Source organism: Oncorhynchus kisutch, linkage group LG24 (genome assembly GCF_002021735.2).
Source record: "Oncorhynchus kisutch isolate 150728-3 linkage group LG24, Okis_V2, whole genome shotgun sequence".
Lineage (NCBI taxonomy): Eukaryota > Metazoa > Chordata > Actinopteri > Salmoniformes > Salmonidae > Oncorhynchus > Oncorhynchus kisutch.
Genome location: NC_034197.2, coordinates 29,685,752 through 29,918,849, shown reverse-complemented (window position 1 = coordinate 29,918,849; position 233,098 = coordinate 29,685,752). Strand labels below are relative to the sequence as shown.

Genomic DNA, 233,098 nt, shown 5'->3' with positions numbered 1-233,098 from the left:
TCCCTCCATCTCTCTCCCTCCATCTCTCTCCTCCATCTTTCTGCATCTCTCGCTCCATCTCTCTCCCTCCACTCATTGTATCTCTCCTCAATCTTTCTGTGTCTCTCTTCCAGCTATCTGTATCTCTCCTCCATCTCTCTCCTCCATCTTTCTGCATCTCTCCCTCCATCTCTTCTCCTCCATCTATCTGGTATCTCTCCCCCCATCTCTCTCCCTCCATCTTTCTGTATCTCTCCCTCCATCTCTCTCCTCCATCTCTCTCCCTCCATCTTCTGCATCTCTCCCTCCATCTCTCTCCCTCCATCTATCTGTATCTCCTCCATCCATCTTTCTGTATCTTCCTCCCATCCTATCTGTATCTCTCCCTCAATCTTTCTGTATATCTCCTTCCATCTATCTGTATCTTCCCTCAATCTTTCTGTATCTCTCCTTCCATCTATCTGTATCTCCCCTCAGTCTATTGTATCTCTCCTCCATCGTTCTCTATATCCCCCTCTATCTATCTGTATCTCTCCCTCCATCTTTCTGTATCTCTCCCTCCATTCTCTCTCCCTCCATCTATCTGTATCTCTCCCTCCATCTCTCTCCCTCCATCGTTCTGCATCTCTCCCTCCATCTATCTGTATCTCTCCCTCCATCTCTCTCCCTCCATCTTTCTATACCTCTCCCCTCCATCTCTCTCCTTCCATCTATCTGCATCTCTCCCTCCATCTATCTGTATCTCTCCCTCCATCTTTCTCCCTCCATCTTTCTGCATCTCTCCCTCCATCTCTCTCCCTCCATCTCTCTGTATCTCTCCCCCATCTCTCTCCCTCCATCTTGCTGTATCTCTCCCTCCCATCTCTCTCCCTCCATCTCTCTCCTCCATCTCTCTCCCTCCATTTCTTCATCTCTCCCTCCATCTCTCTCCCTCCATCTATCTGTATCTCTCCCTCCATCTTTCTGCATCTTCTCCCTCCATCTATCTGTATCTCTCCCTCCATCTCTCTCCCTCCATCTTTCTAAACCTCTCCCTCCATCTCTCTCCTTCCATCTATCTGCATCTCTCCCTCCATCTATCTGTATCTCCCCTCTCCCTCCATCTTCTCCCTCCATCTTTTTGCATCTCTCCCTCCATCTCTCTCCCTCCATCTATCTGTATCTCACCCCCATCTCTCTCCCTATATCTTTCTGTATCTCTCCCTCCATCTCTCTCCTCCATCTTTCTGCATCTCTCCCTCCATCTCTCTCCCTCCGTCTATCTGTATCTCTCCCTCCATCGTTCTCTATATCCCCCTCCTATCTATCTGTATCTCTCCCTCCATCTTTCTGTATCTCTCCCTCCATCTCTCTCCTCCATCTCTCTGTATCTCTCCCCCATCTCTCTCCCTCCATCTTTGCTGTATCTCTCCCTCCATCTCTCTCCCTCCATCTCTCTCCCTCCATCTCTCTCCCTCCATTTTCTTCATCTCTCCCTCCATCTCTCTCCCTCCATCTATCTGTATCTCTCCCTCCATCTTTCTGCATCTCTCCCTCCATCTATCTGTATCTCTCCCTCCATCTCTCTCCCTCCATCTTTCTAAACCTCTCCCTCCATCTCTCTCCTTCCATCTATCTGCATCTCTCCCTCCATCTATCTGTATCTCTCCCTCCATCTCTCTCCCTCCATCTTTCTATACCTCTCCCTCCATCTCTCTCCTTCCATCTATCTGCATCTCTCCCTCCATCTATCTGTATCTCTCCTCCATCTTTCTCCCTCCATCTTTCTGCATCTCTCCCTCCATCTCTCTCCCTCCATCTCTCTGTATCTCTCCCCCATCTCTCTCCCTCCATCTTGCTGTATCTCTCCCTCCATCTCTCTCCCTCCATCTCTCTCCCTCCATCTTTCTTCATCTCTCCCTCCATCTCTCTCCCTCCATCTATCTGTATCTCTCCCTCCATCTTCTGCATCTCTCCCTCCATCTATCTGTATCTCTCCCTCCATCTCTCTCCCTCCATCTTTCTAAACCTCTCCCTCCATCTCTCTCCTTCCATCTATCTGCATCTCTCCCTCCATCTATCTGTATCTCTCCCTCCATCTTTCTCCATCTTTCTGCATCTCTCCCTCCATCTCTCTCCCTCCATCTATCTGTATCTCTCCCCCATCTCTCTCCCTCCATCCTTCTGTATCTCTCCCTCCATCTCTCTCCCTCCATCTCTCTCCCTCCATCTATCTGTATCTCTCCCTCTGTCTATCTGTATCTCTCCCTCCATCGTTCTCTATATCCCCCTCTATCTATCTGTATCTCTCCCTCCATCTTTCTGTATCTCTCCCTCCATCTCTCTCCCTCCATCTATCTGTATCTCTCCCTCCATCTCTCTCCCTCCATCGTTCTGTATCTCTCCCTCCATCTCTCTCCCTCCATCTCTCTCCCTCCATCTTTCTGCATCTCTCCCTCCATCTCTCTCCCTCCATCTATCTGTATCTCTCCTCCATTTTTCTGTATCTCTCCCTCCATCTATCTGTATCTCTCCTTCAATCTTTCTGTATCTCTCCTTCCATCTATCTGTATCTCTCCCTCCATCTCTCTCCCTCCATCTTTCTGCATCTCTCCCTCCATCTCTCTCCCTCCGTCTATCTGTATCTCTCCCTCCATCGTTCTCTATATCCCCCTCTATCTATCTGTATCTCTCCCTCCATCTTTCTGTATCTCTCCCTCCATCTCTCTCCCTCCATCTCTCTGTATCTCTCCCCCATCTCTCTCCCTCCATCTTGCTGTATCTCTCCCTCCATCTCTCTCCCTCCATCTCTCTCCCTCCATCTCTCTCCCTCCATTTTCTTCATCTCTCCCTCCATCTCTCTCCCTCCATCTATCTGTATCTCTCCCTCCATCTTTCTGCATCTCTCCCTCATCTATCTGTATCTCTCCCTCCATCTCTCTCCCTCCATCTTTCTAAACCTCTCCCTCCATCTCTCTCCTTCCATCTATCTGCATCTCTCCCTCCATCTATCTGTATCTCTCTCTCCCTCCATCTTTCTCCCTCCATCTTTTTGCATCTCTCCCTCCATCTCTCTCCCTCCATCTATCTGTATCTCACCCCCATCTCTCTCCCTATATCTTTCTGTATCTCTCCCTCCATCTCTCTCCTCCATCTTTCTGCATCTCTCCCTCCATCTCTCTCCCTCCGTCTATCTGTATCTCTCCCTCCATCGTTCTCTATATCCCCCTCTATCTATCTGTATCTCTCCCTCCATCTTTCTGTATCTCTCCCTCCATCTCTCTCCCTCCATCTATCTGTATCTCTCCCTCCATCTCTCTCCCTCCATCGTTCTGCATCTCTCCCTCCATCTATCTGTATCTCTCCCTCCATCTCTCTCCCTCCATCTTTCTATACCTCTCCCTCCATCTCTCTCCTTCCATCTATCTGCATCTCTCCCTCCATCTATCTGTATCTCTCCCTCCATCTTTCTCCCTCCATCTTTCTGCATCTCTCCCTCCATCTCTCTCCCTCCATCTCTCTGTATCTCTCCCCCATCTCTCTCCCTCCATCTTGCTGTATCTCTCCCTCCATCCTCTCTCCCTCCATCTCTCTCCCTCCATCTTTCTTCATCTCTCCCTCCATCTCTCTCCCTCCATCTATCTGTATCTCTCCCTCCATCTTTCTGCATCTCTCCCTCCATCTATCTGTATCTCTCCCTCCATCTCTCTCCCTCCATCTTTCTAAACCTCTCCCTCCATCTCTCTTCTTCCATCTATCTGCATCTCTCCCTCCATCTATCTGTATCTCTCCCTCCATCTTTCTCCATCTTTCTGCATCTCTCCCTCCATCTCTCTCCCTCCATCTATCTGTATCTCTCCCCCATCTCTCTCCCTCCATCCTTCTGTATCTCTCCCTCCATCTCTCTCCCTCCATCTCTCTCCCTCCATCTATCTGTATCTCTCCCTCTGTCTATCTGTATCTCTCCCTCCATCGTTCTCTATATCCCCCTCTATCTATCTGTATCTCTCCCTCCATCTTTCTGTATCTCTCCCTCCATCTCTCTCCCTCCATCTATCTGTATCTCTCCCTCCATCTCTCTCCCTCCATCGTTCTGTATCTCTCCCTCCATCTCTCTCCCTCCATCTCTCTCCCTCCATCTTTCTGCATCTCTCCCTCCCATCTCTCTCCCTCCATCTATCTGTATCTCTCCCTCCATTTTTCTGTATCTCTCCCTCCATCTATCTGTATCTCTCCTTCAATCTTTCTGTATCTCTCCTTCCATCTATCTGTATCTCTCCCTCCATCTCTCTCCCTCCATCTTTCTGCATCTCTCCCTCCATCTCTCTCCCTCCATCTCTCTGTATCTCTCCCCCATCTCTCTCCCTCCATCTTTCTGTATCTCTCCCTCCATCTCTCTCCCTCCATCTCTCTCCCTTCATCTTTCTTCATCTCTCCCTCCATCTCTCTCCCTCCATTTTTCTGCATCTCTCCCTCCATCCCTCTCCGTCCATCCTCTCTCTCCATCTATCTCCCTCCACCTTTCTGTATCTCTCCCTCCATCTCTCTCCTTCCATCTATCTGCATATCTCCCCTCCATTTATCTGTATCTCTCCCTCATCTCTCTCCCTCCATCTATCTGTATCTCTCCCTCCATCTCTCTCCCTCCATCTATCTGCATCTCTCCCTCCATCTCTCTCCCTCCATCTATCTGTATCTCTCCCTCCATCTTACTGTATCTCTCCCTCCATCTCTCTCCCTCCATCAATCTGTATCTCTCCCTCCATCTCTCTCCCTCCATCTATCTGTATCTCTCCCTCCATCTTTCTGTATCTCTCCCTCCATCTTTCTGTATCCCTCCCTCCATCTCTCTCCCTCCATCTATCTGCATCTCTCCCTCCATGTCTCTCCCTCCATCTATCTGTATCTCTCCCTCTATCTTACTGTATCTCTCCCTCTATCTCTCTCCCTCCATCTATCTGTATCTCCCCCTCCATCTCTCTCCCTCCATCATTCTGTATCTCTCCCTCCATCTCTCTACCTCCATCTATCTGTATCTCTCCCTACATCTTTCTGTATCTCTCCCTCCATCTCTCTCCCTCCATCTATCTGTATCTCTCCCTCCATATCTCCCTGCATCTTTCTGCATCTCTCCCTCCATCTATCTGTATCTCTCCATCCATCTATCTGTATCACTACCTCATGTCTCTCCCTCCATCTATCTGTATATCTCCCTGAATCTATCTGTATCTCTCCCTATATCTATCTGTATCTCTCCATCCATATCTCCCTGCATCTTTCTGTATCTCTCCCTCCATCTATCTGTATCTCTCCTCCATCTCTCTCCTTCTATCTATCTGTATCTCTCCCTCCATCTTTCTGTATCTCTCCCTCCATCTCTCTCCCTCCATCTTTCTGCATCTCTCCCTCCATCTCTCTCCCTCCATCTATCTGTATCTCTCCCTCCATCTTTCTGTATCTCTCCCTCCATCTATCTGTATCTCTCCCTCAATCTTTCTGTATCTCTCCTTCCATCTATCTGTATCTCTCCCTCCGTCTATCTGTATCTCTCCCTCCATCGTTCTCTATATCCCCCTCTATCTATCTGTATCTCTCCCTCCATCTTTCTGTATCTCTCCCTCCATCTCTCTCCCTCCATCTATCTGTATCTCTCCCTCCATCTCTCTCCCTCCATCGTTCTGCATCTCTCCCTCCATCTATCTGTATCTCTCCCTCCATCTCTCTCCCTCCATCTTTCTATACCTCTCCCTCCATCTCTCTCCTTCCATCTATCTGTATCTCTCCCTCCATCTCTCTCCCTCCATCGTTCTGCATCTCTCCCTCCATCTATCTGTATCTCTCCCTCCATCTCTCTCCCTCCATCTTTCTATACCTCTCCCTCCATCTCTCTCCTTCCATCTATCTGTATCTCTCCCTCCATCTCTCTCCCTCCATCTTTCTATACCTCTCCCTCCATCTCTCTCCTTCCATCTATCTGCATCTCTCCCTCCATCTATCTGTATCTCTCCCTCCATCTATCTCCCTCCATCTTTCTGCATCTCTCCCTCCATCTCTCTCCCTCCATCTATCTGTATCTCTCCCCCATCTCTCTCCCTCCATCTTTCTGTATCTCTCCCTCCATCTCTCTCCCTCCATCTTTCTGCATCTCTCCCTCCATCTCTCTCCCTCCATCTATCTGTATCTCTCCCCGATCTCTCTCCCTCCATCTTTCTGTATCTCTCCCTCCATCTCTCTCCCTCCATCTATCTGTATCTCTCCCTCCATCTCTCTGTATCTCCCCTCCATCTATCTGTATCTCTCCCCTCCATCTTTCTGCATCTCTCCCTCCATCTCTCTCCCTCCATCTATCTGTATCTCTCCCTCAATCTTTCTGTATCTCTCCCTCCATCTATCTGTATCTCTCCCTCCATCTCTCTCCCTCAATCTTTCTGTATCTCTCCCTCCATCTATCTCCCTCCATATATCTGTCCCTCTCCCTCCATCTCTCTCCCTCCATCTTTCTGTATCTCTCCCTCCATCTATCTGTCTCTCCCTCCATCTTTCTGTATCTCTCCATCCATCTCTCTCCCTCCATCTATCTGTATCTCTCCCTCCATCTTTCTATATCTCTCCCTCCATCTATCTGTATCTCTCCCTCCATCGTTCTCTATATCCCCCTCTATCTATCTGTATCTCTCCCTCCATGTTTCTGTATCTCTCCCTCCATCGCTCTCCCTCCATCTATCTGTATCTCTCCCTCCATCTATCTGTATCTCTCCCTCCTTCTTTCTGTATCTCACCCTCCATCTATCTGTATCTCTCCCTCCATCTATCTGTATCTCTCCCTCCTTCTCTGTATCTCTCCCTCCATCTATCTGTATCTCTCCCTACATCTATCTGTATCTCTCCCTCCATCTTTCTGCATATCTCCCTCCATCTATCTGTATCTCTCCCTCCATCTCTCTCCCTCCATCTTTCTATACCTCTCCCTCCATCTCTCTCCTTCCATCTATCTGCATCTCTCCCTCCATCTATCTGTATCTCTCCCTCCATCTTTCTCCCTCCATCTTTCTGCATCTCTCCCTCCATCTCTCTCCCTCCATCTATCTGTATCTCTCCCCCATCTCTCTCCCTCCATCTTTCTGTATCTCTCCCTCCATCTCTCTCCCTCCATCTCTCTCCCTCCATCTTTCTGTATCTCTCCCTCCATCTCTCTCCCTCCATCTATCTGTATCTCTCCCCGATCTCTCTCCCTCCATCTTTCTGTATCTCTCCCTCCATCTCTCTCCCTCCATCTATCTCCCTCCATCTTTCTGCATCTCTCCCTCCATCTTTCTGCATCTCTCCCTCCATCTCTCTCCCTCCATCTATATCTCTCCCTCCATCTTTCTGTATCTCTCCCACCATCTATCTGTATCTCTCCCTCAATCTTTCTGTATATCTCCTTCCATCTATCTGTATCTCTCCCTCAATCTTTCTGTATCTCTCCTTCCATCTATCTCTATCTCTCCCTCCGTCTATCTGTATCTCTATCCTCCATCGTTCTCTATATCCCCCTCTATCTATCTGTATCTCTCCCTCCATCTTTCTGCATCTCTCCCTCCATCTCTCTCCCTCCATCTCTCTGTATCTCTCCCCCATCTCTCTCCCTCCATCTTTCTGTATCTCTCCCTCCATCTCTCTCTCTCCCTCCATCTTTCTTCATCTCTCCCTCCCTCCATCTCTCTCCCTCCATCTATCTGTATCTCTCCCTCCATCTTTCTGCATCTCTCCCTCCATCTATCTGTATCTCTCCCTCCATCTTTCTCCCTCCATCTTTCTGCATCTCTCCCTCCATCTCTCTCCCTCCATCTATCTGTATCTCTCCCCCATCTCTCTCCCTCCATCTTTCTGTATCTCTCCCTCCATCTCTCTCCCTCCATCTCTCTCCTCCATCTTTCTGTATCTCTCCCTCCATCTCTCTCCCTCCATCTATCTGTATCTCTCCCCGATCTCTCTCCCTCCATCTTTCTGTATCTCTCCCTCCATCTCTCTCCCTCCATCTATCTCCCTCCATCTTTCTGCATCTCTCCCTCCATCTTTCTGCATCTCTCCCTCCATCTCTCTCCCTCCATCTATATCTCTCCCTCCATCTTTCTGTATCTCTCCCACCATCTATCTGTATCTCTCCCTCAATCTTTCTGTATATCTCCTTCCATCTATCTGTATCTCTCCCTCAATCTTTCTGTATCTCTCCTTCCATCTATCTCTATCTCTCCCTCCGTCTATCTGTATCTCTATCCTCCATCGTTCTCTATATCCCCCTCTATCTATCTGTATCTCTCCCTCCATCTTTCTGCATCTCTCCCTCCATCTCTCTCCCTCCATCTCTCTGTATCTCTCCCCCATCTCTCTCCCTCCATCTTTCTGTATCTCTCCCTCCATCTCTCTCTCTCCCTCCATCTTTCTTCATCTCTCCCTCCCTCCATCTCTCTCCCTCCATCTATCTGTATCTCTCCCTCCATCTTTCTGCATCTCTCCCTCCATCTATCTGTATCTCTCCCTCCATCTCTCTCCCTCCATCTTTCTAAACCTCTCCCTCCATCTCTCTCCTTCCATCTATCTGCATCTCTCCCTCCATCTATCTGTATCTCTCCCTCCATCTTTCTCCCTCTATCTTTCTGCATCTCTCCCTCCATCTCTCTCCCTCCATCTATCTGTATCTCTCCCCCATCTCTCTCCCTCCATCTTTCTGTATCTCTCCCTCCATCTCTCTCCCTCCATCTCTCTCCCTCCATCTTTCTGCATCTCTCCCTCCATCTCTCTCCCTCCATCTCTCTGTATCTCTCCCCCATCTCTCTCCCTCCATCTTTCTGTATCTCTCCCTCCATCTCTCTCTCTCCCTCCATCTTTCTTCATCTCTCCCTCCCTCCATCTCTCTCCCTCCATCTATCTGTATCTCTCCCTCCATCTTTCTGCATCTCTCCCTCCATCTATCTGTATCTCTCCCTCCATCTTTCTCCCTCCATCTTTCTGCATCTCTCCCTCCATCTCTCTCCCTCCATCTATCTGTATCTCTCCCCCATCTCTCTCCCTCCATCTTTCTGTATCTCTCCCTCCATCTCTCTCCCTCCATCTCTCTCCCTCCATCTTTCTGTATCTCTCCCTCCATCTCTCTCCCTCCATCTATCTGTATCTCTCCCCGATCTCTCTCCCTCCATCTTTCTGTATCTCTCCCTCCATCTCTCTCCCTCCATCTATCTCCCTCCATCTTTCTGCATCTCTCCCTCCATCTTTCTGCATCTCTCCCTCCATCTCTCTCCCTCCATCTATATCTCTCCCTCCATCTTTCTGTATCTCTCCCACCATCTATCTGTATCTCTCCCTCAATCTTTCTGTATATCTCCTTCCATCTATCTGTATCTCTCCCTCAATCTTTCTGTATCTCTCCTTCCATCTATCTCTATCTCTCCCTCCGTCTATCTGTATCTCTATCCTCCATCGTTCTCTATATCCCCCTCTATCTATCTGTATCTCTCCCTCCATCTTTCTGCATCTCTCCCTCCATCTCTCTCCCTCCATCTCTCTGTATCTCTCCCCCATCTCTCTCCCTCCATCTTTCTGTATCTCTCCCTCCATCTCTCTCTCTCCCTCCATCTTTCTTCATCTCTCCCTCCCTCCATCTCTCTCCCTCCATCTATCTGTATCTCTCCCTCCATCTTTCTGCATCTCTCCCTCCATCTATCTGTATCTCTCCCTCCATCTCTCTCCCTCCATCTTTCTAAACCTCTCCCTCCATCTCTCTCCTTCCATCTATCTGCATCTCTCCCTCCATCTATCTGTATCTCTCCCTCCATCTTTCTCCCTCTATCTTTCTGCATCTCTCCCTCCATCTCTCTCCCTCCATCTATCTGTATCTCTCCCCCATCTCTCTCCCTCCATCTTTCTGTATCTCTCCCTCCATCTCTCTCCCTCCATCTCTCTCCCTCCATCTTTCTGCATCTCTCCCTCCATCTCTCTCCCTCCATCTATCTGTATCTCTCCCTCCATTTTTCTGTATATCTCCCTCCATCTATCTGTATCTCTCCCTCAATCTTTCTGTATCTCTCCCTCCATCTCTCTCCCTCCATCTTTTTGCATCTCTCCCTCCCTCCATCTCTCTCCCTCCATCTATCTGTATCTCTCCCCCATCTCTCTCCCTCCATCTTTCTGTATCTCTCCCTCCATCTCTCTCCCTCCATCTTTCTGCATCTCTCCCTCCATCTCTCTCCCTCCATCTATCTGTATCTCTCCCTCCATCTTTCTGTATCTCTCCCTCCATCTATCTGTATCTCTCCCTCAATCTTTCTGTATATCTCCTTCCATCTATCTGTATCTCTCCCTCCGTCTATCTGTATCTCTCCTTCCATCTATCTGCATCTCTCCCTCCATCTATCTGTATCTCTCCCTCCATCTTTCTCCCTCCATCTTTCTGCATCTCTCCCTCCATCTCTCTCCCTCCATCTATCTGTATCTCTCCCCCATCTCTCTCCCTCCATCTTTCTGTATCTCTCCCTCCATCTCTCTCCCTCCATCTCTCTCCCTCCATCTATCTGTATCTCTCCCTCCATTTTTCTGTATCTCTCCCTCCATCTATCTGTATCTCTCCCTCAATCTTTCTGTATCTCTCCCTCCATCTCTCTCCCTCCATCTTTCTGCATCTCTCCCTCCATCTCTCTCCCTCCATCTATCTGTATCTCTCCCCCATCTCTCTCCCTCCATCTTTCTGTATCTCTCCGTCCATCTCTCTCCCTCCATCTTTCTGCATCTCTCCCTCCATCTCTCTCCCTCCATCTATCTGTATCTCTCCCTCCATCTTTCTGTATCTCTCCCTCCATCTATCTGTATCTCTCCCTCAATCTTTCTGTATATCTCCTTCCATCTATCTGTATCTCTCCCTCCATCTATCTGTATCTCTCCCTCCGTATATCTGTATCTCTCCCTCCATCTCTCTCCCTCCATCTTTCTGTATCTCTCCCTCCATCTATCTGTTTCTCTCCTTCCATCTATCTGTATCTCTCCCTCCATCTCTCTCCCTCCATCTTTCTGCATCTCTCCCTCCATCTCTCTCCCTCCATCTTTCTGTATCTCTCCCTCCATCTATCTGTATCTCTCCCTCAATCTTTCTGTATATCTCCTTCCATCTATCTGTATCTCTCCCTCAATCTTTCTGCATCTCTCCTTCCATCTATCTGTATCTCTCCCTCCGTCTATCTGTATCTCTCCCTCCATCTTTCTGTATATCTCCTTCCATCTATCTGTACCTCTCCCTCCATCTTTCTGTATATCTCCTTCCATCTTTCTGTATCTCTCCCTCCATCTCGCTCCCTCCATCTCTCTGTATCTCTCCCCCATCTTTCTCCCTCCATCTTTCTGTATCTCTCCCTCCATCTCTCTCCCTCCATCTTTCTTCATCTCTCCCTCCCTCCATCTCTCTCCCTCCATCTATCTGTATCTCTCCCTCCATCTTTCTGCATCTCTCCCTCCATCTATCTGTATCTCTCCCTCCATCTCTCTCCCTCCATCTTTCTAAACCTCTCCCTCCATCTCTCTCCTTCCATCTATCTGCATCTCTCCCTCCATCTATCTGTATCTCTCCCTCCATCTTTCTCCCTCCATCTTTCTGCATCTCTCCCTCCATCTCTCTCCCTCCATCTATCTGTATCTCTCCCCCATCTCTCTCCCTCCATCTTTCTGTATCTCTCCCTCCATCTCTCTCCCTCCATCTCTCTCCCTCCATCTTTCTGCATCTCTCCCTCCATCTCTCTCCCTCCATCTATCTGTATCTCTCCCTCCATTTTTCTGTATCTCTCCCTCCATCTATCTTTATCTCTCCTTCAATCTTTCTGTATCTCTCCCTCCATCTCTCTCCCTCCATCTTTCTGCATCTCTCCCTCCATCTCTCTCCCTCCATCTATCTGTATCTCTCCCCCATCTCTCTCCCTCCATCTTTCTGTATCTCTCCCTCCATCTCTCTCCCTCCATCTTTCTGCATCTCTCCCTCCATCTCTCTCCCTCCATCTATCTGTATCTCTCCCTCCATCTTTCTGTATCTCTCCCTCCATCTATCTGTATCTCTCCCTCAATCTTTCTGTATATCTCCTTCCATCTATCTGTATCTCTCCCTCCGTCTATCTGTATCTCTCCCTCCATCTTTCTGTATCTCTCCCTCCATCTTTCGATCTCTCTCCCTCCGTATATCTGTATCTCTCCCTCCATCTCTCTCCCTCCATCTTTCTGTATCTCTCCCTCCATCTATCTGTTTCTCTCCTTCCATCTATCTGTATCTCTCCCTCCATCTCGCTCCCTCCATCTTTCTGCATCTCTCCCTCCATCTTTCTGTCTCTTCTTCCATCTATCTGTTTCTCTCTCTCCCTCCATCTATCTGTATCTCTCCCTCCATCTCTCTCCCTCCATCTTTCTGCATCTCTCCCTCCATCTCTCTCCCTCCATCTTTCTGTATCTCTCCCTCCATCTATCTGTATCTCTCCCTCAATCTTTCTGTATATCTCCTTCCATCTATCTGTATCTCTCCCTCAATCTTTCTGCATCTCTCCTTCCATCTATCTGTATCTCTCCCTCCGTCTATCTGTATCTCTCCCTCCATCTTTCTGTATATCTCCTTCCATCTATCTGTATCTCTCCCTCCATCTTTCTGTATATCTCCTTCCATCTTTCTGTATCTCTCCCTCCATCTCGCTCCCTCCATCTCTCTGTATCTCTCCCCCATCTCTCTCCCTCCATCTTTCTGTATCTCTCCCTCCATCTCTCTCCCTCCATCTTTCTTCATCTCTCCCTCCCTCCGTCTCTCTCCCTCCATCTATCTGTATCTCTCCCTCCATCTTTCTGCATCTCTCCCTCCATCTATCTGTATCTCTCCCTCCATCTCTCTCCCTCCATCTTTCTAAACCTCTCCCTCCATCTCTCTCCTTCCATCTATCTGCATCTCTCCCTCCATCTATCTGTATCTCTCCCTCCATCTTTCTCCCTCCATCTTTCTGCATCTCTCCCTCCATCTCTCTCCCTCCATCTATCTGTATCTCTCCCCCATCTCTCTCCCTCCATCTTTCTGTATCTCTCCCTCCATCTCTCTCCCTCCATCTCTCTCCCTCCATCTTTCTGCATCTCTCCCTCCATCTCTCTCCCTCCATCTATCTGTATCTCTCCCTCCATTTTCTGTATCTCTCCCTCCATCTATCTTTATCTCTCCTTCAATCTTTCTGTTTCTCTCCTTCCATCTATCTGTATCTCTCCCTCCATCTCTCTCCCTCCATCTTTCTGCATCTCTCCCTCCATCTCTCTCCCTCCATCTATCTGTATCTCTCCCCCATCTCTCTCCCTCCATCTTTCTGTATCTCTCCCTCCATCTCTCTCCCTCCATCTTTCTGCATCTCTCCCTCCATCTCTCTCCCTCCATCTATCTGTATCTCTCCCTCCATCTTTCTGTATCTCTCCCTCCAGTGACTCAGCCCCTGTAATAGGGTTAGAGGCAGAGAATCCCAGTGGAAAGAGGGGAACCGGCCAGGCAGAGACAGCAAGGGCGGTTCGTTGCTCCAGAGCCTTTCCGTTCACCTTCCCACTCCTGGGCCAGACTACACTCAATCATATGACCCACTGAAGAGATGAGTCTTCAGTAAAGACTTAAAGGTTGAGACCGAGTTTGCGTCTCTGACATGGGTAGGCAGACCGTTCCATAAAAATGGAGCTCTATAGGAGAAAGCCCTGCCTCCAGCTGTTTGCTTAGAAATTCTAGGGACAATTAGGAGGCCTGCGTCTTGTGACCGTAGCGTACGTGTAGGTATGTACGGCAGGACCAAATCAGAGAGATAGGTAGGAGCAAGCCCATGTAATGCTTTGTAGGTTAGCAGTAAAACCTTGAAATCAGCCCTTGCTTTGACAGGAAGCCAGTGTAGAGAGGCTAGCACTGGAGTAATATGATCAAATTTTTGGGTTCTAGTCAGGATTCTAGCAGCCGTATTTAGCACTAACTGAAGTTTATTTAGTGCTTTATCCGGGTAGCCGGAAAATAGAGCATTGCAGTAGTCTAACCTAGAAGTGACAAAAGCATGGATTAATTTTTCTGCATCATTTTTGGACAGAAAGTTTCTGATTTTTGCAATGTTACGTAGATGGAAAAAAGCTGTCCTCGAAATGGTCTTGATATGTTCTTCAAAAGAGAGATCAGGGTCCAGAGTAACGCCGAGGTCCTTCACAGTTTTATTTGAGACGACTGTACAACCATTAAGATTAATTGTCAGATTCAACAGAAGATCTCTTTGTTTCTTGGGACCTAGAACAAGCATCTCTGTTTTGTCCGAGTTTAATAGTAGAAAGTTTGCAGCCATCCACTTCCTTATGTCTGAAACACATGCTTCAAGCGAGGGCAATTTTGGGGCTTCACCATGTTTCATTGAAATGTACAAATGTGTGTCATCCGCATAGCAGTGAAAGTTTACATTATGTTTTCGAATAACATCCCCAAGAGGTAAAATATATAGTGAAAACAATAGTGGTCCTAAAACGGAACCTTGACGAACACCGAAATTTACAGTTGATTTGTCAGAGGACAAACCATTCACAGAGACAAACTGATATCTTTCCGACAGATAAGATCTAAACCAGGCCAGAACATGTCCGTGTAGACCAATTTGGGTTTCCAATCTCTCCAAAAGAATGTGGTGATCGATGGTATCAAAAGCAGCACTAAGGTCTAGGAGCACGAGGACAGATGCAGAGCCTCGGTCCGATGCCATTAAAATGTCATTTACCACCTTCACAAGTGCCGTCTCAGTGCTATGATGGGGTCTAAAACCAGACTGAAGCATTTCGTATACATTGTTTGTCTTCAGGAAGGCAGTGAGTTGCCGCGCAACAGCCTTCTCTAACATTTTTGAGAGGAATGGAAGATTCGATATAGGCCGATAGTTTTTTATATTTTCTGGGTCAAGGTTTGGCTTTTTCAAGAGAGGCTTTATTACTGCCACTTTTAGTGAGTTTGGTACACATCCAGTGGATAGAGAGCCGTTTATTATGTTCAACATAGGAGGGCCAAGCACAGGAAGCAGCTCTTTCAGTAGTTTAGTTGGAATAGGGTCCAGTATGCAGCTTGAAGGTTTAGAGGCCATGATTATTTTCATCATTGTGTCAAGAGATATAGTACTAAAACACTTGAGCGTCTCTCTTGATCCTAGGTCCTGGCAGAGTTGTGCAGACTCAGGACAACTGAGGTTTGGAGGAATACGCAGGTTTAAAGAGGAGTCCGTAATTTGCTTTCTAATAATCATAATCTTTTCCTCAAAGAAGTTCATGAATTTATCACTGCTAAAGTGAAAGTCATCCTCTCTTGGGGAATGCTGCTTTTTAGTTAGCTTTGCGACAGTATTAAAAAGGAATTTCGGATTTGTTCTTATTTTCCTCAATTAAGTTAGAAAAATAGGATGATCGAGCAGCAGTAAGGGCTCTACGGTACTGCACGGTACCGTCCTTCCAAGCTAGTCGGAAGACTTCCAGTTTGGTGTGGCGCCATTTCCGTTCCAATTTTCTGGAAGCTTGCTTCAGAGCTCGGGTATTTTCTGTGTACCAGGGAGCTAGTTTCTTATGAGACATTTTTTTTGTTTTTAGGGGTGCAACTGCATCTAGGGTATTGCGCAAGGTTAAATTGAGATCCTCAGTTAGGTGGTTAACTGATTTTTGTCCTCTGGCGTCCTTGGGTAGGCAGAGGGAGTCTGGAAGGGCATCAAGGAATCTTTGTGTTGTCTGTGAATTTATAGCACGACTTTTGATGTTCCTTGGTTGGGGTCTAAGCAGATTATTTGTTGCAATTGCAAACGTAATAAAATGGTGGTCTGATAGTCCAGGATTACTAGTTTTGTCCCACATTTATTCCATGGGACAAAACTAGGTCCAGCGTATGACTGTGACAGTGAGTGGGTCCAGAGACATGTTGGACAAAACCCACTGAGTCGATGATGGCTCCGAAAGCCTTTTGGAGTGGGTCTGTGGACTTTTCCATGTGAATATTAAAGTCACCAAAGATTAGAATATTATCTGCTATGACTACAAGGTCCCTCCATCGATCTGTATCTCTCCCTCCATCTATCTGTATCTCTCCATCTCTCTCCCTCCATCTTTCTGCATCTCTCCCTCCATCTTTATGTATCTCTTCCTCCATCTATCTGTTTCTCTCCCTCCATCTATCTATATCTCTCCCTCCATCTATCTGTATCTCCCCCTCCATCTATCTGTATCTCTCCCTCCATCTATCTGTATCTCTCCCTCCATCCCTCCCAATAGATGGAGATGTGAAATATTTAAACACACTTTGTTGTTTGGGGACAATGCACTCCAGCAGATGGGTAGGCCCTGCACAGACCCAATGTATGCAAATCTCCATCCAAAGCAGCCCAGGATGTTTTCAATATAACACGAGCGCCTCAGGCCCTGTTTTAATCCCTCTTTACCCACAGCCAGCAACGCCTTTCATCCAGTCAAACGCCTTAAGCGCTATGTCAACTTGGACATCTGGCCTCACGACTGAACCCCAAAAAGTGTTCTGGTCTGTGACTGTGTGTGTTGGTGTATGTGTGGGTGGGTGGGGGGATACATTACAAAATGTTTATATTCGGAGGATGACATCACACTATCTATCCTCTCTCTATATTTTGTCTCTTTCAATGTGTGTTGTGATTCCTGAAGTTCTTATTCCCACCCTCCAAGAACATATAGCAGACACACACACACACACACACTCACACACACACACTACAGCCTACTCTGCCTGTTCAGACGCTTGATTTCCTTCGTTGTGACATCTGAAGGGTGCTACTGCCCAGCCAGACACATGGATACTCATGCCACCTCAACACACATGTGTATATGTGAGCTAGGTGTGAGGGAATGAGCCATCTCTCCAGACTGAGGCTATAGATCATCAGGTTTTCCAGGACCACAGGTTCAGTTGCTCTTGGCGACACTGCATGTTCTCAAACTTTTTATAGTCCCGTACCACTTCATACATTCAACCTCCAGCTGCGTACCCCCTCTAACATCAGGGTCAGCGCACTCTCAAATGTTGTTTTTTGCCATCATTGTAAGTCTGCCACACACACACTATACGACTGGCACGTGGGAAGTGACAAGAGGACCAGGGCACAAATAATATAATAATTATCGATAATTTTGCTCTTTATTTAGCCATCTTACATATAAAACTTTATTTGTTCATTAAAAATGGTGAATAACTCACCACAGGTTAATGAGAAGGGTGTGCTTGAAAGGATGCACATAACTCTGCAATGATGAGTTGCATTGGAGAGAGTCTCAGTCTTAAATCCTTTTCCACACAGTCTGTGCCTGTATTTAGTTTTCATGCTAGTGAGGGCCGAGAATCCACTCTCACATAGGTACGTGTTTGCAAAGGGCATCAGTGTCTTAACATTGCGATTTGCCAAGGCAGGATACTCTGAGCGCAGCCTAATCCAGAAATGATGCAGTGGCTTTTGATTAAATTAAATTTTCACAGAACCGCTTATTGCAATTTCGAAGAGGCTCTTGTTCAGATATTGGTAAGTGGACTGGAGGCAGGGCCAGTTGTTTGTGTCATCCGTTTCGGGAAAGTACCTGCATAATTGCGCACCCAACTCACTTGTTCATTTGCACACAAAAAATCATACAATGATGGAAAGACCTGTGTCTTCTCCTTGTTAATGCAAACAGAGAAGCGCTCCAACTTCTTAATCATAGCCTCAATTTTGTCCTGCACATTGAATGTAGTTGGAAGAAAAAACATCACCCAGGCAGGCCAGTCGTGTGAGAAACTCGTCATCATGCAGCGGTCAGACAAGTGAAAATGATGGTTGGTAAAGAAAACTTTAAGCTCGTCTCTCAATTTTAAAAAACACGTCAATACTTTGCCCCTTGATAACCAGCGCACTTCTTTCTGTATGTTGTAAAAGCTTTACATGGTCGCTGCCAGTATCGTTGCATAGTGTAGAAAATACACAAGAGTTCAGAGGCCTTGCTTTAACAAAGTTAACCATTTTCACTGAAGTGTCCAAAATGTCTTTCAAGCTGTCAGGCATTCCTTTGGCAGCAAGAGCCTCTCGGTGGATGCTGCAGTGTTCCCAAGTGGCGTCGGGTGCAACTGCTTGCACACGACGTGTTACCACTCCACTATCTCTCCCTGTCATGGCTTTTCAGTACATCAGTACAGATACCAACACATCTTGACCACCAAAGTCCATTTGATGTCACAAAGCTGTCCAGTACTTTAAAAATATCCTCTCCTGTTGCCCTGGTTTCCAGTGGTTTGCAGAAGAGGATGTCTTCCTTAATTGACTCCCCCATAAACGTAATGGACATATACCAGGTGCTGTGCCAGGCCCGCCATGTCTGTTGACTCATCCAGCTTTTATGCATATAATTCACTGGCTTCTATGCAAAGCAGTAATTGTTTATTCTCCTGCCATGTCACTGCTGCATCGTGAAACAGTGTTGTTTGATGAAGGCATTGTCTGTATAGTATTTTTGGCCTTTTCCCCCAGCATTGTCCCAACCATATCCACGGCAGCAGGAAGAATTAAGTCCTCTACAATAGTATGGGCTTGCATGTCCCAGCCACTCGGTAGCTCACCATATAAGGGGCGGCAGGGTAGCCTAGTGGTTAGAGTGTTAGACTAGTAACCGGAAGGTTGCAAGTTCAAATCCCTGAGCTGACAAGGTACAAATCTGTCATTCTGCCCCTGAACAGGCATTTAACCCACTGTTCCTAGGCTGTCAATGAAAATAAGAATTTGTTCTTAACTGACTTGCCTAGTTAAATAAAGATAAAATAAGACACTTCTAGCCCTTTCTTATTAATGGTATCTGTTGCTTTTATACATGTCTTACTACTCGAAAGTAGTCTTAATTCTCGCTCAAAAAACTCCCGTAGCTTATTTTTCAAATTGGCATGTTTTGTTTCTAAATGTCTACGCAAGAGACGGTTTCATCGAGTAGTGAGATAGTATTTTTTCACATATAACACACATGCGCTGAGGAAGGGCACTACTCCCAATATAAGTGAAACCCAAATCAATCTAGTTCTCATCATATTTGCGCCTCTTCAATGGTCCAATGACCCTGTCTGTTGTTCGGTGCTTTCCCAGGTAAGGGAGCAGTAGCTCTTCGGCTGCATCATATTTACAACTGGCATTGTCCATGCTAGCTGGGCTAACAACAAATGTAAAATGACTGATACTAGCATTGGATGTGCTCGTGGAAGAACAACAACTTGTGTCGTCGACATGTGCAGGTGTAGTACTGCTGGTAGTAGTAGTACAATCAGTAGAGCTGGTATGTGTTTCTATGGACATGGGCCTTACTTTTTATAACCATTTTGGAGCAAACTGAATGAGCAGGAGCTACGTTTGGCTAAATACGGATCGTGAGTGGAATTCCTGCGAGAGAGTAATGGTTAATGTGATTGGATGTTAATTATTTGACTAGGCTACCTGTATTTGACATTGTGTTGTTATTTCACTGAACACTAGATGGTTTAATTTTATTTTTGGCAGTAAAACGAGGCTACTCGGGCAAGAAAAAAACCTCACCCAAATGTATAGCCCCGTTGGAAAATATAAATGGACTGTTTGAAAATATGCTGATATTTTTTGGTGTGTACCCCTGACGGCATCTCTTACCTCAGTTTGGGAATACCTGGCCTAGGTAAATGTGATCATGTATGTCATACTGATACTCTACAGTCCTGCCATGATCATTACCTTGTTTATTAATTATTTATCAAATATCTCAATGTATCTACAAAAATCTACAATGTAGAAAATAGTAAAAATAAAGAAAAACCCTTGAATGAGAAGTTCTAAAACTTTTCACCGGTAGTGTATACATATAAATATATGGATGAGCAATGACAGAGCGGCATAGGCAAGATGCAATAGATGGTATAAAATACAGTATATACATATGAGATGAGTCATGGAAGATATGTAAACATTATTAAAGTGATTAGTGATCCATTTATTAAAGTGGCCAGCAGCCTCTCTGTGTTAGTGATGGCTATTTAACAGTCTGATGGCCTTGAGATAGAAGCAGTTTTTTATTCTCTCGGTCCCAGCTTTGATGCACCTGTGCTGACCTCCCCTTCTGGATGGTAGCAGGGTGAACAGGCATTGGCTTTGGTGGTTGTTGTCCTTGATGATCTTTTTGGCCTTCCATTGACATCGTATGCTGTAGGTGTCCTGGAGGGCAGGTAGTTTGCCCCCGGTGATGCGTTGTGCAGACCGCACCACCCTCTGGAGAGCCTTGTGGTTGTGGGCGGTGCAGTTGCCGTACCACGCGGTGATACAGCCCGACAGGATGCTCTCAATCTGTAAAAGTTTGTGAGTGTTTTAGGTGACAAGCCAAATTTATTCAGCATCCTGAGGTTGAAGAGGCACTGTGTGTGTGGACCATTTCAGTTTGTCCGTGATGTGTACACCAAGGAACTTAAAACTTTCCACCTTCTCCACTGCTGTCCCGTCGATGTGGATAGAGGGGTGCTCCCTCTGCTGTTTCCTGAAGTCCACGATCATCTCCTTTGTTTTGTTGACGTTGGGTGAGAGGTTGTTTTCCCGACACCACACTCCGAGTGCCATCACCTCCTCCCTGTAGGCTGTCTTGTCGTTGTTGGTAATCAATCCCACTACTGTTGTGTTATCTGCAAACTTGATGATTGAGTTGGAGGCGTGCTTGGCCACGCAGTCATGGGTGAACAGGGAGTACAGTAGGGTGCTGAGCACGCACCCTTGTGGGGCCCCAGTGTTGAGGATCAGCAAAGTGGAGATGTTTCCTACCTTCACCGCCTGGGGGAGGCCAGTCAGGAAGTCCAGGACCCAATTACACAGAGCGGGGTGGAGACCCAGGGCCTCAAGCTTAATGATGAGCTTGGAGGGTATTATGGCGTCAGTCAATGAACAGCATTCTTACATAGGTATCCCTCTGCCTTTGTGTAAAGGGTCATTATTGAGGAAAGACAGAAGAGACCGTACCAGAACATGAATAAAAGCTTACTATAAGGATTTTTTCCACAGTTCCTCTCCTGATTTTCTATGAACAAGGTGGGATTACGTTGTGACCAGCCACTCACCAGCACCTCTCAGAAAAACATCCCTCTCACTTTGTGTTTGTTGTTGGCCGGAGAGAGAGAGACTGCCTGCAGGTTAGACTGTGTGTGTGTGTGTGTGTGTGTGTGTGTGTGTGTGTGTGTGTGTGTGTGTGTGTGTGTGTGTGTGTGTGTGTGTGTGTGTGTGTGTGTGTGTGTGTGTGTGTGTGTGTGTGTGTGTGTGTGTGAGAGAGAGAGAGAGAGAGAGAGGGTGAGTGTGGCAGACATACCTGTCAGTGTCACAGCTGGTTCTCTCTGTGGCTGCAGGGCTCTGGCTGGAGCAGTGTGACACCCAGAGTCACAGCATCACACCACAGGGCCTGGGGTCCCAACACACACAGACATACACACAGATGTATGCAAAAATAGAGCGCATTGGCCTGAGGTCCAAAGACACCTTCTCCTGGCCCTATCCCTTTCCACCTATCACAGTGAGGCACCACTACGTCCCCTCCCTTCTCCACACTGACCCCCCACTCTCCCCACAAAATGAAGACATAACACACCCATGACAACATTGGTAGCTAAGGCCCTTCCCTTTCTCTTTACACACACCTGGATCGTCCCCCTTCCCTAGGCATTGTCACATCCTGATCTGTTTCACCTGCCCTTGTGCTTGTCTCCACCCCCTCCAGGTGTCACCCATCTTCCCAATTATTCCATGGGTATTTAAACCTGTGTTTTCTGTCTGTCTGTACCAGTTCGTCTTGTATGTTCCAAGTCAACCAGTGTGTTTTTCCTGTGCGCCTTCCTTTTCTATTCTCTTTTTCTAGTCCTCCCGGTTCTTGACCCTTGCCTGTTTTCTGGACTCTGTACCCACCTGCCTGACCCTTCTGCCTGCCTTGACCTCGAGGCTGCCTGCCACACTGTACCTCCTGGACTCTGAACTGGTTTTGAGCTTTTCCCTGTCCACGACCATTCTCTTGCCTACCCCTTTTTGGATTATTAATAAATATCAAAGACTCAAACCATCTGCCTCCCGTGTCTGCATCTGGGTCTCGCCTTGTAGGCTGAAACCCAGCCTCCATAACCCCCTGCCATCCTTGTGACTGTCACCTCTCCTCTATGGATGCTACATGGCCCCTGTCACCGCCCACTCTCTCTGCTGGCACGGACAGCTTATGTGCACACACACACACACCAAGACACACATACTTTACATAAAACCCATTGCACCTACTAGAGAGGTAGTAGACATGGAGGTCTGGATTACCATGGTTCCTGTCAGAAAACCAAAAACATCCACCAAGATATGTGGGTAAACACACGTGTGAACAGGACAGAACAGATGGCATGGCAATGGAAGGACTATCATCTTGAAGAAGAGAGTGAGAAACACAAGAGTGAGCAAAGGAGAAATATGAAACATAAATAAAGTTTATATTATTATACAGTGCATTTAGAAAGTATACGTGCATTTAGAAAGTATACATTACATCCTTATTCTAAAATTGATCAAATTAAATGTTTTCTTCCTCAATCTACACACAATACCCCATAATGAAAAAGCAAAACAAGCAATCGGGGGAGAAGGACATTGGTCAGGGAGGTGACCAAGAACCCGATGGTCACTCTGACAGAGCTCCAGAGTTCCTCTGTGGAGATGGGAGAAACTTCCAGAAGAACAACCATCTCCACAACGCCAATCAGGCCTTAATGGTAGAGTGGCCAGACGGAAACCACTCCTCAGTAAAAGGCACATGACAGGCACTTAAAGACTCTCAGACCATGAGAAACAAGATTCTCTGCTCTGATGTAACCAAGTTTGAACTCTTTGGCCTGAATGCCAAGCGTCACGTATGGAGGAAACCTGGCACCATCACTATGGTGAAGCATGGTGGTGGCAGCATCATGCCGTGGGGGTGTTTTTCAGCGGCAGGGACTGGGAGACTAGTCAGGATCGAGGGAAAGATGAGCATAGCAAAGTACAGAAAGATCCTTGATGAAAACCTGTTCCAGAGCGACCTCAAACTGGGGTGAAGGTTTGCCTTGACATAATGACAAAGCATTATGGGATATTGTGTGTAGTTTCGTGAGGAATAAAAAAGAAATCGATTTTAGAAGAAGGCTATAGCGTAACAAAATGTGAAAAGTCAAGGCGTCTGAATACTTTCCCTTATGCACTGTGTATGGTGACTTTTATTGCATTCATTTTGGGTATTCAGAAGAAAAGTGCATTGATACACACACACACCGACTATGAATGTGAGGACTGATGGGTACTACTAAATGGATTCTCGCTGTCTCTATAGTCTGTACCTTCATCTCGTCAAGGGAGATCCTCAGTGTTTGTGCCCAAGCAGGGTGAACTCTCTGTGGAGAGAATGCCTCAGGCAGTGCCGCTCCCCATCCCCACGCGCTTCCCTTCCTTTGAGATGGGAGAGCCAGGGAATAAAGGTGATGTGGGCCTATTGGAGAAAGAGACATTCACTGCTGTAATGATGATCGCTACAGAGTGATTCATTTGTATCTCAGATCCAAAGCAGCATCCACTGACAGTTAGTTCAGTCATAGTTCTCCCAGTCCCATTTATTTAAGCTTGAAAGATTCACATTGTTCTTACATTCATTAATTTCTGTCATATTAACATATATTTACAACGTTTTCTTTTAAGACTAATAAGACCGTATTGTGTCTATAATAAGAGTATTATTTAGACGTCTGTACTTATTATCTCCAAGTGCAAAGGGTCAGCTAATAGATAAGTATTTCATTAATAATGTGCTATATTGATAGTCTAGTTTTTTATGAGCTAGATAACTAAGTGTTGGTGAAAATGGAACAACACTATCATGTATTATGCTGACATTTCCACAAACATTAAAAACTAGAGTCAATTTAAAAAATGACGTAAACAGGTTGACGGGAGAAATGAAACTGTGTTTTGACTGTGGCTGTCAGGGGAGGTTGACTTCTCCATCTCTTTAACGTTTTAAAAGTAAGTAACTGGTTGCCCTGTTGGCCCTGCCTAGTATGTGTGTGCGTGTGTATGTGTACGTGTGTGCGTTTACTGGAGTGATCAACTTCTGCTAAATATTAATTACTAGTGCGGATGCCCTTTCTATTGAGTCCCTTTAGTATAAACATTCATTATGGCTCGTTTCCTCCTTTGTAGCTTCATCATCATTATTCCACCACATCCCCTTGAGGAGAGGGGGAGCTGAGGCCGGGACTGGGGCTGGACCGGGATGGAAAACACACACACACACACACTTGGAAGCGGAGCACCCAGACATGGGAATACACACAAGTAATATTTGTGCGCAGAGATCAAAAAGCATTTACCTTTAGATGTTTCCTGATATAAATATTCAATGTCCTTATTTAAATCTAATTTGGGTCTCCTTGTCTCAGGGGTCTTTTCAACAGTACCTGTTGCCTGAGGCCACTGCTGGTTGACAGCCAAACGTTAGTAAAGAGAGAGTAGGGAAAAGAGGGGAGTCTGGGGCTGCTGGAGATGTGAGCTGAGTGGGTTGCTGTGTGAAGCCAGGGAGGGCTGAAAAAGACATGAGTGGAGGGGTGGAAGAGAGGGATGGAGGGGTGGAACAGGGATGGAGTGGGCTGTTTAACCTCCTCGTGTGCATATGCAAACAGAATCAGTGAGTTCATTAGTAACTCTGGAAACAATAAACAAATGGAAGCAAGGCTTAATAAACTATTCATAATAAGTGTACATACTATTGATAAATGATTGTTTCAGCATTTAGAAACCTTCATGAGCTTTATAAGCAAACATGTCTAATCAGTAGTGGCAGTATGAACACATGAACAATCACTTGAGTGTGACTGACAGTGGTCTAATCCTATCACTATTTAAACATTGTTCCGTGAGTTTATGATTTTCTGTCATTGCAAAACTGAGCATATGACAACCCACTGCCCAAGGCAACACACCATGTTGTTTTAGAAAATTAGATTTCATCAACATTTGTTATGATGCGTTTCACTCCGTTACAGAACAAAGACGTTGACCATTCACTTGGCAAAAATTAGAAAAGCTGCTCTCTCTATCACCCCCTTCTCTCTCTTTCTCTCTCTAGCTCTATCTCTCTACCTCTCCATCTCCCCATCCCCCCTCTCCCCCCTCTCCCCCCTTTCTCTTCCCCTCTCTCGCTCCCCCCCATCTCTCTCTCTCTTTCTGCAGGGAATGTGGTGATGATAGGGTGTGTTTCTGTCTTTGTTGTTCCATCTCAGACAAAGCCCATTGAATAGTGAATGAACAATAACCTGGAGTCATGCAGCCTCTGGCTCTTGGGTGTGTTGGATGACCAAACAGACAGATACAGTGAAAGAGACAAAACAATACACATTGCATATGCAGTATCATCATCAATATTAAAATACATTTATCAATTTTCATTCACCTATATTTCAGCCCCATTTACATCCTGGCATTTGAACAGTTGAGTCGGGCCCAGAAACTCTAGTCACTAGGCAGGTGGGTAGATGATAATAGGTGATGATAATGATGGTAGCAAGAAACCAACCCCTGGGTGGGAAGGTTTTCACTGAAATGTAAAGAGTTAGAGCAGGGTAGATTATCTCACACACGCACACACACACACTGTCCTCATCTGGCCACAGAGCTGACAGTGGTGTATGTTATTAATGGGCAGGTGTGGGACCTGTCCCAAAGGGCTCCATTAAAATGGTGCCCCTCTCAATGCCAGTACCATTTGCTCTTTATATTTAACAGAGGCCATATGTCTAGCAGGATGCAAACAGCTGACAGGGTTTAATTGAAAGAAATATACATATCTGGCGGCGTGTGTGTAAGAGAGAAAGAGAAGGGATGAGGGAGAGAGAAGGGATGGGGGAGAGAGAAGGGATGAGGGAGAGAGAGGGGCAAATGGATTTTGTTTGGGCATCAGGAAATCACTCTGAGGGGTCAAGTATGAATTAGAGAGGGAGAGAGAGAAAGACAAAGAGAGACAGAGTTGGACAAAGGGACAGGGACACTGTGTTCAGAGCAGTGGAGGCTCCTCAGAGGAGGAAGGGGAGGATCATCCTCCTCAGTGAATTTCAGAAAAATGTCAATCGTGAAACATAAAAAAAGGTATCCTTTTTAGATAAAACTGTAATAAATATATTCACGTCCCCAAATAATTGATTAAAACACACTGTTTTGCAATGAATGTCTACAGTAGCCTCAACAGCACTCTTGGGTAGCAAGCACCATTGTGTAGCCAGAGGTCAGCTAGTTTCCATCCTCCTCTGGGTACATTGACGTCAATACAGAACCTAGGAGGCTCATGGTTGTCACCCCCTTTCATAGACTTACACAGTAATTATGATGACTTTCAGAGGACACCCTCCAACCTATCAGAGCTCTTGCAGCATGAACTGAGATGTTGTTCACCCAATCAAAGCATCAGAGAAGGAATCTAGTTCTGAACGCATAAGCTACAGTTAGCTAGCACTGCAGTGCATAACATGTGGTGAGTAGTTGACTCAAAGAGAGAGAAAGACAACAATTGAATAAAAAATGAAGGAGAAGCAAGAGAGAGAGCAAGCTATATTTTGTTGCATTTTTTTCACTTTTACTTAGCTAGCTAATGCAGCTAGCTAGTTTAGCCTAATCAAACAGCTGGCTCAAGCAGAGAGGGATGCTATGTTAGCTAGCTGGCTAAGGCTATCCAACACTGGAACTCTTCCAAGTCAAGCTTTTGGTTGTATTACTTTATTGCCACCCTGGCCCGCCGGTGTAACAGTTAAGATGCTTGCTGTATACTGTACTGCATGAATGTAGCGGGTTTACTAATTAGTTAGTTCTAGTAGCTATGTTGACTATGACGTTAGCTAATATGGTGACAACGATGTAGGCTGTGTGTAGCGGTTAGCGGTTATGATTGTAGCTGTTGTAGGGAAAAGGGAAAAGTTGAGAAGAAGAGTGCACATAGATACGAGAGGGAATTATACAACGAGCAAAGTGATCATGCTGTTTCGTATGTAGCTGCTTTGAAAGTGAACTGTGTGTGTGTGTGTGTGATCAGGGGTGTATTAATTTAGCCGATTCTGTTAAAAACATTTCTCAAGCGGAACGAAATGGGGCTAAACATACATTAATTGGTCAAATAGAAACTCTCGTTTGCAACTGTTTGAACTAATGATTACACCCTAGATCAGGGAAAAGTGTACAAGGCGGTATTGAATGTGTCACTGTCTGTCACCGTGATTACATCAATTTGTCTCTCGAACCTGTGTACATACGTTGTAGCAACCTTATGATTGGTATAGGGAAAATGTGAATATCATGTAGTAGCCTAAACCTATCAATGTTACATTGAGCTGGGTGAATGGCATATGAATGACAGTCATCCAATATGCTGTTATAGAATAAGGCAATGCTCATACAAGTGAATTGTCCTCCCTAATCTTAAATGACATTGACCACCACTGAGAGGGAGAGAGAGAGAGAGAGGGGGAGGGAGAGAGAGAGAGAGAGAGAGAGAGAGAGAGGGAGAGAAATGGACAGGGACACCCCTGTGTTCAGAGAGAGAGAGAGACACACACACCACTGTGTTCAGAGAGAGAGAGCGATTGAGAGAGAGCGAGAGAGAGAGAGAGAGAGAGGGACACCACTGTGTTCAGAGCGAGAGAGAGGGCCACAACTGTGTTCAGAGAGAGAGCGAGAGAGAGAGCGAGAGAGAGAGCGAGAGAGCAAGAGAGAGGGACACCACTGTGTTCAGAGCGAGAGAGAGAAAGGGACACAACTGTGTTCAGAGAGAGAGAGAGGGACACAACTGTGTTCAGAGAGAGAGCGAGAGAAAGAGAGAGCGAGAGAGCGAGAGAGAGTGACACCACTGTGTTCAGAGCGAGAGAGAGAGAGGGACACAACTGTGTTCAGAGAGCGAGAGATAGAGAGCGAGCGAGCGAGAGAGAGAGAGGGACAACACTGTGTTCAGAGAGAGAGCGAGAGAGGGACACAACTGTGTTCAGAGCGAGAGATAGAGAGCGAGCGAGCGAGAGAGAGGGACACCACTGTGTTCAGAGAGCGAGAGATAGAGAGCGAGCGAGCGAGCGAGAGAGAGGGACACCACTGTGTTCGGAGAGCGAGAGATAGAGAGCGAGCGAGAGAGGGACACCACTGTTTAGAGTGTGAACTTCATGTTTCATCTCCCTTCACAGGGACAGTAGAGACGCTGTCAACCACATTGCCAAATTACAACAAATCACAAGCGGCAGTGGGCTGATTTAGACAGGAGGCGACTAAGATCAACTGAGAGAGAGCATGGGGCAGGCTAGGCACATAAATTAAAGGCTTAATTCAATCAAATAACCCAGTAATGAGATCAAGAGGATACGTAAAACATCTTGCTGTGCATCTTTGTAGCCTATTCATGTACTCACCAACACAATGCATAGCCTACTGTGCCAACCAAGAAGACATTTGACTAGGTATCATTTCATAAACCCTTTCTCGCTGTGCTGAAACCACATTATTTCTGACATAGGCTATCCCGGTAATGTTTTCATTCTATCAGGCTGCAAAGTCTAAAATGAAGGAAATCCCTAACTCCAGGGTAACAGGCGCAACGCAATTAGTGTTTAAACCATGTCAATGGCCTTCCAATACAAAGAGTCTCAGAGGACTTCTGGACGTCGAAGACCTTCTACTCTATTACCAGTGAATGATTAATCCTCCACAACACAGTGCTCGGTCGTTAACTAGGTCTTTATGTCATTAGTTAGTGCTAATATACTCCCTATTCCTTTCAAAGATGCTAACTGGCGTTCTGCTAATTAGCATTCCAAACAGGGGATTAAGAGAGGGAGTGAGAGACTGAGAGAGACTGGTAGAGAGAGAGAGGGGGATACAGTAGAATAGGCTCTCCACACGAAGGCAGGACATCCGATGAAACGGCGACACGATGACATTGTCATTCATTTGATGTTACTTACGAATTAATGGGGCTATTTCATTTACAAGTATCTCTGGCTCTGTGATGAGGCCTTCTTATAGTAGGTTACTCTAGCGAGACCCTCCTATAATAGGTTACTATAGCGAGACCCTCCTATAACAGGTTACTATAGCGAGACCCTCCTATAATAGGTTACACTAGCGAGACCCTCCTATAATAGGTTACTCTAGAGAGAACCTCCTATAATACGTTACTCTAGCGAGACCCTCCTATAATAGGTTACTCTAGCGAGGCCCTCCTACAGTAGGTTACTCTAGCGAGACCCTCCTATAATAGGTTACACTAGCGAGACCCTCCTATAATAGGTTACTCTAGAGAGAACCTCCTATAATACGTTACTCTAGCGAGACCCTCCTATAATAGGTTACTCTAGCGAGGCCCTCCTATAGTAGGTTACTCTAGCGAGACCCTCCTATAATAGGTTACTCTAGAGAGAACCTCCTATAATAGGTTACACTAGCGAGACCCTCCTATAATAGGTTACACTAGCGAGACCCTCCTATAATAGGTTACTATAGCGATACCCTCCCATAATATGTTACTCTAGAGAGACCCTCCTATAATAGGTTACTCTAGCGAGACCCTCCTATAATAGGTTACTCTAGAGAGAACCTCCTATAATACGTTACTCTAGCGAGACTCTCCTATAATAGGTTACTCTAGCGAGGCCCTCCTATAGTAGGTTACTCTAGCGAGACCCTCCTATAATAGGTTACACTAGCGAGACCCTCCTATAATAGGTTACTCTAGAGAGAACCTCCTATAATAGGTTACTCTAGAGAGAACCTCCTATAATACGTTACTCTAGCGAGACCCTCCTATAATAGGTTACTCTAGCGAGGCCCTCCTATAGTAGGTTACTCTAGCGAGACCCTCCTATAATAGGTTACTCTAGAGAGAACCTCCTATAATAGGTTACACTAGCGAGACCCTCCTATAATAGGTTACACTAGCGAGACCCTCCTATAATAGGTTACTATAGCGATACCCTCCCATAATATGTTACTCTAGAGAGACCCTCCTATAATAGGTTACTCTAGCGAGACCCTCCTATAATAGGTTACTCTAGCGGGACCCTCCTATAATAGGTTACTCTAGCGAGACCCTCCTATAATAGGTTACTCTAGCGAGGCCCTCCTATGGTAGGTTACTGTAGCGTGGCCTTCCTATAGGCTAGTAAGTACTCTAACAGGCTAGTAAGTACTCTAGTAAGTACTCTAACTCCTCCCCCACAGAAGATGTGGGGGAGGTTCCTCTTGTGGGCCACTCATCATGATTATGAGTAAGCTGCTTGACCTCTGCCATTTCGAGACAATTTGAGTCTACCCATCTTAAAATGACGACTTTGTTCTGCCCTTCATAACTACAGACTGTCAAGTCCAGTTAGATCAGAGGTCTCAGAGGAAAGGAGACAAGAAAAGGTATCTGTGTTCAGACTATTTGAGGCATCATGGTATAAAGTGCATTTCCTGCTTGCCTTCCGTATGGGACCTGTAGTCTACAGTCTTCAGATTGTGTTGCAGGTGTAAAAGAAAAGAAAATCATCAAGTGTCAGACTTTTATATATTTATAACAACTACATTGCCTAAAAACCCGCAACTCCCAGCTCCAGCCATCATAATATTTTGAATTCTATGTTGCCTATCGACTAACCACAGAACTCAATGGCTTCAACCACAACCATCCAATCCTTGGTCTCTGACTCCTCCCCCCCACACCACCTCACCATCCATTGCCCCTGTGACGGCCACAAGCCACCGGTCTCCATAGTAACCTGAGCCTTTGGTCCCTTGAGAGTGGTGTTGTTGGGTTGGGTTGACTGGCGTCTGGCCGTTCACACGTGGGGCTGTGCCAGCTAACCAACATGGCACACAGCGTCCTGCCATATGGTGCCACCCCATACATACCGCCAGCCTGGCTGAGGCTGGGCCTGAAGAGAGGGAAGGGGAGTGTGAATGGGAGAGACCTGCCTGCACCAGTTGCCACTCCACAGCTGAGACACGGAGAGATCTGGTGATGGTTGTTTGAGAGCACATGGTGCCCACTATAAGGTGCATGTTGCTTTTCTGTTGTTTTACTATTGCTCATCAGTTATCACAACGTTGTGTGTATGTACAGTTTCTACAACAAGTATGGTAAGTAAGAAAGTACAAAAAACAGAAAAGAAAGTAGAATCCTTCTGAGTGGCCATGATACAACAAAAATGAAAGAATAATCTGATTGGGGAGGAACAAGTCTGTGCAATCATAAAGAAATACATAAACACACACTGGTATTTCTTCTAAAGTAAAGCAAAACAATAACTGTGCTGCCTTTTTCCAATGAGCTACTTTGTGTCTGATTAAAAGCACAGTGCTGCCCCTGTGTGGTAGGAGGTGAAAGTACACGTCAAACAAACCACATCACTCAACTTAAAGAATGGTCAAACAACTCACTACAGATGACAAAATAGTTATTTATTTCAAGTTCAATAAAATAAGCTTACAAATACAACCGATTTTTGAAGCAATAGAATACTGCATTTCTTTTGCATAAACATGTTGCAATCTTTTATTTTATATATAATTAAAATACATATCTCACATTATCTTATCAAAAATAATCGTTAGTACGCTTTAGCAGGAAGCCATACAGCTTGGTGACATGGTGGGCGGAAGCATAAAGTCAGAAATCTATGGTTCTAAGTCTCTGGGCAGAACTACACAGCTGCGTTGTGTTACTGTGTTTTAGAAAATGACACAGAAGCAAAACAAAGGATGCCATATGAGAGTGGGTTGGGATCAATTCACTATCGATAATCCATTTCAAGAAAATAAAAAATCCTGATTGAGATGCCATTTTTCTATTAGAATTTCAATTCACTCACTGATTTGACTGAATTCCTACTGGATGAACATCAACGCTGATCTTTACAAAAATCAGACAAGCAATGAAGGCATTTCAAAACAATCATCAGCTAAGGCAAGTTAAATGAAAAGAGCTTTAGAATAAAGTTCTCAGCCAGCTTATGTACTCTAAAATGTTGGGTATTTAGTTTACAAAAAAGTAAACAAACAGACCACAAATTGGTCAGAGAAAGAATGGCAGAGCTTTTGTACAGTAACCTGTCACTAATATGTGCATTACCTATTGTATGCTAGGCCCTAAGGTATAAAGCAGTTATATATGTGAGTTTACTTCATATATGCATCTACAGGTAAACACGGATTATGCTTTCAGTAACAAGAACATTTCTATCAAAAGTTCAAAAACAGAACTCTGATTCGATACCATCCTGTTTGACCTTATCGTGACCGGACCGTAATCAAGGCCGTAGTTTCCCAGAATTCAGCTGCCCAGGAGCCTTTATTCTAGCATCAGTGGACTTTACTGATCGGTTCTCCAAGTATACCCCAAACTACAAATCCCACAATACCACTGAGGTCAATGCCAACATCATCCAGGCGTTGTACACATGACTTTTTAAAGACATTCTGCCTTCAGACAACTTTCTATGGGTTTAGCTTAAGAGCCTATGTGCCCACTCGTAATCAACTAGAATAATAAGAAGACAGATGATTCAAATGATTATACTGGATAGGGTAAGAAAAGAGTAGATGAACTTAAGACTCTTTCTTATTCAGCGAACGATCAGCAATTAGTAAAGCATTTGGTGACATGAAACAATATCAGTGAAATAATTGCCTTCACTTACATTACAACAACTGATAAATAGTGATTTTGAAACAAATGTGAAGGTGAATAAAGATGGTCCCCATGTACTAACCACAAATTCCACCATATTGAATCATAAATACAGTTGAAGTCAGAAGTTTACATACACTTAGGTTGGAGTCATTAAAACTCGTTTTTCAACCACTCCACAAATGTCTTGTTAACAAACTATAGTTTTGGCAAGTCGATTAGGACATCTACTTTGTGAATGACACAAGTTATTTTTCCAACAATTGTTTACAGACAGATTATTTCACTTATAATTCACTATATCACAATTCCAGTGGGTCAAAAGTTTACATATGCTAAGTTGACTGTGCCTTTAAACAGCTTGGAAAATTCCAGAAAATGTCATGGCTTTAGAAGCTTCTGATTCTGAGTCAATTGGAGGTGTACCTGTGGGTGTATTTCAAGACCTACATTCAAACTCAGTGCCTCTTTGCTTGACATCATCGGAAAATCTAAAGAAATAAGCCAAGACCTCAGAATATAAATTGTAGACCTCCACAAGTCTGGTTCAAGCAATTTCCAAACGCCTGAAGGTACCACATTCATCTGTACAAACAATAGTACACAAGTATAAACACCATGGGACCACACAGCCATCATACCGCTCAGGAAGTAGACGCATTCTGTCTCCTACAGATGAACCTACTTTGGAGTGAAAAGTGCAAATCAATCCCAGAACAACAGCAAAGGACCTTGTGGAGATGCTGGAGGGAACAGGTACAAAAGTATCTATATCCACAGTAAAACAAGTCCTATATCGACAGGAAGAAGTCACTGCTCCAAAACAGCCATAAAAAAGCCAGACTACGGTTTGCAACTGCACATGGGGGCAAAGATCGTACTTTTTCGAGAAATGTCCTCTGGTCTGATGAAACAAAAATAGAACTGTTTGGCCATAATGACCATCATTATGTTTGGAGGAAAAGGGGGAGGCTTGCAAGCCGAGGAACACCATCCCAACCGTGAAGCACGGGGGTGGCAGCATCATGTTGTGGGGGTGCTTTGCTGCAGGAGGGACTGGTGCACTTCACAAAATAGATGGCATCATGAGGAAAGGAAAATTATGTGGATTTATTGAAGCAACATCAAGACATCAGTTAAAGCCAAGTTAAAGCTTGGTCACAAATAGGTCTTCCAAATGGACAATGACCCCAAGCATACATCCAAAGTTGTGGCAAAATGGCTTAAGGACAAAGAAGTCAAAGTTTTGGAGTGGCCATCACAAAGCCCTGACCTCAATCATATAGAACATTTTTCAGGCAGAACTGAAAAAGCGGGTGCGAGCAAGGAGGCCTACAAACCTGATTCAGTTACACCAGCTCTGTCAGGAGGAATGGGACAAAATTCACCCAACTTACTGTGTTAAGCTTGGGGAAGGCTTCCCAAAACGTTTGACCCAAATTAAACAATTAAAAGGCAATGCTACCAAATACTAATTGAGTGTATGTAAACTTCTGACCCACTGGGAATGTGATGAAATAAATAATAGCTGAAATAAATAATTCTCTCTACTATTATTCTGACATTTCACATTCTTAAAATAAAGTGGTGATCCTAACTGACCTAAGAAGGGACATTTTTAGACCTAAGAAGGGACATGTCAGGAATTGTGAAAAACTGAGTTTAAATGTATTTGGCTGAGGTGTATGTAAACTTCCGACTTCAACTGCATATGTATTTTGACTCAGACGGAGTAGCTACTAGAAGCCTACTGTGTCAGTATCCCACTGTGGCTGATAAAGCTATACACCGTAATACATTCATTTCTTGTCACAGTTGGATTTCCTCACCAATGACATCACATCCTGCCCAGACTATGAAGTAACCATAACAAACAGGGAACTGTCTACTACATGACAGTTGGTTGCCTCATCAGCTGTGGGGAACTGCAACAACCAAGTCTCCTTTAAGTGCCCAAACTCACAGCAAATATGACAAAATCTCAACGGAGTCTCTTTCTACATACATTCTGGATTGACAACATAATTGATATATACTGTAAGTCATAATATAAATTAAAGAAATTTAAAAAATCTATATGATTGAGGTATCCGTATTTGAACATGTCATGCAATTATGTTCATAAAAATAAGAATAATAACCTTAGGTCTTCTTAATTTAATACAAAACAAATCCTTCTAGCTAAGTGTATGTTGAGGCTAGTCTCTCTGTAAAAGCTTGAGATTAAACATAATGCAGTGAGGCACACTGACAAGATGATGAGCATGTAACCATGGATATGAAGACGATGGCAGATCAATTGTATAGAACATCAGAGGGGGTTTATGGGTGATTAGTCCCCTTCTAATTAGATGTCACTCACAGTCATGTCTGAGGCTGGGGGAGGGACTGAGTCTCACCTACTAGTGCCCCCTCCCCTCCCCAAACAACCCTTTCTTGTTCAGTCTACATTCCCCATAGTCTCACCAGAGCAACGCCTCTCTCCTCAACCACAACCACACATCCTGCTCCGTCTACAACTGTCAAACTGACTAAACCAACTCAAACATCTGTCATTCTCCTTGTGTTCCTCCAACATAGACACAGACCTGGGTGTGAAACCAGTTTCCATGACTACTACTCCACAATCCCAGCCCAACGACGGACGATCAAACATTCAAACACTTGACTAGAAAGATTATGTAAACACTATAAATAATATGTTGTAGTACGATGACCTGACATGCTGCCTTTCAAACAGCTCTGGGGCTGACACATTCACTTCTGTTATCGCTTCCTCAAATTCTGATGTGGATGTTTTGATACATTTAACAGGCCACGGTTCTCTCTCTTCTCATCCCATAGTTAAGACTCCGGTGTGCATTCTGTGGTAGACAGATGTGGTTTCTGGTCCTATTTTAGGGACTCAGATGTGGATAATGCTGACCAAGGTCCCGGTTTGGCCCCTCAGTTTCATAGGTGGATGTTGTGGTGGCAAGCTGTGGTTCCCATATCCCAACGTATGAACTTAGATGTGGATGTTGTGGTAGCGGCCCTTGGAAGAGTCGATGTCGACCCGGCGAGCCTCAGCGAAGGCCAGGAAGGTGACCAGGCCCACCAGGTTCACCACAGTGATGAGGGCAAAGACAGATGCCCACGACCCTGTAGCCTCGATCAGATACCCCGAGAAATAAACCATCAGCACACCTGGAGAAACCCCCACACACGATCAGATACGCAGGGAAAATACAACAAACACAATACACACAGACACACTGAACAATTTCTGACAAAGGCATACCAATTTAGCACATGAAACAAACGCAGTCAGGCACAAAGAGTTCAGCCTCCCATTCCCAGCTGTGTGAGGTATAAGTAAATCGATTGAAATGTCAAAAACCTAACTGAAGCCATAACCGTCATGCTCTATTCCCTCAATGAGTTCTGACAAACTCTTTTCATTCCAGTATGAAATATGCATAGAGGCAATGCGACTGGTTAGAGACACAACCCAAAGTTTTGCCTTCAGAACAAGCAGATTAATTATTTGTATCAGAAGTTAATGAAAGGGTAAACCAACTAGTTCTGTAACTGCTGGTGATCATCACAGAGGCTTCAGATTTAGTTTATAGTCCCTCGGTACAGATGCTTACCTGAAAAAGCTCCACAGGTATTCATAACACCTGCAATGAAAAATAGACACATTTGTCATATCTGACAGGACTGTAATATTCATTAGAAGGAATACACAAATGTGAAATCTGTTGAGAGGTTGATGAAGTAGTTATTGGTGTATCATACCAAACAGAGCCCCAGCACAGGACGGAGCCAGGTCCTGAACGTTCACAGACACACCACTGGAATCCAGACACAACAGTATATAAGGGGCTATATAAGGTGCTATACAGACTCCCAATCTGAATGTTACATGAAATGCTTCAGGTATTGCTTCATATTGAGTCATAACTTATAAATGTGACAGACCAGAGTCATAAAAAGATAAGTGGACCTACATAGTGGCTGTTTATGTTCACATGATCTATTCCATGTTATTATCTACATCCTACATTTATCAGTCACATCCTTAAAACTGCATTGTGTCACTTTTTGGGCAACCTGACCAAATTCACATAGAAATGTGAGTTATAGATATGTCATTCGCATTGAATGCAAGTGTAAGAAGTTCTATGTGCGCTATTTCTATGCTACCCTTTCTGAAGTAACATTTGTGTGTCTTTTACTTTTGGTTTTGTACACCAGCTTCAAACAGCTGAAAATACCATATTTTACGTTAGTATTCAGACCCTTTGCTGTGAGACTCGAAAATGAGCTCAGGTGCATCCTGTTTCCATTCATTATCCTTGAGATATTTCTACAACTTGATTGGAGTCCACCTGTGGTAAATTCAATTGAATGGACATGATTTGGAAAGACACACACCTGTCTATATAAGGTTTCACAGTCGACAGTGCATGCCAGAGCAAAAACCAAGCCATGAGGTCGAATGAATTGTCCATAGAGCTCTGAGACAGGATTGTGTCGAGGCAGAGATCTAGGAAAGTGTAGCAACACATTTCTGCAACATTGAAGATCCCCAAAAACACAGTCATTCTTAAATGGAAGATGTTCGGAACCATCAAGACTCTTCCTAGAGCTGGGGTCCCGGCCAAACTGAGCAATCAGGGGAGAAAGGTCTTTGTCAGGGAGGTGACCAAGAACCTGATGGTCACTCTGACAGACCTCCAGAGTTGCTGATGGGAGAACCTTCCAGAAGGACAACCATCTCTACAGCACTCCACCAATCAGGGCTTTATGGTAGAGTGGCCAGACGGAAGCCACTCCTTAGTAAAAGGCACATGACAGCCCACTTGAAGTTAGCAAAAAAGGCACCTAAAGACTCTGACCATGAGAAACAAGATTGAACTCTTTGGCCTGAATGCCAAGCGTCACGTCTGGAGGAAACCTGGCACCATACCTGTTTTTCAGCGGCAGGGACCGCGGCAGGGACTAGTCAGGTTCGAGGGAAAGATGAACAGAGCAAAGTACAGAAAGATCCTTGATGAAAACCTGCTCCAGAACGCTCAGGACCTCAGACTGGGGCGTAGGTTCACCTTCCAACAGGACAACGACCCTAAGCACACAGCGAAGACAACACAGGACTGGCTTCGGGGCAAGTCTTTGAAAGTCCTTGAGTGGACAAGCCAGAGCCCAGACATGAAACCGATCACACATCTCTGGAGAGACCTGAAAATAGCTGTGCGGCGACGCTCCCCATCCAACCTGCCAGAGCTTGAGATGATCTGCAGAGAAGAATGGGAGAAACTCCCCAAATACAGCTGTGCCAAGCTTGTAGCATCATACCCAAGAAAACTCGAGGCTGTAATCGCTGCCAAAGGTGCTTCAACAAAGTACTGAGTAAAGGGTCTGAATACTTATGTAAATGGGATATTTCCATTTTTTATTTTTAACTTAAAATGTCTCAATCTGTTTTTGCTTTATCATTATGGGTTATTGTGTGTAGATTGATGAATATCTTTTTTAGAATAAGGCTGTGGAAAAAGTCAAGGGGTCTTAACACTTTTCAAATTCACTGTAGTCAGAACCTAGGCCTAGGGGATAGTGGTCTAGAGGCTAGGGGTGTAATTGGGGACGTGCATTAGTACCTGTGGCTGAAGGTGGTGAGACCCATTGTGACAGAGACAAAGGCCACAGCCAAGGGGAAGGTGGTGGTGCCACACAGTAGGAGGGTAAACACACTGGACACACCCATGGAGAAGAACTGAAGAGGACACACAGAGGAACAGACACACACACACACCAATTTCATTAAATGGGTCCTTCAGGCAAATCCGAAGTTAACTTGCAATGGTAATTTGTGGACTGAATCTGGAACAAACTACTACAGTACCTGCATAAGCTTCCTCACAGCAGCTGTGTCATAACCTAGAGAGAGACAGAATCAATGATGTGGGACAAAGATCTAGATAAAACCCTTGACCATCATATAAGGGTACCAAAACAATGAAGCTTTTATTTAGTTTCCTGATGTCAGACCAGCATTCCGATCTGTACCTTTGCTGATGAGGTGGTCAGAGAGACAGCCACTGAAGAGCGAAGAGGGGATGGACACAAACCACGGGATAACGTTAAACACCCAACCCTGAGGGGAGAACACCATCACATTTAACACCAAGAACATCGATAACAGCTCAGAGAATGACATTAAGACAATTGGTTTAAGTGATTATAGGAATATCATTAGTATGTAGAGACAAAAGGCCCAACTTGATTTACATATTTTTTTTCTACAACTTCTTTTGAAATGGTTTTCTTGTAATTACTTTATGTCGTTGATGACATGAGGGAATATCTCAGTTCCTTAGCTAGCAGGGTTTTACATCTGCACCATGTCTACAGCACCCTCTATTGGTGTTACACAGGACTGTCAGATGCAGGGTCTGGCTAGCTTTGAGTCAATTTCTATGAACACTTAAGAATGTTTGTTCTCTTTGTCATTCCAGCCTTGAACTGAAATATGGAATTTCACGTTTTGTTTTGTCTTCTTGGATTGGGAGAGGAGTGAGAGGGGTAGGATAGTGGGGGGGTTGTTAAGTTACCTTGGCGTCAGGGAAGGTGTCCTTGAAGTACGTTGGTAGCCATGATAACAATGTGAAGAAGGTGCTTGCCGTGCAAAGGTGCGTAATAATCACAGCACTGAAGGGAAGATAATCACAAAAGAGAGAGAGAACAAAAATATATAAATAAGTTAGTGTACCACTTCTATGACTCATAGGCTACACCATTTTAAAGCCCCAAAATACAAGGTGCTACATTGAGTGTACAAACTTTCCATGACATAAACTGACTTGGTGAATCCAGGTGAAAGATATGATCCCTTATTGAGGTCTCTTGTTAAATACACTTCAATCAGTGTAGATGAAGGGAGGAGACAGGTTAAAGAAGGACTTTAAGCCTTGAGACAATTGAGACATGGATTGTGTTTGTGTGCCATTCAGAGGGTGAATGGGCAAGACAAAATATTTAAGTGCCTTTGAATGGGGTATGGTAGTAGGTACCAGGTGCATCCGGTTTGTGTCAAGAACTGCAATGCTGCTGGATTTTTGACACTGAACAGTTTCCTGTGTGTATCAAGAATGGTCAACCACCCAAAGGACATCCAGCCAACTTGATACAACTGCAGGAAGCATTGGAGTCAACATGGGCCAGCATCCCTGTGGAACGCTTGACACCTTGTAGAGTCCATACCCCGACGAATTGAGTCTGTTCTGAGGGCAAAAGGGGCTGTAACTCATTAGGAAGGTGTTCCTAATGTTTTGTAAACTCTGTGTATACACGAGTCATTACTGGCTATAATGACTCATGTATAGGCCCCCACCACAGTTTAATTAATGTGTCTGTTCAACATAAAAATCAAGCAATATCAGACTGTTGATTTGATATTATATATTTTATCAGACTGTTTAAATGGGATCTTGAGTGGCGCAGCGGTATAAGGCAATGCATCGTAGTGCTAGAGGCATCACTCCAGACCCGGGTTTGATCCCAGGCTGTATCACAACCGGCCGTGATTGGAAGTCCCATAGGGCGGCGCACAATTGGCAGAGTGTAGTCTGGGTTAAAGGAGGGTTTGGCCAGGGTAGGCAGTCATTGTAAATAAGAATTTGTTCTTAACTGACTTGCCTAGTTAAATAAAGGTTAAATAAAATAAATAAATAAATAAAATGGCTCTCTCCACTGACCTTCACTCATTCATGAACTTAACAGTGTCGGCCCGTGATATTAATCCACGCTCACACCAACCCTCACCCACATAATTGGCGACATTTGCTCTTCTGTTTAGTTGTTATTTTAACTATGATCCATTACAGGAAATGAAACCAATGAGCCTGACAAGTCCTGTCATTGTACACAGGGCAGATCAGTTGCATGGTCTGCTATATGGTTCTATAAATAACAGCCAATAGAGAGGCACAGAGGATATGAATGAAGCCTTTGAGACGGGAACATCTGCAGGGAACTGAGCTGATCAGAAAGGAGAGAGACTACAGAACTGAATCAATGTACTAGACCTCTATTTCAGTCAGTTAGGTACAGGCTAGGATGTTATTATATCTCCACCTCATTCAAGACTGCTGGCAGTCAGCTGTTTAGACGGTCCATTCACTCTCACACACACACAAACACACACACACACACACACACACACACAATTGAGTGTGGGCCTTATCTCACCAGACAGCAGGTTGTTTGAAGAGGCGCAGCCAGTGTCTCCTGGACAGTTTGGACTGGGGCCCTCCACTACCCAGTGACTCCAATGTGATGATAGGACCTGGAACAAACAGACAGACAGAGAGAGCAAGAGAGAAAGAAAGGGAGAGCGAGAGAGAAAGAGACGCAAAGAGAGAGCGAGAAAGAGGCAATTCTGAGCTCAATGTGGTGCTTAGAGGTAGTTCATAACAGCGGTAAGGTCAGATGGCTAACCCTGTACATAGCATCTTTATTCATTGTGTATTTATTCCATGTGTTATGATTTTTTTTCTATATTTTTCTCAGGCATTGTTGGGAAGGGCCCGTATGCATTTCAGTGTTGTTCTACATATATTGTTTACAAAGCATGTGACAAATACAATTAGATTTGAGTGACATCCAAATACCACCACTTGCAGAAAATAGTCTAGCTGTGAAATTGAACATTTGTTAACTTTCAGTTAGATATGCATATTCTCATCACCACACAGATTCATAAACACACACCCAGAACACACACACGCCATCTTGGTTAATCCAAGATGGCGTAGCAAAGCAGAAGTGTTTTGTCATTGTCCCGTGTATATATTTCAATATTTTTCCTCTCTCTTTTTCCATTTTAAAATTGAACATACCTTCCGGCAACCCACCTCACCCAATTGTGATACGGGATCTGCTATTTTTAGACCTCATAGCTAGAACCTCCTGGATAGCCTGGATAATACCCGCCAGTCTGCACAGCACAATATCAACCCTGAGCTTATCGGATTGCTTTTCTCCACTACTTCACCAGATTCCTGCCGTAAGCTTTGGACCATTACTCCAGAGTGGCCCAGCTCCGAAGCTAGCCTTGAGACAGACCCATCTCCCGCCCTGCTCAGTGGACCCTATGATCACTCGTCTACACAGCTGATGCCTCCCAGACTCTTCACTAACACGACTAGAAGCCACGACATCACCGGATTCCTGCCGTAAGCTCTGGACCTTTGCATCAGATCATCACAGCTAGCCGGCTAACGCCCTTGTCCCGAAGCTAGCACCAGTTAGCCTCGAGCCAGGCGCATCTCCCGGCTAGCAAACAAAATGACTCCAGCTACAATACATCTTTTGCCATTTGGCCTGGACCATTTGTCGACACAGAGCCCCGCCGATCCATCACGATTGGTCTGCCGATGTAATCCTGTCCGATGTGCCCTCAACCGGCCTTTGTTGGTGAAGACGCTTCTGCTAGCACCGGCCTGCTAACTTTAGGAACGCCATGTCCCCCGCTTGCTAGCCTAGTAACAACTACCTAACGGCTTCCCTGTTTCATCTATTGCTGTTCACTGGACCCTGTGATCACCTGGCTACATAGCTGATGCCTGCTTGACTGTTCATTAATTAATTAATCACGGTACTCCATTTTTGTTTATCTGTCAGCCCCAGCCTCAAACTCAGGCCCTGTATGTAGTTAACTTACCCTCTCTGCCCATTCATTGCCATTTTACCTGTTGTTGTTTTTGTCTTAGCTGTTCTTGTCTTACCCATTGTTGTCTTAGCTAGCTCTCCCAAACAACACCGGTGATTGCTTTATGCCTCACTTTATGTCTCTCTAATGTCAAAATGCCTTGTATACTGTTGTTTAGGGTAGTTATCATTGTTTATCTAGTGCCTCCAGAGATGCAACCTCTCTAATCATCACCCAATGCCTAGATTTACCTCCACTGTACCCGCACCCTACCATACCTATCGGTACATTATGCCCTGAATCTATTCTACCACACCCAGAAATCTGCTCCTTTCATTCTCTGCCCCCAATGCACTAGACGACCAGTTTTGATAGCCTTTAGCCGTACCCTCATCCTATTCCTCCTCGGGTGATGTAGAGGTTAAGCCAGGCCCTGTATGTTCCCAGGCGCTCTCATTTATTGACTTCTGTAACCGTAAAAGCCTTGGTTTCATTAATGTTAACATCAGAAGCCTCCTCCCGAAGTTTATTTTACTCACTGCTTCAGCACACCAGGCCAACACTGATGTCCTTCCTGTGTCTGAATCCTGGCTCCCATCCCTATCTACAACATTTTCCATCAAGATAGAACTGCCAGAGGGGAAGGAGTTGCAATCTACTGCAGAGATAGCCTGCAGAGTTCTGTCATACTTTCCAGGTCTATGCCCAAACAGTTCGAGCTTCTAATTTAAAAAATGAATCTCTCCAGAAATAAATCTCTCACTATCGCCGCCTATTATAGACCCCTCTTAGCTCCCAGCTGTACCCTGGACAGCATATGTGAATTGATTGCCCCCCATCCATCTATCAAACGACCACCCCTCATCACTGTCAAATGCTCCCTAAAACACTTATGCGAGCAGGCCTTTCTAATCAACCTGGCCCGGGTATTCTGGAAGGATATTGACCTCATCCCGTCAGTAGAGGATGCCTTTAAAAGTAATTTCTTCACCATCTTAAATAGGCATGCCCCTTTCAGAAAATGCAGAACTAAGAACAGATATAGCCCTTGGTTCATTCCAGACCTGACTGCCCTCGACATGCACAAAAAACATCCTGTGGCGTACTGCACTAGCATCGAATTGTCCTCGCGATATGCAACTTTTCAGGGAAGTCAGGAACCAATACATACAGTCAGTTAGGAAAGCAAAGGCAAGCTTTATCAAACAGAAATGTGCATCCTGTAGCTCTTATTCCAAAAAGTTCTGGGACACTAAAGTCCATGGGGAATAAGAGCACCTCCTCCCAGCTGCCTACTGCACTGAGGCTGGGAAACACGGTCACCACCGATAAATCCATGATAATTTCAATAAGCATGTCTCTACGGCTGGCCATGCTTTCCTCCTGGCTACCCCAACCCCAGCAAACAGCTCTGCACCCCCCGCAGCGACTTGCCCAAGCCTCCCAGCTTCTCCTTCACCCAAATCCAGATAGCAGATATTCAGAAAGAGCTGCAAAACCTGGACCCGTACAAACCAGCTGGGCTAGACAATCTGGACCCTCTCTTTCTAAAATTATCCTCTGAAATTGTTGCAACCCCTATTACTAGTCTGTTCAACCTCTCCTTCGTATTGTCCGAGATTCCTAAAGATTGGAAAGCTGCAGCGGTCATCCCCCTCTTCAAAGTGAGTGACACTCTTGCCCTGCCTCTAGACCCAAACTGTTACAGACCTATATCCATCCTGCCCTGCCTCTAGACCCAAACTATTACAGACCTATATCCATCCTGCCCTGCCTCTAGACCCAAACTATTACAGACCTATATCCATCCTGCCCTGCCTCTAGACCCAAACTATTACAGACCTATATCCATCCTGCCCTGCCTCTAGACCCAAACTATTACAGACCTATATCCATCCTGCCCTGCCTCTAGACCCAAACTATTACAGACCTATATCCATCCTGCCCTGCCTCTAGACCCAAACTATTACAGACCTATATCCATCCTGCCCTGCCTTTCTAAAGTCTTCAAAGGCCAAGTTAACAAACAGATCACTGACCATTTCGAATCCCACCGTACCTTCTCCGCTGTGCAATCCGGTTTCTGAGCTGGTCACGGGTGCACCTCAGCCACGCTCAAGGTACTAAACGATATCATAACCGCCATCGATAAAAGACAGTACTTACTGTGCAGCTGTCTTCATCAACCTGGCCAAGGCTTTCGACTCCGTCAATCACCACATTCTTATCAGCAGACTGAACAGCCTCAAATGACTGCCTCGCCTGGTTCAGCAACTACTTCTCAGACAGAGTTCAGTATGTCAAATCGGAGGGCCTGTTGTCCGGACCTCTGGCAGTCTATGGGGGTACCACAGGGTTCAATTCTCGGGCCGACTCTTTTCTCTGTATGAGTTTGAGTTTATTTTTATTTTTACAGGGACAGTGCACATTAATCAACATTTCAGTAAAAGTGCCGGTTTTAGCCAACCGGCAAATTTTCAACCGCAGTCCCTGGGCAGGTTATTAAAAACAATTACAATATAGACAATAGCAACATAGAACAAGCAAGACATAGCAACATAGGACAAGCAAGACATAGCATACAGACAGAGAAACATAGGACAAGCAAGACGTAGCATACAGACAGAGCAGCATAAAACAAAAAGCAGCAAGACAAAATTCATAAAAGCAACAAAGTGTTTCCACACCTCACAAGCTACAGACAACAGACAACATGGAGTGGCAACACACAGCTAGGGACCATGTTCACAAATCTGATTGACCTTTAGCCATGTCCTCAAGCATTTTGTGAAAGTGTGATATGTGGTGCAGTTATGTGTGTCTGATGGCAGTGTATTCCAGACATGGGAAGCTCTCACAGAGAATGCAGATTTACTAAAGGTGCTTTTCCTTAGGGGAACTATACAGTCACCTCTCATGGCAGACCTTGTGGATCTGCTGCCATATGTCTGGGTTTTCTGTTTAACAAAAATATTGAGTGGAGGGGGAGCCAGGCCATTGAGGATCTTGAATACAAGACATGCGTCGGTGTATTGCACAAGATTTTCCCAACTCAAGAGCTCATGCTTTCTAAGGATGTGACAATGATGATGGCTATTGGGCTTCCTATCAAGCACTTTGAGAGCCTGTTTGTAGACAGACTGAATAGGTTTTAATGTTGTACAGCAAGCTTGGGCCCAACTAGTCAAGCAGTATGTTAAGTGGGGGAGTATCATAGATTTGAAGTACAGTTTTGCTACCTCTGTAGTCAAACAATTTCGTATAAATCGGAAATTAGCTAGGTTGAATTTGGTTATTTGAATTACCTTTTTCACATGCTTTTTAAAAGAGAGGTTGGAATCAAGTATGATGCCAAGGTACTTAAAATCGGATACCACCTGGAGCTTCTCCCCTGACACATAGACATCTGGCTCAGTAGCATCTGTTGCCCTCTTTGTGAAGAACATGCAAACAGTTTTTTTCACATTGAGATGCAAACACGAGTCACTGAGCCACTTTGTAACCTGGACCATTACAGTAGTGAGTTCTTGTGCAGCTTGTTGTTTGCTCTTTGCATGCACATATATCACTGTATCATCTGCATACATTTGAACTTCAGACCCAGTACAGACAGAAGGCAGATCATTAATGTACAGGCTGAACAGGAGGGGCCCCAGTATTGACCCTTGGGGCACGCCCACATCATAGCTACGAGTGGGCGACAGCTCATTGCTCACTCTGACACACTGAGTTCTGCCTTCAAGGTATGATTTCATCCATCTCAAGGCATCAGGGGAAAAGTTGAACTTGGACAATTTTGTGATGAGAATCTCATGGTTAACAGTATCAAAAGCCTTCCTTAGGTCCAGAAACACAGCCCCAACAGCACCCCCTTTGTCCATCTTGGACTTCACATTTTCCAGAAGAAAGCAGTTGGCCGTTTCTGTGGAGTGTTTCGCTCTGAAGCCAAACTGCATGGAGTGTAATGTGAAGGGGCTGTTGTTGAGGTGGGCAATCAGTTGTTCTGCTACACACTTTTCAACAACCTTTGACACCACAGGTAATATACTAATGGGCCTGTAGTTACTCACGTTAGCAGGGTCTCCTGATTTAAAGATGGCCGTTATTATGGCCGACTTCCATACCCTTGGAAACACACCGAGACTAATAGATGTGTTGGTGACCTTAGTAATGGGGCCAATGAGTGACTCTTTGTAGTTTTTAAGAAAGGTAGAGTCCATCCCAAACACATCTTTGGCTTTAGAGTTCTTTAGTGAGCTAATCACCTTGTTCACCTTTGACTCAGAAACCTCCCTTATGATGAAGACAGGTTTAGTGTCATTCACTAGCACTGAGCCCAAGAAACAAGTGGAGGGGTTCTGTGTCAGTACCCTGACAGAGTCAATAAAGTAGGAATTGAAGGCTATTGCTATTTCGACTGCATCCTGTGTTAGATTGTTATTCACCATGATTTCTAGTCTTTTTGCAGTGTTACTATGGTCTTTCCCTGTTAACTTTTTTAGATTCTCCCATATCAATTTAGAATTTCCCTTTGCTTCACCAATTATGTTAATAAAAAAGTTTGCCTTGGCCTGTCTGATTTCTTTCATCACCTTATTTCTCAACATGGTAAACCTACGTCTGTCATGCTCTAATTTAGATTTTAGGGCTATTTTTAGAGCATAATCTCGTTCTTTCATCAATTTCCAGATTTCTCCGTTTAGCCAAGGAAGAGTGCTCTTTTGGCCAGGTTTGGATTTGATTTTCTTTAGGAAGCCATTTATTGTAGTCTGGATTGTGGATAGAAAAACCTGACTATCAGCTTCCACGTCTGTATAGGACAAGAGATCATTCCAGTTTATTCCAGTTTATTCCCTTAATTGCTTTTTCAAAATTATTTAATTCACTCTTAGGTATTCTGAGTTGATCCGGCTTTCTAACAGTAGAGAGGTTAAACCTGCTCTTAGACAGCTTTCTGGCTATAAGTGTCAGATTATGATCAGACAGCCCAGTAACCATATTGAATGATTTAGTCACTCTCTCTGGTTTATTACTGAACACCAAATCAATCTGTGTTTTAGAGCAACAAGTCACCCTGGTTGGCCCTTTAACTAGCTGTGTAAGGTCAAAGGTATTAGTGATCCGTTTGAGGGTTTTCCTACAACACTTGTCTTCATAATTAATGTTAAAATCTCCCATTAAGATGACCTCTTTCCCAAAATCACATTCCCTAAGCATGGTATTAAACTGATCAAAAAACACACTTTTGGTGGAAGGTGGCCTATACATTCCAATGAGGGTAAAAGACATTTGGGGAGACAGTGTAACGTTCAGGCCGATACATTCTAGTTCATTATCACATGACCACTCAATTTGTTTACATCGGATATGTTCTTTAATGTAAATCATCACACCCCCTCCTCTTCCCTCAATTCTGTCTCTCCTGAAAACATTGTAGCCAGGCACAACCAAAGCAGCACATGGAGAGTGTTTATGAAGCCATGTCTCTGAGAGGCAGAGAAAGTCAAGGTTGGAGTCTGTGAGTAGATGTTGAATTTGATCACTTTTTGGAATGACACTACGAATGTTCAAGTGCCCCCCTAGTAGTCCCTTGGGCTTAGCTCGTGGGTCCCAGATGACTCGAGAGTGATTGACACATTGAAAAAAGTTACATTTTCTGTGTTTTCTGACGGCTGGGTTTAGGCCGTTTTGTTTCGTTTTGATTAGGGGCAGTTCGGTAGCGCAATTAACAATCCCTCCCGCCTGCACTGGATGCGGGGAACTAATTAAAATAGCTTGCGTACCAGAAGCAGAGTCAGGGATCGCATATAGCGACTCTGGTATGTTTGAAGAGTCAAAATCTATCCTGGAACCGGGTGAGTCGAGAGAAACCATAGGACCATAGCACTCACCCACCTCCACTGCGGCGACGACCAGTGGACGAGGCCATCCACCGCTCTCCACTCCGGTGCGCATCACTGGCTCGGTGATATTGGGCCCAGGATTGAGTTGTACATCCCCGGAGAGCAGGAGGGTAGCGAACATGTAGTTTAACAGTTTCGATGGGTGGTATATATCAATGCTGTCGCTCTTGCTGCGGGTGATTCCTTGATCCACCTCTACTCAGACGACACCATTCTGTATACATCTGGCCCTTCTTTGGACACTGGGTTTACAAACCTCCAAACGAGCTTCAATCCCATACAACACTCCTTCTGTGGCCTCCAACTGCTCTTAAAACGCTAGTAAAACTAAATGCATGCTCTTCAACCGATTGCTGCCCACACCTGCATCGCTACTCTTGTCGGTTCTGACTTAGAATATGTTGAAAACTACAAATACATGTGTCTGGCTAGACAGTAACCTTTCCTTCCAGACTCATATTAAGCATCTCCAATCCAAAATTAAATCTAGAATCGGCTTCCTATTTCGCAACAAAGCCTCCTTCACTCACTCTGCCAAACATACCCTCATAAAACTGACTATCCTACCGATCCTCGACTTCGGCGATGTCATTTACAAAATACCCTCCAACACTCTACTCAGCAAACTGGATGCAGTCTATCACAGTGCCATCCGTTTTGTCACCAAAGTCCCATATACCACCCATCACTGCGACCTGTATGCTCTCGTCGGCTGGCCCTCGCTACATGTTAGTCGCCAGGCCCACTGGCTCCAGGTCATCTACAGCCTTGGCCAAAAGTTTTGAGAATGACACAAATATGAATTTTCACAGTCTGCTGCCTTAGTGTCTTTAGATATTTTTGTCAGATGTTACTAAGGAATACTGAAGTATAATTACAAGCACTTCATAAGTGTCAAAGGCTTTTATTGACAATTACATGAAGTTGATGCAAAGAGTCAATATTTGCAGTGTTGACCCTTCTTTTTCAAGACCTCTGCAATCCACCTTGGCATGCTGTCAATTAACTTCTGGGCCACATCTTGTCTGATGGCAGCCCATTCTTGCATAATCAATGCTTGGAGTTTGTCAGAATTTGTCTGACAAACTTTTGTTTGTCCACCTGCCTCTTGAGGATTGACCACAAGTTCTCACTGGGATTAAGGTCTGGGGAGTTTCCTTGCCATGGACCCAAAATATCGACGTTTTGGTCCCCGAGCCACTTAGTTATTACTTTTGCCTTCTGGCAAGGTGCTCCATCATGCTGGAAAAGGCATTGTTCGTCACCAAACTGTTCCTGGATCGTTGGGAGAAGTTGCTCTCGGAGGATGGGTTGGTACCATTCTTTATTCATGGCTGTGTTCTTAGGCAAAATTGTGAGTGAGCCCACTCCCTTGGCTGAGAAGCAACCCCCACACATGAATGGTCTCAGGATGCTTTACTGTTGGCATGACACAGGACTGATGGTAGCGCTCACCTTGTCTTCTCCGGACATGCTTTTTTCCAGATGCCCCAAACAATCAGAAAGGGGATTCAAAGAAAATTACTTTACAGTCCTCAGCAGTCCAATCCCTGTACCTTTTGCAGAATATCAGTCTGTCCCTGATGTTTTTCCTAGAGAGAACTGGCTTCTTTGCTGCCCTTCTTGACACCAGGCCATTCTCCAAAAGTCTCACTGTGCGTGCAGATGCACTCACACCTGCCTGCTGCAATTCCTGAGCAAGCTCTGTACTGGTGGTGCCACGATCCCGCAGCCGAATCAACTTTAGGAGACGGTCCTGGCGCTTGCTGGACTTTCTTGGGCGCCCTGAAGCCTTCTTCACAACAATTGAACCGCTCTCCTTGAAGTCCTTGATGATCCGATAAATGGTTGGTTTAGGTGCAATCTTACTGGCAGCAATATCCTTGCCTGTGAAGCCATTTTTGTGCAAAGCAATGATGACTGCACGTGTGTCCTTGCCGGTAACCATGGTTGACAGAGGAAGAACAATGATTCCAAGCACCACCCTCCTTTTGAAGCTTCCAGTCTGTTATTTTATTTGATTTATTTTACCTTTATTTAACTAGGCAAGTCAGTTAAGAACAAATTCTTATTTTCAATGACGGCCTAGGAACAGTGGGTCCAACTGCCTGTTCAGGGGCAGAACGACAGATTTGTACCTTGTCAGCTCGGGGGTTTGAACTTGCAACCTTCCGGTTACTAGTCCAACGCTCTAACCACTAGGCTACCCTGCGGCCCCAGTTATTCGAACTCAATCAGCATGACAGAGTGATCTCCAGCCTTGTCCTCATCAACACTTACACCTGTGTTAATGAGAGAATCACTGACATGATGTCAGCTGGTCCTTTTGTCGCAGGGCTGAAATGCAGTGGAAATGTTTTTGGGGGATTAAGTTCATTTGAATGCAAAGAGGGACTTTGCAATTGCAATTCATCTGATCACTCTTCATAATATTCTGGATTATATGCAAATTGCCATCATACAAACTGAGGCAGCAGACTTTGTGAAAATGAATGTGTCATTCTCAAAACTTTTGGCCACGACTGTATACGTCTCTGCCTTATCTCAGCTCACTGGTCACCATAACAACACCCACCCGTAGCACGCGCTCCAGCAGGTATATCTCACTGGTCATCCCCAAAGCCAACACCTTCTTCGGCTGCCTTTTCTTACAGTTCTCTGCTGCCAATGACTGGAACGAATTGCAAAAATCGCTGAAGTTGGAGATTTATATCTCCCTCACTAACTTTAACTATCAGCTATCTGAGCAGCTTAACGATCGCTGCAGCTGTACACAGCCCATCTGTAGATAGCCCATCCAACTACCTACCTCATCCCCATATTGTTTTTATTTACTTTTTTGCACACCAGTATTTCTACCCGCACATTCCAGTGTTAATGTGCTAAATTGAAATTACTTCACTACAATTGGCCTATTTATTGCTTTACCTCCTTACTCCATTTGCACACACTGTATATAGATTTTTCTATTGTGTTATTGACTGTACATTTGTTTATGTGCAACTCTGTGTTGTTGTTTTTTGTCGCACTGCTTTGCTTTATCTTGGCCAGGTCGCAGTTGTAAATGAGAACTTGTTCTCAACTGGCCTACCTGGTCAAACAAACACAAACACACACACCTTACCTTCCCCTTTGAGCAGGTATTTCCACATGCAGTACGCCCAGAGGACAGAGAGCATGCCTGACACATAGAACACGCTCTCCCAACCATACAGGTCCAGCATGAGGGAACCAGCCCCCCCAATCACCAGTGTTCTGCAGGAGACAACAGCATGGTCACACACACACAGACGGTAGTTCAAAGAGCTTTAGCTGCGCACCTCATTGTCTATTTATGGTTTGCTACTAAAATGGCAAAACAAGAACATCTGTGGAGAGCTCCTGACTGGAGACGTCTGTGGCCCCCTGATGAGCTGTTTATGACCAGCCCAAAATGACATGTTGTCATCCCTCCCCAACTCCAATGATAAATGTCTGACCCTGGCTTCCATAGCACATGACCTTAACAACAGCAGTAGAATCTGCCCAAAGGCACAGATCTAGGACTAGTTTACCTTCACCCAAACCTATCCTAAACCCTTAGTGGGGGAAATGCAAAACAGACCTTAGATCAGCGTCTAAACAGGAAGTGCTGCAGAGCTAGACTCACCCCAGGTAGGAGCCACTGCCCACAGTGCTCATGAGGAATCCTCTCTCACTCTCCACCACCTTCTGAGAACACAGGCTGGCCAGAGACGGGTAGTGGACACCTAGAGGTACACATACACACATTCAATGCCTCTGTTCACCAGTTACAATCCCAGTTTCCCTATGTGTCCCTAGTCATAATCCCAGTTTCCCTAGTCATAATCCCAGTTTCCCTGTGTCCATAGTCATAATCCCAGTTTCCCTATGTGTTCCTAGTCATAATCCCAGGTTCCCTAGTCATAATCCCAGTTTCCCTATGTGTCCCTAGTCATAATTCCAGTTTCCCTGTGTCCCTAGTCATAATCCCAGTTTCCCTAGTCATAATCCCAGTTTCCCTATGTGTTCCTAGTCATATTCCCAGTTTCCCTATGTGTCCCTAGTCATAATCCCAGTTTCCCTATGTGTCCCTAGTCATAATCCCAGTTTCCCTATGTGTCCCTAGTCATAATCCCAGTTTCCCTATGTGCCCCTAGTCATAATCCCAGTTTCCCTGTGTCCCTAGTCATAATGCCAGTTTCAAATCAAATCAAAGTTTATTTGTCATGTGCGCCGAAACAGGTGTAGATGCTTACTTACAGTGAAATGCTTACTCACAGGCTCTAACCAATAGTGCAAAAAAGGTGTTAGGTGAACAATAGGTAAGTAAAGAAATAAAACAACAGTAAAAAGACAGGCTATATACAGTAGCGAGGCTATAAAAGTAGCGAGGCTACATATAGGCACCGGTTAGTCAGGCTTTCCCTATGTGTCTCTAGTCATAATCCCAGTTTCCCTATGCATCTCTAGTCATAACCCCAGTTTCCCTATGCGTCTCTAGTCATAACCCCAGTTTCCCTATGCGTCTCTAGTCATAATCCCAGTTTCCCTATGTGTCTCTAGTCATAATCCCAGTTTCCCTATGTGTCTCTAGTCATAATCCCAGTTTCCCTATGTGTCTCTAGTCATAATCCCAGTTTCCCTATGTGTCTCTAGTCATAACCCCAGTTTCCCTATGTGTCTCTAGTCATAACCCCAGTTTCCCTATGTGTCTCTAGTCATAATCCCAGTTTCCCTATGTGTCTCTAGTCATAATCCCAGTTTCCCTATGTGTCTCTAGTCATAATCCCAGTTTCCCTATGTGTCTCTAGTCATAATCCCAGTTTCCCTATGTGTCTCTAGTCATAATCCCAGTTTCCCTATGTGTCTCTAGTCATAATCCCAGTTTCCCTATGTGTCTCTAGTCATAATCCCAGTTTCCCTATGTGTCTCTAGTCATAATCCCAGTTTCCCTATGTGTCTCTAGTCATAATCCCAGTTTCCCTATGTGTCTCTAGTCATAATCCCAGTTTCCCTATGTGTCTCTAGTCATAATTAGTGTGCTATTTAGGAATACATAAAGGAGTGATTTGAGATGTAGCCAAGATTTTCATTAGCCCCCAGTGCCCAGTGCCCCCTGACCTTGCAGCAGCCCCATAAGGAAGCGGGCCAGCGTCATGGAGAAGATGGGCTGAGAGCAGAAGTGGGCCAGGACGGGCGTGAAGGCTGTCATCGCCCCCCAGGCCGCCGCTGAGAGGAGGAGCACCTTCTCACCTCCAACCCTGAGGGACACAGATGGAAATAATACTGTTACTATAACTATAGACACTCTCCAGTAATATAACACTATTGTTACTGTTACAATTATAGTCTCACCTCTAGCCCTGAAAGAAAGTCATAACATGGTTATTACTACAGTATTACAATACTTATATATAACATTATCATTACTACTACACTACTAACCCCCTCCAACCCTGAGGGGAAGTGATGGAGTTATATAACATTATCATTACTACTACACTACTAACCCCCTCCAACCCTGAGGGGAAGTGATGGAGTTATATAACATTATCATTACTATTGCACTACTAACCCCCTCCTTCAACCCTGAGGGGAAGTAATGGAGTTATATAACATTATCATTACTATTGCACTACTAACCCCCTCCTTCAACCCTGAGGGGAAGTGATGGAGTTATATAACATTATCATTTCTACTGCACTACTAACCCCCTCCTTCAACCCTGAGGGGAAGTGATGGAGTTATATAACATTATCATTACTATTGCACTACTAACCCCCTCCTTCAACCCTGAGGGGAAGTGATGGAGTTATATAACATTATCATTACTACTGCACTACTAACCCCCTCCAACCCTGAGGGGAAGTGATGGAGTTATATAACATTATCATTACTACTGCACTACTAACCCCCTCCAACCCTGAGGGGAAGTGATGGAGTTATATAACATTATCATTACTACTACACTACTAACCCCCTCCTTCAACCCTGAGGGGAAGTAATGGAGTTATATAACATTAGCATTACTACTGCACTACTAACCCCCTCCAACCCTGAGGGGAAGTAATGGAGTTATATAACATTATCATTACTACTACACTACTAACCCCCTCCTTCAACCCTGAGGGGAAGAGAGTGATGAAACAAAGATAATGTTGACAGTTACTCTCGATATACAACCTAAGGGACAGACACAGTACTATAACCCCATGATAACAGTTCAACCTTGAGGGAAGATATGTATAGGCCTATGCATCTCAACAGTGCAACATGTATTTCCTCATCTACCTTTCTTCATTTGAACTATTCTTAAAAACATGGACATACACTTAACAAAAATATAAAACACAAAAATGTCATTTATTTGATTGAGTTACAGTTCATTAAAGGAAATCAGTCAATTGAAATAAATAAATTAGGCCCTAATCTATGGATTTCACATGACTGGGAATACAGATATGCATCTGTTGGTCACAGATACCTGAAAAAAAATGGGCCTCAGGATCTTGTTGTCCGTAGCTTATGCCTGCCCATAACATAACCTCACTGCCACCATTGGGCACTCTTTTCAAAACGTTGACATCAATGAACCGCTCACACATACGGCACCATACACGTGGTCTGCGGTTGTGAGGCCAGGTGGACGTACTGCCAAATTCTCTAAAACGACGTTGGAGGTGGCTTATGGTAGAGAAATGTACTTCCCTTGCAACAGCTCTGGTGAACCTTCCTGCAGTCAGCATGCCAATTGCACACTCCCTCAAAACTTGAGACATCTGTGGCATCGTGCTGTATGTCAAAACTGCACGTTTTAGAGTAGCCTTTTATTGTCACCAGCACAAGGTGCACCTGTGTAATGATCATGCTGTTTAAATCAGCTTCTTGATATGCCACACCTGTCAGATGGATGGATTATCTTGGCAAAGGAGAAATGCTTACTAACAGGGATATAAACAAATCTGAGAGAAATAAGCTTTTTGTGCGTATTGAACATTTCTGGAATCTTTTATTTCAGCTCATGAAACATGGGTACAACACTTTACATGTTGCGTTTATATTTTGGTTCAGTGTATATGAAACCAGGTTATCCAGTTGTTTCCAACAAGAGGCTTTCACCTCTCCTGTGTTGTCAGAACAATGCAATTGAAGAAAAGAAGATAAGAAAAAGGAGGCTACTTTTAAGCAACAAGGCAAAGGGGTGTGGTATATGACCAATATACCACAAACCCCTGAGGTGCCTTACTGCTATTACAAACTGCTTACCAACGTAATTAGAGCAGTAAAAATAAACATTTTATCATACCCGGTCTGATATACCATGGCTTTCAGCCAATCAGAATTCAGGCCTCAAACCACCCAGTTCATAATGCCAATGAATAGCTCCATATTTCCTGGTTCCTTCCTCTAACATCTGAAAGGACTGAAGAGATATCAGTAGTGATATGATAATAGCTTCAGGTTTCTGCCAAAGGTGTTTAGACCAAATATGCACTGCTCTAGTAGTTTAGTCAGAATACTGTTTCACTTCATTGATTTTGGGGGGTGGAGTTGAAAGCAGAGGCTTCTGAACTTGGAACTCTCCGATGACTTATTTCTGTTGACATGTGACATGACCCTGAGCTTCTCCTGCCATGTGAAGAGATGGAGAGAATGATTTTACAAACACGTTTTACACTGATATTTCAGTCTGTAGGCCATTTACATGTCTTGGTACTAATATTTCTAACCAGGAAACAACTGTTGGGCAGGGTAATTAAGAAAGTACTGACTGGATGATTTGATCCGCTTTGAATGGGAGCAGCATACAAAGAAAACACAACTAACCAGTAACGTCATTCCTGTAACCAAGAGAACCGCACCCTTTTCACCACCTAGACACCGGCACAAGTGCTGGGTCCTCCTCAAACAACAGAGACATTATCATACTAACAGTCACATACTGCCCTTCAAATTCCACCCATGACTCTTAGCCTCTCAACCTCAAATATCCCCAAACGGCATTCCGTTCATAGTCTACAGCAGGGGTATTCAACTCTTACCCTACGAGGTCCGGAGCCTGCTGGTTCTGTTCTACCTGATAATGAATTGCACATACCTGGTGTCTCAGGTCTAAATCAGTCTCTTATTATAGGAGAGGAACAATGAAAATAAAGAGTTTGAGGGCCTTACAGCTTGTGCAGTAGAATCTCTCTACCATGACATTCTATCACCATCCCTCGGTTCTTTTGCTTTTAGGGCCAATGGGTAATAGCATTGTAATAGGGTGTTTTTAAAGTGAATATGATTCATATAAAATGCCTTGTTTTATAGGCTGTATTGTCCTGATGGAGCAGCTGTAAGATGTAAATTGTAATAGGAATATTTAAAAGGAGCTACATCACACACACACACACACACACACACACACACACACAGTATTCAGACTCCTTCCCTTTTTCCACTTTACGTTACAGCCTTATTCTAAAATGAATTAAATAAAAATTCTCAATCGACACACAATACCACATAATGAAATCAAAAAAGGTTTTGAAATTTTTGCAAATTTATTTTTATAAACAAAAATACCTTATTTACATAAGTATTCAGACCCTGTGCTATGAGGTGCATCCTGTTTGCATTGATCATCCTTGAGATGTTTCTACAACTTGAATGGAGTCCACCTGCGGTAAATTCAATTGATTGGACATGATTTGGAAAGGTGTCAATATAAAAGGTCCCACAGCTGAAAATGCATGTTAGAGAAAACACCAAGCCATGAGGTCGAAGGAATTGTCCTTAGAGCTCTAAGACAGGATTGTGTTGAGGCACAGATATGGGGAAGTGTACCAAAAAATGGCTGCAGCATTGAAGGTCCCCAAGAACACAGTGGCCTCCTTCCATTTAAGAATGATGCTCTTTCTACTCTTTCTTGAACTGGCCGCCCGGCCAAACTGAGCAATCGGGGGAGAGGGGCCTAGGTCAGGGATGTGACCAAGAACCAGATGGTCACAGACAGAGCTCCTCTGTGGAGATGGGAGAACATTCCAGAAGGACAACCATCTCTGCAGCACTCCACCAATCAGGCCTTTATGGTAGAATAGCCAGACGGAAGACATTCCACAGTAAAAGGCACATGACAGCCCAACTGAAGTTTGCCAAAAGGTACAAAAATAATCTCATAACCATGACAAACAAGATTTGTCTGGTCTGATGAAACCAAGATTGAACTCATTGGTCTGAATGCCAAGCATCACGTGTGGATGAAAGCTGGCACCATCTTTACGGTGAAGCATGGTGGTGGCAGCATCATGCTGTGGGGATGTTTTTCAGCGGCAGGGACTGGGAGACTAGTCAGGTTCGAGGGAAAGATGAACTGAGCAAAGTACAGAGATCCTTGATGAAAACCTGCTCCAGAGCACTCAGTACCTCAGACTACTAGGAGCCAGGACACACTGATTATTATTGTATTGATGACATTATGAACACTGTGACTCTGTAGCAGCTGGCAAAGTCACTGTATATTGCTTTGACTTCGTACCAGCCTCTCAGCTTGATGTTTAGAGAACATTTGGTACCGTCTGATTAGAATATAAAGGGCCTGTCTTCAAGAGGCCCGCTACATTATTTTCTGCTCTGGAGGGGTTCTACATGAATTATTGTAATTAAGCAGATAGATTTTTAATTGATATTACCAACAACTGCTCTTCTTTTTGTTCACTTAAATCCCAAACAGACGTGTAAAACAGACAAAGTTTTAGGCTATTTAATTCTCAGATTTCAGGGCTCATAGGACCCCATTGTCCATCTGTGTTTAAAAGTGAATAAATGTAATGCAATGGACACTTTTTATTCTAGATATTGTATGTAATGAGAGCAGCTGCAGGTTGTGCAAACAGGCAATAAAGTATAATCATCTCCTCTTGTTGCCCACCTGTCGCTGACGTAGCCTCCGAGGACCTGTGTGAAGCAGTAACCCCAGAAGAAGCTACCCAGCACCATGCCCTGATCCCTCTTGGTCCAGTTGAACTTCTCCGCCATGCTAACGGCACAGATGGGCATGGCCACGCGGGCACAGTACAGCAGACAGGTCCCCAGCAGTAGCACCACCGTCCATACCCGCGCCAGGGGTCTGCATAGCCGGGACAGAGGACATAAGTGTGACCAGCAGAAAACAGGGATGTGTGTGTTCGGTGTGTGTAATTGACAATATGTGAGGGTGTGAGTAAGAGTAGGTGTGATATTCTCAGTAAAACCAACATCTGTGCATTTATTCTGATTGTTTCTTGTAAATGGCAAATTGGAACTTAAACTAAACCAACTACGCATTTTCACAGAACTTGAAACGTCTAAATTTGACTGGGCTAAATTGTGTTAACTAGATAGGTTAGGCCTAAATCTCATTATATTATAATTATTTGAGTGAATCTGACTGAATTCTTAGTTGGCAAGTCAAAGCAAAGATTAGGCTATCATGCCTTTAATAAAATTCTATGAATGCCTGACTATCAGACTTCCTAGACCTAGAAGCTTTTAAATTCCCCAAAGCTGTGTGTGCAGCTTAGTAAAGTTAGCTTTAAAATAATCTTAAAACCACCAGATGACAGGCATCTGATTAATAAGAAAGTCGAGTATTTATTTGGGAATGTCCCTCGTAGCAGTGTTACATTTGGACTCAAAAGTAGCAACAAAGTATCAAAAACAAAGCTACATGTGTATGAGTGGTAGATTTGATGTTTGCTGAAATCAAGGGAGAGAAACATTTTCTGAAAATATAATTTGCCAACACATTACAGTAGACTATAGAGGAGCCGGAATCATTGCAAACTTGTATGGCATTTGCTAAATAAGGAACTAACAATCTCTCATATGTTATTATATTATGTGTGGTTAAAAACATAGAAAGAAAGGGTGTGTCATTTCATTATGGTAGTTTTACGTTGAAATGAACACTTCTAGACTGTGGGAAAAACGTGAGATTGGCTACTGAAAATCGTCGTAAATTTACCTTGGCCAATACGTATTCGGTTCACTCCACTTCTTCTGATGACCTCCAGCGACCCCGGTTTTGTCTGTGGTTTTTTCTTTGAGGCAGACCAAATCTGGACTAGAGTTCTTTCCATGTTTTTGCAGAATTGCCATTCAACGAAAGAGGTATACGATTTGATTTGCTGTCTCCTGCACTTTACAATTCAGCGCAGTAGGCTATGGAATGAGTGAAGAAAGTCGACAAAAATAAACGCTTGTTCGATGTTCGCGATGATACCGATGTATCATTTCCTTTCGATTACCGTGTAGGCCAATCCATAATGTTACTGCCGTGTGATAAAAAGTGCACGGGTGATTAGAGACGGATCGCCTTGAGTTTGACGATAAATCCACGTGTCAGTATTTTTTTCAGCCACGCAGTTCTTCCTGCCAACAGTAGGTTACATCGGAAGCAGCATTAAAGAAGCGACTCAGTCCTTTTCAAAAAACAGCATGAATTTGGTCAGAGTGAAAATTCCCAGTCTTCTTTACCCGCGGCATGGCTATCCGGTTCTAGCGCTTCACCATGACTGTGCAATATTCTAGACATTATATTCTTCCCTGAATGATACCCGATCGGATTGCACAGCAAAAAGAGAGAAAAAACAACTAATGTCCCAGGCATAGGATACCACAGAATGTTAGTCTATAATGGCCAAATCATCCTGAATTTCTCAACCCATGTTTGACGTTGCCCTGCTGCGATGTGATTGGCGTTGTCATCCTTGCTCATAGGACAGCCAGTGATGCTGCATAACGTATTCACAGAGTTGGTTCATCTGCCCTAGGCTGGATGAGGTATCAACTACCAAGAATCGGCAGTCGGCACCGTTATATAATAAACTGCAATCAGATGAAAAAAGTAAGATTCCTGCACAAGTTGGTGTCTAAACTACATTTTCCACCATCCGAGAAAGTAAGCTATCGGTTAAATGGCATACTGACGAGACTGAAAAACACTATCATCACGTATTTTTTGGTGCAAATATAATGAACAACCTAAGCATATCAAGTGTTCCAAAATAGTATTTTATTCCATAATGTAAATAATCCAGTTGCAAAACTGTCAACATGAACTAAATGTATGTCTCTGTATGTATTCACATTATTATCTTGTTGGTTCAAGATAACACAGGATGAAAGCTAAGGTTGCAACAAAACCCTGACAACATTACAGGGTACTGGCAGCTTAGAAGCATTCCATCAGTACCCAGCTTTGGCCCCTACACTAGAATTAATGAGAAACTGAAATGTGCATGTTTTTGGTTGTTGAGAAAAACAAAATGTACTGTAATTGAGACAGCGGACCACAGCAATGGGAACCAATTGTTCTACCCCAACCTCATTAATTTCTGTTTTATAGGTTAACACTTTATAGTCCCAAGAGCCTAATTTAGGCTTTAACACACCATCCAAATGCAAAGATGGCTAACTTTCCCTGCCCATAGACAGAAAAAAAATAGTGTAACTGTGAAATCTGCAAAAAGGAAATGTTCATATACAACTATCTATGGCAGACATGAAACAAAAGTCTTATCATTTTACTTCATTAAAATACAAGGGTTTATATTTCAGATATTGAAGTTTCAGGCAGCAAGTCACTAAAATACAAACTGGATAGTTTGTACAGTCCATGTTATCAAAGTCTCCCAAAAAGCAACCCACACAAAGAAAGAAAACATATTGTTTCAGTCAGTCTCTGTCAGAGTATAAATAGGTAGGAGGGGAGTCCAATTAGTTTCCACCAGCATACACAGCCTGGTGTCCTCTCACTTTGGGTCCTCGATCGTGCCCTTGCTGAGGTCTGTCATTTTGGGGTACTTGACTTTCTTTTGGTCAAGTTCATTCTGAGCCCACAGGAGCAGTTTGAGGAGCTTGGCCAGTTTGGGCGTTGACTCTCTGTTTTCGTAGTCCAGCACAGACTGGTTCACTTCACTCCACACCTTCAGGAAGCACACAGTGGACAGGAGGTATATTAAATCAGCATCAGTTATTGGTCAAAAGTTATGGCTAGAAGGGATACAGCTTTTGTCAAATGTTGAATTTTTGTGCATTTTAGCTAACCCTAACTCTTTTCCTAACCTTAACTTAATTCTTCTAACCTGCTACATTAATTATCCTAACCTGCAGAATAAATTCTTCTAAGCTACTACGAAAAGTCAAATCTGACAAAACCACTATCCCATCTAGTCAAAACCAAAGTTTGTGTACTGACAAAATACTGAAATAGTAGTAGAAACTTGCAATATGCACGTTATTATCTATTTCTGGATTATGATAAGTGAGAATAAACACACCTTCTGCCTCTGCATTGTGTTGAGGAGGTCTCCGAAGGGTGACTCCTCAGGGTTGTCGAAAGCAAGCAGGGCCAAGGTTCTCTCCATCTCTGTCAGACACTCTCTACTCTCCTCCCCCTGCTCTGCCAGCTGGGACTGAGCAAACTCTAGTGCTGCCTCAGTCTCCCTCAGACGGATCAGCTCAATCAGGTGCTGCTGCTGCAGAGGGTAAGAGCAGTATACAGGGACGGTCAGGGGAGGAAAAGGAATATGGACAAAAAACAGTGGAGGGAATAAGGAGACAAAAAGGATAGAGAGAGGAACAGATGGCAATGAATGAAGAAAACGGCAAACAAAATAAGACTGAGAGAAGAATTATAACGGGAGAGGCAATCTGCTTTTTACCTGTAGGTGAAAGTACAGGTAGCGGTTAGTGTCAAGCAGTTCTGGGTGCATGCTGTTGATGAGTGCGATGGCCTCCTGTATCTGTCCCTTCAGGATCATCTCTCGGATCTTTATCCTCTCGTCCAGAGAATCCAGGTCCACACTGGGCTCAATCCCAGACTCCATACGGAACTTCTCAGCTGCCTCCTTAAACCCCTCTGTTCAAACCAAAGATATACAATTCTCTGTTTAGATCAGGAAAATTAACATCTACCTGTTACCAGGTTTTTCATTGTATGTCTGTGCGTATGGTTACTATACCTGTCACCAAGTAGTTCATGATGAGCCTGTTCATGTCGGCCCTCTGAATGTGGACATTGTTGAGCTTCTCCATCCACTCTTCTCTTGTTATGTCCTCCGGCTTTTCACTATAACTCATCATGAATTGTTCTACAAAAAACATGCCCACCCCATCATTGCCATGTTCATTGTAATTTGGCTAAAACTAAGGCTGAATGTTGAACACTGCAGTTAACTACTATGGATTGAAATAGTGCATGTGTCAGCTGTACAGTACACTTAATTATTATAGGTTCAACATGCCTTATCATATAGCACATGAAAGCATTGTTAGAAAATGTAGAATAACGACCATGCTGTAAAATTGTATGAGATTGGCATGGACGTCATCTTAACGCCAATAAAGTATTCGTAAATAACGTAGGGGAAAGCTAAGTGAGTGTCATTTGGTATAAGCCGGAAGCTCAATAACGTTACTGCGGCCTTCGATGAAAACCACAACATTGAAGCCTAAACTCAGCCGCTATCAAGCAAAACAACGCCATCTATTTGCCCTCACAGAATTTGTACAATATATAAATATGTACAGGGTCAGTTTAGTAACGTGAATATCTATTCGTATGAGTCAACTGTATTTTGGAAAAGCAAATATATTATTCTAAATACTGTACCTGATATTTTGCTGCTACTATTCAGCGGTAGCAATCAAGAGCGTCACACAGGAAAACTCACGGGATTTCATTGATTCCCCCAAAATGATTGGTTAGAGACTGTGATGACGCCTGGGTCATGTGGGAAGAATCGTGCGTGCGGCTTTTTTTCAGTACCCGGACACTGAAGCAATGGGTGAGTCCCCAATATTCACATTGAAATAATACGTTTATTTGGTTGATCTAACACACAAAAACTGTCTTGACAGTAGTCACAGTATGATATTATGTCATCACACCATGTAGAAATGATTGTCGTGTATTATACATACGAAAAGTCGGCAGCACCAGCCACATGTAGCTAGCTGCCACATGTGAGAAAGACATTTCTGAATGGAAAAATGGATATCTAGTGGGTTAGAGATGTCAACTAGCTAGCTACCTTAACAAAACTCCCCTTCAATGTCCATGTAGGATACATCATGTTGTAAGGTGTTCGTTGGCTTATCTGGCCTCTTCTTGGCAGCTGCTTACCCTTCTCGTCTCTGCGATGCTGTGCGCACGCCAGATAATGATGCAGTCCTTACATTCACAGACCACTAGATATTCCCGTCCTTACTTATTGTACATGGTTCAAATGTTTACTTGTGGTGTATTATATTGATACAAGCACCTGCTATCTTTAAACTCAATCCGATTGTTTTCTTCTAGCCACATAGCCATGAAATCCATAACCATTCTAGTCACTACCTACCACTGCTGTTCAACATAACCAATTCCCACATTGGCGCTGACATGACCTGTAGAAGAAGCATGCATTGATCATTGTATTAGCTGTCAGTCAGTCTAGGGCAGTCATTTGGCCTAATCCTTCATACTGTCCATTTTGCCTCTCCTTTCTCCAGGCAAGTGCCGGGGTCTGCGTACAGCCAGGAAACTGCGTAACCATCGCAGGGAGCAGAGATGGCATGACAAGCAGTATAAGAAGGCTCACCTGGGCACTGCCCTGAAGGCCAACCCATTCGGAGGGGCATCTCATGCCAAAGGCATTGTGCTTGAGAAAGTGTAAGACAACACTGTAATTTAGCCTATTACTTCATACTGTATGTTTTGGCCTCCACAATTTAGCTAGCTCAAAAACATCTCTCCTTCTGTCTAGGGGTGTTGAAGCTAAGCAGCCCAACTCTGCCATCAGGAAGTGTGTCAGGGTGCAACTCATCAAAAATGGCAAGAAGATCACAGCTTTCGTCCCCAATGATGGCTGTTTGAACTTCATTGAGGTAAGAAGTTATTTTCTATTTCTCATCACAGCTCTCTATTTCACATTACTCATTAAAGGTACATTTTATTTACTCAAGATCCTCCATATATACTTTGGATTTTTTTTTAATTATAAATTGGCCATCTGATCTTTGGATTCTGTCCTTTGGACTACCTGCACATAATTGTTAAATGTCAGGCATTTCATCATAACCACTGTTTTCAAATCCTCTTCCTCTCCCATCAGGAAAACGATGAGGTGTTGGTGGCAGGATTTGGTCGGAAGGGGCACGCCGTTGGTGATATTCCTGGTGTCCGCTTCAAGGTGGTCAAAGTAGCTAATGTCTCACTACTGGCCCTTTACAAAGGCAAGAAAGAAAGACCTCGATCATAGAATGTATACACTCAAACAATAAAAAGTGTAAAATAATTTTTGATTTGTCTGTCCATTTTTCTAGGTGTTTCGGGATATTTTAACAATTTTAAAAATGATATTCCTTAGACTTGAATATTTTCTTTAGGCTTTGTAGTTTTGCATTAAATTGAGTAGACACACGTATAAAGGCAGCTGAACTGGATAGACACTAGTTGCTTGGTTAAAGTTGTGACTTTTTTTATTGAACCTTTATTTTATCAGAGTCATAATGAGACCAAGGTATTTTACAGATGAGCCCAGAATTACAGAAATGCACACATCAAAAAGAAAATAGTCATACCAAACAAACACATGGTGGGATAATGGTATTGTTGCAAAGTATTCTTTATGCACCTAAATGCATAAACATGCATAAATTGAAATGCATGGTAGATAATGCCACACATTGAGAAAATGTGCATTCTGCAATCAGCAGCAGTGTGCTGTGCCTCCAGCAGGGGTATCCATATGGTTGTTTACAGTTTCTATAGCAACAGACTTGTTTTTCCTCCACTTTCAAGCAACTGAATTCTGCATAGACAGGAGTTACAAACAAGTATTAACAAAAGAGAGCAGGGGTAAGTTATACACATTGCATGCAAACCTTGCAACTTTTTTTTACATTTCACTTGAAATAAACTCTCGACTATAGTTATGAATGTACATTTAATGAATAACTCATAGATACTTCAAACTAGCATGGCTAGCTAGCCACACCAACGATTTTAACTTCGAAGGCACACTGTTAACATTAGCATAAGCAAGCAAGGCAAGTGCTTATTGATTTAATAAATTACTTTAGACTTTAAAAAAATATAAACAATTATGGCAGAGGAAATGCATTGGCTGTGTTTGCAACTAAAATGCATTGTTAACTGATGGTTCAACAGGCTAAGGATTTTGCAATGTTGTTAGTGTCTTCCTTCAGTAGTCCCTGAGATGCCTTCCTCCGCAGGGGTGTTCAAGCCACCCATGGGAGATGGCCTGAACCAGTACTCTGTCCTGCCACCCATCCCAAGCACACATTTGCAGGAGGGGGCTGCAGAGGACGAGATGACTGTGCAGAAGAAGCTGCTGAGGCACAGGAGAAGTAAACAGCAGCAACAGCAGTTGCATAAGATCCTGTATGTCCCTTGAACTTTTTGTTATGAAATGTCAAGTCATACATTCACTTAACTGGTATAGTACTGAGATATTTAGGATGACAATACACATGATGATTGTCATCCCCTGTTTCAATTACATTGAGTCAACTGCTCGTCGTTTTTGGTTGCTGTAGTATTCACATTGTGCTCTTTACTCTTGTAGGGTTGCTAGTGCAATGCAGGCATACAAGAACGCTAAGGATTTAAGACCAGTGGCTCCCACGTCCCCTGAGCCAGAGTTCCCCCCTTCTGTGAGATATAATGCTTTCTTATTGAGTTTCTCAGGCGGATCTCTGTTGTCTCTGTTATGCTAATGCATGTCAATTTACTGCATACATTTTGAGTTTGGCTGCAGGTAATTCTCGTGTCAGAATTTCTCAAAGTTGTCACCTTTTTATTTCACAGATGAGCAGTGAAGACCGAAGGCGTAGAGTAAGTTGGCTGCTTTTTGTTTTGTTAAGTCCCTTCTGGTCTCTGACAATTGTGTCTTTTTGTTTTGTTTTTGTGAGATGCCAACAAAATACTATATTCCTAGTTATTTGTGTTCAAAATGATAAGTATCAACCTATTTTCCTATTTCCGCACTGTCGCTCCATTGTGGCCACACCTGCAGTTAAACTACATGTTCCTGAAGGAGTGTGTGGAGGGCAGTCCTGTGGTGCCCATCCAGCAGCAGTGGCTAGATGCCATGCTGACCCGCATTCCTCCCCAGCTGCGTGTGGGCCCTGGGAGAGACGAGCTGCTGCAGGAGCTATGTAGGGAGGTCAGCGAAAATTTCCTCAGTGGGATGGTCAAACACACAGGTGCGTGTATTCATGTCTATCTCCACAATTATATACTACTTCCAAATACAGATTTTTTTTAAACCACATTGTGGATCACTCTAATTGAGTTTTAAGACACTAAAAGACAATCATTGTCAAACATGGTACAGGCGTAATCTATGTTACATTACATCATCTATACATACACATGTATGCATAAACCCCCCCCCCCAAAAAAAAACAGTATAATAAAGGGACAGGTAGACACTTATAAAGAAACATCTCAGTTGAAAGATAAGGTTGCAGGCTTTGCCGCAGGCATTTACTATGTTACCTGATAAAAGTTGACACAATTTATTATTTTCATCCAGACTGTTAAAATGATAATTTTGTCTGGAAAGCTGACATAACATATCATCCTTAATGTCACTGTATAGCCCACAGTAAAGCAAGACATGAACTTCTGTTTCAATGGAACCATGGTTACAAAAAGTACATACTGTACACATTTATCTAAGGGAGTGTTTGTGTCTCAATATTGAGAGGGGCCACACTCCACATCTACATTTTGCAAAAGAGCTTTGATATTGGAATTGCAGGCAATTAGCTTTATAACTGCAAAAATGTATTTCCACTCAATGGCAAAATGTGTAGAATTTCAGGAAATTTGCTTTAAAATAGCAAAGAATTCTCTCTGCCTCATGGAAAAATGTGTAGAACTGTAGAAAACGTGCATTAAAATGGCAACATCTTATCTACATCTTATCCATGACAAAATGTGTAGAATTGTAAGGACATTTACTTGAAAATGTAAATGTTTCTCTCTGCCGTCACAAGGGGGGGCACTAAAATGTTTTTCCGCTTGGTGAAGGGGCCCCCCTACCAAATCTCGCTTAAAGCCCCCAAAAGGCTAGAGCCGGCCCTGGGGTTGTGCCCTAAAGTTATTAAAAAGCAGTAGGTACGCAGTTTGTTCCTTTCGGGTTTGTTTATCAGTTGGTACCATTTTAGTTCATTGCTCTCTAAAAGTGTTGATTTAAAAGCATTTCGGTCATTTCTAGAATACACTCTGTATCAGTGAGCTGAGTCATATGGATGAAGATGAAAGAAGGCTTTGACATGAAAAACATTTCTTTGCAATTGCAAGATCACTAGCCCCCCAAAAATATGTTTACATTCATTTGGTGTGATCTCTGCCATTTTTCTACAAACACATAGCCACTGGTGAAGCCATAGAGTTTTGTAGACCATATCGCCTTGAATAGCAGCATTATATTATTTTGTTTTTAGCCTTATAATGTTGTAGATTGTGTCTCACATCAGTATTTACAATCTGTCCCCTTTAGTGAGTACTGTGCTCCAGAAACCACAGATGAAAGGGACAGTTCTGGCAAGACATAGAACTCCATCAGCAAAGTGAGTGTCTCAACAATACACACCCAGCATGTTCATAACTAATCAATACACCACAGAGACGGATTGGCATATTGTGGCAAATAATGTGCCATTTATTGATTGCATTTTTGATTAATCATATTTTGTCAATTATACTTCATATTTATTTTCAGGGCTCTCGATTTCTCCAGACCATGGCATGACAGCTTTGTGAGAAGTCGCAAGGAGATAAAGGAGAAATTACACATTCTTCATCCAGTGATGAGGATAATCCTGGACATCGGCTATGGTGCATTTTCACGTCTGCTATTGGTTGATCTTACTGACTGCAGGTAAAATTGTTCTATCACAACACCACAAGTATAAGAATAAACACCTGATTATCTTCAATTTCTGTCTTCACATATGTTGTTATTATTCTTTTGTGTTGTGGTAAGGTCCACGGGACCTGTAGCCTGCGAGAGCCTGAAGCACAAATTGGCAGTGGAGTGTGAGAGGATCGAGGAGCGCATCATGAACACCTGGTTTCCCAAGGTCATCCACCTGCTGACCAGCAAGGACATGCTGCAGGGGGTCAGAGCTGAGAAACTGGACTCTTTCTACAACTGTGTCTCCACACTTATCTCCAACCAGGTGAGAAGGTGAGGTTTTGATCAGTACTGGTGTTTTTAGGAGCAAGTTCAGCTTATCTTGATGTTCTGTTTTTGGTTGCGTTTTTCCACAGTTAAGATCCTTAGTGGAGAGAAGCGTGGAAGACTTTGTCAGCTTATTCGATCCGCTCAATGTCTACCAGTTGCCTCTCTTCCGCATGGATTTGACTTTTGATGATGAGAAGATGGAATTCTATCCCAGCTTCCAGGACCTTGAGGAATCTGTTTTAGAAATTCTGAACCTGATCACCAACACCATGCAGGTATGAATCTCACGAGTGTGTCAGGATATTCTTTGTCACACAAATGAATATGCTTCATAATCAGTTTGATTAAATACGTATTTGATCATAGTCCATATTTGGCTTTTCATCTTTTTGGTGACAAATCACTCCTATCTGATGTGGCTTCACAGAAAGTCCAGACGGTCCAGTCTTGGCTGGCTGAGGCCAACAGCTCTGTAATTGATGCAAGACTGGCGGACCATGTCCTGCTATGGGCTCAGACCACCATAAGGTCTGCCGTACGTAAGAACCTGGAGGAGCCTTATAAACACTTCCAGAACTATGGTGAGAAACTAACATTCTAATGTATATCAATTCAAGAGAATCGAATAGCCCAGCTACTTGGTTGAATGAAAGTGAATATTGTAAAGGTTTATCTGTCCTAAACCCTCGTTGCTTCTTTACAGTTGACAACTATGATTGGCTGGTCAATGGGACAGCGCAGGGTATAGTGGACAGGTTCGTTGAGGAGGAACACTCTTTTGATGATTATACTGAGGTAAGGGAGAGCAAGACAGTTCAGGTTTGATAGCTACACATTTTGTATCTGGAGTAGTATATGGTATGAATGTAATATGTGTGTCTGTGTCTTGTTCCACAGAAAGTGGAAGAGTTCTGTGTCCTGTCTAAAGAGATTGTCAGTCTGCCGGCGATAGCCCACTTTGCCATGGTGCGTCTGGACTGTGAGGAGCTGAAACAAGGGCTGGCCAAGACGGCTAAGACCTTTGCTCAGATACTCCTGGAGAAACTAATCACCAATCACAGAGAGCACAGTCTGCAGTAAGATCACAGATTGATCCACCATTTATAAATACAGTAAATAATTGTCATATTCAGTGCAAATCTTCCTCCTCTGTGCCTCTGCCAAGGATCTGCCAGGAGTTTGAGAACATCAAGGAGAAAGCCCTGAAGGTTCCTGAGACTACGGAGGACATGACTGACATGATAGCTTACATTGGTCATGCCAAGACAAAGGGCATTGAAGAGCTCAATGCCAAAATAATGGTAAGTAGCTGATAAACAAGGGCCTAATCCTGTCTTAATACTCGTGTAGTGCATAATTGGGAAAGGGAAATTTGCCCAACTGAATGCATTCAACTGAAATGTGTCTTCTGCATTTAACCCAACCCCTCTGAATCAGAGAGGTGTGTGGGGCTGCCTTAATCGACATCCATGTCTTCGTCGCCTGGGGAACAGTGGGTTAACTGCCTTGCTCGGGCAGAACAACAGATTTTTACCTTGTCAGCTCTGGGATTCAATCTAGCAACCTTCCGGTTACTAGGTCCAACGCTCTAACCACTAGGCTAATTGACTTGCAGTAACTACTGTGCAACTACTGTGTAACTGTGTGAGACTCATCATGAGCTTCTGTACCCTTTTATCGTCCGGCAGGAGACCCACCACAGACTGAACTACCTGTTGGACGTCCACATCTTTGACCCAGAAGACCTTGAGTTGAACTCTACAGTCCTCATCTGGCCACAAAAGATATACCCTGTGTTCGATCTCAATGATGAGGTAACATACTCCTTCATTCTGGATAAAGCAAAAACATTTTGCATGTCAGTGAAGGGGGTAATTAAGCCCTTCCACTACCATTATTGCTTTATGAAGAAAGAACAATCTTGTGCTGCGTCCTTCCCCAGGTGATGTTGAAGGCCAAGCAGAAAGGAGAGCAGGAGCTGCTGTGCCGTAGAGAGAGGCTGATGCTGGAGCTAGAGAAGCTAGGACGCAGAATGGAGGAGTTTGCAGAGTGCTCAGAGCTGGACATGATGCAGCAGGTAACAGCACAAGCGCTCTGGAATGTGTCTGTTAAGTTGATTAACATATCAGCCCATTTAGACTGATCTTTACCTTTTGATCAGTATGTGACTGATGTAAGGACAGTCCAGAAAAGGCTTCAGGATGCCGAGGAGGCCATCGACTTCATCAACAAAGAAGAGACTCTGTACAAATGGGACCTGTCGTCCTATCCCGTGGTGGAAGTCATCAAGGAGAGCATCGAGCCCTACCAGAAGCTCTTTGGCCTGGTGTTGAAGTGGCAGCGCACTGAGAAGAGGTCTGTGGGCTGTTTAGGTTGTTGTCATTCGCTCTATGTCATATCATCTGCCGTAGGTCCGAAAACAATGTATGGCTTCATGTCCCTGTCTGAAATGTTCAGGTGGATGGACGGCTCCTTCTTGGACCTGAATGGAGAGAGCATGGAGGTGGAGGTGGACGAGTTCTTCAGGGAGATATACAAGATGCTCAAGTTCTTCCAGCAGAAGCAGAAGAAGGCAGAGCAGATGGTGGGAGGAGGGGTGAAGAGGAGGCCCGGGGAGGAGGACCCGGGGAAGCAGGAGCGCCCCACTGCACTCATCTGTTCCACAGTCATGGAGCAGGTCAAGGACTTCAAGGTAACTACGTGGAAACAATTACCATGTGAGAACTTTTGTTTAGTGTTGGTCGGTTGTTTGTGGGGTTATAATGGATGTTTAAACTATAGACCAGTGGTTTTCAAAGTCGACATCACTGCAGTGGGGTCGCCAAAATTAAAACTACATTTTCTAGGAACAAAAATTAAGAGTATAGATTATTGTATGAGACAATGTACAAATGTTTTTGAGAATGATAATTTGAAGAAGGGAAAAAAATTTTCAGTAAATGTATTTATTGGTTTCTTTTCATTTTGATGAGATAAAAGTGCAATGAATTGAAGGTTATTTATTGATGTTAAAATGGAAATTTACAGATTTTTAAGGTTGTGTCATTAGATTTGGGGTGGTGTCGCAAGAAATTATTTGGCAAAAAATGAGGTCCCCAGAAATTCTGCCGGAAAATATTGTGTCCCTACTGAAAAAGTTTGAATACCACTGTTATAGACCATAGATATACTGTAGATGTATGACCTAATGACTTGACTTCTACTGCGTTTTTGTTCCCAGGAGCACATCCCCATGGTGTCCATTCTGTGTAACCCAGGTATCAGGGCTCGCCACTGGGTTCAGATATCTGACATTGTGGACTATGACCTCACACCTGACTCTGGCACCACCCTGCGGAAAGTGCTCAAGCAGAACCTCACCCCGTACCTCGAGCAGTTTGAGACCATCAGTGCTGCTGCCAGCAAGGTGGGAAAATGGGGATCATTTAATGAGAGAGACTTGTGTGACATGGGATAGCCCACAGCTAAGGATGCTCTGAACTGAAAAGCTCTAGTGTGAAAAGCCAACTTAAAGGGCTGATGAATATCTTCATTTCTCCGACAGGAATTCTCTCTGGAGAAGGCCATGCAGACCATGGTGGAGGTTTGGGATGGAGTCTCCTTCCACCACCACCCCTACAGGGAGTCTGGGGTGTCCATCCTCACCGCCGTGGATGAGATCCAGACCATGCTGGACGACCAGATTGTGAAGACCCAGACCATGAGGGGCTCACCCTTCATCAAGCCCTTCGAGAGTGAGATCAAGGTGGGCTTTATGTCAAAGCAACATTTATTGTCCTCCCTCTCTCTTTCTCACCCTGGATAAATGCTTCCTGTAGGTGCTCTTCCCCAAATCCTAACCTTAACCGTTATTGGAGAAAACGCTAAGCTGACCCCAGAACAGCATCCAGGGGCGATTTGATCCTACTCTGATCCTCTTTGTGTGTCAGGTGTGGGAGGAGCGTCTGATCCGTATCCAGGAGACCATAGACGAGTGGCTGAAGGTGCAGGCCCAGTGGCTCTATCTGGAGCCCATCTTCTCCTCCGAGGACATCATGCAACAGATGCCTGAGGAGGGGCGGCTCTTCCAGACCGTCGACAAGCACTGGAAGGAGGTCATGAGGCACTGCGTCAAGGACCCCAAGGTAGGACAGCTTTTAGGTGGACTCACAGGTGCCAGTATGGGGAGGATAAAGGTGTCTTTATAAGGGATGTCTTTGCGTGTACATAGCTATTTTGAATTTGTGCAGATATTGTCAGCGACCTCATTGCCTGGCCTGCTTGAACGACTCCAAGATTCCAACAACCTTCTGGATAAAATCATGAAGGGACTGAATGCCTACCTGGAGAAGAAACGACTCTTCTTCCCTCGGTAATGAAATGTACAGTGTTTTGAAATGTTTGTCTCTAGTTGTGCAAGAATTCAGATGTAATTCCTATCCCTCTCTCCCATTTCTTCACCTCCCTCCCATTCCTCCACCTCTCTCTCATTCCTCCACCTCTCTCCCATTCCTCCACCTCCCTCCCATTCCTCCACCTCTCTCCCATTCATCCACCTCTCTCCATTCCTCCATCTCCCTCCCATTCCTCCACCTCCAGCTTTTTCTTCCTGTCCAATGATGAGATGCTGGAGATTCTGTCAGAGACCAAGGACCCGTTGCGCGTGCAGCCCCATCTGAAGAAGTGCTTTGAGGGCATCGCCAAGCTGGACTTCCTCCCTAACCTGGACATCCAGGCAAGTAGATCAATCAGTGGTAGCAGATCATGTTAACTTAATTTACTAGAAAAGCAAGTGAAGTTTTTCTCCATCCATTTATCTATCCATCCACCCATCCCTCCAGGCCATGTACAGCAGTGAGGCGGAGCGTGTGCAGCTCATCCAACTGATCTCCACTTCAGAGGCACGGGGAGCCGTGGAGAAGTGGCTGGTGCAGGTGGAGGACATCATGCTGCGCTCCGTCAGGGACGTGGTTGCCCGCTCCAGAGTGGTGAGATTACTCCACCACTACCATATGAATATAAAGTATGGTATGATGGGACACAGTACAAAAGCATATAGTGTAATCGGACATTCTACTATTACCGTATACATGCTAGAAAACAATATGATGCCAAACTAAGATGTTCTTACCAAGAAAGATTACATCCTCCCTCCTGTGTATGTAGGCTTACGGTGAGACCCCTAGGAGTCAGTGGGTCAGGGAGTGGCCTGGCCAGGTGGTGCTCTGCACCTCTCAGATCTTCTGGACCCTGGAGGTCCATGAGGCCATCGGAGGAGGAGCTCAGGTAGGGGGACCAGAACACACATCACTGTCATCGCTACCATGATGACCGTTACCAAATATACAGTTGAAGTCGGAATTTTACATATACTTAGGTTGGAGTCATTGAAACTTGTTTCTAGTTATAATTTTGGTAAGTCGGTTAGGACACCTACTTTGTGCATGACACAAGTAATTTTTCCAACAATTGCTTACAGACAGATTATTTCACTTATAATTCACTGTATCACAATTCCAAGTTGACTGTGCCTTTAAACAGCTTGGAAAATTCCAGAAAATTATGTCATGGCTTTAGAAGCTTCTAATAGGCCAACTGACATCATTTGAGTCAATTGGAGGTGTACCTGTGGATGTATTTCAAGGCCTACCTTCACACTCAGTGCCTCTTTGCCTTACATCATGGGAAAATCAAAAGAAATCAGCCAAGACCTCAGAAAAAATATTGTCGACCTCCACAAGTCTGGTTCATCCTTGGGAGCAATTTCCAAATGCCTGAAGGTACCACATTCATCTGTACAAACAATAATACGCAAGTATAAACACCATGGGACAACATAGCCATCATACCGCTCAGGAAGGAGACGCGTTCTGTCTCCCAGAGATGAACGTACTTTGGTGCGAAAAGTACATATCAATCCCAGAACAACAGCAAAGGACCTTGTGAAGATGTTGGTGTAAACAGGTACAAAAGTATCTATATCCACAGTAAAACAAGTCCTATATTGACATAACCTGAAACGGACGAAGCAACTGCTCCAAAACCACCATAAAAAAGCCAGACTACGGTTTGCAACTGCACATGGGGACAAAAATTGTACTTTTTGGAGAAATGTCCTCTGGTCTGATGAAACAAAAATAGAACTGTTTGGCCATAATGACCACTTATGTTTAGAGGAAAAATAGGGAGGCTTGCAAGCCGAAGAACATCATCCCAACCGTGAAGCAACCGTGAAGCAAGGGGGTGGCAGCATCATGTTGTGGGGTTGCTTTGCTGCAGGAGTGATGACTGGAAGTGACTTGAAGTCTATGGAATGCAACCTAATGCCTACCCCCCCGCTACCCTTGCCTTCACTGCTGAAAAAAATCCTAGGGAAACACTGCCACTTAGTTGAGGAGATTTGTATGATAGTCAACACACTAAGAAAGGCATTTCTCTTTAGGGTCTGAATAAATACTACCAGCAGTTACAGAGCCAGCTGAAGGACATAGTGGAGCTGGTGAGAGGCAAGCTGCCCAAGCAGACTCGCACCACGCTAGGGGCTCTGGTCACCATCGATGTCCACGCCAGGGATGTGGTGATGGACCTGATAGACAAAGGTAATGTTCAGTAGGCTTTAGTAAATTGTTATATGGTACAGTGCTGTTCTAATATACACCAAGAAAGGAAATGGAATTGATATCAGATATGTACAGTGCGGTGTCCCTCAGAGCAGTTGCCTTAGGCCGTTACTTTTATCATTGTTTTTACACAAAGCTAGAATGACTATGTATGCGTGTGATTCCACACTCTACATGTCAGCACACAAAGCCAGAGAGCTCACTGGAATTCTAAATAAGGTGTTACAGTCAGTGTCAGAATGGGTGATTATTAATAAATGGCTCTTAAATACAACATCTAAAAGCATTGTATTTGGTTCCAAACATTCTCTAAAACCTGAACCTCTAGTTGGTTCATGAAAGGTGTGACCATTGAGCATGTTGAGGAAGCGAAGTTGTTGTGAAGATTTTGTTCTGCGTTTTTGTCACAAAAATCAACTGTACTAGCTGTTCAGGCTCTGGTCTTTCCCATCTTGATTAGTGTCTGGTAATAAGGTGCAGCAAATCCCCTATTCGGACGGGATTAGTTTTACTTTTACTTGGGGAGGTCGGGTAATGTAATTATGTGCAAGAGCACAAACCACCAAAACATTTTACTCCCATCTGAATCTGCCGTGTCAGTCATTTTTACATGGCAGGAGAGTAACAATTCCAGCCAGAATAACCTACTGTTTTTTGCAGACTCCTCTGATAATACTAGTCCTGTGCTAATCGAAATCCCTGTGTTTTGAGAGAAATGTCTTGAGTTTGACAGGTGTTGCTCGCGGTTTGAGCAAGAAAACAATAAGTGATTCGATAAATTTAACAAAGTGCTACGCATAGCCTATGTATGAAGGGCCTCCATGTATCAACTTTCACAGTGAATGCTTTTGTTTATACGTTTTGTGTGAATTACTTGAACATCGCCAAATGCATCATTAAAAAATATTGCGACTATTTAATGTAACCCTTGCTGTTAATAGATCACAAAGCAGCATATAACTGAGCTAATTGATTGGAAATGACAAATTCACTTTCTCATCCATAGCCTAAAAACGCATATCAAGTGCATGTGAGCTGTTTAGTTCGCATCTGAAGGCTGGGGGGCATTTAGGACGTCTTCTACTGCAGATCGCTAAAATATCCTCATTATTATGATCACACTTCTTCAATTCAAATATTATGACAACACTACAGTATACCAAAGATCGTTTGGTATGGTTTAGAAACTTGGGAACCAAGCTCGAGTTATCAGTGTAGTCTCTAATCGCCTGAACTTGTTGAAATACAGTATCTTCACGCAATTTATAGAAAATTTCAAAACGCCAAGCCCAAGTCCAAAACGAATTCACGGCAACACACAGTTTTATACAGAGTCATGATCGTATGAAACTCCCTTCCATCTCCAATTACTCAAGCAAACAACTAAATTACCTTTACAAAATTAATTAAACAACAACTCATGAAACGTTGGGGACTGTGAGACGGCACACACAGACACTCTAACACATATATATTTTTGTTGTATTGTTCGTTTCATTGTATTTTAAATGTGTGACTGTCTATCAGTGTTTTGTTACTTGTCATGTTTTGTGTTTTTTGTTGACCCCAGGAAGAGTAGCTGCTTCTTCTGCTAAAGCTAATGGGGATCCAAATAAATAAACAAATATGATGTCATATTTTCCTTAGGGCTGTGAAGACAGATACCAATATCGCAATATTTTTTCCATGGCAAATTTTTTTATTGCGAAGCAGACCAAACTCTTTGGTCCTTCAAAAACCTGCTGTATGTAAACATTTGTGTGATATAGCTTGGAAAATAAACAAATGTGACTAGATGACAATGTTTGTTTTCAACATTAGGGCTGTTTCCAACATTAGGTCTGTTTCCAACATTAGGTCTGTTTCCAACATTAGGTCTGTTTCCAACATTAGGGCTGTTTTCAACATTAGGGCTGTTATCAACATTAGGGCTGTTATCAACATTAGGGCTGTTTTCAACATTAGGGCTGTTTCCAACATTAGGGCTGTTTCCAACATTAGGGCTGTTTCCAACATTAGGCCTGTTTTCAACATTAGGGCTGTTTCCAACATTAGCTCTGTTTCCAACATTAGGGCTGTTTTCCTAAAGAAATGAAATTGGCTAATGTGTTTTGTTTCCTTGCCACGATACTAACGAGTGTTGCGATACTGGTGTCGTCCCGGCCCTAATTTCCTGTTATTCTATGACAGGTGTATCCCATGAAACAGACTTCCAGTGGTTGGCTCAACTGCGCTACTACTGGATCAACGAGAATGTGCGTGTACGCATCATCAACTGTGACGTCAAGTACGCCTACGAGTACCTGGGAAACTCCCCTCGACTGGTCATCACGCCACTGACAGACAGATGCTACCGCACACTGGTAAACCACCCCGAGAAACATGTAGTCTGAAAGATATCTCACTCGGGTCACTCCCAAACTTTAGACTAACATTTCATATTTTTACTTTATGTCTTAGATTGGGGCGTTCTACCTGAGTCTTGGGGGGGCACCCGAGGGGCCGGCAGGGACGGGGAAGACGGAGACCACCAAGGACTTGGCCAAAGCCCTGGCTGTGCAGTGTGTGGTCTTCAACTGCTCTGACGGCCTGGACTACCTGGCTATGGGGAAGGTAACTGAAGCTGGGAATAACAGCGAATGTCAATCAATGTCCAATCCCTGTTTACTACACGTGTGGTCTTTATTATAGCTGGCGATAGTGCACCTTCATTTCTGTCTTCCTGTCTCTCAGTTCTTCAAAGGTCTTGCGTCGTCCGGTGCCTGGGCCTGTTTTGATGAATTTAACCGCATTGAGCTAGAGGTACTGTCTGTGGTGGCCCAGCAAGTCCTGTGCATCCAGAGGGCCATCGAGTTGAAGCTGGAGTACTTTGACTTTGAGGGCACCATGCTCAAACTCAACCCCAACTGTTTTGTGGCCATCACCATGAACCCGGGCTATGCTGGACGCTCAGAGCTCCCAGACAACCTCAAGGTACAGAGGAGGATACACTCTTTATCCTATGCAATAGATTGGTAAAAAAAAAAAAACATGTTGATTCAACAGTACTTTACCCCTATTCATCCACAACAGGTGTTGTTCAGAACTGTGGCCATGATGGTGCCTAACTACGCCCTGATAGCAGAGATCTCCCTGTACTCCTATGGCTTCCTGAACGCCAAGCCCCTGTCAGTAAAGATTGTGATGACCTACAGACTCTGCTCAGAGCAGCTTTCCTCCCAGTTCCACTACGACTACGGCATGAGGGCCGTCAAAGCTGTACTGGTGGCCGCAGGGAACCTCAAACTCAAGTTCCCAGACGAGAATGAGGACATACTGGTGTGTCTACAAAAGTTGGCTTACATTGATATGTTATTATGTATAAATGGTATATATATATATATATATATATATATATATATATATTTATAAACTGGGTGGTTGGAGCCCTGAATGCTGATTGGCTGACAGCCGTGGTTTATCAGACTGTATACCACGGGTATGACAAACATTTATTTTTACTGCTCTAATTACATTGCTAACCAGTTTCTAATAGCAATAATGCAACTCGGGGTTTTGTGGTATATGGCCTATATACTACGGCTAAGGGCTGTGTCCAGGCACTCCGCAATGTGTCGTGCGTAAGAACAGCCCTTAGCCGTGGTATATTGGCCATATACAACACCCTCTCGTGCCTTATTGCTTAAATATATATATATATCTTTTAACAGAGTAGATCAGCTTTAATATTGCAGATAGATTGTAGATTCCATCAATGTAATTGTCTGCATCACTTCCAATCCCCCATATATTATTTTGGCAAATATATTTATATATATATACATACATACACATACCCACATATATATAAACATACACATACATACATAAACATACACATATATTTATATATATATACATGGTATAGTTAAAAAATAAGGGCTATGTAAGGGTAGACGCTTACGTTGAATGTTCTATGTTTTCGGCACTACCAGCTCCTGAGGTCCATCAAGGATGTGAATGAGCCCAAGTTTCTCTCTCATGACATCCCCCTTTTCAATGGAATCACCAGTGACCTGTTCCCCGGTATCTCTCTCCCTGTGGCAGACTATCAGGTTGGAATTTTCCTTGCTTGTTTTTATGTACTCTGTGTTGATAGAAGATGTTGATACTGTATGTGCATTGCATATTTAAATGTCTGCCATCTGTCATGTGTTTCCCAGCTGTTTCTGGCTTGTGCTGAGGAGTGCTGTAAGAACCACAATGTTCAGCCAGCTGCGGTCTTCAAGGAGAAGATCATACAGACCTATGAGATGATGATAGTCCGTCATGGGTACACTTTTTCAAGCAGCATCTTTTTATTTATTTTCTTTCTGAACTGAAACTGAATCTAAGTTGCATCTCATAGGTATTTGAATTTATTATGGATCCCCATTAGCTGCTGCCAAGGCAGCATGTGTTATCATGTGTGTGTCTTTGCCTATGTGTTGTTTCACAGTCCCCGCTATTCCATAAGGTGTATTTTTATCTCTTTTTTTAAATCAAATTTTACTGCTTGCATGAGTTACATGATGTGGAATAGAGTTCCATGTAGTCATGGCTCTATGTATGTTCTGGACTTGGAGACTGTGAAGAGACCTCTGGTGACATGTCTTGTGGGGTATGTATGGGTGTCTGAGCTGTGTGCCAGTAGTTTAAACAGACAGCTCTGTTCATTTAACATGTCAATGCCTCTCACAAATACAAGTAGTGATGAAGTCAATATCTCCTCAACTTTGAGCCAGGAAAGATTAACATGCATATTATTAATGTTAGCTCTCTGCGACAAAACTAGGGCTTGTAAGACCTGCCTTGTTGATAGTGTTGTTAAGAAGGCAGAGCAGCGCTTTATTATGGACAGACTTCTCCCCATTTTAGCTACTGTCAAAACAATATGTTTTGTCCATGACGGTTTACAATCCAGGGTTAGTCCAAGCTGTTTAGTCACCTCAACTTGCTCGATTGCCACATTATTCATTAGAAGATTTTGTTGAGGTTTAGGGTTTAGTGAATGATTTGTCCCAAATACAATGCATTTCGTTTTTGAAATATTTAGGACTAACTTATTCCTTGCAACCCATTCTGAAACTAACTGCAGCTCATTGTTATGTGTTGCAGTCATTTCAGTCGCTATAGTAACTGACATGTATAGTGTTGAGTCATCCGCATACATAGACACTGGCTTTACTCACGCCAATGGCATGTCGTTAGTAAAGATTTTAAAAAGTAAGGGCCTTGAAAGCTGTCCTGGGGAATTCCTGATTCTACCTGGATTATGTTGGAGAGGCTTCCATATAAAAACCTCTGTGTTCTGTTAAGAACAAATTCTTATTTTCAATGACGGCCTAGGAACAGTGTCAGGGGCAGAACGACAGATTTGTACCTTGTCAGCTCAGGGGTTTGAACTTGCAACCTTCCGGTTACTAGTCGAACGCTCTAACCACTAGGCTACCCTGCCGTCTTTATAAGCATGCTGAAATTCTGTTGTCAATTTGTTTACTGTAAAATAGCATTGTTTCTGGTCAAATTTTTTTGTACAAAAGTTTATTAAGGGCTTTACTCTTCTTAGGTAGTGGAATGACTTTTGCTTCCCTCCAGACACACACTTTCTAGTAGGCTTAAATTGAAGATATGGCAATATCGTCTGCTATTATACTCAGTAAGTTGTCAGACCCTGGTGGCTTGTCATTTTTCAGCTCTTCCACCCTCACGTTATGTAATTCTACATCATAATGCTTGTCTTTCATAATTTGGTCAGATATACTTTTTATTTTTATTTAACCTTATTTAACTAGGCAAGTCAGTTAAGAACAAATTCTTATTTACAATGGCGGCCTAACCCGGCCAAACCCCTAACCTGGACGACACTGGGACAATTGTGTGCCGCCCTATGGGACTCCCAATCACGGCTGGTTGTGATACAGCCTGGAATCGAACCAGGGTCTGTAGTGATGCCTCTAGCACTGAGATGCATTGCCTTAGACCGCTGCGCCACTCGGGATGTGCAGTGTCAGCGTTTGTTGCTGGCATGCCTACATTTGATCATCTTGCCAATGAAAAAATCATGAAAGCAGTTGGTAATATCAGTGGGTTTTGTGATGAATGAGCCATCTGATTCAATGATTCAATGAATTTAAGGTGCTCTAAAGCTATAATACTTTGTCATTTATCTTTGTTTCATAGTGTTGTTTCTTCTTCTTTTTTCAGTATAGTCACATTTTTCAGTATAGTCACATTTTTCAGTATAGTCACATTTTTCAGTATAGTCACATGCCATTTTGCTATTCCTTTTGTCTCATCCCTCACAACCATACAATTTTTCATTTCCTCATCAATCCACAGGGATTTAACTATTTTTACAGTGATTTTCTTAATGAGTGCATACTTATTAGTAACTGGGAGAAGCAATTTCATAAATGTGTCTGGTTGCTCCCCATTACATCCCACGGAAAATATTATTTACATCAACAACATAGGAATCACTGCAAAACTTATTGTGTAACCTCATACACTATATTAGGCCCAGCCTTTGGAACTTTTGTTTTCCTAGATATGGCTACTATATTGTGATCACTACATCCTATAGATTTGGATACTGCTTTAAAGCAAGTTTCTGCAGCATTAGTAAAGATGTGATCAATACATGTTGATGATTTCATTCCTGTGCTGTTTGTAAATACCTTGCTAGGTTGACTGATAACATGAACTAGGTTGCAGGCACTGGTTACAGTTTGAAGCTTTCTCTTGAGTGGGCAGCCTGATGAAACCCAGTCAATATTTAAATCCCCCAGAAAATATACCTCTCTGTTGATATCACATACATTATCAAGCATTTCACATGTTATCCAGATACTGGCTGTTAGCACTTGGTGGTCTATAGCAGCATCCCACAAGAATGGGCTTTAGGTGTGGCAGATGAAACTGTAGCCATATTACATCAACAGTTTTTAACATGAGATCCTATCTAAGCTTTACAGGAATGCGGTTCTGAATATAAACAGCCACACTTCTACCTTTGGCATTTCTGTATTTTCTGTAGATCTTATAACCATGTATGGCCACCACTATCAAATGTATTATCTAAGTGAGTTTCAGAGATTGTCTGAATATAAATGCAATCGGTTACTAGCAAATGATTGATTTCATGAACCTTGTTTCTTAAGCTACATATGTTAATGTGGGATATTTTTTAGCACTTTTCTGTAATACTTGATTGTTTTTATTGCTTTACTGGGAAGCTTAGCAGAGGTTGACATGCTCAGGTTATTTATGTTAGTGCAGGGTGAGCTGCACACAGTGGACTTCCTCCTAGGGCACACCGCCTCAGTGCTAACAGTATCACTGGTTCATAGGCACATGATTACTGCATACACTATCTGTGTGATCAGCAGAGGCATTCAGGGCAGTTAGAGGGACATAAATTAGGTTACTTACATTGTGTCTACCAACGCCCCTTGTATAATGTACATTTGCTGAAGCATTATGACAACTCTGCGTCACAATGGTAGGGATTAACCTTTTGTGACTAGGGGGCAGTATTTTAATTTTTTGAAAAATAACGTTCCCGTAGTAAACGGGATATTTTGTCAGGACAAGCGTCACAATGGTAGGGATTAACTGAGCTGGGCTTGCATCATTGAGAAGTCATTGTCTCAACGCAGAATTATAATGCTGTGAAAGGATGCAAATGATTTGGGTGGATCCCATCGTCCTTATAAAACAGGCTTTGTTTCCAGAAGGTATCAAAATTGTCAATAATTGTTACACCCACAGAGCTACGATAGTCTCGTAGCCAGTTATGGAGGGATACAAGTCTGCTGAACTGTTCAATGCCACGATTTAGGAAGGGCAGGGGGACAGATATTATGGGGTGTTTGTTGGTGTCAAGTTGTGACATCCTCCTGATTCACGATTTAGGAAGGGCAGGGGGCCAGATATTATGGGGTGTTTGTTGGTGTCAAGTTGTGATATCCTCCTGATTCACGATTTAGGAAGGGCAGGGGGCCAGATATTATGGGGTGTTTGTTGGTGTCAAGTAGTGACATCCTCCTGATTCACGATTTAGGAAGGGCAGGGGGCCAGATATTATGGGGTGTTTGTTGGTGTCAAGTAGTGACATCCTCCTGATTCACGATTTAGGAAGGGCAGGGGGGCAGATATTATGGGGTGTTTGTTGGTGTCACGTAGTGACATCCTCCTGATTCACGATTTAGGAAGGGCAGGGGGCCAGATGATATGGGGTGTTTGTTGGTGTCAAGTAGTGACATCCTCCTGATTCACGATTTAGGAAGGGCAGGGGGCCAGATGATATGGGGTGTTTGTTGGTGTCATCCTCCTGATTCACTGTTATTTTAAAGAACTGACACTGCTTCACCGGTACCTACAGTGCCTTGCGAAAGTATTCGGCCCCCTTGAACTTTGCGACCTTTTGCCACATTTCAGGCTTCAAACATAAAGATATAAAACTGTATTTTTTTGTGAAGAATCAACAACAAGTGGGACACAATCATGAAAGGGAACGACATTTATTGGATATTTTTTAACAAATCAAAAACTGAAAAATTTGGCGTGCAAAATTATTCAGCCCCTTTACTTTCAGTGCAGCAAACTCTCTCCAGATTTCCCAAGCTTTAAACATCCCAAGGAGCACTGTGCAAGCAATAATATTGAAATGGAAGGAGTATCAGACCACTGCAAATCTACCAAGACCTGGCCGTCCCTCTAAACTTTCAGCTCATACAAGGAGAAGACTGATCAGAGATGCAGCCAAGAGGCCCATGATCACTCTGGATGAACTGCAGAGATCTACAGCTGAGGTGGGAGACTCTGTCCATAGGACAACAATCAGTCGTATATTGCACAAATCTGGCCTTTATGGAAGAGTGGCAAGAAGAAAGCCAATTCTTAAAGATATCCATAAAAAGTGTTGTTTAAGGTTTGCCACAAGCCACCTGGGAGACACACCAAACATGTGGAAGAAGGTGCTCTGGTCAGATGAAACCAAAATTGAACTTTTTGGCAACAATGCAAAACGTTATGTTTGGCGTAAAAGCAACACAGCTCATCACCCTGAACACACCATCCCCACTGTCAAACATGGTGGTGGCAGCATCATGGTTTGGGCCTGCTTTTCTTCAGCAGGGACAGGGAAGATGGTTAAAATTGATGGGAAGATGGATGGAGCCAAATACTGGACCATTCTGGAAGAAAACCTGAGACTGGGACGGAGATTTGTCTTCCAACAAGACAATGATCCAAAACATAAAGCACAATCTACAATGGAATGGTTCAAAAATAAACATATCCAGGTGTTAGAATGGCCAAGTCAAAGTCCAGACCTGAATCCAATCGAGAATCTGTGGAAAGAACTGAAAACTGCTGTTCACAAATGCTCTCCATCCAACCTCACTGAGCTCGAGCTGTTTTGCAAGGAGGAATGGGAAAAATGTTCAGTCTCTCGATGTGCAAAACTGATAGAGACATACCCCAAGCGACTTACAGCTGTAATCGCAGCAAAAGGTGCGCTACAAAGTATTAACTTAAGGGGGCGGAATAATTTTGCACGCCCAACTTTTCAGTTTTTTATTTGTTAAAACAGTTTGAAATATCCAATAAATGTCGTTCCACTTCATGATTGTGTCCCACTTGTTGTTGATTCTTCACAAAAAAATACAGTTTTATATCTTTATGTTTGAAGCCTGAAATGTGGCAAAAGGTCGCAAAGTTCAAGGGGGCCGAATACTTTCGCAAGGCACTGTACATGTTCATATCAAATCCCATTTTATTTGTTGCATGCTTCGTAAGCAGAAGGTGTAGACTAACAGTGAAATGCTTACTTATTTATTTATTTACCTTTATTTAACCAGGTAGGCAAGTTGAGAACAAGTTCTCATTTACAATTGCGACCTGGCCAAGATAAAGCAAAGCAGTTCGACAGATACAACGACACAGAGTTACACATGAAGTAAAACAGACATACAGTCAATAATACAGTATAAACAAGTCTATATACAATGTGGGCAAATGAGGTGGGAAGGGAGGTAAAGGCAAAAAGGCCATGGTGGCAAAGTAAATACAATATAGCAAGTAAAACACTGGAATGGTAGTTTTGCAATGGAAGAATGTGCAAAATAGAAATAAAAATAATGGGATGCAAAGGAGCAAAATAAATATATAAATAAAATTAAATACAGTTGGGAAAGAGGTAGTTGTTTGGGCTAAATTATAGGTGGGCTATGTACAGGTGCAGTAATCTGTGAGCTGCTCTGACAGTTGGTGCTTAAAGCTAGGGAGGGAGATAAGTGTTTCCAGTTTCAGAGATTTTTGTAGTTCGTTCCAGTCATTGGCAGCAGAGAACTGGAAGGAGAGGCGGCCAAAGAAAGAATTGGTTCTGGGGGTGACTAGAGAGATATACCTGCTGGAGCGTGTGCCACAGGTGGGAGATGCTATGGTGACCAGCGAGCTGAGATAAGGGGGGACTTTGCCTAGCAGGGTCTTGTAGATGACATGGAGCCAGTGGGTTTGGCGACGAGTATGAAGCGAGGGCCAGCCAACGAGAGCGTACAGGTCGCAATGGTGGGTAGTATATGGGGCTTTGGTGACAAAACGGATTGCACTGTGATAGACTGCATCCAATTTGTTGAGTAGGGTATTGGAGGCTATTTTGTAAATGACATCGCCAAAGTCGAGGATTGGTAGGATGGTCAGTTTTACAAGGGTATGTTTGGCAGCATGAGTGAAGGATGCTTTGTTGCGAAATAGGAATCCAATTCTAGATTTAACTTTGGATTGGAGATGTTTGATATGGGTCTGGAAGGAGAGTTTACAGTCTAACCAGACACCTAAGTATTTGTAGTTGTCCACGTATTCTAAGTCAGAGCCGTCCAGAGTAGTGATGTTGGACAGGCGGGTAGGTGCAGGTAGCGATCGGTTGAAGAGCATGCATTTAGTTTTACTTGTATTTAAGAGCAATTGGAGGCCACGGAAGGAGAGTTGTATGGCATTGAAGCTTGCCTGGAGGGTTGTTAACACAGTGTCCAAAGAAGGGCCGGAAGTATACAGAATGGTGTCGTCTGCGTAGAGGTGGATCAGAGACTCACCAGCAGCAAGAGCGACCTCATTGATGTATACAGAGAAGAGAGTCGGTCCAAGAATTGAACCCTGTGGCACCCCCATAGAGACTGCCAGAGGTCCGGACAGCAGACCCTCCGATTTGACGCACTGAACTCTATCAGAGAAGTAGTTGGTGAACCACGCGAGGCAATCATTTGAGAAACCAAGGCTGTCGAGTCTGCCGATGAGGATGTGGTGATTGACAGAGTCGAAAGCCTTGGCCAGATCAATGAATACGGCTGCACAGTAATGTTTCTTATCGATGGCGGTTAAGATATCGTTTAGGACCTTGAGCGTGGCTGAGGTGCACCCATGACCAGCTCTGAAACCAGATTGCATAGCAGAGAAGGTATGGTGAGATTCGAAATGGTCGGTAATCTGTTTGTTGACTTGGCTTTCGAAGACCTTAGAAAGGCACGGTAGGATAGATATAGGTCTGTAGCAGTTTGGGTCAAGAGTATCCCCCCCTTTGAAGAGGGGGATGACCGCAGCTGCTTTCCAATCTTACGGGTCCTTTTCCAACAGTGCAGCGTTTAAGATATATAAATAATAAATACATGTTAAATGATAGATGATGATAGAAGATAATGTTAAGTGGAATATTGTTTTGTATAATTTTTTGCATTGCCCCTACTGGTGTGTATTTCAGATTTATGCTGGTAGGAGAGCCATTTGCTGGTAAGACCAAAGTCCTCCACGTCCTGGCCGACACCCTGACCCTGATGAACGACAGGGGTTACAATGAGGAGGAGAGGGTCCTCTACCGTACGGTCAACCCTAAGGCCATCACTATGGGACAGCTTTTTGGAGAGTTTGACCCAGTCTCCCACGAGGTGGGGCTCAAACCCTGGAATATTCACATTCCTCTCACACCATTACAATCATATATTCAGACTATCTTTCAATATCAATAGTGTTATTTTTTATTTCTTTACACCAATGGTTTTGCTGTTTTGGATTGTTGCTTACGTTGTGTTTGAGTTTTTATTTTCTCTCTCCCTGTCTCTGTTGGTGTTGCTCAGTGGGCAGATGGGATTGTGGCCAACACGTTTCGTGAGTTTGCGTCGTCGGAGACCCCGGACCGTAAGTGGGTGGTGTTCGACGGGCCTATAGACACACTGTGGATTGAGAGCATGAACACTGTGCTCGACGACAACAAGAAGGCAAGAATATAAGTCCACAACAAATATAATCCAATATAATGACTTAATGACATACCAGGAGGATGCGTAAAACAACTGTAACTACTTGCTGTATGCTTCCTTCTCTCCCACAGCTGTGCTTGATGAGTGGAGAGATCATCCAGATGTCCAATCAGATGAGTCTAATCTTTGAAGCCATGGACCTGTCTCAGGCCTCTGTAAGTCAACAAGCCATCAACACACTTGCAGGTACAGGTAGACTTCTTCTTTTGTCCCAACAACAGTATCTTTCACGAATCGGTAATCTGTATATCTATCTCTCCCCTCCCTAGCCGGCGACAGTGAGCAGGTGTGGTATGATCTACATGGAGCCCTCTCAGCTGGGCTGGGAACCCCTGGTGACCTCCTGGATCAACACCCTGCCAGAGCCCCTGCAGGCTCCAGACAACACAGGCCTGCTCATGGAGCTCTTCCACTGGCTCCTGCCCCCCTCCCTCAGGATGCTTCGCAAACAATGCAGGGTGGGTGGGGACCACAAGCTTTAAGTCCAGAAGCATCAATTGGAGTTTGATCCTGTATATCGGCTATTGCCCTGCACCACAGTTTACAAGCTCTATAACATGTCTGATTACTTTCATATATTCTAGGAGGTTGTCCCCACCAGCAACAGCAACACAGTGGTGTCCCTGACTCGGCTCTTTGAAATGCTGCTCACCCAACCTTTGAAGGAGGACACGGGGAACAAAAACATACGGACTTGGGTCATGGTAAGAGATTTAACAGAGTACTGCTGTGCGTGGCTATACTGAATTGAAATGACAGAAATCAACATACTCAGCTCAACTCCATCTCTCTTTCTGTGGCAGGCAGCCTTTGCCTTCTCCCTGGTGTGGTCGGTGGGGGGCAGCTGTGATACGGACAGCAGGAAGAGGTTTGATGAGTACCTCAGAGACATCATCTTAGGGAAGGCAGACAACCACCCCATCCCCGCTTCCGTGTCAAAATGGGAATGTCCCCACGATGAGAAGGGTCTGGTCTACGACTATTACTACGAGGTCTGTAACATTCCACTGGTCAATAAGGCTTCTGCCTTGTAAAACAGTATTTTTCAGTTTCTATGAAAATACATATATTTGTTTTCACAGTTTAAAGGGAAAGGTCGCTGGGTGCACTGGACTGACTCGATCAAGAACATCAATCTGGGGGACAAGAACACCAAAGTGCAGGATATCATCGTCCCCACCATAGACACGGTCCGATACACCTACCTCATGGACCTCTGCATTGACTATGGAGTGTAAGCATGCGTCAACACACCCAGACTAATGGGGATGTAATTTGTGTTTACGCACTTGCATTGTAGTCAAACATCATAATATTCGGGTAATGCGTTCTATTTTAAAACAGCCACTGATCATATGTCTGTCTCTGTGAAGGCCTTTGCTATTTGTGGGGCCCACTGGGACAGGGAAGTCTGTGTACGTGAAGGAGAAACTCATGAACAACCTGGACAAGGACCGCTACCTGCCTTTCTTCATCAACTTCTCAGCACGCACCAGCGCTAACCAGAGCCAGGTGAACAATGAAGAGCTACAGATGCGCTATCTTAATTTGACCCTGTTTCTCGCAGCAGGAAAATAATCCTGCAGCAACAGGCAATGTGAATAATTATGTAATTAATGGAGTTTATTTTTTTTTATAGGGTTTGATACATTTTTTGTTAGGGCAAATCAAGTCTGACATGTTTTGAAGTGGAAATTACAAACTTTAAAAGCCGTTTTGAACATTGAATAAACTACAATTTGCATTTCCTGCTATGCAGGAACATTGTCTGCGACAACAGAGTGATCAAATTAAGATAGCAGATAAGATAGCAGATCTGTATGAAACATGATCTCTTTCATACAGTATGTTGATCACGTCTGATCACTGGATACTTAATTCATTTCACAGAAAAGCAAAAAAAAATTGTCCATTAAAATAACATCAAATTGATCAGAAATACAGTGTAGACATCGTTAATGTTGTAAATGACTATTGTAGCTGGAAACGGCTGATTTTTAATGGAATATCTACATAGACATACAGAGGCCCATTATCAGCAACCATCATTCCTGTGTTCCAATGGCACGTTGTGTTAACTAATCCAAGTTTATCACTTATCATAAAAGGCTAATTGATCATTAGAAAACCCTTTTGCAATTATGTTAGCACAGCTGAAAACTGTTGTGCTAATTAAAGATGCAATAAAACTGGCCTTCTTGAGAATAGCTGAGTATCTGTAGCATCAGCATCAGCATTTGTGGGTTCGATTACAGGCTCAAAATGGCAAGAAACAAATAACTTTTTTTTGAAACTCGTCAGTCTATTCTTGTTCTGAGAAATTAAGGCTATTCCATGCAAGAAATTGCCAAGAAACTGAAGATCTCATACAACGCTGTGTACTACTCCCTTCACAGAACAGTGCAAAACTGACTCTAACCAGAATAGAAAGAGGAGTGGGAGGCCCCGGTGCACAACTGAGCAAGAGGACAAGCACATTAGAGTGTCTAGTTTGACAAACAGACGCCTCACGAGTCCTCAACTGGCAGCTTCATTAAATAGTACCCGCAAAACACCAGTATCAACGTCAACAGTGAAGAGGTGACTCCGGGATGCTGGCCTTCTTTAGACCGGTGGAAATGTGTCCTTTGGTCTGGAGTCCAAATTGGAGATTTTTGGTTCTAACCACCATGTCTTTGTGAGACGCGGTGTGGGTGAACGGATGTATTTTCCACCGTAAAGCATGGAGGTGCTTTGCTGGTGATACTGTCTGTGATGTATTTAGAATTCAAGGCACACTTAACCAGCATGGCTACCACAGCATTCTGCATTCTAAAACTTTTGACCGGTAGTGTGTGAATATACAGTGCCAGTCAAAGGTTTGGATACACCTACTCATTCAAGTTTTTATCTTTATTTTTACTATTTTCTATGTTGTAGAATAATGGTGAAGACATTACAACTATGAAATAACACTTATGGAATCATGTAGTAACAAAAAAAAAGTGTTAAACAAATGAATTTTTTTTTTTATATTTGAGATTCTTGAAATAGCCACCCTTTACCTTGATGATAGCTTTGTACACTCTTGGCATTTTGTCAACCAGCTTCATGAAGAATGCTTTTCCAACAGTCTTGAAGCAGTTCCCACATATGCTGAGCACTTGTTGGCTGCTTTTCCTTTACTCTGTCGTCCAATTCATCCCAAACCATCTCATTTGGGTTGAGGTTGGGTGATTGTGGATGTCAGGTCATCTGATGTAGCACTCCATCACTCTCCTTCTTTGTCAGAAAGCAGTGTGTTGCATCATTGTCCTGTTGAAAAATAAATGATAGTCCCACTAAGCCCAACTAAATGGGATGGTGTATCACTGCAGAATGCTGTGGTAGCCATGCTGGTTAAGTGTGTCTTGAATTCACCAGCAAAGCACCCCCACACCATAGCACATCCTCCTCCATGCTTCACGGTGGGATATACACATGCAGAGATCATCCGTTCACTCACACCACGTCTCTCAAAGACATGGCGGTTGGAATCAAAAATCTCCAATTTGGACTCAAGGCCAAAGGACAGATTTCTACCGGTCTAATGTCCATTGCTTGTATTTCTTGGCCCAAGCAAGTCTCTTCTTAGTAGTGGTTTCTTTGCAGCAATTCGACCATGAAGGCCTGATTCACAACGTCTCCTCTGAACAATTGATGTTGAGATGTGTCTGTTACTTGAACTCTGTGAAGCATTTTTTTGGGGCTGCAATTTCTGACACTGGTAACTCTAATGAACTTATCCTCTGCAGCAAAGGTAACTCTGGGTCTTCCATTCCTGTGGCGGTCCTCATGAGAGCCAGTTTCATCATAGTGCTTGATGGTTTTTGCGACTGCACTTTAAAAGTTCTAGAAATATTCCTCATTGACTGACCTTAATGTCTTAAAGTAATAATGGACTGCCATTTCTTTTAGCTTATTTGAGCTGTTCTTGACATAATATGGACTTGGTCTATTACCAAATAGGGCTATCTTCTGTATACCACCCCTACCTCTTCACAACACAACTGATTGGCTCAAACACATTAAGAAAGAAAGAAATTCCACAAATGAACTTTTAAGAAGGCACACCTTTAATTGAAATCCATTCCAGGTGACTACCTCATGAAGCTGGTTGACAGAATGCCAAGAGTGTGCAAAGCTGTCATCAAGGCAAAGGGTGGCTATTTGAAGAATCACAATTATAAAATATATTTTCATTTGATTAACACTTTTTTGGTTACTAAATGATTCCTTATGTATTATTTCATAGTTTTGATGTCTTTCACTATTACTCTACAATGTAGAAAATAGTAAAAAATAAATAAATACCCTGATTAGGTGTTCTAAAACTTTTGACCAGTAGTGTATATGCACTTTAGATTTGAATTTACACAGTGACTATGCGGTTAAAGTGCAGACTGTCAGCTTTAATTTGAGGGTATTTTCATCCATATCAGGTGAACCGTTTAGAAAGTACCACACTTTTTGTGTATAGGGACCCCACATTATTGGGACAAATTATGTGTAATAAAACACTTATGTGTATAAAAGTAGTAAAAGTTAAGTATTTAGCCCTACATTAATGTGGATGCTATCCTGATTACAGATCATCCTGAATGAATAGTGAATAATGATAAGTGAACTTTACAGGCGCACATATCATACCCCCAGGACATGCTAACCTCTCACCATTACAATAATGGGAAGTTAGCATTTTAGAGGGGGTATGATATTTGTGCATCTAACTTTATCACTCATTATTATTCACAATTTATTCAAGATTATCTGTAATCATGGTCGCATCCACATTAATGTAGAAGCATTTACAAACATATTCTTCTCGTATTTACAGTAAAAGTGACTCCAAAATAACACAATACATTATTTAACATTCAATTCTACTGGACAAAAAATTATCTGAACCACAACCAAAACAAACAGCAAATGCATCCAACAAATTTGTAGAGTCACAAGCTTGATCTAGTCACTGTGTGCTATGAATACTTTTGGAGCTCACTGTTTATACAGTATATTCTTCCACTGTTTGTAGAACATCATCATGTCCAGGCTGGACAAGAGGAGGAAGGGTGTGTTTGGCCCCCCCATGGGGAAGAAGTGTGTCATATTTGTGGATGACATGAACATGCCTGCCCTGGAGCAGTTTGGGGCACAGCCTCCCGTGGAACTCCTACGCCAATACTTTGACCATGGCAACTGGTTAGAGACTACTACATTACAATGCCATCATATCTTGCTTTAGGCTATAATGATCAGTGACATACCTGGAACTTATCATGTCTCTAAAGTTTACTTTCACTGTCTTCCCAGGTATGACCTGAAGGACACCACTAAGATAACCCTGGTGGACCTGCAGCTGATCTCAGCTATGGGGCCTCCTGGTGGCGGGAGGAACGCGGTGACGCCTCGCTTCCTGCGGCACTTCAACATCACCAGCATCAACGCCTTCAGTGACGACACCATGGTGCGCATCTTCTCCAACGTTGTGGCCTTCTACCTCCGCAACAACGAGTTCCCCCCAGACTACTTCACCGTGGGCAACCAGATAGTGGCTGCCACTATGGAGGTGAGAAGGTTCAGGAGATTACATTGGTAGTTATTTTATTTCCACAAGCATAAAACCCACTAGATTTAATCATATACAAGAGTAAAAAGTTGTGATTATTGCTCTTCACACTTCATTCTGACTCTTTTTAAACCATGTAAAATCAAGTTATTTCACTTTCTGTTTGTCTTCTTCGCCCACATCTCTCAAAAGGTCTACAAGAAGGCCATGGACAACCTGCTCCCCACGCCAGCCAAGTCCCACTACACGTTCAACCTGCGCGATTTTAGCCGCGTGGTGCAGGGTTGCCTTCTCCTCAAGAAGGAGTCCCTGGAGAACAAACGCACCATGATCCGCCTCTTTGTCCACGAGGTGTTCCGCGTCTACTACGACCGTCTGGTGGATGACCAGGACCGTGCCTGGCTCTACCACCTAATGAACGATATCGTCAGGGACCACTTCAAGGAGAACTTTGAGCAGGTGTTTGACCACCTGAAGGCTCCAAGAAACAAGGCAGTAAGTACAGAATATGTTGTTTTTGATGGTGGTTTGTTTACTGTTGTTTAGTTGTGGTGATGAGGTTCCTGTGTTCCCTGTCACTAGCCGCGTGAGGAGGACATGTGTAACCTGCTGTTTGGGGACTACATGAACCCTGACCTGGAGGACAATGATCGTCTGTACGCTGAGGTGCCCTCCATGGAGAGCTTCGGCCAGGTGGTGGAGCTCTGTCTGGATGAGTACAACCAGACACACAAGAACCGCATGAACCTTGTCATCTTTCGGTAAAGGCCTTTAACGTCAGGGTTTGGGTTTTTATAAGCACAGCATGCGAGGTTAGCTACACTCACTGGAAAACTGAGTATGACTCTGTTTTTGTCCATTTGCGTTTAGCTACGTGCTGGAGCACCTGTCTCGTATCAGCCGTGTGCTGAAGCAGCCAGGGGGCAATGCCCTGCTGGTGGGGGTGGGGGGCAGCGGGCGCCAATCCATCACCCGCCTTGCCACCTCCATGGCCAAGATGACCCTGTTCCAGCCAGAGATCTCCAAGAGCTATGGCCTGAACGAGTGGAGGGACGACCTCAAGGTGAGACTTTAGACTGTTAACTCAGAGATTATTCCAGGCCAGGTTGGACTGGAATGGCAACAGTATACAGATAGTTGAAGAGTTGTCACTAGAGCACTTGGGATGGTATATTTGTTGTGTGTGTTCCATATAATTTTTCTGATTGTTTGCTTTTTCATGTGCTGCAGCTCCTGCTGAAAAGTGCAGGGGTGAAGGGTCAGAAGACGGTATTCCTGCTAACTGACTCTCAGATCAAGGAGGAGGCCTTCCTGGAGGATGTGGACAGTGTCCTGAACACAGGAGAGGTGCCCAACCTGTTCGCCACGGACGAGAAGGCGGAAATCATGGAGGTAGGTTTTCATAGACCAGTCAGATGGATAATAGGCTTTGGCTTATTAGAGTTAGGCTATGGTTGAGGTTGGAGTTGCTGGGGTTACTGCCCTTTTTTCATCATATTATCTAAGCAGAAGCATTCACAGTGAGTGTTGTGAGTGAGAGGAATAATCATTGCAACCTCTGCCTGCTCCCTCTCTCTCCCCAGGCGGTGCGGCCTATAGCCCAGGCTGGCAATAAGAGTGTGGAGTTCAGCCCCCTGGCCCTGTTTGCCTACTTTGTGTCGCGGTGCAGGGAAAACTTGCACATCATAGTGGCCTTCAGTCCTATAGGAGAGGCCTTCCGCAACCGACTACGCCAGTTCCCTTCCCTCATCAACTGCTGCACCATCGACTGGTTCCAGGTACAGAGGCAGTACAAACCCTATTGAATCTGATGGCTTACACTGTATACTAACCATGAAGTAATAGCAACAATTTTTTGCTTATCAACTTCCCTCACCTCCTCTCGGAACTGCATCTCCCAGCCCTGGCCAGAGGAGGCGCTGGAGCGCGTGGCCAACAAGTTCCTGGAGTCGTTGGAGATGAGTGAGCATGAGAGACAGGAGGTCATGCCCATCTGCAAGACCTTCCACACTTCTGCCATCCAGCTCTCTCACAAGTACATACAACTCTTCCTTTCCATCTAATTTAACACAGATATCAGATATTCTCTTCTCATGCTACAGAAGTTATTGATGACAAAAGAAACACAGCAATTCCATTTGAATGACTTTATCAAAACAGAGTAAAATCAAGGACAGATTTATTACATATTTATCGCACGATAGCTGAGGATGTTGTTGTTCCCAGGTTCCTTTCGGAGCTGGGTCGCCATAACTACGTGACACCCACCTCCTACCTGGAGTTGATCGCTGCGTTCCGTCAGCTGCTCACCCAGAAGAGAGACATGGTCATGAAGGCCAAGAAGAGGTACACCAACGGCCTGGACAAACTGGCCTTCGCTGAGTCTCAGGTACATCAAACCGATTGTTTTTATCTTGCATGAATGTAGGGATCTATGTGGATTGTGTGTGTCATGGTTTGTTGCCTCATTAAGTACTGTGACTTGAGACCGAAGGCAATTTGAATCAAGTGTTCTTGAACCTTTGAAGTGTCTGCGTTCACCCATTTGTATTACACTGTGCTCAGCCGTGGCTCTGTCCCTCATGAGTATGATCTGTTGTGTAGGTGAGTGAGATGAAGAAGGAGCTGGTGGACTTGCAGCCTAAACTGGAGCAGGCCAAGATAGACAACACCAAGATGATGAAGGTGTTAGAGGTAGAGTCAGTGCAGGTGGAGGCCAAGAGTAAGGTGGTGCGTGTGGACGAGGAGGCTGCCACTCTGAAGGCCAACGAGGCCCAGGCCCTGAAGAACGAGTGTGAGAGCGACCTGGCAGAGGCCATACCTGCCCTGGAGATGGCCCTCTCAGCCCTGGACACCCTGAAGGTAGGAAAGGGGGATAAAATCAAATGTATTTATAAAGCCCTTCGTACGTCAGCTGATATCTCAAAGTCCTGTACAGAAACCCAGCGTAAAACCCCAAACAGCAAGCAATGCAGGTGTAGAAGCACGGTGGCTCGGAAAAACTCCCTAGAAAGGCCAAAACCTAGGAAGAAACCTAGAGAGGAAGCAGACTATGAGGGGTGGCCAGTCCTCTACTGGCTGTGCCGGGTCGAGATTATAACAGAACATGGCCAAGATGTTCAAATGTTCATAAATGACCAGCATGGTCAAATAATAATAATCACAGTAGTTGTCGAGGGTGCAGCAAGTCAGCACCTCAGGAGTAAATGTTAGATCATAGCCGATCATTAAGAGTATCTCTACCACTCCTGCTGTCTCTAAAGAGTTGAAAACAGCAGGTCTGGGACAGGTAGCACGTCCGGTGAACAGGTCAGGATTCCATAGCCATAGGCAGAACAGTTGAAACTGGAGCAGCAGCACGGCAGGTGGACTGTGGACAGCAAGGAGTCATCATGCCAGGTGGTCCTGAGGCATGGTCCTAGGGCTCAGGTCCTCCGAGAGAAAGAGAGAATTAGAGAGAGCATACTTAAATTCACACAGGACACCGAATAAGACAGGAGAAGTACTCCAGATATAACAAACTGACCCTAGCCCCCCGACACATGAACTACTGCAGCATAAATACTGGAGGCTGAGACAGGAGGGGTCAGGAGACACTGTGGGAGACCTTGTCAGTTGCACAATTGATGGCATTCATCCGAAATGTGTCTTCTGCATTTAACTCAACCCCTCTGAATCAGAGAGGTGCGGGGGGGGCTGTGTTAATCGACATCAGCTTCATCGGCATCCGGGGAGCAGTTGTTGTTGGGGGTTAAGTGCCTTGCTCAAGGGCAGAACGGCAGATTTTTTTCCACCTTGCCTGCTCAGGATTCGAACCTGTGACCTTTCAGTTACTGGTCCAACGCTCTTGGGATTCTGATCAAGCAGAGATCCGCCTGCCCTGCACAGTCTTACCAAAGGGGATTGAAAGACTTGCACAAAGCAAACAGACAAGGTATGATCTTATCTGATCTCTCTTCCCTCTCAGCCCTCTGACGTGACCATCGTGAAGTCAATGAAGAGCCCTCCGTCGGGGGTAAAGCTGGTGATGGCGGCTGTGTGTGTGATGAAGGAGCTGAAACCTGATAAAATTGTTGATCCTGCTGGGACTGGACAGAAGGTCAGGAACTGCTCTACCTATTTTTTTATTTATTAAATCAAATGTGTTTGTTTATATATTTAATGATGTTTTCTTACCATTTGAATAGATTCTTGACTACTGGGGCCCGAGCAAAAAGCTTCTTGGAGACATGAATTTCCTACGAGACCTGAAAGAGTACGACAAGGACAACATCCCTGTGAGTCCCTGTGAAAAAACAAATGTGTTGAATTGCATTTAAACTGAAGTATCAATGTAAATCTATATACTTTTTAATTGACTCTCTTCTCTTTTCCCGGCTAGGTCCCTGTGATGCAAAAGATCCGCAGTGAGTACATGACTAATCCTGACTTTGATCCCACCAAAGTGGCCAAGGCCTCCTCAGCCGCCGAGGGCCTGTGCAAGTGGGTCACTGCCATGGAGATCTACGACAGAGTGGCCAAGGTAGTGGCCCCTAAGAAGGCCGGCCTGGCCGAGGCTCAGCTGTCTCTGGCCACCACCATGTCCCTGCTGAACCAGAAGAGAGCTGAGCTGAAGGAGGTGGAGGACCGTCTGGCCCTGCTTCAGAAGACCTTTGAGGAGAAGACTGAGGAGAAGGCCCAGCTGGAGTTCCAGGTGGACCTGTGTGCCCGCAAACTGGAGAGAGCTGAGAAACTCATCGGAGGCCTAGGAGGAGAGAAGACCAGGTGCTCTGGATGATGGAGATTATTAAATATATTGATTGTTTCAAATGGCTTGTGTAGGCCATTAGTACCTGAGGTCTTTGCTATGTCCTGAGGGACTTTGTGTGCTTTCCCTCTACAGGTGGTCCAAAGCAGCAGATGACCTTCAGAACACCTATGATAACCTGACCGGTGACGTGCTCATCTCAGCTGGCGTCATCGCCTACCTTGGAGCCTTCACTGCTGCCTTCAGACAGAACTGTGCCAAGATATGGACCAAGCTCTGCAAGGTACAGGCACATACAGCAGCACCTCAGCTCAACATCAATTCATTGTCACCAATCTTAATCTCATTATTTATTCCTACCCTCCAGTCTAAGAACATTCCGTCATCAGATGATTTCTCCCTGAGTAAGACCCTGGGAGACCCCATAAAGATCCGGGCGTGGAACATCTCAGGCCTGCCCACTGACAGCTTCTCCATAGACAACGGGGTCATCGTCAGCAACTCCCGCCGGTGGCCCCTGATGATCGACCCCCAGGGCCAGGCCAACAAGTGGGTGAAGAACTCTGAGAAGGACAACAACCTGAGCGTGATCAAGCTAACGGACGGAGACTACATGAGAACCCTGGAGAACTGCATCCAGTTCGGGACCCCTCTGCTGCTGGAGAACGTAGGGGAGGAGCTGGACCCGTCGCTGGAGCCCCTGCTGCTCAAACAGACCTTTAAACAAGGTACGGAACAGGACGGCACGCTCTGGTGAACATCATATCATGTGCAAGGATTTATCATTACATACTGGTGTCATTTGATCATAGACTATTTGTTTGTGTCATCCAGGGGGCATGGACTGTATCCGGCTGGGGGAGAGTGTAATCGAGTACTCATGTGACTTCCGGTTCTACATCACAACTAAGCTGCGGAACCCCCACTACCTTCCAGAGCTGGCAACCAAGGTGTCTCTGCTCAACTTCATGATCACCCCTGAGGGCCTTGAGGACCAGCTGCTGGGCATTGTGGTCGCCAAGGAGAGGTGTGTTGCAACACACGCTACACTACTCGCTATGCTGTTTATTTATAGTGGATCATTTTCCAGTAATGAAGTTATAATATAAACTCTTAACCTGTCTATCAGATACAGCACAGACTGCACAAAAATCATTGATCTGTTTATGACCAATCGTACTGTGACTGTATATGATGAAGATATAAATCTAGACGACTAACTCCTGACCTCATCATGTCTCTCTCTGCAGGCCGGAGTTGGAGGAGGAGCGGAACGCCCTGATTCTGCAGTCTGCATCCAATAAGAAGGTCCTGAAGGAGATCGAGGACAAGATCCTGGAGACACTTTCATCGTCCGAGGGGAACATCCTGGAGGATGAGAGCGCCATCCAGGTCCTCGACTCGGCCAAGATCATGTCCAACGAGATCTCCAAGAAACAGCAGGTCTGGACCACACTGGAAAAACTCTGTCAAAATGTGTTGAAAGCCAATTAGAATGAGATGGTCTAACTTCTACCCCATCTCCCAACCCACAGATTGCTGAGAAAACAGAGGTCAAGATAGCAGAGTCTAGGGAGGGCTACAGAGCCATCGCCAAGCACTCCTCCATCCTGTTCTTCAGCATTGCTGACCTGGCCAACATAGACCCCATGTACCAGTACTCCCTCAGCTGGTTTGTCAACCTCTACATCAACTCCATACAGGACAGGTGAGAAACATGCTCCTACACAGATAACAAGGGTTTAGACCTCGTAAGTCACTGGTTAATGAATATGATGTACAGTTAGAGCGAAGCTCCTTTGTGTCCTAGGTAACACATGGCATCTGTGTTTCAGTAACAAGTCCAAGATCCTGGAGAAAAGGCTGAGGTACCTCATCGACCACTTCACCTTCAACCTGTACTGTAACGTGTGTCGCTCCCTGTTTGAGAAGGACAAACTGCTCTTCTCATTCCTCCTCTGCTCCAACCTCCTCCTGTAAGTCCATACCACACACTGAGGTCAAACATTTAAGATGGATTTTTGTGAAATGAGTGAAGTCGTTTATTTATTCAAATAAAATTGTCTTTAAGCATGCTATTTAAGATAAGGTGGGATAAACTTGATTGTTTGTGTCTGACAAGTGGCTGTTTTTTGGGAGGGGGGTTTCTCAGAGCGAAGAAGGAAATAGAATATGGTGACGTTATGTTCCTGCTGACTGGAGGGGTGGGTCTGCAGAACAACGTCCCCAACCCAGACCCCCACTGGCTGCAGGACAAAAGCTGGGACGAGATCTGCCGGGCCAGCCACCTGCCCAACCTCCAGGGACTCAAGTATGACATAGACAAACTGCTGAGCTTGCCTCTTTTTGTTTTGGGGGATTAGAGATTTATTCAGTGTTTTGTTTCTGCTAATACTCAAATATGGAATATGTCGTCCTTCTCTGTGATTCTCATAGGGAGAGCTTCATCAAGATCCCAGATAAATTCTTGGTAATCTATGATAGCAAAGAGCCCTATAACACCAATCTGCCTAAGCCCTGGTGTGACTGCCTCAATGACCTGCAGAAGATGATAATTTACCGCTGTCTCAGGCCAGACAAGGTTAGAGAGAGAAATGAGCCAATCCCTATTTACTTTTGCTGTCCACCTAAAGTCAATGCAAAGAGGACACTCGAAAATCAATACAGAGGTTGCTGAATGTAGGTATAGGTGTGTGTGTGCGGACATATCATATGTTTGCATGTATGCTTACTGTTGTATGCTACTCCTTATGTTTCCAGATTGTGCCGGCCATCACAAACTATGTGACTGACAAACTTGGGAAGAAGTTTGTGGAGCCACCTCCCTTTGACCTGAGTAAGAGCTACACAGACTCCAACTCCACCATCCCTCTGGTGTTTGTGCTATCTCCTGGAGCCGACCCCATGGCCAGTAAGTAGCACCCGACTGATCTCATACACAGACCTCAAACCTGCTACTGCTTTTGTTTGATACGGAAAATGACTCCGCCAATCCCCACCCCTCTCTTCCAGGTTTGCTGAAGTTTGCCAACGACAAGAACATGGGCGGCACCAAGTTCCAATCCATCTCCCTGGGCCAGGGCCAGGGCCCCATCGCTGCCAAGATGATCCGCTCGGCCATGAAGGAGGGAACCTGGGTGTGCCTGCAGAACTGCCACTTGGCTGTATCCTGGATGTCCACCCTGGAGAAGATCTGTGAGGACTTTAGCCCAGAGACCTGCCACCCAGACTTCCGACTGTGGCTCACCAGCTACCCCTCGCCCAAGGTAGGGTACAACACCATCCAGCCTGGTCAACCAGTATACAATAGGGTGACCGGCATCCATGATGTGGATTCATAACCCTCTTCCCTGTGTCAGTTCCCAGTGACCATCCTGCAGAATGGGGTGAAGATGACCAACGAGCCGCCAACAGGTCTCAGGCTCAACCTGCTGCAGTCTTACCTGTCAGACCCCGTCTCAGACCAGGACTTCTTCAACGCCTGCACGGACAAAGAGCTGGTGAGTGGTGACATGGTTCACACACACACAGACACACACACACATAGTTCTCTGTAGCTCGGTTGGTAGACTAATGCCAGGAATGTGTTCTTGCAATGCCAGGATAGTGTTTTTGATTCCTGGGGTCACCTATACATAACAAATATTATTATTATGATTTATTTTATTACACACACACACTCTGTGCTGATTGTTCCTCTGGTTGTTTCTAGGTGTGGGAGAAGCTTCTGTATGGCGTTTGCTTCTTCCATGCTCTGGTACAGGAGAGGAAGAAGTTTGGTCCTCTGGGCTGGAACATCCCCTATGGGTTCAACGAGTCTGATCTGCGCATCAGTATCAGACAACTACAGGTAGTAATACACATCAACTCAGGGCTGGAGTATTTGAGAGAGATTGTCATTTTTAAAAGACTGTGGACTTAATGTGGTTGTTGAATATAAATATATGTGATTGCAGATTGTGTGGTTCCCCTCCCTCACCCTGTTGTTTGTGTTCCTCCTCCTCCAGCTGTTTGTGAGGGAGTACGATCAGGTGCCGATGGAGGCCATCACTTACCTGACAGGGGAGTGTAACTATGGGGGCCGTGTGACTGACGATTGGGACAGGAGGCTCCTGATGACCATCCTGGCTGACTTCTACAACAAGGACATCATCGAGAACCCCCGCTACACCTTCTCCCCCAGCGGAAAGTATTACGCCCCGCCAAAGTCCAACTACGAGGACTACATCGAGTTCATACGGGTAAGCAGGAGTTAGACAGGGAAGGAATGATACATTAATTCATCAGGTGTACAGCTGTGTGTTGTCAGCATAACTATCAGAATCAATACCATTCTGTCTGATAACATTACCATGTTCAAAGTGAAGAGAATTGGACCCAGAATGGAACCTTGCAGGATGTCGCATGGCTCACATTCATGCGTTCCATCATGTTTTCCATCTTGTGTTGATGTCTTCAGAACCTTCCGTTCCTCCAGCACCCGGAAGTGTTTGGGATGCATGAGAACGTGGACATCTCCAAGGACCTGCAGCAGACCAAGCAGCTGTTTGACTCCCTGCTCCTCACCCAGGGAGGAGGGGCCAAAGGAGGAGCCAGCTCCGGGGGAGACAACACCCTCTTCGACATAGCCAATGACATCCTCACCAAGGTAAAGCCAAACCAGTCCTTGTACTGCTGAAATGTACTGCCTTTTCCCCCGATATATGTCTCATCCGAATCAATGATGTTAAGTTTGTTTCAAGTTTTATTAGTCGTATGAACGGGATACACATGGTATACATCGTCCAACCAAATGCTTATTTGCATGTTTCTTCTTGACAATGCAACAACAATAAAAAATTAAAGAATACAAACATAAAGTAAATGGCTCAGTAGAATAGAATAAACATTATAGCAAACGTATAATAATGGAAGACACAATTTATAGTCCAATATGTACATATGTATTGGTGAAGGGGAGGGGGCAGTGTATAAATTGAGCAGTATAACAAGAGTCTTGTAGTAGCAGCAGCAGCAGCAGTTGTGTGTGTGGCATGAATGCACTGTATATGTGTGAGTGTATGTGTGCTAAGGTACTGAGAATCAGAGCAGGTGGTCAGTTAGGTCACTTGTTGTCTGTTTTTTGTAGCTTCCAGCGAACTTTGACATCGAGGCTGCTCTGTTGAAGTACCCTGTTCTGTATGAAGAGAGCATGAACACTGTACTGGTGCAGGAGATGGAGCGCTACAACACGTATGTCATCTCATCACACACCCAAAAAAATAGAACTCAGAAAAACAACTCAATTCTGATGTAGATCTTAATGTAAATGACCAAAACACACAATAAGATCATATCACTGTCTTGTCTTCCAGGTTGGCAGTTACGATCCGTGTGAGCCTGCAGAACCTGCTGAAGGCCATCAAGGGCCTGGTGGTGATGGATGCTGAGCTAGAGGCCCTGTCAGGCAGCCTGATGGTGGGCAAGCTGCCAGAGAAGTGGGCTAAACGCTCCTACCCCAGCCTCAAACCCCTGGGCAGCTACATCACAGACTTCCTTGCCAAGCTCAAGTTCCTGCAGGTTAGTCCATTAGCCTCAGTATTGTTTTTAAATCCATCATCGGCATGTATTCCATTTTCTCATGAAGAGGAAACACTTTGGTTTTGTTTACTAATGTGTTCTCTTTGCCCCCTGCAGGACTGGTATGAGAGCAACAAGCCCCATGTCTTCTGGCTGTCTGGGTTCTTCTTTACCCAGGCCTTCCTGACCGGGGCCATGCAGAACTACGCCAGGAAATATTCCATCCCCATCGACCTGCTCTGCTTCCACTTCCAGGTCACACAAACAGCTGAATTAGAAGAGACTTTGGTTTTTTGAGGCATTGTTGTAAACAAGTTATTACTTAAAAATGCCCCTCTTCCTCTTGTTTGTCTGTTTTGATTAGCCTTTTCCTTCCCTCTCATTGGTAACAGGTTCTTCCCATCGACACCTCAAACTCCTCTCCTGAGGACGGGGTCTACATCCACGGTCTGTTTCTGGACGGCGCTCGCTGGGACAAGAATAGGTAGAAGACTCTTTCAAACAAGGCTATTCTTTAAATGATACCAGAGAGTGCAGTGAACTGAGACTGATCTCTCCCACTCACAGTGGAGTCCTGGCTGAGCAGCATCCCAAGGTTCTTTTTGATACGGTCCCCATCATCTGGATCAAACCAAGTAAGTTTGTCTCTCATTCTCTATGCACTTCTCTTCCTCTTTGACTCCCCTCTGTTATTCTCTCTCTCTCTCTCTCTCTCTCTCTCTCTCTCTCTCTCTCTCTCTCTCTCTCTCTCTCTCTCTCTCTCTCTCTCTCTGACTTCCCTCTGTTATTCTCTCTCTCTCTCTCTCTCTCTCTCTCTCTCTCTCTCTCTCTCTCTCTCTCTGACTTCCCTCTGTTATTCTCTCTCTCTCTCTCTGACTTCCCTCTGTTATTCTCTCTCTCTCTCTCTGACTTCCCTCTGTTATGCTCTCTCTCTCTCTCTATATCTCTCTCTCTCTGTTATTCTCTCTCTCTCTCTCTCTCTCTGACTTCCATCTGTTATTCTCTCTCTTTCTCTCTCTCTCTGACATCCCTCTGTTATTCTCTCTCTCTCTCTGACTTCCTCTGTTATTCTCTCTGACTTCCCTCTGTTATTCTCTCTCTCTCTGACATCCCTCTGTTATTCTCTCTCTTTCTCTCTCTCTCTGACATCCCTCTGTTATTCTCTCTCTCTCTCTGACTTCCCTCTGTTATTCTCTCTGACTTCCCTCTGTTATTCTCTCTCTCTCTCTGACATCCCTCTGTTATTCTCTCTCTCTCTCTGACATCCCTCTGTTATTCTCTCTCTCTCTCTGACTTCCCTCTGTTATTCTCTCTCTCTCTCTGACTTCCCTCTGTTATTCTCTGACTTCCCTCTGTTATTCTCTCTCTCTCTCTGACATCCCTCTGTTATTCTCTCTCTCTCTCTGACATCCCTCTGTTATTCTCTCTCTCTCTGACTTCCCTCGGTTATTCTCTCTCTCTCTCTGACATCCCTCTGTTATTCTCTCTCTCTCTCTGACATCCCTCTGTTATTCTCTCTCTCTCTCTGACTTCCCTCTGTTATTCTCTCTCTCTCTCTGACTTCCCTCTGTTATTCTCTGACTTCCCTCTGTTATTCTCTCTCTCTCTCTGACATCCCTCTGTTATTCTCTCTCTCTCTGACTTCCCTCTGTTATTCTCTCTGACTTCCCTCTGTTATTCTCTCTCTCTCTCTGACTTCCCTCTGTTATTCTCTCTGACTTCCCTCTGTTATTCTCTCTCTCTCTGACTTCCCTCTGTTATTCTCTCTCTCTCTGACTTCCCTCTGTTATTCTCTCTGACTTCCCTCTGTTATTCTCTCTGACTTCCCTCTGTTATTCTCTCTCTCTCTGACTTCCCTCTGTTATTCTCTCTGACTTCCCTCTGTTATTCTCTCTCTCTCTGACTTCCCACTGTTATTCTCTCTGACTTCCCTCTGTTATTCTCTCTCTCTCTCTGACTTCCCTCTGTTATTCTCTCTCTCTCTCTCTGACTTCCCTCTGTTATTCTCTCTGACTTCCCTCTGTTATTCTCTCTCTCTCTGACATCCCTCTGTTATTCTCTCTCTCTCTCTGACATCCATCTGTTATTCTCTCTCTCTCTCTGACTTCCCTCTGTTATTCTCTCTCTCTCTGACATCCCTCTGTTATTCTCTCTCTCTCTCTGACATCCCTCTGTTATTCTCTCTCTCTCTCTGACATCCCTCTGTTATTCTCTCTCTCTCTCTGACTTCCCTCTGTTATTCTCTCTCTCTCTGACTTCCCTCTGTTATTCTCTCTGACTTCCCTCTGTTATTCTCTCTCTCTCTCTGACATCCCTCTGTTATTCTCTCTCTCTCTCTGACTTCCCTCAGTTATTCTCTCTGACTTCCCTCTGTTATTCTCTCTCTCTCTCTCTCTCTCTCTCTCTCTCTCTGACATCCCTCTGTTATTCTCTCTCTCTCTCTCTCTGACTTCCCTCTGTTATTCTCTCTGACTTCCCTCTGTTATTCTCTCTCTCTCTCTCTCTCTCTCTGACATCCCTCTGTTATTCTCTCTCTCCTCTCTCTCTCTCTGACATCCCTCTGTTATTCTCTCTCTCTCTCTCTCTCTCTCTGACTTCCCTCTGTTATTCTCTCTGACTTCCCTCTGTTATTCTCTCTCTCTCTCTCTCTCTCTCTCTCTCTCTCTCTGACTTCCCTCTGTTATTCTCTCTCTCTCTCTCTGACTTCCCTCTGTTATTCTCTCTCTCTCTCTCTCTCTCTCTCTCTCTCTCTCTCTGACATCCCTCTGTTATTCTCTCTCTCTCTCTGACTTCCCTCTGTTATTCTCTCTCTCTCTCTCTCTCTCTCTCTCTCTGACATCCCTCTGTTATTCTCTCTCTCTCTCTCTCTGACTTCCCTCTGTTATTCTCTCTCTCTCTCTCTCTCTCTCTGACATCCCTCTGTTATTCTCTCTCTCTCTCTCTCTCTCTCTGACTTCCCTCTGTTATTCTCTCTGACATCCCTCTGTTATTCTCTCTCTCTCTCTCTCTCTGACTTCCCTCTGTTATTCTCTCTGACTTCCCTCTGTTATTCTCTATATCTCGCTCTCTCTCTGACATCCCTCTGTTATTCTCTCTCTCTCTCTGACTTCCCTCTGTTATTCTCTCTCTCTCTCTCTCTCTGACATCCCTCTGTTATTCTCTCTCTCTCTCTCTCTCTCTCTCTCTCTGACATCTCTCTGTTATTCTCTCTCTCTCTCTCTCTCTCTCACTGACATCCCTCTGTTATTCTCTCTCTCGCTCTCTCTCTCTCTCTCTCTCTCTCTGACTTCCCTCTGTTATTCTCTCTGACTTCCCTCTGTTATTCTCTCTCTCTCTCTCTCTGACATCCCTCTGTTATTCTCTCTCTCTCTCTCTCTCTCTCCCTCTCTCTCTCTCTCTCTGACATCCCTCTGTTATTCTCTCTGATTTCCCTCTCTCTCTCTCTCTCTCTCTCTCTCTCTGACATCCCTGTGTTATTCTCTCTCTCCAGCGGAGAAGAAAGGCAGCGACCTTCCCCAGACCCTGTATGTGTGTCCGCTGTATAAGACCAGCGAGAGGAAGGGCACCCTGTCCACCACAGGCCACTCTACCAACTTTGTCATCACCATGATGCTGCCCACCAGCAAGCGCCCCCAGCACTGGATCAAGAGAGGCGTGGCCATGCTCTGCCAGTTGGATGACTGAGGACACTGAGGAGTAGGGAAGGACACGCTATTTAACTTTGTCATTACACCTTGACTTCGCTCCCTGGTGGATTCTCTATTCACTTTAATCATATAAAAAATACTTTGATGTAACTTGTGTGGCTGTTGGTTTTGTTTGGGTCTTTTGAGTGGGAATACATACATACAACACCTGATTAGGACCATAGCAGACCTACAGTATGTGATACCTGCCTATGGCCACTGGGAGGTGCGTGTATGTGGGCGGGCGTGCGTGCCTGCGTGTGTTTGTGTCAATCAGTTGAGCTGTGGGTAGAGTTGCAGTGTGCTCAGTGGGTCAGAGCCAGGTGCAGGGTGGGAAGGTCCCGTGATCAGACATAAATAGCTGGGGAGATATACATAGACATGCTTTGGAAGCTTAGTGTGATTGACCCACTGAAGATTGTAGGGCCATCGGAGAAACAGCCTGTTGACTGAAGGTAAACAGAAAACAAAAGACATAATCCTCTGGGAGGTTTAAGGATGGAATGGTGTGGTGCCTGAATGCCATTGTTCATCTGAAATGGTGTGATATGGTGCCATGTAATTGTTGAACTTGGAGTGGCCATTGCATGCTCAACTTACAGTAAGTGGCTTGATAACTGTTGAATAATTGCTTTTTTAATCCTGAATGTTTTATCCACAGTTCCCTATAAAGGCTGATGTAGTTTTGAATGTGCAATACCCAACACTACAGCCACACATATAATGCACCAACCCATGCCTGTTTAGCCTTTATTGTACTATACTGTCATCATCAAAGTCACCCCACTGCAGAGAACTGGGGCAGCTATTTCAAGCAGAACACAACCATTAAGCATGTAAATATACTGTAATGTATCAATGTATTATCTTGTTTTCTATGTATGTGAAATGATAGTCAGCACAAACTCACAAAAATGACAGTGTGCAACATGGCTGCAATGCTCTCCAGTTTTACTGTTGTGTATGAAATGTCTGCCGAGGTCCTGTTGGTATTTGAGGCTGCTGGCTGGTCATGTGTATGGTCCCTGCTCTGGTAGGTAACATGTTTCCCCTTTACAATACCAGTAGTTGAACAGAGAATGAAGGTTCTTAACATAATGTCTCCCCAGCTCAAGTTAGTAGTTTCCTGGTGAGTTGACCCTTCCTGGAGTGACAGATGAACTCAGAGACAGAGGCAGGATATGTTTTTGACCAACCAGAAGAGGACGTGGTCACACAGTATATGATTGAACAGAGCCTTCTGAAATACAACAAGCACAAAGGCTCACTCCCTAAGTAAGACCTCTCAAAATACCTGCTGCTTTATTCTGTGTATACCACATGGGTTAGCTTTGGAATATCCAAGTGATTCCGTGTTTATACATATATTTCACCCAGTGATCCTGCAGGCCCTGAAGGTGATCCTGATGAGGTCTTTACAGTGATAAAGGAAGGTGAGCATGGCTTTTTCCTTATCTTAACTCCTTAATGACTTCTGCTATGTGCGATCATCTCTTTTCCGGTCTCATAGATTGCTTGGCCCCTATATGGTGTGTGTGAAGTTGAGTCAGAGGTGGAATATGATGGAGGGATATGACAGCACTGCCATAGAGGTTACAGCCGGTCTATTGAATTTGGCGCTGTTCTAGTGCAGGATACTAGAGGGCCCAGCGATGAATAACAGTTCTGGTCTTCGGATGCATCTCAATAAATATAATTCCTTTACTTGCCTCATCTCATTTCAGAAAGTGAAAATGTCTTTCACCTGTCCAGTTCTCACACATCAGTTCAACCGAATGAAAAGGACAGGAGAGGTAGCCATGTCAGACTATTGAGATTTACCCCGTACCTGTTCCTGTTCTGTTAGGTAATGAGGATGCCCTAATAAGGCTAGCTGAGCAACCAGGAGCCATGTCCAGAGTAGACGACAGAGGATGGATCCCGTTACATGAGGCCGCAGTGCAGGAGAAGAAAAGTATACTGGAGATCGTCTTCTCAGGTACTGGTTTTGAGACATATCTCAAGGGACTTTCCTGGTCAAATCTAGGTAGTAATATACAGGTCCATGTGTCCAGCTTCCCCCCAGGGCGCAGAGCAGTGCCGGACTCTGAAAGGAGAGACACCTCTCTTCCTGGCTGTAGTGTGCGGCCTGAGGGAAAATGCTACGTTCCTGCTTCAGAACGGATGCTGTCCAGACCTCCAGAACGATGACGAGGAATCTCCACTTGTGGCAGGTATTCAAAATATATCTTAGATGTTCGTAGATTTCGATTTTTGTTTATGGAGCACAACTTTAACCTTCTGCCATTCTTCCTGCTCTGTCACCTATTTCCTACAGCTATAGTAAATGACCAATATGATTGTGCCTCGCTCCTGCTTCGCTGCAATGCCAAGGTGGACCAAACAGGAGATCTGGAGCGGACTGCCCTCCATGAGGCATCCCTCCTGGGTCTGGACAATTTTGTTAACCTGCTACTGCATTCCGGAGCCGACCCAAACGCAAGGGATGTTGACAAGCTGACCCCACTGGCACTGGCTGCAGAGACAGGGCACCTTAACGTAGTGGATGTCCTGCTACAGAAAGGTGTGTGTGTGTCTGTGTGTGTGTGTGTCTGGACCATATGGAGTGATTCACTTTCTGTCTCTCCTCTCTCTCTCTCCTTTTTTCTCGCTCTCTCTGTCACTCTGTCAGGAGCCAGCGTGCAGTCTCAGACAGAGGGCTCTGTGCTGTTTGAGGCGGTTGCATCAGGTAATCCTGACATCATCTCTCTGCTGCTGGACTATGGGGCAGAGCCCGACATGCCCAACCACAGTGGGCACCTACCCATCCACCGTGCTGCATACCATGGGCATCTGTTGTGAGTGAAGAAAGATCTTTACTTTATATACCCCTTTTATATTTATTTATTTTTCTGCTGTTAGGAGGTACAGATATTGAAAGGTCTTCTCCTCTCTCTCCTCAGGGTGTTGGAACGGTTGATCTCAGCAACAAAGATGGAGGCAGTGAAGAAGAGTGGTATGAGTCCCCTCCACTCTGCTGCTGCTGGGGGACACACCCAGTGCCTGGAGGTCCTTCTCAATGCAGGCTACGACCCCAACTTCATGCTGCACCCACGCGTGCGCAATAAATACGATGACGAACGCAGGTCGGCTCTCTACTTTGCTGTATCGAACAACGATGTCCAGTCCACCCGTCTGCTGCTGGAGGCTGAGGCCATGGTCAACCAGGACCCTGTCAACTGTCTACAGGTGGCTCTGCGGCTGGGCAACTATGAGCTTATAAACACTCTGCTGAGGTAGGAATCAAACTCGAAAGTCAAATCAAACTTGATTAAATAAAGTGCAATATACTTTACAGTAAAATATGTTATGTGAGTGAGAGGAATTAGCCTGTAGTATGTATTTTTGATTAGTGTGTACTGTTAATGTAGGCCTAATTAATTTTGTTGATCTTATCAATCAGGTACGGTGCTAACGCCAGCTACTATTCTCGTGTCAACACAACACACTTCCCATCAGCACTGCAGTATGCGCTGAAAGATGAGGTCATGCTGAGGATGCTTCTCAACCATGGATACGATGTACAGCGCTGCTTTGACTGTCCCTATGGAGACAGTTCCCATGACTACGCACCCTGGACGACCTCGTTCACCAAAGACATGGTGGTTAGACAACTAGTGCTAAGGAGAAAAACAAACATTATGTGGTCATTGTAAATGTGGTTATTACAAACTCTATCTCTTGTCTCTTTTTTTTCTGTCTGTCTATCTGTAGTTCTGTGAGGTGATAACAGTCAAGTGGCTGAAACACATCTCGGCACAGGTAGTGCGCATCATGCTAGACTACACAGACCACGTCACCCTCTGTGTCAAACTCAAGGAATGCCTGAAGACACAGAAACAGTGGCCTGAGATATGCTATATCCAAGGTACTATAATGGAACTGCACTGCACAGATGCCTTTTCACAATAATTATTATGTAATTACCATTTGACCAAATTTTTAAGCAAATTCCAGGTAAATAAAGCATGACCCTAATGCCCCCTCAGAGAATGTGCGCAGCCTGAAGCACCTGTGTCGGCTGCGTATCCGGGACTGCCTGAGCCGTCTGCATCTGCGATCCCCAGCCTTCATCAGCTTCATGCCTCTCCCCACCAGGCTTAAGGACTACCTCCGATACAGAGAGTATGACATCTACAGCAGGGGCAGCCCTGATTGATCATAACATAATGGCACTCTCTAAGAAAGTTCCAGTTCCTTATCAGTTTGTCTGGACCTTGTTTACTTTTGTAAGTGTGTGCCTCTTTAGTTCCTACTCGAGGATCAACAAACAAGCAATATTCTCTCCCTTTTTTCCTACTCTGAATGCATGTCATGTCATAGGCAGCACAATGTGTGTTGCTCCTAGGTTGAGCATTTTGGGTCACTGAACCAACTTTGATAAGCTTGTTTGGTTAAAATTATATTTTTGTATAATTATTGAATTTGTAAGGAATGACACACTTAGGGATTATGTGTAATGTCCTATTTTTATCTGTGATCTATAATAATTGTATTTTGTCATTAAACATTTGAACAGAAGTCTTAGAACTGGGTTCAGAAACCTTATTCTATTTTAATCTATTGACATTGAAATCCATGTCACCTGTTGTGCACACATCATATGCCATCATTGGAAAAGGCATAAAAATCTCAGGAAATAAGATTTTTTTCTTATAGCAGACTTTCATTTGTCAGATGTCATTCAAATAGACCAGCCAAAACGCAATAAGCATTTCCCAGTTATACCATTAGTCTGTATATCAAATGTCCGACTGAAAGTGGATAGGTCATGGTGTTATTGGGCCTATACTATTTATGGATATTACTTTGATTCAAACAAATGCCTTTTTATATTCAATACGTTATCATGTGTCAGTCACAGACGGTATAAAATCATAACTTTAGAGACAGAAACGGTTTAATTTGACCCCCCCCCCCCCCCCCAGACAGACAGACAGACAGACAGACATTAGTTCAGCCAGCTGCTGTCTCAAACACTGAGGTATAATAACGGTCTCAAAGGAAGTTATTCGACTCAAGGGCCTGTAGGAGGCGCGGCTTTGCTTGAATGTAAACAGATTGACGCCAGCGCTTTGCTGTGGTGGAGAAGAAGGCATACGTCATATTCACAATGGCGGAGGCAGGGTGAGGAGTAGAGTGTGTCAGTTAAGTGGCGCAGTAACCAACTACATTGCCCGCGAAAGACGCTAACGGTGCCCGAAAAATGGCCCTGAACCCTGAAGTGGAGAGAAAAACTGACATAGAGTGTCTAAAGACCGGTGAGCTCGACTTGGAGAGCTGCGATAGCAAGACAAATTCGTTGTCAGCCGCCATCTCGGCCACATCCAACCAAAATGGCGATCAGACTGGATGTGAAGACGGTGTAATGCCCGAACAAGAAGCCTCTGAGCGGCGGAGGAGCGGCCACACTGCCGCGAGAAGCTCCGATAATTCACCTTTACCCGGCCAGAGACAGGCTGAAGAGTTGCCAAGGAGAAATTTTCAGATCCCGAGGAAGATCAAGGAACGGAAAGGTTGTGCCCTTTCTCTAGTACGAGCTAGCTATTTCCAACAGAGGCTGCCCTGTGTTTCATAATTCAAGTGCTGCATGTTGCAGACCCGCGTTCCCTACCGTCAGAATTTAGATTAGGTATTGACATGGATTAATGTGATCCATCTTCAGAGGATAGTTAACCTTAGTTTATTGCGCACAAATAAACTATTGCCTTGGTAAAGGTAAAATCGCTTCCCGTACTCATCTCGGTCAGCATTGCAGGTAAGTTTCGGCCCAGGCGCGACGAAGAGAAGCACGTGAAGAGATGCTGTTCAAATCAAGCCTCCATATTACATGGGTCTACATGGAGGCTTGTGGCGAGTGAAATTAGTTTTGATGGTGCTATTCAGCTGAGGATTTTGAAAGCTTGTGGAAAATGAACATAGTAGTAAAGTCCCTTGGGTTGTACACACCACACCCATCTATGGTCTAGGCCTAGACTGGTTACCATGGCCCTTCCATGAAGCTCCAGAAGATAGTCATCATCCTATATCTTCATTGATTTGATACAGATTATAGTAAACAAGTCCAGACCCCATTTGGAGTATTCTTTCGTAGAATACATGCATCTAGCTATACGGTGAGACCATTGGTCAGTCATCCAGGAATAGCCAGACTGGGAGAAGCTGCCAAGAACTGTTTTAGTATTAGCTAGGCTAGTTCATTCTTTAGAATGTTTGCTGTGCTGGTCTTGGCTCTTACATAAGATTTGCTTGGATTGTCATCAGAAAGAGCATCCAATCTATACCAATGGTGCCCACTATATTCACAGGTTGGTGTGTTTGGTTTTCATAATTGGGGAGATGCCGAATTATGATGCACAGCCTGCATGCAAAATACAATCCATCATACAAGTTTCTATCATGGGCATAGCTACATCAAGTTTAGTTTGATAATATTGTCTCTAGATTCTGGCCTTTGCCATGACTGATATGTGTCATGCATTCTGACCAAATAGTATATCTACCCATTTTCAGACTGCATGTGCTAGTTTTTTAGATGTTCCCATTCCTTAGTGTGATGTCACTGCATTTGGAAAATAGACTGGTGGGTGAGACTTGGTTGGACATATTGCATCATCATAATTTGGCACAAATTACACAGAGAACTTTGCCCCTTTTATCTTGAAATAAACTGACCAGATACCCATCATGTAGCCTATTGAGTTCTTTAAATTAACAGTGCATACAAATTAACAATGTAATCCAGTCCCTGTTCTATGGCTTTTTCCTTAAATTGTTATGTTGACCACTCATGCCAAATCTTTTCACATCAGATATTTTTTTTTTGAGCTGATCTGTCTGGTCAAAAGACCAATTAGTGAGCGGGGAATTGGGCTTCCTATGTGAACGCAGTCCAATTTGTGCCAATCACATCCCTGAATGATACTAATCCTCTGTTTCTCTCCTCCCTCTCTTGTCATCCCTGCTCCTCTGTAGGCCTGTACCAGTTTCTGGCCCCTGACTCCCGGGAATTTGAGGGCCTTGTGAAGATCCTCTCCTCCTTCTACCTGGATGCATCGTCCAGGGGGACATTCTCCTACTGCAAGGCCAGGCTCATTCACAATGAGCTGCTGGAGAAAGAGGTAGCATCACCAAGCTCAACCACATTATTATCATACTCCCAGCTTTTAAAGATTTTTCTTTTTTTAGAGACTGTCCCCCCCCCCATCATATTTAACACAAACCAACCACATGGTACACCAAACTATACAGAAGCCCAGTGGGCCACAACAAATACGATTTTAAAAAACAATAAGACAGGCCATCAGCTGATCAGTCCGCCTCAGGCTGTTGTCAACAGCATGGCCCAGAGGTCTGTTATAAGAATTCCCATTTGCAATCACTTTAGTCAAATCTCCACTTCCTAATGTTCAAAGAAAATAAAATGCATACCCACTGCTGATATTCTCCCCCGACTGGCACAAAACACTAGTTGATAGTTTTGCACGACCAACAACAAATACACACTTCATACCTCACTGAAATTGACCCACCCTTTATATTGTTGTGTTTGCATTGTTTCTCATGATGCCATATTTTCTCCTGTTTGTGTGTGCCAGTTCATTGAGAAGAGGAGGGAGCTGAAGCAGGAGGGCCGTACAGACCCAGAGCTGGTGGAGTCCTACTGCTTCCTGTTCCCAGACAAGTCCAAGGTGAGCCTAAGGGCCTGCCTCACCAGGCGGTGTTGTATAGCGCCGTGATCTAGTACTCTGATCTAATGTTTCTGCTACAGTCTGGATCTTTACAATTGGATTATGCATTCGGCCTACAATTTGAGTTTGGCTGCTGGTCTCCTGGTTGTTATTTGAAAACCACAGTTTTTAATTTCTTTGTTGGTATGATGAAGTGATGTTCTTTTTCCAGCTCCCGTGGATATGTGAGAAGGGTCTGTCTGTGGGACACTCCAGGATCACTACACTAGGAAATCCTGCTATGGGTGAGTGTGTGTGTGTGTGTGTGTGTGTACTTACTATTGAATGTCATGTATTGCAAATATCCAGAAGGAAGGCTTTTCTCTGTAATGCACTTGTCTAACTGTTCTAGATGTTGGGGGTATGTCAGTTAGACATGGGGTTGTCCCCATACCTTATTTTTCCAATGCAAAAAGGAAAACACAAAGCAGACTAAACTCGTTTGTCCTTTAAAAACCTTCTGTATGTAACATTCTGTGCTAATTGTTATTCTGGATGTCAACATGCGGCTGTTTTTGTTTCCAACATTCAGACTGTTTTCCTCGGGAAATGTAGTCCACTTAATGTTTTGTTTCCTTTCCATGATACCTCTAAGTTTCGTGTTACTGGTATTGTGACAACCCTGTTAGATGGATGGATCTGCTTTTGAACGTTAAGGTTTAATTGACTCTCTGTAATAGAGGATAATCTGTATGCCTCATTACTGTAAGAGTAGCTTTATCCACTGCCAGACAGCTTAGAATGTCTACCAGATACCATTACATAAGAAGATACCTAATACATGGCCTAGCAACAGCTGAGTATGGTGGAAATGTTTATCACAATCCCTCAAACCTCAGTCATAAACTATAAACCCACACATAGCTATTTCCATTTGTTAGTCAAAAGTTAAAGTTGTATATGCATGTTTTTTTGCCCCCTTAGTATGTTCTTGACTTGTCTTGACTTTTTGTTGTTTCAGGTGTTTGTCTGTCTAAATTCTCTGATTTGCTTCAAATGAACCCGTTTGAAGCAGGAAGTTGTGGAGACATTGTCATATTTAAAGTCATGAGGGTAAATGCATCTATCACACTCATTATGGACCCAATTTAAACTATATATATATATATATATATATTACGAACACCTAGAATGTAGTTGCTTACTTTTCAACAGCCTAGCATTATCATTGTTGAGTGCAACACCAGTTTCTATAATGTTTGACCCAGTGAGTGTGTTTGTCCCTTCAGGGCCGGCTGAAGAGCATCTTTGAGAACATGCCTAAGAGTGTCCTGGACCCCACACCCAAGTTTGACTGTCACATCTCCAAGAACGCCACGCGGGTCACCTCGTTGCTGTCCTACAGAGCCTTTGAACTCACACAGCAGTACTTCTATGAGTTTGCTTTTGATGAGATCAAGCCTCGGCCCAGACATGTGTGTCCCTACGCCGTGGTGTCTTTCCAGTACAAAGGCAAGGAGTCTGCTGCTGCACCTATGGCTGCACACAGGTTCAACAGCGCTGTCTGTGAAGGAGGAAGCAAAGGTACACTCCTGTTTCTGCTTCTTTACCTTATCTCTCTGCTTTAGTCTATTTGTACGGACATTTGTATTAAAAATAGAGGCAAATTTATTTGTATAATATAGTTTGATAGCTACCTTGGAAGTTTGGCATACTGTGCCCTTTTTTGACCTGTGACTGTTGACTGGGGCCATTGTTCCTATTGCAATTGTGAAGTGTTTTGAATGCACTTTAAATAATCAGGGAGGAGTAGCTACACTGTGTGGAGTGGGCCACTGGTGAACAAGGGACAGGAGTTGTGCCAGGTGTCTCTACGCTCCTCTACACGCCACTTCCTCCCTTTCAAACTGTGAGTACCTCTTTATTGTCCGTACCTGAAACACATGTATTTGTTATCAAATCAAGTATTATTGGTCACATGTTATTGCGGATGTAGCAAAGTGCTTGTGTTTCTAGCTCCAACAGTGTAGTAATATCTAACAATACACACAAACTTAAAAGTAAAAGAATGGAATTAAGTAATATATAAATATTAGGATGAGCCATGTCGGAGTGGCATAGACTAAAATACAGTATATACATATGAAATGAGTAAAGCAAAAATATGTAAACATTATTAAAGTGGCTGGTGATTTCAAGTCTATGTATATAGGGCAGCAGCCTCTAAGGTGCAGGGTTACGTAACAGGGTGCAAGCCGCCTAGTGATGGCTATTTTGATGAGCTTGTGATCGTAACTGTTTTTCAGTCTTGGTCCCAGTGTGATGCACCTGTACTGACCTGGTCTTCTGGATGATAGCGGGGGGAACAGGCTGTGGCTTGGGTGGTTGTTGTCCTTGATGAGCTTTTTGGCTATCCTGTGACATTGGGTGCTGTAGGTGTCCTAGAGGGCAGGTAGTTTGTCCCCGGTGATGCGTTGGGCAGACGCACCCGGTACAGCAGTTGCTGTACCGGGCGGTGATCCAACCCCGACTAGATGCTCTACATTGTGCATCTGTAAAAGTTTGAGGGTTTTAGGTGCCAAGTCAAATTTCTTCAGTCTCCTGAGGTTGAAGAGGCGCTGTTTGCGCCTTCACCACAGTGTCTGTGTGGGTGGACCATTTCAGTTTGTCAGGGATATGTACGCCAAGGAATTGAAACCTACCTAAAACACATTTGTTGTCCATGCCTAAAATGCATCTATTTGTTGTCCGTACCTAAAACATGTAGTAATTCGTAGTTAATAAGCATGTTATGAGTACTGTAATAAGTTGATTGTGTGTGCCCTCTGCAGAACGGAGAAGTTGGAGATGAGTATGGGGATGCAGCTGGACCAGGTGAAGAGGAAGATCCCCTCTGTTCTGTTCTCCTGGGACACCTACAGCAGAACCCGGGAAGGTCCGAACCTCTCTACTCCTCTCCTCTATTCTACTCCTGCTCTCCTCCTTCTAATCCTCTACTCTCCTTCTAATCCTCTACTCTCCTTCTAATCCTCTACTCTCCTTCTAATCCTCTACTCTCCTTCTAATCCTCTACTCTCCTTCTAATCCTCTACTCCTCTCCTCCTCTCCAGACGTAGATCTAGTCTGGTTAATCTATACTCTGACCAAGACAACAGTCCATAGATGCTATAGAATAACATGACAACACTTAACAGTCCCTCCAAGATTTCGCAGTGTTTATGTGTGATGCTTGCTTTTACTGTCAATTCTGACATTCTAAATGGCAATTTGCAATAATTTTGTCCAATTTGTCACATGCGCTGCTGAGGAAAAAAGCTTGTTGACCTGTTCTTTGAGCCATTTTATGTGCTAAAAGTACAGTGATTGCTTAAAATTGCGAACCCTCTTTTTCTAGTGAGGCGAATGGACAGTTGTATGCGGTACTGTTGCGACGATTTGAGTTTTATGCGGTGATTGGTCAGATTTGCAAGCCCTCGCATAATATTGTGCTTGCTAAATCTTGGAGGGACTGACCTACTCTGACTAACAACAATGTAAGACCCAGAATCACTGTGTGGTTGTTTTAACTTTGGAGTGGAACTTTTTCTGACCGAGCTGTGTGTGTTTCAGTGCTGAAGTGTGGGATCTACTGCAGCCTGTTTGAGGTGGTGGATGGGAAGGGTAAAGCGACCAGTAGCACTCTCTCAGGACTCATGCATAAACTGGAGAGAGAGCGGATGGTGAGTCACTCCCTGACAGTCCCTCTGCAGGATGTTTTAATGGACCGTGTTTAATGATTACACAGCAACACTAGACGGGGTAGGGAGGGACTGTATCGTGGATCATTATATTACACACCCAGGCTTTCACATGGGTTGTCATTACTTTGGTCCCCCATAATGTTTGATATGTAGGTCAGCTACCTGGTCAGTTCCCTAGAAATGGGCATGTCTTGAAGACTGGTTGTCATTTGGTTTCCATATTTGTTTAAAGGTAGAGCTAATGCCAATCAGGGAATTCCCATGCCATATTTGAAATGGATTGTCCCTGTTTTACGTGTGAATTTCTGTTGTTGCACAGCTGCACTGTATGAAATGAGTTTGTTTAGATGTATTGAATGTTAACGTCTCCTCCTCCTGTGTAGGTGCTGGTGAAGCCTTTAGTTGATAAAGGCTTTCTCTTCCTCTTGTCATCTACTCAGATGTTCAATCCCAACGGTACGTCCTCTCTCCTTATCTCAGGTGTCTCTGACTCTTTCCATTGATCGGACTTGTTGTTCTTCGTGTGGGTTAATTCTGAGGGAGTTGTTTTGTGTATTCTAGAACGTCGGGGGAGGGTTGAGAAGAGCCTGCAGGCATTGTTTGTCTTTCAGGAGTCCAGGGGAGTCACCAAGTTCAGTAAGTATTCTAAAATGTCCTTCCTCAACCACAGTTACATATTGGATGTTAGGAACAGCCTTTATGAGCAGTATGTTACTTATGTCTGCCTCCCCCGTTGACCATGTCCCTGCCTCCCCTAGCGCCCAGACTGTCAGAGCAGGAGCCCCTGTCAGCTGAGCCCCTGCCCCCCCTCCTGGCCTCCATGGACCCCTTCATTCCAGCCCTGCACTACGCCTTGCTCAAGATGCGCTCCACCCCCGATAACAAGCACCTCAGCACCGTGGTGGAGCGCCAGGCCCTAGACTACCTGACCAGGAGGGACAGCGGCCGGGCCTTCCTCCTCCCAGAATACCAACAGAACCTGGACGAGAGGGGCAATGTGCACCCCGCGCCCCGCCCCAAATCCAACATGGAGGGCCTGCTGCGTTCCTACCTACACGGCCTCTCCTCGGCCTATGTCCTTCCCATTGTCAAGGCCAGGGACATGATGGACAGGATCAACCAACCCCCGCCTGCCCCAGCTCCAACTGTCCCGGACTACAGCCCTGTGTCAGACTGGGGGGGGTCAGGAGGGTCAGACAGACCAGAGAGGGTGGAGAGGCAACCTCTAGAGAGACCAGAGAGCAGCAGGAGGAGAGGGGGGACGTCCCAGACCCATTCTAACGGGGCTGCAGCAGGGACAGGGGCCCCGCCCCAGAGGTCCAGGTTGGCCCAGAGTGAGTACGATAAGGACAAGATGAAAGAGTTGCTGAAGCTGATCCAGCTGCATAAGGCCCTGGTGAAGGAGCCAGGAGGGAAGGAGAGGGCAGAGGGGGGTGACGAGGGGGCCTGGGAGGGCCCCCACGGCCTGAAGAGGAAACTAGAGGAGGACGAATCAGGGGCCATGTCTAAATACCTACGAGGAGCCCACTTCAGCAATGGAGAGCCCAGTAGAGGTGAGACTGATTTCTGTGTGGGAGAGGCGTGAGTCTGTGTGGGAGAGGCGTGAGTCTGTGTGGGAGAGGCGTGAGTCTGTGTGGGAGAGGCGTGAGTCTGTGTGGGAGAGGCGTGAGTCTGTGTGGGAGAGGCGTGAGTCTGTGTGGGAGAGGCGTGAGTCTGTGTGGGAGAGGCGTGAGTCTGTGTGGGAGAGGCGTGAGTCTGTGTGGGAGAGGCGTGAGTCTGTGTGGGAGAGGCGTGAGTCTGTGTGGGAGAGGCGTGAGTCTGTGTGGGAGACTGGAAGAATAAGGGAAAGAAAAGTGGGAGGGAGACAGTTTGGTAGGGAGTAGTATGGACTGAGCAAGTTAACTTTAATGTTTCAACATTTGTACGCCAACCACAGAGAATATTACCATTTTAAAACTAGGCCTTTTTCATAAATAATATCCTTACGGTGTGTTTTTTTTAAAGCCTACCTTTATAAGCCTGATAAGCAAGGCTTCATTCCTCTTAGCCCCACTGTCTCTGTCCTCCCAGTAGCCCAGGGGGAGGAGGTAGAGAACTACAACCTGGCAGCAGTAATGGAGAGCATGGGGATCTATGACACTGACCTGAGGGACAGGGGAAACACTTCCCAGGCCTCCTCAGCCAACGAGACACAGCGCCTGCTCAAGATCCTGCTCTCCACCCTCAACAAGGCCATGGTTCAAGGTGCTGCCGCGGCCCCCACCGACCTGCCTGACCACGTGGAGCCCTCCACGGAGAACCCCCTGACTGGAGCTCCGATTGAAGGGCGAGTGGAGCAGGCCCGACAGGACTTCTTTGAGGTAAGATACGTTTGTGGGAGGAAACAAAGGAAGTATGGACTGGTGTTTGTGATGTGACTGACCATGTTGTTGTGTGTTTAGGAGCAGACTGTGTGCAGTCTGACCAGCCCCTTTAGCACTGACTCTCCAGGACAACAGCCACACACCTCAGACAACCCATCACTCACCTGGGAACTGGCCTCTCACACAGACAAACCTATCCCCTTCTTTGAATCTCAGAATGACGGCAACTTTGAGCAGAGGGGAGGTCTGGAGGGGGGTGAGAAAGGTCTGAGAGGTGCCTCTGTGGAGCAGGAGAGGGTTACCAAGGAAGCCTCAATAGAGAGGGGAGCCAAGGGGGCTTCCTTGGAGAGGGAGATGGCTCTGAGGGGAGCTTTTCTGGAAGGGGGAGCCAGGGACACCTCCCTAGAGGGGGAAAGCAAGGTGGAGAAGCCAGCCAGGGGTGTTTCCCTGGAGAGGGTAGCCAGGCCGTCCAGCACTCTGGACACTATCGTAAGCCAGGAGCTCCACTGCCTCTCCAACTCCATCCAGGGCCTCATGGACAACCAGAAGATCTACTACAACTCCCAGCTGCCCCCACGGCTGTCTCCATGCCACACCTGGCAGCCCAACAGCTCATTCTCAGACTTTGTGGCTCCCTATGTTGTGTCTGTCCCTGTTCAGGGCCACGTCAACACCCTGTGTGAGAGAATGGGCCGACTAGTACCCAAACCTCGCCACACAGACTCTGCTAAAACACCTGGGGCTCGTTCTACCCTCCATGTTCCCTCCGCCAATACCCATCCTATTCCTTCTTTCCCTCCCCCGCCCCATTCCCTCTCCTCCATCCCTCCCCTTCCTTCCATGCATCACCTTCCACCCCCGCCTGCCCTCGTCCACTCTCCTGCCCCTGTCCTCATCACGTCCCCCACCGCCAAGCCTGTCCCCAAAACCAAAGCACAGCCCCCTCAGGCTAAGAGCTCCTCTTCTTCCCAGAACCGGCCCAAACCGGTCCCATTCAAACAGACCCACAAGAACCCCTCTGCAGCACAGAAGCCCTCCACAGAGAGGAAGTCAGAACCATCTGCCTCAAAGAGAGAGGTCTACTCTCCCTCCCAGGCCTCAATGGACTCCTCAGACTCCACCCCAAAACGGCCTAAACAAGATGCCATCACAGCCCCCTCTCCCCTTACCCCGGCGTCAGCCGCTGGACTACTGATGGGCCAGCTGAAGCCTGAGGTGTTCAGCAGCCTGGTGGAGATCTTCAAGGACGTGCAGAGGAACACGGTCAGATTCTACATCCACTCTGGGGAGGAGGAGGAGAGTGACATCTGTGTGGAGATTAAGGTACTGTAGGCTTCAGTTATGATCAACATTCATGTCCATGTTTGCCCCTCGTTTTCACTGATTGAGCAAACACTTCACCAATACCTCTATTCAAGCTTTCTCTGACACAGAGGCACTGCATTATCAGCTGTAATTATCTGCACTGTGACGGGACAATCAGTGTTCCCTCGTTGTTGATCTGAAAACATGTTAAACTGACGTTGTCCTCTGGAGGACGAGGAGAGACACTTTACACTTTTTTTACTGCAACAAGAACACTTTATGGCTGTCTGCATTCTCTGCCATAATAAATTGTAGTACATTACTGAGATAATATTGCACCACTATTCTCTCTTCCTCACCCCCTCATCTGTCTGCTCCTTGTTAATTTGGTTTTGTGGTGTGCTGCTGACTTGTGCTCCTGTTTTTAAACTCTCTCTTTCTGTCTCATCCCTGTGACAGGAGTACTTGCTGAGCCTGGGCAACACGGAGTGTAACCCCCAGATGTTCCTGGAGAATAACAGCAGTCTGGATAAGTTGCTCATCGTCATTCAGAACGAGGACATCTCAGCCCACGTCAACAAGGTAACATTACCATCCTGGCTGGCTGCTAGGATGAGTCAATATCGCCTCGGCACCAGACAGAATGTTGTCTGCACGGGGAGAATTCTCCTCAGCCCCCAGAAAATAGTGGAATTCTAATTGAACCTGTTGAATTGATTTTAAATCCACCAAAAACCACTGATACTTTCGGTAGTGTATGTGGACAAGCTGCTCATCAAACATCTCGTCCCAAAATCATGGGCATTTAATATGGAGTTTGTCCCCCCTTTGCTGCTATAACAGCCTCTACTCTTCTGGGAAGTCTTTCAACTAGATGTTGGAAAATTACTGTGGGGACCTGCTTCCATTCAGCCACGAGTATTAGTGAGTTCGGGCACTGACGTTGGGCAATTAGGCTTGGCTCGCAGTCGGCGTTGTAATTCATCCCAAAAGTTTGCAATGGGGTTGAGGTCAGGGCTCTGTGGAGGCCAGTCAAGTTCTTCCACATTGATCTCGTCAAACCATTTCAATATGGACCTCGCTTTGTGCACGGGGTATTGTCATGCTGAAACAAGAAGGGCCTTCCCCAAACTGCTGATACAAAGTTGGAAACACATAATTGTCTAGAATGTCATTGTATGCTGTAGCGTTAAGATTTCCCTTCACTGGAATTAAGCGGCCTAGCCTGAACCATGAAACCAACAGCCTCAGACCATTATTCCTCCTCTACCAAACTTTACAGTTGGCACTATGCATTCGGGCACGTAGCATTCTCAGATTAGTCCGTTGGACTGCCAGATGGTGAAGCGTGATTGGTCACTCCAGAGAATGCATTTCTACTGCTCCACAGTCCAATGACGGCGAGCTTCACACCACTCCAGCCGACGCTTGACATTGAGCTTGGTGATCTGAGGCTTGTGTGCGGCTGCTCGGCCATGGAAACCCATTTCATGAAGCTCCCAACGAACAGTTATTGTTCTGACATTGCTTCCAAAGGCAGTTTGGAACTTGGTGGTGAGTGTTGCAACCGGGGGCAGACTTTTTTACGCACTTCAGCAGTTTGCGGCCCCGTTCTGTGAGCTTCTGTGACCTACCAAATCGTGGGTGAGCTGTTGTTGCTCCGGAACGTTTCCACTTCACAATAACAGCACTTACAGTTGAGCAGGGCAGAAATTTGATGGACTGACTGGTTGGAAAGGTGGCATCCTATGATGGTTCCACGTTGAAAGTCACTGAGCTCTTCAGGAAGGCCATTCTACTGTCAAAGCTGGTCTATGGAGATTACATGGCTATGTGCTCAGTTTTATACACCTGTCAGCAACGTGTGTGGCTGAAATAGCAGATTCAACATATTTCAAGGGGTGTCCACCTACTTTTGTATGTACATAGTGTAAACAGTGTCGTTTTAATTGAATATATAGACCGAGCTGGATGACATGATCTTCATGGCAACTAGTCTAGACAGTCATCACCTCTGTCTCACAGAAATGTTCATTTTGATGTAAAGGATGAATTTAAAGCTGTATGTGTCTTATTTAAAGGTTGATTCTGAGCCATGTTCCCCCTGTCAGATCCCAGCTCTGGTGTCATTGAAGAAGCTGTCCACGGTGAGCTTTGCAGGAGTTGACAGTCTGGACGATGTGAAGAACCACACCTACAACGAGCTCTTCGTCTCTGGAGGATTCATAGTGTCTGACGAGTTTGTCCTCAACCCAGACTTCATAACACACGGTGAGTCTGCTGAAGCAGTCTCACCTGTCATTGTGATGTGTGGATCCACACGTGATTATTACGAGTTATGCCCTTTTTTCTTTCTATACAGTTGGATAACTTCCACAGTGACTGGGATTGTGTTTGTTAATGAGATCCATCTAGATTCTAATTGAAAACAGTATTTGGCCAGTTTTCTTCCCCCTTACAATTCAATCATTGTTTTATGTACCATGTAGCTGTGTCATTCCATTCTGGTTAAGGAATATATATGGTTATATATTGACTACAGATGGAAAGGGAAAAGACAACTCATGACTCATTGATTTGATGGGATCAGTGTGTGTTGTGTTCCCTGTGCAGACTGGTGTTGTGTTCCCTGTGCAGACTGGTGTTGTGTTCCCTGTGCAGACTGGTGTTGTGTTCCCTGTGCAGACTGGTGTTGTGTTGTTGTGTTCCCTGTGCAGACCGGTTGCAGGCGTTCCTGCGGTTCCTAGAGGAGCAGAGCTCTCCAGAGAATCCCTGGCAGTGGAAAATTCACAATAAGTCCCAGAAGAAACTCAAAGAGCTGGGCAGGTCAGTAACTATCTCTACTACTACCATTCAGCATGACCCGAGACATTGACCTCTCTCAATCCATTCAGTAACTACCTCCATCCTATAGGACTGCCAAGTCAACCAATTAGGAAGGTCTCTGAGAAGTCCAAAGTAGTAGTAGTGACTGTTTTACATTTGATACTTTATTAGGATCTCCATTAGCTGTTGCAGAAGCTATTCTTCCTGGGGTTCAACACAAAACATGAAACATAATACAGAATGACATAATACCAGAACATCATTAGACAAGAACAGTTCAAGGACAGAACTATATACATTTTATTAAAGGCACACGTAGCCTACATATTAATACATACACACAAACTATCTAGGTCAAATAGGGGAGAGGTGTTGCTTTATCTGTTTTTTTAAACCAGGTTTGCTGTTTATTTCAGCAATATGAGAAGGAAGGAAGTTCCATGCAATAAGGGCTCTATATAATACTGTACGGTTTCTTGAATTTGTTCTGGATTTGGGGACTGTGAAAAGACCCTGGTGGGATAAGTGTGGGCCAGCTGCAGCTTAACTAGGTCTTTCCTTGCGGCACTGGACCACTCGACTGGACAATAATCAAGATTAGATGAGACTAGAGCCTGCAGAACTTTCTTTTTGGAGTGTGGTGTCAAGGCTGAAAAACAAAACACACATAATCATATTATCATGCTTTTATCCAATACTTTTTTTGTGTGCTTTTTGTCTTACCTATTCAGACTGTTTTAGTAACACAGCCCCACCTCCTCTCTCCTCTTATAGGTTGAACAGTGATGCCATGGCTCTCCTCAACCTGCTGACAGCCTATCAGAAGAAGCACCTGGTGGAGTTCTTACCTTACCACGAGTGTGACGCCCAATCACGTCAGGCCCCTGATCTGGACTGCCTGGTCAAGCTCCAGGCTAACCACACCCAGCACCGCCACTTTATCTTCCTCACAGGTACCACAGCATCGTCTCCTAACCCTCGGTGGTACAGTGTGTGTATTAACTGAAGAGCCCTGTCTTGTTTGTCCCTCCAGAGAGGCGCTTTGAGATGTTCATGCAGTACTCCAGGAACGGCATAGTGATCGCCAGCATTGATGACATCATGACCAGTTTCCACAGCCTGATTGGCTCCAGAGGTCAGAAACAACTGCCCACACCGCCCTCCACTGGTGGGTGATGTCAACAACTTCACAATTACATTGCCCTTTGGCCCTGTTCAAGTACTATCATTTGCATCTCTTTCCTTGAAGTGAAGTCCAAGTGTTTTATGGTCAAATTGTCAGTATTGAATACATCAATATTTTCCCCTGTCCCCACTCCCCTCTCCTCTTCTCCCCCCTCTTCCTCGCTTCCCCTCTACTCCCTCTCTTCCTCATCTCTTCCTCTCTCAGTAGTGCATGATGAGTGTATAGAAGAGGAGGATATGTCGCTGGACTCTGATGACGACAGCCACAACCAGGTGATCGTAGAGCATCCTGCCCAATCCCAGGAGGGGGTAGCAGCAGCGGGCATGGGGGACTCAACCCAGCAGCCCCCCTTACCAGAGTCAGATGAGTTCCGCCCCCCTCTCCCCGACCAGCTCAACACCCCTGGCCGACACACCCCCTCCTCCATCTCCTACTCCAGCAGAACCCCCAACCTGTCTAACTTCGCTGCTCTCAAATCTGCCATCTCCCAGTTCAAAGCCTCCAACCAGATTGGTAGGGCGGACATAGGCAGCACTTCGCCAGGAGGGTTTTCTGTCAACCCCCACCAGAGCTTCCTGTGTCCGTCTACCCAGTGGGTGTCCTACTCTGGCTCCTCCGGCTACACAGCCTCCCCAGCCTACCCCGCCTCGCCCTGTAGCACCACCCAAGAACAGGACTACAGAAACCCAGCCGCAGTACCTACTACAGCCCCAGGTTCCACTCTGACCAGCCAGGCTCCCCTCACCCTACCGGACATCCCCCAGGCTCCCCCGCTTCCTCCACATCTCAAGATGGGTGGGACTCTGTCCCAGTCATTTAACCTGCCTGGCTCTGTTAGTGGAGCGGCTGGGGTTGGTGTTGGAGCATCGATCTCCACAGTCAGCAGCACTAGCCCTCTGCCCATCACAGCCATAGTGGCCTCTTCCTCTTCTCTCTCCACTGCACTAACATACTCCGACCCTACTGTTGCCACCACAGCCTCCTTAGGCCTGGACTACACTCAGAGCGACATGGTCCAGCTTGGCTACCCGGCAGCGGTCAGCTCCAGCGCTAACGGGACCCCCACTCAGCATGGGGACAGGAGACTTAGTGGGCCCGGGGAGAGCCCATGGGGGTTAGGAGGAGGAACCCCTAACAGCCAGGGAGGGGCCAGGCCTGGCTCTGTCTCCCATAGCGGTCTCACCCAAGGTGGGGAGAGGGAGAGGACAGGCACTCCTGGTGGCAGTACCCCTGGAAGTCAGGGGGGCAGGACTCCAGTGAACAGTGTAGAAAGCCTTGGAGTGGGTATGGCTGTTCCCTCTGTGGCCACCAGGGGGAGCTCAATAGCTAGGCCCATGCTGCCCATCCATGGGACTGGAGGCAGTCGAGGTGGAGAGGCCAGTGTCCAGCCACTCAGCGGTGGTGGCTACGGCTGTTTAGGTGCCATGCCTGGACAGATGGGCATGGGACGCGGCGGCATGGGACGCGGGGGTATGGGTCCCGGGTCGTTAGGGGGGTACAGAGGGAGAGGAGCCCCACAGAGAGGCCCCTGGCCCAGGCCGGGAGTGGGACCCGAACGGCCGGATGGAGGTGGACCCTGCGGACCCTCCTGGGGTTACCCGAAGGGGAGGGGAGGGGGACAAGATTACTACTCAGATTACACATACTCACACAACTACTCCCCCTGAACAGACAATCATGAATACAGAGGGGGGAATGGACATGCCACACTCAGAGACTGGTAGAGCTGTCTGAATGTACATATTGACTTGTCATAAACACTTTGAATTGATAATGGTCAGAAGGATCCTGTTTTTTTTACAAATAAACTTGATACAGGCAGTGCCGAGTGTCGATACTGTCGTAACCGTACGCTCTTTACATGTAAGCTGTTTCAAACCCCTGTTCCGACCACTATATTTATAATTGTCAAGAAATGTAATGGCCTTCCAAGCGTCTCGGTTTTGTTTTATTTTTTTATTTTATTTTTATTTTTTCGGTTTGTGAACAAGGGGAGAAAGGCAGAATATTTTTTTAAAGAAAGAAAAAAGATCAGTGAAAGGCACCACTTTCGCTGTTGGTTTTCTTTTTTACATCCTTGGTTGTTCCCCCAAAAAGATCTATTAAAATAAACATGTTTCAAATCATATGTTGCTTTTATGACTTTTAACATGATCATGATGACTAGCAATCAAAAAGTGTGCTCCACAGCTGTCAACACCTGTTATTGGGCTTTCTTTTAATACTTCTAGTATACCCCCTTCAGGTCTATCCCTCAGTTTAATGATGAATGAATAGTCCTGACAGCCTATTGGACAGATGAGGCTTAGCCTATCATGGAGGTGTCCAGCTTCTTAACTCTGTGAAGGTATGGATTGTTGTAGAAAAAAATGTGTACTAACATTTTGGTATGGAGTGCTAAGAACTTCCATGAATCTATAACTGACATCTGTCGTTGGTTTAGCAACCACAAGGTTCAGAACTATTGACGGTTGCCCGTCAGAGCTTTCTGACGGGCAAAATACCATTCATTGAAAGAACAGAATTGGGTTGCCTGTGTAAACACAGCCTACTACTCCATCACAATAAATGGGACTTTGGTACAGAAGAAATTACACATTCTGATATTTATTTACACAAATTGACCAATCACAGAGCTTTTTAAGAGCTGATGTGATTGGTGCAAAAAAGATCAGAATTGGGCTGCCTGTCTAAGTGCAGTCCGTTTCTAAGGAGAGGATAAAATAAAGCCTGGATTTTTGCTCATCAAGACCTTGATATTGTGTCAGTTGTGTTAATGCCTGGCTTGACCCAAAAGGCTGCATACAAACATAGCTAAGGTCAGAACTCGGGGTTGTCTTGGAGAAAGTGAAATAGCCTATAAATAATTGATGTCTTCTTCCTCTCTCTATCAGAGGGTTTCACCACCAGAGGGCACTCCTTCTATTGGATAATATATAGCTGTGGGTTTCACCACCAGATGGCACTCCTATTGGATAATATGTAGCTGTGGGTTTCACCACTAGGGGGCACACATTGGATAAGCTGTGGGTTTCACCACCAGTGGGCACTCCTATTGGATCATATGTAGCTGTGTCATACCAACCAACACACACCTTTTTTATTTTTTTTATTTTACCTTATTTTAACTAGGCAAATCAGTTAAGAACAAATTCTTATTTACAATGACAGCCTACGCCGGCCAATCCCATAGGGAAAATTGTGCACCGCCCTATGGGACTCCCAATCACTGGAATTGAACCAGGGTCTGTAGTGACACCTCTAGCACTGAGATGCAGTACCTTAGCTTGCTGCACCACTCAGGAGCACAGGCCTCCTTTTCCACCTCCAAAGCATATGCCTTTTGCATTTGACTTTTTGTACATTATTTGGTCACAAATATGGATCATATGGAGCTCTGACATACCAACATCTGCATAGGACACTGATTTTCAGCCAGGTAAGATTTTCATACAACATTAAAGTTGCTATTCAGTTACCTGTCTCTTGCCATTCAGATGAAATGGTACAATGTGATATGATTTGTTTTGGTTTATTGTGTTAGAATATGCATATTTAGGTCACAATTATAAAGTCCATGTTCCATTACCATGCCCCCATCCCTAGGTGGCAGCAGTGAGGCCTGATAAGAAAGTGATTGCTCTCAGATGCAAGTGATTAATGACTGCAGGTGATTGCAGAGGAGGCTGGTGGGAGGAGCTGTAGGAGGGCGGGCACAGTCCTATAGCACCTCCAACCAGCCTCATCTAGATTGTAGATTCATGTAGCCTCTCAGCATTTGTTTGTGTATGCCTTTTGCATTTAACTTTTTATACATTATTTGGTCACAAATATGGATGATATGGAGCTCTGACATGCCAACACTCACATCTGCAGGATGCTGATTTTCAGCCAGGTAAGGTGTTGATAACGTACAGCATCCAAGGCTGCGTTTACACAGGCAGACTAAATCTGATCTTTTGCCCAATTATTGGCAAAGAATCGGATCTGATCTGTAAAAAGACAAATTATTGGCAAAAGATCAGAATTGGGCTGCATGTGTGATCTTTTGCCAATCATTTGTCTTTTTACAGATCAGATCCAAGTTTATATTAAATAACCTATTTCTTGCTATAGAGTACCACAGTATGAGTCATAAAATCTAGCTGTCAAGGGAAATTGTTCTCCACCATTCATTTTTCTCATAGGAGGTTTTAGAAACACTTAAATAAATGGCTGTGTTTTGTGTAGGCTTGATGTTTTGATAACCGTGTAAGTCCCTATAGACAAGGTGACTTATTATTTACCCCCCAAATTGAAATTCGAATTAGCTGCTAATGTGGCTATCATAAAGAAGTACAAATGCCATCATGATCTGGACGAGACTGCCGAATCGAGGCAAAGGAAATAATCTCTGGATTAATGACCTAAGAAATTGGCTACATTTCTTTAAATGGACAATTCTGTGAACTGTCTAGTGAAAGTTTAAAATTGATACAATACCTGTTAGCAAAGGTGTCTGCTAGAGATGATGTGCAGGAGCTTGAAGGGATTTGTAGTCTTGCATGATGTCTATTTTGATGCTAATTAGCATTTTTGAATCTGAGAGCAAATGGAGCTGATTGTATTGATAAAAGTAACCTTTTCCGGGAGAGATTTACATGGTTATTAAAATGTCACACCAGGGTAAGCCTACACGAAACAAAGCCCTTATTTTAAGTGTTTCTAAAATGAATGGTGGAAAAACGATTGGAACCATTTCCCTGTTTGGCCGCTAGGTTTTATGTATATTATGACATCTTCACTGTGGGTCTCCATTCAGATGAATTGGTACAAGGTGATATAACATGGTTTATTTGATCATGTAGACTTTTGGTTTACATCAGTTCAGGAGTAAGATCACAATGGATCATCGGGCATTTTTGCGAGAGTAGGACGATGTTGCCCATGAGTCTCAGGTCAGATTGGTATCATCTGCTGTATAGTAAAGAGTAAGAATCGGAGAGGGTAAACTGAGGCTAGCTAATTCTAGGTTAGCTAATGCTAACAATGCTAATACCTACTCGCTCCAACCCTATGAGTCGCATTTTCATGGAACGCAATGGGTTGTGTTAGCATTAGCTAGTCTAGCATGCTGACGAAAATGACAGTTTAATAAGAATATTTAAATTGAGGATATTTATCATTTATCTCATTATAGGATAATTAGGGGTACAGCGCCATCTCCCATCACAGGATTGAAGTACGTTTTTTGAGCCATATCTCACACCGTCTCTGCGGTATCCACATTCTGTCACAGCATCGTTCTGACTAGAGAGCGAAGTAATGAACGTCTAGTTAGGTTTTTTGGGGCTTATCCCAACGAGCTAAAGCTTTGATAGTAACCCCAGGAGTTAACACATCTGTCTTTAAGCTTACTCTAAAGGAATTTATCAATGGCTGCCCCAGGATGTCTGACAAATGAGGTTGGAACACATTATGCCCACTAAGGTAACACTAAGATTGCAGCAATGTTTCCTACGCGCTCTATAGACCAGACTATGTTTGTTCAGTTTGCACAATACATACAGATGTGGACCTTCCTGCACCATAAATCAGCATAATTTCACTTTGACATTGTTTGCTCCATATGACTCATCTAGAAGTCTTGACCCAGCTTCTTTATTGTTTCCCAGAGAGAAATGTGATATTGTTTTGCTTCATGTTATGAGGCACAATCTCTGAGACACAACTTTCAGAAAATCTGCTCCAATGCCTGGCATGGAGCATGATGACTCTTCTTGCTTTTCAATCACTGACCGCTATCAAACAGAAATTAATGTGGATTGAGAGTTAGGGTGTGGTTAGAGTTGACATTAGGGCTGTGTTTACATGACATCCTGTCATCACTCTGCCTGTGGGTGTCATGTCTGTCTGGGATGTGATAGAGCCTTCTGCAGCTGCATGCCTCCGTCCATCTCTAGCCTGATGGCTGTTTTGACAGTTCCGTAATAGACTCATGAGACTGAGAGGGGATAACTCTTCACTCAGTACTGAATGTCATTTCAATTTTGCTGTTCAGAATTAACCCCCCACATCCACTGTAATTGGATTCCTGATTTGAATCATTTTGAGTCCTTTTGGATCCAATTCAAATCCCTGCAAAACAAATAGGCTGGAAATAGGACCGAGTGCACTAATTGAAGCGTAATGGAGTATTTTACTTTGGGGGGGGGCATCTTTTCACCCATTTAGTGGGCTTCCCTGTACATCCTGGTAATTTGTTACATCTCCATTCAGTCTGGAATGCACAAACCATTAAGCCCAGTTTCACTCAGTTCCAAACCCACCTACTCTCCCATTCTCTTTCTAAAACTCTGCATCTGGGAGCCTGCCTATGTGGGTTAGTGGAAACTAAGTTTGACTTGAGCCTGCTTGAAGCGTTGATCCGTAAACTGTCAAATGGATGGTAAGCAAATGGAATGAATTTTTAGGTATTTTTTTCTGTGCTTTTCATCACTGTCCTGTATTGCAGTGTGGTTGCATGATTTTTGAATGTGATTAGATTGAGTTGCATTTGCATGTTCTTGTACATGCCCTCACCTATGTATTTAGTTTTCAAGGCCATCAGACTGTTAAACAGCCACCACTAAAATTGAGTGGCTGCTGCCAACATACTGACTCAACTCCAGCCACTTTAATAATGGAAAAATTGATGTAAATAATGTATCACTAGCCACTTTAAACAATGCCACTAAATATAATGTTTACATACCCTACATTACTAATTTCATATGTATATACTGTACTCTATACCATCTACTGCATGTTGCCATCTTTATGTAATACATGTATCACTAGCCACTTTAAACAATGCCACTAAATATAATGTTTACATACCCTACATTACTCATCTCATATGTATATACTGTACTCGATATCATCTACTGCATCTTGCCTATGCCGTTCTGTACCATCACTCATTCATATATCTTTATGTACATATTCTTCATCCCTTTACACTTGTGTGTGTATAAGGTAGTTGTTGTGAAATTGTTAGGTTGGTTATTACTGCATTGTCGGAACTAGAAGCACAAGCATTTCGCTACACTCGCATTAACATCTGCTAACCATGTGTATGTGATTTTATTGTTGATTTTATTTGGGCAGTGAACCTAAAACATTTAATTTGTCTCTATATGTCAACATTTTGGATTTGAGATGAAATATTTCGTATGAGGTGACAGTACAAAACGTTGCCTTTTTATTTAAGGTTATTTTCAAACATGTGTTTGACTGTTATAGAAATGAAAGCAATTTATGCATCTAGTCCCCACCCATTCAAGGTGTCATAAGCACAAATTCACTTACTGTATTACTTTTTTTTCAAAAGTTTATTATTGTTTGTGACTTTTGAAAAAATGTTGGATGCATTTGCAGTTTTTTTTTTGGTTGTTTCAGATGATATTGTGCCCAAATAGATATGAATGGTAAATAATGTATTGTGTCATATTGGAGTCGCCTTTTAATTATAAATAAGAATATAATGTTTCGGAACACTTCTACAATAATGTGGATGCTACCATGATTATGAATGAATTGTGAATTATGATGAGTGAGAAAGTTAGAGGCATAAATATCATACCCCCCCCCCCAAATGCTAACCTTCCCTGTTAATGATGAGAGGTTAGCATGTCTTGGGGGTATGATATTTGTGCCTGTAGAAGACAGGCGACTTGAATACACTGAAGTAGTTTCATATTTTCCAGAGAGCAGTAATATACAAAGATGCATGTTAGATCCACTAGGTGATGTCCTCCCATGATTAATCATAAAACCACCACTCAACACCCCGCATGTACTCGTTCACATTGCAGCCATGCTGATGCTTTAACTGCCACTCTCAAACAGCAGAACAACAGGACTCTCAACCCAGCTGTGTCTTTCCTTTAAATGGACAGGGGGAAGAAAAAAAAGATTAGTGGGATTTAGCAAAGGAACAATTGACAAATCACCCTGGATCTATCCCTGTGGTAATCTCTGTAAACCTGACCCTAGCATGTCATCTCTCATGCAATAGCCCTGTCCTCCCTGACAAAACTGGTCATGAATAACAGAGACTAAACACAACGTTATCTCTTGTGGGTTAGAGGAGTGACGGAGAGATTAGGTAATGCTTACAGGGAGAATGACCTGTATGTACGTACAGCACCAGTCTAAAGTTTGGACACACCTACTAATTCAAGGTTTTTCTTTATTTGTACTCTTTTCTACATTGTAGCATAACAGTGAAGACATCAAAACTATGAAATAACACATATGGAATCATGTGGTAACCAAAAAAGTGTTAAACAAATGAAAAAATATCTGAGATTCTTCAAAGTAGCCACCCTTTGCCTCGATGACTGCTTTGCACATGCTTGACATTCTCTCAACCACCTTCACCTGGAATGCTTTTCTAACAGTCTTGAATGAGTTCCCACATGCTGAGCACTTGTTGGCTGCTTTTCCTTCACTCTGTGGTCCAACTCATCTGAAACCATCTCAATTGGGTTGAGGTCGGGTGATTGTGGGAGCCAGGTCATCTGATGCAGTACTCCATCACTCTCCTTCTTGGTCAAATAACCCTTACACAGCCCGGAGGTGTGTTTTAGGTCATTGTCCTGTTGAAAAACAAATGATAGTCCCACTAAGTGCAAACCAGATCACTACAGAATGCTGTGGTAGCCATGCTGGAACTCTAAATAAATCACAGTCAGTGTCACCAGCAAAGAACCCCCACATCACACCTCCTCCTACATGCGTCACGGTGGGATCCACACGTGGAGATCATCAGTTCACCCACTCTGCATCTCACAAAGACACGGCGGTTGGAACAAAAAATCTCAAATTTGGACTCATCAGACCAAAGGACAGATTTTTCACTGGTCTAATGTCCATTGTTTGTTTCTTGGCCCAAGCAAGTATCTTTTAATTGGTGTCCTTTTTATTAGTGGTTTCTTTGCAGCAATTCAACCATGAAGGCCTGATTTTTTTTTTTATATATATATATTTTTTTATCAGTCTCCTCTGAACAGTTGATGAGATGTCTGTTACTTGAACTCTGAAGCAATCTGAGGTGCAGTTAACTTTAATGAACTTTTCAGCAGAGGTAACTCTGCAAAGTAGAGTTGCAATTCAACGGCTCAACGGATCATGTGGCAGGGTCTACAGTCAATCACGGAATACAAAAAGAAAACCAGCCCCGTCGCGGACATCGTCTTGCTCCCAGACAAATTAAACAACTTCTTTGCTCGCTTTGAGGACAATACAGTGCCACTGAAACGGCCCGCTACCAAAGCCTGTGGGCTCTCCCTTCTCCATGGCCAACGTGAGTAAAACATTTAAACGTGTTAACCCTCGCAAGGCTGCTGGCCCAGACGGCATCCCTAGCCGCTTCCTCAGAGCATGCGCAGACCAGCTGGCAGGTTTGTTTACGGACATATTCAATCAATCCCTTTCCCAGTTTGCTATGCCCACTTGCTACAATATGGCCACCATTGTTCCTGTCCCCAAGAGAGCTAAGGTAACTGAACTAAATGACTATCGCCTCATAGCACTCACTTCAGTCATCATGAAGTGCTTTGAGAGACTAGTCAAGGATCATATTACCTCCACCCTACCTGACACTCCAATTTGCTTACCGATAGGTCCACAGATTATGTAATCGCCATCACACTGCACACTGACCTCTTACCTACAGTTGAAGTCGGAGGTTTACATACACCTTAGCCAAATACATTTAAACTCAGTTTTTCACAATTCCTGACAATTAATCCTATTAAAAATTCCCTGTTTTAGGTCAGTTAGGATCACCACTTTATTTTAAGAATGTGTCAGAATAATAGTAGAGTGATTTATTTAATATTTTATTTCTTTCATCACATTCCCAGTTGGTCAGAAGTTTACATGCACTCAATTAGTATTTGGTAGCATTGCCTTTAAATTGTCTAACTTGGGTCAAATGTTTCAGGTAGCCTTCCACAAGCTTCCCACAATAAGTTGGGTGAATTTTGGCCCATTCCTCCTGACAGAGCTGGTGTAACTGAGTCAGGTTTGTAGGCCTCCTTGCTCACACACACTTTTTCAGTTCTACCCACACATTTTCTACAGGATTGAGGTGAGGGCTTTGTGATGGCTTCTCCAATACCTTGACTATGTTATCCTTAAGCCATTTTGCCACGACTTTGGAAGTATGCTTGGGGTCATTGTCCATTTGGAAGACCCATTTGCGACCAAGCTTTCACTTCCTGACTGATGTCTTGAGATGTTGCTTCAATATATCCACATCATTTTTCTTTCCTCATGATGCCATCTATTTTGTGAACTGCACCAGTCCCTCCTGCAGCAATGCACCCCCACAACATGATGCTGCCACCACTGTGCTTCACGGTTGGGATGGTGATCTTCGGCTTGCAAGCATCCCCCTTTTTCCTCCAAACATAACGATGGTCATTATGGCCTGTTTGGCCTATTTTTGTTTCATCAGACCAGAAGACATTTCTCCAAAAAGTGCTATCTTTGCCCCCATGTGCAGTTGCAAACCATAGTCTGGGTTTGATTTGCAATTTTCTCACATTCATCTCTAGGAGACAGAACGCGTCTTCTTCCTGTGTGGTATGACGGCTGTGTGGTCCCATGGTGTTTATACGTGCATACTATTGTTTGTACAGATGAATGTGGTACCTTCAAGCGTTTGGAAATTGCTCCCAAGAATGAACCAGATTTGTGGAGGTCTACAATTTTATTCTGAGGTCTTGGCTGATTTCTTTTGATTTTACCATGATATCAAGCAAAGAGGCACTGAGTTTGAAGGTAGGCCTTGAAATATATCCACAGGTACACCTCCAATTGACTCAAATGATGTCAATTAGCCTATCAGAAGCTTCTCAAGCCATGACATTTTTTGGAATGTCCAAGCTGTTTAAAGGCACAGTACACTTAGTGTATGTACATTTCTGACCCACTGGAATTGTGATACAATTTCACTGTAAGTGAAATAATATATGATGATAATAATAGATGTCCTAACCGACTTGCCAGAACTGTAGTTTGTTAACAAGAAATTTGTGGAGCGGTTGAAAAATTTGTTTTAATGACTATGTAAGAATGCTGTTCATTGACTAACTCATCATTTAACACCAAAGTACCCTCCAAGCTCATCATGAAGCTCGAGACCCTGGGTCACTTCCGGCGCCGACAGAGATGGCCGCCTCGCTTCGCGTTCCTAGGAAACTATGCAGTTTTGTTTTTTTACGTTTTATTTCTTACATTAATACCCCAGGTCATCTTAGGTTTCATTACATACAGTCGAGAAGAACTACTGAATATAAGATCAGCGTTAACTCACCATCTGTACGACCAAGAATATGTTTTTCGCAACGCGGATCCTGTGTTCTGCCTTACAAACAGGACTACGGAGTGGATCCTATGCAGCGACCCAAAAAAACGACTCCGAAAGAGAGGGAAACGAGGCGGTCTTCTGGTCAGACTCCGGAGACGGGCACACCGTGCACCACTCCCTAGCATTCTTCTTGCCAATGTCCAGTCTCTTGACAACAAAGTTGATGAAATCCGAGCAAGGGTAGCATTCCAGAGGGACATCAGAGACTGTAACGTTCTCTGCTTCACGGAAACATGGCTCACTGGAGAGACGCTATCCGAAGCGGTGCAGCCAGCGGGTTTCTCCACGCATCGCGCCGACAGAAACAAACATATTTCTGGTAAGAAGAGGGGCGGGGGCGTATGCCTTATGGCCAACGTGACATGGTGTGATGAAAGAAACATACAGGAACTCAAATCCTTCTGTTCACCTGATTTAGAATTCCTCACAATCAAATGTAGACCGCATTATCTACCAAGAGAATTCTCTTCGATTATAATCACAGCCGTATATATCCCCCCCAAGCAGACACATCGATGGCTCTGAACGAACTTTATTTAACTCTCTGCAAACTGGAAACGATTTATCCGGAGGCTGCATTCATTGTAGCTGGGGATTTTAACAAGGCTAATCTGAAAACAAGACTCCCTAAATTTTATCAGCATATCGATTGCGCAACCAGGGGTGGAAAGACCTTGGATCATTGTTACTCTAACTTCCGCGACGCATTTAAGGCCCTGCCCCGCCCCCCTTTCGGAAAAGCTGACCACGACTCTATTTTGTTGATCCCTGCCTACAGACAGAAACTAAAACAAGAGGCTCCCACGCTGAGGTCTGTCCAACGCTGGTCCGACCAAGCTGACTCCACACTCCAAGACTGCTTCCATCACGTGGACTGGGAGATGTTTCGTATTGCGTCAGATAACAACATTGACAAATACGCTGATTCGGTGTGCGAGTTCATTAGAACGTGCGTTGAAGATGTCCCATAGCAACGATTTAAACATTCCCTAACCAGAAACCGTGGATTGATGGCAGCATTCGTGTGAAACTGAAAGCGCGAACCACTGCTTTTAATCAGGGCAAGGTGTCTGGTAACATGACCGAATACAAACAGTGCAGCTATTCCCTCCGCAAGGCTATCAAACAAGCTAAGCGCCAGTACAGAGACAAAGTAGAATCTCAATTCAACGGCTCAGACACAAGAGGCATGTGGCAGGGTCTACAGTCAATCACGGACTACAGGAAGAAATCCAGCCCAGTCACGGACCAGGATATCTTGCTCCCAGGCAGACTAAATAACTTTTTTGCCCGCTTTGAGGACAATACAGTGCCACTGACACGGCCTGCAACGAAAACATGCGGTCTCTCCTTCACTGCAGCCGAGGTGAGTAAGACATTTAAACGTGTTAACCCTCGCAAGGCTGCAGGCCCAGACGGCATCCCCAGCCGCGCCCTCAGAGCATGCGCAGACCAGCTGGCCGGTGTGTTTACGGACATATTCAATCAATCCCTATACCAGTCTGCTGTTCCCACATGCTTCAAGAGGGCCACCATTGTTCCTGTTCCCAAGAAAGCTAAGGTAACTGAGCTAAACGACTACCGCCCCGTAGCACTCACATCCGTCATCATGAAGTGCTTTGAGAGACTAGTCAAGGACCATATCACCTCCACCCTACCTGACACCCTAGACCCACTCCAATTTGCTTACCGGCAAATAGGTCCACAGACGATGCAATCTCAACCACACTGCACACTGCCCTAACCCATCTGGACAAGAGGAATACCTATGTGAGAATGCTGTTCATCGACTACAGCTCGGCATTCAACACCATAGTACCCTCCAAGCTCGTCATCAAGCTCGAGACCCTGGGTCTCGACCCCGCCCTGTGCAACTGGGTACTGGACTTCCTGACGGGCCGCCCCCAGGTGGTGAGGGTAGGCAACATCTCCTCCCCGCTGATCCTCAACACTGGGGCCAGCCACTTTTAATCCTGCTTTTGTGATAGCCATTTTGTAGAACAATAGATGCAATGTAAATTAGCCTATCTTTGGTGGTGGTTTGACATAAATATGTGCTATGTTTTCGCCGTAAAATTTTTTGAAATCTGACTTGGTGGCTAGATGAACAAGGTGTTTATCTTTCATTTGAGCTATTGGACTTGTTAATGTGTGGAGGTTAAATATTTCTAAGAATATTTTTTGCGTTCTGTGTGCTACTGTGTCAGTTGAGCAGTGGGGGGAGGTGCCCTAGCGGGACGTGTGGTGCCAAGTAGATTTATTAAACAGCCACCACTAACATTGAGTGGCTGCTGCCAACACACTGTCAATGACACTGACTCAACTCCAGCCACTTTAATAATGGGAATTGATGGGAAATTATGTAAATATATCACTAGCCACTTTAAACAATGCTACCTTATATAATGTTACTTACCCTACATTATTAATCTCATATGCATACGTATATACTGTACTCTATATCATCGACTGCATCCTTATGTAATACATGTATCACTAGCCACTTTAACTATGCCACTTTGTTTACATACTCATCTCATATGTATATACTGTACTCGATATCATCTACTGTATCTTGCCTATGCTGCTCTGTACCATCACTCATTCATATATCCTTATGTACATATTCTTTATCCCCTTACACTGTGTATAAGACAGTATTTTTTTGGAATTGTTAGTTAGATTACTTGTTCGTTATTACTGCATTGTCGGAACTAGAAGCACAAGCATTTCGCTACACTCGCATTAACATCTGCTAACCATGTGTATGTGACAAATAAAATTTGATTTGAGGATAGAGGTCGACTGATTATGATTTTTCAATGCCGATACCGATTTATAGGAGGACCAAAAAAAGCCGATACAGACGATTTTATTATTTTAAAAATATTTTTTAAAGTTAATTTTAATTGTAATTTTTTAAATTAGATTTATTTGTAAGAATGACAATTACAACAATACTGAATGAAGACTTATTTTAACTTAATGTAATACATCAATAAAATCAATTTAGCCTCAAATAAATAATGAAACATGTTCAATTTGGTTTAAATAATGCAAAAACAAAGTGTTGGAGAAGAAAGTAAAAGTGCAATATGTGCCATGTAAGAAAGCTAACGTTTCAGTTCCTTGCTCAGAACATGAGAACATATGAAAGCTGGTGGTTCCTTTTAACATGAGTCTTCAATATTCCCAGGTAAGAAGTTTTAGTTATTATAGGAATTATAGGACTAGGTCTCTATACCATTTGCATTTCATTAACCTTTGGATGTTCTTATAGGCACTTTAGTATTGCCAGTGTAACAGTATAGCTTCCATCCCTCTCCTCGCTCCTACCTGGGCTCGAACCAGGAACACATTGAGAATAGCCACCCTCGAACCAGCATTACCCATTCAGAGCAAGGGGAACAACTACTCCAAGTCTCAGAGCGAGTGACGTTTGAAACGCTATTAGCGTGCACCCCACTAACTAGCTAGCCATTTCACATCGGTTACACCAGCCTAATCTCGGGAGTTGATAGGCTTGAAGTCATAAACAGCGCAAGGCTTGAAGCATTGCGAAGAGCTGCTGTCAAACGCATGAAAGTGCTGTTTGAATGAATGCTTACGAGCCTGCCGCTGCCTATCACCGCTCAGTCAGACTGCTCTATCAAATCATAGACTTAGTTATAACATAATAACACACAGAAATACGAGCCTTAGGTCATTTAATATGGTCGAACCCGGAAACTGTCCTCCCGAAAACAAGACGTTTATTCTTTCAGTGGTATACAGACCCGTTCTGTATTTGATCTAACGGGTGGCATCCATAAATCTAAATATTCCTGTTACATTGCACAACCTTCAATGTTATATCACAATTACGTAAAATTCTTACAAATTAGTTCACAATGAGCCAGACGGCCCAAACTGTTGCATATACCCTGACTGCGTGCAATGAACTCAAGAGAAGTGACACAATTTCACCCGGTTAATATTGCCTGCTTAACATGGATTTCTTTTAGCGAAATATGCAGGTTTAAAAATATATTATATTATTATATGCAACGCGGGACTCGATAGATAAACTAGTAATATCATCAACCATGTGTAGTTAACTTGTGATTATGATTGATTGTTTATAAGATACGTTTAATGCTAGCTAGCAACTTACCTTGGCTTACTGCATTCGCGTAACAGGCAGGCTCCTCGTGGAGTGCAATGTAATCAGGTGGTTAGAGCATTGGACTAGTCAACTGTAAGGTTGCACGATTGAATCCTCGAGCTGACAATCTATTGTTCTGCCCCTGAACGAGGCAGTTAACACACCGTTCCTAGGCCGTCATTGAAAATAAGAATGTGTTCTCACCCATGTGTTCTTAACTGACTTGCCTAGTTATTGGAGATTAAATAAAGGTGTAAAAAAGAATATTGTCCAAAAATACAGATTTCCGATTGTTATGAAAACTTGAAATCACTAGTCACTTTAAATAACGCCACTTTAATAATGTCTACATATCCTACATTACTCATCTAATATGTGTATATACTGTATTCGATACCATCTACTGCGTCTTGCATATGCCGCAAGGCCATCGCTCATCCATATATTTATATGTACATATTGTTATTCATCCCTTTACATTTGTGTGTGTATAAGTTAGTTGTTGTGTATTTGTTAGATTACTTGTTAGATATTACTGCACTGTTGGAACTAGAATCCCAAGCATTTCGCTACACACGCATTAACATCTGCTATGTGTATGTGATCAATAAACTTTGATTTGAATTTAAATGCATTCTAGCTGACTACCTCATGAAGCAGGTTGAGAGAATGTCAAGTGTTTAAAGCTGTCATCAAGGCAAAGGGTGGCTATTTTGAAGAATCTCAAATATAAAATATATTTTGATTTGTTTGACACTTTGGTCTACTACGTGATTCCATATGTGTTATTTCATAGTTTTGATATCTTCACTTATTCTACAATGTAGGTGTGTCCAAACTTTTGACTGGTACTGTATATGTATGTGTCACCCTTGTGGCTGGTCCCCAGTCCAGGGCCATCTTTGAAAAGGTGCTGACATAATTTATTGACCAACACACTATGGCTGCATTTACACAGGCAGCCCAATTCTGATATTTTTTCCACTAATTGGTCTTTTGACTGATATCAGATCTGTCTAGTTTAGACATGAGATTGGAGTGGTGATGACTGGTGCTTTGCATTCATTCTACGTGGGCATGTCTGCATGATGCCATGAAATCAGGTGCTCTCTATTTCCATATTAAGCATTTATTGTGATGATGGGGTTCAAGAAGAAGATTATGGTGATTAAAGATGATTATAATTAGCAGTGACTTGGTTTTGATAAGACTGATCGTCACCCTCTCAGATTCAGACTGCATAATGATAATTTAATTAAAGATTTAACATTAATCAAAGACTTATCTGACCGGCTTTCCTTTGCGATACAGTATGTCAGATTGCAATTTATGGCTACTGGTGACATCTCCTTGACATTATAGAAAGGATTACATCTAATCCTATGCAATCTCAATCCTATCCTGACCACCTTTCTTCCTAAAGTTTGCATCCAGATGAAACAACATCTGAAAACATTGGTTAGTTAGAGGACTTCGATGTGGTGGCTTAGACGAAGAGATATATTTTTCCTTGAAATCACTCCTTGTGTCTGGCCAGATGATGAAAATCTCTATGCACCCATATGTAATATCTGATCTCTTTGCCATTGACCTAATGTTCTCACAGGCAGCAGCTTTTGCTGTGCTGAATTATCCTATTGCAGCTCCACATGCATGTCTGATGTGTGTGTGTGTGTGTGTCCACCTCTGTTTTTAGTTTGATCCATTTCTGATACTGCAGCATGTAAGCCTGTCATTTGAAGCATGCTAGATTAAAACAGAACAAAGCAAAAAGAAACCAGCACATTACGCCTCAGATTTGCTTGGAGAAAGTGGCAGCACGCCATCGTAGCGTTTATCAGTACAGCTCCCATTTGTGTGGCGTTAGTACCAATGTTGCAAGTGTTCAGTGCTGATGGATCAAAGAGATGCCGCCTTTGTCGGCTATTCCAGTTGGTGATTTGTTTTTTTGGGGGCTTGTTGACGCCTGTTGAGGTTTCCGTTCTGCCACATGCCAGATAAACAACCATTATAGACATAAGTTGATAGGAGATGTGTGGTATTAGGAGTTTCAACACCGGTTACATTTTGGGTTCTGTGAAATGTTACTACTAGGTAGACTCCTGTCACAGGTAGATTGAGGTTTTCAGGGAAGGCTTGTGCACAGGCACTAGATTGTTTCTACAGTGTCCTAGTTTCCATTCATTGAATTACAAATTCAGGATTATTGGATTAAAACCCACTAGAGTCGATTGATGCACCGTCAAAATCTGTCAGTTTTAAGCAAGAGATTTTTAAAATGTATTTTTTTTGCATTGGATGTCTTAAGCCCTCACATCCGCCAACGTTGCACTTCCTCATCTGCGGTGAGAGGTGGCAAGGAGAGTTGTTTTGTCAGACCATGAGACATTTCTGAGAAGGCAGATTTTTGGAATGTCTGTAGTGTCCAAACGGTTTGACCTATAAACTATTATGACCACTCTATAGAAAGGGGAGACTCACGAACACGATGGTTCTCTACGACCCCCACAAGTGTCAGGGGACTTGTCTGAACTTGGTACCATCGATGAGACAACTTCTGTCTGTAGCATCAGAACCGTTTGTGCTACAAACTAATGTCAACCTTGTTTGACTTTAATGAATGGCAATCATTTTAAAAAATCTGTTATTCAATGCACTTCTCTAGGCTATAGTAAAAAAGGCCAAATTAAATATTTGTATATGTTTTTAATATACAATACCAGTCAAACGTTTGGACACAACTACTCAGTCAAGGGGTTTTCTTTTCTCTTTCATTGTAGAATAATAGTGAAGTCATCTGAACTATGGAATCATGTATTAACCAAAAAAGTGTTAAACAAATCAAAATATATTTGAGATTATTCTAAGTAGCCACCCTTTGCCTTGATGACACTGTTACACACTCTTGGCATTCTCTCACCCAGCATCATGAGGTAGTCACCTGGAATGCGTTTCAATTAACAGGTGTTAATTTGTGGAATTTCTTTTGTTAATGAGTTTGAGCCAATCAGTTGTGTTGTGACAAGGTAGGGGGGTATACAGAAGATGGCCCTTTCGGTAAAAGACCAAGTCCATATTATGGCAAGAACCGCTCAAATAAGCAAAGAGAAAATACAGTCCATCATTATTTTAAGACATGAAGGTCCGTCAATGTGGAACATTTCAAGAACTAGTGCAGTCGCAAAAACCATAAAGCGCTATGGTGAAAGTGGCTCCCTGGAAGACCCAGAGTTACCTTTGCTGCAGAGGATAAGTTCATCAGTTAATTAACAGCCTCAGAAATTGCAGCCCAAATAAATTATTCAGAGTTCAAGTAAGAGAGACATCTCAACATCAACTATTCAGAGGAGACCGTGTGAATCAGGCCTTAATGGTCGAATTGCTGCAAAGAAACACCAATAAGAAGATATTTTGCTTGGGTCAAGAAATAAGAGCAATGGACATTAGATTGGTGGAAATCTGTCCTTTAGTATGGTGGTGCTTTGCTGGTGACATTGTCAGTGATTTATTTAGAATTCAAGGCACACTTAACCAGCATGGGTACCACAGAATTCTGCAGCAATACACCATCCCATCTGATTTGCGCTTAGTGGGAATATATATTTTTTCTCAACAGGACAATGACACAAAACACACCTCCAGGCTGTGTAAGGGCTGTTTAACCAAGAAGGAGAGTGATGGAGCGCTGCATCAGATAAACTGGCCTCCACAATCACCCAACCGCAACCCAATTGAGATGGTTTGGGAGGAGTTGGGCCACAGAGACAAGGAAAAGCCGCTAACAAGTGCTCAGCATATGTGGGAACGGGTTCAAGACTGTTAGAAAAGCATTCATCATAAAGCTGGTTGAGAGAATGCCAAGAGTGTTAAGCAGAGGGTGGATACTTTGAAGAATCTAAAATTATAAAATGTTTTCATTTGTTTACACTTTTTTTTTGGTTACTACATGATTCCATATGTGTTATTTCATAGTTTTAATGTCTTCACTATTATTCTACAATGCAGAAAATAGTAAAACATAACTAAACCCTTGAGTGAGTAGGTGCGTCCAAACTTTTGACTGGTACTGTATGTTTGATACCTACAGTGCCTTCAGAAAGTATTCAGACCCCTTGACATTTTCCACATTTTGTTACATTACAGCCTTATTCTAAAATAAATGTTTTCCTCAATCTACACACACAACCCCATAATGACAAAGCAAAAACAGGTTGGAACTTTTGCTAATTTATATATATAAAAAGAAACTGAAATATCACATTTACATAAGTAATCAGACCCTTTACTCAGTACTTCGTTGAAGCACCTTTTGGCAAATATTACGGCATCCAGTCTTCTTGGGTATGACGCTACAAGGTTGGCACACCTGTATTTAGGGAGTTTCTCCCAGTTTTCTCTGCAGATCCTCAAGTTCTGTCAGGTTGGATGGGGAGCGTTGATGCACAGCTAATTTCAAGTCTCTCCAGAGATGTTTGATTGTGTTAGGGCGCTGGCTGGGCCACTCAAGGGCATTCAGAGACTTGTAGGTTGCTGAGGATGTTATTTAATACATTTTTGAATAAGGCTGTAACATAATGTGGAAAAACGTGGTATGAATACTTTCCAAAGTCACTGTAAAGGGGTACTAAGATACTATCTTACATTTAGCTATTTTATTTTGTATGGGATCCAACCCTTTTTTAAAATTTTTGTCTAAAATGACATACCCAACTCTAACTGCCTGTATCTCAGGACCTGAAGCAAGGATATGCATATTCTTGATACCATTTGAAAATAAACACTTTGAAGTTTGTGGAAATGTGTTTATATTCTCCTACATTAATTTCACATTAGATCTGGTAAAAGATAATACATTGCATTTTTTGTTGTTGTACCATCTTCGAAATGCAAATGAAAGGCCATAATGTATTAGTCCAGCCCAGCTGCAATTTAGACGTTGGCCACTAGATGGCAGCAGTGTATTGTGCAAAGTTTTACACTGATCCAATGAACCATTGCATATATGTTCAAAATGTTGTATCAAGACTGCCCAAATGTGCCTAATTGGTTTATTAATACATTTTCAACGTCGTCATTGTGCACTCTCCTCAAACAATAGCATGGTATTCTTTCACTGTAATAGCTACTGTAAATGGGACAGTGCAGTTAGATTAACAAGAATTGAAGCTTTCTGCTCATATCAATGTGTATGTCCTGGGATGTTTTTTGTGTTACTTACAACCTCATGCAAATCACATTAGCCTACGTTAGCTCAATTGTCTCACGGGCGGGAAACACCGATCCTGTAGAGGTTACGAATTAAAATGTGACCTCATGATAATTCCTGTTTTTGAAGTCCAATCTTTCAAAGTGTGGGTAGCCTATTTTCCTACAGCAAAAATTGTCTTCATATTCTCGCTGAATCTTTTTAACCCTCCTGTTGTGTTCGTTTCATGTTAACTAATTCTGTGTTCCTCGTCCAAAATGACCGCCCCATCATAGCTGATTGTAAATACATTATATATGTATTATTACCTAATGTTGTGTTAGATATTTTTTATCAACTTAAGTTATTGTGAACATTACAAGTTTTGAACTTCTTTTTGCTATTTATGGCCTGTAGGCCTCATTGACCTGAGCTCCTACAACTCGTTTTAGCTATTTATGGCCTGTAGGCCTCATTGACCTGAGCTCCTACAACTCGTTTTAGCTATTTATGGCCTGTAGGCCTCATTGACCTGAGCTCCTACAACTCGTTTGAACTATTTATGGCCTGTAGGCCTCATTGACCTGAGCTCCTACAACTCGTTTTAGCTATTTATGGCCTGTAGGCCTCATTGACCTGAGCTCCTACAACTCGTTTGAGCTATTTATGGCCTGTAGGCCTCGTTGACCTGAGTTCCTACAACTCGTTTTAGCTATTTATGGCCTGTAGGCCTCATTTACCTGAGCTCCTACAACTCGTTTTAGCTATTTATGGCCTGTAGGCCTCATTGACCTGAGCTCCTACAACTCGTTTTAGCTATTTATGGCCTGTAGGCCTCATTGACCTGAGCTCCTACAACTCGTTTTAGCTATTTATGGCCTGTAGGCCTCATTGACCTGAGCTCCTACAACTCGTTTTAGCTATTTATGGCCTGTAGGCCTCATTTACCTGAGCTCCTACAACTTGTTTTAGCTATTTATGGCCTGTAGGCCTCATTGACCTGAGCTCCTACAACTTCTTTTTGCTATTTATGGTCTGTAGGCCTCGTTGACCTGAGCTCCTACAACTCGTTTTAGCTATTTCTGGCCTGTAGGCCTCGTTGACCTGAGCTCCTACAACTCGTTTTAGCTATTTATGGCCTGTAGGCCTCGTTGACCTGAGCTCCTACAACTCGTTTTAGCTATTTATGGCCTGTAGGAGCTCAGGTCAATGAGGCCTACAACTCGTTTTAGCTATTTATGGCCTGTAGGCCTCATTGACCTGAGCTCCTACAACTCGTTTTAGCTATTTATGGCCTGTAGGCCTCGTTGACCTGAGCTCCTACAACTCGTTTTAGCTATTTATGGCCTGTAGGCCTCGTTGACCTGAGCTCCTACAACTCGTTTTAGCTATTTATGGCCTGTAGGCCTCGTTGACCTGAGCTCCTACAACTCGTTTTTGCTATTTATGGCCTGTAGGAGCTCAGGTCAATGAGGCCTACAACTCGTTTTAGCTATTTATGGCCTGTAGGCCTCATTGACCTGAGCTCCTACAACTCGTTTTAGCTATTTATGGCTTGTAGGCCTCATTGACCTGAGCTCCTACAACTCGTTTTAGCTATTTATGGCCTGTAGGCCTCATTGACCTGAGCTCCTACAACTCGTTTTTGAGTAGAAAAGCATAATGTATGGATTATTTTGACTATAACAAATACTCAGATGAAACGTATTGTGCTATTTATCACAGACTACTTTCTGTCAAAGTTTAACAAGGACATTTGTTTTGAAACTATTTAAACATTTGAAATGGTTGGCAGTATTTTGTCATCAACCCAGGATATGACGTATGTTGTTGGCCTTGAGGTCATCCTGATAACATTTTCAGCTGACAGCCGACCTCTCCTCTCAGGTGGGGATGAAGACCAGGACAAATTCCCATTCTTTGACTGGAATGTAACAACAACCTCAGCAGGGCCCTCTTCCTCATCACTGGAATGTAACATCAACCTCAGCAGGGCCCCCTTCCTCATCACTGGAATGTTCCACATCGGTTGTCTCTTGGTCTGGATCATATTCTGTGTTGTCTTCAACTTCTGACACTTCCTCCTCTAATGCATCTTCACTGTCAGTTTCCTGGTCTCTCTCCTCCTCACCAGTGTCATTATCAAAGAGATGATCAAGAGCCTCACATACAGTATATCGTTTGGTCATTGTGCTGCCACAAAATGAATTGTAAGCAACGCCTCAAAAAAGCTTTATACCAGAGCTGCAAGAAAAGTTCTATATAGTATTGAAACAATGTTGCGATTGTTTCGGAAAATGCTAACAGGTGTGGTTCCTGTGGGGGAAAGATTCTATTGGGGAAAGGTTCCCGTGGGGGTTGCCATGGAAGCCAAGAAGGGGAGTGAGGTGTGTGTGTGTGTGTGTGTGTGTGTGTGTGTTTGCTCAAACAAGCATGCATGTGTGGGTCTGGGAAAGGAAGTGTGTCCATCTGATGAATGGGCATGTGCCTGAACTCAATTTTATACACTAATTGTAGTCTCACCCATTCATTTCTAATGACCGGTTATTTTTGACCGGGAACACCACAGGTGTACAAAGTTAAATAAAACAGCCCAAATTTTTATGAAAATCATCAATGTATTTGTGTGTTCAGATGCCCTGTGTGGACAAAGTCATGGAGCCTTATGACAATCAGAATGAATGAACTAAATGTTTCAAAGAACTTTTTGAGAACTTTTTGTAATCAAACCCACAAATGCTGATGCTCCAGATACTCAACTAGTCTGAAGAAGGCCAGTTGTATTGCTTTTTTAAATTAGCACTACAGTTTTCTGCTGTGCTAACATAATTGCAAAAGGGTTTTCTAATGATCAATTAGCCTTTTTAAAATGATAAACTTGGATTAGCTAACACAACGTGCCATTGGAACACAGGAGTGATGGTTGCTGATAAGGGGCCTCTGTACGCCTATGTAGATATTCCATTACAATCAGATGTTTCCAGCTACAATGGTCATTTACAACATTAACAATGTCTACACTGAATTTCTGATCAATTTGATGTTATTATAATGGACAAAAAACTAAAACAAGGACATTTCTAAGTGGCCCCAAACTTTTGAACAGTAGTGTATATTTGCGGGGGAGTGTGGTTCGCCGGTGACCTGATATACTCACGCTTAACTTTAATCCCATGAAGGAAAAAAAAAATACAATTCCAAAAACTCTATTACTCTAACAGCTTTTGTGGATGTCAGCCAAGTCCAAAATGTCCCAATAGGACTTCATCAGTGTTCCCCAATTCTGTCCCAGACCTTTCACCCGAATGTGTCTGCTCATGCACTCACATCCATTTATGGATTTAAAAGGAATTAGCTCATGTTAAATATAATAGGAAATCTGTCTACAATCTTCCCATGCTTACACCAATGCAATATTTTTACACTTCAGGGAGGAGGGAGGACCAATGCGTTTGGAGTTCATGATTTTAAGGAGAGAAGATAAATCTCTCCAGTGCCAAAGTTTGTGCCGTTCAATTAACTTTGCTCTAACCTTCCACAATAGCATGGACAGAAATATACAGTCTTGCAAAACTCAACCTGGTCTTCAATAAGACGAAGGAGGAAAGAGGAGGAACATTAGTTAGAGCCCTTATACAGACCTGTGAGGGTCTCTCTTTCACACTCTCTCCAGGGCTCAGCGATCATTTGAGGATAGTCCGGTTAGATAAAGCCTTCCAGCAGAGAAAGAGGAACGAGGATGTCATGTTTGTGTTCCATTCAGACCACCTGATACATGTCTATTGTAAGTCATGGGCTCAATTCTTAAAGTGCTCTTTGTCAGCGACAGGCTCTGATAGGTTAACTAGGAGAGTCCGCTGGTGCCCCACTCCCACTGCAACCCTGGTTGCTCCCTGGCCAGGGTGGCCCTCAGATCCCCGTTCTGCTCCTCCATCAGAGGCTCCATGAACACCACCCGCTTGTTGATGTTGGCCTTGGTTGGGTCCCTGTGGCTCAGTGTGGGGGAGAAGATGGAGGCCAGGGTGTTTGGGTCGTAGGCAGGGATCGGGATGGCCGGAGGCAGGGGCTGCTTACAGCACCCACAGCGGCAGGGCGTTAGGTAGAGGTACATTAGGATGACTACCAGGGTGACCACGCAACCCAGTAAGGTGGTGTAGCCCGTGTTGAAGGTGTCAGGCATGGGGCGGATCACGGTGACATTCACCTCCCTGGTTGCATTCAGCATGTGTTTGTAGTCCAGGGCTGTACACAAGTAGAGTCCCGAGTCATTCAGCTTGGCGGCTGGGATCTCCAAGGTCCCGTTAGGGAACACGTTGATGAGGGTGTCATTGAAGCTCGTCTGGGTCAGGTATTCCTGATTTGGAGAGACCCATGTGTATGACAGCTCTTTACCTCTGAGGGAGGTTTGGCAGTCCAGATGGACCCTCTCCCCCTCGTTCACCATGAGGTTGGAGAGGAGAACAGCCATGGGCAAAGAGACCACCTTCCCCACTGTGCAGTTTTGGAAGTAGAGGGAGTGTCGGAGGAATCGGACCGAGGCGCGCGGCTCGCCGTAGATCAGGCAGGTGTGCTCATCTGTGAAGTCCCTGACCGAGTCGAAGCCCCTCTGCTCCCAGTGCCAGAACACACTGTACATGGAACACTCACACACCAGAGAGTTGTTATGGAGGTACAGCCCCTTCTGCACTGACCCCGGCAGTGCCTTCACATCCTCCCAGGGTAGTGTGGTCATACGGTTGGAGGACAGGTCCAACATGGTGAGAAACGGATGACTGTGGTCCCGTATGGAAAAGAAGGGGAATTCTGTGACTTGGTTGAGGCTGAAGTAAGCCTTCCTGAGACTGCTCAGACCGCTCAGCGTCCCACCCTCCACGCGGGTGATATGGTTGTTGTAGAGCAGCAGCTCCTCCAGCCTCCACAGACCCTGCAGGAAGTGCTGCTCCAGCACCCGCAGCCTGTTGGAGGACAGGTCCAGGTGACGGAGGCTGGAGGTGTTCTGGAAGACCCCATGGCCCAGCGTCGTGAGCTGATTGTTTGCCAGGCGGAGGGTGTCAAGTTTGGGCAGGCTGGAGAAGCTGCCGGGGCCCAGCCAGCCCAGCCGGTTGTAGCTGAGGTCGAGGGTGACGGTGGTGGGGGGCAGGAGGAGGGGCAGTCTGGTGAGGCCCTGGGAGCCACAGCTCAGTGTGTCTGAGGTGCAGAGACAGATGGAGGGGCAGGTTCCCTCTGTGGAGTGGAGGAGGAGGCACAGCAGCACTACAGTGTCTGGAGAGAAGAGGGAGGTCATTCTGCTCTGGCCCATTCTCCTAGGGAGGAAAAAGATTTGTTATGTAAATGACCTACCATGGTTGAATGAATGCAGTGGAAAGAGATTGTCAACGACCAGTGACTTACAATGGTCAGAATACTTTTACAAGGTGAGAATGGAATAGAGTATAAACCATAAAAAGCCTTTAATCTATAGGTCAGTTTTATCATGCATGCACAAACAAAATGTATCCAGGGGATACAGAATTTAAAAAAGAAATAAAGATGATCTTATCACATGACTTATCACATCTTATTGTCAAGTGTAAGGAAGAAAACAGTCACAGCAGTCACAACTCTTTGAGATATCCTGATGCATGTTTTTCCATAATGTTCTGACTGTGTCGTCAAGAGTGTTCTTCCACTCCTGTACTACTAAAGGGTTAATAAAGAAATACCTTTTCCCTGAAGAGTACTTTCCCTCTCTGTACAATTGACTCAAAGGCTTGTCATCGTCCTCACCAAAAAGCAATTAAAACCGCATCGCTGGCACTGATTTAATAAGTGTCATGAATCAGATTTTAAAAAGCATGAAGTTATTCAGATATTTACTCTACCACACCTCCAAGACCCGCTAAAACAAACTACTCAAACAGCACGGAATCCTGACTGTTTTGTCTCTTTCCCCAAAGTACTATTTAATTCTAAGCAATCCTTCACACGAGTATCCAACTGTTCAGTCTAACTTCAGGACTTGTCCTTTTCCCAAAAGTAGTACTTCACGTTAAGCGAGCCACAGGTATCCAACAGTTCAGTCCGAAGTGAGAGCTTATCATCCCTTTCCCCAGACAGAATCCTGAGCAAAGGTGTCACTACTCTCTCTTCTATCACTCACTCAGTCTCTGTCCACTGGTAAAGTTGCTCTGTGAGCTTTATCTGTCTGCCAAATGTGAGCTGTGCTTTATAAAAAAATCCTGCAGTGCTTTGCGATGTTACAAACACAGCTCACTTAATCTCCTACAATCCCCTCCTCCTGCTGTTTGTCATTTAGAGCACAGCCCTGTCTCCCTCACTGTCATCTTTGAAATAATGATGCTTTCCTTCCTTAGTCACTACTGCTGTTTTCTCTCAAATTTCATCAACTTTATTGACATGGCGAGTTAAATCACTTGCATTGTCAAAGTATACATATACCAACAGTGGTTTGACTAACAGTAATAAGGTAACAATAATAATAGTAGTAGTGATAATGATGTTAACATTAAAAGCAACCTACAGCAACGAGAATAATGAATCAAAGTAATAGGAGGCTAGTTTTAACATGGTTGAAGAGTCACATGGCATGAAAGACAAGACGAGACAAAACAAAATGGCAAATGCTACTGTTGCATTGTACTTTTCACTGGTCGTCCCCCAGGTTGTGGGAGGGGGTCGTATATTTGGCTGCCAAAACTGCACAATAAATATTAAAAGAAAATATATATATATTGATAGTTTCAAATTCTTTCTAATTAATTTTGGGAAAGAAAGATTCTTAGGTATGAGTATTTGTTACAGTGTAATAGGAAATGCAACTCTGTCTCTACCTCTCCCCAGAGGTAGAGTGAGCACAGCCTGTCCTCTCTGGGCAGCCTGGCTTGCCTGTGATCACCAGTCTCTATGGCCAGACTGCTGTCTGTCCTCTCTGGGCAGCCTGGCTTGCCTGTGATCACCAGTCTCTATGGCCAGACTGCTGTCTGTCCCTCTGTCCTCTCTGGGCAGCCTGGCTTGCCTGTGATCACTGGTCTCTATGGCCAGACTGCTGTCTGCCCCTCTGTCCTCTTCTCTCTTTTAACTCCTGTGACTCTCTTTCTGCCAATAACAGACAATGGGTGATTGGGGGTTTAACATGAAATATTCAATAGAGTGGTCATTGTCTTGTTGACAGTGATCTACTTGATGAATCCCAGACGATTAGTATAGGGATATACACTACATGTATGTAAACCCCCGATGTCTCTCTCTCTCTCTCAACACACCTTTTTCTCTCCTCTCTAGGTTTGCAGTCATTAATGCTTCTCTCTCCACATCCTTTGCTCTCTATGTGGCAGGAAGATGTCTATTCCTCTCCACCCACCTCTCCTGTGCACTGTGTGGGTTTCTCTCCTCTCTCTCCCCCTCTGTCCCATCCTCTGTGGAAGTCTTTGATCCCTTCCTCTCTCCCCCCTTTCTGTCTCTCTGTGAGTTTGCCTCTTTCTCACTCTGTTTTCTTCCCTTCCATCCACTTCCCATCTCCTCTCTCCTCTCTGTGGATTTGTCTGGATAGATGCAGTCTATGCCTCTTGGTCACGGTGGTCCTGACAGCTCTGATTTCTGTCACAGTGCATTAGGTTCACCTCCTAGATAACACCTCCGCACTATACCTCATCGCCAGTGGGCGCATCCTGACTCCCACTCACTCATACAACCACAGAGTGCCAACCTGAGCCAGCCACGGGTGTAATGATGCATCTGGATCAGGCTTACTGACAGAAGGTGAACAGAAGGGAGCAGGCGAGGATGGGGATTGGCTCCAGACGTAGCTGTAGTACGTAAGGAATCAGATTTTACAATTCCTGAGATTTGTTTGATTAATCTTTTATTTTTTTGTAAAATGTTTTCCGTTTTTGATATTTGTGTTGCTCCAGGACAAGTGTTTGTGTAGGTGTTTTGATTTCAACAATATTGGGTTAAAGATACTTGTATTATACTCCATGTTTATGCCATGGGCATATCACTGCCATGGATAGATGGGAGAATTACACACAATCTTGCCCCAAGGCTGTTGTTGTCAGTCAGCTTGGCAGAGATACACCCACCCACCCGCACATCACACATGCAATACTTGCATACATTAAATGTGCTTGAAAGTATTCCAAAAGACCTGGAAGGTGTTATTTTGAATGTGATTTGTCCAATCTTATCCAAATAGTGAAGTAGTTCATGTAATAGAATGGCTGTATAGAAAGCTGATTAAGACAAAAGTATATTGACAATTTTATAATAAATGAGCTGCTCCCACCATATAGATAGGGGCATTAATCCCATACATGATAGTGTGTTCATCCCCTGGATGAGCTATAGACCTCTGCTTGAGAGCTGGTTCTTTCAAGTGCCGTCTGCTGTGTGTAGACGTGCTTCTCAGTCAGGTCGAATGAATCTCTCTGTATATGACAGTTGTGTTAGATATTTTGACAGCTATAACAGAGGGGTTATGATCATGCTCCGCTGGGTGTAATGTTATTGTAGCCCATAGCCTCTGTCCATGCATTGGACAGTTCAGGTTCTTGTGATATACTGTATATTGCATTTTGTATATTTTTTAAATGTAGTTATCATTAAAAGGGAAAATGTTTTCCTGATTTAGAGATTATTAAGTGATGGGTAACCCCATTTAGCTCCAGTGACCTATGACAATACATATAACCCTATTGGCCTACATAATGGGTCCTGTGTGTGTTCTTGAATTTGTTGCTTGATCACGCACTCCTAAGAGAAACAATTCAGATGCTTTTTCCACTGATTGGTCTTTTGACCAATCACATCAACTCTTTTCACATCAGATATTTTTCATAGCTGATCTGATTGGTCCAAAGACCAGTTAGTGAAAAAATATCAGAATTGGGCTGCCTGTGTAACCGTAAGAAGAATATAAGCCCATAACGCTCTAGTTACAGAACATACTGCACTGTAATAACCTCTACAACCATGTCCATGGTATTAGGAGCCTTCTCCTCTACACTGGATGATTGACTGGGAGTCCTGTCTATCTACCTGCTTTGCAAATCCTACCTCCCCCTTCATACATTTGATTAGACTGAGCATATATGCAAACTATTGCTATCAAATCAGCCAGGTTCAGAGTGGACCTCAAAGCATAAACCCTGACCTGATGCTTCCTGCTCCCAGCAGTAAGTGATTTGCAGCGCACCATCTGCTGCCTGCACAGGGACAGTTAGAGTGCTGCACAGGGAAATGTCTGCTCTTATCGTGCCCTTCATGTCCACTGTAAGCTACTATCTCTGTGGAGGCACAGATTGAAAAAAAATTGTCTCATTCTGGGACAGCAGAAGTCGTTCTTAGTTTTAGTCAGATGAACAGCTGCAAATGTCCAATCACCTCTGCAGTTGTCCTGCCAATAGAAGAGTGGCTGAGCTGCTGTCTTGTGGTTTGAAACATGGGTCTTTCGGTTCTATTTTCTATTGTATTCTTGGAGGTCACCAGTATGCATCTCTATGGATGCAAGTAGCTGTAATTCTAATGCATGGGCAAACTATGACAGAGAAAGAGGGAGGCTACAGTAGGTCCATCTGTCTGTTTTGACTATTGTACTGATCCAGCTGAATCCAGTGATCAACTCTGTAAACACATGTTGGGTTTGTCAATCCTAACGTGTTTTGTATAGCCTCCTGTTCTCTCCCTGCCAATTATTAACCTGTGAATATGTACCCACTTAATTACCCTCCATTTGAGCGGCTTTCTGTTAGCCTGGCCCACTGCCAAATTCTCAAATATGAATGAGTCAGTGGTGAGGATGAATAGAGTTTAGTGTCTTTATTTTGGTGTCATTTTGCAGTCTGTATTTTTCACACAGCGGGGACAAGTTTTCTATTATGTTCAACGATACTGTTTCATTGTGATGGGAAGGTAAATTGTTGTTACCTAGATCCATGCACCCCTTGAATAATGTAAAGAAACATGTACTCTCCTATTTGAAAATGTCAGCGATAGCAATCCCGTTTTATAGGTTACATAGAGAAAGAAGTTGCATATGAGACTTTGCACTCAAGTTACCCCACCTGGCAGTCACAGATCAGGGAAATGCTTGGATGAAAAGGTTCAAGCCTGCCATCTAGTGGCCGGTGAATAAAGAACGATCAAAACATTAGTCAATAATGAAATGAATGTCCATTTCTCTCAGAAATACTTTTAGATACATTGCTACAAAAGTGGATTAAACATGTGGGAATACAAAGCACAATAAAGCATACAAAATACTGCAAATATATAACTCCTTTTGAAATATTGGAGAAAAGAGATGAGTCTTTGGGATCAGATACTGCCCAGCACATCTTCCCTGTCGAGCACATGTCTCCTGTATATTTCTCCTGCTAATGTATGTTTGGGTCTGTGATTGCAAGTCAATAAACATTTAATTGTGTGCAGAACAAAGGCTATAGGCTACTTGTTGTTTTTAATGCTTCCATGTTACGTAGCCCCTCACTGTCCGTAATGATTACTAAAGGATTTCTATTAGAACTCAAAGGGATTACTACAACAGCTTGTTGATTCCCCCTCTTCCCATGATAAATTATTATGCGTTGTGGTTGGACTTCGGTAATAACTGCACTTGTCTCTGTGTTCCATTACTGAGGGATATGAGTTGTGAAATGAGATCAGTGACTACTCTGCTATCATTGATTGAGCTATAAAACATTATGGGCCAGAACAGAGTAAATTACATGACGTGATGGTGAGCGGGGTGCTCCCTCCTCTCTTGTGTCGTTCCACCTCAAAGCACAAAGAGGATTTTTGACACCCACCATCTCAGATTGTTCTGAAATTGTTTCTGTATTTACTAACATATATGATTAGCATTCCTAAAACATTCTTTTGTTGAAATAACATTTGAGAAATGAAGGTAATTTATTGCACCCAAATTGGCCCTATGTTTGTTTATTTATTGGATTCAGATAATATTCAAAAAATCTAGTACTCAACATCTGATTTGGACCAAACTTCTTCCTACCAATGAGTAAGACATGACGATTCTCCCAAAAATGGGCCAATGCCACCCATGGACTACTCACACCCCATGCCAATCCAACAACCAGTATACAGTATCAGTTCTCTGTTTGACAAGCGGTATGAAGCTGCTGCTTGGAGTATTTCTTCTCCATACTATGTAATGTATTCCCGGTGCATCTAGTTTATTCTCCCCTGATCAAAGAAATTAGTAATTTAAGTCACTTGCATTATTTACCATAAAGTAGTGTGAACATACCTGGGTTTTTTTTAACACTAGATGCTGCTGTTCCTGCTATGCCACCACACAGTTTTGACCATTTTGCTGGTCTCTTGTGTTTATTAAATAGATCACAACATTTTCCTTGCAATTTTAGGTAGAAAATCAATTTGTCTCATGATGAAAATAATCATCCTGAAAATTAAAGCTGGTCCTCCATGAAAGCAATTCAGTTTGTCCTTCTCTTAGCAACCTAATGCTTCAATCCAACTCTCCTTGGATAGTCCAACAAGTGATGCTTCAATCCAACTCTCCTTAGATAGTCCAACAAGTGACCGTTCTGAGAGGGCTATCCCTATGATGTAATTCTCATATGAAGACTTTGATGGATAAATGGGCTAGGGACTAAAATGGTGTGACAAGACAACCCTAATAAAAACAGTTCTATATGTATTGGGATTAATCCCATAACGTTGAAACCATTAGAACTGTTGTAGCCTAATGGTTTGCTTGTTCACCAGGAATCGTCTAACGGCAACTAATCCCTTTTTTGAAGGAAATAAACCAGACAGAGGGGACGTTTTCTGGACACACATTAAAGCCTAAAACAAGGACAAACTGAATTGCTTTCATGGAGGACTGTCTTGAAATGTGAGTATGACCACACAATTTATTTTCATCATGAATCAAATCTATTGGTTTTCTACCCAATGTTGCAATGGAAATGTTTTTAATAAGCACAAGAGAACAGCCAAATGGATGTGTAGGGTATAGCAGGAATAGCGACATCTTGTGGTTAAAAAATGGTACTTTCATACTACTTTATGGTAAATAATGCAAGCGATTTCAATTAATAATTTCTCTGAAAAGGGGTGAGAAAAACATCACCAGATTCACAGGGAATACATGACATAGTATGGAGATGCAGGGTAGCATAGTGGTTAGAGTGTTGGACTAGTAACCAGAAGGTTGCAAGTTCAAACCCCTGAGCTGACAAGGTACAAATCTGTCGTTCTGCCCCTGAACAGGCAGTTAACCCACTGAAAATAAGAATTTGTTCTTAACTGACTTGCCTTGTTAAATAAAGGTTAAACTTTTTTTTTTTTTTTTTTAAATACTCAAAGCTGCAGCTTCATACTACTTGTCAGACAGAACTTATACTGGATATTGGTGGGATTGGTGTGGGGGGGGGGGGGGGGTCCACGGGTGACTTTAAAAAAATATATTCCTTGGTAGGAAGTAATTTGGTCCAAATCGGATGTTGGTCAATCCTACCGGTTTCTAACTACAGAAACTATTTCAGAAGAATTTGATGTGGTGGGTGTCATGGCTATCTAACATGTAACAACTCCCCTCTACTTTTCTTCCCTCTCATTCTCCTCTTTCATATCCTGTCTGGTAGTTATTAATAAAGATGGGCAGGCCATGAGCTGACTACTGTATATATCCTGTACATCATCTCTATCATTATGGGAGATCGATGTATCTGAGAAATGTCATTACACGCTGATCGATTGGGCCAACCATGATAACATATCATTGTCATATACAGTATATGCTGAGAGAGACATGGGAGGGAGATATGATGGGGTGTGTTTATACCAGTGTTTGAGGATGGTTCCTGCATCTGTGTGGGTTTCCCAGCAGAGTTTTAGAGAGACAGACACAGAGTTTATGATGATTAGTTCCATTATAGCAGTCTGTCCCAGAACTGGGCCAGTAGAACCCCCTAGCCAGCTCTGCCATTTGTGCTGTTCCGTGAGCCTCTCTATCGGTTGTGCAGTGTCTCTGTCTCTCTGTGACACTGGGGGACATCAGAAGCGATGAGTGTTAAGCAGTTCCATCAAGGCTCTCCAGGGCCATCCTCAGAAAATGAAACCGTCTCTAAACAGGTAACTCAATTTAACTCCTGGCCGCCTCTCTGCTACGCTACAAGCACAAATACTTTCCCAGTTGATTGGATGAGGTAACAGAGCCAGAAAGGGCAACAGGAGAGGCCTATGCCACCTAAATTGCCTGGACATTGTCAGGGGAAGCTTTTTTCCCCTATAAATGGAGGAGTGGAAACTGAGGAGCAGAAAGGTTCAAGTTTTTCCCCTCCTTTTCAATCAATGAAAGGGACTGGCTTTAATCAGGGCGGTGTAGAGTGCTGAAGATGGCAGAATGGAGAGTTGCTCGCCTGGAACCGCTCCCAACTTTACCCACTGTTTCAAAGGAATCTTGATTGTACTGGAGAGCAGACACCTTGTCCCTGCAGTCACTAAGGGATTCAGAATGAAACCACAGGAAAGTGAACAGGTGAAAGTAAAATATCAGCTCAAGCTGCAGAAATGCCACTTTGAATTGAAGACAACTTATATAAAACTGTACTGCTATCTATCTTATATCTTATCTATCTATCTATATGAGTAAGTGTTCTAAAACTTTTGACCGGTAGTGTGAGACGCGGTGTGGGTGAACAGATGATCTCCGCATGTGTATTTCCCACCGTAAAGCATGGAGGTGGTGATATGTTGTGGGGGTGATTTGCTGGTGACACTGTCTGATTTATTTAGAATTCAAAGCACACTTAACCAGCATCGCTACCACAGCATTCTGCAGCGACACGCCATCCCATTTGGTGTGGGCTTAGTTGGCTATTTTATGAAGGAGAAGGATGGAGGACTGCATCAGATGACCAGGCCTCCACAATCCCCCGACCTCAACCAAATTTGAGATGGTTTGGGTTGAGTTGGACCGCAAAGTGAAGGAATAGCACCCAACAAGTGCTCAACACATATGGGAACTCCTTCAAGACTGTTGGAAAAGCATTCTTCATGAAGCTGGTTGAGAGAATGCCAAGAGTGTGCCAAACTGTCATCAAGGTAAATGGTGTCTATTTGAAGAATCTCAAATATATATTTAGATTAATTTACTAAATGATTCCATGTGTTATTTCATAGTTTGTCTTCACTCTTATTGTACAATGTAGAAAAAAAAGAAAAACCCTTGAATGAGTAGGTGTTCAAAAACTTTTGACCAGTAGTAGTGTGTGTTATATTTATATATATATATATCTCACACACTACTGTTCAAAAGTTTGGGATCACTTAGAAATGTCCTTTCCTTTTGAAAGAGATGCCATTTTTTTGTCCATTTTAAAATAACAAATTGATCAGAAATACAGTGTAGACATTGTTAATGTTGTAAAAGACTATTGTAGCTGGAAAAGGCAGATATTTAACGGAATATCTACATAGGCGTACAGAAGCCCACTGTCAGCAACCATCACACCTGTGTTCCAATGGCACGTTGTGTTAGCTTATCCAAGTTTATAATTTTAAAAGGCTAATTGATCATTAGAAAACCCTTTTGCAATTATATTAGCACAGCTGAAAACTGCTGTGCTGGTTGAAGAAGCAATACAACTGGCCTTCTAATTGAGTATCTGGAGCATCAGCATTTGTGGGTTCGATTACAGGCTCAAAATGACCACAAACCAAAAGCTTTCGTCTGAAACTCGTCAGTCTATTCTTGTTCTGAGAAATGAAGGCTATTCCATGTGAGAAATTGAAGATCTCGTACAACGCTGTGTACTACTCCCTTCACAGAACAGCACAAACTAGCTAGAAGAGGAGTGGGAGGCCCCAGTGCACAACTGAGCAAGAGGACAAGTACATTAGTGTCTAGTTTGAGAAACCGAAGCCTCACAAGTCCTCATCTGGCAGCTTCTTTAAATAGAACCCGCAAAACACCAGTCTCAACGTCAACAGTGTAGAGGTGACTCCGGGATGCTGGCCTTCTAGGCAGAGTTGCAAAGAAAAATCCATATCTCAGACTGGCCAATAAAAATAATTTATTAAAATGTGCAAAGGAACACACACATTGGACAGAGGAAGATTGGGGAAAAAAGTGCTATGGACAGAAATCTAAGTTTGAGATGTTTGGATCACACAAAAAAACTAACATTTGTGAGACGCAGAAAAAATTAAAAGATGCTGGAGGAGTGCTTGACGCCATCTGTCAAGCATGGTGGAGGCAATGTGATGGACTTGGGGTGCTTTGGTGGTTTAAAGTGGGAGATTTGTACAGGGTAAAAGGGATCTTGAAGAAGGCTATCACTCCATTTTGCAATGCCATGCGAACATACCCTGTGGACAGCGCTTAGTTGGAGCCAATTTCCTCCTACAACAGGACAATGACCCAAAGCACAGCTCCAAACTATGCAATAACTATAATGTCTATAATGGAGTGGCCAGCACAGTCACCGGATCTCAACCCTATTGAGCTGTTGTGGGTGCAGCTTGACCGTATGGTACGTAAGAATTGCCCATCAAGCCAATCCGACCTGTGGGAGGTGATTTCAAGAAGCATGGGGTGAAATCTTTTCAGATTTCCTGAACAAATTGACAACTAGAATGCCAAAGGTCTGCAAGGCTGCAAATGGAGAATCTTTGACGAAGCAAAGTTTGAAGGACACAATTAAATAAAAAATCATTATTTATAGCCTTATCAATATCTTGACTATTTCCTATTCATTTTGCAACTAATTTCATGTATGTTAATTTGGAAAATAAGGACATTTAAGTGACCCCAAACTTTTGAACGGTAGTGTATATTACCTAGGATTTATTATTAGCTTACACGAGAGCTACTCGGTTTTGACAAAACTGAAAGTGAGTCGGTTCCCTTGCGTGGGAGCCCTGTATCACAGAGGGTTGTGAAATGGATCTCATTATTGTGACAGCTAGATTAGTTCCAATGAGAAGAGGGGCATCATTCTCCTAACATTCATTAAGTCACTCAGTCCCTGGCTCTCTTATTAGGCAAAATTATATCATGACTTTCCACAGTCCTGCTTAGTAGTCAGCGTTAGTGCATCCAGGAGAGTCAATTTGACAAGTGCAATTTAATGTTGAGCTCAACAATGCTATCTCCTATCATTATTAATTACAAACTTAGCTCAGTTAATTATACCAAATGAGTTAGTTACAATGAAAATGCCAAAGCAGTTGATGCAGAGAGGACCCACCCATTTTAATTTTTTTAACCTTTATTTAACTAGGCAAGTCAGTTAAGAACAAATTCTAATTTTCAATGACGGCCTAGGAACAGTGGGTTAACTGCCTGTTCAGGGGCAGAACGACAGATTTGTACCTTGTCAGCTCAGGGGTTTGAACTTGAAACCTTCCGGTTACTAGTCCAACGCTCTAACCACTAGGCTACCCTGATTTAGTTACAATGATAATGCCAACGAGGTTGATACAGAGAGGACCCACTCATTTAGTTACAATGAAAATGCCAACGAGGTTGATGCAGAGAGGACCCACTCATTTAGTTACAATGAAAATGCCAACGAGGTTGATGCAGAGAGGACCCACTCATTTAGTTACAATGAAAATGCCAACGAGGTTGATGCAGAGAGGACCCACTCATTTAGTTACAATGAAAATGCCAACGAGGTTGATGCAGAGAGGACCCACTCATTTAGTTACAATGAAAATGCCAACGAGGTTGATGCAGAGAGGACCCACTCATTTAGTTACAATGAAAATGCCAACGAGGTTGATGCAGAGAGGACCCACTCATTTAGTTACAATGAAAATGCCAACGAGGTTGATGCAGAGAGGACCCACTCATTTAGCTACAATGATAAAGAAACGGGTATCCAAAAGACTCAATTGAGCTCAGGTGCATCCTGTTTCCAATGATCATTCTTGAAATGTTTCTACAACATGACTGGAGTCCACACCTGTCAAAATAAGGTCCCACAGTTGACAGTGCATGTCAGAGCAAAAACCAAGCCCTGATGTTGAAGGAATTGTCCGTAGAGCTCAGAGACAGAATTGGGTCGAGGCGCAGATCTGGGGAAGGGTACCAAAAAAATGTGTGCAGCATTGAAGGTCCCCAAGAACACAGTGGTCTCCAATCTTAAATGGAAGAAGTTTAGAACCACCAAGAGTCTTCCTAGAGCTGGGCGCCCGGGCAAACTGAGCAATCAGGGGAGAAGGGCCTTGGTCAGGGAGGTGACCAAGAACCCTATGGTCATTCTGACAGAGATCCAGAGTTCCTCTGTGGAGAAGGGAGAACCTTCCAGAAGGACAACCATCTCTGCAGCACTCCACCAATCAGGCTTTTATGGTAGTGTCGCCAGACAGAAGCCACTCCTCAGTAAAAGGCACATGACAGCCCACTTGGAGTTTGCCAAAAGGCACAAAGACTTTCAGACCATGAGAAACAAGAATCTCTGGTCTGAAACAAGATTGAACTCTTTGGCCTGAAAGCCAAGTGTCACGTCTGGAGAAACCTGGCACGATCCCTACGGTGTCGCATGGTGGTGGCAGCATCATGCTGTGGGGATGGCTTTTAGCGACAGGGACTGGGAGACTAGTCAGGATCAAGGCAAAGATGAACAGAGCAAAGTACAGAAAGTTCCTTGATGAAAACCTGCTCCAGAGCGCTCAGGACATAAACCTGGGGCAAAGGTTCACCTTCCAACAGGAAAATGACCCTAAGCACACAGCCAAGACGACGCAAGAGTGGCTTCTTGTAAGTCTCTGAATGTCCTTGAGTGGCCAGGCCAGATCCTGGACTTGAACCCGATCACACATCTCTGGAGAGACGTGAAAATAGCTGTGCAGCCACGCTCCCTATCCAACCTGACAGAGCTTGAGAGGATCTGCAGAGAAGAATGGGAGAAACTCCCCAATTACAGGTGTACCAAGCTTGTAGCATTCATACCCAAGAAGACTCGAGGCTGTAATCGCTGTCAAATGTTTTTCAACAAAGTACTGAGTAAAGGGTCTGAATACTTATGTAAATGTAACATTTGTTTATTTTTTACAAGTTAGCAAAAAATTCACAGTTTTTGCTTTGTCATTGTGTGTGTGTGTGTGTGTGTGTGTGTGTGTGTGTGTGTGTGTGTGTGTGTGTGTGTGTGTGTGTGTGTGTGTGGGATGGATTAGGATAAAAAAAATAAAAAATTTAAGGCACTGTATGTGACGATGCATGAAGAACCCACTCAGCTCTTTCAGTAAAGGGCCATCAACTTTAAATCCCTGTTACTCAAGTGCATCTTCCAAAATATACTACTTGCTCTGAATATACATACAAACCTCCCATTTTATAAGAGCTTTGAAAGGGCTTCATTTCTTCATCCGAGTTTAGAGGGCATATGTGTGTCCCAAGTCTAAATAGCACCTCTCCAATAGATCACCAGCATTGATTCTCAATGAACATCCAACCTGCTCTCAGACCGTAGGTCTAATTGAAACATAAAGGGGAGGACAGAAAAGTGATGTTGAGGTGCAGGTTCCAAAACAAACTATTTTACACTGCTTTCTGTGTCATGCTGAGGGAGAAAGAGAGAATAACTGAGTAGAGGTAGAAAGCAGTCAGTGAGAGTGATTGTAGCCTGCAGAGGACCACCATTACGCTTATGAAATCGCATGATCAGAGTTTCAATAAGATTGGAGCCATAAATTTGTAAATGCAGACAAAGCCCTCCCTTGCCTCACTTCCATCCTTTTACAAGGTCCAACATGTTTCTGCAATCCAATCGGGCTACAAGGCCACAAGGAGTTTCTCCTTATTTCTCAAATCCCAGAACAAATCACAAAGCCCAGCAAATCTAGGAGGCTGGCCGACCCGAGGAGTGGCTCCAGGCTTAGATTCGCTTTGTTATTTGAGTGATTACACAATTATTACCAGCCGCCAATCCGCTCGCTGTTGTGTGTGCGTCGTCACAAGGGCACTTCGGGGATTTACGCTGTTCTTCATTATTCAAATTTTAAATAGGCATGCTGATAAAGTTTATCCAAAATGAAACCCCACTTTTAAATAGATTAGTTTCCTGCTGCAAGGCCTAACCCTCGTCACAGGACCAGACTAATGAGAGATAAGAAAAATGGAGATAAGACGGAGGGGATGGAGGAAAAAAGGGAAGTGGAAAAGTGTCTTCTCCCTCGTCGCTGTAGACTATGGGGAATATAACAAACACCACCATGCTGAAACTTGCCAAAATCCTCACAATCATTAATTAAAGCTAGAATCCTTAATTTTAGACAATACCAGAGTTCTCCCTGCCCCTGTTTCACCCAAGTCCTCAATCATTCATTACTAAATTCTTCTTTAAGAAGGCAAATATCATCAGTGAGAGTTGTGGGAGTATGGAGTGAATAGGAGAGGAGTATCATAGGCTCCCACTCCTTTTCTATCTGTCAGTGTAGTCCAGCTGAAGTTGGCCCTCGCACCTCTGTTTTGATTATTTCTTTATCTCTCTCCAGCTGGCTGGCAGTGAGTAACAGCAGTGACCTGCCAGATTGCTTCCTGGACCATATTTCCTGGGATGACTCCTGTGTTGCTGTTTGCTCCTGAGGTCACTGGATTTATGCTGTTTTTCACAAATCTCTGAAACACACAGAGCCACTATTTATTTCATGAACAAAAGTGTGGTTAGATAAATAATGTGTGAAATAAATATTTTCTGTGCTATGGATAGGCTGCGGAACAGTGAGCCAGGTATAATTTCGGTGCAGACATTAACTTCTGTCAATGGTTGTCGGGGAAAGGCGAGGACATTTGACTGTGAAATTAAACGGCTGCAGCTCTAGCGTGTGTGTCTGCGTCAAAGGAGGGCATGTCTTTGATCATATGCAGTCACTAAAATGTATTTTCTCTCTTTCACACACACACCACCTCTATTTACCTTGTTGCCTTTATGTGGATGACATTTCTCTCTCTGCCTTAATTATGTGGCTGTCACTCATGTAAACGATGTATTTGAAGTCTCCCCCATGTTAATGGCCCTGGCACCTTTTTACAGAGGAAACAGCTCAGCAAGGTCACTGCAGACAAGGCCCCATCTGTCTGTGTAGCTCTCCTATCCTCAATCCCAGATCCACCATTACACAGGCAATCGTCCCACCCTGCCAATCACCCCACAGCCCCCAGGGCAGGGACAATGGACCATCAATCTGTTTTGCCCTGCTTATGACCGCATTGTCTGATCTCAGCCCACTAACCCCCTTTAACTATTACAAGTATCACATTCTTAATGGTATGTGGTGCGATTGTGTTTAGTGTCTCTTTTCCTGTCTGTATCCCAGACCTTCACATGACTTCACAGCATATGCCATCACACCTGCTCTTCATAGTTACATTTTAAGAGAACACACAGAGGGGTGATTCACTAGCGGACCATTAGGCAGAAGAGGTGATTGCCTCAGGCATCACATCAAGGGGTCCCATGAACTGGGTATAAAAATGTAACTTTTTTAAATATTTTTTTTTACAAATTCTCCACTTGAGGCATAATAAATGAATAATAAAAACATTCATCAAAATCCATTTGTTTAAGCTAAAGATGGCTTTTCTTTTTGGCTGCGTCTCCATCCACCACATCCTCCAATGTCAGACTTCCGCATGTGCAGTGGAATGTGGCCGAGCTATAGCAGTGTTTGTCAGACCAGGAGACATCCCAAAAGTAGGTACAGAAATGTCTGTAGCGTCCGAGCAGCTTGGGCTACAAACTACTATGACCCCTCTATGGACGTAAAACTGATGAACATGATGGTGTTCGTGTTTTGCTCTACAACCCCCATGAGTGTCTGAAGGTAAGCTGGAACTGGGCCGAAAAATGAATGGAAGTGAATAAGGCATTTCCACGTATGAAAAGGTATACGAGTAATTCATATTTTATTTCCTGAGTGTTGTTATATCTCTTAGATATAGAACAGATGCTTCAAAACACACTTCCTTTTGATTAAATGTTTGACTATCTGATATTTTATGTATGAATCCGTTATTCAATGCATTTCTATGGGCTAATAGCAGTGAGGCCAAATTCAATGTTTCATCAAATATACTGAAAAGAAATATAAACAAAACTGTTTGAAATATTTTTCAGAGTTACAATTCACATAAGGAAATCAGTCAGTTTAAGTAAATTCATTAGGCCCTAGTCTATGGTTTTGACTGGGTGGGCCTGGGAGGGCATAGGTCCACCTACTGGGGAGCCTGGCCCACCCAAACAGAATGAGCTTTTCCCCACAAAAGGGCTTTATTATAGGCAGAAATTTTCCTCAACACCCACCTCAGACGATCCTGCAGGTGAAGAAGACGGATGTGGAGGACCTGGGCTGGCATGTTCACACGTGGTCTGAGGTTGTACGACAGCTTGTGGTACAGAAATTAGCATTCAATTCTCTGGCAACAGCTCTGGTGGACATTCCTGCAGTCAGCATGCCAATTGCACTCTCCCTCAACTTTTATTGTCCCCAGCACAAAGTGCACGTGTGTAATGCTCATGCTGTTTAATCAGCTGCTTGATATGCCACACCTGTCAGGTGGATGGAATATCTTGGCAAAGGAGTAATGCTCACTTACAGGGATGTAAACACATTTGTGCACAGAATTTGAGAGAAATACGTTTTTTGTACATATTGAATATTTCTGGGATTTTTAATTTTATTTCAATTCATGAAACGTGGGACCAACACTTTACGTGTTGCGTTTATATTTTTGTTCAGTATATATAGTATTTAGACTTTCCCATGATGTCAGCAAAGAAGCACTGAGTTTGAAGGTAGGCCTTGAAATACATCCACAGGTACACCTCCAATTGACTCAAATGATGTCAATTAGCCTATCAGAATCTTCTAAAGCCATGACATATTTTCTGGAATTGTCCAAGCTGTTTAAAGGGAGAGTCAACTTAGTGTATGTAAACTTCTGACCCACTGGAATTGTGATACAGTGAATTATAAGTGTATAAGAGAAATATAAAAATATACACACACACACAGTTGAAGTCGGAAGTTAACATACACCTTAGCCAAATACATTTAAACTCAGTTTTTCACAATTCCTGACATTTAATCCTAGTAAAAATTCCCTGTTTTAGGTCAGTTAGGATCAGCACTTTATTTTAAGAATGTTTAATGTCAGAATAATAGTAGAGAGAATGATGTATTTCAGCTTTTATTTCTTTCATCACATTCCCAGTGGGTCAGAAGTTTACATACACTCAATTAGTATTTGGTAGCGTTGCCTTTAAATTGTTTAAATTGGGTCAAATGTTTCGGGTAGCCTTCCAAAAGCTTCCCACAATAAGTTGGGTGAATGTTGACCCATTCCTCCTGACAGAGCTGGTGTATCTGAATAAGGTTTGTAGGCCTCCTTGCTCAAACACACTTTTTCAGTTCTGCCCACACATTTTCTATAGGATTGAGGTCAGAGCTTTGTGATGGCCACTCCAATGCCTTGACTTTGTTTTCCTTTAAGCCATTTCATTTTGACACAACTTTGGAAGTATGCTTGGGGTCACCCCCGTGCTTCACGGTTGGGATGGTGTTCTTCGGCTTGCAAGCATCCCCCTTTTTCCTCCAAACATAACAATTGTCATTATGGCCAAACAGTTCTATTTTTGTTTCATCAGACCAGAGGACATTTCTTCAAAAAGTACAATCTTTGTCCCCATGTGCAGTTGCAAACCGTAGTCTGGCTTTTTTATGGCGGTTTTGGAGCAGTGGCTTCTTCCTTGCTGAGCGGCCTTTCAGGTTATGTCAATATAGGACACTTTTTACTGTGGATATAGAAACTTTTGTACCTGTTTCCTCTAGCATCTTCACAAGGTCCTTTGCTGTTGTTCTGGGATTGATTTGCACTTTTCGCACCAAAGTACGTTCATCTCTGGGAGACAACGCGGTATGCGCGGTGTTTTTATTTAAAAAAAATGTATTTCACCTTTATTTAACCAGGTAGGCTAGTTGAGAACAAGTTCTCATTTGCAACTGCGACCTGGCCAAGATAAAGCATAGCAATTCGACATATACAACAACACAGAGTTACACATGGAATGAACAAAACAGTCAGTAATACAGTAGAAAAAAGAAAAGAAAAATATATTTTCAGTGAGTGCAAATGAGGTAAGATAAGGGAGTTAAGGCAATAAATAGGCCATGGTAATTGTAATATGGCAATTAAACACTGGAATGGTAGTTGTGCAGAAGATGAATGTGCAAGTAGAGATATTGGGGTGCAAAGGAGCAAGTTAAATAAATAAATACAGTATGGGGATGATGTAGATAGATGGGCTGTTTACAGACGGTTTCCAGGTGCAGTGATCTGTGAGCTGCTCTGACAGTTGGTGCATAAAAGCTAGTGAGGGAGATAAGAGTCTCCAGCTTCAGTGATTTTTGCAGTTAATTCCAGTCATTGGCAGCAGAGAACTGGAAGGAAAGACGACCAAAGGAGGAATTGCTCCCAAGGAGGAACCAGAATTGTGGAGGTCTACAACTATTTCTTTGAGGATTTCTTTTGATTTTCCCATGATGTCAAGCAAAGAGGCACTGAGTTTGAAGGTAGGCATTGAAATACATCCACATGTACACCTCCAATTCACTCAAATGATGTCAATTAGCCTATCAGAAGCTTCAAAAGCCATGACATAATTTCCTGGACTTTTCCAAGCTGTTTAAAGGCACAGTCAACTTAGTCTATGTAAACTTCTGAGCCACTGCAATTGTGATACAGTGAATTAATAATTTGTGATACAGTGAATTAAAATAATTTGTCTGTAAACAATTTGTGTCATGCACAACGTAGATGTCCTAACCGACTTGCCAAAACTATAGTTTGTTAACAAGAAATTTGTGGAGTGGTTGAAAAACTAGTTTTAATGACTCCAACCTAAGTGTATGTAAACTTCCGACTTCAACTGTATGTGTGTGTGTGTGTTTTATACCTACAGTACATGGGACACCAAAACAAACAATAAAATAGCTAAATGATCCTTGGTATGATCTTTAAAACAATTCCATATGTTCGCTTACTAGAAACCCAGCCCCGGGCCCTTAGACTCTTAGACAATATGCATTGTTTCTGTAAAAAGACAGGTGCTACTGGTAATAATGACGTGGTCGTCGACGTAGGGGCAGAGGACATGCATGTGTAGCCCATGTATCAGATGCTGTCTAGCCAAAAAGAGTAAGTCATGTCATCCTCTTTTTTACCAGAGTCAGATACTTGGGCTAAATCTAATAAGACAGACGGGCGATGTTACTCTCGATCGGATGCTTTCATCGGTGAGATAGTTTCAGCCACTTGTGAATTGAAAGGAAAGTTAGTGGGTGTGCTATTCATATGGTGGGATTATTTTGGGATGAACGCGTGAAGGTAATTTACTTCTTGAAGTGATTTATTTGACAATCAGATGAAAACATCATGACTGGTTGTATTCATGGCATTATTAAAAGGTAATACATTTTTACAGTGAAATTATGTCTTTATTATAAATCCCATAAAAATGTATGGGAGGGGGGGCCTCAGACTGGCCTCTGCCTGGGGCCTCCAGATCACTATATCCGCTCCTGGGTTGATGTGCTGGAACAGTTGTGCTGCTGCTGTGCCCTGTATACTGGGCTGAAGGCATAGATAAGTAAGCAATAATGGCATATCCATGTTATGTAGGAGTAGTGTGCTTTCATAGTGCAGCAGCAGCATTTCTCTGAGCAGAATTCTCTGTGACAGTTACGAAGTTGAAGTCTGTCGGTAAACTCACCCGACCATTCACTTCCACCACTTAGGAAACCAGACACCATTTAAAAGTGCATTGGCTAAACCTTGAAAATCGCCTCCAGACTACCTCTCCTCTCCTCTCCTCTCCTCTCCTCTCCTCTCCTCTCCTCTCCTCTCCTCTCCTCTCCTCTCCTCTCCTCTCCTCTCCTCTCCTCTCCTCTCCTCTCCTCTCCTCTCCTCTCCTCTCCTCTCCTCTCATCCTTTTTTCTTGTACTCTCTCTCTCATCATGTTAGGAGACATGGTATTCCTTAGTGGAGCTGACGCAGGAGAATGTGATGTGAATGCTGGTGCTCCCTACCCATACAGCAGCTCTGATAATGTCTCTGTAATGTATTTGATACTTCAAACAGAGTATGCTTCTTATAAGTCCAAAACAGGAGAGATAGCCAGACAAACAGCACCTATGGCTTACTCTAGGCCAACAGGAGGAAGAGGTTAGACATGTAATCTATGTCCTGTATGGGTTACTGCTGTTCAAACGTACCATCCTGGTGGTGATGCTGGTGTAACTTTGCATAAGATAAAAACGTCAGGGAAAAACCTGCCCTCTCTCTGATTTCAGCCATCTTCCTTTTCCTACTGTTTTTACCCTCCCTACACTCCTGGCAGTCGTCTTATCAGCAGTACCCACCTAGGAAGCATCCCCTTAAGCAGCTCTCGAAACCAGCAAATGTCACTTTCTCAGCCAATATAAATGTCCCTATCATCCAGAAAGAGGAGTCACAGAGAGCGGAGGGGGGGGGGGGGTTGTCTCCACAATGCAAGGCCCTTAAGGTTACGTTTAAAAAAAATTGCGGCTTCTCTTCCTCTCCCCCAACTTCTAATATGACACAAATCCCACTGACATTGGAATGTTTCTTGTCGTCAGGTTGTCTTAAGATGTATTAGTTCCCATTTTTTGCTCCAGTGTTTGTTCCGGTTTGTCTACAACTGAGGAACCAGCGGGAGGAACCCTGGCTGTGTAGCCTCTATCCCTGGCTGTGTAGCCTCTATCCCTGGCTGGGTGTTTTAAAGACTGGCGCCTGCTCAAGGCGAAGGTGATTGGCCAAGCATACTGAACTCCAATCCTGCAGGGGTTTTGAACATGATCCCTCAAACAGTCTCAATTGTTATCCACCTGGAACTGGCTGGCGACTGAGCTCAGACCACCATGCAGCACAAAATGCCACTGTAATTATTCGGCTATATTTTTTCTGTGTTCTTGTTGTGTTTCCTGTTGTTTTTGAATCTAATTTGATTTAATCCCCACCTATGAAGTCCCATAGCACCATAGAAACACAGACAGATAGACTAGGCAGGATACAAAGCCTGATTCATGCACAGTGTCTGCTCTCTCCCCATCATAGCAGACTATTGTCTCTCTACAAATACCCGGATGGAACGACAGATCTGCAGACAGCATGGTGGTGTGAAGCCCTGTTCTCTTTGGCAAGGTGAACGTGGAGGGATTTCACATCAGTTAAAGGGAGCATGGCTAGGACAGGACTACATCTCCTCTCAAGAGCCTGAGCCCTGAGTTACAGATCCACCTTCCCACTGGGAAAAAAATGAAGTGTCACTACAGTGTCAAACAACAGAGATGAAGCTAGTCATATATAGAGGGACAGTAGTTCGATCCCAGGCTGTGTCACAGCTGGCGGTGATCGGGAGTCTCATAGCACGGCTCACAATTGGCCGTGCTATGGATGTATAGCTTTCAACCCATGAGTATTGGTTTCTAATTTTCCCATGCTGGGATTTCTTATGTCTTAATCCCTTGGCATATTGCAGGAGATTTTCTTTCTAAAATTAACTAGCCCCTTGAGACTGCATAGATAGCAGCTGCTTTTCTGCCACTTGGCGAGTTTTCAACAAACAAAGTGGCTTATTGCAAACGGGAAGCGTTCACACATTAGCTGTTTTTAAGGGCTGCGTGAAATTACAGGAGTATCATGCTGCCGCTTGATAGAATTTGTGTAAAGCAAACTTATGAATGTGATGTGGGAACCAGGGGAATCTTTAGGAGAAAATCCTGTTTTTGTAGAAGCTCTTTGGCAGCATGTGTGCTTTGGGTGATGTTGCAGTACTGGGAGTAAAAAAACACAGACAACATGGAGGAATTCTAAGGAGATGCCTGGCTGCTCACTCTAGCTGTAAACTCCAATGTGTCTGCCACTCACCGGGGTTAGTCAATCAAACCTGCTCTGGGGCTCTTGTCGAAATTAATCTATCAACCAAAGCATATTCAATCACACCACTGATAGATATATATTTAGTGGTGCAATAACAATACTCTTCTGCAATGTGGGTTTGATTGAATACCAGCTGTATTCTCAGCATGGTACAGGCAGAGACAATATGGTTTTTATTGTATGGAAGTGTAGTTGGTCTCCCTCTCTGACCTGCACTGTGTTCCTATCGTCCATACTGAAAGATGCCCTGCAGAAAACTGGACACACATTCCTCCTCAGAGCTAGTGTTGATCTGCTACTAACATGGAAGAGGGTCCCCTATGGTGCCAGTGATGATCGTGTGGAGTAGTTTCAGTTTCAAGTATTATTAGTCATATCAATGGGATATGCATGGTATAGATCATCCAATGTAATGCTTACTTGCAGGTTCCTTCTCGGCAATGTATCAACAATGATAAATAATACAAGATATGAATATGAACATAAAGTAAATGTCTGTTGATTACAATCGACATTTGAGTATAAGTACAATACAGGAAGGCACAATTTCTTGTATAATATTTACACATGTATTGGGGAAGGGGGAAAGGAGGGAGGGTGGCCAATTATAAGAGAAGGGTAGGAATGAAAGGAGACTCGTAAAACAACCCCATACACCGACTAGTAGGTTTAGACTTTTAGAACTTTTAATAGCTCATAAAAGTAGGTTTGATATTTTAATGAGATTTAGCATTGTTCCACATCTGTAGTAAAATGTAATTATCTTAGAAAACTATGTTTGTGTTTTACACACCATTAGAGTTACCAATATACTCCACTTTCCCATAACTACGTTATTCATTATTATTCTCCAGTGGGTAACCATTATTGGATTATGCTGTATACCAGCATAGAATATAAAGGTACTTTATATCCAGAGTGGCGCAGGGGTCTAAGGCACTGCATTTTAGTGCAAGACGTGTCACTACACTCCCTGGTTCAAATCCAGGGAGTACATTAGGGCGGCGCACAATTGGCCCAGCGTCGTAAAGGTTAAATAAAATAGTAATAAGGGTACAGTGTGTACACTTTAATGGACTGCATCTGTTCTGTGTAATTTGATAATGATTTAACATCATTGTATAACAGCTTAGAATATATCGATACTGCATCTATTATGTGTAATCTGATAATGATAAGTGTGCTGTATAGCAGCCCTGGCCCGCTTTGTCTCCTCTGCAACGTCGAGACTCAGACAAGTGAGCCATGTTAGAACTGACAGCAGATATTTATCACTGTCCGCCTGTTTGTGCCTCGGCTTCAGTACGGATAGTTTTTTTCTGTCAATCTAGCAGCCTATAATAAGCACTGGAGTTTAGCACTAATAACACAGCCTTCACCGTTCATCTCAGCCCCCTCCCCTCTGTAGGACAGGATATAGATCTGAACAGGTTCTGGAGAAACCGTCCCAGGGTATCATCAGTTGGACGCTGGTTGTGTAAATACACCAAAACAACTGGAACGGATTGTGACTGTGCGTGCCGGTGCTGCATATGCATAATTAGCTCCGGGCAATGTTTTCATCTGTGAAATTCAAAAGCTTTGCATCATATAGGAGAAATATACTTTGGCTAACATGGCCTTCCCTTTCAGCAGTTCACACTGTCACTATGAATATGTCCCATACACCATAAAATTTGACGCATGTCAGGTGTTGTAAAATCACAGGTTTCTTAAAAGGAATATGGCATTTCTCAAAAGGTTCTGCCACCTACTGAAAATACTCTTATTATTATTATAAGAATACAAAACCTGCAGTGGGTCTTGATATGCAAGGAGATGAGTTGTGAAATAACATTAGGATACATTGCACACAGCGAGAGATGGAATTGCTGCTGACTTTATGTTACCTGGGCTATATAAATGCTTTGGAAAATAGCTGCAAAACATTCTGCATCAACAAACATTTGTGGAAAAGGAGTGACCCTGAAGGAAGCTTTTCTATTTGTTGTTTTTTGTCTCAAAACGGAGTGTAGTTATGGAAACCTATCCCTGCAGTAAAGTCATGATTGCTGTCGAAAATTGCTGTCTTAATGGGCTGATATTTGCTTTTAGTGCTCTTTCAGATGACCTTCTGAACTTCGGATGCAACATAACACATCCTTCTAAAAGCATTTTGAAAATGACTAGCTTCATCTCTGTTGTTTGTGCCCTGCTACATTTTAAAGTATCTATCAATCATGTCGACAGGGCTGTGTCTTCCAGCTTATTTCCACCTGTATGTGAGTGGAATAGTGTATTATTTATCCACAAATACTGCTCCTCCTCCCTGATAGATACCTGCAGTCTGAGGATGGCCTCTATGTTTGAACGTAAAAGGCCCCAACTCTGGCCACACTGGTCATTTTATTGGTTCTTCCCGTTTCCTGCTTGTTGCATTAGTTTGCCCACAGGGATTTCTTTTGGCACATTCAAAGAGATTTGGGTTAATAATTGATGGTGCGATTTATAGACTGTAGTGCCTGAAGTTCAATTGCAAGCATCCACTTAAAAGGAAAGGATTCTTTTCACCCACTGTGTTTGCCGCAGAGAGAGATTGCCTTGATTTATAACTTAACTTTGATGTCAAGCTACCGTTAAAGTTAAGACCAGAAACATAATGCTCTCAATACCATTTCCGAAGCAATTCCCATCCTTAAAAGATATTATTTGCGGTGAATGTATTAAACATCAAGAATGGAAAGGGATGCAGGATATTGATTAATTGACTACTCTATGCCCTCACTGTGTGTATTTGTGGAATGGAGGATGCTTGGCTCCTCGACCGTTAGCATCTTGAGGATAGACCAGGCCTACAGTTTGTCAAACAACATTGAAGTCTGAAAAATATCCATCTTTTCTCTTTTGTACATAGAATGGTTCAATGTTTGTTTGATCAAGAGTCCTTGAATCAACCCCTCGGTTTGATTAGGTTAGATGCAAGCGAAAGGGGTTCTTATTATAACCAAGTGCACTAGAGATGCTCACATTGATTAAGAATGACTATAATTTTGTTAGCCCAGGATACACATATATACAAAAGTATCTGGACACCCCTTCAAATTAGTGGGTTTGTTTATTTTAGCCACACCTGTTGCTGATAGGTGTATAAAATCGAGAACACAGCCATGTACGCTGGGGCGGCAGCGTAGCCTAGTGGTTAGAGCATTGGACTAGTAACCGAAAGGTTGCAAGTTCAAATCCCCGAGCTGACAAGGTACAAAATCTGTCGTTCTGCCCTTGAACAGGCAGTTAACCCACTGTTCCTAGGCCGTCATTGAAAATAAGAATTTGTTCTTAACTGACTTGCCTTGTAAAAAAAAAAAAAAAAAAAAAAAAAATAGACAAATATTGTCAGTAGAATGGCCTTACTGAAGAGCTCAGTGACTTTCAACGTGGCACCGTTATAGGATGCCACCTTTTCCAACAAGTCAGGTCGTCAAATTTCTGCCCAGCTTGAGCTGCCCCGGTCAACCGTAAGGGCTGTTATTGTGAAATGGAACTGTCTAGGAGCAACAACGGCTCAGTCGCGAAGTGGTAGGCCACACAAGCTCACAGAACAGGACCGCTGAAGCGCATAGCGTGTAAAAATCATCTGTCCTCGGTTGCAACACTCACTACCAAGATCCAAACTGCCTCTGGAAACAATGTCAGCACAAGAACTGTTCGTCACAATCGTCATGAAATAGATTTCCATGGCCGAGCAGCCACACACAAGCCTAAGGTAACCACGGGCAATGCCAAGCGTCGGCTGGAGTGGTGTAAAGCTAGCTGCCAGTAGAAACACATTCTCTGGAGTGATGAATCACTCTTCACCATCTGGCAGTCCGACGGACGAATCTGGGTTTGGCTAAGCCAGAAGAACGCTACCTGACCCAATGCATAGTGCCAACTGTAAAGTTTGCTGGAGGAAGAATTAATGGTCTGGGGCTGTTTTCATGGTTTGGCTAGGCCCGTTAGTTCCAGTGAAGGGAAATCTTAACGATACAGCATACAATGACATTCTAGACAATTCTGTGCTTCCAACGTTGTGGCAACAGTTTGGGGAAGTTTCCTGTTTCATCATGACAATGTGCCGTGAACAAAGTGAGGTCCATTGTTGTTGTTTTTTTAACTTAAAATCCAATATTGTTCATTGGTTTTGTTTACTGTTGGTATTCATTTCTGACTCTGGGAATTATAACTGAATGAAAGCCATTCTAAGCACATTTCTGCCATTTCTTAAAACATGTTTATCCTGCCACATCCCAGGGAAAAGAAGAAGAGAGAATAGAATCCATTCTGAATAGAATAGAAAGTGAGAATCAGCCGTAAGAAGGGCACCTGCTTGCAATTTTCTGAAAGGAACCTGCATTATGTCTGCATGGTTATGAATTCCATTTTAATTTCCTGTTTATTTCTCCCTCTGAAGCTATGGAAACTGGAAGCGGATTGAAATGCCATTCACTCCTCGTCTTTCTCTCACATTGCCTTTGATTTATAGATTAGATTTTCACCTTGAAAGAAAAAAAGGGAGATATTCTAAAAGCAGAAAAAAACAACTTCTGACACGACACGGAGGAGCTTAGAGAGAGCTGAAAGGTGGAAGAAATAGGCAAGATATAAAACTCCCATTCAGGCCCACTGATTAAATATGAGGGATTGTCTCAAACAATGTACCAAAACGTGATATGTAGCAAATGAACTGGGCTTTATTCAATCCCAGAGCAACCCTGAAAGTCCCAGTCTCTACTGTGCCCTGTAAAGACAAAGCAGATCATTCTCTTACACACACATTCTGTCAAGCAGGCATAACATTCTTCAGTACACAATCAGTTAGTTGCCTTAGCTCAGATTTCTCTGGCAACGTTGGAAACACAGAGGACTCTTCCTGTGCATCTTCCTGGTTCTCCCTGCATCTCTATGCATCTCTGTGTTTCCTTGGCTGTGCTATAGTGTGAGTCAATGAGACATGATAATATAAGGTTGTGTGAGTACAAATGAGAAATCACCAGGGGATCGGAAACCCTGACCTTCCTGTGACCTCTCCCATTTCTCTGACATTGCCTTGAAAGGAATACGTGCATATTTCAATCCGCAGGGACTTGGGTAATGAACACGTAGTACCATCCTCCACCTCATATTTCTCCACTTATTAGGGATGATCATTGGAATGGCTCAGATACCCATTGTGTATGCAGGCAGTGGAACGGGAAAGTCGCTAGGGGAATATTACCCTCGTGTGACACAGAGTTCCAGCCGCTGTGCTCCTGTGGGATTTATTGTTAAGAGGGAGAGGGGAGACAAGAGGACAGGGGGAGTTGGGGACCACTGAAGCATTGAGCTCACTGAACAGACCGACCCTAGGGATAACTCTGGCTCAGACCAGACCTGTCCCCTGCTGGCCTGAAGAGCTTCCCTCTGTTTAACCATGGAAACAACCTGGGGTCTCTCTAATGGTGAAGCATCAATGCAGATTTTTACCTCAATACTTACACACCTGATTCAACTAACTTTAATTAGTTGCATCAGGTAGGAAATAACCAAAAATGTGAAGAATGTAAGTCAGCATATGCTGGTATTGATAGTATATAAGGCTGCTGCCATAAGTGCAGATTTTAGTGGGTGTTACTCATCCATACGTAAAGGTGGTGATTTATTTTCCCACCTTATGCGAAATGTCTGTGAGGTCATTTGTAACAGAGTTAATTTCCTTCTAACGAGTACGAGAGATTAATTCATGTGTTTGATGAAGGGTTCGTCAGCAGGAAGCCAACCCAAGCAAAGCGCTTCCAGTGGGGTTCTGTGGGGAAAGAATACACCTGGGGCATCTAGCTGGAATAAGTAGGTCTGGCCTCAACCGTAGTGTTTAATTCCATCCTCTGTATGGTAATGAGCCATGGTAGATAAACATGTGCTGAACATCACAGTTCATTTAGAAAAGGAGAGAATGTGCACATTCTGCATGCTGTGTAATGAACAATGTTACAAATGCATTAGATTAGAAACATTTCTATGTAGGCCTATATGATGTTGAAGGCAGAATGCCCACATTTTCTATCTTACATACTGTAAATATGTATTAAGCAATGTTTCAATACATGATGTTGAATAATGCAGTCAATCTGAAAATGTGGATATTCTACATAGTCATTTATACTCACACAAATTGTAGCTTGTAGGAAAACAGTAGTTGTGTAAGAGAGACAGATTTCACCCCCAAAACCAACTATAAGAGGATATAGAACTGCCAATGTCATTTTAAACAAGCCTTTGTTAAGAGCATAAAGCTGCTTCAAAACTATCCATTGTGGAAGGAGAGTAGCAATCATCGCAGAGAAGAAAAGATTAGGAAAATATGTTTCATTCCAGACACTTGTCGGTACTGTTTTTATTCTCTGCATCTTGGGTTACATAGCTCACTGCCACTATTACAAGTCAGACATGAAGCTGCGTGTTTCACCTCTGGTTGGTAAAACACACATGCTCCTGTTCTATCTGTGATTGTTGAGGAGATGTTCTGTACTTCCTGTACTGTCTCTGTAAAGCCTCCATGTTTCCAAAGTGGACATCAAAACAGACAACATTACAATGGCGCCATTAAAATGACATTATCATATGATTAGACGGGGGATTAGTGGAGCTTTAGTACTTTCTCTTTTGTATAGGTGACAACAGTTGTGCCACAACCTCTAAACCCACATTCACACAAGGATGATTATGAATCATTGACAAAGAACGTTAACAAATGTCCTCAATTATAATACTCTATAAACGCTTCCTGATAACGCTTCAGACCCAGGAATACACAGCTATTTAGAAGTTCAGGTAATTAACCGACACAATGCCAGGGGCGTTTGCTATCACAATCAAATGTGTGACATCGTCCCTCTCGCCGAATATCACTGCAGACACAGCAACTGCCTCCGCTTATCATTGCACCCGTTAGGGTCACATAGGTTAGTCATAGAAACAAAGGCCCACTCACTCACTAAAATAACCCCCAGAAGATTCTAGAACTGAGTGAGTGGAAGGTCAGAACCTCCCGGTTGTTCCACTGTCAGTCTTGATACTCTGCCGCTATATCGCAACAATAAATGTGGTAAAGGGGTCAATCGAACTCGACCAAAACAATGGATTTGCCATGGAAAAGCGTGGGGGAAAGATCCTAAGTCTCCTCATTGCCCCCTATCAAAATGTATCGACATGTAGGCTGTTGTTTATATGTGTATTTCACATGATGTTGAGGTCAACATCGGAGTATAATGCTTGTATGGATGTCAACCCCAACACATGTTCATGTCATCACCAATCAACTACATTAAAGTTAAAAACAACTTTGACTACCATCAACGATTTCTGTATGTTAGCTATGCTACCCAGCTTCTAAGAACTGGAGATCGCATTTAGAAGTCACTTCGAAACCTGAAAAGGGAAATATTCAACATGTTATGCAGCGAAAACAACAAAACACTGTATATCCAATGTAAGCACATTATGGGCCTGTTACACTACATAAACCATGACGGATTTGACGAATATCCACTTTGTTAGGACAGATTTGTTGAAAGTGCGCCAATCTGGTCAGTGGAATGTCTATGCTCCATTGACTCCTTTACTGCATCACCCTCCTTTTCCCCAATCGGGAGAGACACCGTTATTGCCATGGCAACAATAAAAGGAAAACAGCAAATATTTTTGTTTCTAGGTATTTTCACCGGCATGCTGTACTGTATGTCATAATGTACCAATCAGCTGTTTTTTTGTAGTTATGGACAGGACTTGGATGAGAGGGTGCTGATCCTAAATCGGTTGTTATGGACACAGAAACATTTTGACTGGTGCGACAAATGAGACTGCTGAAACATGAACTCAATGTCCACTTGACTGGTCTGTGGTCACTACACATCCCATCACACTTACTGCCAGAGCTGGGGGTGTTAGCCTCAGTGTCTTGGCTGAGTTCCAAACCCAGCTCCAAACACTTACTGCCATCTAATAACTCTTGGCTGCAGACTGCCACTCCTCACATCTGTCACAATGGCTGATTTGTGGGGAATGTTCTAGCACAAAATGGCTGCTGTCCATCACCCAGGTTGGTGCATCACATTGGTTGATGTAGTAGTGAAAGGTGAAGTTTAGACGCTTATCACTGAGCCACTGTTGTACCCCTACCTTCCAATGGTCTGTAGTGTTTAATCCAATACAGATGAAGGATCTTCATTTGATCACACAGTTGTGGCAGGAAATGTCCTGTGCAGCAAACTGCAAACTGTGTATTCAAGGTTTAAAAATGTGAGAAACTGGTCAAATTAAGATCCTACACCTGTACCTCTCTGTCACATTGTGAGGCTTTGGCTGAGCACTGGGCACATGCCAGCAGACTACAAAGACATAATTGGAGAGGAGCAGGTATGACAGATGGATCACTAGGATAATTGAGAGTGCAGAGAGTCTCAATTATCATTCCTGGAGAGCACCTGCTATACTCCAGGTGTAAACAAGGTGAAGAGCTAGGAATCTGTCTTCACATACTGTGCTTACAGGTATAGCTTGCTGTGACGGAAATGCAATAGCTAAACAAGAGGTTTAAACTCAAAGTGCTTTACATTTCCTGAAGGTGACTCATTGCCTGGTAGCAGATCTGTTGTAATACAGTGCCTTCAGAAAGGATTCACACCCCTTGGCTTTTTGCACATTTTGTTACGTTACAATCTTATTCTAAAATTGATTTAAACATTTTTTTTGGTACTATTTATAAAAAATTAACAAGTACTGTATTTACATAAGTATTTAGACCCTTAGCTATGAGACTTGAAATTGAGCTCAGGTGCATTTTGTTTGCATTGATCATCCTTGAGATGTTTCTACAACTTGATTGGAGTCCACCTGTGGTAAATTCAATTGATTGGACATGATTTGGAAATGCACACACCTGTCTATATAAGGTCCCACCGTCTGACAGTGCATGTCAGAGCAAAAACCAAGTCATGGGGTCGAAGGAATTGTCCGTAGAGCTCCGAGACAGGAATGCGTCGAGGCACAGATCTGGGGAAGGATACCAAAACATTTAGTATTAAAGGTCGCCAAGAACACAGTGGCCTCCATCATTCTTAAATGGAAGAAGTTTGGAACCACCGAGAGACTCTTCCTAGAGCTGGCCGCCTGGCAAAACTGAGCAATCGGGGGAGAAGGACCTTGATCTGGGAGGTGACCAAGAACCCGATGGTCACTCTGACAGAGTGAACTCTATTATAGAGTTCCTCTGTGGAGATGGGAGAACATGCCAGAAGGACAACCATCTCTGCAGCACTCCACCAATCAGGCCTTTATGGTAGAGTGGCCAGATGGAATCCACTCCTCAGTAAATGGCACATGATAGCCCACTTGGAGTTTGCCAAAAGGCACCTAAAGACTCTCAGACCATGAGAAACAAGATTCTATTGTCTTGTGAAACCAAGATTGAACTCTTTGGCCTGAATGCCAAGCTTCACATCTGGAGGAAACCTGGCACCATACCTACAGTGAAGCATGGTGGTGGCAGCTTCATGCTGTGGGGATGTATTTCAGTGGCAGTGACTGGGACACTAGTCAGGATCGAGGCAAATGTTCCCAAGATGGCGTAGCAGTCACACGTCTTTGTCCTCGTCTTGTTGTGGTAGCCAGCTTACTAGCTAGTAGTCATCTAACCACTGCTAACCTATAGCTCAGAAAATTCTCGCCAGTTTGCACAACGCGATTCAAACCAGAGCATACCGTACTTGTTTTCTCTCCATATCCCCAGATTCCTACCGCAAGCTCTGAACCTTTTCACCTTTTCACCTGGATCATTGCAGCTAGCTAGCTGCCTATCCTGGAGCTAGCTCATTCTAGGCCCATCTCCCAGCTAGCTGAATAGGTCCATCAGCCACTCCTGGGCTGCAATACATATTTTGCCAATTGGCCTGGACCCCTTTTACTGCCGGTCCAAAGACCCACCGATCCTTCACGACTGGACTACCGGCGTAATACGCCCGAGAGTGTTCTTCAACTGGCTACTACGTTACGACGTCCCCTGAATGCCCATCTGGTAGCCTCCTACCCCGCGGCCTGCTAGCTGTCTAGAGAATATTGGACTGTTAGCTGAAGAGATCCATCGGCCAATTTCTTGGGCCACTGTACCTATTTTGCCAATTGGACTGGACCCCTTTACTACACGGAACCCTACTAATTCATCACAACTGGACTACCGACGTAACAGCACGAGGAGCTTATAACAGACCTCTTCTGTCGCGACGTCCCTCTAAGGCACTTCTGCTAGCTTGCTATCCCCGGCCCGCTAGCTGTCTGAATCGCCGTGTCTCCATCCCGCCTAACTACTCACTGAACTCCTATGATCACTCGGCTACGCATGCCTCTCCCTAATGTCAATATGCCTTGTCCATTGCTGTTCTGGTTAGTGATTATTGTCTTATTTCACTGTAGAGCTTCTAGCCCTGCTCAATATGCCTTAGCTAACCCTTTAGTTCCACCTCCCACACATGCGGTGACATCACCTGTTTTAAATTATGTTTCTAGAGACAATATCTCTCTCATCATTACTCAATGCCTAGGTTTACCTCCACTGTATTCACATCCTATCATACCTTTGTCTGTATATTATGCCTAGAATCAATTCTATCGCGCCCAGAAACCTGCTCCTTTTACTCTCTGTTCCGAACATACTAGACGACCAGTTCTTATAGCCTTCAGCCTTACCCTTATCCTACTCCTCCTCTGTTCCTCTGGTGATGTAGAGATTAATCCAGGCCCTGCAGTGCCTAGCTCCACTCCCTTACCCCAGGCACTCTCATTTGCTTGTCTTCTGTAACCATAAAAGCCTTGGTTTCATGTTAACATTAGAAGACTCCTCCCTAAGTTTGTTTTATTCACTAATTTAGCACACTCTGCCAACCTGGATGTCCTAGCCGTGTCTGAATCCTGGCTTAGGAAGAAAACCCTGAAATTTCCATCAAGATAGAACTGCCAAAGGGGGCGGAGTTAGCCTGCAGAGTTCTGTCTTACTATCCAGGTCTGTACCCAAACAATTCAAGCTTCTACTTTTAAAAATCCACCTTTCCAGAAACAAGTCTCTCCCCGTTGCCGCTTGCTATAGACCACCCTCTGCCCCCAGCTGTGCCCTGGACACCATATGTGAATTGATTGCCCCCCCATCTATCTTCAGAGCTCGTGCTGCTAGGTAACCTAAACTGGGACATGCTTAACACCCCGGCCATCCTACAATCTAAGCTAGATGCCCTCAATCTCTCACAAATTATAAATGAACCTACCAGGTACAACCCCAAATCCGTAGACACGGGCACCCTCATGGATATCTTCCTAACCAACTTGCCCTCCAAATACACCTCTGCTGTCTTCAACCAAGATCTCAGCGATCACTGCCTCATTGCCTGCATCCGTAATGGGTCTGCGGTCAAACGACCACCCCTCATCACTGTCAAACGCTTCCTAAAATACTTCAGCGAGCAGGCCTTTCTAATCGACCTGGCCTGGGTATCCTGGAAGGATATTGACCTCATCCCGTCAGTAGAGGATGCCTGGTTATTCTTTAAAAGTGCCTTCCTCACCATCTTAAATAAGCATGCCCCATTCAAAACATTTAGAACTAAGAACAGATATAGCCCTTGGTTCTCTCCAGACCTGACTGCCCTCGACCAGCACAAAAACATCATGTGGCGTACTGCATTAGCATCGAACAGCCCCCGTGATATGCAACTTTTCAGGGAAGTTAGGAACCAATATACACAGGCAGTTAAGGCTAGCTTTTTCAAACAGAAATTTGCATCCTGTAGCACAAACTCAAAAAAGTTCTGGGACACTGAAAAGTACATGGAGAATAAGAGCACCTCCTCCCAGCTGCCCACTGCACTGAGGCTAGGAAACACTGTCATCACCGATAATCCAATATAATTGAGAATTTCAATAAGCATTTCTCTACAGCTGGCCATGCTTTCCACCTGGCCACCCCTACCCCGGTCAACAGCCCTGCACCCCCTAAAGCAACTCGCCCAAGCCTCCCCATTTCTCCTTCACCCAAATGCAGATAGCTGATGTTCTGAAAGGGCAGCAAAATCAGGAGCCCTACAAATCAGCAGGGCTAGACAATCTGGACCCTCTCTTTCTATCTGCCGAAATTGTTGCAACCCCTATTACCAGCCTGATCAACCTCTCTTTCGTGTCATCTGAGATTCCCAAAGATTGGTAAAGTGCCGCGGTCATCACCCTCTTCAAAGGGGGAGACATTCTAGAACCAAACTGCTACAGACCTATATCTATCCTACCCTGCCTTTCTGAGGTCTTCGAAAGCCAAGTTAACAAAAAGAATACCGACCATTTCGAATCCCACTGTACCTTCTCTGCTATGAAATCTGGTTTCCGAGCTGGTCATGGGTGCAGCTCTGCCATGCTCAAGGTCCTAAATGATATCTTAACCGCCATCGATAAGACACAATACTGTGCAGCGTATTCATCGACCTGGCCAAGGCTTTAGACTCTGTCAATCACCACATTCTTATCGGCAGACTCAACAGCCTTGGTTTCTCAATTGACTGCTTCGCCTGGTTCACCTACTACTCCTCTGATAGAGTTCAGTGTGTCAAATCGGAGGGCCTGTTGTCCAGACCTCTGTTAGTCTCTGTGGGGGTGCCACAGGGTTCAATTCTCAGGCCAACTCTCGTCTCTATACATCAACGATGTCGCTCTTGCTGCTGGTGATTCTCTGATCCACCTATACGCAGACGACACCATTCTGTATACTTTTGGCCCTTCTTTGGACACTGTGTTAACTAACCTCCAGATGAGCTTCAATGCCATACAACTCTCCTTCCGTGGCCTCCAACTGCTCTTAAATGCAAGTTAAACTAAATATATGCCCTTCAACCGATCACTGCCCGCACCTGTCCGCCCGTCCAGCATCACTACTCTGGATGGTTCTGACTTAGGTATTTGTAGTTGTCCACATATTCTAAGTGTCTGGTTAGACTCTAAACTCTCCTTCCAGACTCACATTAAGCATCTCCAATCCAAAATTAAATCTAGAATCGGCTTCCTATTTCGCAAAAAAGCAAACTTCACTCATGCTGCCAAACATTCCCTTGTAAAACTGACCATTTTTTGGTACTGTATGTAAATGTCATATTTGAGATTATTATTTTTACATTTGAAAACATTTCTAAAAAACATTTTTTGCTTTGTCATTATGAGGTATTGTGTGTAGATGGATAAGGGAAAACAACAATTGAATCCATTTTAGAATAAGGCTGTATCCAAATGCACTGTATACTGTACATACAAAGTACATATAGTATAATATGACATATGAACAAGGTACAGGTAGTGGCTAAAGGCCATCCAGATCTGCAACCAGGCTGTCCCTTATGGGGAAAACACATGAATTTCATGTTTTCACATGTGAAGTGTTCCAAAAATGGTTTAATGTGATCGCTTGTGATCAGGTTAATGTGGCAACTTGTGTAATTTCATGTTGTCACATATTTCTTTACATGTGAAAATATGCGATCACATGTGAAATGTTCCCTAAACATGTTTTCACATGATTTCACATGAATTCATGTGATTTAAAATCTAAATTGAATCAAATTGTATCTGTCACAGGCTTCATAAACAACAGGTTTAGACTAACAGTGAATTGCTTACTTACAGGCTTACATACTTAACAGCAATGCAGAGAGAGAGAAAATAGAGAAATAATAGAAAAGTAAAACACGTAATAATAAAAGTAATTATAGTGGCAAAATAAGTAACGACAACTTGGCTATTTACAAGGGGTACCAGTACAGAGTGGATGTGCAGGGGTATGAGGTAGTTGAGGTTGATACAGTATGTGCATATAACTAGGACTAAAGTGACAGTGATTTTCCACTTAAGAAATCGTGTGCTTTTTCTGTAAGGGTAACCCTTCACACCACAAGTGTGTGTGGGTGTCATCCACCTGTGTGCATCCCTTAATATCTTGTTTTTCCCCGTAAGTAGACTGAGATAAAGCATGCAATAACAAAGCTTGAAAAGCTGTAAATATCTGGATTTTGTTCCTCAAAACAGATGGTGCATAATTAACCACCAGGCCCAGTGACCTTCATGGCCTTAATCTAATACTGCCCTAACATTGAAGGAACATAAAGATCTAACCCAGGTTTGAATATGTATGACTCGAAACACATGATGGTGTGCACTTCGTACAAATCACTCTGACATTCTGGGAGGTCTGGAAGGAAACCCAGGCCCATACATTTGTGCCCGGTAATTAGAAGCTTTCCAGGTTAATTAATTTGACAGACGGACCCCATTGTGCTCACTGCCAGCCAAAAAGCCAACTGTATTGGCTGCTGTCCTGAAGGGTGACTTTTTATTGTTCTTTGATTCATGCTTGTTCAAAGGACCACACAGGTATACAACCTGTAATTGACTTGGAGAAGTGGGGCTCACACCTAAAAGAGGGCTTGTTATTGAGACTGATGTAGCAGATAGTTTTGATAGATTTCAACAAACAATATTGGAATCACCATGGCCACAACCATAAACTGTCAAATCCATCTGGCTGATAGAATATGAATTTTGGTTCAAATATGTTACATTTAATTAGGTTTTAGAGTCATCGAGCAACTGGTGAGAAGCTAAATTGCCACTGTGTATACCACTTGAATTAAGAAGAACATTATTACTTTTGTCAAGTCTGTAAAACATCAACTCCATCAGACTGTTATCTAATGTCAAGTCTGTAAAACATCAACTCCATCAGACTGTTATCTAATGTCAAGTCTGTAAAACATCAACTCCATCAGACTGTTATCTAATGTCAAGTCTGTAAAACATCAACTCCATCAGACTGTTATCTAATGTCAAGTCTGTAAAACATCAACTCCATCAGACTGTTATCTAATGTCAAGTCTGTCAGAGTGCTGAAACATCTGATAGAATGGTTATGTTGTTATTGGGGATTTATAAATTAATATTTTTCCCTATTTTACAAAATATTAAACTTTTACTTTTAGAGGCAGATATCTGTTTCGAGTATCCACTACGTCAGTGGCTTGTCAACTCCGTCACTGATGTCTAACCCCCTTTTTTGGGGGTCAAGATTCTATGCTTAAACAGTTCAAGCTGTTTCTATGCTAGACCTGTGGGATAATGTTTGCGGGAAAAAAGATTGTCCCATCTTTTAAGAATCCTGAGCTCTAAAAATCAAATCAAATCGAATTGTATTTGTCACATACACATGGTTAGCAGATGTTAATGTGAGTGTCGAGAAATGCTTGTGCTTCTAGTTCTGACAATGCAGTAATAACCAACAAGTAATCTAGCTAACAATTCCAAAACTACTACCTTATAGACACAAGTGTAAGGGGATAAAGAATATGTACATAAAGATATATGAATGAGTGATGGTACAGAGCGGCATAGGCAAGATACAGTAGATGGTATTGAGTGCAGTATATACATATGAGATGGGTATGTAAACAAAGTGGCATAGTTAAAGTGGCTAGTGATACATGTATTACATAAAGATGCAGTAGATGATATAGAGTACAGTATATACATATGAGATGAATAATGTAGGGTATGTAAACATTATATTAGGTAGCATTGTTTAAAGTGGCTAGTGTTCTCTCAGCCTAATGGCAAAATGTGTGAAATAGCATGAGATTACCTATTCAACTGCACATTTTGGAAGTAGCAGTGGTTATTGTTGTTGAAATTCAAACACCCTGACAGTTGGTTATTGACAGCTCAGGCCTCTTTTAGGAAGCCATTTCGGAATAGGAGTCGTGTGTGTGTGTGTGTGTGTGTGTATAATCATGTATACATTATACTGTTCATTGCCTTTTCCCATGGCAGATGCAATGCCTCATCACTTGGTAACTTGTACTTCGCCCCCTGTTCCTGGTGAATTTGAATTTTACCATGAGTGCATGTCAGTGTTTGAGCGTAAGTGTGCGTGCATTGGTGTGTGTGTGAGAGAGGGAAGGAGAGAGGATCCAAACTGAAGTGCAATCTCAGTCTAAATCACAGAGGGTTCCCAGGGGAAGGGGCCCTCTTCCTGGGGTTAGTCAGTGAATTAAATCACTATGCAGGACCCATTTTTCAAAAGTAACCTTTCCGTTGACAGTGTAAGTGCGAGTCTGGATCCATCCACACGGTCCAAGAAGTGGAATTAGTGTCGTGCATAGACTGCAGTCTCCCAGGTTGTCATTTGTAGGGGCTGTTGCATTTCTCACAGCCCTGCCTGTGTCAGTGTATTCATACTGGAAGAGACCATCTGCCTCTCTTCCCTCTAGTCTCCTCCCTCTCTTCCCTGCTTCAGATCTCCCCAGCAGGCTGTCCTTAACTCTGGTCTGGGTTGAATGGTGTTGCTTTGATTAATACAGATAGCGTTCTCTCACAACTACAGTAGCCAATCTCTTGCTTTATTGGAAGGGATACCATAGACACGTCCAATAGCTATGAGCAGGTGCTGGATATGAAAGTAAAACATTTTGTGGGTGATCTTGTCTTTTATTCCATAACATCAGTCACAAGGATGCATTTAAACCATTGGGTAATGGCAGGTGAACTTGGATTACTCCTGGACTACAGCTATATTCTGCTGTTCAGAGTTGAGCCTGATTTTTATATTGAATTCTGCTTCTGCCACCAATGCAGCTAACTGAGATAAATTCTAAACATGACAGTTGGGCTTGAATTAATCTCTATTGGAGCTAAATTAATCGGAAATGTGTCTGTTCATGCCTTTAACGTCAAAAGGCCATGTTTCAATTACAGTTACATGATAATACCCTTTAATCTCTTAATTGAGCAAAATTGAGACGTGGCCAAAAATGGACATAATATGCAACTCTGAACCTAACCATTACATTCAGCAACTCTGAACCTAACCATTACATTCAGCAACTCTGAACCTAACCATTACATTCAGCAACTCTGAGATCCATAATGCGTTGATAGTTAAAGGGTAAATTCCATTTGTAGTTTGAAAGCATATAATAATGCCAGTGTCACCATTGTTGATGAGCACAGTGCCTCATTTGCTAGTGAGATTACAGAAAAACACATCAATTATTTCCCGTAGGTATCTTGATGCTAATTTGCGAATAAAGGGAGATTAAGATGAGAATGTACAGTATGTGTGGACTAAGTACTCACGCAACACCCGTTGAGTGTCAAGCTTCCTAAATATTGGGTTGGTTTCTAAGGCATAGATTTAATAAAGCTAAAAGTAATCCCAATTCTGGTTGTTTAAAAATAATACAATTTGAGATTTTCAACATACAATTGAATGGTTAAAGCTGCAATCAGGAGTTGAAACAATAACAAAGTGTTTTCCCCAACCCTGTTTCCCTGCTGGAGAAATGTGACCACTCAAAGGACTGACCATGAAAACGTTTTCAAGGCGAAACATAATGAAATGTTACGTAGGCATGGTTATACTTTTACACACATGAATACACCCAGGCTTCAGATAAAGCTGCTTATGCCGCATTCAAAACAACGTGGAACTCGGAAATCGCTGACTCTGACTTTCCAAACTGAAAATCAAAGGAATTATTTGACTTGAGGTCCCAATTCTATTGAAAGCGCCATTAAAGATATCAATGTTAACAGTTATATGCTGTCATCACACAACCACCGATTATAAACAGACAAATCATTGATTAAGGCACTGTGAACATTATATGATTGGAGTTTTCATAGATCCTGGGTCATAAAACACTATATAATGTTCTTACATTATTTACATGTTTATGAAATGGATTAACAATTGAATTAGAAAATTGAACTTGGTGCATTTCCCGATATATCCAAGATCCAGGATTCAGAACATTGAACTTAAACCCTGTAGGAATCCTGGATCTTGGATATCTAGGGAAATGCACCAAGTTCAATTTTCTAATTCCATTGTTAATCCATTGGGACCTCAAGTCAAATAATTCCTTTGATTTTCAGTTTGGAAAGTCAGAGTCAGCGATTTCCGAGTTCCACGTTGTTTTGAATGCGGCATAAGCAGCTTTATCTGAAGCCTGGGTGTATTCATGTGTGTAAAACTGCCTCGGCTAACAGGGCTGAGAGGGTAGGCTACTGGCAGTGGTGTAGACCTACCCTCTTAGAATGCATTGAGAGTATAGAGAGCATTACTTTTTTCACTGCGACCGGCAATCGGAGTTTACCCACGTATTTGTATGTTTTTACCACATTAGGTTACCACACTATATCACCAGCTACCGGTAGGCCTATTTCAAGTTCATGGTAATACACATTGTAGCCTAGGCTAGTAAAATGAGGTTGATTAGGTTGACCAATATTTTTTTCTGAGACAGTTTCAGCCCCATTTCATGTGTCCGGACATTCCAGGCTACAAAAAGGTACAGTTGTCAGCAAGCCGCAATCGTCAAATTGAATTAGGCACACTTTTTGGTGTTTTATAACAGTTGTTCATTTCCATTAATAGAATGGAGCAAGTGCACATGCAGTGAGTGCACTGTCTGGATGCTGTCATTATTTTGGAGTGGACGAACATGCACTGGTAGCCTACTTTTTGAAGTGAGTTGTTTGACAATCAGATAATAAAAGGTAATTAATTTGTATTTTTATTGTTTAAATGCCATCTTTACTATTAGGCCTGTAAAAATGTTTTGTGGCACCCAATAGAGACCCCCCATGTCACGGTGTAATTCGCACTCTGAATTTAGTCCAAGGATATAGGCTTAATCTATGTACGTGAAACCAGCCGCTAGAGTTTAAATTGTTTTGGTGCTGATAGCTTTTAGGTGGTAGGCTATAGGATATTATAACCCAGGGTGTAGTTATGCCTCACTACCGGTGTCACAGCATGGGGGGATGGCAAAGAAGAATTAGAAAGTGTCTTGTGGAGAAGGGGTTGCCAGGGCGACCAGTTGGCACCCTTCAAAAATGTCTGTGTTCAATGCTCTGTCTCTCTGACATTTCCTTTGCAGGGGGGTAGGCCTTCATGTTTGGTAGGCTAACATTTAGTGTGCTCTGAGCAATAAATGTTGGATACATCAAAATATCCGAGTTCTTGTTTTAAATTGTACAAATAGGCCGCTTATTATAAAATAAGCCTATATCTTAGAATAGTTTACATTGTAGGCTAATCACGCGGTTGGATCGACTTCCTGTCGTGTACTATAGCCTATTCGTGAAACGTCTACATAATCAGCACTGTCAAATGATTTACAAAATCTCCCAGATGAACTGTATATTATCGTGTCCATTTGAGATATGTTTTAAGCAAATGTATAATTAGGTGGGTGGAGTGTGTGAGTGCGTGTGTGTAATGAGAGGGAGAGTGACTGGAGAGTGGAGAAAGGGAGGGAGACGAGAGGCGAGGGAGAAAAAGAGAGATTTTGGATTTCAACGGACCCCCGAACGACTGCGTGATGTAGAAAGGGCTGCTCCTTTGCTCAGTGCGCACCGATGACGATAATGTGAAGAAGGCAAAATAACGAAGGAGCTTACATGCAATCAGAGGGATACAATAACAACTGTGGTTTACAATGTTATCCTTGACTGAGAAATGTAAAGACGAAGCACTGACAGAGAGGAGTTGACACACTTTCCCAAACCTCGAAAATATGACTTTCTACAGGTAACCGTAATCGCTGGAAACCTTGAAAAGTGATTCACCTCGGGAGGGGGGAGGGGGTCAAGCAGCTTGAATGACGTCTCAGGGAAAGCGGGTGAAAACTAATCGTGCATGGTGAGTCCATCTGTGAGTCATTCATTTGTCTTACTTGTATACTATATGATTTTGGGGGGGGCGGAGGAGAAGGAAATAAAGAAGTAGAGATTGTTAGCATTTTCGTCCAGTTCGAAGAGTCTGAATGCCCACCAACGGTAGGCGTTTCATTTGGGGAGATATTTTGTGATGATATGGACTCCGGGTCGACCGACACGCAGCAGGCAGATCGTAGCGGACACGCCAGATCCGTCACTGCGCTCATGTGAAGTTTGGCTCTGCGAAAAGGATGTCACCCAGTTCTGCTGGATCTAATATCAAAGAGCATTTTTAAAGGCTGTTTGATCTGTTCGGTATTTTAATTCTGTGAAAGATATATTAGGATTTTTCTCAGTTTTGATCGGATCCCTTTTTCTTTTACTGTGAACCTACTCATCTAGGTGTTGCTTTGAGTGATAGCCTACTGTCATGCATATTTTTTGGCGTAAACTATTTTATTAATGTTTTCTCAGACAAATGGATGTCAATTACCTCTTTTCACTGAGCGATTTGTATCCCTGTCAGTTTCTTTTCTATTCAACAAGCTAAGCGAGCACTGGTAATCAAGCGATGGACGCAGTTTGCCTGAGTAGGAACCGAATGCGTCTCGATTTTTTTAATGCAGCTTGTTGAATCTCCTCCTAGGTAATAGGAATGGGCTCGTATTGACAAACTTTACAGCCATTTGGGTGGTAACAGGCCGTTTACAGCTTCCCTTTCCCTAAAACTAACTCAGCTATCAGAGCATCATGGCTCGTTACGGTTTCGGACTGAAACAGAACCCTCGCTTTCTATGGATAGTGTTTTGTTTGATGAGAACGTTGTTGGATTTCGCGCGGTCGCAAGAAGTTTACGCACCCCATTCTATCAGGATTGAGGGACATTTGACCCTGGGTGGTCTCTTCCCCGTGCACACCAGAGGGACCGACGGCGTGCCTTGTGGAGATATCAAAAAGGAGAACGGGATCCATCGGCTTGAGGCCATGCTGTATGCTCTGGATCAAATCAACCTCGACGATCAACTTTTACCCAACATCACCTTAGGCGCCCGGGTGCTAGATACTTGTTCGAGAGATACATATGCGCTGGAACAATCATTAACTTTCGTTCAGGCTTTGATACAGAAGGACACTTCGGATGTGAGGTGCACCAATGGAGAACCGCCGTTGTTCGTCAAGCCCGAGAAAGTGGTTGGAGTCATTGGCGCCTCGGCAAGTTCTGTATCGATTATGGTCGCCAATATTTTGCGCCTCTTTCAGGTGAGTAACCTCTGAAAATTCCCCCATACTGTATGCTTATTTTTAAAACAACATGTGTAAGCTAGTCCTATTTTATTAGGTGTCTTAGGCTGTAAAATAAAACACGTAATATCTACAGTATTTGTTGGCCTCATTGCATTATGAGAAAAGGTTGAGAGACAGTTTGAGTGGGCTGTTGCGCTTCCCTGGTGGTGCTGAAAGAACAGCTCCTGCCCCCCCCCCCCCCCCCCCCCCCCCCCCCCCCCCCAGCTGTGTAGTGCTAGGGCAAAAAACAAAACGTGCACATGGGGGGCAGGAGGCCACAGGAACGAGTTTGCGAAATTCTGCTCTATCCCTCCCTCTCCTTCAATCTCCCATTCCCTTTCTTCAAGGTGGATTAAATGTTGCCTGGCTGGCAACCTAGTCTGAAAGATCTGATAGAATGGTTGTTTTTATTGGGGATTTTCAAATGAATCCTTTTACATATTTTACAAATGTTTGGATTAAACTTTTGAGGCAAAAATATGTCTGTTTTGAGTGTCTGTTGTCAGCTACGTCAGTGGCTTGTCAGCTCTGTCACTGATGGCTTGTCAGCTATGTCAGTGGCTTGTCAGCTACATCAGTGGCTTGTCAGCTACATCAGTGGCTTGTCAGCTCTATCACTGATGGCTTGTCAGCTCTGTCACTGATGGCTTGTCAGCTATGTCAGTGGCTTGTCAGCTACATCAGTGGCTTGTCAGCTACATCAGTGGCTTGTCAGCTCTATCACTGATGGCTTGTCAGCTCTGTCACTGATGGCTTGTCAGCTATGTCAGTGGCTTGTCAGCTACATCAGTGGCTTGTCAGCTACATCAGTGGCTTGTCAGCTCTGTCACTGATGGCTTGTCAGCTCTGTCACTGATGGCTTGTCAGCTCTGTCACTGATGGCTTGTCAGCTCTGTCACTGATGGCTTGCCAGCTCTGTCACTGATGGCTTGTCAGCTACGTCAGTGGCTTGTCAGCTCTGTCACTGATGGCTTGTCAGCTCTGTCACTGATGGCTTGTCAGCTCTGTCACTGATGGCTAACCTCCTGAAGATCAATCCTTTTCTCAATCAAAAATAAAAACTAATCACTGTATTGCAAAATATAATATTTGCTATATAAATGTTTTATGTTCGAAATCTAGAAAGAAAATGCCAAAATATTCATAGAACATTTAATGGTGCTGTAAAACAAAGAAAAATGGGTTTGGAGATTTGTATGAAGAAAAATAATAATGTAATGTTATAATTACACATTAAAGGCCTTTTAAACACTTGTTGGCCAATAAATGTATAAGTTAAATGCTTTTTATGGTGTCTGAGAGAGTTTACATAAATCCAGTTAGTTGCATGTTATATACAGTGCCAGTCAAAAATGTGAACACACCTATTCATTCAAGGGTTTTTCTTTATTTGTACTATTTCTACATTGTAGAATAATAGTGAAGACATCAAAACTATGAAATAACACATGTAATCATGTGGTAACCAAAAAAGTGTGAAACAAATCTAAATATATTTTATATTTGAGATTCTTCAAAGTAGCTACCCTTTGCCTTGATAACAGCTTTGCGCACTCTTGGAATTCTCTGAACCAGCTTCACCTGGAATGCTATTCCAACACTCTTGAAGGAGTTCCCCCATATTCTGAGCACTTGCTGGCTGCTTTTCCTTCACTCCGCAGCCCAACTCATCCCAAACATCTCAATTGGGTTGAGGTCGGGTGATTGTGGAGGCCAGGTCATCTGATGTAGCACTCCATTACTCTCCTTCGTCAAATAGCCCTTACACAGCCTGGAGGTGTTTTGGGTCCTTGTCCTGTTGAAAACAAATGACAGTACCACTAAACGCAAACCAGATGGGATGGCGTATCACTGCAGAATGCTGTGGCAGCCATGCTAGTTAAGTGTGCCTTGAATTCTAAATAAATCACAGACAGTGTCACCATCAAAGCACCCCCACACCATCACATCTCCTCCTCCATGCTTCATGGTGGGAACCACACATGCGAAGCTCATCCGTTCACCTACTCTGCGTCTCACAAAGACACGGCGGTTGGAACCAACAATCTCAAATTTGGACTCATCAGACCATAGGACAGATTTCCACAAGTCTAATGTCCATTGCTTGTGTTTCTTGGCCCAAGCAAGTCTCTTCTTATTATTGGTGTTCTTTAGTTGTGGTTTCTTTGCAAAAATTCAACCATGAAGGCCTGATCCACGCAGTCTCATCTGAACAGTTGATGTTGAGATGTGTCTGTTACTTGAACTGTGTGAAGCATTTATTTGGACTGCAATTTCTGAGGCTGATAACTCTAATGAACTTATCCTCATCAGCAGAGGTAACTCTGAGTCTTCCATTACTCTGGCGGTCCTCATGAGAGCCAGTTTCATCATAGCGCTTGATGATCTTTGCGACTACACTTGAAGAAACTTTCAAAGATCTTGACATTTTCTGGATTGACTTACCTTCGTGTCTTAAAGTAATGATGGACTGTTGTTTCTCTTTGCTTATTTGAGCTGTTCTTGCCATAATATGGACTTGGTATTTTACCAAATAGGGCTATCTTCTGTATACCACCCCTACCTTGTCACCACACAACTGATTGGCTCCAATGCATTAAGAAGGAAAGAAATTCCACAAATTAACTTTTAACAAGGTACACCTGTTAATTGAAATGCATTCCGGGTAAATACCTCATGAAGCTGGTTGAGAGAATTCCAAGAGTGTGCAAAGCTGTCATCAACGCAAAGGGTGGCTTCTTTGAAGAATCTCAAATATAAAACATTTTGATTTGTTTTGGGTAACTACATGATTCCATATGTGTTATTTCATAGTTTTAATGTCTTCACAATTATTCTACAATGTAGAAAATAGTAAAAATGCAGAAGCACAGTGGAATGAGTAGGTGTGTCCAAACTTTTGACTGGTACTGTATATGCTCTCTTTTTAGCTGGTTCTTTGTCGAATTTTGAGCCGCAGTCAAACAAAATCATGTGTTTCTCCACTCCGAGGATTAATCCACGGATAAAAAGGGAAAGATCATTTGTTTTAAGTTAGCAATCTTTAATTCATCTCACCTATGGAGCGTCTCAAATAGAACCATGTTCTATTTTAATGCTTGGCTATGCAGACACTCGGTCACGTACAGTAAACGAGCGGTGTGGGTGAAATGATTGAATAACATGTATGTGTACATTTATTTTGCAATGCTCGAATACGCAATGTAGCCGGTGAGGTGTGCATGTCAGACTAACATGCTGACTAGACCGGGCACAGGCGTTCGTCTGCGTGCGCCAATGCGCACATGTTATCTTTGCAAAATAACTATTTTGGATGAAGCAGTTGTTAGTTAGAATGCCAACACTCATTGATATAAACTCAGCAAAAAATAAACGTTCCTTTTTCAAGACCCTGTCTTTCAAATATAATTAATACAAATCCAAATAACATCACAGATCTTCATTTCAAAGGGTTTAAACACTGTTTCCCATCCTTTTTCAATGAACCATAAACAGTGAATGAATATGCACTTGTGGAGCGGTTGTTCAGACACTAACAGCTTACAGACGGTAGGCAATTAAGGTCACAGCTATGAAAACGTCGGACATTAAAGAGGCCTTTCTACTGACTCTAAAAAACACAAAAAGAAAGATGCCCAGGGTCCCTGCTCATCTGCGTGAATGTGCCTTAGGCATGCTGCAAGGAGGCATGAGGACTGCAGATGTGGCCAGGGCAATAAATTGCAATGTCTGTAATGTGAGACCCCTAAGACAGTGCTACAGGGAAACAGAACGGACAGCTCATCGTCCTCGCAGTGGCAGACCACGTGTAACAACACCTGCACAGGATCGGTACATCCGAGCATCACACCTGCGGGACAGGTACAGGATGGCAACAACAACTGCCCGAGTTACACCAGGAACGCACAATCCCTCCATCAGGGCTCAGACTGTCCGCAATAGGCTGAGAGAGGCTGGACTGAGGGCTTGTAGGCCAGTTGTAAGGCAGGTCCTCACCAGACATCACCGGCAACAACGTCGCCTATGGGCACAAACCCACCATCACTGGACCAGACAGGACTGGCAAAAAGTGCTCTTCACTGACGAGTTGCGGTTTTGTTTTACCAGGGGTGATGGTCCGATTCGCGTTTATCGTGGAAGGAATGAGCGTTACACCGAGGCCTGTACTCTGGAATGATATGAATTTGGAGGTGGAGGGTCCGTCATGGTCTGGGGCGGTGTGTCACAGCATCATCGGACTGAGCTTGTTGTCATTGCAGGCTATCTCAACGCTGTGCGTTACAGGGAAGACATCCTCTTCCCTCATGTGGTACCCTTCCTGCAGGCTCATCCTGACATGACCCTCCAGCATGACAATGCCACCAGCCATACTGCTCGTTCTGTGCGTGATTTCCTGCAAGACAGGAATGTCAATGCTCTGCCATGGCCAGCGAAGAGCCCGGATCTCAATCCCATTGAGCATGTCTGGGACCTGTTGGATCAGAGCATGAGGGCTAGGGCCATTCCCCCCAGAAATGTCCAGGAACTTGCAAGTGCCTTGGTGGAAGAATGGGGTAACATCTCACAGCAAGAACTGGTAAATCTGGTGCAGTCCATGAGGAGGAAATGCACTGCAGTACTTAATGCAGCTGGTGGTGACTGTCACCAGATGCTGACTGTTACTTTTGATTTTGACCCCCCCTTTGTTCAGGGACACATTATTCAATTTATGTTAGTCACATGTCTGTGGAACTTGTTCAGTTTATGTCTCAGTTGTTGAATCTTGTTATATTCATACAAATATTTACACATGTTAAATTTGCTGAAAATAAATGCAGTTGACTGTGAGAGGACATTTATTTTTTTGCTGAGTTTAGGTTGTAACAAAAGCTAGCCAAAGAGCCATTTTACTGGTTGAAGTTAGTGTTGTTTTTTTTTGTAAAACGCAGTTGATTTACGATGACACAAACATTACATTAAGCAGAACATTCATAGGAGCCTTAAAATCCAATTATAATCCAATAGTAGTGTGAAATGCACTCATAAGCAATATGTAAATAGAGGCTTTTTTTTGCTGGCGTTCTATAAGAACTCCCCCTTGTTCTGCCACCTACTTGCGCACATTGCCCTCATGCGGCAATGTTTGCAAACACAGAAAGGGGTCTTTAGGCAACTCTGTTATGATTATTTTTTATATGCATATTTTTGTGGAACAGTTTATTTCAATAAGTATGTTTTTGTTTCTTAAAATCATTGTCACGTGGTTAATCATAAAAATCAGAATTAAAAATTATACACATCTATAAGTTCCAATTCAACTAAGGGAGAGCACCACCCTCTGCCATATGGACGCATTGATAGTCTACACTGTGATCCATTGGCGGCTGAAGAAATGAGTACATGGAACTCCGAAATAGCCTTTAGGCCAATGCAGCAGTAGGCCTATAACTTCCATTGTCAACTAACCTAACTAAAATACATAGCCCTAAAGCTGATAAAAATACAAACTGAAAAAAATATCCGGATGAAAATTCTGGATCTTTCAAATAACATGAATCTCTCTACTCTGTCTGCCTAGAGTTCCCCAAACCAATGAGCTAGGGACAGACAGCTGTTTTTATTACGTTTCCACTGGATATAAAGTGCATTAGGAAAGTATTCAGACTCCTTTTACTTTCTCCACAATTTGTTACATTTCGGCATTATTCCACAATTGATTAATTGCCCCCCCCCCCCTCATCAATCTACACACAATACCCCATAATGACAAAGCAAAACCTGTTTTTTAGATGTAAAAAAAGAACTATAACATTTACATAAGTATTCAGACATTACTCAGTACTTTATTGAAGCACCTTTGGCAGTGATTACAGCCTCAAGTCTTCTTGGGTATGATGCTCTAAGCTTGGCACATCTGTATATTTGGGGAGTTTCTCCCATTTGTTCGCTGCAGATCCTCTCAAGCTCTGTTAGGTTGGATGGGAGCGTTGCTGCACAGCTATTTTCTGGTCTCTCCAGAGATGTTTGGACATTCAGAGACTTGTCCTGAGGTCACTCCTGTTTTGTCTTGGCTGTGTGCTTAGAGTTGTTGTCCTGTTGGAAGGTGAACCTTCACCCCAGTCTGAGGTCCTGAGCTCCTGGAGCAGGTTTTCATCAAGTATCTCACTGTACTTTGCTCTGTTCCTTTTTGCCTTGATCCTGACTATTCTCCCAGTACCTGCCGCTGAAAAACGTCCCCACGGCATGATGCTGCCACCACCATGCTTCCATTTAAGAATTATGGAGATGACTGTGTTCTTGGGGACCTTCAATGCTGCAGAAATGTTTTGGTACCCTTCCCCAGATCTGTGTCTCTACACAATCCTCTCTCTGAGCTCTACGGACAATTCCTTCATCCTCATGGCTTGGTTTTTGCTCTGACATGCACTGTCAACTGTGGGACCTTATATAGACAGGCGTGTGCATTTCCAAATAATTTCCAATCAATTGAATTTACCACAGGTGGACTCCAATCAAGTTGTAGAAACATCTCAAGGATGTTCAATGGAAACAGGATGCACTTGAGCTAAATTTTTGCATCTCATTGAAAAGGGTCTGATACTTACAGTATATAAATAAGGTATTTCTGTTTTGTATTTTTAATAAATTAGCAAAAATGCCTAAAAACCTTTGTTATTATGGGGTATTGTGTTTAGATTGCTGAGGATTTTTTACTTATATAATCCATTTTAGAATAAGGCTGTAACGTGAATTTTTTTTGAAAAAGTCAAGGGGTCTGATGCTTTCGGAATGCACCGTGGGATCATTACATCATGATTTGTTTTTCATGGTGATTATGGTGGCCGGGAGAGTGTTGGAAAGATTTTTCAAATACTGTGAAGAGCTATTATTATTTGCAAAATATGTAAAAATAAAATAAAATAATGACTTTGTTGACTTACTGTGAGGTGAAGAAAAAATGACAGAGAAGCTGATATTATTAGTGGTGGATGTGGTGACTTTAAGACAATCAGAATTCAGACATCCCAAATGAGAACTCCATATGCATGCGGCAGACCAGGTACGACCTACTTCTCTGTGTGCTCTCCCTTCTGTATGTTCCTCTCCAGAAATCAGACCCATTATCATTGCTCACATGGAGCACTCCAAACAAAAGACAATGAAAACAATTGACACAGCTTGTAAATGGTTATGAAATGAACCAAAACTTGTTTCTCACGAGTGTAGCAGGTTGTGAACTCTGCAAACATTGTTTCCACTCCAATAATGAGAAAATAGGCTAAATTACCATAATTAAAACATGCATTAACAGAAATGAATGTAACCAAATGACGGAGGATTAACTGTGCATCCACTAGGCCTACTGGTCACATACAGTGCCAGTCAAGTCTGGACACACCTACTCATTCAAGGGATTTTCTGTATTCTACATTGTAGAATAATAGTGAAGACATCAAAACTATGAAATAAGACATATGGAATCATTTAGTAACCAAAAAAGTGTTAAACTAATCAAAATAAATTGTATGTTTGAGATTCTTCAAAGTAGCCGCCCTTTGCCTTGATGACAGCTTTGCACTCTTGATAATGAGACACAGTGACCACAGTAGAATGTTTAAGTGTTCCTCATAGCCCTGCGTACTTGAGAAAGTCAGCAGCAGAACACGCTCACTGTTAGTACTGCATTGGAATGAGGCACCCTGCAGAGCTGCAAAACAGCAAATGAATTATTAAAAATGCATGTTTATAGCAAAATATACAATTATTTAAAATAGTGTGCATACATTTGCCATAGTACAAGCCAACATCTAAGCACGTTCTCTCATTTGAAGATATAAGATGTGCTGTTCGGAAGGCCAAGTAGAAAACATGAGTTTTAGTGTTTGTGTTATTGACTTGTGGTTAAACATTGTGACTTACTATCAATGCTGTTATTGTCTGTTTTCCAAAATCAATTAAACCAAGCACAGGCAAGCACACTAAGTAGCTGTTTAATAGAGACAGAAGCCATCAAAGTACTTACCATGCTGCTTTATGAAAGGCCCAGCCACATTAGCGCGCACACACACACACACACACACACACACACACACACACACACACACACACACACACACACACACACACACACACACACACACACACACACACACACACACACACACACACACACACACACACACACACACTATTACCCCCTTCTCTTAACACCAAGTCCAATCTTTACCAGACCACTCCAGTCATGCTGGTCTCAGGAGCTTTGTGGCTGTCAGGTGGACATGCTTGTTGATGGTTCCAATATCTTTAGGGTAAATTCCCTCTTCCATTATCAATGGAAGATTACAAATCAGGATTCTCCTTAGAGTGAAGGCATCCCAAGGACTATAATTGTCATGCCTTTCCCAAATGCAAGTGATTATGTCTAAAATATGTTCCTTGAGTATAGCATTAAAACTCATCCACATAGTAGAAAAGTTTTGGAGTTATCATGGGATTTGTCGACCCATAAAAGATTCCTTGGGGAAAGAAAGGATACTTCAATAAGTCCCTAATTCCGTTATCTCAGGTGCTCCAGTGTCTGTCTGTGTGTCAGGCTGCAGCAGTGTAGGTGGGGTGTGTGCTGTGGCATCAGCGTAGTAATCAGGCTCGGGGAATCAGTGGGTTGACACAGGCGCCGTCACACAGCTCCTTCCTCCGTTTGCTCAGGCAATCACTCTGCATTTATGCTAATTCTCCCCACTGCACCGCGCTGGCTGCCATCATATAGCTGTCACCGGCTATGTTGAGCCCCACAGTCAAACTCTACACAAATCCTCAGGAGGAAAGATTTGTTTAAATGTCTCGATTTCCAACCGATTTCAATATTGAGACAGCACAGTCTCCTCTAAGTTTTTCTCTTTCTCTCCCACTTAGACATGTTCTTGTCTTGATGATCATATTGATAGTACACATTGATTAAGTAGAATCCCAGTGGGAGTCAATAGAATCCGGGGATGATAGCTCCCTGCTCATTTACACTCATCACTGCAACTGATTCATTTGTGATAGCAATTACAAGTTTCACAAAATGTTTTCAAATCCAATCCATCAAGTGGAGAATTAATTTAGTCAAACGCTGAATGAAACACCTGTTCCGTTGTGATAGAAAAGGTAAAGTGGAATTTCTTCTGTTAAAATCGGGATTAACGGCTCTATACTTTATCAGACAAGCCGTGCCTGATTTCATTTTCTTCTCATTGTCAATAATAAAGCGGATGAAGATGTCTGTGGTTGAACAACTGGAGTTGAGGTGCTACCTAAATTAAGTAGACAATACATCCCAACATAAGGTGAGATCCTCTTCATATAAATGTACCCTTTTTTATTTGATGAAGGTTAAAACATTGTGATGTATCAGTCAGTCATGATCTTTGTCATATTCTCTTCAACTCCAGTCAGTGCACAATCCAATAAATTCTGGAATGTTCCCTCTGTCCTCAATATAACTCTATGGACAGAGTCAGAGGGGTCAGTCATCTTCTCAGAGCAGTGCATCCGTGTTGTGGTCCTTCAGTGAGGATTTCAGTGGACGTCACCATATACTGTATGTAACACAGCACAGTTCATCTCCCCCTGTGATAAATAGAACAGCAGGGAAGTTAAATACAGATTGTTGCTTTCATTGCCAGACAATACATATCGCTGCTGTCTTTTCAAGGTGTGAGTGGCCGCTGAACTGTTAATGCTGGGAAATTGACACGGGATAGATTTTTCAGAGGGCCCACGAGTGTTGATCAATACTGTTGCCAGGGTGAGGCTGATTTTCTCTGAAGATGTTTGCATTTCCCTGTTCTTTCACACAGCACTATAGAAATGAGAAACAACAATTACACAAAACGCTTCAATTATTACAGATTGTTCAAACAAATTAGTTGTTGTTCTCAACCTCTGAGAGATCATCTTTTAGTATTTCATCGGTCTATGTATTGCGAGCATTCTCCCACGTTTGAGGAAGGCCTCTTCCTCAGCCTAAAATCCTTAGTGTCCATTAGCAACTATTGGCCCATGGAATGAATAGTGAAATATATATATACAGTTGAAATCGGAAGCTTACATACACCTTAGCCAAATACATTTAAACTCACCTTTTCACAATTCCTGACATTTAATCCCAGTAAAAATTCCCTGGCATAGGTCAGTTAGGATCAGCACTTTATTTTAAGAATGTGAAATGTCAGAAAAATAGGAGAGAGAATTATTTACTTCAGCTTTTATTTCTTTCATCACATTCCCAGTGGGTCAGAAGTTTACATACACTCAATTAGTATTTGTTAGCATTGCCTTTAAATGGTTTAACTTGGGTCAAATGTTTCGGGTAGCCTTCCACAAGCTTCCCACAATAAGTTGGGTGAATTTTGTCCCGTTCCTCCTGACAGAGCTGGTGTAACTGAGTCAGGTTTGTAGGCCTCCTTGCTCGCACACGCTTTTTCAGTTCTGCCCACAAATTGCATCTAGGCTTGAGGACAGGGCTTTGTGATGGCCACTCAATTAACTTGACTTTGTTGTCCTTAAGACATTTTGCCACAACTATGGTTGGGGTCATTGTCCATTTGGAAGACCCATTTGTGACCAAGCTTTAACTTCCTGACTGATGTCTTGAGATGTTGCTTCAGTTTATCCACATAATTTTCCTCCTCATGATGGCATCTATTTTGTGATGTGCACCAGTCCCCCCTGCAGTAAAGCACCCCAACAACATGATGCTGCCACCCCGTGCTTCACGGTTGGGATGGTGATCCTCGGCTTGCAAGCATCCCCCTTTTTCCTCCAAACATAACGATGGTCATTATGGCCAAACAGTTCTATTTTTGTTTCATCAGACCAGAGGACATTTCTCCAAAAAGTACGATCTTTGTCCCCATGTGCAGTTGCAAACCGTAGTCTGGCTTTTTTATGGTGGTTTTGGAGCAGTGGCTTCTTCCTTGCTGAGCGTTATGTCGATATAGGATTTGTTTTACTGTGGATATAGATACGTTTGTACCTGTTTCCTCCAGCATCTTCACAAGGTCCTTTGCTGTTCTGGGGTTGATTTGCACTTTTCAAAGTACATTCATCTCTAGGAGACAGAACACGGTATGAGTGGTATGATGGCTGCGTGATCCCATGGTGTCTATACTTGCCTACTGTTGTTTTTACAGATGAACGTGGTACCTTCAGGCGTTTGGAAATTGCTCCCAAGGATGAACCAGACTTGTGGAGGTCTACAATTATTTTTTTGCTGATTTCTTTAGATTTTCCCATGATGTCAAGCAAAGAGGCACTGAGTTTGAAGGTTGGCCTTGAAATACATCCACAGGTACACCTCCAATTGACTCAAATGATGTCAATTAGCCTATCAGAAGCTTCTAAAGCCATGACATAATTTTCTGGAATTTTCCAAGCTGTTTAAAGGCACAGTCAACTTAGTGTATGTAAACTTCTGACCCACTGGAATTGTGTGTGATACAGTGAATTATAAGTGAAATAATCTGTCTGTAAACAATTGTTGGAAAAATGACTTGTGTCATGCACAAAGTAGATGTCCTAACCGACTTGCCAAAACTATAGTTTGTGAACAAGAAATATTTGGAGTGGTTTAAAAATGAGTTTTAAATTACTCCAACCTAAGTCTATGTAAACTTCCGACTTCAACTGTATATGTTTTGCTGACATCAGGGGATGGCTGCCTGCTATTTCCTGTTTCCTTTCTTTCCCAAAGAGAGAGGCGTAACTTTGTATTGAAATCAGGTGAACTCTGCCTTATCCTTCTGTCAGGGGACTGAGCCCCTGCAGACAAGCTGTCTAGGTGAAGCATTGATGTCCTCTCATAGTCTGACCGACATTACTCTGTTTTTGTCTCTCGCCCTTTCCCAAAGAATCATCAGTACGATTGAGGCGAGGTAGATTGAAGCCTGACAGAAAAACGGACCTATTCAGCAGACATCCCAAAGCACTGACAGACACACGGACATGTAGGCGAGATGGGTTGTGTAACTGGCACACTAAGCTGTCACGAAATGTCATAGGTTAAATGTGTCTGCTTGTTCTAAACACAGTGGGCCATTTGCACATTCATGCGTGTGACAGCACAGGGTCAATTACTCCCATCTAGAGCACCTTTATTTATGTCTCCAGCGGGTAGAGGTCAACTGTCAAACATGTGGACACACACACACACACACACACACACTCAGGCACGCAAGAATGTACGCGAACACCAAAACAACCAAACACACATTAAAAAACACACACACACACACAGAATATAAAAAGACAAAGCTCTTGTGGAACTGTTCCGTGCCAGTGGTTTTGGAGCTTTTTTATTTTCTCTCCAAAGCTAGTCTTGCTAATTGGCTTTTACTCGGAGTGTGACACAGAGAGCTCTCTGATAGCGAGTTTATTCTCCCAGATACAGAACAAACTCTGATAAGAATTCTAATTATAATTTATTCAGACTTCCAGGAGCAATTATCAAACTGAAAATGGACCCCTTTTAGTGTAAAAGACAACTCCCAGCATGATGAAACAAACATACACTGTCCTCTATGGCCTTTTCGAGCCCAAGCATTGTAAATAAGCCCTGGTTTATGCACTTCCAGTGTAGGTGACAAATGCAATATTAATGTAATAAGTAAAAAATATCCCTCAGTCAACCCAGCTGTCTTTGTGGGTGACGTGGTCGGTCCTGAGGTCAGACACCGTCTGTCAGAGGGAGATTGGGAAACCTTGTTAACCCAATCTCCTGGATATGCCATTGGGGGTAGCTCCTGGATATGCCGTTGGGGGTAGCTCCTGGATATGCCGTCGGGGGTAGCTCCTGGATATGCCGTTGGGGTAGCTACTGGATATGCCGTTGGGGGTAGCTCCTGGATATGCCGTTGGGGGTAGCTCCTGGATATGCCGTTGGGGGTAGCTCCTGGATATGCCGTTGGGGGTAGCTCCTGGATATGCCGTTGGGGGTAGCTCCTGGATATGCCGTTGGGGGTAGCTACTGGATATGCCGTTGGGGGTAGCTCCTGGATATGCCGTTGGGGGTAGCTACTGGATATGCCGTTGGGGGTAGCTCCTGGATATGCCGTTGGGGGTAGCTCCTGGATATGCCGTTGGGGGTAGCTCCTGGATATGCCGTTGGGGGTAGCTCCTGGATATGCCGTTGGGGGTAGCTACTGGATATGCCGTTGGGGATAGCTCCTGGATATGCCGTTGGGGGTAGCTCCTGGATATGCCGTTGGGGGTAGCTCCTGGATATGCCGTTGGGGTTAGCTCCTGGATATGCCGTTGGGGGTAGCTCCTGGATATGCCGTTGGGGATAGCTACTGGATATGCCGTTGGGGATAGCTCCTGGATATGCCGTTGGGGGTAGCTCCTGGATATGCCGTTGGGGGTAGCACCTGGATATGCCGTTGGGGGTGGGGTAGATGGACTCCCATTTGGCCCATGATGATCTGTATAATTTATCGGCATTGAATGTCGTAAACACTTTCTCTGCATCCATCATGCATGTCTTACAGCTACATTTCCCTAGTATTTCACCGTATAACACCGCACCTCGTACTTCAACGTACCTCAAAGTACCTCCTTCCTTGCCCAGCCCATAAGAACCAGTCTAAGGCATAAGGAGGGAATGCAGGGGTCTCATCCAGGCTTCAGTGAGTGGAGGGCAGGCTATTGTTCACTCACCCATCCAGCCATGTATTACCACCAAGCCTCTATATACCCTGGAGAAAACAGGGGGCCTATTTAACTTAACTCCCCTCATATTCACTGTAAAAATATATAAATATATCTTGATTCAACAACATACAATTGTAAGGCAATCAGCTGCAATAGGATTGTGAGTTTGTTCAACAGACATTTTGATAAAACAGCAGTGGTGGAACCTGACCTAAAATATGTTGACCTAAAATGTGTTCTCAGTGAACAGAATAATGTAATATTTGGCCTTGGGTATCCAGATTTGTTTTGTACAGAAAAGTCCTTATCCCAGTACTACAGTTATACAGCATGGCCCAGAATAAATAAATAGATATTTTGGCTCTCTCTTTTTCCTCCTCCTGTCCATGTGCTGTAGCTGGATTACCAAACACCTGTACATGTCCTTAAACCTAATCTGTTATTCCATACATGCAATATGAGGCTAATCACTTTCAAATCACTTTCTCATTCTGACAGCACTGCTGGTAGTTGGCAAATGCATTAGATTGTTTCCTATTTTGTGTGTGGTCTTTGTGCTGCCATTTTAGACTGCGGGTGTGTGCCATTCGAGAGGTGGTGCATGTTCCTCGGTGGCGGCTCCTGTTAAGCTTTGGTTCTGCATATTCTTTTTGAAGCCTCCAGAAGCTTTCCCCTTTTTTACACCCTCCCTCCCTCCACCCCTCTTCCCCATCTCCCCTCTTCCTGCTCTTCATTCATACATGGTGCTTTAGAATCCTATTCCACACAGTCTAATCCTGTTCAACTGCTTGTCAGGGAGAATTCCCTCTCAACGCGTGAAAGAATTGCAACTGAAGAAATGCAGAGGAGCCCCAAAACATCCAGCAAAAAAGGGACCTTCAGATTCACGTTGTGAACATGTCCCCTCCCCCACCCTCCCACACCCTCCCGCCCTACATCCTCCTCCCAAATCCTCTCTTCCTTACACACAGAGTCACAGACTCACATTCCACAAGACACTTTGCAGTCTGATGGCAGCCTAACTAAGTGGGAAGTGCACTGCTCACATGGCCAGCCTGTTGTCCCCAGAGGTTGGTGGCACTGTTATGTATAGACTGCTGGACGTCTTAGTGAGGAGGAGTCTAATGCGGACGGGCATGCACACGGAAGACTGACTGGCAAGAGATGTGAAGATAGTTCAACCTGAGTTCTGCATCACTGATAGAAAAGAAGACTGCTAAAAGCCTCTTACGGAAAATAGTGTTTGTGTTTATATGTGGCTTTTTGTGTGTGTGTGTGTGTGTGTGTTTAAGTGTATGTGTGTGTTTGTGCGTGTTTAAGTGTGTGTGTGTGTTTAAGTGTATGTGTGTGTTTGTGCGTGTTTAAGTGTGTGTGTGTGTTTAAGTGTGTGTGTGTGTGTTTGTGCGTGTTTAAGTGTGTGTCTGTGTTTGTGCGTGTTTAAGTGTGTGTGTGTGTTTAAGTGTGTGTGTGTGTGTTTGTGCGTGTTTAAGTGTGTGTCTGTGTTTGTGCGTGTTTAAGTGTGTGTGTGTGTTTAAGTGTGTGTGTGTGTGTTTAAGTGTGTGCGCATGTACATGTTTGTGTTAGAAAGACGGTAGGGGAGACGGGGGACCCGTGGTGTGTATCCTCTCACTATATACAATAAGCCTTCATTAGGATTCATTGGTTGTCCTTCAGTTGTGTTATTACAGCAAGCTCTAAGGCCATCTAAGTATGTCTGTTGTCAACGGATAGTCATAAATCTGCGGGGCATCAAAACGACGTAATGACGGGGTATATTGAAGGAAGGGGATTGTTTTTTTACAATAGGACCAACTTGAACTGCAGGTAGACATGCATAAAGACCTGTTGATTTCACCCCTTAAAAATTCACAAGATGACTGCTTTAGAATTTGATTAGCTGAAATGTACTCCTGGCTATATTTCTCTGGGGATGGTGGTGAGTGTTCCATTTTCACTCCCTTTCTTTCTCTCAGCCTTGCAGTGTGTGTGTGTGTGTGTGTGTGTGTGTGTGTCCTCTGAGCCTGGAAAGTACGCCATGGTGCTGCAGCAAGAGCATACATACGAAATCAGTTGACAGGATTACTGTTTTCTGATGCGAATCCCTCAGGATTTTAACAACACTCTCAAAGCCCATCTCCGACTGACAGTTACATTGATTAGGGGAAGAACTCAATCACAATTGACGTTTAGCAAATAACCATATCCATTCCCTAGCAAATGGGGTTGCTTAAACTGCAATTGACCCCTACAGATTGGCCATTGATGAGAGAATATAAGGGTTTTGAACTCCCTTTCTCACTAACAGTCCACTCATCTTTCATCTATTCGGCTGAATGAACAATCCTCAATCAATAGTCTGTTATTTATCAATGGATTTTGCCTCCAGTGGGGTTAGAAGGCCAATCAAATGTGTCAACCATCAATAAATCTGTCCGTTGCTATGAAACTGTAAGCCATAACCTCCCTCTGGGCAAAAACTGGTTGAATCTATGTTATTTCCATGTGAATTTAACCCAAAAATTCAATGTGATGAAGTTGAATCAACATGGAAAAGTGATTGGATACAAATAAAATCAAAAACATAATTCATTATTTATTTATTTTTACCTAAAGGCCTTTTCTCAAATACTGTGTGCAATCTTTTCCCAAATTTGGGAAAAAATACAGATTCCGATTTTGACGTACTAAACCATTCACACCAAGTCCAATGCGTTTTTCCTTCCACTTTTTCCAGAAATGTGCATAATGTCACCAACACTTCTGCAGTCATTCTTAGTGGCAACACGTTGTTCAATGTGGCCAGACAGCAGTGGAGATTTTAGCATGTACATCTTGGTGGGGCAAACAAATTTGGGTTGCATGCCAGAAAAGCCACTACACAACACAACCCTAAACAATACATTAATTGCACTATAACGGTGACAAACGGTGCCCACAAACTGTTAGGGCCTACATAAAGCTGTCCGAACACCTTACCACTTTTACACTTGGCTATCAGCGGAGCCTTGTCTGGCAGTGAAACAGTTCATTCAGCCTCATTTACTGCCTTAAAAAAAACATAGCTGATATGGCTGACTTGCTTAAACAAATGTGGTTTAATCAACATAACTATTTGTTCAGCATGTTTGAAATGTCCAGTGACAGAATTCAGAACATGGGCCATTTTTACAGCATTATCCCTGTACACCAAGCCAGAACCGTAGGATAAATAATCCCTGTACACCAAGCCAGAACCGTAGGATAAATAATCCCTGTACACCAAGCCAGAACCGTAGGATAAATAATCCCTGTACACCAAGCCAGAACCGTAGGATAAATAATCCCTGTACACCAAACCAGAACCGTAGGATAAATAATCCCTGTACACCAAGCCAGAACCGTAGGATAAATAATCCCTGTACACCAAGCCAGAACCGTAGGATAAATAATCCCTGTACACCAAGCCAGAACCGTAGGGTGAATAATCCCTGTACACCAAGCCAGAACCGTAGGATAAATAATCCCTGTACACCAAGCCAGAACCGTAGGATAAATAATCCCTGTACACCAAGCCAGAACCGTAGGATAAATAATCCCTGTACACCAAGCCAGAACCGTAGGATAAATAATCCCTGTACACCAAGCCAGAACCGTAGGATAAATAAAGGGGGAATATAAGCAGACAATGAAAGTTCTTTCAATATATGATGATTGCATTTCTCTAAAACAGGTTAATGGCTACATGTACACCACCAAGTTAGAACAGTAGGCAGAATTAAGAGGTGAAAATAGACCAAATTATTAGGGTGAGGCACATTGAACGCAATTTGGGTCTTTTCGCATCAAAAAAGATACTCGTCATATTTCAACAACATACAATTGTAAGGCAATCAGCTGCAATAGGATTGTGAGTTTGTTGTGAGTTTGTTCAACAGACACATCAAAATAACGCAATTCTATTATAGAATGTTGTGTGCTGAATTTGCATGTGCAAGCCACACTACTATCAGTTGCACTGTCAAAGCTGTAAATTGCAAAAAAAAGTTTGCCAACAAGCACACACTGGCCACAAACGATGTGTTTACAAAACTGTGTTGGTGAAAATAGACCAAATTATTGGGGCGAGGCACATGGGTTACTAACAGCTTACTACACAACATACACTTAGAATGACTTTATTAGCTACAGTATACATATCTCCCTGGTATATTACATCATTTATGCAGCAGCATACAAGACATTTTTGGACTCACCTTGTGAAGGTGGCATGGCGGTCATTTTGGGCAAATTTTGTCATCAAACTTTGTCATCAAAGTCTGGCATTCTCTGGATTTATGGTGGGAATTCTGAAAACAAAACAAACAGCAACTCCATTGAATAGCAGGCTAACATTAGTAGTTGCTTTGCAACGCTTGCAGTTAGCCACTGATTCCTTACAAACCACTCATTGCTGTATTTGCGATTTCCAACTTCTTGTGTAATCTGTATGTCCAATGGCTGATGAGCACCGACACATTTTATCTATAATTTATATTCATTATTTATATTCATATGACAAGGATTAAATAGGATTTACTAGTAGATTGTCGACTTGATTCATGATGATGACTGCTAGCTAAGACTTTGAAAGTAAGATGTTGACATAATCAGTCCAATCAAAGCCCCTGTACATAAGTAATTTGACGTCATTTTATCTGTAGCCAATGACCTTGAGCCTTCTTGGAAGTGCACTTGTAATATAACTCTAAACCAGGACCCAAAGGGCTGAAATTTTGGATGTCTACCCTTACTAAGGACTTAAACTTGGCGATCACGTAATGTTCCCATGAGTGACAGAACACTGAGCCAATTACGGCGCAATGCTCCTATTTTCTGCTGGCTCGCCCAGCACCACAGAAAGCACTGAGCTAGGCTGAAACACCTGCATTTTGGAGCTGCCTTACTCAAGAAAACAAAAAAGAGACTATGTTTGTATGCGGCTTTATTAACTCAATTATATATATATTTTTTTACATTGTTTGCAAACTGATATGTGACATATATTAGTGCCAAAATAACATGCAAAAGAGGCAATGCCCCCCCAAAATATGTATTTATTTATTTATGTATTTATTTATTTATTGCAAAAGAATGTGGGGCTCTGCACTGAACGACAGTTCCTCCCTGCTAGAGAGGATGCAGTAATGAGAGAAAAAGAATATACTACTGGAAATATTAAGATAGGCTATTCATCCTATAGGATGAATCATGAAATGAGATTGGCTATGCTTCATTCAGTTGCACCCATAATAAGAGAATAAATGCAAAACTGGCACCTGTAGTCATTCCTCACACATATGCTGACCATCATGAGGCTTGCGGCCTACAGTTTTCTCTCTATCTGATTAAAGAGATGAAGCCCAGACAGGAAAGGCCAATTTTAGGAAACTTTTTGAATAGATATAGAGAATTAGCAAACTCTTCCACCCACCTAAAAGGATCCATCAATCAAAGCCGCCTGAAACACATCTCACTCAGGCATATAAGCAAATCACATTTCTCCTTTCCCAAAACCGTATTAAAAACCTTGCCTTAGTTTTCTGTAAGATATCAGAAATGAATCTACACTATAAAATAATGTTAAACCAATGTAGCCTATTATATAAATTGAGGAGGAAAGTGTTAAGGAGGAGATATAGAGACAGCTGTGATATAGGCTATATGAAGATGAAATTCACAACCATTAGAAAATAGAAACACATGCACTCAACCTGTCCATAGCCTAATGGTCATCCAGTCCATAGACTAATGATCAGCCTGTATAAAGCCTAATGATCAGCCTGTCCATAGTGTAATGATCAGCCTGCCCATAGTTTAATGAGCAGCCTGTATAAAGCCTAATGATCAGCCTGCCCATAGTCTAATGATCAGCCTGTATAAAGCCTAATGATCATCCTGCCCATAGTCTAATTATTTACCTGTTCGTTGCCTAATGATCAGCCTGTCCATAGACTAATGATCAGACTGTATAAAGCTTAATGATCAACCTGTCCATAGCCAAATGATCAGACAGTATATAGCCTAATGATCAGACTGCATATAGGCTAATGATCAAATTGTATATAGCCTAATGATCAGACTGCATATAGCCTAATGATCAGACTGTATATAGCCTAATGATCAGACTGTACATAGCCTAATGATCAGACTGTATATAGTCTAATGATCAGACTGTATATAGTCTAATGATCAGACTGTATATAGTCTAATGATCAGACTGTATATAGTCTAATGTTCAGACTGTATATAGTCTAATGATCAGCCTGCCCATAGTCTAATGATCAGCCTGTATAAATCCTAATGATCAGCCTGCCCATACTCTAATGATCGGCCGGTATAAAGCCTAATGATCAGCATGTTCACAGTCTAATGATCAGCCTGCCCATACTCTAATGATCAGCCTGTTCACAGTCTAATGATCAGCCTGTTCACAGTCTAATGATCAGCCTATCCGTAGTCTAATGATCAGCCTGTCCGTAGACTAATGATCAGCCTGTCCATAGACTTGATCAGCCTGTCCATAGCCTAATGATCAGCCTGTCCATAGACTAATGATCAGCCTGTCCATAGACTAATGATCAGCCTGTCCGCAGCGTAATGATCAGCATGTCCGTAGACTAATGATCAGCCTGTCCATAGACTAATGATCAGCCTGCCCATAGTCTAATGATCAGCCTGCCCATAGTCTAATGATCAGACTGTATATAGCCTAATGATCAGACTGTATATAGTCTAATGATCAGACTGTATATAGCCTAATGATCAGACTGTATATAGCCTAATGATCAGACTGTATATAGTCTAATGACCAGACTGTATATAGCCTAATGATCAGACTGTATATAACCTAATGATCAGACTGTATATAACCTAATGATCAGCCTGCCCATAGTCTAATGATCAGCCTGTATAAAGCCAATTGATCAGCCTAACCATAGTCTAATGATCAGCCTGCCCATACTCTAATGATCAGCCTGTATAAAGCCCAATGATCAGCCTGTATAAAGCCCAATGATCAGCCTGCCCATAGTTTAATGATCAGCCTGCCCAGACTCTAATGATCAGCCTGTCCATAGTGTAATGATTAGCCTGCCCATAGATTAATGATCAGCCTGCCCATAGTTTAATGATCAGCCTGCCCATAGTTTAATGATCAGCCTGCCCAGACTCTAATGATCAGCCTGTATAAAGCCTAATGATCAGCCTGTCCATAGTGTAATGATTAGCCTGCCCATAGATTAATGATCAGCCTGCCCATAGTTTAATGATCCGCCTGTATAAAGCCTAATGATCAGCCTGTCCATAGTGTAATGATCAGCCTGCCCATAGTGTAATGATCAGCCTGCCCATAGTTTAATGATCAGACTGTATATAGCCTAACGATCAGACTGTATATAGCCTAATGATCAGACTGTATATAGCCTAATGATCAGACTGTATATAGTCTAATGATCAGACTGTATATAGCCTAATGATCAGACTGTATATAGGCTAACGATCAGACAGTATATTGCCTAACGATCAGACTGTATATAGACTAATGATCAGCCTGTATATAGTCTAATGATCAGCCTGTCCATAGCCTAATGATCAGCCTGTCCACAGTCTAATGATCAGCCGTTGATCAGTTTTAGTGAAGCAATGGGTGGTTGTGTTCACACTACATTTGAATTTGAGGGAGTACTTTTTCTAAATCTGTGCAATCACTTATTGATAAGGTTAAACACGGTGGATATTTTTCTCTTTCTCTTTTAGGATAGCCTATATCACAAGTGGTCACCTAGATTCACTTTAGGAGGCCTATAATATATAGCCTAATATGCTATACGCATGAATCAGTAGTATATTCATTTATTTCCAGTTATATATCTCTCTGTCTTCTTCCAGTAACATATCTCTCTGTCTTCTTCCAGTTACATATCTCTCGGTCTTCTTCCAGTAACATATCAATCTGTCTTCTTCCAGTAACATATCTTTCTGTCTTCTTCCAGTAACATATCTCTCTCTCTTATTCTAGTTACATATCTCTCTGTCTTCTTCCAGTAACATATCTCTCTGTCTTCTTCCAGTAACATATCTCTCTCTCTTATTCTAGTTACATATCTCTCTGTCTTCTTCCAGTAACATATCTCTCTGTCCTCTTCCAGTAACATATCTCTCTGTCTTCTTCCAGTAACATATCTCTCTCTCTTATTCTAGTTACATATCTCTCTGTCTTCTTCCAGTAACATATCCCTCTGTCTTCTTCCAGTAACATATCCCTCTGTCTTCTTCCAGTAACATATCCCTCTGTCTTCTTCCAGTAACATATCTCTCTGTCTTCTTCCAGTAACATATCTCTCTGTCTTCTTCCAGTTACATACTGTATCTCTCTCTCTTCTTCCAGTTACATACTGTATCTCTCTGTCTTCTTCCATGTTCCCTTGCGTAATTCACGCATCTCAGGGGGCATCTCCACTGCCCTTCCTCTCCCCCTCTATCTAGCTCTCGAACAAGTAACCTATAGACAATAAACAGCAATATAGTTTGAAACTTATTTCAAGCAATTTCAAGCAATTGTTTTAAACTAATAGGCCTATTCGAGGAGAGAAGCATTGATCGATCCGCTTGCTTGCTGAATGGCTATAAAATAAGCTACCACCTTGGCAATGAACTGGCAGGGAATTTTGAATGGTGAGGGTGATGTGTAGTTCTGCTGTGGTTTGATCACATTGGCTAAATTGATATGTTGTGGCACTGATGCAAAAGAATACACTATTTAATTCATTTAAACAGCACCTGTCCCAGATAACGATTTGTATTGGTCAACAGCTTATTCTCACATGCGGAAAGAGCCAAAAATCTAACCTGATGCGACTAAATAATTGACAGATTGCGGTAGAACGATATTTCGCAATCGATGTGAATGGCGTCATAAACAAGACATGCTCATATGTTTTTCATAAATAACGGACTTGTTGAGAAAGGACCTTAAATCCAATGACATGCTTATCCTTTTTGTTGATTTCACATTGAATTCATGCCATGTAAATCAAAACTAGACTTGAACTGACATCAGTCCATCATAAAGGAAACATTCTGGTGGATTCCCTGTTCCCTCTGCAATACAACAGCAATGTTAAAACATGTATTTTTCTAGTTCTTCTTCTTAGTCTTATTCTTGTTTATTTTTTGATATATATTTTTTGTTCTTCGTCCACCATTATCTGTAGTATACATATCACAATCAACATCTTCATATGCATTCATATGATCATCATTTCTACCAATCTTTTCATGTTATCTCCCCTCTCTGTCTCTGTGTTTTTGATGTGCTATCTCCCTGTGGCTTGTGTGCTTCTTGCTCTCTCTCTCATTCTGCAGGCAGTAAACAGATCAGTGGTGTTCTACGGGGTAATAGTCTGGTGTCTGCTCTTCTCTGACTACTCTGACTCCAGCTCTGGAATACATGTCAGTCTGCTGCCCTTTGACAGCCATGGCAGGCCCTATACTGCCGATAAAACTCTGGCAACAGGGAAGTGCGGGAAGTGTGCTTGGCGAAAACAACAGAGGGAAACCATTTGAGTGATGTGTGCATTAGTCTATGGCAGCTGTACACAACTCTGGTTGTAAAGCGCTGCAGTTTTGCTGGTTTGCATCCTTGCCTTTAACTAGGTACTGTTTTCTTTTTGGTAAACAAGCTGTATGCACAGCAAATCAGCATACTAATTTTGAAGAATCTGGAATCAGGAAAAGTATATCTGATGAGGCCTAGTCCACTACTACTGGGGCGGTAGGTAGCCCAGCGTCTAAGGAGTTGGACCTGTAGCCGAAAGATCACCTGTTCGAATCCCACCTGTTCGAATGGTGGAAATTGATCTGGCAATTGAAGGGCTGCTGGGTTCATATCCTAACAGTCCCCTACTGTTGGGCCCTTAACCCTAAAACAAGCTTTACATCCAGGGGCTCTGCACTGCAGCTTGACCCTGTGCTCCTCTCAACAGTGTGTCTGTGTGCGGGGGGTTGAGAAAAGAAGAGAGCAGAAGACACATTTCTGTTGTTCGTTGTGACTATGGACAATAAAGTTGTACTGTATAGTACAGATCTACCCGGATGCAGAATTTTTAAAAGACAATTACAGGACATTGTGTGTGGGAGACTAGCAGGCCTCTGACAGGGGTGTTAGGATAGACCCATCAGTGATGTACCCCACTTCCAGACAGGAGCACGGCTAAAGACAGGATAATTCTCATCCCTGTCAGAATGGGAGAGAGACAGAACTGACCTCAGTAGAGGGGCCACAGCACAGGCTTTTTATTGGAGTAACATTTGGCTGTTAAAATAAGATGGAGAGGGTAGACGATGCCCTAGCCACTGATGTCATATCCAAAACGTTGGTTTTTCCAATCCAAAATGTAAACTACAAAAAAACAGAGTGCAGGGAAAGATTTTATCTTGCATCTTTCCACATCTACAGCCCAACAGATGCAGTAGATCTGTCAGGTGTGGCCCGGACGGTAATGGAGGGGAGTTGACAATAATGAATCATTCCCAGGTATTGGTCCAGATCAGGCTGATGAGAGGAGATAGTGTAGTCAACTCTCTGACTGCGGGCCAGGTTGAAGATGTGACTGCAGGCGCTGCCTCCAGAGCTGGTAATTTTCTATTCAACCTTTGTTGTGACAGATACATATGTCTGGAGTGGTGCAGGGTGGGAGAGGTTATCAGGGAGAGAGAATACACAGAAAGATATGGAATAGAAGAGAGTGAGAGAGAGAGATGGAATACACAGAAATATGGAGAGAGAGAGAGAGAAAGAGAAGGAATAGGATCGGCGAAAGAGAATACAGAGAGAGAACGGTGAAGTACAGAGGTAGAAAGAGGGAGAATACAGAGAGGAGAGAGAGATAGAGAGCGAGGGAATACACAAGAAGAGAGAGGGAATACGGTATCTGTGGTATTTTGTGACGCTGCTGCGATCAGTATGCAATTAGAAGCCCTTGGTGGAGAATGCTCTGTGAGCAGCAGACAGAGAGGAAGAGATAAGATTGCAGAGGCTCACCCACTTTGTCTGCACCATTAGAGGAGGAATGGGGCCAGTGATGGTGCTATGTCTGCTCTGATCAGAGAGAGAGAGAAAGTAAGAATGTCAGAGAGAGAGAGAGAGAGAGAGAGAGAGAGAGAGAGAGAGAGAGAGAGAGAGAGAGAGAGAGAGAGAGAGAGAGAGAGAGAGAGAGAGAGAGAGAGAGAGAGAGAGAGAGAGAGAGAGAGAGAGAGAGAGAGAGAGAGAGAGAGAGAGAGAGAGAGAGAGAGAGAGAGAGAGAGAGAGAGAAGAGAGAGAGAGAGACAAAGGGAGAATGAGGAGAGTGAGAGGGAGAGCGAGAGACAAAGGGAGAATGAGGAGAGTGAGAGGGAGAGCGAGAGACAAAGGGAGAATGAGGAGAGTGAGAGGGAGAGCGAGAGACAAAGGGAGAATGAGGAGAGTGAGAGGGAGAGCGAGAGACAAAGGGAGAATGAGGAGAGTGAGAGGGAGAGAGAAAGGGAGAACGAGGAAGGGAGAGAGAGAAAGGGAGAGAGAGTGAGTGAGAGAGGAAGAGAGAACGAGGGAGAGAGAGAGAAGAAGGGAGGGAGTCATTGGGATGCAGGGCAGGGTGTTGCAGGCAGAAGACTGGAGACAGACAGTGAATCTGTCAAGCTCCTCCATGGTTCAGGTGTAGCTACAAAAAACAAGCACATACTTTCTCCCTGCTCCCTGGTAAATAACCTGTCAGAGACAGACAAAGACCAAGCGGAACAATGAGGCGTTGCGCCATGTCACCCTCCTCTGTCTCAGACACACACAAAGACAGTGATATAAATGATGTAGTCAATTATGATGTAAGTGTTTTTTATTTGTTTTCTCTACTGTGAAAACTGTTGTTTTCTCTCATGTGAAAACTGTTGTTCTGTTCTCTCATCTAAATTGCGCTAGCCTGGAGAGCTGTTAAATGTTTTTATGCATATTAGACTGATCTATATTTCATGTTGTTTGGGAGATGACTTTATTTGATCAATAACAAGGCTGTAAAAACAGTGTATAATAAGGGATGGTCCAGTGCACAGCAACTATTGGGGGAATCAATAGGACTATGTACACTACCGTTCAAAAGTTTGGGGTCACTTAGAAATGTCCTTGTTTTTCAAAGAAAAGCATTTATTTTGTCCATTACAATAACATCAAATTTATCAGAAATACAGTGTAGACATTGTTAATGTTGTAAATGACTATTGTTGCTGGAAATGGCAGATTTTTTATGGAATATCTACATTGGCATACAGAGGCCCATTATCAGAAACCATCACTCCTATGTTCCAATGGCATGTTGTGTTAGCTTATCCAAGTTCGTCATTTTAAAAGACTAATTTATCATTTGAAAACCCTTATGCAATTATGTTAGCACAGCTGAAAACTGTTTGTCTGATTAAAGAAGCAATACAACTGGCCTTCTTTAGACTAGTTGAGTATCTGGAGCATCAGCAGTTGTGGGTTCGATTACAGGCTCAAAATGGCCAGAAACAAAAAAACTTTCTTCTGAAACTTGTCAGTCTATTCTTGTTCTGAGAAATGAAGGCAATTCCATGTGAGAAATTGGCAAGAAACTGAAGATCTCGTACAACGCTGTGTACTGCTCCCTTCACAGGACAGCTCAAACTGGCCTAACCAGAATAGAAAGAGGAGTGGGAGGCCCCGGTGCACAACTGAACAAGAGGACAAGTACATTAGAGTGTCTAGTTGAAGAAACAGACGCCTTACAAGTAAATTTTGGCAATTTCTCACATGGAAAAGCCTTAATTTCTCAGAACAAGAATAGACTGACGAGTTTCAGAAGAAGGCTCTTTGTTTCTGGCCATTTTGAGCCTGTAATCGAACCCACAAATGCTGATGCTCCAGATACTCAACCAGTCTCAAGAAGGCCAGTTTTATTGCTTCTTTAATCAGACAAACAGTTTTCAGCTGCGCTAACATAATTGCAAAAGGGTTTTCAAATGATCAATTAACCTATTAAAATTATAAACTTGGATTAGCTAACACAACGTGCCATTGGAACACTGGTGATAATGGGCCTCTGTACGCCTATGTAGATTTCCCATAAAAAAATCTGCTGTTTCCAGCTACAATAGTCATTAACAACATTAACAATGTCTACACTGTATTTCTGATCAATTTGATGTTATTTTAATGGACAAAAAATGTGCATTTCTTTGTAAAACAAGGACATTTCTAAGTGACCCCAAACTTTTGAATGGTGGTGTATGTAGCTCGTGAATAGACAGGAATACATCTGATAGCACTTGGTCATAAAGCTGCAGGCTATGGTTTATTCTCACTGTCAGTTCAGGTTCCATAGCACCTGGCGAGACCCTCAAATGTAATGCTACTACCAATAGAATGTAGAGTGTTTAAACCTTCTCTATAGAGCCTTTCTTTGTTATTTTTTATGTACATCTATCCTACCATTTAGTCATTTGGTTAGACTGAATCACTTATAGTACTGTCAGTGTATTTTCATACATTTATGTTGCATGCATAGAATGAGCATCACTACAAAATCAAGCATAATGTATACAAGCATATCCCTTCAGAAATGCATCATGCAATTATTGTCAGCGCAAACTTTACAATACATGAACAACACAATAGAATGTGATTTTCTCCCGCCCCTCTGGCTGTTTTAATAAAGAGCTCTGTGTCTGTCTGAGCTCAAACTGCAGTTTAGAAACAGATTATTTCCTCTTAACAGTCTGAACGGCATCATGGTGGAAATAGCAGGCTATTTACCAGATGGGAAGATGGAGGTCACTTACTGTAGGATCCCTTTGGTGAGCAATCCACACTCCTCTCCTCTCCTTTCCTCTCCTTTCCTCTCCTGGTCAAATATCTGATTTGTGAGTCATACCTGGCCTCTGTCCCTGTGGAGAGGAACATGCAGTGCATCTTAAAATACACTCTGGCATGGCAGACCTGAGGCCCAGCAGCCAGCCCAGCACACATACACCACATCCAGGGGAACAGCCTTTCACTACACTCGTATTAACATCTGCTAACCATGTGTATGTGACAAATAACATTTGATTTGAGTTGATTTAAGGAGGGTTGAGACAATGGAGAGGATGGAGTCGGGGGAGGGAGAGACGGGGGAGAGGTGGGGAGATAGGGGAGGAGGGGAGACAGGAGAGGAAGGGAAACCGGGAAGAGGAGAGGGAGACCGTGGAGAGGAGGGGAGACAGGGTAGAGGAGGGAGACAGGGGAAGGAGAGACTGGGGAGAGAAGGGGAGACAGAGCGAGAGGAGGGGAGGGGAGATGGGAGACAGGGTAGAGGAGGGAGACAGGGGAAGGAGAGACTGGGGAGAGAAGGGGAGACAGAGCGAGAGGAGGGGAGGGGAGACGGGAGACAGGGTAGAGGAGGGAGTTGGGGGAAGGGGAGATGGGAGAGAAGGGGAGACTGGGTGAGGGGAGACTGTGGGAGGTGAGAGAGGGGAGAGGAGGGGCTCGGTGGAGTGAAAGAAGGGGGAGACAAGGAAGATGAGGGGGAACAGGGGAAGGAGTGACTTCACATCTGGGCAAAAACTGGATGAAACTATGTTGCTTCCAGTCATTTAAAAAAAAAAAAATCTATGTTGTTGACATTGAATCAATGTAAGGGAATTTAATTTTTTTCCCCCACCCAACTTTTAACCATAAACCAAGGACCGGGTGACATTTTTTGGTAATTTAATGTTGAATTCACCTTAATTGACTACTCAACCAAATGTAAATAAAACTAGACGTTGAACTGATGTCTGTGCCTTGTGGGAAGAGGGTAAAAATATACTTTGACAGGGCAAGACTGCTGAACGGTTAATCAGATGGCTACCCAGACGATTTGCATTGGCCCTGTTTTTTTTACACTGACTCTCTTGCACTGGCTCTATGCACACTGTCTGGACTCTACTCACACATAAACACTGACACTCCAACACACACACACACACACACACATACACACACACACACACACACACACACACACACACACACACACACACACACACACACACACACACACACACACACACACACACACACACACACACACACACACACACACACAGGTCTGAGGCCCAGCATACACCTTGGATCAGCCCAGTGGATGGGTATAGAGAAGAGGGAGAAGGATGGGGAGAGCATGGGAAAGGAGTGAGATAGTGATAGAGCCTTTGGAGCGGTGGACGTAGAGACAACAAACAGGTATAATATGGAGGGGGTTTACTGTCAGAGAAGGATGATGATTGGTGGAGACAGGAGGGAATAGTGTTTAGAAGAACTGATGGGAAGCCTCACTAGGGGAGATAATGGAAAGTCTAACTAGCTCACTAGATGAGCAACTGGCTGGGGGGTGGGATGGGAGATGTTCTCATCTAAAAATGTCAAAGGGGGAAATTGGGGGAGGCAGACTAGAAAAAGACATATGGGGGAGTGGGAGTGACTTAAGGGAGAATGGGGAGGGAGTATATAATGGAGAAGTGACTAACTAGCGTCCTAGTTGGCTGTATAGATTAACTGAGGGACCTGGCTGGCTGGGGGATCCGGCTGGCTGGGGGAGCTGGAGGCAGGGAGACTGGCTCATGTCAGAATTGGTAAGGGGAGAATGGGAGAGGGATGGGGGAGACCAGGGAAAGATATAAATTATTGGCCTTGGGAGAATGGGGTAGAGAGGAGAACTGAAAAGAATGACTGGCTTGTGAGAGGAGTGAACGAGGGAAAGAGACCAGAAATGAATAGAGAAAGAGATACTGGTTCGATGGAGAGGGGCTAAAGGGAGAATGTGTGAGAGAGGGAGAGACACCAGAAGTAAGGGAGGCAAGCTCCATTGACATTGACTGGGGGAAGAATGGGGGAGGGTGGAGGGAGAGGGAGAGAAAAGGAGACTAGCTCGATTGAGATTGACTGATGGGAGAATGGGTGAGGGAGGGAACATAGAGAGCAGGTAGTGGATCAAGGGAGGGAGAGGCAGGCTGGCTGGCTAAGGTCTAAATGGCTAGTGGCAGAATGGTTTGACTCAGGAAACTGGCAGCCCCAGGCCCTCCCTGGGCAGGAAGTGTCTGCTGATCCTCTGTGTGGGAGTGTCTGGATGCAAAGAGAGAGAGGAAGGGATGGGAGGAGGGGGAGGAGTGAGAGTGAGAGAGACAAAGAGAGAGAAAGAGGAGATGGATATGCGAGACTGTTTAAAGTAACAGACAGACGGACAGACAGACACAGTGAAGAGAAAGAGGAGATGGATATGAGGATGCGAGACTGTTTAAAGTGACAGACAGATGGACAGACAGACACAGTGAAGAGAAAGAGGAGATGGATATGAGGATGAGAGACTGTTTAAAGTGACAGACAGACGGACGGACAGACACAGTGAAGAGAAAGACAAAGAGCGAGAACGAGATTCAACAGTCAAAACGAGAGCGATCCCTCCCTTCGCGTCTTCCTCTTTTGTTTGGCAGTAGCATGTTCTGGTGTGGAGAGATTACCCAAGCTCAGCCCGGGGTTCCATGTCTGGCCACAGTCATTACCTCTGCCCTGCTGACAAATGGTACTGTCATCTGAATACGCATCTCCCGCTGTTTAATCCAGCTACGCTAGTAGACTTTTATTTTCAGCTGTCCCTTTGATTTATCAGCAACTGCTTGAAATAAAATGTGATAACTGTTCAATATCTTTGTAGGCGCACATTATATTTTACACTGCAGAAATACATTTTTACTGTACAGTTGTGTTGCTCTGTAGAGGTACTATTCTCTCTGTCAATGCATATTCTAGTCTCACATAATTTGCCATGAATTCACATCATATCACTGTCAACATAAAAACAATATGTTTTAATTCAAAATGCAAATTCATATCTTCTGGTTGTTTTGCTGGTGAAGTGTGGTCCCAGATGACTCCTTTTCCTGATCCAGACCCTATGCCCAGTGTTCCCCTGCAGTGTGATGGTGAAGTGTGGTCCCAGATGACTCCTTTTCCTGATCCAGACCCTATGCCCAGTGTTCCCCTGCAGTGTGATGGTGAAGTGTGGTCCCAGATGACTCCTTTTCCTGATCCAGACCCTATGCCCAGTGTTCCCCTGCAGTGTGATGGTGAAGTGTGGTCCCAGATGACTCCTTTTCTTGATCCAGACCCTATGCCCAGTGTTCCCCTGCAGTGTGATGGTGAAGTGTGGTCCCAGATGACTCCTTTTCCTGATCCAGACCCTATGCCCAGTGTTCCCCTGCAGTGTGATGGGGAAGTGTGGTCCCAGATGACTCCTTTTCCTGATCCAGACCCTATGCCCAGTGTTCCCCTGCAGTGTGATGGTGAAGTGTGGTCCCAGATGACTCCTTTTCCTGATCCAGACCCTATGCCCAGTGTTCCCCTGCAGTGTGATGGGGAAGTGTGGTCCCAGATGACTCCTTTTCCTGATCCAGACCCTATGCCCAGTGTTCCCCTGCAGTGTGATGGGGAAGTGTGTGCTCTGGCATTTGGTCACAGACAGCATAAGGTCAGAGTTGACTCTGTCAGAGAACTCGCTATCAGTTCTGCTGTCTGCCACAGAGACTAGCAGCGCAGCCAGGCTGACTGATGTCGACACATAGTTACAATCTAATCATGCAATGAATAGAAACAGAGTTTCTTGAAATGGAACCTGGCTTGCTGTCATCTCTCTAGTTAAATGTATTCAGGGGAAACATTTCAGCTCCTGTCACAGGAATTGTTTTGTTTTGTTGTTCTGAGTTTTTTCTCTGAGTAACTCTGTGAGAAATGGAGACTAAATCCAGACTGGATGCGGTCTAAGTTTTTCTGGCTAACTCGTGAGTTATGGTGACAGAACTCAACTATTTTAAAACTGAGGGTGGCTCTCTCTCTGAGCGATTATGATTCTCCATCTGAAAGATGGGCTTTGGTTTACATAGAGGATCAGGTTTGAGTAAGAGTCCCTGAGGGTATGCACTGTCCAGTCTATTATCCATTGAGTTAGTCTGCTGTGATTTGTATCTCTGAAGACGATAACATATTCACCCCGGTGATAGAAGAGATAGATGGTTGCCATTTCTATGACAGAGAATCATAACGTAGCTCTAGCATATGCCACCCATGTTTTTGAGAATCGTTTTTCATTGGGCCTTGCATGGTTCATCCTTCACAATGAGAGAGAATGAGCAATAGCCACATGGCAGACAGACAAGTCAAGTGCCAGAGAGGAGTAAACGGTTAGAAATAAACAACATAAACATCCCTTTTCTCGCTCCAAATAAATTATCCTAACCCTTCACCTATGTTTAGAACCATCCACCTCGCTGTTTTGTAGCCAGCGGTATGTGAAATAACAGTGGAAAGGGCAAGCTGCACTAACAGTAACGTCTCTAACCTCTCTAACGTCTCTAACCTTTACACAGTACCCCCCCAGACACAGTAACGTCTCTAACCTCTCTAACGTCTCTAACCTTTACACAGTAACCCCCCCCCCCCATTCACAGTAACGTCTCTAACCTCTCTAACCTTTACACAGTAACCCCCCCACTCACAGTAATGTCTCTAACCTTTACACAGTAACCCCCCCACTCACAGTAACGTCTCTAAACTCTCTAACGTCTCTAACCTTTACACAGTAACCCCCCCACTCACAGTAACGTCTCTAACCTCTCTAACGTCTCTAACCTTTACACAGTAACCCCCCCCACTCACAGTAGCGTCTCTAACCTCTCTAACGTCTCTAACCTTTACACAGTAACCCCCCCACACACAGTAACGTCTCTAACCTCTCTAACGTCTCTAACCTTTACACAGTAACTCCCCCACTCACAGTAGCGTCTCTAACCTCTCTAATGTCTCTAACCTTTACACAGTAACCCCCCCCCCACCCACAGTAATGTCTCTAACCTCTCTAACGTCTCTAACCTTTACACAGTAACCCCCCCACACACAGTAACGTCTCTAACCTTTACACAGTAACCCCACAGTAACCCCCCCCACACACACAGTAACATATCTAACCTTTACACAGTAACCCCCCCCCACACACAGTAACATATCGAACCTTTACACAGTAACCCCCCCCAGACACAGTAACGTCTCTAACCTCTCTAATGTCTCTAACCTTTACACAGTAACCCCCCCACACACAGTAACGTCTCTAACCTTTACACAGTACCCCCACAGTACCCCCCCCCCCCACACAGTAACGTCTCTAACCTCTCTAACATATCTAACCTTTACACAGTAACCCCCCACACACACAGTAACATATCTAACCTTTACACAGTAACCCCCCCCAGACACAGTAACGTCTCTAACCTCTCTAACGTCTCTAACCTTTACACAGTAACCCCCCCACTCACAGTAACATATCTAACCTTTACACAGTAACCCCCTCCAGACACAGTAACGTCTCTAACCTCTCTAACGTCTCTAACCTTTACACAGTAACCCCCCCCCCCACACACAGTAACGTCTCTAACCTCTCTAACGTCTCTAACCCACACAGTAACGTCTCTAACCTCTCTAACGTCTCTAACCTTTACACAGTAACCCCCTCCAGACACAGTAACGTCTCTAACCTCTCTAACGTCTCTAACCTTTACACAGTAACCCCCCCCCCCAGACACAGTAACGTCTCTAACCTCTCTAACGTCTCTAACCTTTACACAGTAACCCCCCCCCCCACACACAGTAACGTCTCTAACCTCTCTAACGTCTCTAACCTTTACACAGTAAACCCCCCACACACAGTAACGTCTCTAACCTTTACACAGTAACCCCCCCCCCCACTCACAGTAACGTCTCTAACCTCTCTAACGTCTCTAACCTTTACACAGTAACCCCCCCACACACAGTAACGTCTCTAACCTCCCTAACGTCTCTAACCTTTACACAGTAACCCCCCCACTCACAGTAGCGTCTCTAACCTCTCTAACGTCTCTAACCTTTACACAGTAAACCCCCCACACACAGTAACACCTCTAACCTTTACACAGTACCCCCCCCCCACTCACAGTAACGTCTCTAACCTCTCTAACGTCTCTAACCTTTACACAGTAACCCCCCCACTCACAGTAGCGTCTCTAACCTCTCTAACGTCTCTAACCTTTACACAGTAACCCCCCCACACACAGTAACATCTCTAACCTTTACACAGTAACCCCACAGTAACCCCCCCCCCCACACACAGTAACATATCTAACCTTTACACAGTAACCCCCCCCAGACACAGTAACGTCTCTAACCTCGCTAACGTCTCTAACCTTTACACAGTAACCTCCCCCACACACAGTAACGTCTCTAACCTCCCTAACGTCTCTAACCTTTACACAGTAACCCCCCCCCCCCACACACAGTAACGTCTCTAACCTCTCTAACGTCTCTAACCTTTACACAGTAACCCCCCCACACACAGTAACGTCTCTAACCTTTACACATTAACCCCACAGTAACCCCCCCCCTCACACACACAGTAACATATCTAACCTTTATACAGTATCCCCCCCCAGACACAGTAATGTCTCTAACCTCTCTAACGTCTCTAACCTTTACACAGTAACCCCCCCCCCCAGACACAGTAATGTCTCTAACCTCTCTAACGTCTCTAACCTTTACACAGTAACCCCCCCACACACAGTAACGTCTCTAACCTCCCTAACGTCTCTAACCTTTACACAGTAACCCCCCCACACACAGTAACGTCTCTAACCTCTCTAACGTCTCTAACCTTGACACAGTAACCCCCCCCCACACACAGTAACGTCTCTAACCTTTACACAGTACCCCCCCACTCACAGTAGTGTCTCTAACCTCTCTAACGTCTCTAACCTTTACACAATAACCCCCCCACACACAGTAACGTCTCTAACCTTTACACAGTAACCCCACAGTAACCCCCCCCACACACACAGTAACATATCTAACCTTTACACAGTAACCCCCCCCACACACAGTAACATATCTAACCTTTACACAGTAACCCCCCCAGACACAGTAACGTCTCTAACCTCTCTAACGTCTCTAACCTTTACACAGTAACCCCCCCCCCCAGACACAGTAATGTCTCTAACCTCTCTAACGTCTCTAACCTTTACACAGTAACCCCCCCCCCCCACACACAGTAACGTCTCTAACCTCTCTAACGTCTCTAACCTTGACACAGTAACCCCCCCCCACACACACAGTAACGTCTCTAACCTTTACACAGTACCCCCCCACTCACAGTAGTGTCTCTAACCTCTCTAACATCTCTAACCTTTACACAATAACCCCCCCCATTCACAGTAACGTCTCTAACCTTTACACAGTAACCCCACAGTAACCCCCCCCCACACACACAGTAACATATCTAACCTTTACACAGTAACCCCCCCACACACAGTAACATATCTAACCTTTACACAGTAACCCCCCCAGACACAGTAACGTCTCTAACCTCTCTAACGTCTCTAACCTTTACACAGTAACCCCCCCCCCCCCACTCACAGTAACGTCTCTAACCTTTACACAGTAACCCCCCCACACAGTAACGTCTCTAACCTCTCTAACGTCTCTAACCTTTACACAGTAACCCCCCACACACAGTAACGTCTCTAACCTTTACACAGTAACCCCCCCACTCACAGTAGCGTCTCTAACCTCTCTAACGTCTCTAACCTTTACACAGTAATCCCCCCCCCCCCACACACACAGTAACATATCTAACCTTTACCCAGTAACCCCCCCCACACACAGTAACATATCTAACCTTTACACAGTAACCCCCCCCAGACACAGCAACGTCTCTAACCTCTCTAACGTCTCTAACCTTTACACAGTAACCCCCCCACTCACAGTAACATATCTAACCTTTACACAGTAACCCCCTCCAGACACAGTAACGTCTCTAACCTCTCTAACGTCTCTAACCTTTACACAGTAACCCCCCCCCCCACACACAGTAACGTCTCTAACCTCTCTAACGTCTCTAACCCACACAGTAACGTCTCTAACCTCTCTAACGTCTCTAACCTTTACACAGTAACCCCCTCCAGACACAGTAACGTCTCTAACCTCTCTAACGTCTCTAACCTTTACACAGTAACCCCCCCCCCCACACACAGTAACGTCTCTAACCTCTCTAACGTCTCTAACCCACACAGTAACGTCTCTAACCTCTCTAACGTCTCTAACCTTTACACAGTAACCCCCCCTCACACAGTAACGTCTCTAACCTCTCTAACATCTCTAACCTTTACACAGTAACCCCCCCACACACAGTAACGTCTCTAAACATTACACAGTACCCCCCCCACTCACAGTAACGTCTCTAACCTCTCTAACGTCTCTAACCTTTACACAGTAACCCCCCCACACACATAGTAACATCTCTAACCTTTACACAGCCCCCCCCCCACACACAGTAACATCTCTAACCTTTACACAGTAACTTCACAGTAACCCCCCCCCCCCCCCCACACACACACAGTAACGTCTCTAACCTCTCTAACGTCTCTAACCTTTACACAGTAACCCCACAGTAACCCCCCCCACACACAGTAATGTGTCTAACCTTTACACAGTAACCCCACAGTACCCCCCCCCCCACACAGTAATGTCCCTAAACTTTACTCAGTAACCCCTCTTTGGCTCACTTTCTCTCTCAGCTCTCTTCCTTTCTCTCTCCCAACCTCTCCTCTCAGCTCCCCCTCTCCCTTCCTTCACAGCTTTGCATTTAATTTTGTCCTCGAGGCAGCTCTGCAGAGTGGTCATGAAATATGATTTTAAATCTAACCTTAACCACTCTGCTAACCCTATAACACCTAACCCTAACATTAAATGAAGACCAAAAATCAAACTTTTGTTGTTGTGAATTCTTACGATAAAGACAAATTTGACTTTGGAACTGTCCCATCTAGCGGAAATCGCTCAGTTCTGCCTCCAGGGCAAGATTCATGACAATAAAATCAAACTGTCCCTTCCTTCCTCTTTCTAGACTGCAGCTCTGGATGGTTATTCAGAGAGGTAGGCAGCACTTTACGGTGGTAGATCTATAAAAGAGTGTCCCCTATAAGAGACCGCTGTGTTTTCCTCCCATTGATCCAGTCAGCCCTGATACATTTAAGAGCAAGCTGAGCGATTACCCTTAGCAATCTTAACTCTGATCCATACCACAAATGCCAGGCGCCAGACATCAGCTCTGGGTAATTGTGATGCTGAAAAGGGGGCATTGTTAATCTACCTTTTTTTGCCCCTCGTTCCTGTGCCTGAGTTCAATTGCTCATGTTCAATTCATTCTGATTTTAATTGTGCTTGAGTTATTATGGTCTAGACTGCCTGGATGGGCTGCAGTCACTACACTACCTTATGGTGGGACTGAGAGAATGGAGAAATGTGATTATGTATTGTTATGTACAACAGGCTTCACTTCACTGTAGAGACCCTATGCGTCATCTTATCACAGTCAGACGTCAGCAAGTGCAGGGTGGTCTATTTTAACGTAGGCTGTCTATTGGCTGAGCTGGTAATTATTGGTGCATTACAGAAGGATTCAATATTTAGAATGCAACGTCCATTTAAGACACTTGTAATGAAAAGAGTGCTTAGAACAGCCTGATCAATGGGAATTTTACAAAACCTATCGCTGAAGCAGATTGGATTTTGCTTGATGAAGCAGGATAGTGACAGAAAAACAGAACAGTTCATCTTTTGTCCCTATGATAAATAGAGGGGTAAGTAATCAAGCTCCAAAATATTGTAATTTAATCCTTCTATTTTACACAGTATTCTAGATACATTACAAACTGGAGTCTTGCTTCATTTGTAGTCCATTAGCTAGCGGAGAGAGAGGTGCACAGGTGTGAAATCCTTATCACAGACTGTTTATACCCACAGCGTCTCGTAGTATTGTAGTCATGTGGGAAGCTCTTAGTCTCACTCCCATGAATTTACTGATTGAAGGTTTAGCTTTATTCAGCGGGAGGTCAAAGGGGTAATTAAAAAAGGCCCGGAGTAAGTAGTGTGTAAGAATTATATCAACAGGCCATGAGACATGGGGCAAATCTTGGTTGTGCTCCCAAAATAACACACAGCCCACTTTCTGCTTCTTATAGCATTTCCTGCAGCAAGAAGCTCAGGAGAGGATAGTTTGTTTCCAGCCCTGTTTCTGAAAAGATGTGACTCAACAATCTATCAGACCTATATAAGACCTCTGGGGCGCCAGAGTGCATCATATTATAAGAACAACAACATTGATGAGATACAGCTCCTACCAAACACTGCAAATAGGTACTTTCAGAGAGACGGAGACAGAGAGACGGAGACAGAGAGACGGAGACAGAGAGACGGAGACAGAGAGAGAGAGACAGAGAGACGGAGACAAAGAGACGGAGACAGAGAGACGGAGACAGAGAGACGGAGAGACGGAGACAGAGAGACGGAGACAGAGAGACGGAGACAGAGAGACGGAGCCAGAGAGACGGAGACGGAGAGACGGAG

At 43.7% G+C, this 233,098-nt stretch overlaps 8 protein-coding genes across 17 annotated transcripts in view; 5 read left to right on the top strand and 3 right to left on the bottom strand.

The window, feature by feature from the left end:
• Positions 1-31,451: 31,451 nt before the first annotated feature.
• On the bottom strand, positions 31,452-59,998 carry LOC109869747 (solute carrier family 17 member 9). The gene is made up of 13 exons (XM_020460008.2): positions 59,288-59,998; positions 58,214-58,411; positions 53,422-53,561; positions 51,947-52,046; positions 51,422-51,552; positions 40,933-41,029; positions 39,297-39,393; positions 38,752-38,839; positions 38,588-38,622; positions 38,343-38,458; positions 36,481-36,536; positions 36,333-36,362; positions 31,452-35,886 (listed from the first exon to the last, which is right to left on the bottom strand). The coding sequence occupies exons 1-13, from the start codon at positions 59,419-59,421 to the stop codon at positions 35,708-35,710; spliced, it is 1,401 nt and encodes a 466-aa protein (XP_020315597.1). The 5' UTR covers positions 59,422-59,998; the 3' UTR covers positions 31,452-35,707.
• Positions 59,999-60,315: 317 nt separating this feature from the next.
• On the bottom strand, positions 60,316-63,060 carry LOC109869345 (glucose-induced degradation protein 8-B homolog). Its single transcript, XM_020459427.2, has 5 exons — positions 62,939-63,060; positions 62,289-62,417; positions 61,989-62,185; positions 61,605-61,802; positions 60,316-61,250 (listed from the first exon to the last, which is right to left on the bottom strand). Exons 2-5 carry the CDS (start codon positions 62,407-62,409, stop codon positions 61,077-61,079), a joined length of 690 nt encoding a protein of 229 aa, XP_020315016.1. The 5' UTR covers positions 62,410-62,417; positions 62,939-63,060; the 3' UTR covers positions 60,316-61,076.
• On the top strand, positions 62,713-64,609 carry LOC109869346 (40S ribosomal protein S23). The gene is made up of 4 exons (XM_020459428.2): positions 62,713-63,113; positions 63,823-63,982; positions 64,077-64,197; positions 64,425-64,609. The coding sequence occupies exons 1-4, from the start codon at positions 63,110-63,112 to the stop codon at positions 64,569-64,571; spliced, it is 432 nt and encodes a 143-aa protein (XP_020315017.1). The 5' UTR covers positions 62,713-63,109; the 3' UTR covers positions 64,572-64,609.
• A 471-nt stretch (positions 64,610-65,080) lies between these two features.
• On the top strand, positions 65,081-107,155 carry dnah12 (dynein, axonemal, heavy chain 12). Its single transcript, XM_031803431.1, has 72 exons — positions 65,081-65,170; positions 65,508-65,716; positions 65,901-65,988; positions 66,143-66,169; positions 66,351-66,540; positions 67,845-67,914; positions 68,067-68,225; positions 68,331-68,526; positions 68,618-68,806; positions 68,959-69,112; positions 69,235-69,326; positions 69,429-69,607; positions 69,697-69,832; positions 70,220-70,345; positions 70,474-70,608; positions 70,693-70,886; positions 70,989-71,223; positions 71,752-71,937; positions 72,076-72,276; positions 72,461-72,655; positions 72,761-72,882; positions 73,110-73,245; positions 73,352-73,498; positions 73,677-73,796; positions 74,953-75,109; positions 77,321-77,493; positions 77,591-77,743; positions 77,864-78,103; positions 78,203-78,448; positions 79,105-79,224; positions 79,333-79,442; positions 86,910-87,093; positions 87,283-87,423; positions 87,537-87,620; positions 87,735-87,923; positions 88,050-88,169; positions 88,269-88,457; positions 88,548-88,699; positions 88,839-88,977; positions 92,519-92,685; positions 92,797-93,052; positions 93,245-93,547; positions 93,635-93,813; positions 93,923-94,115; positions 94,283-94,444; positions 94,636-94,830; positions 94,954-95,087; positions 95,279-95,441; positions 95,657-95,914; positions 97,020-97,151; positions 97,240-97,329; positions 97,434-97,816; positions 97,935-98,082; positions 98,167-98,527; positions 98,634-98,826; positions 99,050-99,242; positions 99,335-99,507; positions 99,635-99,775; positions 99,952-100,110; positions 100,236-100,380; positions 100,560-100,710; positions 100,812-101,065; positions 101,159-101,299; positions 101,512-101,649; positions 101,807-102,040; positions 102,259-102,447; positions 102,928-103,031; positions 103,154-103,358; positions 103,476-103,613; positions 103,751-103,842; positions 103,926-103,993; positions 106,849-107,155. The coding sequence occupies exons 2-72, from the start codon at positions 65,532-65,534 to the stop codon at positions 107,040-107,042; spliced, it is 11,895 nt and encodes a 3,964-aa protein (XP_031659291.1). The 5' UTR covers positions 65,081-65,170; positions 65,508-65,531; the 3' UTR covers positions 107,043-107,155.
• A 105-nt stretch (positions 107,156-107,260) lies between these two features.
• asb14b (ankyrin repeat and SOCS box containing 14b) lies at positions 107,261-111,610 on the top strand. Of its 5 annotated transcripts, none has more exons than XM_020458960.2 (11): positions 107,261-107,499; positions 108,154-108,319; positions 108,422-108,477; positions 108,891-109,022; positions 109,099-109,257; positions 109,362-109,607; positions 109,716-109,881; positions 109,987-110,319; positions 110,487-110,685; positions 110,798-110,951; positions 111,073-111,610. In XM_020458960.2, exons 2-11 carry the CDS (start codon positions 108,201-108,203, stop codon positions 111,240-111,242), a joined length of 1,734 nt encoding a protein of 577 aa, XP_020314549.1. In that variant the 5' UTR covers positions 107,261-107,499; positions 108,154-108,200; the 3' UTR covers positions 111,243-111,610. The 5 variants fall into 5 exon arrangements, with proteins under 5 accessions (XP_020314549.1, XP_020314547.1, XP_031659290.1 ...); XM_020458958.2 differs by having other exon boundaries at positions 110,487-110,688; XM_031803430.1 differs by having other exon boundaries at positions 107,261-107,645.
• A 545-nt stretch (positions 111,611-112,155) lies between these two features.
• LOC109869287 (protein TASOR) lies at positions 112,156-128,301 on the top strand. Of its 6 annotated transcripts, none has more exons than XM_020459332.2 (20): positions 112,156-112,599; positions 114,059-114,204; positions 114,682-114,774; positions 114,986-115,058; positions 115,775-115,866; positions 116,043-116,337; positions 116,557-116,662; positions 117,585-117,688; positions 118,363-118,472; positions 118,877-118,949; positions 119,055-119,129; positions 119,252-120,046; positions 120,564-120,853; positions 120,935-122,179; positions 122,621-122,743; positions 124,273-124,432; positions 124,879-124,987; positions 125,762-125,940; positions 126,021-126,122; positions 126,378-128,301. In XM_020459332.2, the coding sequence occupies exons 1-20, from the start codon at positions 112,290-112,292 to the stop codon at positions 127,838-127,840; spliced, it is 5,943 nt and encodes a 1,980-aa protein (XP_020314921.1). In that variant the 5' UTR covers positions 112,156-112,289; the 3' UTR covers positions 127,841-128,301. The 6 variants fall into 6 exon arrangements, with proteins under 6 accessions (XP_020314921.1, XP_020314920.1, XP_020314919.1 ...); XM_020459331.2 differs by having other exon boundaries at positions 126,021-126,155; positions 126,381-128,301; XM_020459330.2 differs by having other exon boundaries at positions 112,157-112,599; positions 120,567-120,853; positions 126,021-126,155.
• A 20,490-nt stretch (positions 128,302-148,791) lies between these two features.
• On the bottom strand, positions 148,792-153,132 carry LOC109869782 (amphoterin-induced protein 3). The gene is made up of 2 exons (XM_020460033.2): positions 152,606-153,132; positions 148,792-152,206 (listed from the first exon to the last, which is right to left on the bottom strand). Exon 2 carries the CDS (start codon positions 152,200-152,202, stop codon positions 150,748-150,750), a length of 1,455 nt encoding a protein of 484 aa, XP_020315622.1. The 5' UTR covers positions 152,203-152,206; positions 152,606-153,132; the 3' UTR covers positions 148,792-150,747.
• A 40,081-nt stretch (positions 153,133-193,213) lies between these two features.
• LOC109868959 (metabotropic glutamate receptor 7) overlaps positions 193,214-233,098 on the top strand; it is a 125,549-nt gene continuing 85,664 nt past the window's right edge. The window contains exon 1 of the mRNA XM_031804360.1: positions 193,214-194,904. Within this exon, the coding sequence (XP_031660220.1) occupies positions 194,395-194,904 (510 nt within the window). The 5' untranslated portion in view covers positions 193,214-194,394. The remainder of the gene's footprint in view (positions 194,905-233,098) is intronic.

Coding starts and splice junctions, on each gene's coding strand:
- LOC109869747 (XM_020460008.2), bottom strand. CDS start 59,421: ATGGCAATTCTGCAAAAACATGGAAAGAACTCTAGTCCAGATTTGGTC. Junction 39,394..40,932: donor TTCAAACAACCTGCTGTCTG/GTGAGATAAGGC, acceptor TCTTCCCTTCAG/TGCTGTGATTATTACGCACC. Junction 35,887..36,332: donor TACCTGTGGAGCTTTTTCAG/GTAAGCATCTGT, acceptor GGGTTTCTCCAG/GTGTGCTGATGGTTTATTTC.
- LOC109869345 (XM_020459427.2), bottom strand. CDS start 62,409: ATGATGAGTTATAGTGAAAAGCCGGAGGACATAACAAGAGAAGAGTGG. Junction 62,186..62,288: donor CATGAACTACTTGGTGACAG/GTATAGTAACCA, acceptor TGGTTTGAACAG/AGGGGTTTAAGGAGGCAGCT. Junction 61,803..61,988: donor ACCTGTACTTTCACCTACAG/GTAAAAAGCAGA, acceptor TACCCTCTGCAG/CAGCAGCACCTGATTGAGCT.
- LOC109869346 (XM_020459428.2), top strand. Junction 63,983..64,076: donor GGCATTGTGCTTGAGAAAGT/GTAAGACAACAC, acceptor CCTTCTGTCTAG/GGGTGTTGAAGCTAAGCAGC. Junction 64,198..64,424: donor GCTGTTTGAACTTCATTGAG/GTAAGAAGTTAT, acceptor CTCTCCCATCAG/GAAAACGATGAGGTGTTGGT.
- dnah12 (XM_031803431.1), top strand. CDS start 65,532: ATGCCTTCCTCCGCAGGGGTGTTCAAGCCACCCATGGGAGATGGCCTG. Junction 69,113..69,234: donor TAAACACTTCCAGAACTATG/GTGAGAAACTAA, acceptor GCTTCTTTACAG/TTGACAACTATGATTGGCTG. Junction 100,111..100,235: donor CCCAACCTCCAGGGACTCAA/GTATGACATAGA, acceptor TGATTCTCATAG/GGAGAGCTTCATCAAGATCC.
- asb14b (XM_020458958.2), top strand. CDS start 108,201: ATGAACTCAGAGACAGAGGCAGGATATGTTTTTGACCAACCAGAAGAG. Junction 108,478..108,890: donor CTTTACAGTGATAAAGGAAG/GTGAGCATGGCT, acceptor CTGTTCTGTTAG/GTAATGAGGATGCCCTAATA. Junction 110,689..110,797: donor CGTTCACCAAAGACATGGTG/GTTAGACAACTA, acceptor GTCTATCTGTAG/TTCTGTGAGGTGATAACAGT.
- LOC109869287 (XM_020459329.2), top strand. CDS start 112,290: ATGGCCCTGAACCCTGAAGTGGAGAGAAAAACTGACATAGAGTGTCTA. Junction 115,059..115,774: donor ACTAGGAAATCCTGCTATGG/GTGAGTGTGTGT, acceptor TTGTTGTTTCAG/GTGTTTGTCTGTCTAAATTC. Junction 119,130..119,251: donor CAGGGGAGTCACCAAGTTCA/GTAAGTATTCTA, acceptor TGCCTCCCCTAG/CGCCCAGACTGTCAGAGCAG.
- LOC109869782 (XM_020460033.2), bottom strand. CDS start 152,202: ATGGGCCAGAGCAGAATGACCTCCCTCTTCTCTCCAGACACTGTAGTG.